This window comes from Ranitomeya variabilis, chromosome 6, assembly GCF_051348905.1.
Source record: "Ranitomeya variabilis isolate aRanVar5 chromosome 6, aRanVar5.hap1, whole genome shotgun sequence".
Taxonomy (NCBI): Eukaryota; Metazoa; Chordata; class Amphibia; order Anura; family Dendrobatidae; genus Ranitomeya; species Ranitomeya variabilis.
Genome location: NC_135237.1, coordinates 83,451,118 through 83,739,475, shown reverse-complemented (window position 1 = coordinate 83,739,475; position 288,358 = coordinate 83,451,118). Strand labels below are relative to the sequence as shown.

The following is a 288,358-nucleotide window of genomic DNA, read 5'->3' as shown; positions in this document are numbered from 1 at the left end:
GTTTGGCCTTATGATATTGATGACCTATCCTTAAGATTGGTTACCAAAACAGGGGGAAAAAAAGTATTTAGTCAGCCACCAATTGTGCAAGTTCAGCCACTTGAAAAGATGAGAGAGGCCTGTAACTGACATCATATGTAGACCACAACTATGAGAGTCAAAATAAGAAAACAAATCCAGAAAATCACCTTGTCTGATTTGACAAGATTTATTTTGCAAATTATGGTGGAAAATAAGTATTTGGTCACCTAAAAACATGCAAGATGTCTGGCTCTCACAGACCTGTAACTTCTTCTTTAACAGGCTCCTCTGTCCTCTGCACATTACCTGTAGTAATGGCACCTGTTTGAACTTGTTATCAGAATAAAAGACACCTGTCCACGACCTCAAACAGTCACACTCCAAACTCCACTATGGTGAAGACCAAAGAGCTGTCAAAGGACACCAGAAACAAAATTGTAGCCTGGCACTAGTCTGGGAAGACTGAATCTGCAATATGCAAGCAGCTTGGTGTGATGAAATCAACTGTGGGAGCAATAATAAGAAAATGGAAGATATACAAGACCACTGATAATCTCCCTCGATCTGGTGCTCCACGCAAGAGCTCACCCCGTGGGGTCAAAATGATCACAAGAATGGTGAGCAAAAATCCCAGAACCACACAGGAGGACCTAGTGAATGACCTGCATAGAGCTGGGACCACCGTAACAAAGGCTATCATCAGTAACACATTACGCCGTCAGGGACTCAGATCCTACAGTGCCATACGTGTCCCCCTGCCTATGCCAGTACATGTCCGGGCCCATCTGAAGTTTGCTACAGAGCATTAGGATTATCCAGAAGTGTATTGGGAGAATGTCATGTGGTCTGATGAAACCAAAGAAGAACTGTTTGGTAGAAACAAAACTTGTCATGGTTGGAAGAGACAGAATGCTGAGTTGCATCCAAAGAATACCATACCTACTGTGAAGCATGGGGGTGGCAACATCATGGTTGAGGGCAGCAGTTTCTCTGCAAAGAGACCAGGGTGACTGATCCGTGTGCATGAAATAATTAATGGGGCCATGAATCATGAGATTTTGAGTGCAAACCTCCTTCCATCAGCAAGGGCATTGAAGATGAAACGTGGATGGGTCTTTCAGCATGATAATGATCCCAAGCACACTGCTAGGGCAACGAAGGAGTGGCTTCGTAAGAAACATATGAAGGTCCTGGAATGGCCTAGCAAGTTTCCAGATCTCAACCCCCTAGAAAACCTTTGGAGGGAGTAGAAAGTCCGTGTTGCCCAGCGACAGGCCCAAAACATCACTGCTCTAGAGGAGATCTGCATGGAGGAATGGGCCAACATACCACTAACAGTGTGTGCCAACCTTGTGAAGACTTACAGAAAATGTTTGACCACTGTAATTGTTAACAAAGGATATATAACAAAATATTGAGATGAACTTTTGTTAATTACCAAATACTTATTTTCCCCATAGTTTGCATAATAAATCTTGCCAAATCAGACAAGGTGATTTTCTGGATTTGTTTTCTCATTTTGAGTCTCATAGTTGTGGTCTACCTATGATGTCAATTACAGGTCTCTCTAAAACTTGCACAATTGGTGGCTGACTAAATACTTTTTTTTCCCCTTTGTATCAGATCCAGCAGTGACGTTAAATTCCCAGTACCCCCGGCGATAAGCTGATTCCAGCTTCCAGTACTGGCTGGATGCAGCGTAAGCAGCGAAAGGACCCTGAATATTACAGCTCAGTTAGCTATGTAGTGGCTGCAGATCAGTTCCCATTCAATTTAATTGTTATGGTTCTGTTCACTGTTTATACCCAGCTGGCGCAACAGCTGAAGATAGGTGATCACTGGGGGTTACCCTCGTTATTTTATATGCTTAATTTAAATGGATATACACACGACAGGGTTTGTTACTAAGCAGAGAAATGCAGGCATTAAGAAATATTATTTATATATTCTGTGGGCGATTGGCTCACTTGGCTGCTTAATGAGGTAGTTAAATGAATGGTTTTTTGCTTCAATCTCCAGCTGGTTTATTAAAACATAAACCAGGTCGACACAAAAATACTTTTTGGCATAAATAAGCAGTATCCTTTATATCCCATATAACTGCGGAGATCTGCCGTCTCAGAAAATCGGGTTCAGTTTTCTTTAGCAAGAGCACAGCTCTGTAGGTCACATTCAGTGCACATATAGAACAACCATTAAGTCCAGAGGCTTCACCTTTATCACCTGGCCCACACCTTAAGGTGGTGATAGGGTGAAAAGCCATCCCGCCAACTCTTTAGCTGTTAAACCAAAAAACTTGGACCTGTCATGGCTGACTAAGCCCTCTTAGCACATAACATTCTGTAGAAAACTTTGAGGTTCATATCACTGAAGCTAATAACCTCAGTGAAACAAGTCTCCCCTCCAGCACATTACCAGCGTCTCACTTACATATCACTCCACTGCCCAAAGCTAGGGGTTTGGCACATTCAGTCACAAGACAGGGCATCTGTGTTAGTGTGTAGTTTCCCTGGCCTATCCTCCACATGGAAGCTGAAATTCTGGAACACCAGAAACCACCTAGTCAATTCTTCCCATTCCTTTCCCTCATCAATCTCAGTGGGGCATGGTCTGTTACAAACCTGAACTTTCAGCCTAGCAGGTAGGGCTTCTAAGTCTTATTAGAATGGTCAAACATTTGATGGTCAAACATTCTTTTTCCACAATAGCGTAATTCTTTTCAGAGGAGGAGACTTTCCTACTTAGGTATATGATTGGATGTTCCTTCCAATTTATTTCTTGTGACAACACGGCTTCCAACCCAACCTCTGAAGCATCCATCTGGACCATGCACTCTTTTTTGAAGTTCAGCGAGACCAAGACTGGCTCTACACAGGGCTAGCTTTAACTCCTGGGAAGCCGCCTCCGCTTCGGAAGTCCATCAGGCCATCGATGACTTTGTGCCCTTAAGGAGGTGAGTCATGGAGGCAGCTTTATTGGTGATATTCGGGATGAATTGTCAATAGTATTTCCAAATTCCTAGAAACGCCCTAACCTGTTTCTTGAAGACTGGTTGCGGACCATTTTCAATTGCTTCTAGCTTGTTCTCTTTTGGCTTGATTTCACCCTTACTGACGATACAGCCTAGGTATTTGGCCTCCTACTTCCCCTTAGTGCACTTCTTCAGGTTTATGGTATGCCCCACCTTCCTCAGTGCGTTCAGTACCACCTGGACCTTCTGAAGATGACTTTTACAATCCAGACTGAAAATCACTATCGTCTAGGTAAGCTGAGTCGCATTTCTTGTGAGGAGTTAGGACCCAATTCATGGCCCTCTGGAAGGTGGCTGGGGTGGTTCCTTTCAGACCAAAAGGCATCCTGATGTATTGAAAATATCCATCAGGTATGCAGAAGGCCATTTTCTCTTTTGCTCTTTGGGACATGGGGATTTGCCAGTATCCTTTTGATAGGTCAAGAGTGGGGAAATATCTTTTTGACCCCAACCTCTCAATGAGCTCATCAACCCAGGGCATTGGATATGCATCAAACTTGAACACCTTATTCAGGTTAAGGAAATCATTATAAAACAGCCATTCTCCATTTGGCTGTACCAGCCGTTCTTTGACTCTTTGACACCAAGACTCAACATTCTTCTCACCTCCTTGAAACCATGTCATGGCGGACTTCAGTGATGCAATAAGGGTTAAAGAGATATTCTCATCTACAAGTTGCTTTCCCAATATGTAGTAAGAGTAATAATATTAGCAAATAACTTCAATTAGAAATGTAGTATAGTTTTTCTGCTTTGCTATGTCTTTTTTCTCATGTGTTGACATTGCAGGACATTGGGTATCCATGATTACGAGCACTGATATAGTTGCTAGTGGTCGTAACAAGGTCCTGCAATGCCTGCACATGAGGAAAAAAAGATTGTGAATCAGAAACTATACTACATTTCTAATTGGAGGTATATGCTAATATTATTATTATTATTATGTTGGGATAGGATCTTGGAGATGGGAATACCCCTTTAAGGTTTACCCGCATGTGCAATTCTGTCAGGACTTCATGCTCCACAAGCTGAGTATATCCTGGCAACTCTGAAAGCATATCTTGGTTTCACTGGAGGAGTTTTCGGCACTGTTATTTTTCGGCTGGTTATATTGTCTCTGCCACCTCTACATTCTCCTTCAAAGGCGCTTCCCTCTAGTAGCTGGAATCCCAAAAAGACCTTAATTCTGGAGCAACCTCCAGGTGGTGTTCCAGATTAACAATATTACACTTGCGTTATAAAAAATATAAATGTATTCTAAAAATATTTTTTAAAGTGCTCATGCGCTAACAACATAAAAAAACTTTTTAAAAACTTTTGTAAAAAGCACAATGCGTTTCTGCTCTGAGCCTTCCTCATGTGTAAGATACACCAAGGTCTTTTTGGCATTCCAGCTACTAGAGGGAAGCACCTCTGAAAAAGCTTTTTCCACTATATTTCCATTGGAGCTGTGAATGGAACAGGACTAACACTTCTCCACTGTATTCGGATGAGCAGCAAGCCACGAAGTTGGAATCCAACACCTAACAAAACCGTTCATAGAGTTGTGCCTAGTCTGCACAAGGCCACAGGTGAGAATATACAAATGCATCACCATTGTCATTTTAAAGTTTTTTACTGCACTTAGGTATCATTCTCTTGTTTCTCTCTCCCCCTCTTCAGCTTCCTGCTATCATACCTCCACATCCTGGACATTGGCTTCTGGGTTAACGCCCAAGACTTTCCACTGGCTCCCTATCACGCCATGGCTTGAGCAGGTTGAAGTGGTAGACTTAACAGGATTTTCTTCTTCATGGCTGGTTGACTTTGTCGTTAACTTCGCTGTTTTTGACCACTTCCTATGGCCACTGCCACTTAGCCAAAAATTTACTTTCCACCATGGGAATCAGAACTACGACTTGATCTGCAGGGCTAAACTGTCTCAGCCTTGCCGACCGATCGTAGACCCTTGACTGAGCTTCTTATGCCTGGAAGAGGCTCTCTCACAATCGGCATTACCTCTGCATTCCTCTCCTGCATCTGAGCCACATGCTCAATCATGCTCCAGTTGGGTGTTACCTCTGCTTCTTAGCTCTCCTTTGCCACATCCAGGAGACCCCTCAGGGTGCCGGCCATACAACAGTTCAAATGGAGAGAACCCCGTAGAGGTCTGTGGAACTTACCTCATGGGAAACAGCACAAATGGGTGTAGGCAGTCCCAGTCTCGAACATGCTTCTCCACGACCTTCTTGAGCATAGCCCTCAGGGTTTAATTAAACCTCTCCACCATGATGTCTGTTTACAGATGCAGTGGCTTGATCAGCACCTCTATTTTTTGTGATCGCTGTTCCATCCTTATAGCCGCCTTCAGGACATACAATTTGTCCACAGCCATTATACTTGCTTCCTGGGGATCTTGCCTGCACTTCTAGCATCAACTTTGGTAGTCCGGCTCACTTGGCTGCTTAATGAGTTAGTCACAGGAATGCTTTTTCGTTTACATCTTGAAACGTGCATTATAAACCAGGTCAACAGAAAAATAGCCGTATTCACACTTGTTGGCATAAACAAACAGCACTCTTATAGTCCATATAACTGTGGGCATCCTCCTGCTCAGAAAGCAGGGTTTAGTTCTCTTTAGCAAGAATACAGCTCTGTAGCTCAGTTTCTCCTTCAAAGCACAAACAGAACAACCTTTAAGTCCAGAGCTTCACCTTAATTCCTTGACCACACTATAGTGTGGAGATATCCCACCCAACTCTTCATCGGTTAACCAAAAAATCCTGGACCTGTCATGGTCGATTAATCCCTCTTAGCACATACCATGCTTGAGCAAACTTCCAGGTTCATATCATTGAAGCTAAAAACATCAGTGAAACATGTCTTCCCTCCAGCACATTACCAGTGACCCTCTTATAGGGTTGAGCGACTTTCATTTTTTTAAGATCAAGTCGGGTTTTGCGAAACCCGACTTTGTCCAGAGTCGAGTCGAGTACAGTCGGCCGATTAACGCTAAAAGTCGGGGATCGACCGAAACACGAAACCCAATGCAAGTCAATGGGGAAGCATAGTCGACAGTGAGTGGTGGCCAGGAAAACACCTATAGTGCCCATTTTAATGCCAAAAACATCCATTCTTGTTTCTGAAGCTTGTCAATCTTAATTAACTTTATAATAATAGTTGGGCATTGGAAATTGGGGGTCATTTGGCAAAAGTTGTGGGGGGTAGGGCTGGTTCAAGGTTTTAGTGGGCCCAGGAAACGTGGACTACGTCACGGCGGTGGAGCAGTGAGAGGTAAGTATGTCAAGTTAGCAAGTGCTGTGATCCTAAGCAAGCAGGGGGGCCCACTCGTTGGCATTGGCACTGGCACAGGGCCCCTCAAAGTACAGCGGTGTGTTTGCACGGCGGGGGCGCCTCCCACCAGCAGCGACACTTTTGCATACTCTGAGGGGCCCTGTGCCAGTGACGTCGCCAACGAGTATGCCCCCCCACCTGATGAAGGAACCTGCACTTTCATCTGCACCTTCCTCTTTGTCCCTGTGTAAGGTGGTATAACATGCGGGAAGGGGAACCTTACTTTCAGCAGGGTCAGATTCTGGCTGTGTAGAGTGCAAGGGGAATGTAGTGGTCTAGGTCAATGTACCAGCAGACTCATCTAGCAGTGGCTGGGCAATGGGCAGGATGAGGAGGAAACACAGATATAGGGCCAAAGAATAAAGTAGGCTAAATGCAGTTCAAAATTGGTAACAGGACTAAACAGGCGGCATTGCTTTGTTCAGTGGAGTAGCAAACCCAGGAGCAGCAGACACTGTTTTAAGGGCCCAACCACACTAGTAGGCCAAATGCAGTTTAATATCTGCTACTATAGGCCAAAAGCCTAAAGACTGAAGTTCAGCTTTATACAGTGGAGGACAACACCAGGGAGCGGCAGACACCGTTATTAGGCCGTAACCACCAATTTTTGTTTAAAAAAGCACTTAATGACAGCCAGAAGGTTGAAGCTCAGCTTTATACAGTTGAGGACAACACCAGGGAGTGGCAGACACCGTTAGTAGGCTGTAACCAAAGATGAAGGCCAAATGCAGTTTAATATCTGATACTTTAGGCCGAAAGCCTAAAGACTGAAGCTCAGCTTTATTCAGTTGAGGACAACACCAGGGAGCGGCAGACACCGTTAGTAGGCCGTAACCACCAAGTTTTTTAAAAAACAGCACTTAATGAGAGCCAGAAGGTTGAAGCTCAGATTTATTCAGTTAAGGACAACACCAGGGAGCGGCAGACACCGTTAGTAGGCCGTAACCACCAAGTTTTTTAAAAAACAGCACTTAATGAGAGCCAGAAGGTTGAAGCTCAGATTTATTCACTTGAGGACGACACCAGGGAGCGGCAGACACCGTTAGTAGTCCCTAACCACCATTTTTTTTTTAAAAAACAGCACTTAATGAGAGCCAGAAGGTTGAAGCTCAGATTTATTCAGTTAAGGACAACACCAGGGAGCGGCAGACACCGTTAGTAGGCCGTAACCACCAAGTTTTTTAAAAACCAGCACTTAATGAGAGCCAGAAGGTTGAAGCTCAGATTTATTCAGTTAAGGACAACACCAGGGAGCGGCAGACACCGTTAGTAGGCCGTAACCACCAAGTTTTTTAAAAAACAGCACTTAATGAGAGCCAGAAGGTTGAAGCTCAGATTTATTCAGTTAAGGACAACACCAGGGAGCGGCAGACACCGTTAGTAGGCCGTAACCACCAAGTTTTTTAAAAAACAGCACTTAATGAGAGCCAGAGGGTTGAAGCTCAGATTTACACAGTGGAGGACAATTTGAATTAGGGACTGCAGACAGACTTAGTAGGCTGTCCCCTGTGGACAATGCATCCACCACATTAACCCATTGCGCCGTAATGGACACGTAACCTTCTGTGGCCATGCCTACAGGTCCATGCGTCTGTTGTCAGGTGCACCTTTGTACTCACAGATTGCCAGAGTGCATGGACAATGCGGTCTTTTACATGCTGGTGGAGGGTTGGGATGGCTTTTCTCGCAAAAGAAGTGTCGACTGGTTAGCTTGTAGCGTGGTACAGCGTAGTCCATCATGGCTTTATTAATATTAAATAAAATATATAAATAGGCTCAATGCAGTTTTAAATCGGTTACATGGATACAGAGGCAGCATTGTGGTCAGTGGATGAGGATTGCAAGGAGGGACCGCAGACAGGCTAACGAAGGCCTAAAATAACAAAAAATAGGCTGAAGGCAGTTTTAAATCGGTTACATGGATACACAGGCAGCATTGTGGTCAGTGGATGAGGATTGCAAGGAGGGACCGCAGACAGGCTAACGAAGGCCTAAAATAACAAAAAATAGGCTGAAGGCAGTTTTAAATCGGTTACATGGATACACAGGCAGCATTGTGGTCAGTGGATGAGGATTGCAAGGAGGGACCGCAGACAGGCTAACGAAGGCCTAAAATAACAAAAATAGGCTCAATGCAGTTTTAAATCAGTTACATGGATACACAGGCAGCATTGTGGTCAGTGGATGAGGATTGCAAGGAGGGACCGCAGACAGGCTAACGAAGGCCTAAAATAACAAAAAATAGGCTCAAGGCAGTTTTAAATCGGTTACATGGATACACAGGCAGCATTGTGGTCAGTGGATGAGGATTGCAAGGAGGGACCGCAGACAGGCTAACGAAGGCCTAAAATAACAAAAAATAGGCTCAAGGCAGTTTTAAATCGGTTACATGGATACACAGGCAGCATTGTGGTCAGCGGAGGAGGAGGATTGTAAGGAGTGTCTGACACAGTTAGTACTGTCACAAAAAATAAATAGATGTTAATGTCTCGCAAAACAAAAAAAAAAAAATTGTGGCATACTTAGGTACAGGGGTGGGCTCATCTGCTGAGTTTCTGACAAAGTAATTTGGCAGTAAGTATTTACTGGTGTCAATATAGGACACTGACCCTGACTACTTTAACTAGCATCATAGATGTCAACAAATTGGTATTGTCAGTGCCAGGCATTGAATGATGTCAGCGCATAGACTAAACATTGGTGGAGCTGTGCGCGATAATTTTGCATGGGGTAGAGCACAGTTTGAGCTGGGGGGGAACTCTCTTGTGGCCGGCGGTACCGTCCCAGGGCCCCTCATGTTACAATGGTGTGTCTGACGTTGGGTGCGCGCCACCACCGCCAGAGACACTTTATTGTACTATGAGGGACCCAGTGGCAGTGCCGTTGACCAAAAGCAGGCACACCCACCTCTTCAGAGAAACGGCACTCTAACGGGTGCTTGCGCCAAGTGGCGAGACCACGGCCCCGTGGGGGGAGTTTTCCCATTGAGGGAGGTGTAAACATGTCGTATGCTGGACAAACAGCTGCTGCAAATTAAGAGATTGGAACACTCAGTAAGACCAGTCCACAAGCAAGACCTTTTTATAGGAAAGCTAGGTGTCAGCCGGGAAAGGTGGGGCAAAATAATTTGAAATCCAGGAGTGGTTCATTTTAATGAAGGTGAGATCATCCACATTTTGGGTAGCCAGACGAGTCCTTTTTTCGCTTAATATTGAACCAGCAGCACTGAATACTCTTTCTGATAGCACACTAGCTGCTGGGCAAGCAAGCTCCTGCAATGCATATTCTGCCAATTCAGGCCAGGTGTCTAATTTGGATGCCCAGTAATCAAATGGGAATGACGGTTGAGGGAGAACATCGATAAGGGATGAAAAATAGTTAGTAACCATACTGGACAAATGTTGTCTCCTGTCACTTTGAATAGATGCTGCAGTACCTGTCCTGTCTGCGGTCATCGCAAAATCGCTCCACAACCTGGTCAGAAAACCCCTCTGTCCAACGCCACTTCTGATCTGTGCACCTCTAACACCTCTGCCCTGTAGCCCCCTGCAGCTCGTGTGAGAACCATCACCGGCGCTGTGTGCTGGGAATGCCTGAATCAAACTGTCTACAAGAGTTGCTTGTTTGGTTGCTAATATTTGTTCGAGGTTCTCATGTGGCATAATATTTTGCAATTTGCCTTTATAGCGAGGGTCAAGGATGCAGGCCAACCAGTAATCGTCATCGCTCATCATTTTAATAATGCGTGGGTGCCTTTTGAGGATACGTAAGGCATAATCCGCCATGTGGGCCAAAGTTCCAGTTGTCAAATCTGCGGTTGTGCTGGTTTGAGGGGCAGTTACAGGCAAATCTACGTCACTTGTCTCCCTTAAAAAAACAGAACCCGGCCTTGCAACGCCACTAATTTCTGTTAGCCCAGGAGAAGCTTCCTCATTAAAAAAGTACTCATCCCCATCATCCTCCTCGTCCTCCACCTCCTCTTCGCCCGCTACCGCGTCCTCTACACGGTCCTGACCAGACAATGGCTGACTGTCATCAAGGCTTTCCTCTTCTTCGGCTGCAGACGCCTGCTCCTTTATGTGCGTCAAACTTTGCATCAGCAGACACATTAGGGGGATGCTCATGCTTATTATGGCATTGTCTGCACTAACCAGCCGTGTGCATTCCTAAAAACACTGAAGGACTTGACACAGGTCTTGTAGCTTCGACCACTGCACACCTGACAACTCCATGTCTGCCATCCAACTGCCTGCCCGTGTATCCTCCCACAAATACATAACAGCTTGCCTCTGTTCGCACAGTCTCTGAAGCATGTGCAGTGTGGAGTACCACCTTGTTGCAACGTCGATGATTAGGCGATGCTGGGGAAGGTTCAAAGACCGCTGATAGTTCTGCATACGGCTGCAGTGTACGGGCGAACGGCGGATATGCGAGCAAAGTCTGCGCACTTTGAGGAGCAGGTCGGGTAACCCCGGATAACTTTTCAGGAAGCACTGCACCACCAGGTTTAAGGTGTGAGCCAGGCAAGGAATGTGTTTCAGTTGGGAAAGGGCTATGGCAGCCATGAAATTCCTTCCGTTATCACTCACTACCTTGCCTGCCTCAAGATGTACAGTGCCCAGCCATGACTGAGTTTCTTTCTGCAAGAACTCGGACAGAACTTCCGCGGTGTGTCTGTTGTCGCCCAAACACTTCATTGCCAATACAGCCTGCTGACGCTTGCCACTAGCTGTCCATATAATGGCACACCTGGTGTGCAACAGTGGCAGCTGCGGATGGAGTGGATGTGAGACTGCGGTCTGTGGATGAGCTCTCGCTGCTGCAGGAGGACGAGGAAGAGGAGGAGGGGGGCGAACGCCTACAGCCAACTCTTTCCTTGACCGTGGGCTAGGCAGATCTGTCCCAATATTGCTGTTCCCTGTGGACCCTGCATCCACCACATTCACCCAGTGTGCCGTGATGGACACGTAACGTCCCTGGCCATGCCTACTGGTCCATGCATCTGTTGTCAGGTGCACCTTTGTAGTCACAGACTGCCTGAGTGCATGGACGATGCGGTCTTTAACATGCAGTTGGAGGGCTGGGATGGCTTTTCTAGAAAAGAAGTGTCGACTGGGTAGCTCGTAGTGTGGTACAGCATAGTCCATCAGTGCTTTGAAAGCTTCGCTTTCAACTAACCGGTAGGGCATCATCTCTAATGAGATTAGTCTCGCAATGTGGGCGTTCAAACCCTGTGTACGCGGATGCGAGGATGAGTACTTCCTTTTCCTAACAAGAGTCTCATGTAGGGTGAGCTGGACTGGAGAGCTGGAGATCGTGGAACTAGCGGTGGTGCCGGTGGACATGGGTGAGTGAGAGAGGGTTGGAGATGGTATTATTGCCGGTGCCCTACATTCAGTGTTTCCTACTGCAAACCTGGTGATTCCCTGACTGCTTTAGCCTGGCGACGAAAGCTGCACTGATACTGCAGGTGGTGCGGGAAATGGTGGGTTTACAGTGAGGGAAGGGATGTAGCGTTGCTGACTAGCTTCATTGGCCGAGGGTGCTGCAACCTTTAGGGACGTTTGGTAGTTAGTCCAGGCTTGCAAATGCATGGTGGATAAATGTCTATGCATGCAACTTGTATTTAGACTTTTAAGATTCTGACCTCTGCTTAAGGTAGTTGAACATTTTTGACAGATGACTTTGCGCTGATCATTTGGATGTTGTTTAAAAAAATGCCAGACTGCACTCTTTCTACTATCGGATACCTTTTCAGGCATTGCAGACTGAGCTTCTTTAACCGGATGGCCATGCTGTCCTCCAACTGGTTTTGGTTTTGCCAAGCGTTTTTGGCCAGATACGGGCCCGGCAGATGGAACCCGTTGTGATGTTGATGCCTGCTGTGGCTTCTCCTCCTCCGCTTCAGAACTACTGCCGCCTGCACCCTGTTCCCCTAATGGCTGCCAATCGGGGTCAACAACTGGGTCATCTATGACCTCCTCTTCTATGTCGTGTGCAACTTCGTCTCTGTCACCGTGTAAGCCGGTGGTAGAGCGTTCGTGACGGGGCACCATAGTCTCCGCTGGTTTTGATTCTGCCTCAGTACACTGCGAGGGCAATGTTCTGGTCTGAGTCAAAGGAACAGCATAGTAATCTGGCTGTGGCTGTGAATCTGTGCACTCCATGTCCGATTCAACTTCTAATGGGCATGGCCTGTTAACTGTTTCACTGTCTAACCCAGGAACGGTATGTGTAAAGAGCTCCATGGAGTAACCTGTTGTGTCGACTGACGCATCCTTCACTGTTGTTCTGGGTGAAGGACACAAGGAAGCGACTTGTTCCTGACCGGGAGCATCCACTGACGATGCACTGCTCTGACATTTGGCACTTTCCGAGGAGGAGGCGAAAGAGCTAGAGGCAGTCAGCAATGAAAGCCAATACTTGTTCCTCCTGCTCCGGCTTCAAAAGTGGTTTTCCTACTCCCAGAAAAGAGAGCGTTCGAGGCCTTGTGTAGCCAGACGACGAACCTGGCTCAACAACTCGAGACTTAGGTGCTGTACTACTTTTACCACGACCACCTGATGCTCCACCACCACTACCATCATTACCAGCTGACAATGACCGCCCATGGCCACGACCTCTTCCACTAGACTTCCTCATTGTTTGCAAAACGTAACCAAAGTAACGGTATTTGTTACTGTTTAAACAACTTATAAGGTGAACTCAAACTTCTGTTGGATTTATATATACCTTTATAGGTGCCTGACACTGAAAGGAAAATCAGGCCCGACGTTACACACTAGGTTTTCTGTGCCCCAATAATTTGAGACAGATGGCACACACAGGACCGGCACTCAAGCAGAAATGCCAATCTTAATCTCCCACTATTTTTTTTTTTACAGGGAGAATTTACCCCCCCCCCAAAAAAATGGCCCAATATTACACACTGGTTTTCGGTGGCACACAAGGAGAGACAGATGCCACACACAGGACTGGCACAGAGGCAGACTTGCCAATCTTTATCTCCCACTAATTATTTTTTTTTTCAGGGAGAATTAAAAAAAAACAAAAAAAAACCAATTTTACACACTAGGTTTTCTGTGGCACACAATGAGAGACAGATGCCACACACAGCAATGGCACAGAGGCAGACTTGCCAATCTTTATCTCCCACTAATTATTTTTTTTTTCTACAGGGAGAATTTAGAAAAAAATAAAATGGGCCAGTATTACACAGTGGTTTTCGGTGGCACACAATGAGACAGATGCCACACACAGCAATGGCACAGAGGCAGACTTGCCAATCTTTATCTCCCACTAATTTTTTTTTTTCTACAGGGAGAATTTAGAAAAAAAAAAAATGGGCCAGTATTACACAGTGGTTTTCGGTGGCACACAATGAGACAGATGCCACACACAGCAATGGCACAGAGGCAGACTTGCCAATCTTTATCTCCCAGACTCCCACTATTAATTTTTTTTTTTTACAGGGAGAATTTACCCCCCCCCCAAAAAAAATGGCCCAGTATTACACAGTGGTTTTCGGTGGCACACAATGAGACAGATGCCACACACAGCAATGGCACAGAGGCAGACTTGCCAATCTTTATCTCCCACTAATAATTTTTTTTTTTACAGGGAGAATTTACCCCCCCCCCAAAAAAAATGGCCCAGTATTACACAGTGGTTTTTGGTTTCACACAATGAGACAGATGCCACACACAGCAATGGCACAGAGGCAGACTTGTCAATCTTTATCTCCCACTAATTATTTTTTTTTTTACAGGGAGAATTTTCCCCCCTCCAAAAAAATGGCCCAGTATTACACAGTGGTTTTCGGTGGCACACAATAAGACAGATGCCACACACAGCAATGGCACAGAGGCAGACTTGCCAATCTTTATCTCCCACTAATTATTTATTTTTTTACAGGGAGAATTTACCCCCCAAAAAATAAATGTCCCAGTATTACACAGTGGTTTTCGGTGGCACACAATGAGACAAATGCCACACAGCAATGGCACAGAGGCAGACTTGCCAATCTTTATCTCCCACTAATTATTTTTTTTTCTACAGGGAGAATTTAGAAAAAAAAAATGGGCCAGTATTACACAGTGGTTTTCGGTGGCACACAATGAGAGACAGATGCCACACACAGCAATGGCACAGAGGCAGACTTGCCAATCTTTATCTCCCACTAATTATTTTTTTTTTTACAGGGAGAATTTACCCCGCAAAAAATAAATGTCCCAGTATTACACAGTGGTTTTCGGTGGCACACAATGAGACAGATGCCACACACAGCAATGGCACAGAGGCAGACTTGCCAATCTTTATCTCCCACTAATTATTTTTTTTTCTACAGGGAGAATTTAGAAAAAAAAAAAATGGGCCAGTATTACACAGTGGTTTTCGGTGGCACACAATGAGACAGATGCCACACACAGCAATGGCACAGAGGCAGACTTGCCAATCTTTATCTCCCAGACTCCCACTATTAATTTTTTTTTTTACAGGGAGAATTTACCCCCCCCCAAAAAAAAATGGCCCAGTATTACACAGTGGTTTTTGGTGGCACACAATGAGACAGATGCCACACACAGCAATGGCACAGAGGCAGACTTGCCAATCTTTATCTCCCACTAATTATTTTTTTTTACAGGGAGAATTTATCCCCCCCCAAAAAAAATGGCCCAGTATTACACAGTGGTTTTCGGTTTCACACAATGAGACAGATGCCACACACAGCAATGGCACAGAGGCAGACTTGCCAATCTTTATCTCCCACTAATTATTTTTTTTTCTACAGGGAGAATTTAGAAAAAAAAAAAAATGGGCCAGTATTACACAGTGGGTTTCGGTGGCACACAATGAGACAGATGCCACACACAGCATTGGCACAGAGGCAGACTTGCCAATCTTTATCTTTCACTAATTATTTTTTTTTTTACAGGGAGAATTTAGAAAAAAAAAATGACCCAGTATTACACAGTGGTTTTCGGTGGCACACAATGAGACAGATGCCACACACAGCACTGGCACAGAGGCAGACTTGCCAATCTTTATCTCCCACTAATTATTTCTTTTTTACAGGGAGAATTTAGAAAAAAAAAAAAATGGCCCAGTATTACACAGTGGTTTTCGGTGGCACACAATGAGACAGATGCCACACACAGCAATGGCACAGAGGCAGACTTGCCAATCTTTATCTCCCACTAATTATTTTTTTTTTTACAGGGAGAATTTAGAAAAAAAAATGGCCCAGTATTACACAGTGGTTTTCGGTGGCACACAATGAGAGACAGATGCCACACACAGCACTGGCACAGAGGCAGACTTGCCAATCTTTATCTCCCACTATTTATTTATTTATTTTTTTCAGGGAGAATTTAAAAAAAACAAAAAAAAAAACAATATTACACACTAGGTTTTCTGTGGCACACAATGAGAGACAGATGCCACACACAGCACTGGCACAGAGGCAGACTTGCCAATCTTTATCTCCCTGCAGTAATCTCAGAAAAGTATGGCAGGCAGCTATAAAAAGGACTGCTGCACACAAAAGTGTGGACAAACAAACAAGGTAGCTGTGCAGAAAGGAAGGAACAACAGGATTTGTGCTTTGAAAAAAGCAGTTGGTTTGCACAGCGGCGTATACACAAAAGCAACGCAGCTATCAGGGTCCAGGGAGCCTTCTAGGGCAGCCCAGTGAGCTACAGCGCTGAGGAAAAAAAATGTAGCTTCCACTGTCCTGCAAACAAAAGGTGGTGTTGGACAGTGGAAATCGCTACAGCACAAGCGGTTTGGGGGTGAATGTACCCTGCCTAACACTGTCTATCCCTGCTTCTGACGAAGCGGCACCTCTCCCTACGCTCAGATCAGCAGCAGTAAGATGGCGGTCGGCGGGAACACCCCTTTATAGCCCCTGTGACGCGGCAGAAAGCAAGCCAATCACTGCAATGCCCTTCTCTAAGATGGTGGGGACTGAGATCTATGTCATCACGCTGCCCACACTCTGCGTCCACCTTCTTTGGCTGAGAAATGGCGCTTTTAGCGTCATTGAAACGCGACTTTGGCGCGAAAGTCGCGTACCGCATGGCCGACCCCACACAGGGATCGGGTCGGGTTTCATGAGACGCCGACTTTGCCAAAAGTCGGCGACTTATGAAAATGAACGATCCGTTTTGCTCAACCCTACCCTCTTACAATGCCAAATAAATTAAACTTTTCTTACAGGTTGAGTGAAGACATAGCTCCATCAAGTTCAACTAGATTTTTTATAACCCACAATGCTGTCTGTTGTAAGGACACCAGCCTGTTCTTTTTTAAATGTTTAAGTACCTGTCATTTCTACCTTTTGTGGTCAGGTATTCCACTGTCTGACTGCTCTAATTATATGTTATGCCCACAGGTAGTGCACGTGGATTTGTGGACCCACTGTGCCACAGGACCAGGGCCTGCCAAGGAAGGAGCATGGCTAAGTGGCTACCCAGTGTTCACTGGAGCCTCAAGTGGTGAGGTCAGGCTTGTTTGGCAGGTAGCCTCCAGGTACCACTCCTAGTCAGAACACGGTACTTCAGCTGCTGACTCCAAGGGTCAGGTATGCTGACACTGTATATGGCTCCGTTCAGACTAACATGTTCAAATAAATAATTAAAAAAAGGTTTGGGGGTCCCCTCATTTTTGACAGCCAACCAACTAAAGCAGACAGTTGGGGGATGGTATTCTCAGGCTGGTAAGGGGCCAGGGATATTGGCCCCAGCCTAAAAATAGCAGCCCGCAGCTGCCCAGAAAAGGCACATATATAAGATGTGCCAGAATTGCCTGGCTCTTCCCACGTGTCCTGTAGCAGTGGCAAGTGGGGTTCATATTTGTGGGGTTGATGTCACTTTTGTATTGTCAGGTGACATCAAGCCCATTGCTTAGTAATGGAGAGGCGTCCATAAGACACCTATCCATTACTAATCCTATAATCGTATAGTTGTATAGTATATAAAGACACAGCCAGAATAAAGTCCCTTATTAGAAATAAAGCAAAACACACTTTTACTTTTTTTATTTAAAAATAACAAACACAGTTATACTCATTTAATGCCCATTCCATTGAATCCCTTACCAGCCTAAATAAAGCAGCCCCAGCTGTCTTCTTTAGCTTGGTCAGTTGTTAAAGATAGAGGTGACCCCACACTGTTTCTTTTAATTATTTATTTAAATAATTAAAAAAATAGAAGAGGGACCCCTCTATTCTTGATAACCAGCCTTGCTAACGCTAACAGCTGAGGGTTGCAGCCCCCAGTTGTGAGTCTTGCCTGGTTGGTTATCAAAAATACAGGGGAACCCATACCGTTTTTTTATTAATTTTCTAGAGTGCAGGCGCCGGCTGATGAATAATCTCATTAGCTGCCACCTGCTCTCACTGTTATTAGTGGCAGCAGGCGTAGGTTGAGCAGTAGTCCCTCCAGCCGATGCCAGTGACCAGAGTTAAACTTTTTACCACCGATCATAGCTGCAGGCTTATGCTGTCATTTGACAGCTGGGATCCGCGACTGTCTGACTGGTGGTAATGATTTTATATACGATCAGAAGTAATGTTTGCCACACTGTCACGCACATGACAGGGTGGTAAATGCTGGATGTTCGACCCCCCTCATTCAAGTGAATGGGGTGCTGGTTCGGTTTCCGGTCTGGGTACTGTTCTGGTGCCCAAATTCAAACTTTTTTTTAACTGTTCAGCCGAACCCACCAGACCCAAACATCCAGAGGTCTGTCCATCTCTAGTCACAGACGCTCCTCCTGGTGATCCTGCGGTTTCCGCCGGTGTCACATCGACAGAGCAGTGACTGCTCTACCACTCTGCTCAGTTAATGGGGCATGACTACTGAGGTCAGCCAACTCCCTGCTGCCTAATTGCTTGGAACTGGCTGTCAATCATCATGACGGAGGCAGTGATGCTCTGTCGACATAGCACCTTAGAAAAAGAAGAGCTGATAGGTTGACGTGAAGTGGCAGTAATGCCAGCAGGACAGCCTCTACCTGCCTCTTAGCAACTAACTTCCTGTTAGTTTTTAGGCCCATATTAAAAAAAAAATACTCCTGGATAACACCTTTAAGTATATTCATGTGGTGGAGACTTCAGGCTAACCCCAGGAAACTATCAGGTATCACAGCCATTATATCGTTAGCAGCTTCATGCACCAAGGAATTGGACGTGCTGCCTGAGGTGATATTTTTAAGGTACTGTTTTGTGAAATAACAAGCACAAAGATTTTTGTCGCTGACACAATAAAACAGTATGCGAGTCTTTTTGAACTGTGACCGTTGCATTAAGTAATATATTATCACTTCTCACAGACAAATGAACTTTTCTTGCAAAAATCTGAAAAAAACAGACTTGTCATAACTATGGTTTCCTGATGAGAACAAGGATCTTTTGCGGTTTTCAACAAATATTATTCTTACCAGCAGGAAAATATCTTCAAGGGATGTTGGAAATGAGCTTTCAAAACCACAAGGGCTTTTTGTGTGCACTACAAATGCACAGTACATTCGCTGATGTATGTCCCCAGTAACACGGCCTCATATATGGACATGTGTAATATGCAAGTTTATATCAACATTACCTATTTCTTCCATATTACTGAATGCAGCTTGGGGAAATTATTTGTACAGAAAAGATAGATATAAAAAGGACCAGAAAGGTAGTATCAGAAAAAATGTGAAAAGTATCAGAAATTACAAAGTTGTTGAACTCTAATGCAAAGCTGATTATGTGATTGATTCTGATTATGTGCAATCCGATTATTTTATCGGATTGTACTCGTCCAATTACATCGCAGGTGGGAGTGAGCCAGGAAGGAAATGGGGTGCTCAGGCCCCCTAATCTAGTGATCAATGGCACCTATGGAAATCAGATGTTTATCTTTTATATTTTGGTAGGTAATAAATGTCCATTGTGGCACCACTACTTTAATAAAACCCAAGCATCGGCAATATGCTCTTTTCATAAACTTCAAAGAAAACTTTTATGCTAGAAAATTACACCTAAAGCTGCACGAACCAGCCGCCATTCAATACCATGTGCAGTAATGTACTTCATGTATGCATAAAGCACATTACTGCACTTTCTGGAAAGTTAGCTCCAAATTAGTTTTTTTTTAATGCATGATCTATGGAGTCTATTAATGTATATCAGTTAAACAGTATTTGTAAAGAAAAATTGCTAGTGCATATTTTTTAGAAACCTGCAGTGTCTTTGTTGCTCACTAGATGTCAATAAAGACAAAAGGGAACTCCTGCTGAACACTAACAGAACGAGGCCATGTAACCGCCAGATATGATAAATCACACGGAATATATTTTCATGATTAAAACATATTGTGTTGAATGAAGATAGAAAATATTGGATTTTAAGTTTGCTACACTCACATGCCAATGTCTGCTTTCATATGATATATTTATGTGCGTACAAATGAACAAACTCGTGTTTACCAATGAGTGACACTTTCTTAATGTATGTCCATTATGGCCATAGGGTAATTACTGACGGAAAAGCCTCATGGTGACGTTGAACTTGAGCTACAAGTTTACTAGTTAGGATTCACTGGGGCAAACGATAAATTCAACAACTTCTATATTCTCTGTCCATTTCGAAAAATCAAGTTGAACTGACCAGGACAGCATACACATTCACGTCAGCCTTTTTTTTCTTATATGTGAACATAGGGAAAGACCTGACTTTTAAATCTTTAAAATATATTTTCTTTGAAATGCTGGAGCATTTCACAAAAAAATATACCTGTTGGGAGTCTTGAAGTCAGTATCTGATCCATGCGGCCTGTGGTTTGGGCAGCATGAACCAGATGGCAGGCTCCCTTTAGTAATTTATGCAGTTTCTACATGTATTGTGAAATCTGGAAACAGATCCGCTTTAGAAATGAAATAACCGATGCATTATGTCACTGAACTGCAAGTCCATCCATTATGTCAATGAACAGCAATTTATGCCAATAAAATTCTGGCATTGCTTTGATGATTCAGGTCCTATGTGTCTCAGATGACTAATCCAAGGCAGGTCCGCAGTGACTTTTCTCTAACCCTTTCGCTCTCACCGACATGTCTCTTCATATGTGTATATCTGTCAGTCAACTGGAGTGCAGTAAGGAGAAGCTGTCTGGGACCTGCCTCGGAGTAGTCATTTGGGAAACATAGAAAGTCTTTTCAGAGTAGACTATACCTGTCACGGATTTACCATGACAGAGAGGGTCAGCATATGATTTCACGTACTTCTGCACTGATTAGAAGCACTTCTCTGTCATATTAAATGGTGTAGGTTTCTGTTAGCAGTTCAGGGGTTAAACTGTTCAGCTTAGAGTTTCTGACGCTTTCCTGCTTGGATGATCTCAGCTGTTCAGTTTTGGTCACTCCCCTCTCATATATATACTCGCCCCTGATAATCTGATTTGCTAGTGTTAGTCTTGTGCTGCCTCATGTGGAGTGAAGGTGTTGATTGTTGCTAAAGGCATTTGGAGTATTGATCTGTGACTGTTGCTTGGTGTTTAGGCTTTGTGCAAATCCTCTTTCTCTCCTATTTGGTTTCCATCCTTTTCTATCCAGTGTTCCTCTCTGTTGTCTGTGAGTGCATATTTGTAGGTTTGATGTTTTCATTCATCCCTGTACATCCTCCCTTGTTAGTCTGGTGTGTGTATATTCATACGCTATTACTACTGACTTCCCAGGGTGGGGGAAGGGAACTGGTATATGGCTGATTCAGGAGTTCAGCAAGGTAAGTGGCCCTGGCATCATCACCTTCAGAAGTAATCCAGGAAGCAGGGATAGCTAGGGCACCCCTAGCGTTAGGGACAAAGAAGAAGACCCTGGCCCTGGGTATTCCGACAGCAGAGTTCTGACAATACCTAGCTGGAATTGTGCAGCAAGTGTCTGATTCATGCTGATGACAGGTTGCCTTTGAAGGTTACTTGTGACCAGTTTTTTAGTGTCTGAACAAATGACACCACCTTTATCAGCACCTGTCCTGTGCATTCCACAAACTTTATTTTATCTCCTGACTCCCCCTGTATGCCCCCAAAAATACAATTTGAATTGCTCCAGAACTATATAGTCCAGTCTGATTGGCGCTGCAGCATCTGTCCCTCTTCTCCGTAGCTAATCGTCGTCCTCCGGCTATGATTAATGTAGATTATGCATCCTGTGTTATCCACATAGCCAAACAAAATCTCATTGGTTCCATTTAAGACAACTTTTGCCCATGATAACCAAATCCCAAACTGCTTTACATCTTACATTAGTGTGTGGGGTTTGTATGATGAAATATTGAAGTACAGTATTGATGGTCGAGATTTGGTTAAATAAGTTAACTAAAATAATGTTTACTAAAAATGTATTCATTATCCCCAATGCTTTCCTTAACTGCCAGAATTTAGGTCATCTCTGATCCCGAATCTCTTATTCGGTGACTCGTTTTGCTCAAGTTTATTGTATTTGTTTTTGTTATGTATATCCCTTTTCACATGTAAAGCACCATGGAATAAATGGCGCTATAATAATAAATAATAACAATAATAATAATCCCAGTCATTAAAACAGGAGGTCTGTGTTGTGAATTCCGTTCTCGGGCTCCCTCCTGTGGTCATGAGTGGTACTGTGTGAGTTTGTTCTTGGGCTCCCTCTGGTGGCCTTTAGCGATATGGCTGGGCTCAGCTGTTTCATCTCCTGCTAGGCTGGGCCTATTTAACTCACCTGGACCTTCACTTGTTGCCTGCTGTCGGTGTATTCAGTCCTGATCCTGTGCTCTCCTGAATATTCCTTGTGACCAGTCTCCTGCTATTAGAAGCTAAGTTTTCTTATTCAGTTTCTCATTATTTCCTTGAAAACGTTTCTCATTATCTTATGAGTTCAGCCCAGCTTGCTTTTATGTGATTCTTTGCTTGCTGGTTAGTTCTGGGGTGCAGAGTGCGCCCCTCACATCGTGAGTCGGTGTGGGGGTTCTTGTATTCTCTGCGTGGTTTACTTTTGATAGTTTTTGTACTGACCGCACAGACACCTATCTTTATCTGCCTATCTAGTATTAGCGGGCCTCATTTGCTAAACCTGTTTCATCTCTACGTTTGTGTTTTCCCCTTAAACTCACCGTTATTATTTGTGGGGGGCTATCTAAAACTTTGGGGATATTTCTCTGAGGCAAGTGAGGTCTTTGCTTCTCTCTAGGGGCAGTCAGTTTCTCAGGCTGTGACGAGGTGTCTAGGTTTTCAGGTAATGCTCCACAGCTGCCTTTAGTGTGTTTGGATAGGATCAGGATTGCGGTCAGTATAGCTTCCACATCCCCAGAACTTGTCCTATATTCTGGTTATATGTGTCAGGTCAGTTTGAGATCCTACCACCAGGATCATAACAGGTCTGATACAGGTTCCCCATAATGATGAGCATATGGAACTTATGTGACCAAATAACCAAATTGATATACTGTATATACAGTTGTGCTCAAAAGTTTACATACTCTGGCAGAAATGTTGCTTTCTTGGCCTTTTTTCAGAAGTTTACATACTCTGGCAGAAATGTTGCTTTCTTGGCTTTTTTTATAATAATAATAATATGAATAATACACCAAAACGTTTTCTCCACTCATGGTTAGTGGTTGGGTGAACCATTTATTGTCAAACTACTGTGCTTTCTCTTTTTTAATCATAATGAACCCAAAACATTCAAATGACCCTGAACAAAAATTCACACACCCCATTTCTTAATACCGTGTATTGCCCTCTCTAACATCAATGAGAGCTTGAAGTCTTTTGTGGTAGTTGTCGATGAGGTTCTTTATTTTCTCAGATGGTAAAACTGTTCACTCTTCTTGGCAAAAAGCCTCCAGTTCCTGTAAATTCCTGGGCTGTCTAGCAAGAACTGCACGCTTGAGATCTCCCCAGAGTGACTTAATGATACTGAAGTCAGGAGACTGAGATGGCCACTCCAGAATCTTCACTTTATTCTGCTGTAGCCAATGACAGGTCGAGTTGGCCTTGTGTTTTGGATCGTTGTCATGTTGGAAAGTCCAAGTACGTCTCATGCGCAGCTTCCAGGCTGATGATTGCAAATTTGCCTCCAGTATTTGCTGATAAAGTGCTGCATTCATCTTTCCTTCTACTTTGACAAAATTTCCTGTGCCTTTGTAGCTCACACATCCCCAAAACATCAGCGATCCACCTCTGTGCTTTACAGTAGGAATGGTGTTCCTTTCATCATAGGCCTTGTTGAACTCTCTCCAAATGTAATGTTTATGGTTGTGGCCAAAAATTTCAATTTTGATCTTATCACTCCAGATTACCTTGTTCCAGAACTTTTGAGGCTTGTCTCTGTGCTGTTTTGTGCATTGTAGGAGAGATACTTTGTGGCATTTGCGCAGTAATGGCTTTCTTCTGGTGACTCGACCATGCAGCCATTTTTCTTCAAGTGGGACCTTATTGTTCATCTTGAAACAGCCACACCACTAGTTTTCAGATAGTCCAGTATTTCAGCTTATGTTATTTGTGGGTTTTAATTTGCATCCCGAACAAGTTTCCTGGCAGGTGTGGACGAAATTTTTGTTGGTCTACCTGACCGTGGTTTTGTTTTTACAGAGCCCCTGATTTTCCATTTGTTAATCACAGTTTGAATGCTGCTGACTGGCATTATCAATTCCTTGGATATGTTTTTGTATCCCTTTCCTGTTTTATACAGTTCAACTACCTTTTCCTGTAAGATCCATTGACAATTCTTTTGCTTTTCCCGTTACTCACAATCCAGAAACATCAGTGGCTGGATGAAAGATGCAAGAGACTGTCTGGATCCCAGAAACTCACTCAGCTTTTATGCACACACTGATTACAAGCTAACAGGTCACAGGTGAGGATGTTACCTTTAGTAGCAATTCAATCCCATTTGTGTCAACTTCTGCGCATGTTCAGGCCAAAATCACCAGGGTAACTTTTGATCAGTGTAATTTGGATGTTTTGGGTTGTCATTATGATTTAAGAAGAGAAAACACAGTAGTTTGACAATAAATGACTTCACCCAACCACTAACCATGAGTGGAGAAAATGTTTTGGTGTTATCATTCACATTCTCTAAAAAAGGCCCAAAAAGCAAAATTTCTGCCAGGGTATGTAAACTTTTGAGCACAACTGTATAGGTCAAAGAGTTATTTAAAGGATATTAGTATCTCTACATAAGTGAAGTAAACTTTTGGTTGAAATTTAATTTAGCAAGATTTAGAGGGTGCAGGTTCCTCTAAAAGTTAGGATGTATGCTGCCATCTTTTCTTTGAATGGCAAAACAACTGGTCCTATTACTTTTTCATACAACTGTATTTGCTGGAACACTTCCGACTATATCTCACTTGTTCCGGCAAAACATGGATATTGAATATGAGATGTTTAAAATTGTATGACAACTTCTGAATGATAAAATCCCTTTTACTTATATCAATGCCAATCTGTAGCGAGAAAAACGTAAAGGTTATTGTTATCACAGACCTTGGCTGAGGTACAGTGCTGCATATACTCTCTATTCTTTTCTGTAGTACAAAATTTGGGAAAGCATACTATAAACTTGGCTCTAGATTTTGTATTTCATGATTGAAATGGCTTAGCTAAGGCTGTAGATATTGTTATTCTGGTGTATTTGACACCAGACAAGGATTATCACATCATACTGGGTAACCGATATTGTTTAATTTTTCTTGTCTGGCACCAGATGTCTCAGCATATGATACTTCCTAAGTCTTCATGGATCAGCACAAGAAAGCTCCTTACCCTTGACAATGAAAATGAGAATTTGAATATGTTTCTATTATTTGTTCTATTGACATCTCTGGAGTCTATGATCGGGGCATAATACTAGAGGTAGCAGGGGTTGCAGTTGCATCTGTGTCCTGGAACCTAACTAGCCCAAAAGGTTCCTTTGTCCTATATGAGAAGGCTAATACTTTTAAAACTCCTAATAATTGAAGGAACTGTTGGAAATTTTGCTATTTAGCTTCAACTTACACCACTTTTTATGATGCTAATCATTTACTGATACATTCAATATATAATAAAAATTCAATAAAAGGTGTAAAACCCACAGCTGTTTCCAAACCTCCTAACTGCGTAGTTGCCACGAGAGATGATTCGATCAGGCAAAATTCTTATTTCCCTCCTTTAGCAGATTTTGTGGGAGATTCAATTTGCAGAGAAGTTTTTCTCCTTGAATTTAACTTCCCTTATTATGCTCTGGGGTCTCTTTAGACCCCAGAGAATAATAACTGCAAGATATAAAAAAAATACTTACACTAACCATACTGCTTACCTCTTTGGCCCCTCCACTCCTCACCATCACTTGTCCAATCCTCTCCGCATCTTCTGATCACCGCTCACTCAATCAGAACGGTTCTGCGAAAGCGTACAGAAAGTCACAGCATCCTGGATTTTATCGTGAATGGTGGCAAGTCATCAAGGACTGGAGAGGCGAATGGTGAGGATAAGGATTTTTTTTATCTTTTGATGACCCTTTACGGTTTAGTCACAGTTGTCGGACCCTTACAAATCTATAAGCTATCAACTATACTGCGGATAGGTGATCAGTTATCTTCCCTGGACAACCTTTTTAATGTTCTATTTATTGGATCACAATTTCCTGGAGTGAACCATACTGTACCATAGGATACATATTTTATTCATTTCAGTAACCTTTGATCTGACTTGAAATCATTTTAACTTAAAGTTGCTCTTTAATGTTATTTTCTTTTTTTATGAACCAAGCAAGGGAATTTGTCAGAAAGTTCAAAACCCCCATGTTTAAATGGGCATGTAAGTCAGTGAAAATAAGCACATTGGTACCTTTTATATCTTTTTTTGAATCTATGGAAACAATTTTCATGTTAATAAGGCATTAAATGCTTTGTCACTCCCAGAGCACTTACTGACCCTCAGCCTCCTGAGGTTATTTCCATGTTTAGTGCCTTCTTTTCTGTGTTAAGTGATAAATCAAAGCGGCTATCATGTCAGGCGTGCTTCGGCTATGAAATGTAGCACCTGCATAGATCATGACTTTCATCTGTTCTGCGCATGCACTACCCAACTACACTGTACACCCGGAAGAACAGGGAGGATGCTAGGGGCATCAGGATGTACTGCGTGGTTGGGTAGCACATGCGCGGTACAGTAAAGCAGGGGTGATGGGTGTTTGGGCCTCCTCCTTCTGGTATTAATTACCTATCCTAAGGATAAGTCATCAAAATGACATACCTAGAAAACCTCTATAATAATCATGTGGGAAGTCAACCAATGCTGGTGTTAGGTGGTAGAATTGTGATGGTGTCATCCAGCACCAGAAAGAGATCCTATTTAATTTTTTTCTAATGGTATCTCTATAGAGTTGTACCTAACAAAAGTGTTTTGTTGTTTTTTGTTGGACAGTTGTATTTACATAATTTTCTAAGCATCTCCTACATTTTCATTAAAAAGTAGATCACTTTCTCAATTTCTCAGCTTCAACCAAAAAGAATAGAAGGGCTCTAACGCTCTATTCTGTGTTTTTCATAATCAATATATCTTTTTAACATTGAAATAGAGATGAGAAAACACAAACTTTTCCTGGAAGTCTGTTTTAGTATTCGAAGGAGAGAGAGACTCCTAGCACTTACTATGACCATTTTACAACACCAAAAGTTTGGGTCCCTATCGACTTCTATGAGTTAGGCTAGGTTCACATTGCGTTAGAGCAATCCGTTTAGCGCTAGCGCCAGCGGATTGCGCTAACGCAATGTATTTGTAGGGGCCGCGTTTAGGGGTCGCGCTAACGTCCCTGCTCTCGCAGATCCCCGATCTGCGAGAGCGGGGAACGGACCTCGGGCGCGCCGCCCTATATAGTACTTATCCCACATCCCCTAAGAGATATAGTCAATTAAAAGTGCAAAGTGCATGTAAAGGACCTTACCAATGCTCATGATACCGTTCCTGTGCCTGAACCCCACACTCCAGATGTGGGATAAGTACTATATAGGGATTTTTACCCCTCATTGAATATTGGCATTAAGGGCCACTAGCACTGTGCACTATGCACTTTATACTTCACATCATCCAGAGAAGTGGATAATAAATCCATGGGATTTGAATGCACTATTGGTATGTACTTTTACTGGCTGGTTCTTACCATGGCTCATGTTTACATGGATATGTGAATTGGAGGCAAAGGCGTTATTAAGTACTATATATTATATTGAATGCTATAGCAAATTGCCTCTGTACCAATTTTTGTAAATTATACTTTGTGCCTCCTCCGGATTTCTGTGTTTTGTTTTGTTGAGTGTCCTTATATTATCATAATAAAATATTTGGTTTTATAAACTGTGTGTTATTAGTGATATTTTCAGGTGGTTTTTTAGGTTATATGCTTGCGGTCCTACTTGGAATAATAAGAATATTGGGTTAGAATTTTCTCCTTTGTTTTTTGGTAAAGAAATTTACATTGCTGTCAATGGATGCGCTAATGGACCCGTTGCACAGCTTTAATTTGCGAAATTTTCGCCGTGCAACACTGTCCGTTAGCGATCACCCACTAACGCAATGTGAACCTAGCCTTACAGGTTCTGGTTAGAGGTCAAGTAGAGTTCTTGTACCAAAACCGAACTTTAGGCTAAAGTTTGGTCAAACCCGAACTTCTACGGGTCTGTTCATCCCTAGTCTGTAAGAAAGGGCAATTTAGGTGTTCTGTGTGTCCTTCCTTCATGTGTATTTTTCCAAAAAGTAGAATAGATGTCAGAAAATTGTGTTGGAACATAGTTTCTTCTACTTATGTTTTTCTGAAAGGCTAAAACTCTTTTTAGTTAAAATGTAAAATAAAAGTTAAGTTTAAACATCCAATCACAAAAACAGCAATACTATGAAAATAAGGATACACTCCACTTCATTTTGGTCTTCATTTATTTTTTGCACAAAAAGCATTAATCTCTAAGTATTGCTTCAATAACAAAATTAATCAACCTGTAGATTAAGAAATATATTTGATCCATAGCTGTAATAGGATACCTTATAAAATATACAATAATTCATTCACAAATAGAAGTTGCTGTATGTACAATATTTGACATTTATACACCGCGATATCCCTCTTACTATAGTCGTCTTAAGACATTGCCTTTGACATATTTCTTATGACATGATAGAATGAGTTCATATTTGGGATTGATTAGATGGGAAAATGTTTCTGTAATGACTCTTTCACATATCAAGTTTTTGTTGTATATGTTGCATGCCTTATTTTTACGGTTGTCAACTAAAAAAACAAGCAGAGACGTGACCTGCTTAGATCCTTATTGCAGATCAAACTTGCCTATGCAATGACAAAACAAAGCAGATAGTACTTGGATTTCATCCACGTAGAGATGGGCTGACTGATTTGCGGGAGTCTGGTCCATTAGTCATGTTAGTAGTCTCTGGCCGCTGGATGAAAGGCTCTTGAATCTCCTGCCTTTCAAGATCCCCGTCACACCTTTTAATTAGCCAGGCTGGCACGTTATCATCATTACGGCATAATGCACAGAGGATTTCTTCGCAGCCCAGTTAATCAACAGCCGTGCCGTGGATCTCGGAAGGTAGAGATTTGCAAGCCTATCTTTCAGAAGCCAGAGACTATTGATGTGGCCGATAGACCGGAGTCCCGCGAATAGATCCGCCAGTCACTGTTTAATGAATAAGAGAAGGTAAGAAATTATTTTCTTCATACTAAAAAAAATGGATGCAACAAGGATTGTAAAAACTGAGACAAGTACAAAAAATGGATCAGCTCATCGAAAAAAAACGTTTTTCATATATGAGAAAAAAAACATACCTGTGAAACCGGCCTAAGGCATTGATAACGTGAGGGTGATGATCTCATATAAACCCTGTAGAGTTTTATTTTTGTAATAAAAATGTATAGAATTAAAGTCTTTTGTATCTTTGGACACTTCCAATACATACATGATTTCTTTCACTTTTTACAAAATACAATCTGCATATTATGTAAAATGTGATTCTAGGTAACTCAGTGGTGTTGGCCTTAAGTATCTCAGCGCTCCACATTCTAATACAAAGCATAGGTTAGAAGAGCCGTATAAATCTAAGTATTTGGTTATTCTCATATGTCACAAAGGCTGATTTCATATGATGCCATTTCAGCTGTATAACATAGTCACAGAAATTTCTGCAAAGTGCCATAGCATAGGAGATAAGTCCTTTTAAAAAGTTCGAAATATGAGGACCATCCAAGCCGCATATTGTATCTTAGTGTTAGCAAATTAGAATCCTATAAAAGTTATCATGTCATAGTCTGTTATACGATTACTAAAATGCATTAGCATCATTATTATGAGTAGTAGCTTTCATTAAAGAGATGTGCAGTTCTCCTGATATCTGCTTTTGTAAAAACTCCCTTTTTTGTTAAATAACTGTTTCGAAGCATTGACTTTTACTGCTTTGCAATGTTTTGTTCCACAGTTATTCCTCTAGGAAATTTATGAAAAATATGATGTGCTGCATTTACACTGCAAGGTAATCATGACTGAGTTTTAAAAATGCTTGTTTTGCAATCATCTTGCCATGTACACAGGCTGCCGATCACCTGGCAGGCAAGGAAATACCATCGTTCTTTGTGTGAAATGATCTTTTATTCAGCATTAAAGAGGTTTCCCACAAAGCACATTTTAATTAATACAGGGTGGGCCATTTACATGGATACACCTAAATAAAATAGGAATGGTTGGTGATATCAACTTCCTGTTTGTGGCACATTAGTGTATGGGAAGGTGGGAAAACTTTTCAAGATGGGTGGTGACCATGGCGGACATTTTGGATCCAACTTTATTTTTTTCAATGGGAAGAGGATCATGTGACACATCAAACTTATTGAGAATTTCACAAGAAAATCAATGGTGTGCTTGGTTTTAATGTAACTTTATTCTTTCATGAGTTATTTACAAGGTTAGGACCACTTATAAAATGTGTTCAAAGTGCTGCTCATTGTGTTGGATTGTCAATACAACCCTCTTCTCCCACTCTTGACACACTGATAGCAACACTGCAGAAGAAATGCTAGCACAGGCTTCCAGTATCCATTGTTTAAGATGCTGTACATCTCGTATCTTCACAGCATAGACAATACAAGATGTGCAGCATCTGAAACAATGGATACTGGAAGCCTGTGCTAGCATTTATTCTGTGGTGTTGTTATCCGTGTGTCAAGAGTGGGAGAAGAGGGTTGCTTGATAATCCAACACAATGGGCAGCACTTTGAGCACATTTTATAAGTGGTCATAAACTTGTAAATAACTCATGAAAGAATAAAGTTACATTAAAACCTAGCACACCATTGTTTTTCTTGTGAAATTCTCTAAGTTTGATGTGTCACATGACCCTCTTCCCATTGAAAAAAATAAAGTGGGATCCATAATGGCCGACTTCAAAATGGCCGCCATGGTCACCACCCATCTTGAAAAGTTTTACCCCTCCCATATACAAATGTGCCACCACAACCTGGAAGTTGATATCACCAACCATTTCCATTTTATTTAGGTGTATCCATATAAATGGTCCACCCTGTAGATCAAAGAATAAGTTACGCAATTGGATGTGTAGAAAAGCAATGTTCCTGTGCTGAGATAATCTTATAAATGTGCTCCTGCTGTGTACTGTGTAATGGCTGTGTCTGACATTACAGCATGGTATCACACCTGATTCTTTTTTGTGATAAAACATTTCACTGCCTGTTTTTAAGTAATGGTTTACCTCAAAAAAAGAATAATCTGTGATCCCCTGGTGTCCTGTCTGTATACTCTCTTTTTAATCCTCCCCTGCCCAGGAGATGTGATATGATCAGACCATGTTCCTATAAGGTCAGACACAGCCATTACACAGTACACAGTAGGGACACATTTATAAGATTATCTCAGGACAGGAACATTTTTTAAAAACACATCCAATTATGGAACTTATTGTTATTCAAAGATAAATTGATTAAAATGTTGATTTAAATTAACGTTGTTCATGGGAAAACCTCATTAATAGATCTTCGTCCTCACACAGCCATGAATTATGGTATCGTATGGGTACTGAGGCATCTACTAAAGATCGCTCAGTGTGCGTCTATTACTTTGGTCTGTCTGTGTAAACAGGCATCAAATGATCATTGATAGGTAAAAGTTTATTAATTGTCAGTCGTATCGTTCAGACTGTCGGTCTGTGTAAATGCACACTTTAAAAATGTAGCAAAGTTTATCTTACCGCAAATAACACTGCACTGGGATATCATTCAGTGGCTTGTGCAACAATGATATCTTAATCCTCTTAACTGAGATTGCCTTTTGTCACAAGTTATCACTATGGTGCGTTACTTGTCAGGGTAACCTTTGCTACATCTGTACCATACCCTTTTATTAGAGTATACCCCAATAAAGCATGTGACTGGCAGCCCTGAATGGAAAATGTCAGATTCTGCATGCACAATGACAAGGGAATTGGTAACGTTTCCAATTTATTTGCATATTTCAACTAGGAATAAAGGGATCCAAGAAGTATCATTTCTCCTTGTCACATGACTTAGGATAAAAGCCAAACCAGATCTAAGTCATGTGACAAGGCTCATTAAAGGGTCGACATTGACTGTTAGGATTGCTACTTCCAATAGGTGGCACTAGAGTTCTAGTCCTCTTCCTCTCTGAAGAGACAATTTGCAACTAGGAATAACAAAAGAATAAAACAAAATGTTACTTTATGAGATGCTATATCGTATAGATGTCCTCATTAAAGAACATTTCCAATAATTAATATCTCCAATAAATACATGATCTTGAGTCCTGTTTTTCCGTACATTTATTTTAATTGCATATATACCCTTCTTAGTTTGTATGTATTTTTAGGAAAGCTGTATGACAATCAAGATGGCCACCATAATTCATAGAATGGTAGTCATCCGTCCTGAATGGTAAATATGTGTAGTCATGCATACCCAGTGTATCTATATTACTGCAGAGTTTAGGAAAGGCAGGCTATAGCGGCTCCTATGCAGGTCATTAAGGTTTGTTACTAGTGTTGAGCATTCCGATACCGCAAGTATCGGGTATCGGCCGATACTAGCGGTATCGGAATTCCGATACCGGGATTCCGATACTTGGCGCGTATCGGATACCGGAATCGGAAGTTCAATGATTCAAAATTCAGAAATTCAGCCAATGAGAAAGATTCCAAGTGTGGGCACATCCTGTTTAGCATGGAGGGCATGAAACTACTGGCAAGGCTGTGATTGGCTGCTGAAATGATGTCATGATGCAGTTTAAAAGTCGCTGGCGCCATTTTGCGATCACTCTGCTGTGAATTCAGTTAGTGACAGGACGCTGTTTGCTGACTGAGGGACAGTTTAGAGATAGCGATTTGCTTCTTTGTGCTTTCCAAAGGCTAATTTAGCAACCGCTGTGTTCACCTACTATTCACCTTCCTTTTGCCTTGTAGCGCTGTTTTCACAGCGATCTGCAAGGTCTCTCTGTGTGTGTGTGTGTGAGTGCAGCCCACTCTCTAGTCTGAGTGCAGCCACATAGGCCATCCATAGCTGGTTGTATTCAGTTCAGGGAGGGTGGTTCATTGCCTCATACTGTCCTTTTTTTTTTTTTTTTTGAAGTAGTGCAGGCTGCTGCACATTTTTTCCAAAAATTCCTATTAGTGTCTTTCCACCCGTCTCCAGCTAATTTGTGGAAAAACACTACATAGGATAAAGTAGAGGAGGGTTTTTGGGCCTTGCAGCGCCGTTTACGGCTGTCTGCACGGTCTCCGTGTGACTGCAGCTCGCCCTGTAGTCTGTGAGCAGCCGTAGCCTGGTTGTCTGCAGCTCAGGGTTTTTCACTGCGTCATACCGCCAAATCAATTTTCTTTTTTTTCAAAGTAGTGTAGTCTGCTGCTAATTTATTTTAAAAAATCCTATTAGTGTCTTTCCACCCGTCTCCAGCTAATTTGTGGAAAAACACTACATAGGATAAAGTAGAGGAGGGTTTTTGGGCCTTGCAGCGCCGTTTACGGCTGTCTGCACGGTCTCCGTGTGACTGCAGCTCGCCCTGTAGTCTGTGAGCAGCCGTAGCCTGGTTGTCTGCAGCTCAGGGTTTTTCACTGCGTCATACCGCCAAATCAATTTTCTTTTTTTTCAAAGTAGTGTAGTCTGCTGCTAATTTATTTTAAAAAATCCTATTAGTGTCTTTCCACCCGTCTCCAGCTAATTTGTGGAAAAACACTACATAGGATAAAGTAGAGGAGGGTTTTTGGGCCTTGCAGCGCCGTTTACGGCTGTCTGCACGGTCTCCGTGTGACTGCAGCTCGCCCTGTAGTCTGTGAGCAGCCGTAGCCTGGTTGTCTGCAGCTCAGGGTTTTTCACTGCGTCATACCGCCAAATCAATTTTCTTTTTTTTCAAAGTAGTGTAGTCTGCTGCTAATTTATTTTAAAAAATCCTATTAGTGTCTTTCCACCCGTCTCCAGCTAATTTGTGGAAAAACACTACATAGGATAAAGTAGAGGAGGGTTTTTGGGCCTTGCAGCGCCGTTTACGGCTGTCTGCACGGTCTCCGTGTGATTGCAGCTCTATCCGTTGTCAGTTCAGCCCCCAAAAAATAAATAAATAATAAAGTTCACCAAACACACCAGTTACACACCACTTTACATTTGTGTAGGCCACATTAGCTCATATTCAAGTCTAGTCCACACTTTAGAAAATTAGTGTGTCTTATACCTGTTAGGAGGAGTTGCTCAGGAATAAGCACACAAAGCCGTTAGTACTTTTCTGCTTATCTTTATCAGTCAACCAAGATGAAGAAGGCAGTGAGTAAGGCACGTGGGCGTGGGCGTGGGCGCGGAGCAGGGAGGGGACGTGGGGATTCTGTGCCTGCTGCGGGCACCGGTGAGTCATCAGCACCCACTTTCACAAGGGAACAGTCGTTCATGCGCAGCTTTGTCGCCGAGCGCCGTACACCGCTGCTGCGTGAAGACCAAATTGAAGCCGTTGTGGGATGGATGGCAGCTAATGCATCAACTTCCATTAGTGCCACATCCTCTCAGACACAGAGCACTGGAGAGCAGCCATCTGTCTCTTCACCACCTGCAAAATTGCCCAGGCAGACAGAGATCCCAGGACAGGAGCAGTCTCTACTTCTGTTCTCTGAATCATCTCTTGGCTTGGAAACAGGGGGCCAGCCAAGCAGCATTGGAGAAATGGAAGAAGAGGCAGGGTGCAGTGATGCCCAACAGCTTTTTCTGTCTTCCTCTGAAGAGGCGGGTGGGCCAGTGGCTCCGGTCACCACCTCGCAGGCCGCATCAGCTGATGATGACACTCAGGTGCCACTTACTGGTGCGTGCTCTGCTGCTGAGACTACCCAGGAGGAGCAGTTGGGGGCAGAGGGTAGTGTAGATGATGAGGTCCTTGACCCATCTTGGCGTCAGGGACAGGAAGGTGGTGGGAGCAGCTCTGAGGAAGAGATTCCCCGTACGGCCCAAAGAGGGAGAGGGAGGGGGAAGACTGCGGATCCTGCAGTCTCCGCTTTGGCACCCGTAAGGAGCATGTCTCTTCCAAAAGTCAAAAGGGGGGCTCCCAAGACTTGCAGTGCCTGGTCCTTTTTTGACACAGTTGCAGATGACATTTGCTATGTCAGATGCAAGGTGTGTCATCAAAAAATCAAAAGAGGTCAAAAAGTCGCCAACCTCAATACCTCCAACATGTGGAAACATGTGCGCAACAGGCACCCGGCGGAGTTAGACAAACACACTGAAGAGCTAGGCCAACCAACAGCGGCAGCTACCACCTCTTCAGCTCGTGTTGCCTCTTCCTCTAGCTCACACGCAGCTGGTTCGGCTTCCTCCCAGGATCGCCGTGGAAGAACCTCTGGCCCTGTTGTCCAGAGACCCGCTGTCATTCCACCCGCAGCACCACTTTCCCAGTCAACCACACACTCCCAGCCCAGTCTACAGCCATCGGTAGTACAGGCATGGGAGAAAAGGCGGCCTTTCTCGTCAAACCACCCACGAGCACAGGCTCTGACTGCAGGCATTGCCAAACTTCTGTCACTGGAAATGCTGTCATTCAGGCTGGTGGAGACTGACAGCTTCCGTGACTTGATGTCATTGGCAGTCCCACAGTACAGTGTGCCCAGCCGCTTTTACTTCAGCAGGCAAGCCGTCCCTGCCCTGCACAAGCATGTGGAGGGACACATAAAACACGCGCTACTGAACGCCGTCAGTAGCAAGGTCCACCTCACCACCGATGCGTGGACCAGTCAACATGGACAGGGGCGATACCTTTCCCTCACTGCCCATTGGGTTAATGTCGTTGAGCCGGGTACAGACCGTGCGAGTGGCGCAGGACGTGTCCTGCCCACTCCAAGGATTGCAGGAATCCATTCTGTACGCATTGACTCCTCCTCTTACACCAGTTCCTCACAATCATCGCTGCAGGAGCCGTCACAGTCCACCTCCACATGGACCCGTGATGAACGTGTACCTGTTACGACTGACATGAGCACAGCCGTGGCCAAACGTCAACAGGCCGTCTTGAAATTAATTTTTTTGGGGAATCGTAGCCACACAGCGCAGGAGCTCTGGAATGCCATCAAGCAGGAGAGCGATGTGTGGTTTGAGCCAGCGAATCTCCAGCCAGGCATGGTAGTGTGTGATAATGGCCGAAATCTGGTGGCAGCCCTGGGCCTCGGCAACCTCACTCACATCCCATGTCTGGCACATGTGCTCAATTTGGTCGTGCAGAGTTTTTTGAGGGACTATCCGGATCTTGATGCACTGCTGCACAAGGTCCGCCTAGAGTGTGCTCACTTGCGGCGTTCCAGCACGGCAAAAGCGCGCATTGCGGCTCTGCAGCGCCGACACCGCCTGCCGGAACATCGCATCATATGTGACCTACCTACCAGGTGGAATTCCACGTTACATATGTTGGAGCGGTTGTGTGAGCAGCAGCAAGCTGTAATGGAGTACCAGCTGTATCAGGCGCAAAAAAGTCGCAGTCAGCGCCGTACAGACTTCACAACCACAGAGTGGGCCACTATGAAGGATGTCTGCCAGGTTTTGCGTCCCTTTGATTATTCCACGCGGATGGCGAGTGCAGATGATGCACTAGTCAGCATGACTGTCCCCCTTATCTGCCTGCTTGAAAAATCACTGCAAGCGCTAAGGGATGATGTTGTGGAAGAGGTGGAGGATGAGGATTCACCACTTCCATCATCTTCTGGACAGTCAGCGCCACGTGGTTCCTCACAAACGCGTAGGCAGGGGACAGTTTGTGAGGAGGATGAGGAGGAGTCAATGGAGGAGGAAGACATCCGTCCAGAGGAGGGAGTTCCCGAATTGTCCAGTACTCAGTGTGTACAGCGAGGGTGGGGTGATGACGAGCGGGCAGAGATCACGCCTCCAGCTGGGGACAGCGTTTCTTGGGCAGTTGGCAGTCTGCAGCACATGGTGGATTACATGCTGCAGTGCCTGAGAAACGACTGCCGCATCGACCACATTCTCAACATGTCTGATTATTGGGTGTTCACCCTCCTCAATCCTCGCTCCCGGGACAACGTAGAAAGCCTCATCACACCGTTGAACCGGGAGCGAAAAATGCGGGAGTACCAAGACACACTGGTCAGTTCCATCATCTTCTCCATTCCAACTGAGAGAAGTGCTGCTAGTGCATTCCAAAGCAGCTCAGTGCGTCCAGGCAGTGGTGGAGGCTCTGCACAAAGAGGGAGCAGAAGCAGTGCCTCTGCCCAAGGCAAGACCAGTATGGCCGAACTGTGGCACAGTTTTCTGTGCCCGCCACAAAAGTCTACACCATCACAGACGGCTCCAGTCAGCAGGAGGCAACGTGTCATGTTCTCAATGGCAAGAGAACATAGCATCAGCATATATAGGAACTAGCTCTTGGAAGATGGGAACTGAGCTGACCATGAACTAAACCTAACGCACAACTAGCAGTGGCCGGGTAGCATGCCTACGTTGATTCTAGATGCCCAGCACCAGCCGGAGGACTAAATAATGCTAGCAGAGGAAAATATTAGTCCTAGCTCACCTCTAGAGAAATACCCCGAAAGGAGACAGAGGCCCCCCACATGTATTGGCGGTGAATTAAGATGAAATAACAAACGTAGTATGAAAATAGGTTTAGCAAATTTGAGGTCCACTTACTACATAGCAGAAGACAGAAAGGGCACTTTCATGGTCAGCTGAAAACCCTATCAAAATACCATCCAGGAATTACTTTAAAACTCTGGCATTAACTCATAACACCAGAGTGGCAATTCCTGTTCACAAGAGCTTTCCAGACACAGTAACGAAACTACAGCTGTGAACTGGAACAAAAATGCAAAAACAAACATGGACAAGAGTCCAACTTATCTAGTAGTTGTCTAGGAGCAGGAACAAGCACAGAGAGGCTTCTGATAACATTGCTGACCGGCAAGCAACTAACAGAGCAGCAAGGTTATATAGCGACTCCCACATCTTGATGGGAACAGGTGAACAGAGAAGATGAAAACACCAGTTCAATTCCACCAGTAGCCACCGGGGGAGCCCAGAATCCAAATTCACAACAGTACCCCCCCCTCAAGGAGGGGGCACCGAACCCTCACCAGAACCACCAGGGCGATCAGGATGGGCCCTATGAAAGGCACGAACCAGATCAGAGGCATGAACATCAGATGCATTCACCCAAGAATTATCCTCCTGGCCGTATCCCTTCCACTTGACCAGATACTGGAGTCTCCGTCTGGAAACACGAGAGTCTAAGATTTTCTCCACAACGTACTCCAACTCACCCTCAACCAACACCGGAGCAGGAGGCTCAACGGAAGGCACAACCGGTACCTCATACCTGCGCAATAATGACCGATGAAAAACGTTATGAATAGAGAAGGATGCAGGGAGGTCCAAACGGAAGGAAACAGGGTTAAGAATCTCCAATATCTTATACGGGCCGATGAACCGAGGCTTAAACTTAGGAGAAGAGACCCTCATAGGGACAAAACGAGAAGACAACCACACCAAATCCCCAACACAAAGCCGAGGACCAACACGACGGTGGCGGTTGGCAAAAAGCTGAGTCTTCTCCTGGGACAACCTCAAATTGTCCACCACCTGCCCCCAGATCTGATGCAATCTCTCCACCACAGCATCCACTCCAGGACAATCCGAAGATTCCACCTGACCAGAGGAAAATCGAGGATGAAACCCCGAATTACAGAAAAACGGGGACACCAAAGTGGCAGAGCTGGCCCGATTATTGAGAGCGAACTCTGCCAATGGCAAAAAAGCAACCCAATCATCCTGGTCAGCAGACACAAAACACCTCAGATATGTCTCCAGGGTCTGATTAGTCCGCTCGGTCTGGCCATTCGTCTGAGGATGGAAAGCGGACGAAAAAGATAAATCTATGCCCATCCTAGCACAGAATGCCCGCCAAAATCTAGACACGAATTGGGTCCCTCTGTCAGAAATGATATTCTCAGGAATACCATGCAAACGAACAACATTTTGAAAAAACAGAGGAACCAACTCGGAAGAAGAAGGCAACTTGGGCAGAGGAACCAAATGGACCATCTTAGAGAAACGGTCACACACCACCCAGATGACAGACATCTTCTGAGAAACAGGCAGATCTGAAATAAAATCCATCGAGATGTGCGTCCAAGGCCTCTTAGGAATGGGCAAGGGCAACAATAATCCACTAGCCCGAGAGCAACAAGGCTTGGCCCGAGCACAAACGTCACAAGACTGCACAAAGCCTCGCACATCTCGTGACAGGGAAGGCCACCAGAAGGACCTTGCCACCAAATCCCTGGTACCAAAAATGCCAGGATGGCCTGCCAATGCAGAAGAATGAACCTCAGAGATGACTCTACTGGTCCAATCATCAGGAACAAACAGTTTATCAGGTGGGCAACGATCCGGTCTATCCGCCTGAAACTCCTGCAAGGCCCGCCGCAGGTCTGGAGAAACGGCTGACAATACCACTCCATCCTTAAGGATACCTGTGGGCTCAGAGTTACCAGGCGAGTCAGGCTCAAAACTCCTAGAAAGGGCATCCGCCTTAACATTCTTAGAACCCGGTAGGTATGACACCACAAAATTAAACCGAGAGAAAAATAATGACCAGCGCGCCTGTCTAGGATTCAGGCACCTGGCGGTCTCAAGATAAATCAAGTTTTTGTGGTCAGTCAATACCACCACCTGATGTCTGGCCCCCTCAAGCCAATGGCGCCACTCCTCAAAAGCCCACTTCATGGCCAAAAGCTCCCGATTCCCAACATCATAATTCCGCTCAGCGGGCGAAAATTTACGGGAAAAGAAGGCACAAGGCCTCATCACGGAGCAGTCAGAACTTTTCTGCGACAACACTGCCCCAGCTCCGATCTCAGAAGCGTCGACCTCAACCTGAAAAGGTAGAGCAACATCAGGCTGACGCAACACAGGGGCAGAGGAAAAACGGCGCTTAAGCTCCCGAAAGGCCTCCACAGCGTCAGGGGACCAATCAGCAACATCAGCACCCTTCTTAGTCAAATCGGTCAATGGCTTAGCAATATCCGAAAAACCAGCAATAAATCGACGATAAAAGTTAGCAAAGCCCAAAAATTTCTGAAGACTCTTAAGAGAAGAGGGCTGCGTCCAATCACAAATAGCTTGAACCTTGACAGGATCCATTTCAATGGAAGAGGGAGAAAAAATATATCCCAAAAAGGAAATCCTCTGTACCCCAAAAACACACTTAGAACCCTTCACACACAAAGAATTAGACCGCAAAACCTGGAAAACCCTCCTGACTTGCTGGACATGAGAGTCCCAGTCATCCGAAAAAATCAGAATATCATCCAGATACACAATCATAAATTTATCCAAATAATCGCGAAAAATATCATGCATAAAGGACTGGAAAACTGACGGAGCATTTGAAAGACCAAAAGGCATCACTAAATACTCAAAGTGGCCCTCGGGCGTATTAAATGCGGTTTTCCACTCATCCCCCTGTCTGATTCGCACCAAATTATACGCCCCACGAAGGTCAATCTTAGAGAACCACTTGGCCCCCTTTATGCGAGCAAACAAATCAGTCAGCAACGGCAATGGGTATTGATATTTTACAGTGATTTTATTCAAAAGCCGATAATCGATACATGGTCTCAAAGAGCCGTCTTTTTTTGACACAAAGAAAAAACCGGCTCCTAAGGGAGATGACGATGGACGAATATGTCCCTTTTCCAAGGACTCCTTTATATATTCTCGCATAGCAGCATGTTCAGGCACAGACAGATTAAATAAACGACCCTTTGGGTATTTACTACCCGGGATTAAATCTATGGCACAATCGCACTCTCGGTGCGGAGGTAATGAACCAAGCTTGGATTCTTCAAAGACGTCACGATAGTCAGACAGGAACTCAGGAATTTCAGAGGGAATAGATGATGAAATGGAAACCACAGGTACATCCCCATGAGCCCCCTTACATCCCCAGCTCAACACAGACATAGCTCTCCAGTCGAGGACTGGGTTGTGAGATTGCAGCCAAGGCAATCCTAGCACCAAATCATCATGTAGATTATACAGCACCAGAAAGCGAATAATCTCCTGGTGATCCGGATTAATACGCATAGTTACTTGTGTCCAGTATTGTGGTTTATTATTAGCCAATGGGGTGGAGTCAATCCCCTTCAGAGGAATAAGAGTCTCCAAAGGCTCTAAATCATACCCACAGCGTTTGGCAAAGGACCAATCCATAAGACTCAAAGCGGCGCCAGAGTCGACATAGGCGTCCGTGGTAATAGATGACAAAGAGCAAATCAAGGTCACAGATAGAATAAACTTAGACGGTAAGGTGCAAATGGAAACAGATTTATCAAGCTTTTTAGTGCGCTTAGAGCATGCTGATATAACATGAGTAGAATCACCACAATAGAAACACAACCCATTTTTCCGTCTAAAATTCTGCCGCTCGCTTCGGGACAGAATTCTATCACACTGCATACTCTCTGGCGACTTCTCAGTGGACACCGCCAGATGGTGCACTGGTTTGCGCTCCCGCAAACGCCTATCGATCTGAATAGCCATTGTCATGGACTCATTCAGACCCGCAGGCACAGGGAACCCCACCATAACATCCTTAATGGCATCAGAGAGACCCTCTCTGAAAGTCGCCGCCAGGGCGCACTCATTCCACTGAGTAAGCACAGACCATTTACGGAATCTTTGACAGTAAATTTCCGCTTCATCTTGCCCCTGAGATAGGGACATCAAAGTTTTTTCTGCCTGAAGCTCCAAATGAGGTTCGTCATAAAGCAACCCCAAGGCCAGAAAAAACGCATCCACATTGAGCAACGCAGGATCCCCTGGTGTCAATGAAAAAGCCCAGTCTTGAGGGTCGCCCCGGAGCAAGGAAATCACAATCCTGACCTGCTGTGCAGGGTCTCCGGCAGAGCGAAATTTCAGGGACAAAAATAATTTGCAATTATTTCGAAAATTCTGAAACCCAGATCTATTCCCCGAGAAAAATTCCGGCCAAGGAATTCTCGGCTCAGATACAGGTGCATGACAAACAAAGTCTTGCAAATTTTGTATCTTCGTGGCGAGATTATTCAAACCTGCAGTTACACTCTGAAGATCCATTACAAACAGGTGGACACAGAGCCATTCAAGGGTTAAGAGGAGGTAAGAAGCAGCTAGACAGCAATTAAGGGCTAGGCAGCAAAACTCTGAGGGGGAAAAAAAAAAAAAAAAAAAACTCCCTTAAACACTTCTTTTTCTCCTGCTTCAGCCCAAACAATTAACACTTTGTAGGCCGGTCAAACTGTCATGTTCTCAATGGCAAGAGAACATAGCATCAGCATATATAGGAACTAGCTCTTGGAAGATGGGAACTGAGCTGACCATGAACTAAACCTAACGCACAACTAGCAGTGGCCGGGTAGCATGCCTACGTTGATTCTAGATGCCCAGCACCAGCCGGAGGACTAAATAATGCTAGCAGAGGAAAATATTAGTCCTAGCTCACCTCTAGAGAAATACCCCGAAAGGAGACAGAGGCCCCCCACATGTATTGGCGGTGAATTAAGATGAAATAACAAACGTAGTATGAAAATAGGTTTAGCAAATTTGAGGTCCACTTACTACATAGCAGAAGACAGAAAGGGCACTTTCATGGTCAGCTGAAAACCCTATCAAAATACCATCCAGGAATTACTTTAAAACTCTGGCATTAACTCATAACACCAGAGTGGCAATTCCTGTTCACAAGAGCTTTCCAGACACAGTAACGAAACTACAGCTGTGAACTGGAACAAAAATGCAAAAACAAACATGGACAAGAGTCCAACTTATCTAGTAGTTGTCTAGGAGCAGGAACAAGCACAGAGAGGCTTCTGATAACATTGCTGACCGGCAAGCAACTAACAGAGCAGCAAGGTTATATAGCGACTCCCACATCTTGATGGGAACAGGTGAACAGAGAAGATGAAAACACCAGTTCAATTCCACCAGTAGCCACCGGGGGAGCCCAGAATCCAAATTCACAACAGCAACGGTTCCGTCAGATGGTGACAGACTACATGTCTTGCCCTCTTGCTGTACTCCCAGACGGCTCTTCCCCTTTCAAGTTTTGGGTCTCAAAGCTGGATACATGGCCAGAGCTAAGCCAGTATGCATTGGAGGTGCTGTCTTGCCCTGCGGCCAGTGTATTATCGGAACGTGTCTTTAGTGCTGCAGGTGGTGTACTAACTGACCGTCGCATGCGACTATCCTCCGATAACGTTGACCGGCTTACTTTCCTGAAAATGAACAAGGCCTGGATCTCGCAGGAATTTGCCACTCCTCCTCCTGATTAAATAATTAGGTCACTGTATACGTTATCCAGGTCTCCTGTTGTGTTCATCTTTCTACCACCTGAACTTAAATTCCTGGGCTCCAACACCGCCAGTTGAGGCTCAGATGTGCCGTCTGCACAGTCAAAACATACGACCCAGTGTTATTGGGTTTCAGTAACGTCAGCTGATCCCCAGCTGTGTAGCCGGCAATGTGTCATGCGACCGCCACGCTGACACAACAACTGAAATGTAAGGGAATCTGTCCCCCCCCCCCCCAAGGCGTTTGTTACTGAAAGAGCCACCTTGTGCAGCAGTAATGCTGCACAAGGAAAAAGGTAGCTATTTTGGTTTTGCTCCTTGCACACGCAAAACTTAACACTTATAAAATGTGTCCACTGATACCGTAAAACCGTCCCGGAGGTGGGACTTTCCTTCGTAATATGACGCAGCACAGCCGTCATTCCTACCCCCCCGGCGCCGCGCCCCGGCTCCTCAGCGTTGTTTGATTCCGTCCCGGAGCCTGCGCTGTTATGTTATCCCGTGGCCAGGCACACTTAGCGCTGCCCGTCTTCTGGCATCATTTGGTGTCAGGCTGGCTGCGCCTGTGCGGCCACGCTGGCCGAGAGCCCGCCTCGCAGTGTCTTCTGATTTAATCCCACTGGGGGCCTGGGATCTATGGACATGCGCAGTGCATATCTGAACCTCCACCTCTCACTCATCTCCCTATGGCTTCTTCAGACTGTTCGGTGTCAGCTGGTCCCTAATAGCATGCCACGGCCGTGACACCGCACAGTCTGAAAAAGAAGCCGTAGGGAGGGGAGTGAGAGGCGAGGATATGCACTGCGCATGGCCATGGATCCCAGGCCCCCAGTGGGATTACATCAGAAGACACTGCGAGGCGGGCTCTCGGCCAGCGCGGCCGCACAGGCGCAGCCAGCCTGACACCAAATGATGTCAGAAGATGGGCAGCGCTAAGTGTGCCTGGCCACGGGATAACATAACAGCGCAGGCTCCGGGACGGAATCAAACAACGCTGAGGAGCCGGGGCACGGCGGCGGGGGGGTAGTAATGATGGCTGTGCTGCGTCATATTACGAAGGAAAGTCCCACCTCCGGGACGGTTTCACGGCTTCAGGGGACACATTTTAAAAGTGTTTAGTTCTGTGTTTGCAAGGAGCATGATGAAAAGAGCCACCTTTTCCTTTTGCATCTTTTGTGCTGCACAAGCTGGCTCTTTCAGCTACAAACGCCTTGGGGGGGGGGTTAAAGGTTCCCTTTCGACTTTCTCAGGCTTCGGCCTACATTGTGTTCCTCTGCTTTTCCACCTGCCCCTGGGCTCCAACACCGCTAGTTGCCGTCCAGAAGTGCTGTACGCACAGTCAACAGTCGCTCCTCTGTTATTGGGGTTCAGTAACGTCAGCTGTTCCCCTGCTGTGTGTGTGGCAATCCCTCCTACCTCCTCCAACCTCCTCCTCCTCCACCTGTCCCTGGGCTCCAACACCGCCAGTTGCCGTCCAGAAGTGCTGTACGCACAGTCAACAGTCCCTCCTCTGTTATTGGGGTTCAGTAACGTCAGCTGTTCCCCTGCTGTGTGTGTGGCAATCCCTCCTACCTCCTCCTACCTCCTCCAACCTCCTCCTCCTCCACCTGTCCCTTGGCTCCAACACCGCCAGTTGCCGTCCAGAAGTGCTGTACGCACAGTCAACAGTCCCTCCTCTGTTATTGGGGTTCAGTAACGTCAGCTGTTCCCCTGCTGTGTGTGTGGCAATCCCTCCTACCTCCTCCAACCTCCTCCTCCTCCACCTGTCCCTGGGCTCCAACACCGCCAGTTGCCGTCCAGAAGTGCTGTACGCACAGTCAACAGTCCCTCCTCTGTTATTGGGGTTCAGTAACGTCAGCTGTTCCCCTGCTGTGTGTGTGGCAATCCCTCCTACCTCCTCCTACCTCCTCCAACCTCCTCCTCCTCCACCTGTCCCTGGGCTCCAACACCGCCAGTTGCCGTCCAGAAGTGCTGTACGCACAGTCAACAGTCCCTCCTCTGTTATTGGGGTTCAGTAACGTCAGCTGTTCCCCTGCTGTGTGTGTGGCAATCCCTCCTACCTCCTCCAACCTCCTCCTCCTCCACCTGTCCCTGGGCTCCAACACCGCCAGTTGCCGTCCAGAAGTGCTGTACGCACAGTCAACAGTCCCTCCTCTGTTATTGGGGTTCAGTAACGTCAGCTGTTCCCCTGCTGTGTGTGTGGCAATCCCTCCTACCTCCTCCTACCTCCTCCAACCTCCTCCTCCTCCACCTGTCCCTGGGCTCCAACACCGCCAGTTGCCGTCCAGAAGTGCTGTACGCACAGTCAACAGTCCCTCCTCTGTTATTGGGGTTCAGTAACGTCAGCTGTTCCCCTGCTGTGTGTGTGGCAATCCCTCCTACCTCCTCCAACCTCCTCCTCCTCCACCTGTCCCTGGGCTCCAACACCGCCAGTTGCCGTCCAGAAGTGCTGTACGCACAGTCAACAGTCCCTCCTCTGTTATTGGGGTTCAGTAACGTCAGCTGTTCCCCTGCTGTGTGTGTGGCAATCCCTCCTACCTCCTCCAACCTCCTCCAACCTCCTCCTCCTCCACCTGTCCCTGGGCTCCAACACCGCCAGTTGCCGTCCAGAAGTGCTGTACGCACAGTCAACAGTCCCTCCTCTGTTATTGGGGTTCAGTAACGTCAGCTGTTCCCCTGCTGTGTGTGTGGCAATCCCTCCTACCTCCTCCTACCTCCTCCAACCTCCTCCTCCTCCACCTGTCCCTGGGCTCCAACACCGCCAGTTGCCGTCCAGAAGTGCTGTACGCACAGTCAACAGTCCCTCCTCTGTTATTGGGGTTCAGTAACGTCAGCTGTTCCCCTGCTGTGTGTGTGGCAATCCCTCCTACCTCCTCCAACCTCCTCCTCCTCCACCTGTCCCTGGGCTCCAACACCGCCAGTTGCCGTCCAGAAGTGCTGTACGCACAGTCAACAGTCCCTCCTCTGTTATTGGGGTTCAGTAACGTCAGCTGTTCCCCTGCTGTGTGTGTGGCAATCCCTCCTACCTCCTCCAACCTCCTCCTCCTCCACCTGTCCCTGGGCTCCAACACCGCCAGTTGCCGTCCAGAAGTGCTGTACGCACAGTCAACAGTCCCTCCTCTGTTATTGGGGTTCAGTAACGTCAGCTGTTCCCCTGCTGTGTGTGTGGCAATCCCTCCTACCTCCTCCTACCTCCTCCAACCTCCTCCTCCTCCACCTGTCCCTGGGCTCCAACACCGCCAGTTGCCGTCCAGAAGTGCTGTACGCACAGTCAACAGTCCCTCCTCTGTTATTGGGGTTCAGTAACGTCAGCTGTTCCCCTGCTGTGTGTGTGGCAATCCCTCCTACCTCCTCCAACCTCCTCCAACCTCCTCCTCCTCCACCTGTCCCTGGGCTCCAACACCGCCAGTTGCCGTCCAGAAGTGCTGTACGCACAGTCAACAGTCCCTCCTCTGTTATTGGGGTTCAGTAACGTCAGCTGTTCCCCTGCTGTGTGTGTGGCAATCCCTCCTACCTCCTCCTACCTCCTCCAACCTCCTCCTCCTCCACCTGTCCCTGGGCTCCAACACCGCCAGTTGCCGTCCAGAAGTGCTGTACGCACAGTCAACAGTCCCTCCTCTGTTATTGGGGTTCAGTAACGTCAGCTGTTCCCCTGCTGTGTGTGTGGCAATCCCTCCTACCTCCTCCTACCTCCTCCAACCTCCTCCTCCTCCACCTGTCCCTGGGCTCCAACACCGCCAGTTGCCGTCCAGAAGTGCTGTAAGCACAGTCAACAGTCCCTCCTCTGTTATTGGGGTTCAGTAACGTCAGCTGTTCCCCTGCTGTGTGTGTGGCAATCCCTCCTACCTCCTCCAACCTCCTCCAACCTCCTCCTCCTCCACCTGTCCCTGGGCTCCAACACCGCTAGTTGCCGTCCAGAAGTGCTGTACGCACAGAGCCAAACACCTCGCCAATGTGTTAGTGGGGTTCAGCACCGCCAGCTGTTCCCCTGCTGTGTATACGGCAACGTGTACTGCGACCGCCACGCAGACACAACAAGTTAAATGTAAGGGAACCTGCCCCCCCCCCCCCCAGGCATTTGTTACTGAAGGAGCCACCTTGTGCAGCAGTAATGATGCAAAGGGAAAAAGTGCCTCTTTTCGTGATGCTCCTTGCACATGCTGAACCAAACACTTATGAAATGTGTCCCCACACAGCGTTAAACCGTCCGGTAGGTGGAACTTTCCTTTGTCGTGTGACGCAGCACAGCCATCATTTTTACCCCCTTGGCGCCGTGCGCCCCCTCCTCAGCGTTGTTTGAATCTGTCCCGGAGCCTGCGCTGTTAGGTTAGCCCTTGGCCATGCACACATGTTGCGCTGCCCGTCTTCTGACCTCATTTGGTGTCAGGCTGGCTGCGCCTGTGCGGGTGCGCTGGCCGAGATCCCGCCTCGCAGTGTCGTCTAATGTAATCCCACCGCGGGCCTGTGATCCGTGCCCGTGCGCAGTGCATATCCTCTCCTCTCACTCCCCTCCCTACGGCTTCTTCAGACTGTGCGATGTCAGCTGGTCCCTAATAGCATGCCACGGCCGTGACACCGCACAGTCTGAAAAAGCCGTAGGGAGGGGAGTGAGAGGAGAGGATATGCACTGCGCACGGGCACGGATCACAGGCCCGCGGTGGGATTACATTAGACGACACTGCGAGGCGGGATCTCGGCCAGCGCACCCGCACAGGCGCAGCCAGCCTGACACCAAATGAGGTCAGAAGACGGGCAGCGCAACATGTGTGCATGGCCAAGGGCTAACCTAACAGCGCAGGCTCCGGGACAGATTCAAACAACGCTGAGGAGGCGGCGCACGGCGCCAAGGGGGTAAAAATGATGGCTGTGCTGCGTCAAACGACAAAGGAAAGTTCCACCTACCGGACGGTTTAACGCTGTGAGGAGACACATTTCATAAATGTTAGGTTCCGCATGTACAAGGACCATAATTAAAAGAGCTAAGTTTACCTTTTCCAGCATTAGTGCTGTACACAATGGCTCTTTCAGCTACAAACGCCTGGGGGGGGGGGGGGTTAAAGGTTTCCTTTCAACTTGCTCGAGTGCAGGCTTCGGCCTACACTCCGCTCCCCCTGCTCCTCCTGCTGACCCTGGGCTCTAACACCGCCAGTTTTTGCCCAGATGTGCTAGCTGCACAGAGAAAAACACCAGCCAATGTGTCAGTGGGGTTCAGCACCGCCAGCTGTTCCCCTGCTGTGTAGCCGGCAACGTGTCCTGCGACCGCCACGCAGACACAAGAACTGAAATTGAAGGGAACCTGTCCCCCCTCCCCCAGGTGTTTCTATGTTTTACAGCTACCTTGAACAGCAGTAATGCTGCATGTGTTCAAGGTGGCTCAGAAACGTATTCTCCTCGCACATGTGGAACTGAAAACACGTCTGAAATGTGTCCTCTGTGTGACCATTTAACCGTCCCGGTGGTGTGACTTTCCTTTGTAATGACACGCTGCAACCCCCTTGGTAGCGCTGCCCGTCTTCTGGCATCATTGTTTGGCTGGCTGCGCCTCTGCGGCCGCCCTGACCCACACAACGCCCCTCGGTGTCTTATTTATTGGGACTGCGAGGGTGCGATTCATGGGCAGGATCAGTGCATCAGTTCGCCTGTCCCTCCTCTCCTTCCGCCTTCTTCGGACTGTGCGGCTTCATGGCCGTGGCATGCGATAAGGGATCAGATGACGCCGCACAGTCTGAAGCGGGTGTAAGGACCCGAGTGTGAGAGGCGAACATATGTGCTGCGCCAGGCCCTGAATCCCAGCCCCGCAGTGTTTTACCAATGTTAAGACACTGCGGGGCTGGGATTCAGGGGCATCGCGAACCGCACCGGCCGACATTACATGATGCCAGAAGATGGGCAGCGCTAACGGCGCTAGGCCAGGGGATAACACGACAGCGCAGACTCCTGTACAGCAAATAACAACGCTCGGGAGGCTGCACCCAGCACCAAGGTGGGATTCTTGACACCTGTGCTGCGTCTCATTACAAAGGGAACTCTCGCCTCCATTACACAGTTTGACTGTATAAAGGGCTAAATGTTATACGTGTTCCATTCAGCGTGTGCAAGGAGAAAAATTACAAGAGCAACCTTTGACTTGCGCAGCACTGCTGCTGCATAAGCTGTGGCTCTTCTACTTTGTAACCCCTGAGGGGGGGTTAAAGGTGACTTTTGAAATCGGTTCAATTAGGCTTCGGCCTACACTCTGCTCCACCTGCAGAGCACGGGCTCCAACAACGCTAGTTGCTGTCCGGAAGTGCTGGCTGCACAGAGCCAAACACCTCGCCAATGTGTCAGTGGGGTCCAGCACCGCCAGCTGTTCCCCTGCTGTGTAGCCGGCAACGTGTCCTGCAAAAGCCACGCAGACACAACACACCCAAAGCTGCCGCCTGTGCAGGCTTCGGCCTACACTCCCCTCCCCCTGCTCCTCCTCCTCCTGCTCCTCCTCCTGCTGTCCCTGGGCTCTAACACACCGCCAGTTGGGGCCCAGATGTGCTAGCTGCACAGAGAAAAACACCAGCCAATGTGTCAGTGGGGTCCAGCACCGCCAGCTGTTCCCCTGCTGTGCAGCCGGCAACGTGTCCTGCAAAAGCCACGCAGACACAAGAACTGAAATTGAAGGGAACCTGTCCCCCCTCCCCCAGGCGTTTTTACGTTATCCAGCCACCTTGTACAGCGGTAATGCTGCATGTGTGCAAGGTGGCTCAGAAACGTATTCTCCTCGCACATGTGGAACTGAAAACACGTCTGAAATGTGTCCTCTGTGTGACCATTTAACCGTCCCGGTGGTGTGACTTTCCTTTGTAATGACACGCTGCAACCCCCTTGGTAGCGCTGCCCGTCTTCTGGCATCATTGTTTGGCTGGCTGCGCCTCTGCGGCCGCCCTGACCCACACAACGCCCCTCGGTGTCTTATTTATTGGGACTGCGAGGGTGCGATTCATGGGCAGGATCAGTGCATCAGTTCGCCTGTCCCTCCTCTCCTTCCGCCTTCTTCGGACTGTGCGGCTTCATGGCCGTGGCATGCGATAAGGGATCAGATGACGCCGCACAGTCTGAAGCGGGTGTAAGGACCCGAGTGTGAGAGGCGAACATATGTGCTGCGCCAGGCCCTGAATCCCAGCCCCGCAGTGTTTTACCAATGTTAAGACACTGCGGGGCTGGGATTCAGGGGCATCGCGAACCGCACCGGCCGACATTACATGATGCCAGAAGATGGGCAGCGCTAACGGCGCTAGGCCAGGGGATAACACGACAGCGCAGACTCCTGTACAGCAAATAACAACGCTCGGGAGGCTGCACCCAGCACCAAGGTGGGATTCTTGACACCTGTGCTGCGTCTCATTACAAAGGGAACTCTCGCCTCCATTACACAGTTTGACTGTATAAAGGGCTAAATGTTATACGTGTTCCATTCAGCGTGTGCAAGGAGAAAAATTACAAGAGCAACCTTTGACTTGCGCAGCACTGCTGCTGCATAAGCTGTGGCTCTTCTACTTTGTAACCCCTGAGGGGGGGTTAAAGGTGACTTTTGAAATCGGTTCAATTAGGCTTCGGCCTACACTCTGCTCCACCTGCAGAGCACGGGCTCCAACAACGCTAGTTGCTGTCCGGAAGTGCTGGCTGCACAGAGCCAAACACCTCGCCAATGTGTCAGTGGGGTCCAGCACCGCCAGCTGTTCCCCTGCTGTGTAGCCGGCAACGTGTCCTGCAAAAGCCACGCAGACACAACACACCCAAAGCTGCCGCCTGTGCAGGCTTCGGCCTACACTCCCCTCCCCCTGCTCCTCCTCCTCCTGCTCCTCCTCCTGCTGTCCCTGGGCTCTAACACACCGCCAGTTGGGGCCCAGATGTGCTAGCTGCACAGAGAAAAACACCAGCCAATGTGTCAGTGGGGTCCAGCACCGCCAGCTGTTCCCCTGCTGTGCAGCCGGCAACGTGTCCTGCAAAAGCCACGCAGACACAAGAACTGAAATTGAAGGGAACCTGTCCCCCCTCCCCCAGGCGTTTTTACGTTATCCAGCCACCTTGTACAGCGGTAATGCTGCATGTGTGCAAGGTGGCTCAGAAACGTATTCTCCTCGCACATGTGGAACTGAAAACACGTCTGAAATGTGTCCTCTGTGTGACCATTTATCCGTCCCGGTGGTGTGACTTTCCTTTGTAATGACACGCTGCAACCCCCTTGGTAGCGCTGCCCGTCTTCTGGCATCATTGTTTGGCTGGCTGCGCCTCTGCGGCCGCCCTGACCCACACAACGCCCCTCGGTGTCTTATTTATTGGGACTGCGAGGGTGCGATTCATGGGCAGGATCAGTGCATCAGTTCGCCTGTCCCTCCTCTCCTTCCGCCTTCTTCGGACTGTGCGGCTTCATGGCCGTGGCATGCGATAAGGGATCAGATGACGCCGCACAGTCTGAAGCGGGTGTAAGGACCCGAGTGTGAGAGGCGAACATATGTGCTGCGCCAGGCCCTGAATCCCAGCCCCGCAGTGTTTTACCAATGTTAAGACACTGCGGGGCTGGGATTCAGGGGCATCGCGAACCGCACCGGCCGACATTACATGATGCCAGAAGATGGGCAGCGCTAACGGCGCTAGGCCAGGGGATAACACGACAGCGCAGACTCCTGTACAGCAAATAACAACGCTCGGGAGGCTGCACCCAGCACCAAGGTGGGATTCTTGACACCTGTGCTGCGTCTCATTACAAAGGGAACTCTCGCCTCCATTACACAGTTTGACTGTATAAAGGGCTAAATGTTATACGTGTTCCATTCAGCGTGTGCAAGGAGAAAAATTACAAGAGCAACCTTTGACTTGCGCAGCACTGCTGCTGCATAAGCTGTGGCTCTTCTACTTTGTAACCCCTGAGGGGGGGTTAAAGGTGACTTTTGAAATCGGTTCAATTAGGCTTCGGCCTACACTCTGCTCCACCTGCAGAGCACGGGCTCCAACAACGCTAGTTGCTGTCCGGAAGTGCTGGCTGCACAGAGCCAAACACCTCGCCAATGTGTCAGTGGGGTCCAGCACCGCCAGCTGTTCCCCTGCTGTGTAGCCGGCAACGTGTCCTGCAAAAGCCACGCAGACACAACACACCCAAAGCTGCCGCCTGTGCAGGCTTCGGCCTACACTCCCCTCCCCCTGCTCCTCCTCCTCCTGCTCCTCCTCCTGCTGTCCCTGGGCTCTAACACACCGCCAGTTGGGGCCCAGATGTGCTAGCTGCACAGAGAAAAACACCAGCCAATGTGTCAGTGGGGTCCAGCACCGCCAGCTGTTCCCCTGCTGTGCAGCCGGCAACGTGTCCTGCAAAAGCCACGCAGACACAAGAACTGAAATTGAAGGGAACCTGTCCCCCCTCCCCCAGGCGTTTTTACGTTATCCAGCCACCTTGTACAGCGGTAATGCTGCATGTGTGCAAGGTGGCTCAGAAACGTATTCTCCTCGCACATGTGGAACTGAAAACACGTCTGAAATGTGTCCTCTGTGTGACCATTTAACCGTCCCGGTGGTGTGACTTTCCTTTGTAATGACACGCTGCAACCCCCTTGGTAGCGCTGCCCGTCTTCTGGCATCATTGTTTGGCTGGCTGCGCCTCTGCGGCCGCCCTGACCCACACAACGCCCCTCGGTGTCTTATTTATTGGGACTGCGAGGGTGCGATTCATGGGCAGGATCAGTGCATCAGTTCGCCTGTCCCTCCTCTCCTTCCGCCTTCTTCGGACTGTGCGGCTTCATGGCCGTGGCATGCGATAAGGGATCAGATGACGCCGCACAGTCTGAAGCGGGTGTAAGGACCCGAGTGTGAGAGGCGAACATATGTGCTGCGCCAGGCCCTGAATCCCAGCCCCGCAGTGTTTTACCAATGTTAAGACACTGCGGGGCTGGGATTCAGGGGCATCGCGAACCGCACCGGCCGACATTACATGATGCCAGAAGATGGGCAGCGCTAACGGCGCTAGGCCAGGGGATAACACGACAGCGCAGACTCCTGTACAGCAAATAACAACGCTCGGGAGGCTGCACCCAGCACCAAGGTGGGATTCTTGACACCTGTGCTGCGTCTCATTACAAAGGGAACTCTCGCCTCCATTACACAGTTTGACTGTATAAAGGGCTAAATGTTATACGTGTTCCATTCAGCGTGTGCAAGGAGAAAAATTACAAGAGCAACCTTTGACTTGCGCAGCACTGCTGCTGCATAAGCTGTGGCTCTTCTACTTTGTAACCCCTGAGGGGGGGTTAAAGGTGACTTTTGAAATCGGTTCAATTAGGCTTCGGCCTACACTCTGCTCCACCTGCAGAGCACGGGCTCCAACAACGCTAGTTGCTGTCCGGAAGTGCTGGCTGCACAGAGCCAAACACCTCGCCAATGTGTCAGTGGGGTCCAGCACCGCCAGCTGTTCCCCTGCTGTGTAGCCGGCAACGTGTCCTGCAAAAGCCACGCAGACACAACACACCCAAAGCTGCCGCCTGTGCAGGCTTCGGCCTACACTCCCCTCCCCCTGCTCCTCCTCCTGCTGTCCCTGGGCTCTAACACACCGCCAGTTGGGGCCCTAGGAAGACAAGCTTGAATAGGTCCCCATCCGGGTTCCAGTACCGTCAGCTGGTTCTCGGCAGTGTCTTTTGCTCTTGTACCTTCTGCTCCCCATCCTGGTTCCAGTACCGTCAGCTGGTTCCGGGCAGAGCCTTTGGCTTAGGTGCCTCCCTCTGGGTATCCGAGTTCCACCAACGTCAGGTGGTCCTTGGTAGTGCTTTCAGGCACGGGTACCTCCTGCTTAGTAACCGGGTTCCAGTAACGTCAGCTGGTCCTCGGTAGTTCCATTGGCTCTTGGACCTTCGGCTACCCATCCGGGTTCCAGTACCGTCAGCTGGTTCTCGGCAGTGTCTTTTGCTCTTGTACCTTCTGCTCCCCATCCTGGTTCCAGTACCGTCAGCTGGTTCCGGGCAGAGCCTTTGGCTTAGGTGCCTCCCTCTGGGTATCCGAGTTCCACCAACGTCAGGTGGTCCTTGGTAGTGCTTTCAGGCACGGGTACCTCCTGCTTAGTAACCGGGTTCCAGTAACGTCAGCTGGTCCTCGGTAGTTCCATTGGCTCTTGGACCTTCGGGTAGCCATCCGAGTTCCAGTTCCATCAGCTGTTTCTCGGCATTTTCTCAGCCTTCTTGTACCTTCTGCTACATTTCCAAGTTCAAGACCCGAAAGACGATGACCCGGAAGACCACCCCTAAGATGATGACGACACCAGAGACGACAACCACCGAGATGACGACGACCCTGGAGACGATGACCCTGAAGACGACCCCGATGACGACGACCCCGATGACGACGACCCCGATGACGACGACCCCGATGACGACGACCCTGGAGATGACGACCCTGGAGATGACGACGACAACCTGGAAGACCGAGAAGCAGAAGAACAAGAGGCTGCAGAACAAAGAGCAGAAGAACATTAAGCATAAGACTAAATATCAGAGCAAAAGATATTATCTAAATTATAAGCAGAAGAAGACTAAGCAGTGTATGGGGGTGAGTCCGTTCCTCCTCGTGGTGCCCCTGGATAAAGCCTGATGCTGCAGGCCAAACTGAACGCGGACAAATGTAACTGTTTTGTGACAGGCAGAACGGAAGGTGTAATCTTCAAACTTTTATAGATAACAACTACGGGAATGCCTGTCACAAATAAGAATATGATGAAGAAGTTGAATATAAAAAAGATAATAGTTAAATAAAAAGAATATGAACAATGTAAAAAAAAAAATATATATATACGTAGAAAAGAAGAAGATGAATAAGGTGAAGAAGTTGATGTCACAGAAGCTGATGATGAGGATAATGAAGAAGAAAGTGTGGGAGAAGTAAAAAATAGGGTGAAGGGCGTGGAAGTAGTGAAACATCAATATCTGACAAAATAAATAAAAAATTAACATAGTCAAATTCTTTCTAACGCCGAACGTCATAAAAAAATTAAAAATACTGCTATTCTATTTGATTGGGATAAACCCCTGTGCCTTTAATGTCTCCGCCACCTCCCCCAATACATCCTACATTATTCTTAGTTGTTTTCCTTCATGTAGAATTAACCTACAAGGAAAGAAAGGGTTTATTTTAATTCCGATATTTTCGTCCCATTGACTTGCATTGGGATCGGGTATCGGTATCGGATTGGATTCCGATACTGTGACGGTATCGGCCGATACTTTCCGATACCGATACTTTCCGATATCGGAAAGTATCGCTCAACACTATTTGTTACCTTTCATGAAATGGGAAGAGTAGGCTTGGATGTAATGGATACCGCTAAATGACAATTCATAGTAACTAGAGACAGGAGAATCAATTCGCAGGACTATGGTCCATAGACTAGGTTAGTAATCTGTGACCGCTGAACGTGAGGCCTGTGAATCTCCTGACCTTCCAGGATTCCTAAATCTTGTTTTGATTAGTCAGACTGGCAGAACATCATTGTTGTGACATGACACACATACAATGTCGCACCTGCCCAGCTAATGAATGAAGAACCCGGAATGCCGGGAGTAAAGGAGATTCAGATTACTGACCTGGACAATAGATTGGAGTCCTGCGAATCAGTTCTCCCATCTCTAATAGTAACCAATCTTGACTAGAGCTCTAAATGTTAAATCTTGGTTGTCAGGGATTGTTATACATCTTGTCTCCATATACCTAAAGATTTTCAGTCGAAGTGTTTGTGAAAGTTGGTTGCTAACCTCTTTAATGTCTGCGATAGTGGTAATTGCAATTTGTCACTTTGACAAGCAGAAAAAATGTACATAAAAATGTGAAATACAACTGAATAAATCTTTAACTTGTCAATAAGAAGAAGTTAAAGACTAAAAACACCTATACACACTAAAAAGAGGCTCCTGTTCCTGCAAAGTTTGTGAGATTGACGGACGGTGTAATGTGTACGGGTACTCCTGACTTTCCCCCAACAGATAATCTTGGAGGAGAGCAGGATCTCACTGTTAAATTTTAATGGTCAATCTTTTTGTTTGGTGCGGAGAACAAAGGAACGCGCGTCTGAGCTTTTCTGTGTACGATTGACACCTAATGTTAAGACTGAGTGAGTATATTTATGATCCCTATTTACCTTAATTCTTGAGTGAGCATAAGCAACATTTATCTGACAACTCATGATTTTCTATAGACATTTAGGTGGACATTTATGAAGGGCTCCGACATTAAAAAGTTGCCTATTCTAGCACAAGCCATAGTTGCAAATACATTGGCCTTTTTTCTTTTCATTCTTACACTTTTTAGAATGAACAGAAATTAATTGACAGGTGGATTCATTAAGTTTTTATCCCAGAAATTGGGAATAATGCTAATATTAATACCTCTTTTATAAAACTAAAGGCAGATAGCAGAGGATGTAGTGATGGACAGAACTTCCTCCTCCCTGCACAATGACCTCTGCACAGTTCATATGGCAGCTGTAAAGCATATTACTTAATGCTGGTGACTGAGCAGTTGAGATGAATGGCCCAATAATCAGGATCATAAAAGTAAAAAAAGTACAATCAAAAAATATAAACAAATTAGAAAAAAGAATGTGTCAGTATTTAGTTTGTGGTTTTAATTAGTAAAGGAAATATAGGTTATACATTCTTTTTAAGTAACGCTAAATAGCCCCATTTTAATGAACCAATGTGAATGAATGTAATATTTTTACTGACTAAATTAATAATTATCCCAGTTATAGTGAAATAGCCTGAAAACATTATCTTAGAGGGTATCTGAGGAGATACGTCAAACTGCACTTAATTTGATGCAAATTCCTAAATTCAGAGTGACAGGAAACTTTGCTTTGCAGTGCTTAAATGGATTGCTTTTTGTATGTGCACTTGTTGAAACAGCGGGATATGTCTGGAGATAATCTCTATACATATACGGTATATATTAAGAAGAGCCCAACTTCTCTATGTAACATTCTTGTAAAATGCATTTTTTGTGCATATTATTAAAATCTGATGTTGAAAAGATAGTTTCATAAAAAATAATTTTCAAAAATTTGAAGGCGGTGTCCAGGAAGTTGCAGCAACCAAATGATAAAAGTTCTGGTATAAATAATCTCGTCAAAACAAATCTAAACGCGTCCATTAAAAACAAGCTGTGCGCCTCCATTACTACTGTTTTCAATGGTTTCCTGTTAAAAGAAACAGAAACATGTATGAGTTATTGATATAGAGTCTTGATGAAACAATTTTTATCCCAACTTCAAAGAAAATATCAAATATATTTATAACTTGTAGAAGTATTCAAAAAATCAACATACACTCCTCAGCATTGAAATTGCAACCTTGATGTGCACACATTGCGGATTAGGCTTAGGAATTTCTGGTGTGGATTCTGCCTCTCCTGGCAGAAAACGCACCTGCGGATTTATCGCGTTTTTTGTGCGGTTCCGCAGCATTTTTTGTGTGTTTTTGCTGTGGTTTTCTTGCGGATTTGCTGCGTTTTTTACCCCTGCGGTTTTCTATAATGGAGTGGGTACAAAAACGCTGCAGATTCACAAAAAAGAAGTGACATGCTACTTCTTTTAAACCGCAGCGTTTCCGCAGCGGATTTTCTGCAAAGTGTGCACAGCATTTTTTTTTTTCCCATTGATTTACATTGTACTGTAAATCAATTGCGGATCTGCAGCGTTCCAGCACCTCAAAAAACGCTGCGGATCCGCAGAGAATCCGCAACGTGTGCACATACGCCCAGGGGTTAGAAATGGAGAGGTGTCTATCAGACACCACCATTTCTAGTACCGTAGTGTAAATTAATAAAGACACACAGGAAAAAAAAAGACCTTTAATTGAACAAAACACTCACCGACCAATTCCCTTTTTTTCCCGTTTGTTAACATAAAAATAAAAAATCAAAGTAATCCTCACCTGTCCGCCGAATATGCATAATGCTGATGTCCCAAGACGAACCCCTACTCTGCTACATCTGGTTGCATGGCTGAGCAGTAACATCAGTAATGTGACCGCTCAGCCCTGCAACCAGAAAATACTGAGCTCAGCCTGAAAACATGACTGTAGTGACGAGCGATGACGTTGTTAAGGTTACCGCCGGTTACACACAGCCATGTTCTCATGCTCATCTCAGTGTGATCTGGCTGATGACAGTACTAACCTCTGGGATTGATGTCCGCAGTCATAAAACCTGTCCCTAGCTGTCTGCTTTCTCTCAGTTGGGTATTAACAATAAGTGGAACCTCACAACATCTTTTTTATTTTATATCTTTATTAGCTAAATACATGTTCAGTACGCTACTCACGTGCTGCACTAATTATATATCACACTGACATCTTTATTATTATGCACAGGCACCGGCTGGTGAATACTCTCATCAGCATCGCCTTCTCAGTTCTCAGTACTCATCAGCCGATGCCTAACAACAGTAACCTTTTCACTGCCTGTCACTGCGGCTGGCTCACACGCTGTCCTCTGTGTGTCAGCATGGGAAATGTAGCCCTGTGACTGGTTGTAATGTCAGTAAGGTTACCGCCGATCAGAGCTGGTGTTTCCTGCACTGTCTCACAGATGACAGCGTGAGAACCACCAGCCAGTTGATCACCCCCCATTAATTTGAATGGGGTCTGGGTTATGGATTAAACAAACTTTTTTTTACAAAGTTTGGCGGAACCATACGGACTCAAACATCTTTGGGTCCGCCCATCTCTAATCTGTAGGTAGGATGTTATAGAGTAGAAGAATCTGATCAGATTGAAACCGTATATATTTTTGTGGGGAAAGTTTCAGTAAAACTTTCAATTTATTCATTAAAATCTCTGCATGCATAAGCATATGAGTCCAGGGGGGGATTCTGTGGGAGAAGGAGTCCTAGTCAGTAATTGACAGTCTTCCCTATGCATGAAGAGATAGCTGACCTCTAGTAACAGCCTGGTGGATTTTCTCTACCCTGAGTTTGTTGCTCAGAATTGTGAGCCGGTTTCTCATATATTTTACAGCATCATCATACCTTATCTAAGTGTATGTGGCTGCAGAGGTCTCCAAACAAGTCTCAGAATCAATGAGGCAGAAAATGTACCAATGTCATTCAACTTTTAGAAGTCATTTTTATTTTGTTTCATGGCTGCACAAAATTTCTGTCTAGCTCCTGAAATTAAATTCTGTTTTCATTTTTGTCATCTGCTATTAATATGCACCGTATCACAAAAATATAATAAAATACAATCTGGTGCATCTAATCAGTTTGGCTCCAAATAGATGCAGTATTTAATTTTGGTCTGTTTAATGCCATCAGGGATGATCTAAAGTAGTAAGTAATCAAATAGTCTAGCAATATTCAGTAGACTAGTTAACTTGTTAGTGCACCAAATTGTGAGAATGTCTTAGGGCTCGTGCAGATGACCATATTATTGGTCAGAGTTTGGTCAGACAAAACATTGGATCACTTCAGGATCAAAGTTATTCTAGGGGACAATGCAGTACTGGAGTTTGATCCTATATTCGGATCGCACTTGACCATGGAAGTCAATGAGTCCATGGAAAACATTAGTCTGTACTCGGATGACATCTGAGTGCAAACTAATTTCAACAGACTGACAGAATGGAGAACATTGAGAAACATTTTACTCCATATTTTCCTCATCCACGAGAATTGGATCAAACTCTGACGGCACTCTGACCAGTTTGATCAGAGTATGATTTGCATAATTAACCCAATTCCCTAGGATCAGATAAAATATGGCTGTCTGCACCTGCCCTTAAGGAAACTAGCCTCATACTGAAATGGTTTGAAACTCATCAACTCCTCTTAAACATATGACTACAAGAGAAGCATGTATCTGATACCTCTCATCATCAGATATATTGGGCTTCGCCTCCACTCCACCTCCATAACAAAATTCAGTTTTGTTTTTTTGCTTTTAAATCTGCCATTCAACTTCCAGAGATATGGACCTTTTTATTTAGTGCTAATTCTTATGGTCTTTACAAAGATGGTGTGGCTCAAAGGGTAATAATCCAGGGCAGACTAAAGACAAGCCCCCAAAAAACCTGTGAGACAAACCCCCTTGGTATAGACCAGAGCTTGGCAAAGTGTGGCCAGTGCGCCACATTCGGCCCTTGTGCTATTCACGTCTGGCCAAAGAAGCGAGACAATCAAAGGTATGAAACAGCACCATCACCCACTGTCACCACTATCTGCATCCTCAAGAAGCAGACAGCGGTGAATATATTTGTGGTGGAAGGGCCACTGGCTCCTTCTTCTACCAATCAGCATGTGCAACTGAACCAGCAGACGCAATGACATCAGTTCATCGCTTCAGCTGTGTGGAGATTTGGTTCAGCAGAGGCCAGAGCAAAGCACCAGGGGAATGTGAGTGAGGTGAGTATGTTTTTTTTTTCTTTCATAGGAGGCTATGTGGAGGCTCACACACTGTATATAGAAAGGCTATATGGGGACTCATACCCAAGATGGTGTAAATTAGAGAGTCTCACCCTTCCACTGGTTCAATAGGATTAGAGTAGCAGTGACTTCGGGGCTTCCAGGGCCGACTATCCCCATCAATAGCAAACCACTTTTGGTGGGCACCCACAGAGAGGAGGTAACAAGCTTATGAAACTGAGTGCAGTGAGGTACATGGCCAGGTGGCCTGATTGTCCCAACCTGACTTCTCAGAATGTCTCCATGGGGCCAGGTGACTGGAGAGTCCCTACCTGGTTTCTCCAAACATCTCAAAGAGGCCAGGTGAAAAGCAGGGTCTCAACCTGACTTCTCCGAAGATCTCCATGGGTTCAGTGATGGTCAATTGAGCAGATCTGTATTCCTCTAGCTAGGGTCGTGGTCCTGTAAAATGTCAAATCTGTTTTCCTCTTGATAAAGCCATGGTGCCTTGGTTGTTGTCGTGTAGAGTCTCTTTTCAGAAGGATATAGGTCCCTTTTATACCCACATCTGTGGTTCAGGCCATCATCCACAGGTCAGGTGGAAGGTGGGATGAGATTACCTCTCTTTGTTTTAGCATTTAATCAATCTGCATAGTTTTCCCATCACTATTTTGCAGGTCAACAAGCTACATGGAATAATACAATGGGTAATCAACAAACTAGCAAACATAGATTGTTCAATGACCCTGTATCCTTTTCCTCCAAAGATAGCAACAAAGTAAACTGTAGGAGCGGATATAATAGGTAAACAGCAGCCATTCAACAATTCACAAACATCAATTTAAGAGTCAATGTTCAGACTCATGTGAAGAATAATCTATGTCTCTTGGCCTACTGAGAATATACATCTAGCATAATTAAGGTTAAATGCTGTGTTATCACACAGGGGCTATGTGGGGTCTCATGCTGTATGTAAGGGGATGTGTGGGGGGCTCTTACGGTATATAGCGGCTGTGTGTGGGCTCAAACCGCATATAGGGGTATCATCATACTTTATTCTTTTCGATATTAAGTGATACATTTAATAATAATATAAAATACTTATAATACTTATAATTAATATGTTAATGTTATTATTGAGCAGAATTAATTTAATCCTATTTGTTTGGCCCTGCACAATAGTCACGGTCTCTCATGTTGCCCCACGTGAAAATGAATTGCCCATCCCTGGTATAGAACATCAAAATTCACTCAAAATAAGAAGGCCCATATGTCTGGAACAAAATGGTAGATTAAAAACAAAAAAACAGATTTCTCTGGGAAGCAGAGGGAATAGAATACAAGCAAAAACTGGTCACTTTTGACCTTGTCACTGGTCCTCTTTAAATGTGGGTAAGTTTGACGTAGACACGGGATCTCCCAAGTCATTTTTCCATAGAGCAACTGTTTCCATATCTTGCACAGATGAAGACTATTAAACCTGAAATAGATGTACGGAAACAAATAAATGGCTTTAAACTTATTAGACTGGGTATGTGCTGCATACAAGGGGTTCTGGTCGAATAGTTGAACAATTGATGCTTGTTTCTGCCAATACCAATGATTGAGGATTGATGTATCATCTCTTTTGAGACAACATTATTACAGATGAAGCCCAAATCAACAAATGAGAATGCTCAGGCCAACATACTAGTTTGAAGCAGATCTGCAACCAGCTTTCACAATACAAACTCCCTATTTTAATAGACCTCTTATTCTTGATGAGGCTGTTGTTCTTTCACTGATATTCTTGTGGTTTCATACTGATATTCCATATGAGAATGGCTATATACTCCTAATATTAAATAGACCATTTTACAGTCCAGATAAAAAGTGCAGAAGTTTTAAACTTCTACCCACCCTTGCTGGCTGACAGCTGCAGTTTATACTGAGCAATGTGAGATCTCAGCCCTACCAAGTAAGGACACTGAGGAGCTGTGAATCAGGCTAGGTGTACATAGGTTGAGTATAGAATGTCAAAAAATATTATACAGCCATTCTGATATGGATTTTCAGAATAAATACACGCCTCATCAGGTGGAAGAAGAGATCTATGTAATAACGTATGCTGATTGTATTGAGAAATCTGGTAACAGATTCTCTTTAACGGAAGCTTAAAACCAGTTGCCAAAATGGCTTAAGCTCTCACAACATGTGGTCAATTGTAATTGCAAGGCTTGATGCCTATTGGAAATTTCATTCCTTATTGTGAATGTAGAAATTATAAAGCTATCTTTTCTATAGAATAACCTTGCACTCTGATTAGTTTTAACATACTTTAATATCTAAAAAGTATGATGAATATTTGCCTCTACCTAATTTCATCAAGTGTTCACCTGAGCTTGTATTGCTTATTTGAAATATTTTGCTAGGGAGTTGAATACATGAAATGGTCTCCCTTAGCTACAATCTTTTGTCCCCATCCCCAGGTACCTTTTACATTACTATTTGTAGCATATAATTTATTTCCAGTACGCATAAAAAAAAATCAGGCCATTTCTGATAGACAACTTTCAACTATACACCAAAGCAAAATATTAGTCATATAATTTCCATTTCTTTTCTGTTGGTATTAATTTGTATTCAGCACAATGCTTTGCATAAATCATTTCTGTTGGCAATGAGAATGCTGACTTTGTGATGTTGACATCTAGATTAGTATTTCTACATTAAGACAAATAGCATTTTTATTTCAGTACCTGAGACAATATTGTCAGAATATTTCAAAATATATTTTTATAAGCTTTATGTTGGGGTAGAATGCATTCACTTCATTTTGTGGATCAATTTGTGCCTACTGTCTGCAGTCACAGAATTCCTATTGTCAGTACTGTTGCTTCCGGGGACATAGGGTTTGGTTGCCCCAGGCCCATTTATATGATGGAACCGACACTGATCTCTGGGTGACCACGACTTTTAATTGTGTAGGCAAAAAGAGGACGCCGATATGGTTAATTCCTGTTCTACAACTCACCGTTTTGTAGACCAAAGGTCGACTTAAGTCTGCAGTTTACCGAATGGCAGAGACATGTACAGACTGTCTGCGTCCCGGGAAAGACAATACAATGATGTCACCGCACCACTCATCCCTTGCCAGGATATTGAGTGTATAGAGTCATCCGAATGGAGTTGTGTAAGTGAAGAATCATGTACTGGGAGGGGGCAGAAGGCAGGGGCGTAACTACCGCGGTCGCAGCGGTCGCCAGTGCGACTGGGCCCGGCGGGTCAGGGGCCCGGCAGGTCAGAGGCACCCAACACCATGTTGCAGTGCAGGAGATTCCTCCTGCACGGCAACAGTCCGAGGCGTATCTAGGGGGAGGGGGCAGCCGGGGCACGTGAGAGACAGGAAGCAGCTCCAGTCATCACGGTGAGACAGCTTCTCCTGCTCTGCACTCTGCAGCCCCGGGACAGAAGGCGAGAGCAGGGGGAAGGTGCGGGACAGAGCCGTTTTAGTCAGGAGAAGCTGAGGAGCTGCAGCCGGTTTACATCAGCCACCCCTGTACCAGAGAGGGGATTGTGAGTTGTGTATATGAGCTGGTATCTGGTGTGTGTGTCTGATATCTGTAGTGTGTGTGTGTGTGTGATATCTGTAGTATGTGTGTGTGTGATATCTGTAGTGTGTGTGTCTGATATCTGTAGTGTGTGTGTGTGTGTCTGATATCTGTAGTGTGTGTGTGTCTGATATCTGTAGTGTGTGTGTGTCTGATATCTGTAGTGTGTGTGTGATATCTGTAGTGTGTGTGATATCTGTAGTGTGTGTGTGATATCTGTATTATGTGTGTGTGTGATATCTGTAGTGTGTGTGTGATATCTGTAGTATGTGTGTGTGTGTGATATCTGTATGTGTGTGTGTGTGATATCTGTATGTGTGTGTGTGATATCTGTAGTGTGTGTGTGATATCTGTAGTATGTGTGTGTGTGTGATATCTGTAGTGTGTGTGTGTGATATCTGTAGTGTGTGTGATATCTGTAGTATGTGTGTGTGTGATATCTGTAGTATGTGTGTGTGTGATATCTGTAGTGTGTGTGATATCTGTAGTATGTGTGTGTGTGATATCTGTAGTGTGTGTGTGTGTGTGATATCTGTAGTGTGTGTGTGATATCTGTATTATGTGTGTGTGTGATATCTGTAGTGTGTGTGATATCTGTAGTATGTGTGTGTGTGTGATATCTGTAGTATGTGTGTGTGATATCTGTAGTGTGTGTGATATCTGTAGTATGTGTGTGTGTGATATCTGTAGTGTGTGTGTGTGTGTGTGTGATATCTGTTGTGTGTGTGTGTGATATCTGTAGTGTGTGTGTGATATCTGTAGTGTGTGTGTGATATCTGTAATGTGTGTGTGACATCTGTAGTGTGTGTGTGTGATATCTGTAGTATGTGTGTGTGTGATATCTGTAGTGTGTGTGTGATATCTGTAGTGTGTGTGTGATATCTGTAGTATGTGTGTGTGTGTGTGATATCTGTAGTATGTGTGTGTGATATCTGTAGTGTGTGTGTGATATCTGTAGTATGTGTGTGTGATATCTAGTATGTGTGTGTGTGATATCTGTAGTGTGTGTGTGTGATATCTGTAGTATGTGTGTGTGTGTGTGTGATATCTGTAGTGTGTGTGTGTGATATCAGTAGTGTGTGTGTGATATCAGTAGTGTGTGTGTGATATCTGTAGTGTGTGTGTGTGTGTGTGATATCTGTAGTGTGTGTGTGTGTGTGATATCTGTAGTGTGTGTGTGTGTGTGATATCTGTAGTGTGTGTGTGTGTGTGTGATATCTGTAGTGTGTGTGTGTGATATCTGTAGTGTGTGTGAGACAGGGGCGTAACTACCACGGTCGCAGCGGTCGCTGCTGCAAGCGGCTCTGGCAGGTCAGGGGCCCGTGTGTCCCCTTGAGCCTGTCTCCCTTGTCCCCTTATGCTTGTGTCCCTTGTCCCCGTGTGCCAGTCTCCCTTGCCCATTAGTCCCTGTGTGTCCCCATGTGCCTGTCTCCTTTGTCCCCTTGTGCTTGTGTCAGTCTCCTTTGTCCCCTTGTGCTTGTGTCAGTCTCCCTTGCCCACTAGTCCCTGTGTGTCAGTCTCCCTTTCCTACTTGTCCCTGTGTGTCCCCTTGTGCTTGTATCCCTTGTCCCCGTGTGTCCCTTTGTGTCAGTCTCGATTGCCCACTAGTCCCCTTGTGTCAGTCTCCCTTGCCCACTTGTCCCCGTGTGCCCCTTGTGTAAGGCTCCCTTGCCCACTAGTCCCCTTGTGTCAGTCTCCCTTGTCCCCTTGTATCAGTCTCCCTTGCCCACTAGTCCCCTTGTAACCTTCTCCCCTGCCTCCTAGCCCCCATGTGTCCCCTTGTGCCTGTCTTCCTTGCTCCCTAGCCCCCCTATGTTACCCTTGTGCCTGTCTCCCCTAACCCCCTTGTGCCCTCTCCCCTGCCCCCTCGTCACCATTTGCTCATGTCTTTCTCACTGCCCCTGTATGGAGGGGCTGCATTATACTATGAGGGGGGCTGCATTGTATTTTATGGGGGTTACGTTGAATTGTATTGCAGGGCTGCAGGGGGGGGGGCATTTGGAAGTATGCACCGGGGCCCATAACTTTGTAGTTACGCCACTGGCAGAAGGGCCTCCTTGATAATAGTGCAGAGCATAGGAAGCAGCAGAAAACATGTATGCAGGTAATTTGAAAGAAGTGATGTACTGCAGGATGGGGCTGTATATAGAAAAGAGGAATGATGTACTGTCAGATGGGGCTGTATACAAATGGGTGGAATGATGTACTGCAGGATGGGGCTATATGTAGATGAGGAGTGATATACTCTAGGTTAGAACTGTATATAGAGGAAAGGAGTGATGTACTGCAGGATGGGGCTGTATATAGAGAGGCTGAGGGGAGTGATGTACTGCAGGATGGGGCTGTATATAGAGGGTTAAAGGGAGTGATGTACTGCAGGACAGGGCTGTATATACAGGAAAGGAGTGATAACTGCAGTATGGGTCTCTATATACAAGAGCTGAAAAAGTAATGTTTTGTGCAATGGTGCTGTATATAGTGGCGAGGAGTGATGCACAGTGGGGTGAGGCTGTATATAGAGGAGAGGAGTGATGTACTGCTGCATGGGTCGGTATATAGAGGAGTGTTAATTGCAGAATGTGGCTATAGATAGTGGAGAATAGAGATGTGGCATGGGGCTGTATAGAGAGGAGTGACGAACTGTGAGATGTGGCTATAGATAGATGAGAAGAGTAATGTAATATGGTATGGGGATATATAAAAGGGCTAAGAGGAGCAATATACTGTAAAATGGAATTATTACTATATTTAAAGAATGTTAGCGTTATTATCTTTTTTGTGGGTCGTGGCATGGCATTATTACTTTTCTTCCGTGCACTTAAGGCATTATTACTTTTTATGGTGATACTTAGGGAGCTTTACTATTTGTGGGGGAACTTGGGGAGTACTACTACCATTTGTGGGGAAAAAAATACCAAAATTGAGCTGGAATTTGAGCTGGTAGACAAGCAACACATAAATGCATGTTCATATTGGCCATTAAACAGACAAAACCTACAAGAAACAAAATGAGCATACAGTGGGAAAAAATAAGTATTTGATCACTTGCTAATTTTGTAAGTTTGCCCACTGACAAAGACATGAATAGTCTATAATTTTAAGGGGAGGTTAAATTGAGCATTGAGAGATAGAATATCAAAAATAAAATCCAGAAAATCACATTGTATAAATTATATAAATTTGTTTGAATTTTGCAGTGAGAAATAAGTATTTGATCCCTCTGGCAAACAAGACTTCCACTACACCCAATCCAGCAGATGGATACCCTACAAGGTGTGTTCACATTTAAATAAATGAGGGCCTTACACCACAGAAGTGGCATCAATTTCACCACAGTAGAAATTGTATAATAGGGACCGAGAGTTCATAGTTCTTCCACTACACCATATCCAGGAGATGGACACCCAAACAGGAGTGTTCACTTTTTAAAAATTGAGGGCCTGACTCCACCGAAGTAGAATAACTGTCATGAGAATGGAAATAGCATAATTGAGACCGAAATGTCTTCCACTACAGCTAACCCAGCAGATGTAGACCAACTATGACTGTTTGACTGTTCACATTTCCACAAATTTGTGTTAACATCAGCAGCTTGTGTTAACATCAGCAGCAGCCACCAATGAAGCCACACTAAAGATTTCACAGAGTGCAGTTACGTGACATTAATGCATCACACTAAAAAATGCAATATCACCTTGTCTGTACAGTCTGCAATTGGGGTGCAAAAGTCGTTGGAGATCCATGACTTGTTCATCTTAATGAAAGTTAGGCTATCTACACTTTCAGAAGACAGCCAGCTGCGCTTATCCGTCAGGCCACCATTAGCAGCGCTGAAGACACGTTCTGAGAGAACGCTGGCTGACAGGCAAGATAAAACCTCCAAGGCTTGTGAGGCAAGCTCAGGCCACTCATCAATTTTGGAAGACCAAAGTGCGAAAGGGTCCAAACCTTCCCTGATGGTATTGAAATTTAGTTCTAGATACTCCTGCACCATCCTCTCCATTCGTTCATCACGTGTAACACTTGGACTCTGTTGTGCTAGTGCATGAATTTGTCTATAAAAAGTGTCAAAGGACTCACAGAAATTGCTTCTTCCACTTCCACCACTGCTGCTGCTGCTGCTAATGTTTTGGCGTTGACGAATTGACGTGCCAAAGGTTGGAAGTCTAGAGCTGCGATGTGAACTGTGTGTTTCACTGCTGTCTTGGGGGAAAAGCTCTCTTAAAGTTGTGTAAAAGCGTGTTTAAGAAATCCAGCATTCGCGGGTCCCTTTCTAGGGTAGGAATCATCTGGCAAAATTTGGTTTTATAATGTGGATCTAATAAAGTGGCAACCCAGTAGTCAGCATTATTCCTAATCATAACTATACAGGGATCATGTTGCAGATAGTGCAGCAAGAAGGCACTCATATGTTGGTCTCTACCATAAAGTCCAAGCCCATGTTGTGTTGGTGACTGGGTAGCAATGAGGCACATTTCCTCCGTCCCCTCCCGCCAACCACAAACAACAGAGAGGGGAGGATTATCCTCTTCATCCGACAGTTGCTCGCCCATCACCTCTTTCTTCTCCATTTGTTCCACGGATCTTGCACCTTCAATAACAGTTTGTCTGTTATCATCAGCCCCCCTCGATCGCAGGAATCCACCCTCCCTTGACATCCACCTGTGTAGAGACAATGTTATCTGTTCCGCAGCCTCCTCTGTTTCCTCCTCTTCTGGGACCACCATCTCCTCCTGTAGGATATTCAAAGTCTGCTCCAGCATATAGATGACCAGAATAGCGATTGCTGATGATGGCATTGTCAGCGCTAACCATCTTAGTAGCCATTTCAAAACTGTAAAGAAGGGTGCAGAGGTCCTTAATCTGTGCCCACTCTGTAAACGTGATATGCGCCACAGCTGTACTGCGTTGGCCCATGCTATACGACATGACATACTGCATCTGGGCTCGTTGCTGCTGCCACAGTCACTGCAACATGTGCAGAGTGGAATTCCACCAAGTCGGCACATCGCATATCAACCTGTTAACTGGCATGGACAAAGGTAGGGGTTTGTTCTGCACTGTTGAAATGCATGTCTCGTTAAGGCAGAGGTTGAGGGCGCAGGTGGAGGTCCGAGAGGAGGCAGAAGCAGTGGAGGAAGTGTTAAATGTAGAGGCTTGTCCTGCAAGCCTTCGGGATTCCTATCCTTGTGGAGCATCACCTGTCACCACAGCCACCAGAGTCACCCAGTGCCCAGTCAGAAAGATGTAACGCCCTTGGCCATGCTTACTCATCCAAGTGTCTGTGGTGAAATGCACCCTGGCAGACAAAGATTTTGTCAAGGAACTGGTGATGTTGTCTGCGACATGCTGGTGTAGTGCAGGCACAGCTTTCTTAGCAAAGTAATGGCAACAGGGCAATTGGTACTGGGGGACTGCGACGGCAATCAGCTTTTGGAAACCGTCTGTATCTACCAGGCAGAAAGTCATCATTTCTGTGGCCAACAAATTGGAGATGGTAGAGTTCAACCTCTTAGCTTTGTCATGGGTAGGAGGAAACAATCTTTTACGTGACCACAACTGTGGGCTGGCTGTAGTGCTGTGAGAGGGCGGAGTACTGTGAACCAGACAAACTACTGGACTGTCAGAAAGGTGCAGGTGGAGATGTTACTCTGGACTGAGACACTTGTGGTGTGATCGTTCTCTGAGATCGGTCAAAAACAGCAGGCATGTCCGCTTCCGTTACAGCTGAAGGTGGCCTCTCAGTCAGCATGACTCTAGTGGGTACAGGATCTGAGGTTCTGCAGTCAAAAACCTGCATCTCAATAGTTGGCATGGTAACAGAGGAGGAGGAAGAAGCAGCAGATGAGATTGATGGGGCGGCAGATGGTTGTTGAGGTCCGTTGGTCCGCATTTTTGCACAGTGGGATTCCCACAGTAAAGCATGTTGATTGCGCATGTGAAGATTCATACATGTCATAGTCAAATTATTGCACTTTTTACCTCGACTCAATTTTTTTTGCAAAGTTGGCAGATTAAATGAGTTGGCTCATCCTTTGCAGTGTCAAAAAAGGCCCAGGCTAGGCAACCCTTGCCACTCCTGCGAGCTGCAGACCCGCAGACGCTGCTGGTCAGAGTCACAGTTGTGGCTGAGGATGCATCGTTTGTCGTGGCTGCCTCACTACGTGTCTGCGACATACGGCACAACATAACCTCATCATCTTCTCCTCAGATGACCGAGCTATGAGCCTCTATGTTCACGCCAACTGGGACCTAACACACCAACATCATCCTCAGTGTTATCACATTCCACACCACTGGAATTACCCTCCTTCTCTTCCTGCCCTAACAGCACAGTACAGTCCATGTGAGCCTCAGATATCTGACTCTCATCAGGATCACCTCCCCATCAGGGGTTAATGTCTGATGATGAGGGTCAGGATGCTGTTCGGACCCTACTTCTTCCTGCCCCGGATCCAAGCTAAAAATATTTTGGTATTTTGGGCATCGGTGCAGATTTCCTCCTCTTGACTCAGCGAAGCTTTTGAGTACACTTCTGATGAACATGGCATAGAATGTGTGAACAGCTCTTCAGACTCACCCATCTGTGGTTCCGTAAAGTCAGTTGAACGGTTGGATGGTTGGGACACGGGGGGAAGCAAGGGGAATTTTGGTGCCACCTCTATGGACTGTACTGTGTGTGATGTTGAGGTGGAGGAAGAGGAGGAGAGGCCACTTCAAGCTGCACTTGCCATCTACACGAGTACATTCACTTTCTGGGCATCATCGATAAGGCACACCGCTGTGCATCAGCCAAAGAGAGGTAGTGGTGTAGCCTGTCCAGTCACATAAGTTGTCAGTTGTCTTTGCATAGGCTGTGATGTTGCTTTACTAGTGCTTTCACAAACATTACCACCTACACCTTGAACACCAAGCCTATTCCCCCTTCCACCACGGCCTGGCTTTTTCCCAGTCATGTTGCTCAGATAGTGTGGTAGGAGCACAGTATTAGCAACAACAATTAGATTTTAAGCTGTGCACCACCTCTACAAACAGCTGAATTTCAACGACAGCAAATTCAAAGTTGAAATATGGCATGCTGTATTGTAACAAATTGAATTTAATTACATTGAATTACATTTCAAAGACCTATATACAGTATGCTTTTGGGGGGGGATTGATCTTAGTGACAGATTCCCTTTAAGGCTGGAGCTACCTAGTGCTTGAGGCCTCAACAGATGTCATGCTGACAGAGATCCCCATATCTCACTGGTACATGAGAGCAAAATGCAGGTGACTGGGGTCACGTTGCAATCTCAGGGTATCAAGGTCACAACAAGCAATTCAGAAATAGAATCAGTCACATTTTTATGACTTAATTTTTTAAATCGCAATACCCTAGGGGTTGCATTGTGACCCCCTGTCACCTGTATGACGCTGCGATGTAGCAGCAGCATATAGCCATCTTTGGATGCACAACCTGTTTCTTGGCCAACGTTGCCATGTAGCCCCAGCCTAGGCAATAATATGTACCACACTTAAATTAAAAGCCCATGAACATGGCCAAATTACAGATTTCTTTAACTTTAGACTATTTAACAGATGTACTGACTAGTGTGGCCACATCCATAGCTACAACCAGTCTTCCATGTATACGGCCACATGGTCCCCCACGGTCAACCAGCTAAGTAAAATGTGAGAGCAATATAAAGGTTGACTGGGGCTAGTTCAGGAGCACCCACTTCATTTCTTAAGGCATCTAAAATGTAATTATATTTTTCTGAAGGGTTCCTTTAAGTAGTAATACAATTAAAAAGGATTTATTTACCGAGTTCTTTTACCTTCTCTGTCATTTCATGGGAGTGATGAAGTGAATGTTCTCTTTCTAAAAACATCCTCCTTTGCTCATAACTGGCTAGCCGACACGTAAGCCATGTAGATATAGTGCAGCCGCTGATACCGATGCATGCCAAGGACAATGAAACGTTGTGTAATGAGGATCTTTTGGTGACGGCACGTAGAAATTGAATATTTAGAATGCCTCCAATAAGTCCACATATGCAGCAGGCAGAAAAAAGAATCATCTATAGAAGAAAAAGAAAGAAAAACATCAACAAAACTGACTATAGACGAAAAACGGGTTCAGTACACTCAAAGATGGATTATTTTTTAATGTGTGAGAAAAAAAAACAACTCGTGAAACTGGCCTAAGACAAATTGGGGTTCACTTACTTTTAAAACTAAATATCATTACAGCCAATACATGTAAATCAGGATCAACACTCTAATATGTAAGTACGTTATAAAACTAACCACACAAAGATAATTGCATGAGGTTGTACTTAAGGGATGTAAAAATCCTAAAGAAACCATACAGAAACCAACTAATTTAACATTTTGTAACAAGAAGATTACAAAACAATTTAAGAATATAATAATTTACTGGTGATTTGTTTCATTTTGATATTTATATTCTACATATTCCATACATTAGAGTACAATGGCGGGATGGGCCGAAACCCATTCCCTGACCACTCTTACCTGAAAATTGATATTGCAAGAAAGCAGGACCCAGCCATTGGAATTTCAACAGCTGATCTTCTTTTTCAACAAGGAGATAAGTCTCTTCAGAGGGCTCTGCAAGTGGCTCTTGCATAGAGAACACAAGAGCCCTTGGCTGGTGAGAGCATTACTGTTTATAAGGGAGTTAGGAGAGGTATCTATTGGCCAAACCATCATTCAATGACAACAAACTGTGAGGTTTAGGGGGGCAATTAGACCATGCTCAAAGAACCAAGAGCAGAATTGCTTCTTTATGAAAAGTAAGCTGAAGCAGTACAGCTACTGAAGTTATATAGCGAATTTGAAGATAGAGAAGCTATAACGTATATTAAATATATATATATATATATATATATATATATATATATGTATCTATATATGTATATATATATATATATATATATATATATATATATAGTAACATAGTTATTAAGGTCAAAGGAAGACTTTAAGTCCATCTAGTTCAACCCAAAGCCTAACCAAACATGCCCTAACATGTTCATCCAGAGGAAGGCAAAAAAAAACATGTGGTAAAGAGTAAGCTCCACATTGGGGAAAAAAATTCCTTCCCGACTCCACATACGGCAATCAGACTAGTTCCCTGGGTCAACCCCCTCTATAGTGGAATGTAGTATATATACCATGTAACATTATACTTTTCAAGAAAGGTATCCAGTCCCCTCTTAAATTTAAGTAATGAATCACTCATTACAACATCATACGGCAGAGAGTTCCATAGTCTCACTGCTCTTACAGTAAAGAATCCGCGTCTGTTATTATGCTTAAACCTTCTTTCCTCCAGACGTAGAGGATGCCCCCTTGTCCCTGACTCAGGTCTATGATTAAAAAGATCATCAGAAAGGTCTTTGTACTGTCCCCTCATATATTTATACATTAAAATAAGATCACCCCTTAGCCTTCGTATTTCCAAGCCAAATAGCCCCAAGTGCAATAACATATCTTGGTATTGCAGACCCCCAGTCCTCTAATAACCTTGGTCCCTCTTCTCTGCACCCGCTCTAGTTCAGCTATGTCTTTCTTATACACCGGAGACCAGAACTGTACACAGTATTCTAAGTGTGGTCGAACTAGTGACTTGTATAGAGGTAAAATTATGTTCTCCTCAGGAGCATCTATGCCTCTTTTAATGCATCCCATTATTTTATTTGCCTTTGTAGCAGCTGCCTGGCACTGGCCACTAAATGTTAGTTTGTCATCCACCCTTACTCCCAGGTCCAGTAAAGCATCCCTTAGAATGCCCTCCAGGATTTTACCCACAGTAGAGGTTAAGCTTACTGGCCTATAATTTCCGAGTTCATTTTTTGTCCCCTTTTTGAATATCGGCACCACATTTGCTATACGCCAGTCCTGTGGTACAGACCCTGTTATTATGGAGTCTTTAAAGATTAAAAATAATGGTCTATCAATGACTGTACTTAATTCCTGCAGTACTCGGGGGTGTATCCCATCCGGGCCCGGAGATTTGTCAATTTTTGTGATTTTTAGACGCCGCCGTACTTCCTGCTGGGTTAAGCGGGTGACATTTAATGGGGAATTTTTGTTATCACTGATCATATTGTCTGCCATGGGATTCTCTTGTGTGAATACTGATGAAAAAAAGTCATTTAGCATATTGGCTTTTTCCTCATCCTCATCCACCATTTCACCCAGACTATTTTTAAGGGGACCAACACTATCATTTTCTTGTTTCTTACTATTTACGTAGTTAATGAATATGTTGGGATTATTCTTACTCTCTCTGGTAATGAGTCTCTGTCTCAATCTTTGCTGCCTTGATTTGCTTTTTACAGAATGTATTTAATTTTCTGTATTTATTTAGTGCCTCCTCACTACCTACTTCCTTTACTTCTCTAAATGCTTTCTTTTTGTCACTTATTGCGCCCCTTACATGTCATGTTCTCAATGGCAAGAGAACATAGCATCAGCATATATAGGAACTAGCTCTTGGAAGATGGGAACTGAGCTGACCATGAACTAAACCTAACGCACAACTAGCAGTGGCCGGGTAGCATGCCTACGTTGATTCTAGATGCCCAGCACCAGCCGGAGGACTAAATAATGCTAGCAGAGGAAAATATTAGTCCTAGCTCACCTCTAGAGAAATACCCCGAAAGGAGACAGAGGCCCCCCACATGTATTGGCGGTGAATTAAGATGAAATTACAAACGTAGTATGAAAATAGGTTTAGCAAATTTGAGGTCCACTTACTACATAGCAGAAGACAGAAAGGACACTTTCATGGTCAGCTGAAAACCCTATCAAAACACCATCCAGGAATTACTTTAAAACTCTGGCATTAACTCATAACACCAGAGTGGCAATTCCTGTTCACAAGAGCTTTCCAGACACAGTAACGAAACTTCAGCTGTGAACTGGAACAAAAATGCAAAAACAAACATGGACAAGAGTCCAACTTATCTAGTAGTTGTCTAGGAGCAGGAACAAGCACAGAGAGGCTTCTGATAACATTGTTGACCGGCAAGCAACTAACAGAGCAGCAAGGTTATATAGCGACTCCCACATCTTGATGGGAACAGGTGAACAGAGAAGATGACAACACCAGTTCAATTCCACCAGTAGCCACCGGGGGAGCCCAGAATCCAAATTCACAACAGTACCCCCCCCTCAAGGAGGGGGCACCGAACCCTCACCAGAACCACCAGGGCGATCAGGATGGGCCCTATGAAAGGCACGAACCAGATCAGAGGCATGAACATCAGATGCATTCACCCAAGAATTATCCTCCTGGCCGTATCCCTTCCACTTGACCAGATACTGGAGTCTCCGTCTGGAAACACGAGAGTCTAAGATTTTCTCCACAACGTACTCCAACTCACCCTCAACCAACACCGGAGCAGGAGGCTCAACGGAAGGCACAACCGGTACCTCATACCTGCGCAATAATGACCGATGAAAAACGTTATGAATAGAAAAGGATGCAGGGAGGTCCAAACGGAAAGAAACAGGGTTAAGAATCTCCAATATCTTATACGGGCCGATGAACCGAGGCTTAAACTTAGGAGAAGAGACCCTCATAGGGACAAAACGAGAAGACAACCACACCAAATCCCCAACACAAAGCCGAGGACCAACACGACGGTGGCGGTTGGCAAAAAGCTGAGTCTTCTCCTGGGACAACCTCAAATTGTCCACCACCTGTCCCCAGATCTGATGCAATCTCTCCACCACAGCATCCACTCCAGGACAATCCGAAGTTTCCACCTGACCAGAGGAAAATCGAGGATGAAACCCCGAATTACAGAAAAACGGGGACACCAAAGTGGCAGAGCTGGCCCGATTATTGAGAGCGAACTCCGCCAATGGCAAAAAAGCAACCCAATCATCCTGGTCAGCAGACACAAAACACCTCAGATATGTCTCCAGGGTCTGATTAGTCCGCTCGGTCTGGCCATTCGTCTGAGGATGGAAAGCGGACGAAAAAGACAAATCTATGCCCATCCTAGCACAGAATGCCCGCCAAAATCTAGACACGAATTGGGTCCCTCTGTCAGAAATGATATTCTCAGGAATACCATGCAAACGAACAACATTTTGAAAAAACAGAGGAACCAACTCGGAAGAAGAAGGCAACTTGGGCAGAGGAACCAAATGGACCATCTTAGAGAAACGGTCACACACCACCCAGATGACAGACATCTTCTGAGAAACAGGCAGATCTGAAATAAAATCCATCGAGATGTGCGTCCAAGGCCTCTTAGGAATAGGCAAGGGCAACAATAATCCACTAGCCCGAGAGCAACAAGGCTTGGCCCGAGCACAAACGTCACAAGACTGCACAAAGCCTCGCACATCTCGTGACAGGGAAGGCCACCAGAAGGACCTTGCCACCAAATCCCTGGTTCCAAAAATGCCAGGATGACCTGCCAACGCAGAAGAATGAACCTCAGAGATGACTCTACTGGTCCAATCATCAGGAACAAACAGTTTATCAGGTGGGCAACGATCCGGTCTATCCGCCTGAAACTCCTGCAAGGCCCGCCGCAGGTCTGGAGAAACGGCTGACAATACCACTCCATCCTTAAGGATACCTGTGGGCTCAGAGTTACCAGGCGAGTCAGGCTCAAAACTCCTAGAAAGGGCATCCGCCTTAACATTCTTAGAACCCGGTAGGTATGACACCACAAAATTAAACCGAGAGAAAAACAATGACCAGCGCGCCTGTCTAGGATTCAGGCGCCTGGCGGTCTCAAGATAAATCAAGTTTTTGTGGTCAGTCAATACCACCACCTGATGTCTGGCCCCCTCAAGCCAATGGCGCCACTCCTCAAAAGCCCACTTCATGGCCAAAAGCTCCCGATTCCCAACATCATAATTCCGCTCAGCAGGCGAAAATTTACGGGAAAAGAAGGCACAAGGCCTCATCACGGAGCAGTCAGAACTTTTCTGCGACAACACTGCCCCAGCTCCGATCTCAGAAGCGTCGACCTCAACCTGAAAAGGTAGAGCAACATCAGGCTGACGCAACACAGGGGCAGAGGAAAAACGGCGCTTAAGCTCCCGAAAGGCCTCCACAGCGTCAGGGGACCAATCAGCAACATCAGCACCCTTCTTAGTCAAATCGGTCAATGGTTTAGCAATATCCGAAAAACCAGCAATAAATCGACGATAAAAGTTAGCAAAGCCCAAAAATTTCTGAAGACTCTTAAGGGAAGAGGGCTGCGTCCAATCACAAATAGCTTGAACCTTGACAGGATCCATTTCAATGGAAGAGGGAGAAAAAATATATCCCAAAAAGGAAATCCTCTGTACCCCAAAAACACACTTAGAACCCTTCACACACAAAGAATTAGACCGCAAAACCTGGAAAACCCTCCTGACTTGCTGGACATGAGAGTCCCAGTCATCCGAAAAAATCAGAATATCATCCAGATACACAATCATAAATTTATCCAAATAATCGCGAAAAATATCATGCATAAAGGACTGGAAAACTGACGGAGCATTTGAAAGACCAAAAGGCATCACTAAATACTCAAAGTGGCCCTCGGGCGTATTAAATGCGGTTTTCCACTCATCCCCCTGCCTGATACGCACCAAATTATACGCCCCACGAAGGTCAATCTTAGAGAACCACTTGGCCCCCTTTATGCGAGCAAACAAATCAGTCAGCAACGGCAATGGGTATTGATATTTTACAGTGATTTTATTCAAAAGCCGATAATCGATACATGGTCTCAAAGAGCCGTCTTTTTTTGACACAAAGAAAAAACCGGCTCCTAAGGGAGATGACGATGGACGAATATGTCCCTTTTCCAAGGACTCCTTTATATATTCTCGCATAGCAGCATGTTCAGGCACAGACAGATTAAATAAACGACCCTTTGGGTATTTACTACCCGGGATTAAATCTATGGCACAATCGCACTCTCGGTGCGGAGGTAATGAACCAAGCTTGGATTCTTCAAAGACGTCACGATAGTCAGACAGGAACTCAGGAATTTCAGAGGGAATAGATGATGAAATGGAAACCACAGGTACATCCCCATGAGCCCCCTTACATCCCCAGCTCAACACAGACATAGCTTTCCAGTCGAGGACTGGGTTGTGAGATTGCAGCCAAGGCAATCCTAGCACCAAATCATCATGTAGATTATGCAGCACCAGAAAGCGAATAATCTCCTGGTGATCCGGATTAATACGCATAGTTACTTGGGTCCAGTATTGTGGATTATTATTAGCCAATGGGGTGGAGTCAATCCCCTTCAGAGGAATAAGAGTCTCCAAAGGCTCTAAATCATACCCACAGCGTTTAGCAAAGGACCAATCCATAAGACTCAAAGCGGCGCCAGAGTCGACATAGGCGTCCGTAGTAATAGATGACAAAGAGCAAATCAGGGTCACAGATAGAATAAACTTAGACGGTAAGGTGCAAATGGAAACAGATTTATCAAGCTTTTTAGTGCGCTTAGAGCATGCTGATATAACATGAGTAGAATCACCACAATAGAAACACAACCCATTTTTCCGTCTAAAATTCTGCCGCTCGCTTCGGGACAGAATTCTATCACACTGCATACTCTCTGGCGACCTCTCAGTGGACACCGCCAGATGGTGCACTGGTTTGCGCTCCCGCCTATCGATCTGAATAGCCATTGTCATGGACTCATTCAGACCCGCAGGCACAGGGAACCCCACCATAACATCCTTAATGGCATCAGAGAGACCCTCTCTGAAAGTCGCCGCCAGGGCGCACTCATTCCACTGAGTAAGCACAGACCATTTACGGAATCTTTGACAGTAAATTTCCGCTTCATCTTGCCCCTGAGATAGGGACATCAAAGTTTTTTCTGCCTGAAGCTCCAAATGAGGTTCGTCATAAAGCAACCCCAAGGCCAGAAAAAACGCATCCACATTGAGCAACGCAGGATCCCCTGGTGTCAATGAAAAAGCCCAGTCTTGAGGGTCGCCCCGGAGCAAGGAAATCACAATCCTGACCTGCTGTGCAGGGTCTCCGGCAGAGCGAAATTTCAGGGACAAAAATAATTTGCAATTATTTCGAAAATTCTGAAACCCAGATCTATTCCCCGAGAAAAATTCCGGCAAAGGAATTCTCGGCTCAGATACAGGTGCATGACAAACAAAGTCTTGCAAATTTTGTACCTTCGTGGCGAGATTATTCAAACCTGCAGTCACACTCTGAAGATCCATTACAAACAGGTGGACACAGAGCCATTCAAAGATTAGAAGGAGAAAAAAAAATAAAAATTCTCAGCAGACTTCTTATTTCTCTCCTTTCTCAGCCAAGGATTTTAACCCTTTAGTGGCCGGTCAAACTGTCATGTTCTCAATGGCAAGAGAACATAGCATCAGCATATATAGGAACTAGCTCTTGGAAGATGGGAACTGAGCTGACCATGAACTAAACCTAACGCACAACTAGCAGTGGCCGGGTAGCATGCCTACGTTGATTCTAGATGCCCAGCACCAGCCGGAGGACTAAATAATGCTAGCAGAGGAAAATATTAGTCCTAGCTCACCTCTAGAGAAATACCCCGAAAGGAGACAGAGGCCCCCCACATGTATTGGCGGTGAATTAAGATGAAATTACAAACGTAGTATGAAAATAGGTTTAGCAAATTTGAGGTCCACTTACTACATAGCAGAAGACAGAAAGGACACTTTCATGGTCAGCTGAAAACCCTATCAAAACACCATCCAGGAATTACTTTAAAACTCTGGCATTAACTCATAACACCAGAGTGGCAATTCCTGTTCACAAGAGCTTTCCAGACACAGTAACGAAACTTCAGCTGTGAACTGGAACAAAAATGCAAAAACAAACATGGACAAGAGTCCAACTTATCTAGTAGTTGTCTAGGAGCAGGAACAAGCACAGAGAGGCTTCTGATAACATTGTTGACCGGCAAGCAACTAACAGAGCAGCAAGGTTATATAGCGACTCCCACATCTTGATGGGAACAGGTGAACAGAGAAGATGACAACACCAGTTCAATTCCACCAGTAGCCACCGGGGGAGCCCAGAATCCAAATTCACAACACTTACAGCTCTATTTAGCCATATTGGTTTCCTCCTATTTCTAGTATGTTTATTCCCATACGGTATATACTGTGCACAGGTCCTATCCAGGATGCTAATACACGTCTCCCATTTTCTTTGTGTATTTTTATGTCTCAGGATATTGTCCCAGTTAATTGCACCAAGATCATCTCTCATCCGTTGGAAATTTGCCCTCCTGAAGTTTAGTGTCCTTGTCACCCCTCTACTACACATCTTATTAAAGGAGACATGAAAACTTATTATTTTGTGATCACTATTCCCCAAGTGACCCCCAACCCTTATATTTGCTATGCGGTCTGGCCTGTTGGTTAATATTAGGTCTAGCAGTGCACCTCTTCTTGTTGGGTCCTGAACCAGTTGAAATTTAATTGTCTCTCATAGTTGTCAAAAACCGATTACCTTTGCTGGAACTGCAGGTTTCTGTTCCCCAATCTATTTCAGGGTAGTTGAAGTCCCCCATAATAATGACTTCTCCTTGAGTCGCAGCTTCATCTATTTGCTTTACGAGGATATTCTCCGTTGCTTCCATTATTTTTGGAGATTTATAACAAACCCCTATCAGTAATTTATTATTTTTCCCCCTCCCCTTATCTCCACCCACAGGGACTCTACATTTTCATTAGATTCACCTATATTATCACGCAGGATGGGTTTTAAGGACGATTTTACATACAGACACACCCCACCCCCTCGCTTATCCATACGGTCATTTCTGAAAAGACTATAGCCCTGCAGGTTAGGCTACTTTCACACTAGCGTTGTGCACTGCACGTCGCAATGCGTCGTTGTGGAAAAAAAACGCATCCTGCAAAGTTGCCCGCAGGATGCGTTTTTTCTCCATAGACTTTTATTAGCGACGCATTGTGACTCAGTGCCACACGTCACAACCATTGTGCGACGGTTGCGCCGTGTTTTGGCGCACCGCTGCCACAAAAAAAGTTACATGTAACTTTTTTTGTGCGTCGAGACCGCCATTTTCGACCGCGCATGCGTGGCCGAAACTCCGCCCCCTCCTCCCCGGACCTTGCAATGGGGCAGCGGAAGTGTCCTAAGACTGCTTCCGCTGCCCACCTCGGGCATTTTTTGCACAGTATGCATCAGTACGTCGGGCCAACGCAGCGTGACGGCCCCGCACTGATGCTAGTGTGAAAGCAGCCTTAACAGCCCAGTCATGGCTCTCATCCAGCCATGTTTCAGATATCCCCACCATGTCATAATTATGCTCCAACAACATTAATTCTAATTCGTCCATTTTGTTGGCGAGGCTTCTGGCATTAGTATAAATACACTTTATGTATCTCTCTGTACCTCTATTCTTTCTTAAATTATTAATTGTTCTAACCCCACCCCCCATGCCACCGCCACCCCCAACTTCCTTATTTGTGCCCAGGTCTCTATCTGCACTATCTTTCCTTCCTATAAAATGAATACCCTCCCCCCATTCCCTAGTTTAAACACTCCTCCAACCTTCTAGCCATTTTCCCCCCAGCATCTTCCCCATTGAGGTGCAGCCCGTCCCTGGCGTAGAGCCTGTAGCCAACTGAGAAGTCGGCCCAGTTCTGCAGGAACCCAAACCCCTCCTTCCTACACCAATTCTTGAGCCACTTATTAACCTCCCTAATCTCCCGTTGCCTCTCTGGCGTGGCACATGGTACAGGCAGTATTTCAAAAAATACCACGTTGGAGGTCCTTGCTTTCAGCTTGCAGCCTAATTCCCTGAAATCATCTTTAAGGACCTTCCACCTATCTCTAACTTTGTCATTTGTGCCAATGTGCACCATGACCGCTGGGTCCTCACCAGCCCCTTCCAGTAATCTGTCCACCCGATCAGCGATGTGTCAGACTCGAGCACCAGGTAGGCAGCACACCGTTCGACGATCCCTGTCTTTGTGACAGATTGCCCTATCTGTTCCCCTAATAATTGAGTCCCCCACTACCAGCACCTGTCTGGCCTGCCCTGCTCTCCTATTTCCCTCCTTACTGTAGCAGACACTTCTCCGGCTTTCAGAGGACATGCCTGGCTGCAGCAGTGCTACCCCTGTACTGGCACCCCCCTCATCTGCCAACTTAGCAAACTTATTGGGGTGTGCCAGATCAGGACTAGCCTCCCTGGCACTCTTCCCTCTACCCGGCCTTCTAACTGTCACCCAGCTTGCTGCTCCATTGTCCTGCAGCTCCATCCTACCATCCCCCCCTCATCTATCCCATTGAGTGTCTGCTCAGTGAGCAGAAGACTCCTTTCCATATTGTCTATGGATCTCAGTGTTGCCAGCTGCACATTTAGATTCAGAATCTGGGCTTCCAAATGCACAACGTGCTCACATCTCGCACAGCAGTATGCACCCTCGACCGGCTGATCAAGGATTGCATACATGTGGCAAGATGTGCACTGGATGGCATTAACAATAGTGGAGCACATTTCCTAATGAGGATTGCACCAGACAAAAACGATAAATAAAAAATAAATGCAAAAAATCAATAAAATACAGACAGCAATTCAGCAATTCCTCCCTTGGAAACTCCCTGAATCCAAAGTCACTGAATCACAAGTCACACACTTACCGCCGTTGACACTTACTCTCAGGTCACACTCAGCTCTCTCACACTCGCTAAGCTGAAGATTTAAAGAGACTTTTTTTTTCTCTTTACTCTCAGCAGCAATCCACCTTGCTGTTCAATGCACTTCCAAAAATTATATATATAAATAATATTTTTTTAAAATCCATTCTAATATTTTTACATATTAAATTTACATGGTGTAAAAGCTTTGAGAGTCGAATAATTTAGTGACACCTTGGAGTTGCACAAAACATTTGTGATTTTCATACCAGTTTCTCCCAACTCCAACAAAATGGGCACAGCTAAGGTGGGATCAGGGTGCAGCTTGTCTAATTCATGACATGGCGTTCCCTAAATCTCACTCCAGTACCTGACTGTAGTAAGAGTTCTGTAATAGTGCACAGAGGTGCACACCACTCATCAGACGCTCCTCTTCATGAATCAGAAGTGTCTGACTCCAGCACGCCCCCTCATCAAGACCACCATGAATATCACTGTTCTTATTGAATTGGGCCCTTAGTGTGCAGTTTAAGAACGTGTAGAAAACTGATACCTGTATTGGAGGACTGGCTCAGTAAGCCGCTTCCTGGTTTTGTGAACTGGCTTTTATTGTACATCAGGTTTGGGATAAGTAGCTGAATTCTACCATCAGGCCTCACTCTTTATCCATTTTACAAAGAATATGCGTTACATATTAGGCACTTACTATGAGTCCTGATTTCTTTTTGGCGCAGAAGATTCCACAAACTCCACAAATGAGAAACTGCAATGAAAAAAAAATGTAACAATTGAGAAATCATAATTGTTAAGAAATGTTAGCAAAATACATATATCTTTATTGTATGTAACTGCAATTAAAGAATATAGCTGAAAATGCAAGAATGGTGTGATAATGGTTTATCTGACCAATGTAACTAGAGGAATGGATGACTGTAGACCAACCTGTGGCTCTACAATTCTTGTGTAGTTATCAGAACTGGGATTATTTATTAATTTAACCCCTTAACCCCCAGAGATTTTTTCAGTATTTCGTTTTTCGCTCTCCTCCTTCCCAAAGCCATAGCTGTTTTAGTTTTCGTCAATATGGCCATGTGCAATTTTTCGAGACCCGTAGCGTCTCCATTTTTTTTGATCTCGGGTTGGGTGAGAGCTTATTTTTGCATGCCGAGCTGACGTTTTTACTAATACCATTTTGGTGCAGATACGTCCTTTTGATCGCCCGTTATTGCATTTTAATGCAATGTTGCGGCTACCAAAAAAAATTAATTCTGGTGTTTTTAATTTTTTTCTCGCTACACCGTTTAGCGACCAGGTTATTTCTTTTTTTTATTGATAGATTGGGCGATTCTGATCACGTCGATACCAAATATGTATAGGTTTGATTTTTTTTTTATTGTTTTAATTTGAATGGGGCGAATGGGGGTAATTTGAACTTTTATATATATATTTTTTTTCATATTTTTTTTAAAAAAATTTGTAATTTTGGCATGCTTCAATAGCCTCCATGGGAGGCTAGAAGCTGCCACAACTCACCGCCGGAGCCCACATCAAAGCGGGGGTTCTGCCATCTGATGTACTATTCCTTTAGAAGGCAGAAAGGGACTAAACTTTAAAAGTTTGTAAGATACAAACTTTGCAGTCTTTCTTTTTAATATCTAGGATATGTTCCACATGAGGTGCAATATCCTAATTCTATTTTTATAATTCTTACAAAACCACTATGGGTTCTGATTCAGCAACATTTAAATTCAATCTTCAGGGAAAAACGAAAAAATTCAGTTTTAGCCTGCAGATGTTTTGTTTTGTATCTTTCAACTGTATGTAGGGCTTGGACACTAATATAAAATCTATTTTAATTTATATTTCCCGTCCATTGTTTTTAAGGGAATCTGTTATCATATTAATGCTGCTTGAACTACAGGCAGCATGAATCAAACTCTAGCTGTGCAATGGCGGCCAGGAATGTTTTACTCTGAACTGCTGCAGGGTTTAAGAGAAAACTAATCTGTGTGAGGTCCCTTCCCCCAATAACTTTGATTGACAAGCTTCTCCCTACATACACTCATGTGGAGAAATCTGTCAATGCAGGGGATCTGGGTAACCTTGTCATTTGAGATCCATTGTTCCCGGACAGCTTTCATGTTTTCTCAGTAATGCCGTAGTATTTCAGAGAAAACATATCTGCCTGTAAAGTAAAGTAAGTAGTTTAAGTAATGGATATGGCTGTCAATAGAAAAAAGAAGGAAAACTGATTTAGTGCCACTGATCACATGCATAATCCTTTGAATGGTGCAGATACAGAATTAGTGCTTGCAGGCAGTATCTTACCTCTGACTTCTTGTCTGATTACAGCCATTTTTTTTGTTTCTTGTCCATCTTGTCAAACGTTCTTGTCGACCTACTAAAACTGGGATGTGGCCACTGCAGAGTTTGCCCTACTAATATATAATTAGCCATTGTGCAACTCACCATTCAAAATATAAATTAATACACCACTACTTTGACCCTCACTAACTATAATTAGTCACTTTTCCCGCCCAATAAAAACATAAATTAATTAGCCCCTGTGGTCATTACCAGACTTTCTCCTGCTTTCTCAACCCTCCCACTATGCTCCTCCCATTCCCCCAATTCATAATAATTACTTGTCCTCTCTCCAATTCATTCTAACTGTATATCCCAAAATTTAAATGGCATACACCCCAATTAAATATAGTCACATGCACCCAAATAATTATAATTACATACTCCCTAATTTATTACAGTCACCCCCAATTCATTATGATTACATACCCCAAATTAATTATAATTACATACCCCAATTCAGTATGCAATGCCTTCTTTTAGAACCCCATCCCATTATAATGTAATATCTTCTCATCCATCCCCCATCCCAATTCATAATATACTGTTCTCTCACCCATCCCCATCCCAATTCATTATAACATACTGTTCTCTCACCTACCCCTCACCCAATTCATTATAACATGCTGTTCTCTCACCCATCCTCCACCCCAATTCATTATAACATACTGTTCTCTCACCCATCCCCCACCCTAATTCATTATAACATACTGTTCTCTCACCCATCCCTCACCCTAATTCATTATAACATACTGTTCTCTCACCCATCCCTCACCCTAATTCATTATAACATACTGTTCTCTCACCCATCCGCCCATCCCAATTCATTATAATATACTGTTTTCTCATCTATCACCCATCCAATTTTTTAGAACATACTGTTCTCTCACCTACCCCTCATCCAATTCATTATAACATGCGGTTCTCTTACCCATCCACCCATCCCAATTCATTCACTTTAAAGAAAAAAAAAAAGAATAACTCACCTCTCCTGGCGATCTTCTGAGTCTCTGCCAGCTCATATATGGTAAACAATGCAGCCTAATGATGACATCATTGCTCCGGCTGAGTCATAGAGAAGGCGACTGCTGTAGTTAAGCTTCGTCTCCCTATTGCCAGCAGGAGGATAGGAGTGCTCCCTGCTGGCAAAAAACACCGCTGATGGTGGTGAAAAAAATATTATAATGAAGGCAATCAGGCCCTAGGCCCCCTGGAGCTTTGGGCCCCAGGCAGTATCCCATATTGCCCTCATTATAAGCCACCTATGACTACATTTCTCTTTAGTTGTTTGAAGATTGTTGTAAGAGGCAAGGTACCTGCACACAGTGGTGTCATGGACCTTCTGGTAATATTTTTAGTTAGATATTATGTGTTTCGAAGACCAAGAGGTCCATGACCCTTCTTCAGACAGTGGCTGGTAGTGCTCTTTACAATAATGACATAGGTAAACTTCTATATGGAATCCAAGGCTAATAACTCAAAATGTATTAATTACCCATTCAGAAACTTATGAGATTACCTCAAAACCCATGAGGATTGAGATGTTTACACTAACAGTCATAGAAAATTGGAATGGTATATTTTCATATTAATTAAAATTATTGTCTAGTTTAGAAAACCCATTTTAAATATCTTTCCTGGTTACTTCTGAGTTAATTTCCCCCAATTAAGGCTTCAGGATTCAGACTCCTAACAGCTGAAATAGAACTATCAGGTATGATCAAGGGACATTTCTTAGGAAAAGATGACTCTACCCCCAGCAGTGGGAGCTCTATTCTCACATTTTAGCAGCTAGAATCACGATTGCCAGATCTTGGAAATATAAATATTTTGCAACTTGGAAGTGCACAGTCTTGTAAATATTTCCAGCTACTAGCTATATACCGTGGGTACGGAAAGTATTCAGACCCCTTTAAATTTTTCACTCTTTGTTTCATTTCAGCCATTTGGTAAATTCAAAAAAGTTCATTTTTTTCTCATTAATGTACACTCTGAAATACATTCTGAATGCTTATCACCATCTGATATTTCAGTTTTTCTTTTTTCATGAATTTGTAAAAATTACTACATTTCTGTTTTTCTTCAGTCAAGATGGGGTGCAGAGTGTACATTAATGAGAAACAAATGAACTTTTTCGAATTTACCAAATGGCTGCACTGAAACAGAGTGAAAAATTTAAAGCAGTATGAATACTTTCTGTACCCACTGTAAATCGCACAAAAGATTTCCTGGAATAATGAAAACCCAAGAGTCAATAAAACAAGCACTGAGTATGAATTTCTAATTCTGTTCAGGACATGCACAGACCATACAGAAAGGGACTTGGTACACTAACAACAGAAAGGGACTTGGTACACTAACAATAACTTGCCCCTAGATATCACAATTATATATACATATGATTAAAAGGTTGTCTAGTTCTCTGGGCATTTTCAGCATATTGAGCGTGAACCCTAATTGGTACCGTGCTTTGTTCAGGTAGGTGCATACGATCCAGAAGTCACAGCGCTTTGGACTCAGCGCATGTCAGCTGCACTCACAGTACTGCCATCTATTGAACGCAGGTAAATCTGCATGTGGTCACTGAGCCGTGCGGATTCACTGCTTCCAATACATTTTATGGGTGAAATTTATCTTGCGGAGACTTGCGTCTCTTCAAGAGACATTGACATGCTGCACTCTAGAAAGACGTGCCGCATGTCAGTCTCCATGGGCGAGCAGCGGGTGTCTGTGGACGCATAGTGGACATGGGATTTCTTGACATCCCATCCACTATGCTGTAAGAACTGGCTGCTGCAGGTTGGATGCTGCACAAGTATGCAGTGTCCGACCCGCAGCGTTCATTGATCGTGTGCACATACCCTTAGAGTTAGAAGCTACGAAAATAAGAAGTCCTCATTCTGGAGCCCAGTGGATTTTAAAGTTAGTGTCAGGAAAATTATTATTAATGAAACACTGTATTATTGCACCGTCTCTGAAAAGCAAGGAAAATTACATTTAGTTTCAACTGCTGATGTCACATACTCTCAGTATCTTGTCATGATCTGGTTCTTCCAGTCCAGAATAATGCAAAATTATGATCTAGCTAAGAAAACAGGATAAGTGAAATGGTGCAATATATTGTCTTTTTATTGAAGTTACATGGGTTAAACTTAAGTTGGTCATTTCCGCTGGACCGTGAAATGAGTCCCTGGAAACTATTGATCCAGTTTAACTCTGATCAATACATGTTATTTATCTTTCATATAGCCAAAACTATGCATTGTATACTCATGCTAAAAACTAAGTTATATAAGCAAATGTCAAATACCATAAATATTACGGTCCCAGCCTCGAGCGTTAGGGCTGGCGGATAGTCAATTCCTGTAAGTGGAGTAAAAGCTTTTCAAAATACTGTAGGTAACTCTCTAATAAAGGCCAAACCTTAAAGATGTTTTCTGGAAGTTTTAATGATGTTGAAAAATATTCACTTATTGTACATGTTATTGCTTAAAAAAATGAAACTAACTTTAACTTTCAGTGTTAGGGTAGGTGATGCTCATTTATGCCAGAAACTTGCCCATTTATATGATATGGGCTATGATAACTAGCCTAAAACCCAAAGTACAGCTATAGGGCACATGAGCCATAAAATCACCAGATCCATCCTGAAAAGTTCAACTATAACACAAAAATGGAACTAAGGCTATGTTCACATTTGCGTTGTGCGCCGCAGCGTCGGCGATGCAACGCACAACGCAAACAAAAATGCAGCAAAACGCATGCAAAACGCTGCGTTTTCCGACGAATGCGTCCTTTTTTGGGTTGATTTTGGACGCAGCAAAAATGCAACTTGCTGCATCCTCTGCGCCCGGACGCGTGCGCCGCAGTGACGCATGCGTCGCAAAACGCAAGTGCAACGCATGTCCATGCGCCCCCATGTTAAATATAGGGGCGCATGATGCATGCGGCGACGCTGCGGCACCGACCGCAAATGTGAACGTAGACTAAGTAAATAAAAGCCAGAATACTTAAGAACATTTTAGACCAGAATTTCTGTGATATACTGTCTTTTCCATCATATCCTATACTAGCTCCATCGTACTGGACATCGTCTCTGAAAAGTCGTCTAAACAAAAAAATGGTTATTTTATTAAATTTTGAATGTCCATCTCAAAGAGGGTTGTGAAGATGCATAATAGGCAGGTGTGATTTAGATAAGTCATCCTACATGATAATATTATCATAGATGGGACAATGGCGAAATCAAACATACAAAACAATGATAACGTGGTAAAGAATGGCAGCTTCACATCGACAAAGAACAGATCGAGTGGATGTCTCACTGAAGGACATAGACCGAAAACGGCCCCTGTGCAAGAACAATATATGGGCCCTTTATAGTCTAATAGCTCATCATGATGCATAATTCCACCTGTTTTGCAGGTAGAAACGTGCCCCTGCGAGACTGCACAGGTTCCATCAAATATACGTCCACTCCTGGGATATCTTTTCTTTACATGTTTACTGCCTATTATGCTTATTTGTCTTTGTTTAATATAAATGAAACTAAAGCAATATAGTTTTTGTTCAATTCCTCTTTATTTTGAAAATTCCAAAGTTTTAAATCCTGTGATGATAATGACTTGTTATGCCGATGGTATACAATTCATCTAACGTATCAAAGTTCTGTTTTGTAATGTGTCAAGAGCATGTGTCAATGGGACACGATGTAGACCAGTTTTCAGTAAATGGATTTAATCAGGAAGTTTTCCCTTTACTGATAGTTTATGCCTTGCTTATATAAAATGGAATGATCAGCCACCTCGCAGTAAAGCATCTGGATGTCATAAGTCAAGCCTTGGTATTTTGCAATAGTTGCCAGACACACACTAAATAGCAAAGCTGCTCAGATGTTGAAGTCACCTATCTTACTTCACATTTATTGCAATATAAAGTCAAATACATGTAAAATAGGATATATATGTAAGTATATAACAATGATTAAATTAATAATGGAATAATGTCTTTATATTGCCCCACTTAATGGCACAAAATCAACTTGAGCTAATGCTTGTTATTGTTAGGGCTAGCGGAACGCACCAAGTATAGGTAGGAAGCAACAAGGTGCGTTCGCAGCCTGGGGTCCACCGTGAAGAGATATCTGCTGCAAAGTAATGGCGGATAAACTCTGAGCTCACACGTTGGTTAAGCTTCACCCCGTGTGAACTGAAAGCGATCTCTGTTGCAGCACAGAGTCACGCTGTACACAAAAACTATTGCCCTAACTAGGGTTGTGCTTGCAAGCAAGCCAACGGCTAATTGCCCCCACTGACTCTAACTGCCTGCCTGAGTGTGCAGTCCCAGCGCTACAGTCTCACACCACATATATACTGTATAAAGAGTGGTAAAGTATTCACTGGCATAAGCCAAATACATTTGATACTAGCACATGGCCATGCGGCCATGCAAACCTTTTATAGTTGCAGATCTTTCAGGACCTTCCTGGAGGACCAATAGGAGCTGCTACAGGGCCTGAGTGTGTCCCCCGACCTCCAATGAGAAGTCTTCCCGTGGGCATGCTCAGTGTGTGCAAAGCAGGACTTAGTCCCAGAAAAGCCTGCTCACTGCTGACCAGTGCTGGCTACAAAGGGAGTGCCTGGAAAGGCAGCAGTAACCCTTTGCACAGTATCAGGCTGATCCAGATGCAGGGACCGACGTCTCCGCTGAGCAGGCTCCACTGCGGCCGATGTAGAATGGGAGACCGCAGCGGACATGGGTCAAAATTCCCCCTGTGCAGCAGATGGAAGTTAACAATGCCTGTATAAAACATATCTGTATAGTGGTATATTAAACTTAGAGGGAGCTTGACAACCAAACAGCCATTACAAAAGTGTTTTGTTGGAATTTCGCTTTAACCCCTTTCTGACCGCTGTGCTGTGCTTTCACTTTACGGCCAGCGCTCAGTCAGTGCAGGAAGCGGACGGCGAGGGACGCGAAGGTGAGTATGTAGTGTTTGTTTCTTTACATTTTACACTGGTACCCAGGGTAAACATCGGGTTACTAAGCGCGGCCCTGCGCTTAGTAACCCGATATTTACCCTGGTTACCATTGTAAAACATCGCTGGTATCGTTGCTTTTGCTGTCAAACACAACGATACACGGCGATCTGACGACCAAATAAAGTTCTGAACTTTAATCAACGACCAGCGATATCACAGCAGGATCCTGATCGCTGCTGCGTGTCAAACACAACGATATCGCTATCCAGGACGCTGCAACGTCACGGATCGCTAGCGATATCGTTTAGTGTGAAGGTACCTTTACAGCCTCTTTACCTACAGACTGTTCTTATTTGTGTTCCTTTGTCATCCTCTAACTAATGCCAAAAAAAGCCCATTATTCTCTGTGAGATCAATCACATATCGGATAATAGAAGGTGTTAAGAAATCCAAATGGTTCCAGCTTCTCCATCTTTTCAACTTACAAATAAAAGCCTTTATAGCTTTCTAGGCACGGATATGCACCAAAACATAATAGGAGTAAGTGTAATTATACTGCAGCATTTAAAAGACATAAGCTTATATTAGATGTAAATAAAATGCAGTTTACATTTTCTCTGTAGTTGAATAGTAGAAATAGTAATCAACCACCAAAATTACATTTATATCTAGTAATGTTTGGGTACATCATGACTTTCTTAGAATGTCAGCTCTTCTGCCTGAAGCTCTAGGGGAGTGATAGCTCACGGGGCTTCACATATGTGTGTATTATCTAGCAGACTGTAAGGTGATGTACCAGGCAGTGAACATCGTAAACAGTGGTCCTCTTTGAAAGATTATTACTACAAAGGGTAAGGAATGAAAAAATTATAAAAATAATCTTGATTTTACACAACTTCGTAGAGTGTATTGCTGCCTCTTATCTGTTTTTGTTTATTGGCTGCAGTTGTGGCAGCACTGCAGCCAATCACTAAACTAAGTGAGCTTGTTCATGCAGATGGCACAGGCTGCTGAGCTTGGTGATTGGCTGCAGTGCTATGAATATGATGTCACTTGCAGCTGATCAACAAAGACTGGAGCAGAAGCGGTCCTCACCAGGAGTGTGAGTTAAAGTTCAGCTTGTTCTATTTTTCATTTTTGTGTTCCATCCCTAAGTATTTTGAGCAATAATCTCTGAAAGACGACAATGCCTTTAAGCGTAAGTTACTTTCAGAGAGGACTGCAGAATATACAGATCTGCACAGTACTGATGGAGTTGTTTCTTTTCACCCATGCAATATAAATCATTAAGGCTTCATTTCTCTGTCCATAAATAAGTAGAGCTAACTTTTCTTAAATCTATATAATGATTTTCATCATTCATGGTGATTACTCTTGAATCTACTTTTTAAGACTTCTTGAAAGTGAGATCATTTTACTGGTGGTGGACCAGCTGGGCTAAGACAATATTTTTTGCAGTAGGATATTAAGGTCAGTAAACGCTGCGGGTTGGACACTGCATAGATCCGCAGCACCCATCCTGCAATGTGCAGATGTTACAGCATAGTAGATGGGATTTCAAGAAATCCCATGTCCACTATGCGTGCACCGACGCCTGCAGATCACCCATGGAGATGGACATGCAGCGCGTCTTTCCAGCCATTAATTAACGGTGCTGTGGAAAAAGTGTAAAGCGACCCCCAGAGTCGGATTTTCTCCGGGTTCTCGGCTGCCGGGGGTAGCCGAGACCCCAGAGAACATTATTTGGTAGGTTTTTACCGACCCCCGGGTTGCAATCGCCAGTAATTAACCGGTGGCCGCAAAAAAAGCACGATTTGCCATTTAATTTCTCCCTCCTTTGATGTGATCGCACATTAGAGGAGAAATAGGGTCCCCGATCAACCCCCGATACTTACCGGTGTCTCCCGGTGTCCGTGGGTCCTCCCGCTTCCTCCCCCCATGGGCGCTGCCATCTTTACCCGGAAAAAATGGTGGGCGCATGCGCCCGCCGAGATCTGCCGGCAGTACTCACCAGATCTCAGGGTCTCAGCTGCCGGGGGTAGCCGAGACCCCAAAGAACATAATTCGGGTCGGTTCTTACAGACACGGTTTTGCGATCGCCACTAGTAACAGTGTAGCGGTGGCCGCAAAAAAAAAGAAAGTCTGATGTGCCATGTAATTTCTCTCTCCTCTGATGGGATTGCACATCAGAGGAGAGAGAAATAGGGTCCCCGATTGCCCCCCCCCATACTTACCAGTGTCTCCCGATGCTCCTCGGCCCTCCTGCTTCCTCCGGTGGGTGCCACCATCTTTATCAGGGAAAAAATGTCAGGCGCATGTGCAGTGTGCCCCCCGAGATCTGCCCGCAGGCACTCGGCAACAATAGGAAGATTTTTCCTATTGGTTCATTTTGGTCACTGTGATAAACCCTATCACAGTGATCAAAATAAAAAAATAGTAAATAACCCCGCCTTTATCACCCCCTTAGTTAGGGAAAAATTATAAAACAAAGAAAATGTATTTATTTCCATTTTCCCATTAGGGTTAAGGTGAGGGTTGTGGCTAAAATTAGGGTTAGGGTTGGGGCTAAAATTAGAGTTAGAGTTGGGGAAAAAATTAGGGTTAGAGTTGGGGCTAAAATTAGGGTTAGGGCTAGGGTTGGGGCAAAAACTAGGGTTAGGGTAAGGCTTCTTTTACACTTACCGTGGTTTTGCGTCCTTTTTTGCAGTCCCAAATGATTTCTGTGGGGCTGCAAAAACGTGTCGCAATAATTGTACGGAGCGCCGTATGCCGTGTGGCCGTGAGGGCCGTATTTACGGCTGTGAAAAAATATTGAGCCTGCTCGATATTTTTCATGGCTAATGGACACGGCCCCATTGTAATTCAATGGGGCCACAAAAACAACGGAAGGTTGTTTTTGCGGTGCACCGTGACTTCCGGTTTTGCGGACCGCCGTTTTTTTTCCCAATACATTTGGAAACCCGAAAAACGGCAATCCGCAAGTTTTTTTGCGGTCCATTATTGCGGCACACCGTGAAAATTGAGGCAATACAGCCCGCAAAAAAAGCCCGCAATAACGGGCCGCAAAAAACCCACTAAGTGTAAAAGAAGCCTTAGTTTTGGAATTAGGGTTAGGTTTGGGATTATGGTTATGGTTAGGGATGGGGTTAGGGTTAGGTTTGGGATTAAGGTAAGGCTTGGGATTAGGGTTAGGGGTGTGTTGGGGTTAGAGTTGTGATTAGGGTTATGGTTAGGGTTGGGATTAGGGTTAGGGGTGTGTTGGGGTTAGGGTTGTGATTAGGATTATGGTTAGGGTTATTGGTGTGTTGGGGTTAGGGTTGTGTAATATTTATAGGGGATAACTCAGGAGACTCTTTGCATGGAACAAGACAACTACAGGACACAGTTTTATAAGTGGTAAAGTCTATATTATCACACGGTGATTCAAACAGGTGCAGAGAGAAACTCAAGTCCACAACACTTGGAGTAAATATTAAATGCAGCTTAGCAGTCTATAGGAAACTTCAGAAGAAAATGCAATCACGCAGAAAGTCTATGAAGCACAATTATTCTTGAGGATACTTGACATGAATAAGTCCTTGCTTAGTCCAAAACACAGGTAGATATGCTTATAAGGCAGTTCAAATAATATCTTAGCTCAACCAGGGAGGCCTGGGTAATAGTCTCAGGTTCTTGCAGAGCAGAAACAGCTTACATGTCCAGCAAATGCAGATGGAAGTAAACACGAGCAGCAGATGAAGGAGGATTACTGGAACTGGTGTATGCATCAGGAACTCAGAGCAGAGTAGCAGGATAACCCCACAGGTTCACAGGAGCAGGTATATAGCCAGGGAGTCACCAGAGGTCAGGAGCTGGATGCAAGGCAGAATACTCTAGCACAGACTGAAGGCTGGGGTTGAGTTTTATAGCAGGAAGACACAGTGCACATGAGACCAAAGACGCCATCTTGGAAAAGGGCAGTAATGCACAAAAGGTAATAAAAAATATTCAGAGTCCTGACAGGTTGGATTTAAAATTGGGGTTTCCACTGTTTAGTTACATCAGGGGGTCTCCAAACGCGACATGGCTCACCATTGATTCCAGCTAATTTTGTGTTGAAAAAGTCAAATGGTGCTCCTTTCCTTCTGAGCTTTGCCGTGCACGCAAACAGTGGTTGGTTCAGTGTACTCAGGACTAATTGGTCAACAACTTTTGGGGTCCAGTTTCTCCTGCTACCCTTGGGAAAATTAAAAAAAATGAAAAAAAAAGATTTTTTATTTTCACGGCGTTATAAACTTCTGTGAAGCACTTGAGCATTCAAAGTGCTCACCACACATCAAGATAAGCTTCTTCGGGGGTCTAGTTCTCAAAATGGGGTCACTTTCTACTGTTTAGGCACATCAGGGGCTCTGCAAACACAACATGACGTCCGCAGACCATTCCATCAAAGTCAGCATTCCAAAACATCACTACTTCCCTTCCGAGCTCTGCCATGCACCCAAACAGCTCCCCTCATATATGGAGTATGAACGTATTCAGGACAAATTGCAAAACAACTTTCATGGTCCAATTTCTCCTGTTACCCTTATGAAAGTAAAAATATGGGGGTAAAAAGATCATTTTTGTGGAAAAAATATAATTTATTATTTTCACGGCTCTACATTATAAAATTCTGTGAAGCACTTGGGGGTTCATAGTGCTCACCACACATCTAGATAAGTTCCTTGGGGGGTCTAGTTTTCAAAATGGGGTCACATGTGGGAGGTTTCTACTGTTTAGGCACATCAGGGGCTCTGCAAACGCAACATGGCGCCCGCAGACCATTCTATCAAAGTCTGCATTCCAAAACGGTGCTCCTTCCCTTGAAAGTTCTGCCATGCGCCCAAACAGTGGTCCTCCCCCACATGGGGTATCAACGTACTAAGGACACATTCCTCAACAATCTTCATGGTCCAATTTCTCCTATTGCCCTTGTGAAAGTAAAAATTTTGGGGTAAAAACATCATTTTTGTGGAAAAAATATGATTTTGTATTTTCACAGCTCTACGTTATAAACTTCTGTGAAGCACTTTGGGGTTCATTGTGCTCACCACACATCTAGATAAGCTCCTTGGGGGTATATTTTCCAAAATAGGGTCACTTTTGTTTTTTTACTGTTTAGGTACATCAGGGGCTCTGCAAACGCAACATGACACCCTCAGACCATTCCATCAAAGTCTACATTTTAAAACGTCACTACTTCCTTTCCGAGCCCCGCTGTGTACCCAAACTGTGGTCTCCCACACATATGGGATATCAGCATACTCAGGACAAACTGGACAACATTTTTTGGGGTCCAATTTCTTCTGTTATCCTTGTGAAAGTAAATAATTGCGGGCTAAAAAAATCATTTTTGAAGAAAAAAAAGATTTTTTATTTTTATGGCTCTACGTTATAAACTTCTGTGAAACACTTGGGGGTTCAAAGTGCACACCACACATCTAGATAAGTTCCTTAAGGGGTCTAGTTTCCAAAATGGTGTCACTTGTGGGGGGGTTTCCACTGTTTAGGCACATCAAGGGCTCTCAAAATGCAACATGGTGTCCAATCTCAATTCCATCCAATTCTGCATTGAAAAAGTCAAATGGCACTCCTTCTCTTCCAAGCTCTGCGGTGCACCCAGTGGTTTACCCCCACATATTGGGTATCGGTGTACTCAGAACAAATTGCACAACATGTTTGGTGGTCTAATTTCTCCTGTTACCATTGTGAAAATTAAAATTTGGGGGTAAAAAGATCATTTTGGGGAAAAAATATGATTTTTTATTTTTACAGCTCTACATTATAAACTTCAGTGAAGCACTTGAGGTTCAAATTGCTCACCACACATCTAGATAAGTTCCTTACAGGGTCTAGTTTCCAAAATGGTGTCGCTTGTGGGGGGTTTCCACTGGTTAGGCACATCAGGGGCATCCTAATCACAACATGGCATCCAATCTCAATTCCAGCCAATTTTGAGTTGAAAAAGTCAAACGGCACTCCTTCTTTTCCAAGTTCTGCTGTGCGCCCAAACAGTGGTTTACCCCCACAAATGGAGTATCGGCATATTCAGGAGAAATTGCACAACAAATTTTGTGGTTCATTTTTTCTTTTTACACTTGTGAAAATAAAAAAAATTGGTCCTGAAGTAAAATGTTTGTAAAAAAAGATACATTTTATTTTTTTCCTTCCACATTGCTTCACTTCCTGTGAAGCACGTAAAGGGTTAATAAAATTCTTGAATGTGGTTTTGAGCACCTTGAGGGGTGTAGTTTTTAGAATGGTGTCACTTTGGGGTATTTTCTGTCATGAACACCACTCAAAGTGACTTTAAATGTGAGATGGTCCCAAAAAAATGGTTTTGTAAATTTTGTTGTAAAAATGAGAAATTGCTGGTCAACTTTTAACCCTTATAACTTCCTACCAAAAAAAAATTGTTTCCAAAATTGTGCTGATGTAAAGTTGTCATGTGGAAAATGTTATTTATTAACTATTTTGAGTGACATATCTCTCTGATATAAAGGCATAAAAATTAAAAGTTTGAAAATTGCTAAATTTTAATTTTTTTTGCCATATTTCCATTTTTTCATACATAAACACAATATCGAAGAAATTTTACCACTAACATGAAGTACAATATGTCAGGAAAAAACCTTCTCAGAATCAGCGGGATCCGTTAAAGCGTTTCAGAGTTATAACCTCATAAATTGACAGTGGGTCAGAATTGTAAAAATTGGCTTGGTCATTAAGTACCAAATTGGCTCTGTCACTAAGGGGTTAAGTATAGGATGCAATGTTCCCATTTACTTCCTGAGACAACACAGCTCCCAACCTAATCTCAAGAGTTGTCTGTCTGGACTGTCATGTTCCCAATGGCAGGGAATTAAACACATAACACGGGCCAAAAACAGGACGAGCTCTAGGGTGATGGAACCTGAGCTGACCGCGATCCTGAACCTCAACACTCAACTAACAGCAGCCGGGGAACGTTCCTGGGGGGACTCTAGACGTCTCGCGCCAGCCAGAGATCTAGCTACCCCTATCAGAAGAATCACAGACCTATCTTGCCTCCAGATAAATATTCCCACAGAAATAGCAGCCCCCCACATATAATGACGGTGAAATGAGAGGAAGGCACAAACGTAGTTATGAAAACAGATTCAGCAAAATGAGGCCCGCTTAAGCTAGATAGCAGAGGATACAAAAGGTGAACTGCGCGGTCAGCTTAAAACCCTTCAAAATACCATCCTGAAATTACTTGAACTCATGTGCCAACTCATGGTACATGAGTGGTAATTTCAGCCCACTAGAGCAACCAGCAGCAGAGAATTACATATCTGCAAGCTGGACTAAAAACATGAAAGCAAACATGAAACAGGGAAATCCAGACTTAGCTTGTCTTGAAGGCCTAGGAGCAGGTAGCAAAGGTAACAGAGACACACTGATACATTGATAGCCGGCAAGGGAATGACAGGAAAGCCAGGTTAAATAGGAAACACCCAGGCTCTGATGGACAGGTGGAAACCAGAGACCGCAACCCACCAAAGTCACCCAGTACCAGTTGTAACCACCAGAGGGAGCCCAAAAACAGAATCCACAACAGTACCCCCCCCTTGAGGAGGGGTCACCGAACCCTCACGAGAACCCCCAGGGCGATCAGGATGAGTTCTATGGAAGGCGCGGACCAAATCAGTCGCATGAACATCAGAGGCGACCACCCAGGAATTATCCTCCTGACCATAACCCTTCCACTTAACCAAATACTGGAGTTTACGTCTGGAAACACGAGAATCCAAGATCTTCTCAACAACATACTCCAATTCTCCCTCCACCAGCACCGGAGCAGGAGGCTCAACCGAAGGAACAATGGGCACCTCATACCTCCGCAATAACGACCGATGGAACACATTATGAATAGCAAACGATGCTGGGAGATCCAAACGAAAAGATACAGGGTTAAGAATCTCCAAGATCTTATAAGGACTGATGAACCGAGGCTTGAACTTAGGAGAAGAGACCTTCATAGGGACAAAACGAGAAGACAACCACACCAAGTCCCCAACAAGAAGTCGGGGACCCACGCGGCGACGGCGATTAGCAAACTGCTGAGCCTTCTCCTGAGACAACTTCAAATTGTCCACCACCTGATTCCAAATCTGATGTAGCCTGTCCACCACCACGTCCACTCCAGGACAATCCGAAGGCTCCACCTGACCAGAGGAAAAACGAGGATGAAACCCCGAATTACAAAAGAAAGGAGAAACCAAAGTAGCAGAACTAGCCCGATTATTAAGGGCAAATTCGGCCAGTGGCAAAAAGGCAACCCAGTCATCTTGATCAGCAGAAACAAAACACCTTAAATAAGTTTCCAAGGTCTGATTAGTTCGCTCCGTCTGGCCATTCGTCTGAGGATGGAATGCAGACGAGAAAGACAAATTAATGCCCATCTTAGCACAAAACGTCCGCCAAAATCTAGACACAAACTGGGATCCCCTGTCAGAAACGATATTCTCCGGAATCCCATGCAAACGAACCACGTTCTGAAAAAATAAAGGGACCAACTCAGAGGAGGAAGGCAACTTAGGCAAGGGTACCAAATGAACCATCTTAGAAAAGCGGTCACATACAACCCAGATAACGGACATTTTCTGTGAGACAGGGAGATCTGAAATAAAATCCATGGAAATGTGCGTCCAAGGCCTCTTCGGGATAGGCAAGGATAACAACAACCCACTGGCCCGAGAACAGCAAGGCTTAGCCCGAGCACACACTTCACAAGACTGCACAAAGATGCGCACATCCCTTGACAAGGAAGGCCACCAAAAAGTCCTGGCCACCAAGTCTCTAGTACCAAATATTCCAGGATGACCAGCCAACACAGAAGAATGGACCTCGGAGATGACTCTACTGGTCCAATCATCCGGAACAAACAGTCTTTCTGGTGGACAACGATCAGGTTTATCCGCCTGAAACTCCTGCAATGCACGTCGCAAGTCTGGGGAGACGGCGGACAATATTACCCCATCCCTAAGGATACCAGTAGGCCCAGAGTCTCCAGGAGAGTCAGGCACAAAACTCCTGGAAAGAGCATCTGCCTTCACATTCTTTGAACCTGGCAGGTATGAAACCACAAAATTGAAACGAGAAAAAAACAACGACCAACGAGCCTGTCTAGGATTCAGACGCCTGGCAGACTCAAGGTAAATCAGATTTTTGTGATCAGTCAAGACCACCACACGATGTCTAGCACCCTCAAGCCAATGACGCCACTCCTCAAATGCCCACTTCATGGCCAAAAGCTCCCGATTACCCACATCATAATTGCGCTCGGCGGGCGAGAATTTTCTAGAAAAGAACGCACATGGCTTCATCACCGAGCCATCGGAACTTCTCTGTGACAAAACCGCCCCCGCTCCAATCTCGGAAGCATCAACCTCAACCTGAAAAGGAAGTGAAACATCTGGTTGACATAACACAGGAGCAGAAGAAAACCGGCGCTTAAGTTCCTGAAAGGCCTCCACAGCCGTAGGAGACCAATTAGCAACATCAGCACCCTTTTTAGTCAAATCAGTCAAAGGTTTAACAACACTGGAAAAATTAGTAATGAACCGACGATAAAAATTAGCAAAACCCAAGAACTTCTGAAGACTCTTAACAGATGTAGGTTGTGTCCAGTCACAAATCGCCTGAACCTTGACGGGATCCATCTCAATAGTAGAAGGAGAAAAAATGTACCCCAAAAAAGAAATCTTCTGGACTCCGAAGAGACATTTTGAGCCCTTCACAAACAGAGAATTGGCCCGCAGGACTTGAAACACCTTCCTGACCTGTAGAACATGAGACTCCCAGTCATCAGAAAACACCAAAATATCATCCAAATACACAATCATAAACTTATCCAGATATTCACGGAAAATATTGTGCATAAAGGACTGAAAGACTGAAGGAGCATTAGAAAGTCCAAAAGGCATTACCAAATACTCAAAATGGCCCTCAGGCGTATTAAATGCGGTTTTCCACTCATCACCCTGCTTTATCCGCACAAGATTATACGCACCGCGAAGATCTATCATAGTGAACCACCTAGCCCCCTTAATGCGAGCAAACAAATCAGTCAATAATGGCAATGGATACTGATATTTGACTATAATCTTATTCAGAAGGCGATAATCTATACAAGGCCTCAGGGAACCATCTTTTTTTGCCACGAAAAAAAAAACCTGCTCCCAGAGGGGACGAAGATGGACGAATATGTCCCTTTTCCAAGGACTCCTTAATATAATTCCGCATAGCAGTATGCTCTGGCACTGACAGATTAAATAAACGACCCTTAGGGAACTTACTGCCAGGAATTAATTCTATAGCACAGTCACAATCCCTATGAGGAGGGAGCGAATTGAGCTTAGGCTCCTCAAAAACATCCCGATAGTCAGACAAAAACGCAGGGACCTCAGAAGGAGTAGATGAAGCGATTGAAATCAGAGGTGCATCATCATGAACCCCCTGACATCCCCAGCTTAACACAGACATTGTTTTCCAATCCAGGACTGGATTATGAGTTTGTAACCATGGCAGACCAAGCACTAGTACATCATGTAAATTATACAGTACAAGGAAGCGAATCACCTCCTGATGAACGGGAGTCATGCGCATGGTCACTTGTGTCCAGTACTGCGGTTTATTCATAGCCAATGGTGTAGAGTCAATTCCCTTCAAAGGAATAGGAACTTCCAGAGGCTCCAGACTAAAACCGCAGTGTTTGGCAAATGACCAATCCATAAGACTCAGGGCAGCGCCCGAATCCACATAGGCATTGACGGAAATGGATGACAGTGAACAAATCAGAGTTACAGACAAAATGAACTTAGACTGCAGAGTACTAATGGCAAAAGATTTATCAACCTTTTTTGTGCGTTTAGAGCATGCTGATATAACATGAGCTGAATCACCACAATAAAAACACAATCCATTTTTCCGCCTATAATTTTGCCGTTCACTTCTGGACTGAATTCTATCACATTGCATAGTCTCAGGTGCCTGTTCAGAAGACACCGCCAACTGGTGCACAGGTTTGCGCTCCCGTAAATGCCGATCAATCTGAATGGCCATAGCCATAGACTCATTCAGACCTGTAGGCGCAGGGAACCCCACCATAATATCCTTAATGGCCTCAGAAAGACCATCTCTGAAGTTTGCAGCCAGGGCGCACTCATTCCACTGAGTAAGCACCGACCATTTCCGAAATTTTTGACAATATACTTCCGCTTCATCATGCCCCTGAGAGAGGGCTAATAAAGCCTTTTCAGCCTGAATCTCCAGGTTAGGTTCCTCATAGAGCAATCCCAGTGCCAGAAAAAACGCATCCACACTGAGCAATGCAGGATCCCCTGGTGCCAATGCAAATGCCCAATTCTGAGGGTCGCCCCGCAGGAAAGATATTACAATCTTGACCTGCTGAGCAGGGTCTCCAGAGGAGCGAGATTTCAAAGAAAGAAACAATTTGCAATTGTTCCTGAAATTCAGGAAGGTAGATCTATCTCCAGAAAAAAACTCTGGAATAGGAATTCTAGGTTCAGACATAGGAGTGTGAACAACAAAATCCTGTATGTTTTGAACTTTTGCAGCAAGATTATTCAGGCTGGAAGCCAAACTCTGGACATCCATGTTAAACAGCTAAGGTCAGAGCCATTCAAGGGTTAAGAGGAGGTAAGAAGCAGCTAGACAGCAATTAAGGGCTAGGCAGCAAAACTCTGAGGGAAAAAAAATAAAATAAAAATTTCCCTTCAACACTTCTTTTTCTCCTGCTTCAGCCCAAACAATTAACACTTTGTGGGCCGGCTATACTGTCATGTTCCCAATGGCAGGGAATTAAACACATAACACGGGCCAAAAACAGGACGAGCTCTAGGGTGATGGAACCTGAGCTGACCGCGATCCTGAACCTCAACACTCAACTAACAGCAGCCGGGGAACGTTCCTGGGGGGACTCTAGACGTCTCGCGCCAGCCGGAGATCTAGCTACCCCTATCAGAAGAATCACAGACCTATCTTGCCTCCAGAGAAATATCCCCACAGAAATAGCAGCCCCCCACATATAATGACGGTGAAATGAGAGGAAGGCACAAACGTAGTTATGAAAACAGATTCAGCAAAATGAGGCCCGCTTAAGCTAGATAGCAGAGGATACAAAAGGTGAACTGCGCGGTCAGCTTAAAACCCTTCAAAATACCATCCTGAAATTACTTGAACTCATGTGCCAACTCATGGTACATGAGTGGTAATTTCAGCCCACTAGAGCAACCAGCAGCAGAGAATTACATATCTGCAAGCTGGACTAAAAACATGAAAGCAAACATGAAACAGGGAAATCCAGACTTAGCTTGTCTTGAAGGCCTAGGAGCAGGTAGCAAAGGTAACAGAGACACACTGATACATTGATAGCCGGCAAGGGAATGACAGGAAAGCCAGGTTAAATAGGAAACACCCAGGCTCTGATGGACAGGTGGAAACCAGAGACCGCAACCCACCAAAGTCACCCAGTACCAGTTGTAACCACCAGAGGGAGCCCAAAAACAGAATCCACAACACTGGACCACAAATTCCCTACTGAAGTCAAGTGTAATCGAGACCGACCGCTTAGACAGGTCGAGCTTCAACTCTTGGAACGCCTTGTCATCTTCAGAGGACCATTTGACCATCGACATCTTCCTGCCCCTAAGAAGATCAGTCAGGGGGGTTACTATCATGGCGAAATTAGGGATAAATCACCGATAGTATCTCACAAATCCCAGAATTTGTTTCTTGGAGACCAGTTGCAGCCAATTCTGGATTGCCTCTACCTTATTTACTTGCAGCCTGATTTCGCCCCTTCTGATTATATAGCCCAAGTATTTCTCCTCTGCTTTCCCCATGGCACACTTCTTTGGGTTTATGGTAAACCCTGCCTTCGTCAGTGCATCCAGTGCCACCTCTGGACCTTCTGAAGATTACTTTCCCAATCAGGGCTAAAGATAGCGATGTCATCAAGATAAGCTGCGATATATTTTTTGTAAGAGGCTAGAATCCGGTTCCTGGCCCTCTGGAAAGTAGCTGGGGCTCCCTGCAGACCAAACAGCATTGGATATGCATTAAATGTGGACACCTTGTTCAGCTTCCTGTAGTCATTATAAAAAATGGCAATCTCCATTCGGCTTCCGAACAAGGAAAATGGGGCTGGATCAGCTGTTCTTTGACTCCTCGATGATGCCCAGACTGAATGCTCTCCTCACCTTCTTGGAGATCACCTCGCGGCTGGATTTGGGAATCCGATACAGCTTTTGGTTTACCCTCACATACAGTTCCGTCAGGATTTCATGCTCCACGACCTGCGTACAGCCTGGCAACTCCGAAAACAGGTCTCAGTTCTGCTGAAGCAGCTCTCAGCACTGTTGCTTCTGGGCTAATGACAGTGTCTCTGCCACTGTGATATCCTCGAACCTGGCTTCAGGATTGAACGCTAGTCATGTCGCTTCCACCGGTTCCTTGTCTCGCCATGGTTTGAGAATGTTAATGTGGTACATGTAGTACAGCTTTCTTATCCCTGGTTGGTGGACCTTGTATTTGACATCACTCAACTTTTCGACCACCTCGTATGGCCCTTGCCACTTGGTCAGGAACTTACCCAGCCTCCAGGGCTAAAATGTTTCAGTCTTGCCGACTGTAGACCTTTGTCTGGAAATCTTGTGTTTGAAGGATTCTCTCCCTCACAATTCACATCACCTTTGCGATCCTGTCCTGCATCCGGGCCACATATTCGATGATGCTTCGGTGGGGTGTTACCTTTGCTTCCCGGTCTCCTTTTTAATGTCCAGAAGTCTCCGAGGGTGCAGTCCATATAGCAGCTCGACTGATGAGAACCCCATAGAGGCCTGTGGGACTTCTCTAATGGAGAACAGTAGGTACGTTAGCAAGTAATCTTTGTCTCGGTCATCCTTCTCCACGACCTTCTTCAGCACAGATTTCAAGGTCTTGCTAAACCTCTCCACCATGCCGTCTATCTGCAGATGGTACACCGACATCTGAAGTTGGGTAATCTGGAGAGCCTTACACAACTGTCTCACTTGAAGAGTTGTGCTCCCAATATAGTCAGGCCAAAGACAACCACAACAGAGAGTATTGCAGATATATTAATATTTATTTATTTATTTAGTGGCGAAAATATCAAACCATATAATGTACAAAAATTAATAAAGTTTATAAAATCAAGATGATATTAGTATGTATATACTTAACAATCTATTTGTGCACATATCAAATTACATCATATGGCAGGCATATTATATAATATATTTGTAAGGACTGCATCTAAATCCTACCAAGCACCCCATATGGCATATAAGTGAAAAGTGCTGAGGACAAAAAGCAAAGAAAGAAAAAAAGACTCTTTACTTTATAACAAGTGCATAATATGTGCATACATCAGTAATCAATCCAGTGTTGGAAAAGGGGACACTAAAAAAGTGCAAATAGTGCAAAAATGTGCAATCTATAAGGTGCTATGAGTAGATAACATATAGAGTCACTTACTTCTAATGATAGGATTCGTTATAAAGCATGCCAAATTGATATGGTGCACCCCGACGCGCGTTTCGGATGCACTGTTCCTTCGTCAGCTCTTTGTGGTGGTATCATCACACTGTTGACACATTTGGTGGTCTCCAGGTATTGTAATATAATTTGGTAATAATAATTACTTATATCACTGATTCTATATAGTGCTTTGATATCACTAGTGTGTTTTATTAACTGTCTCACTTGGCAGGCCCATCCGGGAGAATATATTGACTATCTGTCGTGCTATACTCCAGGTGGAGAAGTTTCTCAGCCGTTCCGCCTCTGGGTACCGTGTTGTATAGTCCATTACCACCAGGATGTATTGGTGACCCCCAGCAGACTTAACTACGGGCCCCAAAAGGTCCATGGCAATCAAGTTAAATGGGACTTCTATTATGGGCAACGGCACTAGTGGTCTCTGGAAGTGGAATACAGGAACAGTTAGCTGACAGTCAGGGCAAGATCGGCAGGAATTAACAATGTCCTGGAAACCCCCAAGTCAGTAAAACCTCTGAAGGACCCACTCTTGAGTTTTGTCTACTCCCAGATGCCCACCCAAAACATGAGAATGGGGAGGATGTAATACCCTATGCCTATAGGGACCCAGCAACAACTGCTGCTCTATCACTTCCCATCTTGGTTTAGTAACCCAAAAAAGCAGCTCCTCATTTAAAGTAAAATATAAAAATCTGATGACAGCTCCCGGCTCTTGAGCAACCTCACTGGGTGGACCTTTGACTCCCCCAGTGATGGCTCTACTACCCTACTTTTGATATTCGGGCTCTTTCTTGGTACCCCAGTATGGGGATTCAACCCCACCCAGCTTCATTAGGGACCTCTCGACCATCTGTTAACTTTCTACTAGACCAACCAGGTTGTCTACATTTCGGATGTCACCCTGTGCAAACCAGGTCTGCATCAGCCTTGGAAAGGAATGGATAAACCTGTTACTCGAGGCAGTGAATTCCCATAGAACCCTTCCATGCAAATTCATCTATTGGCCTGGGAACCTTGAGATGAATGTCGAGGCCCTTGTCTACAGATAAAGATGAACTCAAACCCTCAGAGGTGGGAGGTGATGCAATCCACGTGCACAGCTAGTGGTGGAGAAGAATTCCTAGTGCTAGAGAAGTTAGAAATAGGGATGGTCTACTCATACCAAGAACCAGGGCTGAAGTCAAGTCCCGTACCTGTGTGAAAGACTGTAATTCATTGGCTTTATCCTATATGCTTGATTGTCAAGACTACAAGTTGTCAAAAGTTTGATTATTTTTACGAATTCTGTGTCACCTGTGTTGTTAGCTGCATAAGGTCTGAAAGATGAAAGCCTGGAGCCAGTGGAGGCCTGTGGGCCACAAGTAGTACACCAGTACTAGGACACATTTTATCTGTAGGGTGCCAGACTGAGCAGGAGCTACAGCTCGCCCATGACTACCTCGTTCGGGCACCTTACACACCTTTGGCTTTGAACATTGTCTGAATCCTTCTGGGCATACTGTCAATCAGATTTAAGTATGTATCAACTAAAATCTGATCCCAGGTCTCTTTTACATGTTCCCAAAGTTGGTGCATACTGGTCGATTCACTTGGGTATATATACAACTTATCTTCAACTCTACTGACAAATGTTTGATTGAGTCTAAGGACTGTGTGGGCCAATCCACAACCTCTACTTCATTGTTATTCATCTATTTCTTCTCCAATCTCGACATATGCTTTAGGTCATTGTCCTGCTGGAACAGTATGTCATCCTTTTTAAACAAATAGAACTCGAGTGTACAAAGTAACTCGTCTTGTAGAATACTCTCATATAGCTCAACATTGAGAACACCATCGATCTTGGTCAAGAATCCTATTCCTTTGGCTGTGAAATTACCCTATATCATCAGGCTTCCTCCAACGGACAGTTTCTTTAATTTCTCGATTAGTTAGCCCTTTTTTCCTTGTTTTTTCTAGATTGATTTACACTTGTTAGAGTCTAGTCTATCTACTTTTGTCTCATCGCTCCAAATCACCTATTTCCAATCTTCTATTGTCCACTTTTCATACTTTTTTGAAAACTCGAGCAGACTCTTCTTATGACAATATTGAAGTCCAGTTATCTTCACCTTTTCTCAAACCACCATTCCAGACTTGTGTAACGTGCGTCATACTATGCTTGCATGGATGCTTGTGATGTCACTATTAAGAAGCATACCAGCCACCTCCACGGCCATGTTTGTCATGCCAGAACAGATAGACCTTGTGATGAGCCAACTCGCTGACTCCGATATTTTGCCTGTAAGTCCACCTCTTGACTTTTGCATAGAGGGATGGACTTAATTTTGCATTCTTCAAACTGTCATATCATTCACATGATGAGGTTTATCAATTTTCTTGACCGAGAGAACGCTATTGATGAGCTATCAATGAGTTGGATGGTGTTATTTCTCTTTTCTTGGGAAATGTTCTTCATGACTGCTCCTCGATTTGAACCAGTGACAGTTCTCACATAACAATCAACATAAGACACTGAGCTATTAGGGAATGTGAGAACAGGTTGTAATCTGTAGTATACAGGAAGACAAAGATTTTACCACCACGAGGAGCAAAAGAGTAACAATGCAGTGACATGACAAGAAAATACGTAACTAATCATATGATAAAAAGTTGCAAGTCAAATTTATGTATGATATAGCCAAGATAATTGTCTTGGATAATTGTCTTCTAAAATGATGTAATGATGGTAGTCCCATGCTCGAAACAGTTGTGGATGGTGAGATATAGAGCCTGAAAGTCAAAAGCTCAAAACATTGTTACCCTTTTGCTCATCAGTGTATACTACTGAAGAATAGCTGTGTAGTGCTTGGCAAAATGGATGAAATCAGTCAGATAGTGACACATATGATCGATTCAAAGCAGGACGTCTCCAATTCTTCATTGTTGGTTTACAAAATAAATGCAAATCCTTAACATTCAAGTACAAAACATAAATTAACCCTATCTCTGCTAAGCACTAACTAGACAAATGCCATTAAAAAAGAAAGCTCACGTTAACTCACGCTAATATCACCAACTGGAGACCAGCAGTCCTCAATAATAGAGTCTCTGGAGAAGACACCTTCTGCTCCTTCAGTTTTCCTCAGTGCACATATTGCAAAGCTTTCTAAACTCAGTAATGAGTCAGTCCAAAAACTGGACTGATTGAAGGCTAGAAATTAAACCGTTCCATAAAAAGAGGGGCAGGCCACCTACCCAATCCATATAATCTATTCTCACAGACAGAAATTACCAAGGCCCTTAGTAAACTACATTTTGCAAGAGATATTGGTGATAGCAGGTTTCTGGTGAGATTCAAGTATTGGAAAAGATGAAATGCAGCAGACAAGAAATACAGAAAGTGGCAGAGCAATAACATCATTGCTCAGTCATCATCCAATGTTGTAAATCAATTAGAGGTGGGAGCTATGCCTTGACTGGTCGCACTGGAGTACTTTACTAATTAAATTATACACTTCTATTCAAACCACACTGCATTAAGAGGAATCTTACAGTCCAGTATTTTTTTCCAAAGGTTTTCTTCACATCAACAGCTAAATACAGATTAACACCATGGACAAAGCAGATCATTATCTACAGAGACGTTTAGATCAAAATATGTGTGGAATAAAAGTAACATTTCAGTACTAAAATCTTATCTACAATATTCACAAATTCACAAGAGACAGGCAAAGGTCATAGCACATTTCTCCATATAAAAAGGATTTCTGTGCGCAGGATTGCTAGTAGAATTTTCTATATTACAATTCAATGCACCACCATTATTTGGATCAGATGGGATGAAGACTTCTGTGTTTATTGCTATATGCAGTATACTAAATAGAAATGAGTATATTAACCCCAATTTGCAGCTTAATGACCAGGCCAATTTTACCCAAACGTGACACCATTATAAAAGCTACACCCCTCCAGGTGTTCAAAACCACGTTCAAGAAGTTTATTGACCCTTTACGTGCTTCACAGGAACTGAAGCAATGTGGAAGGAAAAAATTAACGTTTAACTTGTTTTTACAAACATTTTACTTCACAACCAATTTTTTTTATTTTCACAAGTGTAAAAAGAGAAAATTAACCACAAAATGAAATTTGTTGTGCAATTTCTCCTGAATACGCCGATACCTCATATGTGGGGGTAAACCACTGTTTAGGCACGCGACAGAGATTAGAAGAGGAGTGTTGTTTGACTTTTTTAATGCAGAATTGGCTGGAATTGAGATCGGACGCAATGTCGCGTTTGGAGAGCCCCTGATGTGCCTAAACAGTGGGAACCCCCCACAAATGACACCGTTTTGGAAACTAAACCCCTTAAGGAACTTATCTAGATGTGTGGTGAGCACTTTGAACCCCCAAGTACTTCACAGAAGTTTATAACGCAGAGGTGTGAAAATAAAAAATCTTATTTTTTTCCTCAAAAATTATATTTTAGCCCGCAATTGTTTATTTTCACAAGGGTAACAGGAGAAATTTGACCCACAAAGTTGTTGTCCAGTTTGTCCTGAGTACGCCGATACCCCATGTGTGGGGGGACAACTGTTTGGGCACACGGGGCTTGGAAGGGAAGTAGTGAAGTTTTCGAATGCAGACTTTGATGGGATGGGCTACAGGCATCATGTTGCATTTGCAGAGCCCTTGATGTGCCTAAACAGTAGAAAACCCCCACAAGTGACCCCATTTTGGAAACTAGACCCCCAAAGGAGCTTATCTAGATGTGTGGTGAGCACTTTGAACACCCAAGTGCTTGACAGAAGTTTATAACGCAGAGCCGTCAAAATGTTAAAAAATTTTGCACAAAAATGATTTTCTAGCCCCCAATTTTTTTTATTTTCCCAAGGGTAACAGGAGAAACTGGACCCCAAAAGTTGTTGTCCAATTTGTCCTGATGCCCCATATGTGGGTGTAAACCACTGTTTGGGCACACAGCAAAGCTCAGAAGGAAGGAAGCACCATTTGACTTTTTGAACGCAAAATTGGCTGGAGCAATGTCACGTTTGGAGACTCCCTGATATACCTAAACAGTGGAAACCCCCCAATTCTAACTCCAACCCTAACCCCAACACACCCCTAACCCTAATCCCAAACCCTAACTATAACCCTAATCACAACCCCAACCCCAACACACCCTAATCCCAACCCTAACCATAACCCTAATCACAACCCTAACCTCAACACACCCCTAACCCTAATCCCAACCCTAACTATAATCCCAATTGCAACCCCAACACCAGCACACCCTTATCCCAACCCTAACCATAACCCTAATCACAACCCTAACCCCAACACACCCTAATCCCATCCCTAACCATAACCCTAATCACAACTCTAACCCCAACACACCCCTAACCCTAATCCCAACCCTAACCCTAATCCCAACCCTAACCCCAACACACCCCTAGCCCTAATCCCAACCCTAACCCTAACCACAAACTTAACCCTAATCCCAACCCTAAACCCAACACACCCCTAGCCCTAATCCCAACCCTAACCATAACCCTAATCCCAAACGTAACCCTCATCCCAAACTATGGGGGGAAGCTGGAGGGCAGACGAGCACCGGGAGGTACCAGGGGGATTGGAGACCCTATTTCTCTATCCTCTGATGTGCGATCACATCAGAGGAGAGAGAAATTAAATGGCACATCAGACTTTTTTTTGCGGTCGCCACTATAGCGACGATCGCAAAACCGGGGTCGGTAAAATTGACCCGAATCATGTTCTCCGGGGTCTCAGCTACCCCGGAGAAAATCCGACTCTGGGGGGCGCTATACACTTTTTCCACAGTGCCATGGGTTTAAGTACCCTTAATTGTTGCTGTGAAAAGGCATATCGGCGGTCTTCAAGGGGTTAAAGCCTGATCGAACACTTAAAGGTATCAACTTCTGGGCCAAATACTGATGGTAATAAATTATTTCCTAATCAGTGCTTGGAGTTCATCACAATTTCTGTGTTTTTGTTTGTCCACTCACTTTTTGAGGATTGGCAGCAGGCTCCGAAATATGATTGAGTTCTGGGCATATCGCTTGGTATGGACTCAAAATTTCAATGTTTTGTTCACCAAACCACTTAGTTATCACTTTTGCCTTTTAACATGGTAACTTGATCTCCTTTATGCTGGAAATAGCATTGTTCATCACCAAACTGCTTCTGGATCCTCGAGAGAAATTGTTCTTGGAGGATCATTAAATCCCACTCTTTACTCATGGCAGTGATCTTAACTAGTGATGAGCGAGTGTACTCATTGCTCGGGTTTTCCCGAGCACGCTCAGGTGGTCTCCGATTATTTTTTTACTGCTCGGAGATTTAATTTTTGTTGATTTACAGCTACTAGCCAGCCTGAGTACATGTGGGAGTTGCCTGGTTGCTAGGGAATCCCCACATGTGTTCAAGCTGTCTATCAGCTGTAAATCATGCAGCTGAGGCAAAGAAAACTAAATCTCTGAGCAGTTACAAATACTCGGAGACCACCCGAGCATGCTTGGGAAAACCCGAGCAACGAGTACACTCGCTCATCATTAATCTTAACCCTACGATGCATAACACTTTTTTGCTATTTTCTGAAGGATTATTTATTTTAGAATTTTGAAACTCTAATTATTTCTCAGGTTTGTAGTTTTGGGTAATTTCCAGTTGTTTGTATAATTTCATGGGATAGGCATTTTTTTTTATTAAAAAAATGCATTATTGGGAAAACCAATAATTTCCATGACACGGCTGTATTATGTTTATCATACATCAGTTTTTGTGCCATTTTTTGGTCTGTAAATTTTTTTCTGATATTGCAGATTAGGTGGTTTTATGTCCAAACTTAGAAAGAAGACGTATTGCTTCTAGAACAAACAAAACATGGAAAAATATCTCAGAAGATGAAGTTTATGCTTATATTGGACTTACACTTCTGGCACGGTGTCAAAAAGTTTATGATGTACCTATCAGGGAATTATTTTTGGACCGACGTTCTGATCCACATTACAAGGCAAAAATGTCAGTGAATAGATATGAGGATATTCAGAGAAGCCTTCAATTTGATGATAAGAGTACTTGTCCTACGAGTTTGTAAGCAGATCAACTTGCACCTATTAGTTACATTTGGAATATTTTTATTAAGAATTGTACCATGCTCTACAATTCTAGTGATAATGTAACAGTGGATGATCAACTTGTAGCTTTCAGAGGACGTTGCAAGTTCATTAAGTACATGCCTAGTAAACCAGCCAAGTATGGACTTAAAATATTCTGGATGTGTGATTCTGCCAATTATTATGGGATGAATGAGCTTATCTACTGTGGAAAAGAAATTGGCGCACCAGTGCAAAAAGACCTAGGTTCTGACATTGTTAAAAAAAACCTTGCTATACCTATTTACAATTATGGTATAAACATAACAATGGATAATTACTTCACTAATGTTGAACTGTGTGATTTTTTGCTTGGAAAAAATATTACAGTTGTTGGTACTATGAAACCATATCGATGAGATATTCCTCCGGTGATGAAGCACAATCCACAGCGAGCAATTTATGATCGTGTCTTTGGTTTCAGCAACAAATCAACAATGGTGTCTTACAAAGAGAAGAAGGAAAAATCAGTTAAATCAGTTGATTTGCACATGGGCCGAAAAGTCCCATGTTATGCGAAAGCGTAAATTTCTACTGTCATCCAGCCTAGGGTTAAGCAAAAATGTTAATTAGCCCTTTCCTTTGGATGAAAAGCCCCCTCACATATGATTGGTCTCAGGATGTTTGGCTATTGGCATAGATACCTATTTCCAGTAATACAATTAATTAAAAACTAGTTCAGTTTTGATGGGTTATGGTTACTTATACTGTATATCGTTTTCCTATTCCAGAATAGTTGAATGGTTATAGTTTCCAGAGACCGGCAGTCAGGTTGTATATCCCTTAGCCAGCCATATTTTCTGTTTCCTGTATGCTCATTTATCCTCTCTCCATTCTTTTTTTCCCTTTATTTTATTCTTCCTATGTCAATCATCATATTTATTAGTTATATTCTCTCTCTTTCTATTCTGGTTTACACTGCATATGTCTTATACAGTGGCATGTAAAGTTTGGGTATCACTGGTCAAAATTACTGTTATTCTGAACAGTTAAGCAAGTGGAAGATTATATGATCTCTAAAAGGCCTAAAGTTACAGTTGACACATTTACTTTGTATTTTAGGCAAAAAAAATCATTGTCATTTTTTACATTTTTAAAATTACAAAAAAGAAAATGGGCTGATGCAAATTTTTGGCACCCTTGGAGATTTGTGTGGTCAGACAACTTTGACCAAGGTTTCCGACCTTAATTAGCCTGTTATGGTTATGGTTTGTTCACTGTCATCATCAGGAAAGGCCAGGTGATGGAAATCTCCCAGCTTTATAAAAACCCAGCCTCCTCTAACCTTGTGCCAAAAAACAGCAGTCATCAGTTTTTAAGCAGCTGCCTAGCACTCTGAAAATGAAAATGGTGGAGGCCCACAAAGCAAGAAAATGTTAGAAGATAGCAAAGCATTTTGAAGTTTCCCTTTCCTCAGCTCAAAATGTAATTAAGAAACGGCAGTTAACAGGAACAGTGTAGGGCAAGATAAAGTCTGGAAGACCATGCAAAATTTCAGTAAGAGCTACTCGTAAAATTGCTAGGGAGGCAAATCCTATGGTGGCTCGGTGTACAAATCAATTACATTTTGGGTCCATGGCCAGAAAACTACCCAGATCTCAATCCAGTCCCATTGAGAACCTGTGGTCAATCCTGAAAAAACAGAGAGATGAACAAAAACACAGTAATTGTGATAAATTCAAAGTACTAATTAGGTAAGAATGGCTTGTCATTAGTCAGGATTTGGTCCAGAAGGTGATATCCAACATATCAAGACAAATTGCAGAAGCCTTGAAAAATAAAAGGTCATCACTTAAATATTGAGTCTTTATATAAACTTGATGTATTTATCAATAAAAGTTTACAAAATTATGAAATGCTGATAATTGTTCTTCAGTTGCCATAGAAACATCTGACTAAAAGACCTAAGAACACAGAAGCAACAAACTTTTTGAAACCAAAATTTGTGTCAGTCTCAAAACTTTTGGCCCTGACTGTACTATGCCATATTTTGAACATTTCAGAAATACAGGCCACATATTAGATACATAAATAAAATAAGGCAGAAAATTAGCAATATGTTGGTTAAATTTATGACAACCTTAAATCATATCGAATGATGGAACATCTTGCCTGCGACACTTAAAGTCTATGTGACTGATTAAGACATCTGAGTAGAGCTGTGTCTATCACAGCCAATGTTTGGACTCCATAGAAGTTTTGGTCACCTGTACTGCATCTTACTTTGTCTACTCCCAAGCTTGACATTGCCTTTTCTTGTGATTACGATTCTATTTTTCTCATTTGATGCTATATATTTCTAGGCCTCATAACTTTGCTTGACAACTACAAGACTATTTATTGCTACCAACGATAACTATGTGAAGAAAAAAAACTCCAGCAATGTGAATCCTGAAATGTAGATTTATTGCATAAAAAAAAAAAGCCAAGAAAAAATCCAAATCCACCGCCAGATGCGTTTCAGGCACTGTTCTTACTTTTTGAAGACGTGTTTCAAACACAGTCCTTACTCATGCATAAGGGCTAAGTCTGAAATGTGTCTGCTTTTTTTTATTGGTGTTGGATTTGAATTTTTTTCTTGGCTTTTTCTCTATGAAATAAATCTACATTTCATGATTCACGATGCTGGAATTTTTCTCTTTTCATGTTCAAGACTTGGTATAGTACAAGGCTTTCGTGCAATCTGTATTTCTGCCTCCCGCGTGAGTTGAACTTCCCTTGGTTTTCTGTTCAAACAATAACTGACTGTGATTACGCTTTTACGACCCTAGTTTTTGTTTATACTATCTAGAAAAATTGATGTCTAGGAAACTAATATTTACTGAACTTTTGGGGTTAATATCATGCCAAGACCCTAAACAAAAAAGGAAAAGAGGATAGTCTAAATGAAATCTGCAGGGAAATTTAGATTTTTTTCTGGGTAACCAAAAAGCCATGTCCCTTAGCTTAGTACTCGGCTTAAGAAGTATATTGCTTACATTTAACAAATGTCACTATTATTAATCCCTTAGTGACAGCCAATACGTCTTTTAACTGACCTGACATATAAGAGAATAGCCTCCCCATACAGGTGACAATCCAGCAGCTGTCGGCTGTACACTATAGCTGACAACTTGCTGCATCAGCAACAATCAGTGTTTGCACTGTCCATATCTGTTTAACCCCTTAGATGCTGCTGTCAATAGTGACTACATCATTATAAATGGTTAATGGAGTGTGGGGGCTTCCTCTTTATCCAAATTGGTGCCCTCAGATCATGATTTTGTGGTCCTGATGTTTGCGATGGCAATTCACGACCAAATAGCGGCCTTACAGTCTGACAGCTCTAGCAATCTGCTCAGAAGTTAGAGGCATTTAGGTGGTAAAAATACACATTTTCATTTCTGTCATACCACTTTGCATTACTTCCTGTAAAGCACCTGAAGGGTTAATAAACTACCTGACTGCAGTTTTCAATATGTCTAGGGGTGCTGTTTTTAAAATGGTATCACGTTTGGGGGTTTCCCAATATATGGGACCCCTAAAGTCACTTCAAACATGGATAAGTCCCTAAAAAAATAAATTTTGTAAATTTCCTTGAAAATATTAAAAATTGATGCTACATTTTTAAACCTCCTAAAATGCTAACAAAATAAAATAACATTTTAAAAATGGTGCTGATGTAAAGCCGACATGTGGGAAATGTTATTTATTAATGGTTCGCTGTGGTGTGACCATCTGGATTAAAGAGATAATCATTCAAATTTAGAAAATTGCTAATTTTTTAACATTTTTCTCAAATTTTTGTTATTTTTTATAACTAAGCACAAAACATATTGATCTAAATTTACCATTATCATAAAGTATAATGTGTCACGAAAAAACAATCTCAAAATCACTGGGATTTGTTGAAGCGTTGCAGAGTTATTACCACATAAAGTGACACTGGTCAGATTTCAAAAATTTGGCTCCGTCACTAAGAACCTGATGTCAAAAGTTACATTTGGTCAAATACTTTTTTTTGCGTGTCTCTCTCCATCAGTCCACGTAAAGGATGAATGGAGCGGATACACATACAGCATGTGCAACCATGCTGCTTCATTTAGCTAGGTAGAACATGGGCAAGGGACCCCTGTTACAGTGATTTATTGGGGTCTAGGGTCCCAGCAATCAAACATTTGTCACTTATCCTTTGGAGAAATGATGAAGGTCATTTGTGGAAAACAGTTTTAAGCCGCTGAAATGGTTATGCGCAATTAGGCAAAGTCAGTTTTGGCATGTAAATATTGTCAGAAGGAATATAAGAAGGAAAGGTCATGCAGCAGCTCATATACTAGGATAACGTTGAAATTTTTAAACACCATGCGAAAGTACTAATGACTAATAGCAAATGCAATTTACTCTTGTCAAACGTAAAGTAAAAAATAGGATGGAAACATTAGTTGCTATTTTGAAGGTTTACATTTACTATGTCACTATAGAATCACAGACTAGCAAAAAGACGTTACCCACTGCACTTCCACATTTAAGGGGTTTGACAAGTGAACAATAGCACAGACACAAACGGTGACTCCTCTACGTCCAGTGAGATAGCCAAAAATCACTAATAAATAAAAGGTACTTTTAATAGAAGTACATTAAATGTAAAACTTTCTAATAGCTAGATAGTCTGTCCGTCTCCTATCTATCTATCTATCTATCTATCTATCTATCTATCTATCTATCTATCTATCTATCTATTAAAACCCCTGACAGGCGAAGTAATTAAACATTGATTATCTTGAGGAAATTGCACATGACAAGGAATGGAATACATCAGTCAGAAAAGTGATTAGCCAGCATAAAAAATAGACAAGTTTAAGGATGTGAGTGACATTGACAAGGGTCAAATTATGATGGCTAGATGACTTGGTCAGACCATGAATAAAACTACAGGTCTATGGGGCTGCATAGTTGCATAGTTGCAGACTTGTCAGTTTGCTCATGAGACCTCTGTCCACGGCTGCAAGTGATTACAATGGGCCTATAAGCATCAGAACTGGGTCATTCAGCAATGGAAAAGTGGCTTGGTCTGATGAAATATGTATTCATTTAAATACACATATAGTAGGTAGGCAACAAAAGGCAAGTATAAATATCTGAGTGACATTAGACCATGGGTTAAACCATGTTCAAAACTGCTTATCTTTTGGAGTGTTCCTAGTATGCAAAGGTGGTCTAAGGAAGGTCAGCCAGAGATCTGGAAACAGCGCTATTGACTCTCTAGTCTTATTGATCCAGTCGCAAAAGACAACTTGTCTGGTCTGAGCGTACACAATACAAAAGAGTTATTGTAGCCCAAATTGCTAAAGAAGATGGTGGTGAATCTAAGAGAAAGGTGTCAGGACACATAGAACATCACAGTTTGCTGCATTGGGGGGCTGTATAGTGTCAGACTGGTCATAGTGCCCATGATACCTATGTTCAGCATTGAAAGTGACCAAAATGGATGCATAATTGTCAGAATGAGGCCATGGAGAAAGGCGGCCTGGTCTGATGATTAGTATTCTTTTACAATACATACAACTATGCAGTCCAGTAAGCAGCAAGCTGTGATGCCTTGTGTTTTCTGACATCTTTCCATCATAGCCAGCAGTAAAGCCCCCGTCTCACTAAGCGAGATCGCTAGCGAGATCGCTGCTGAGTCACAAGTTTTGAGACGCAACAGCGACCTCAGTAGCGATCTCGCTATGTGTGACACGTAGCAGCGACCAGGCCCCTGCTGTGAGATCGCTGGTCGTGTCGGAATGGCCTGGACCTTTTTTTGATCGTTGAGGTCCCGCTGGGTAGCACACATCGCTGTGTTTGACACCTTACCAACGACCTCGTTGACGACTCAGACACTGAATCGTCATAATAGCTCCCATGTGACATCGTTGTACAGGTCGCTACAGGTCGCTGGTGAGATGTCAAACAGTGAGATCGCAGCAGCGATTGTTGGGAAGATCTCACTGTTTGACATCTCACCAGCGACCACATAGCGACGCAGCAACGATCCCTGACAGGTCGTATCGTTGTCGGGATCGCTTTAGCGTCGCTAAGTGTGACGGGGCCTTAAGGCTTTAGCAATTTGTGCTGCAGTAACTTTTCTGTAGGACCAGACTGACTGGCCCTTGCGATTAGATCTAGAGTGATGGATGTCCCTCCTTAGACCACTTTTACATACCATAAACACCCCACAAGACCTGCAGTTTTCTACATGCTCTGACCCTGTTGTCTAGCCATCACAATTTGACACTTGACAAAGTCGCTCAGATATTTAGGCTTACCGTTTTTTTTGCCAAATACTATATATGTATTTAAAGGGAACCTGTCACCTGAATTTGACGGTACAGGTTTGCGGTCATATGGGCGGGGTTTTCGGGTGTTTGATTCACCCTTTCCTTACCCGCTGGCTGCATGCTGGCCTCAATATTGGATTGAAGTTCATGCTGTGTCCTCCGTAGTACATGCCTGCGCAAGGCAATCTTGCCTTGCGCACGCGCAGTATGCTTTGACCAACTGCAGGCAAAGCCGAAAAGCATTAATGCGCATGCGCCGGCGCACTATGTCCTGGAAGTATTTCGCTGTGTTCCAGGACATAGTGCACCGGCGCATGTGGACTAATGCTTTTTGGCTTTGCCCGCAGTTGGGCAAAGCATACTGCGCGTGCGCAAGGCAAGATTGCCTTGCGCAGGCATGTACTGCGGAGGACACAGCATGAACTTCAATCCAATATTGCGGCCAGCATGCAGCCAGCGGGTACGGAAAGGGTGAATCAAACACCCGAAAACCCCGCCCATATGACCGCAAACCTGTCCCGCCAAATTCAGGTGACAGGTTCCCTTTAAGAGAAAACATAATTCATCAGACCAATGCATTTTTTTTCATTGCTGATCTGATGCTTATTTGCCCATTGTGGTCACTTTCAACAGTAAATAATGGTCTCATGGGCACTATGACAAGTCTACAACTACTGTATGCAGCAAACTATGATGCTTACCACAAACAAAAAGCATTTGTAATGCATTCTTTTTCACAATGGGCTCAAAGCAATGATGAAGGGAATGGACATAAAACAAAACATCTCCTTGTGTAAAAAAAGTCTATCAACACATTTCATTTTCTTCTATAAAAAGTCAGGTTCCCATTGTTTACACTCACTTAATCCTATCCAAGCACAAAGTGACAGCGCCATTACTTTCCGTATATAATATTGCCATAGAATTATTTAGGATAAAGTATCTGACTGGATTTTCCAGTGATGGTTTTGGGACACTGAACATCAATCTGTGCCAACTGTATTCATGTAATCTAAGGTGGCATTACTTTTCTTGGCTAATAGTTATGTGATTCCCAGATCTCATTGAGGAATGCCAGCATAAAACATTATCGAGTTACAATAATTAACTCTCTCATTGTTGGCTTTTACTCTGTAGTATGTAAGAGTGACAACATTTTGCATGACACATGTAATGAGACTAATAAACAGATGGTTTGCTACATATAATCTCTAACTTATTGTATTTCCGTTGACTCTCACTTGTCGTATTCACAGCCTACCAGTCATGACATTCAGTACTCTCAGAAAACCGGCATTTAAATAGAAAATGGGGGAACTAAAAATATCTATGAATATATTAGATGATCTTGATTTAGATGACAGTGATATATGTGATTACTGTACCACTCCATCCCCCCGTGTATAAACTATGCCCAAAATAATAGTAAAAATAATAGAATGTTTAATATGTTTCTTAGGAAATGCTTTTACGATCATAAATTATGCAGCAGCTTTGTTACCACCCAAAATGTAAAGGTCACATTGAAAAGACATGAATTATTGCACTAAGTGGTATCAGTAATAATAATAAATAACACTGTTAACACAATTATTGCTTTCACTAACATTCACTGGCATTGATAGACTACTGTATTTTTGTAGTTAATTACCAATATAAAGTATAACTATCCTAAGCAAATCTTTGATTAATAAAAGTGAAAAGATAGTGAAATGACTAACGTACACACGCCCCGCTCCATACCGGAGAAGAGTCTCCCAGCTGTGGTGGTGGATCCATCCTTGTCCTGACCCAGGCAAAAGTGACAGCTCCCACAGCCACACTGGACAAGCCCAGTCCTATCTCCAACACAGAGAGCACCAAGAGGCTTCCAATGATTTGGGTACTGGTGCACATTCTTCTCCAATCATCATTCTTTTCAGATTAAGCAAAAAAGCCAAGTATCGACCATTAACCTTCAGAGGAGCTTCTTCGGTTTTTCTGATTTGCTCTAATGTAAACTTTTCCTACAATACATATTATTTGATGATAAGTAATGAATGGTGATTCTTTTTGGAAAGAAAGAAGAAAAACTCCTTGTGGAGACTTCAAACTTCAGCGTGATAATGCAAGTAATCGGGGAATCATCTGCTCAACGATCGAGTCTTCATTGTGTGAGTTGTAGCTGTCCAGAGTGCTGAACTCTCCAATTCTATAGCCTTTCCATCAGATTGAATGCTGTCCAGAGTGCTGAACCTTCTCATTCACTGCTTTCCTTTCGCAATGAGACACTGTCCAGAGTGCTGAACCATCCACTTCTCTGAGCAGAGAACATGAGAAGCTCTAGTCTCGTTCAGTCGCCTTCATTAACCCTCCCGTCGAATACATCTATCATGTCCAACCTACACTGGAGTCATTCCTAGTTTGTCTCTCGTGTCACTATTGCAGACTGAGGTTTTATGCACCAGGCAGGGAGGGCTATTCCATTAGGTTAGATTAGGCACTGCCTAAGGCAACGTAAAGAGGTGGGTGTCTCCAGCAGTATGAGGAGACACGAGCAATTTAAAGAGCTGTTCCTCTTGGAACTGCAGAGCCTCTGTGATAGCAGCAGCAGGGGCAGGAGATTTATCACCTCTGCCTTTATAAGACATTCGCTGTGAAGAGAGAAACTGTGCAGTTTCTGAGCTGCTGTATAAGTGCTGCTTTAAGATATGGCAGATCTTATAACAAACTGACTATAATGAATCGTATGTTCCCCGGGAAAACAGCGAGACACATGATGAATGTTACATGAATTTGCTTGATGTGTATTGATCAGAAGAGCACATGGACGGGAGCTGATGACACAGCATGGAAACCTGAGGTCTAAAAGCAGGGCTCCCAGCCATAACCAAACAGCTGTAATTAAAGCGACTCTGCATATTTGGACTTATCAGAAAGCATACACTACAATATATTGGGAATTACACAAATAACAACTTCCTCATATTTTTAAAATATCATCTTGGCTTCTGGAGCAATACAGTGAGATGCGATTGTCTTCATGACTGGTGGACCTTTGAAGTCTCTCACCGCAGCTTTGCAGATCGCCCAGTAAATTGAATAACAAAGCAGATACCAGTTCTGCAGTAGGTTTGATGTAGTTCTCCTCATACCATGTCCTGGTATCTGCTTCATGCTCCTGTGACTGTGCTAGAAAACAGGAGGAGCTGGACAACCTGTGCAACCTGAATGGGCTGCAGGTACTGCCTCATGCTACCAATAGTGACAAAAATGCTTGAAAAGTGCAAAACTAGAGAAGAATCCCCTAGGAAGGATAAGGATAGAGGAATTGTCTGTGGTCAATCCTCCGGCAAAAACATTTGCTTTTTTGGGGTCATCTTGCTGTTCCTCTCCAGTGCACATGTTGTTGCTTTCATTTGCACTAAAGCAGGTGAAATTATTCACAATCGCTGATGCTTCCCGACCGCGGAGATTTGTATCCCTGAAGTTGAATTGATTTTGATTAAACTGTTATATGCAAGTGTTCCTTTTATTTTGTGTATTAGGGTATTCTATAATAAAAGGAGCATTGCATTTGGCTACTCCTGATTGTGCCCAGTGTTGACTCCGTTGCTGAGCAGCTGTGGGTGACTCCGCTGCAGTGTGATTAACCACAGATCTGTTATTGAGACCCGTGATACCTTGTGATCCTTGTGTATACATTTGCTTAGCATTGTCTAAACGATGTCGTACATTACTGATAGTCACAACCTACCGTATTTATTACAACCGGTCAACCTTTATTGTTTGACATAAACAAATCTAGAAATGGATATTTACTTTATTTACTTGTATGCCAGTGTAAAATGTCCTTTGTAATAAGTCTTCTTAAATTCAAGGACAAATTGTGTGTTGTCTTCTGAGACTTTTTGATACACTCCTTTACCCTACATTACAGTTAGAAGTATCAGATACTAACTAACAACGGTCAGCAGCATAAGTGACTAAAATGTAGAACTAAATTGTTCATAATAGTATTTAATAGTCCAGCGCCAGCGGATTGCAACAGAATATTCTGTTTTATTTACCGCTACAAGAGAAGTAGTGCTGAATTCCTTAACACAGGCTATAACCATGTAGAGTCCCTGATCGTTGTAACAGAATTGGATTACAAATACATAGTGTATTTATAGGGAATCCGTCAGCAGGACTTTTTATGGAATTTAAGAACAGCATGATGTAAGGACAGAGAGACTGATATATATCACTTACTGGGCTGACTGGTGCACTTTTGATAAAATCCCTGTTTTCTCTGAGGTTTATGTAGTAATGATGTAAATACTGAGCTGTGTATTGCTCCGCCCACACACCTGATCGGCAGCTTCTTGTGCACACTGTACATTATCAACAAGCTGCCAATCAATTGTGAAGGCGGAGTTACACAGATTAACTGGACTACCTTGCACGTGATACCTAGTCTTGCAGTGATAATCTCCTGATGATAATTTTCTTTTTTTAAGTGGTGAAAAAAAATCGGAAATTTGTAAAAAAAAAAATGTTTTGCTTATGTCGCCATTTTCCAATACATGTAACATTTTCTTTTTTTTTGCGCCCTGAGCTGACGTTTTTACTAAAACCATTTTGAAGCACATACTATTTTTTATCTCCTCTTATTGCATTTTTTGCAATATTGCAGCTGCAAAAAACCCCCTTAATTTTGGAGTTTTAATTCTGTGTTGCTATTCCATTTATTGATCCGATTAATTTATTTTATATTTTGATACAGCAGACTTTTACAAACGCAGCGATTTCAAGTATGTTATTGTTTTATTTTTAATGGGGTAAAAGTGAAGATGATTTGAACTGATGTGGGGGGTTTTTCATAGTTTTAAAAACATTTTTATTAACTGTTTAAAATAGTCCCCTTAGGGGAATTGAAGCTGCGATAGTCTGATCACTTGTACTTATTCATAGCAATGCATCAACACTGCTGTGTATAGTAAAAATCATGTTCTTCTATGGATGACAAATGCATGCAGGTTTTCACAGGAGGGTCATAGCGACAAGCACGGAGATCTTCAGCAGACCCCAGGCTTTCATAGCAACCCAACGGCACCCCGAAATTACATCAAGAGAGCACCAATAGGCACGTGGAATGAAGCGCTCCCTGCCAGCGTGTGTTGTATTCTGCTGTCGAAGATTGACAACGACATTTAACAGGTTAGCAGTCGTTGGCGGAAGTACATGATGGCTGATTAAATCAGCGATCATCTGCCAGGAAAGATGCGGGCTCGGCGTGCGAGACTGAATCAAAGTCAGGGACTCAAATTTTGATGTACATGTTCATCAAAAGTTGTGAAGGGATTAATTACCTTGGTAACTATTATCTGCACCCACTCTATTTCAGCTATGTCCTTATTACACCCTAGAACCCAAAACTGTACAAAAGTATTCTAAGTGTTGCCACACTTTTGACTTGCACAGAGTTAGAACTATATGCTTGTCATGAACATCTATGGCTGTTTCAATGCCTGACACTTGTCACTAAAGTTGAGTGTGCTGTCCAATTTATTGAACAAAATTCTCTTCCTCACAAATTGTGAAATAAGAAATGCTAGGTAGGCACATGAAAAGCCAACACCTGCAACTGGACACTGTATTAATGTGGCATGTATAGATGCAAAAACAAATATTTGCGACATGCACACTTTATGAGGTAGACAGTGGCAGTTAAATGTTTGAATTTTAAGGAAATTTCTATTGCATTCTTAAATAACAATTATTCCCACATCTCAAAAATTATTGTTAGAGGAATGTAAAAAAAAGTACAGCTGTTTGTGACAAACAAGTACACCGTGTATGTATAAACAAGCACACTGTCTAACACTGATTTAAGATTTTTTTGTGTAAAAACTATTGTGCTGCCTTGTTTCTGCTTTCTAATACATTAAGAATAAAGACTAAAAAATGTGTAATTATAATTGAAATAAAGTAGGATAAATGCCATCTACAATAGATCACTGATCAGTCACATTGCGTCTGGCATTGCTGATGGCACCTCACCTCTATCTTAATTGGTTCTCTGTATTGTTCACAGACTACAACTCTCATCTTGTTCGGTGCTACAGTTTTACAACACATTAGTGTCTGGAGTACTTGTCGAACGGTTTAGGGCTTTTTTTTTCCTATCTCTATTGCTGAGCTGTGATGTATGACATTCTCTTAGTATCCAGAATTACCCTTAACTGGCTGCTAAGTTCTTTGCTTAGACTTTTATTTAGTCTATGATAGTTCATCTTGCTTGGCTGTGTTATACCATGTGATTTCATAGATGCAAAGCATTATAGTGAAGCCCACTTGGTCGTGCCAGAGGTCATGACAGCTTTCTATGACTGATGCAATCTTCTGCAATGTGTAAAAGGTTGGCAAGCATTTTTTTGGTGATTTGAATGAAACGAATTGTTGATTGTTTACATGTGCCTGCAAATTTCATAGAATCCAGTTCGAATTTGAGTTGCATTAAATAAATTTGATGATCTCTAAGAGACATCCATCTGTAGTTGTTGCTCCTACTCCTATTTTTCACAGAGTAAAGTGTTGGTTTGGCTATGTGAAATGCTTCTAATGCATATGTTGGGTGTCAAAGTTGTTCCTTGTACAGTATAGGTTCCTAGCTGGTGTTGGGATTTTTTAATAGGAAAATGTATGTAAATTATATCTCATTCAGAAGAAAGAAATTTTGCAACAGCTGTCAACATATGAGTATTTCTTTGATTTGGAGGATACTGGTTCTGCTACAGTCGCTACTCATGGTTAAAGGCTGTCTATAAAGTAAGGGCTTCGGACAGCTTCTTTTTCCTTTTGCAGGAGATCTAGATACATAGCATACAATAGTGGCATGGCTAACTTTTTTTTGGTAAACCATTGCTATTGCAGCATTCGTGACTAGTGTTGAGCATTCCGATACTGCAAATATCGGGTATCGGCCGATATTCGCTGTATTGGAATTTCGATACTGAGTTCCGATATTTTTTCCATATCGGATACCGGAATTGGAAGTTCCCATAGTGCAATTATGCACTATAATGGAGTATGGGTGGTGCGTGGGCAGAGACTGCGTGTGTGTGTGCGGGCTGGGTCTGTGCATGCCTGCCGGGGCTCTGTGTGGCGTCCCGGGGCTCTGTGCGGCATGCCTGGGCTCTGTGTGGGGCTCTGTGCGGCGTGCCAGGGCTCTGTGCGGCGTGTCGAGGCTCTGTGCGGCGTGCCGGGGCTCTGTGTGGCATGCCAAGGCTCTGTGCGGCGTGCCGGGGCTCTGTGCAGGATTTACCCTTAGACTTGTATTAGCGACGGATCGCGACGGATGGCCACTTGTTGTGTCCGTCGTGCAGCGGATCCATCATGTTTTGGCAGACCGTCAGCACGAAAAAACGTTCAAGTGAACTTTTTTTGTCCGTCGCGTCCGCCATTTTCTACTGCGCATGCACGGCCGAAACTCTGCCCCCTCCTCCCCGGACTTCAGAATGGGCAGCGGATGCGTTGAAAAACTGCATCCGTTGCCCACGTCGTGCACAAATTTCACAACGTGCGTCGGTACGTCGGCTCAACGCATAGCGACGGACCTGTACCAACGCAAGTATGAAAGATTCCTTAATGAGCGTTGAATTAAAAAAAAAACGGAAAAAAACAATGTGGGCTCCGCGCGATTTTCTGCGCCAGAGGGGGAAAGCCGACGGCCGGGGGCCAATATTTGTAGCCTGCTATGAATATCAGCCCGCAGCTGTCTGTGTAGCCTTTACTGGCTATTAAAATAGGGGGACCCCAAACAAAATGACGTGGGGTCCCCCTATATTTTATAGCGAGAAAGGCTATGCAGACAGCTGCGGGCTGATATTCATAGCCTAGAGAGGGGCCATGGATATTGCACCCCCCGGCTACAAATACCAGTCCGCAGCCGCCCCAGAAATGGCTACACTCCCGTGTAGCGGTGGGATATGGGGTAATAAGGGGTTAATGTCACCTTGCTATTGTAAGGTGACATTAAGCTGGGTTAATAATGGAGAGGCATCAATAAGACGCCTATCCATTATTAATCCAATAGTAATAAACGGTTAATAAAACACACACATTAGGAAAAAAGTATTTTAATATTCTTCATTTAACCATACTTACCATACTTCAGCGCCTGCAAAAAAATTAAAATAATAAACCATATACTACCTGTCCGCCGTAGTCCAATTAATAACGAGTGTCCCACGGCGATTTCCCCTATAGAACAGTGACATCGGGTGATGTCACTGCTCTATAGGACCTTCAGTGACACACTGACAGGAGACAATGGCTCCTGCAGTGCATCACTGAGAGGTTACCTTAGGACAAAGTCTCACTTTATGGCAATTGTTACGTGGGAAAATTTTTCACACAGCAATGGCATAAAGTGAGACTAGGGACTATTTTTTTCAGCGGCGGAGGAATACAGTGCGGAAGGATACCTTCCTCCCGTCATTGTATTCCTGAAGCCCCTAGAGACCGGTCGCATCAGCTGATGCTGCCGTTCTCCATGGGAGATCGTCGTGGGACACTCGTGGATTTCTGCGGACAGGGAGTATATTGGTTGTTTGTTATTTTAATCTTTTTTACAGATGACACTGGCTTTGGGGAACAAAGTGACAAGTGATGGTGAGTATGTAATCTATGTTTAAATTACTGTATGTCTATATGTATTTATTGTATGTAATGTATGAATGTATTGCATGTAGTATGTATGTAGTATGTATGTATGTATATATGTATGTAGTATGTATGTTGTATATATGTTTTTTTTTGTTTTTTTACATTCAACACATTAGCTGGATGATGGGACTACTACTGTCCCATCATTGGCTAATGTGTCAATCACTGTCACTGTTGCAGGCATCATCCGATGGGACTTTGTAGTCCCATCGGACAATGCCTGCACACACACGCACAGACCCCCGGCAGCCCGCACAGAGCCCCACACAGAGCCCCAGCACACTGCACAGAGCCCCGCACAGAGCCCTGGCATGCCACACAGAGCCCCGCACAGAGCCCCGGCACGCCACACAGAGACCCGGCACGCTGCATAGAGCCCCACACAGAGCCCTGGCAAGCCGCACAGAGCCCCAGCATGCCGCACAGAGCCACGGCACAGCGCACAGAGCCCCGGCACGCTGCTCAGAGCCTCGGCACGCCGCACAGAGCCCCGCACAAAGCCCCAGCATGCCGCACAGAGCCCCGCACAGAGCCCCGGCATGCCACACAGAGCCCCGCACAGAGCCCTGGCACACCGCATAGAGCCCCGCACAGAGACCCGGCACACGCCGCACAGAGCCCCTGCATGCCGCACAGAGCCCCGCACAGACCCCCGGCAGCCTGCACAGAGCCCCGGCACACCGCACAGAGCCCCGGCATGCCTCACAGAGCCCCCGCAGCCCACACAGAGCCCCGGCAGGCCACACAGAGCCCCGGCAGGCACGCACAGAGCCCCGGCAGGCACGCACAGAGCCCTGGCAGCCCGCACATAGCCCCGGCAGGCACAGAGCCCCGGCAGTCCGCACATAGCCCTGAGACGCCTGTACAGATCCCCGGCAGCCCCGCACAGACCCCGCCCACACACACAGACACACACAGTGTACCCCCACGCACTGCCCACACTCTTCTCCCCTCCGGAACAGGATGTAGAAGAACAGAAAGGGCTTATTTACATTCTAATATTTGTGTCCTATTGACTTGCATTGGTATCGGGTATCGGTATTGGCAGTATCCGATATTTTTTGGATATCGGCCGATCCAATCCGATACGGATACTTCTTGATATCGGAAGGTATCGCTCAACACTATTCGTGACCCAATTTAACACCACATATGTGACAAAGTCAAAAAGACAAAATATACCATACACCCCATACCATGCAATAAACTTGTTATAGGTGCAGGTCTTAAGGCCCCATCTCACATAGCGAGATCGCTAGCGAGATCGCTGCTGAGTCACAAGTTTTGTGACGCAACAGCGACCTCAGTAGCGATCTCGCTATGTGTGACACGTACCAGCGATCAGGCCCCTGCTGTGAGATCGCTGGTCATGTCGGAATGGCCTGGACCTTTTTTTGGTCGTTGAGGCCCCGCTGACATCGCTGAATCGGTGTGTGTGACACCGATCCAGCGATGTCTTCACTGGTAACCAGGGTAAACATCGGGTTACTAAGCGCAGGGCCGCGCTTAGTAACCCGATGTTTACCCTGGTTACCAGCGTAAATGTAAAAAAAAACAAACACTACATACTGACCATCTGATGTCCGTCAGGTCCCTTGCCGTCCGCTTCCTGCTCTGACTGAGATCCGGCCGTACAGCGAGAGCGCAGCACAGCAGTGACGTCACCGCTGCGCTCTCGCTGTACGGTGGCTCAGTCAGAGCAGGAAGCAGACGGCAAGGGACCTGACGGACATCAGATGGTCAGTATGTAGTGTTTTTTTTTTTTTTACATTTACGCTGGTAACCAGGGTAAACATCGGGTTACTAAGCGCGGCCCTGCGCTTAGTAACCCGATGTTTACCCTGGTTACCCGGGTGCTGCAGGGGGACTTCGGCATCGTTGAAGACAGTTTCAACGATGCCGAAGTCGTTCCCCTGATCGTTGGTCGCTGGAGAGCGGTCTGTGTGACAGCTCCCCAGCGACCACACAGCGACTTACCAACGATCACGACCAGGTCGTATCGCTGGTCGTGATCGTTGGTAAATCGCTATGTGAGACGGGGCCTTTATATTTGAGACACAAACATTTGGAAGAATGGGGATCCTACATCTGCTATTTGTCAATTCGTAATTTGACTCTCTTGGCAGAAGAATATTTACCCAAAGCTCCAAGTGCTGTGTCACCTTTCCATTGTCCAAGTGCTGTGTCACCTTTCCATTGTCCAAGTGCTGTGTCACCTTTCCAGCAGCCACTATGAATTGATGAATACGTAGCGAGTGATACTGATCTGTGTTTCTGCTAATGCAGCATTCTTTGCCAAAATTGACACCACATTTATTGTATGGGCAAAGTGGAATACTTTAAAAACAATATTTTGGAAATTGTAAATTAAAAAATGTCAAAAATTAAAGGGAATCTTTTAAATAAAATAAAACTGTTGACCTGCAGATATGGGGTTAATCTGCAGGTTAATAGAATTCTGACACCATGTGGTGATAGCACTAAGAGCCCTACTTCAAGGATTAAATGAACTTTGTTCCTCCGCATTCAGCTTCCAATCATAGGTGGCCCTGGCACAGTTTCAGTCACCGCTCAGTGTATAGAGAGCTATAACTGCACCCCCAGCACTGACTGACAGCCTGCCCTAATGCCAAACCTGCTGTAAGTCAGTGCTGGGTGTGCGGTTACAGCCACCGCTCTCTATACACTGAGCGGTGACTAAAACTGTGCCGGCATCATATCTATGAATAAAAGCTGAATGCTGCCTGCGAGAATTATATTCATTTCCTCCTGGCAGCAGGGCTCTCAGGGCCGGCGAAACACGTTTTCAGAATGTTATTAACTTGCAGATTAACCACATATCTGCAGGTATATAGCATTACTTTATTTGACAGATTCCAGTTAACCATATCAGTTTCAGAAGTAAGTTCAATGCTCCCCCTTCACCTATATTATTAAAAGTATTGTTCTCCTCATACAGAATAAAGATACTGTATCCTAAAAGTAAGGTATATTCATGTTGAATTTTTGGCGAGGATTTTCAAGCTTACCCACTCCAAAAGCCACATCAAGAACCACGCCAAATCTGCTTTGAATACACTGATATTTTTATTAGTGTTTTTTTTTTCCAATCAGAATTTGTAAATCTACCTGCAGAAAAAAAAAATTACGTCACTACCTTCATCTAGATTTCTCATGGAATTTCCCCAAAATTTGACAGTGTCAAGTGAAAAGGTTGCAAGAGACCATGTGGGGCTAAAAACTTCTAAAACCATTTCAAAATCTACCAAATGAAAACAGCAATTCCAGGAGTGGTTTCCTCTTGAAAACTGCATCGTATTTTTCTACCGCCAAAAACTCAGTGTGAACATATCATTAGGCTTCAGAACCCATGGGAGGAAAAAACCCTAGCACCCTCTGTAGTTTTGTCCCTGACACAAGACCATAAATGAAAGGAATGTTGAGGAAGAGGCTAAAAGAATCAGCAGCAATCAGGGTAGGGACTATTGTGTGTTACACTTTGTCCATTCCTCTGTAGAACAAGGATTTCTAACTCAAATTGTTCAAATTATTTGATAGAAGCCCTAGTAGCCTCCACAGAAGTGTCCTATGTCCTTGAGCAGAAAATCTAATTAAAAAGTAAAATGCCTGTGGGGTTTTAAAATGAGACATTCATGATGATATCTTGGGGTACAGTAGTAAAAAGGTAATAAACATAATGCATAGTAGAATATTCTATATAATTCTCAATTTTTCAATTAGAAATAAACATTTTATTGAACTTGTGTCATTTTTCCATTAAAGCTTTCTTGAAAAGCAGGCTACTCTTTTATATCCACATCAATATCTTTTGCCATGAGTATGAACTGATGAAAAGGTACAAGTAGTGAAGTTGAAAGATAAAAATTGTATTTTGATGAAAAGCTATTGTGTGATATAAAAGATAGCATGGTGGAGTGGAATGACATTGATTGTTAATATTATCCCCTATTACCAAGTACAGTCCAGATTAATGCTGAAATGTATGAAGGAGAAGAAGAATGCAGTGTTTATGTAATATTATAACATATTATCTTTACATTTTTACAATGACTGTATCAATTCCACCATTATCTTACTTATTAAATTATCTTGTCCTGATGACATGTTTATAGTTCTATACTACATATATAAAATAGAATAGGGCAAGCACTTACACTACTTTTACATTATACCAAAAAAAATGTAGTTTTGGAGTCTGTGACCAGATTTCAGAGCACAAACTGCATTATATATATATATATATATATATATATATATATATATATATATATATATATATATATATATATATATATATATATATACTGTATATACATATATAATTAAATAACCGCTCTAGGATTTCCGAGCCCTGAGGAGGTTACAGTGCCTACAAGTAGTATTCAACCCCCTGCAGATTTAGCAGGTTTACACATTTGGAATTAACTTGGCATTGTGACATTTGGACTGTAGATCAGCCTGGAAGTGTGAAATGCACTGCAGCAAAAAAGAATGTTATTTCTTTGTTTATTTTTTTTTTAAATTGTGAAAAGTTGTTTCAGAGGGTCATTTATTATTCAACCCCTCAACCCACCAGAATTCTGTTTGGTTCCCCTAAAGTATTAAGAAGTAGTTCAGGCACAAAGAACAATGAGTTTCACATGTTTGGATTAATTATCTCTTTTTCCAGCCTTTTCTGACTATTTAAGACCCTCCCCAAACTTGTGAACAGCACTCATACATGGTCAACATGGGAAAGACAAAGGAGCATTCCAAGGCCATCAGAGACAAGATCGTGGAGGGTCACAAGGCTGGCAAGGGGTACAAAACCCTTTCCAAGGAGTTGGGCCTACCTGTCTCCACTGTTGGGAGCATCATCCGGAAGTGGAAGGCTTATGGAACTACTGTTAGCCTTCCACGGCCTGGACAGCCTTTGAAAGTTTCCTCCCGTGCCGAGGCCAGGCTTGTCCGAAGAGTCAAGGCTAACCCAAGGACAACAAGGAAGGAGCTCCGGGAAGATCTCATGGCAGTGGGGACATTGGTTTCAGTCAATACCATAAGTAAAGTACTCCACCGCAATGGTCTCCATTCCAGACGAGCCCGTAAGGTACCTTTACTTTCAAAGCGTCATGTCAAGGCTCGTCTACAGTTTGCTCATGATCACTTGGAGGACTCTGAGACTGACTGGTTCAAGGTTCTCTGGTCTGATGAGACCAAGATCGAGATCTTTTTTGCCAACCACACACGTGACGTTTGGAGACTGGATGGCACTGCATACGACCCCAAGAATACCATCCCTACAGTCAAGCATGGTGGTGGCAGCATCATGCTGTGGGGCTGTTTCTCAGCCAAGGGGCCTGGCCATCTGGTCCGCATCCATGGGAAGATGGATAGCACGGCCTACCTGGAGATTTTGGCCAAGAACCTCCGCTCCTCCATCAAGGATCTTAAGATGGGTCGTCATTTCATCTTCCAACAAGACAACGACCCAAAGCACACAGCCAAGAAAATCAAGGCCTGGTTCAAGAGGCAAAAAATCAAGGTGTTTCAGTGGCCTAGTCAGTCTCCTGACCTTAACCCAATTGAAAACTTGTGGAAGGAGCTCAAGATTAAAGTCCACATGAGACACCCAAAGAACCTAGATAACTTGGAGAAGATCTGCATGGAGGAGTGTGCCAAGATAACTCCAGAGACCTGTGCCGGCCTGATCAGGTCTTATAAAAGATGATTATTAGCTGTAATTGCAAACAAAGGTTATTCCACAAAATATTAAACCTAGGGGTTGAATAATAATTGACCCACACTTTTATGTTTAAAATTTATAAAAATTTAACTGAGCAACAAAACTTTTTGGTTTGTAAGATTTATGCATCTGTTAATAAATCCTGCTCTTGTTTGAAGTTTGAAGGCTCTAACTTATTTGCATCTTATTAAACCTGCTAAATCTGCAGGGGGTTGAATACTACTTGTAGGCACTGTACAAAAAACTGAACATGTGCACAAGTCGATTTTCTTCAGTTATGCATATGTTCATTCTTTTGAATGTTTTCTGATAAGCTTTGAGATGGTTTGTGGAGCGTAATCCACCTGAATGTTCTACCTTTGATGGTCATTCTACGCAAAGATCAGAGGAGAATAGACTGTCTACAGTATATATAGTGGCAAAGGCTAAAACACTCTCAGTAGACAATCATCTCAGCATAGTTATTATAATTAGCACTCTTCAGGCAGAAAACTTTAAATAGTAATGATCAGGGCCCCGACGAGGGGTACGAATGGTAGGAACCCACCTAGGGCACTGCATTCTGCTTTCCCTCGGGGGGTGCATTTGGGGAAAAAATAAATGGCTAAATGTCTACAGCCACCCAGCATCTTCCTCCGGCCATAGACAGCACCTAGCATCTTCCTCTGGCCGCAGACAGTCAGCACAGTGATGGTCAGCCGTCCCTGTCCTGCACTCCAGCCACCCATTCCTGTCCTGCACTCTGGCCAGCCATCCCTGTCCTGTCCCTGTTCAATTATGTTACCGTCTGTTAGATGCCCTGTTGGTGATGGTACATGCAGGGGATGTCAGATGGTGCAATTCGGTGACATAATCGCGCCATCCAGAGTCCACTGCTATACAAGAAGCAAGAGGAGACTTTTTTCATATTTTGCCAATGATTCGGGGACATAAGAGGGAGTGGCTTTGTGGGACATGTGTGGGGCTGGCTATGTGGGACATATGTGGGTCTGGCTATGGGGCACAAATGTAGGGCTGGGTATGTGGAAGATTTGTGGGGCTGGCTATGGGGGACATACTGTATGTAGGGCTGGCTGTGGGGGACATATGTGGGGCCAGTTATGGAGCACAAATGATGAGCTGGCTATGACTGTGGGGGACATTTGTGGGCCTGGCTATGGCATAGTGTAGACAAAGAGAAAGATCAGACTAAATCAAAGAGGTCACCCATAAGGTACCTGGATGTAACTGTTTACTTGTTCATATTGACTGTGTCTCATCAGTACTGTTATTCTGTCCCTGATACAAGTATTTGAGATCTGTCTGAGGGATGTGAGCCCGGATGTCTGTACAAGCAATGACATGTAATGTTACTCGCTACCTTTTTCCTCCTATGCTTGACCAGCTGCACATGGTTAATATGGGAAGGACAATTCAGTGATGGACTTTAACCAATTTTATTCACATTACCTTGATGAGATGAAGTATGAGGTCAGGGAAGATGAAGGGACACAAATGAGGTAGAACATGGAGGGCAGAGGTAGCAGGAAAATCCTCTCTTCAGTCCTGATGCCAGTGCTGCAAGATGGCACTGACCAATCGAAAGGATGTGAGGAAGAAGATAGGAGGAGTTACCGCGAGACAGAGGCATTGTGGGAATTACAGCTTCAGAACATGAAAACATATAATAACTATGGCCTGTAGATGACAGCAAAGAACAACAAACACTGTAACCATAATACCTACAGTATATATGATAGATGAAGTAAACAATAAAACATTATGCACATGTTCTAGAAAAGACGATTAGCTGAACAGCACAACTGTGGTTCCTAGATGATCCTCAGTCTGAAAAAGACTAATAACAACTCCCAGGATCTCTTTATCATTGTTAAGGACATACTGGGAGTTGTAGGTTCATGAGATACAAATGTACAGTATATGGACCTGACTTAGAAGGATTCAGCTTGTCAGTAATTAATCACGTGACGCCATAGACGTAATAGAAAAGTGAAGAATTACCTGACTAGAAGGGCAAAATGGGCAATTGTAAGTACATAGTGCTATGTCATATGATGTCTACAATATATTAAGAGGATAAAAATTTTGATGGGTGGAGTGCTTGTTTAAAAACAATCATACGTATCCGTATCCCTTTATCTATTTAGTTTACATTAGGGCATCTGCCAAATGATGAGCATTTTAATTAAAACCAAACGGCCTCACTCCCTGTTTAGCCTCACCTTGAAAGTGCATCACTTTTTTTTACTTTTGTTGGTGTTTTGTGGTAAAAAGTGGGGTTCTTTAAGGGTCCTTTTATCTTAGTATTTGACCCATTCCTTTATTTGGGTGCCGAGGGTTCATTGGGGGTTAGGGGTGTGCTTCATCAGCTTCATTTGCCTAGGGCATCAAAATATCTTGCCCCTGCCCTGGTAATGATGCTATGGACAGCATAAAACTCGATTCTCAGAAGTATTCCACCACACCCTTGGGAATGGACATCAAAAAAAGTGTTTGCAATACTATTTCATCTCTGAGAGATTTATGTACAGTGATTTACTTACATTAATACATCGCTCCACATATGTCCTACAATAGTCAATTGGGCACTTCACAGTATCATACACAACCCGTCCCACCTATCCTCAAGTGAGAGACAAAAAAGCGATCCCATAAATAAAATCAATATTTATTGATATAGATTAAAAGAATTCACAAAAAAGTTAAAAAAGCAAAATAACCGTAGGGGACACCATAACACCAGGCAATACATAAGTACAAATGGTTAGCTACTCCAAGACAGCACTTCAATTTATCAATAAATGCCTAGTGACATCATACAGCAAAAGAAGGGGGTGGCCGACTAGTACAACTCATTCCTTGCACTTATGTGCTTTAAATTACAGCCTAAGTTAACTTTAGCAAAATAGCTTAATGTATGAACAAATCCTCATCCAGGAATATCTAGAGAATGTCTAAAGACCACCTTTATAAAGCCGCCTAGGAAAACTATACACATCCATTCATAACTATATCAAGTTAATTCAGCATGTTACCTCGTGATAATGGCGTCCCCTCACCCCGACGCGCGTTTCGCCTCCTGCTTCTTCCGGGGGCATCCCCGGACGCCCCCGGAAGAAGCAGGAGGCGAAACGCGCGTCGGGGTGAGGGGACGCCATTATCACGAGGTAACATGCTGAATTAACTTGATATAGTTATGAATGGATGTGTATAGTTTTCCTAGGCGGCTTTATAAAGGTGGTCTTTAGACATTCTCTAGATATTCCTGGATGAGGATTTGTTCATACATTAAGCTATTTTGCTAAAGTTAACTTAGGCTGTAATTTAAAGCACATAAGTGCAAGGAATGAGTTGTACTAGTCGGCCACCCCCTTCTTTTGCTGTATGATGTCACTAGGCATTTATTGATAAATTGAAGTGCTGTCTTGGAGTAGCTAACCATTTGTACTTATGTATTGCCTGGTGTTATGGTGTCCCCTACGGTTATTTTGCTTTTTTAACTTTTTTGTGAATTCTTTTAATCTATATCAATAAATATTGATTTTATTTATGGGATCGCTTTTTTGTCTCTCACTTGAGGATAGGTGGGACGGGTTGTGTATTACATTAATACATCTAAACTTAATTAAAAAAAATAAAATACATTTGCCAAATTAGCAGCCAAGGAATATCAAATTGAGGCTTTTGGCTAATGATCTCATCATTGATTCACAGTGACTAGGTCAACACCAGAAGTCAATACATCTTGACTGACTATGCAATTGGTCATTATTGTTTGGATAAATATATAGATCATTCTCTGTTTTAAGCAATGGATGTTCTATTCTTGGGCTTTAGAACTGGAGACAGAAGTCTCGCAATGTGCCTGAAAATTAGAAAATGGAGATTGATTTTCAGGGAGAAGCTGGACTGATGGAGACTGAAACCTGTCAGATCTAGGCACAAACAGTACCTGTCTCACCCAGCATTTAATGGCTATATATATTGATTCATAACAAAGTAGGAACAGCTTAATGGATGTGCATCAATTTTTTAAGGTAGAACATAGTTCAAGCTTATGCTGCATTATTTTTGGTGTCCCTGCTACTTTTTATTGAATATGATAGTGACTGTGATACCAACAATGATACCATAAGCAGATTCCTTTTTTTATAACTTTTCCACTTGAGTCATAATTAGCTGTCAGAAAGCAAGAGGAAGAATGCTGTAAAAGTGGTTTCCCAGCTGGAGATCAGTTGATCTGACAGCTGTTAGGGAATGTAGAAGTGGGTCGTAGACTGGTTATACAACAAGCAAAATCCCAGTTGAATATTTCTTTTTGTTGCATACTAAGGGACCTACTCATTAAACTCTGACATTTCCTATGTAAAATGTCTCAAAAATGAAATGCAGTATGACATGGTGAGAAACTTGGCATGATTTCCAGGTTTAATTAGAAATTATTGGATGATAAGAATCTTGTAGACTGACAACTTAGTTTTTGCTCTTTTTTTCCCTTATGGTGAACAAACAAAAGTCAGTAATTACAGTCACTGTTCAAAAATGGTCACCAATGTCAACGAAGTTTGGATTTCTAAAAAAAAATGTATTGTTGCAGTGTTTTTGCATTTCTCTTTTCAATTATTCGCCCCATTCAAAATACCTCAAATTGTTTCGCATTTGTAACACTGAATAGTGTTTCACATTTATAATTCTGAATAGTGTTTCAACCTTAAAGAGTCACTGTCGCATTCATTTTTATGTTATAAATCAACAGTACACATGAAAATAAGCTATAAGTAGATTTATCACCTTCAATGAAGGCTGAGTGTGAGATATGGGTAAATTACAATTATTCTTCCAGGAAACTATGTAATATACTAATCAGTTTAGATGCTTCCTAAAAGGGAGAAGTAAATGGTTAGAGGGGGCAGTGTATAAACTAGATGGGTATTTCCTGAAGGAACTACAGATAGTGCTTTGGAATGGTGCCCGGGCTGCCCCTGCAAGACTTTCACACTTGGGTGCCCCTCAGGTGCTGGTTTGGTAGTTGTAGCCCCTCAGGGTTGAGGATTTGGTGGGCTGGGCACCTCAGGGTCCGATTTGGTGGGCGGGGCCCCTCGGGCTCCGATTTGGTGGGCGGGGCCCCTTGGGGTCCGATTTGGTGGGCGGGGCACCTCGGGGTTCGATTTGGTGGGTGGGGTCACTCTGGGTTCGATTAGGGGTGCGGGGTCACTCTGGGTCCGATTCGGGGGCGTGCCACTCGGGGTCCAATTTGTTGGGCGGGGCCACTCGTGGTCCAATTTGTTGGGCGGGGCCTCTCAGGGTCCGATTTGGTGGCCGGGGCCCCTCGGGGTTTGATTAGGTGGGCGGGGCCCCTTGGGGTCCTAATTGGTGGGCGGAGCCCCTCGGGGTCCGAATTGGTGGGTGGGGCCCCTCGGGGTCCGATTTGGTGGGCGAGGCCCCTCGGGGTCCGAATTGGTGGGCGGGGTCACTCTGTGTCCGAATTGGTGGGCGGGGTCACTCTGGGTCCGATTTGGGGGGTGGGGCCACTCGGGGTCAGATTTGGGGGGTGGGGCCACTCGGTGCACTTACTTTTCTCCCACAGGACCAGGGGTGCACTTACTTTTCACACACGGGACGAGAGGGTGTCAGTCACTTTATTCTGATGTTTGACTTTGATAAATGATCATGTCCTAAAATGGACACCGTACATTTGCATAGCTGCCATCTTTTGAAGGTCAAGTTGGGGGTAATGGAAAGTTCGCCATTATTTCCTATGGGAAATTTTTTTTTTAAATGAAATTTTTTAAAAAAACTACAAATCGGATTGACACGAAAAATACTTAGCACACCTCTCATGGACGCTGGCTTCAAAATGACGCCTCACTGGAGTCTGTGCGTGCAGCAGTTCGGGCCATATTAATTGCGGAAAAAAACTGAATAATGAGTTTATCATGTTCGGATTGCAATAATAATACTAGATGGGTATTTCCTGAAGGAACTACAGATAGTGCTTTGGAATGGTGCCCGGGCTGCCCCTGCAAGACATTCACACTTGGGTGCCCCTCAGGCGCTGGTTTTGTAGTTGTAGCCCCTCAGGGTTGAGGCCACTCTGGGTCCGATTTGGTGGGCCGGGTCACTCTGGGTCCGATTTGGTGGGCCGGGTCACTCTGGGTCCGATTTGGTGGGCCGGGTCACTCTGGGTCCGATTTGGTGGCCCGGGTCACTCTGGGTCCGATTTGGTGGCCCGGGTCACTCTGGGTCCGATTTGGTGGCCCGGGTCACTCTGGGTCCGATTTGGTGGCCCGGGTCACTCTGGGTCCGATTTGGTGGCCCGGGTCACTCTGGGTCCGATTTGGTGGCCCGGGTCACTCTGGGTCCGATTTGGTGGCCCGGGTCACTCTGGGTCCGATTTGGTGGCCCGGGTCACTCTGGGTCCGATTTGGTGGCCCGGGTCACTCTGGGTCCGATTTGGTGGCCCGGGTCACTCTGGGTCCGATTTGGTGGCCCGGGTCACTCTGGGTCCGATTTGGTGGCCCGGGTCACTCTGGGTCCGATTTGGTGGGCCGGGTCACTCTGGGTCCGATTTGGTGGCCCGGGTCACTCTGGGTCCGATTTGGTGGGCCGGGTCACTCTGGGTCCGATTTGGTGGCCCGGGTCACTCTGGGTCCGATTTGGTGGCCCGGGTCACTCTGGGTCCGATTTGGTGGCCCGGGTCACTCTGGGTCCGATTTGGTGGCCCGGGTCACTCTGGGTCCGATTTGGTGGCCCGGGTCACTCTGGGTCCGATTTGGTGGGCCGGGTCACTCTGGGTCCGATTTGGTGGGCCGGGTAACTCTGGGTCCGATTTGGTGGGCCGGGTAACTCTGGGTCCGATTTGGTGGGCCGGGTCACTCTGGGTCCGATTTGGTGGGCCGGGTCACTCTGGGTCCGATTTGGTGGGCCGGGTCACTCTGGGTCCGATTTGGTGGCCCGGGTCACTCTGGGTCCGATTTGGTGGCCCGGGTCACTCTGGGTCCGATTTGGTGGCCCGGGTCACTCTGGGTCCGATTTGGTGGCCCGGGTCACTCTGGGTCCGATTTGGTGGCCCGGGTCACTCTGGGTCCGATTTGGTGGCCCGGGTCACTCTGGATCCGATTTGGTGGCCCGGGTCACTCTGGGTCCGATTTGGTGGCCCGGGTCACTCTGGGTCCGATTTGGTGGCCCGGGTCACTCTGGGTCCGAGTTGGTGGCCCGGGTCACTCTGGGTCCGATTTGGCGGGCGGCGCCACTCTGGGTCCGATTTGGCGGGCGGCGCCACTCTGGGTCCGATTTGGCGGGCGGCGCCACTCTGGGTCTGATTTGGCGGGCGGCGCCACTCTGGGTCCGATTTGGCGGGCGGCACCACTCTGGGTCCGATTTGGCGGGCGGCGCCACTCTGGGTCCGATTTGGCGGGCGGCGCCACTCTGGGTCCGATTTGGCGGGCGGCGCCACTCTGGGTCCGATTTGGCGGGCGGCGCCACTCGGGGTCCGAATTGGTGAGCGGGGCAATAATTATAATATGACTACAGATAGTGCTTTAGAATTGTGCTGTGCTGTCACTTTAAGAGCTGATATTATCTGACAAAACTTGTGTGCTGGACTCATGTAGAGTTCATAGGCGTTGGCATAGTAACTGGGTCTGAATGCGCTGTATACTGCGCGGCTCTGCGCTGTATACTGCGCGGCTCTGCGCTGTATACTGCGTGGCTCTGCACTGTATACTGGGAGGCTCTGCGCTGTATACTGCGGGGCTCTGCGCTGTATGTTGCGGGGCTCTGCGCTGTATGCCGCGGGGCTCTGCGCTGTATGCCGCGCGGCTCTGCGCTGTATGCCGCGCGGCTCTGCGCTGTATGCCGCGCGGCTCTGCGCTGTATGCCGCGCGGCTCTGCGCTGTAAGCTGCGCGGCTCCGCGCTGTATGCTGCGCGGCTCCGCGCTGTATAATGCGCGGCTCTGCGCTGTATGCTGCGCGGCTCTGCGCTGTAAGCTGCGCGGCTCCGCGCTGTAAGCTGCGCGGCTCCGCGCTGTATGCTGCGCGGCTCCGCGCTGTATAATGCGCGGCTCTGCACTGTATACTGCGCGGCTCTGCGCTGTATGCTGCGGGGCTCTGCGCTGTATGCTGCGGGGCTCTGCGCTGTATGCTGCACGGCTCTGCGCTGTATGCTGCACAGCTCTGCGCTGTATGCTGCGTGGCTCTGCACTGTGTAATGCGCGGCTCTGCGCTGTATACTGCGGGGCTCTGCGCTGTATACTGCGGGGCTCTGCGCTGTATGCTGCGCGGCTCCGAGCTGTATACTGCGCGGCTCTGCGCTGTATGCTGCGGGGCTCTGCGCTGTATGCTGCGCGGCTCTGCGCTGTATACTTTAATAATAATAAGACTACAGATAGTCCTTTGGAATTGTGCTGTGCTGTCACTTTAAGAGCTGATATTATCTGACAAAACTGTGACCTGGTGGAGTTGATAGGCGTTGGCATAGTAACTGTGTCTGACTGCGCATATCAATGAGCTAATCAGCCAGGTGGCATTTGGCAGTTAAGTTATTTTTAGAAATTGCCTCAGAAACCAGCCCATTTTAAACGTATAGCAAAATTTCCCTATTGAAATGCATTGAAACAATGCTTTCCAATGAGGGGGAAACAATTTTCAAATGCAAATTGCGCAAAAACTACAAATCCGATCGACATGAAAATAACTTAGCACACCTCTTGTGGACGCTGGCTTCGAAATGACACCTCACTGGAGTCTGTGCGTTCAGCGGTTCGGTCCGCATTAACTGCGAAAAAAAGCCTAATAATAATAATAACTAGATGGGTATTTCCTGAAGGAACTACAGATGGTGCTTTGGAATGGTGCCTGGGCTTCCCCTGCAAGACTTTCACACTTGGGTGGCCCTCAGGTGCTGGTTTGGTAGTTGTAGCCCCTCAGGGTTGAGGATTTGGTGGGCTGGGCACCTCGGGGTCCGATTTGGCGGGCAGGACCACTTGGGGTACGATTTGGTGGGCGGGACCACTCGGGGTACGATTTGGTGGGCGGGACCACTCGGGGGTCTGATTTGGTGGGCGGGGCCACTCGAGGTCCGATTTGGTAGGCGGGGTCACTTGAAGTCCGATTTGGTGGGTGGGGTCACTCTGGGTCCAATTTGGTGGGCGGGGTCACTCTGGGACCGATTTGGGGGGCGGGGCCACTCGGAGTCCGATTTGGGGGGCGTGGCCACTGGGTGCACTTACTTTTCACCCACGGGATTGGGGTTCACTTACTTTTCACCCACGGGACCCGGGGTGCACTTACTTTTCACACGCGGGACGAGAGGGTGTCATAGTCACTTTATTCTGATGTTTGACTTTGATAAATGATCATGTCCTAAAATGGACACCGTACATTTGCATAGCTGCCATCTTTGGAAGGTCAAGTTGGGGGTAATGGAAAGTTCGCCATTATTTCCTATGGGAATTTTTTTTAAAAAAATGCAATTTAAAAAAAAACTACAAATCGGATCGACACGAAAAATACTTAGCACACCTCTCGTGGACGCTGGCTTCGAAATGACGCCTCAATGGAGTCTATGCGTGCAGCGGTTCGGGCCGCATTAATTGCGGAAAAAAACTGAATAATAATAAGTTTACCACTTTCGAATTACAATAATAATACTAGATGGGTATTTCCTGAAGGAACTACAGATAGTGCTTTGGAATGGTGCCCGGGCTGCCCCTGCAAGACTTTCACACTTGGGTGCCCCTCAGGCGGTCCGATTTGGTGGGTTGGGTCAATCTGGGTCTGATTTTGTGGGCGGGGTAAATCTAGGTCCGATTCGGTGGGCGGGGTCACTTTTGGTCCGATTCTGTGGGCGCGGCCACTCTGGGTCCGATTCGGTGGGCGGAGCCACTCTGGGTCCGATTTGGTGGGCGGGGCACCTTAGGGACCAATTTGGTGGGTGGGGTCACTCGGTCCGATTTGGTGGGCTGGGCACCTCAGGGTCTCATTTGGTGGGCTGGGCACCTCAGGGTCCGATTTGGTGGGTGGGGTCACTCTGGGTCCGATTTGGTGGAAGGGGTCACTCTGGGTCTGATTTGGTGGAAGGGGTCACTCTGGGTTCGATTTGGTGGGCGGAGCCACTCTGGGTCCGATTTGGTGGGCGGGGTCACTCTGGGTCCGATTTGGTGGGCGGGGTCACTCTGGGTCCGATTTGGTGAGCCGGGCCCCTCGGGGTCCGATTTGGTGAGCGGGGTAATCTACTATATAATTGTCTAAGGGCACTTCCGTCTTTCTGTCTCACAACACCGCTACGTCATCATCTCATGAGACCGCAATGCACTCTTGGGACCGGAGCGCGCAACAAGCATCGGGTACCGGCCACTCCAGGTGCAACAAGCATCGTGTACCGGCCGCTCTAGGAGGTGCAACAACCATCAGATACCGGCCGCTCCAGGAGGTGAGTATGTAACTTTTTTATTTTAATTCTTTTTTTTTTTTTTTAACAGGGATATGCAGTATACTATGTGACTGGACAATATACTACGTGACTGGGCAGTATAACTACGTGGCTCTGCGCTGTATACTGCGTGGCTCTGCGCTGTATACTGCGTGGCTCTGCGCTGTATACTACGCGGCTCTGCGCTGTATACTACGCGGCTCTGCGCTGTATACTGCGCGGCTCTGCGCTGTGTACTGCGCGGCTCTGCGCTGTGTACTGCGCGGCTCTGCGCTGTGTACTGCGCGGCTCTGCGCTGTGTACTGCGCGGCTCTGCGCTGTGTACTGCGCGGCTCTGCGCTGTGTACTGCGCGGCTCTGCGCTGTGCACTGCGCGGCTCTGCGCGGTATACTGCGCGGCTCTGCGCTCTGTACTGCGCGGCTCTGCGCTGTGTACTGCGCGGCTCTGCGCTGTATACTGCGCGGCTCTGCGCTGTGTACTGCGCGGCTCTGCGCTGTGTACTGCGCGGCTCTGCGCTTTGTACTGCGCGGCTCTGCGCTGTGTACTGCGCGGCTCTGCGCTGTATACTGCGCGGCTCTGCGCTGTGTACTGCGCGGCTCTGCGCTGTGTACTGCGCGGCTCTGCGCTGTGTACTGCGCGGCTCTGCGCTTTGTACTGCGCGGCTCTGCGCTGTGTACTGCGCGGCTCTGCGCTGTGTACTGCGCGGCTCTGCGCTGTGTACTGCGCGGCTCTGCGCTGTGTACTGCGCGGCTCTGCGCTGTGTACTGCGCGGCTCTGCGCTGTGTACTGCGCGGCTCTGCGCTGTGTACTGCGCGGCTCTGCGCTGTGTACTGCGCGGCTCTGCGCTTTATACTGCGCGACTCTGCGCTTTGTACTGCGCGGCTCTGCGCTGTGTACTGCGCGGCTCTGCGCTGTGTACTGCGCGGCTCTGCGCTGTGTACTGCGCGGCTCTGCGCTTTATACTGCACGACTCTGCGCTTTGTACTGCGCGGCTCTGCGCTGTGTACTGCGCGGCTCTGCGCTGTGTACTGCGCGGCTCTGCGCTGTGTACTGCGCGGCTCTGCGCTGTGTACTGCGCGGCTCTGCACTGTATACTGCGCGGCTCTGCGCTGTGTACTGCGCGGCTCTGCGCTGTGTACTGCGCGGCTCTGCGCTGTGCACTGCGCGGCTCTGCGCTTTATACTGCGCGACTCTGCGCTTTGTACTGCGCGGCTCTGCGCTGTGTACTGCGCGGCTCTGCGCTGTGTACTGCACGGCTCTGCGCTGTGTACTGCGCGGCTCTGCGCTTTATACTGCGCGACTCTGCGCTTTGTACTGCGCGGCTCTGCGCTGTGTACTGCGCGGCTCTGCGCTGTGTACTGCGCGGCTCTGCGCTGTGTACTGCGCGGCTCTGCGCTGTGTACTGCGCGGCTCTGCGCTGTATACTGCGCGGCTCTGCTCTGTGTACTGCGCGGCTCTGCGCTGTGTACTGCGTGGCTCTGCGCTTTATACTGCGCGACTCTGCGCTTTGTACTGCGCGGCTCTGCGCTGTGTACTGCGCGGCTCTGCGCTGTGTACTGCGCGGCTCTGCGCTGTGTACTGCGCGGCTCTGCGCTTCATACTGCGCGACTCTGCGCTTTGTACTGCGCGGCTCTGCGCTGTGTACTGCGCGGCTCTGCGCTGTGTACTGCGCGGCTCTGCGCTGTGTACTGCGCGGCTCTGCGCTGTGTACTGCGCGGCTCTGCGCTGTGTACTGCGCGGCTCTGCACTGTATACTGCGTGGCTGTGCAATATACTTCGTGGACATACATATTCTAGAATACCCGATGAGTTAGAATCGGGCCACAGTCTAATAATCATAAGACTACAGATAGTGGTTTGGAATTGTGCTGTACTGTCACTTTAAGAGCTGATATTATCTGACAAAACTTGTGACCTGGTGAGCTGATGTAGACTTCATAGGCGTTGGCATAGTAACTGTGTCTGACTGCGCATATCAATGAGCTAATCAGCCAGGTGGCAGTTATTTTTAGAAATTGCCTCAGAAACCAGCCCATTATAAACGTATGGGACAATTTCCCTATTGAAACGCATTGAAAGACTTTTTTCAAACACAAATTGCGCAAAAACTACAAATCCGATCGGCACGAAAAATACTTAGCACACCTCTCAGGAACGCTGGCTTCGAAATGACACCTCACTGGAGTCTGTGAGTTTAGCGGTTCGGGCCGCATTACGTGCGGACTGAATAAAAAGAATAAAAAGAAGTTTACCACGGTGGAATAACAGTATAGTGCTTTGTTCCAAAGCACTATAACTAGATGGGTATTTCCTGAAGGAACTACAGATAGTGCTTTGGAATGGTGCCCGGGCTGCCCCTGCAAGACTTTCACACTTGGGTGCCCCTCAGGCGGTCCGATATGGTGGGTTGGGTCAATCTGGGTCTGATTTTGTGGGCGGGGTAAATCTAGGTCCGATTCGGTGGGCGGGGTCACTTTTGGTCCGATTCTGTGGGCGCGGCCACTCTGGGTCCGATTCGGTGGGCGGAGCCACTCTGGGTCCGATTTGGTGGGCGGGGCACCTTAGGGACCAATTTGGTGGGTGGGGTCACTCGGTCCGATTTGGTGGGCTGGGCACCTGTTGTGAATTTGCTTTTTGCTCCCTCTAGTGGTTACTAGTTTTTTGACTCTGGTTTTTCTGTCATTCCTTTTATCCGCACCTGGGTCGTTAGTTAGGGGTGTTGCTATATAAGCTCCCTGGACCTTCAGTTCTATGCCTGGCAACGTAGTTATCAGAGCTAGTCTGCTGTGCTCTTGTCTACTGATCCTGGTTCCAGTTATATCAGCTAAGTCTGCCTTTTGCTTTTTGCTATTTGTTTTGGTTTTGTATTTTTGTCCAGCTTGTTCCAAATCTATATCCTGACCTTTGCTGGAAGCTCTAGGGGCTGGTGTTCTCCCCCCGGACCGTTAGACGGTTCGGGGGTTCTTGAATTTCCAGTGTGGATTTTGATAGGGTTTTTGTTGACCATATAAGTTACCTTTCTTTATTCTGCTATCAGTAAGCGGGCCTCTCTGTGCTAAACCTGGTTCATTTCTGTGTCTGTCATTTCCTCTTACCTCACCGTCATTATTTGTGGGGGGCTTCTATCCAGCTTTGGGGTCCCCTTCTCTGGAGGCAAGAAAGGTCTTTGTTTTCCTCTACTAGGGGTAGCTAGATTCTCCGGCTGGCGCGTGTCATCTAGAATCAACGTAGGAATGATCCCCGGCTACTTCTAGTGTTGGCGTTAGGAGTAGATATATGGTCAACCCAGTTACCACTGCCCTATGAGCTGGATTTTTGTATTCTGCAGACTTCCACGTTCCTCTGAGACCCTCACCATTGGGGTCATAACAGTTTGCCAGGCCAGTATTAAATGTTTAATGCATTGCAGAAGAGGGATTATAAGAAAGAAGATTCTGAGTTTTTTTTTTCTCCTTCCCCTTTACCTCAGAGTGGCTATGCTTGCTGCAGACATGAATGTCCAGACCTTGATTACAAGTGTGGACCAGCTGGCTACTCGTGTGCAGGGCATACAAGACTATGTTATCAGAAATCCTAGGTCAGAACCTAAAATACCGATTCCTGAACTGTTTTCCGGAGACAGGTTTAAGTTTAGGAATTTCGTGAATAATTGTAAATTGTTTTTGTCCCTGAGACCCTGTTCATCAGGAGATTCTGCTCAGCAAGTAAAAATTGTTATTTCGTTCTTACGGGGCGACCCTCAGGATTGGGCTTTTTCGCTGGCGCCAGGAGATCCGGCATTGGCTGATCTTGATGCGTTTTTTCTGGCGCTCGGTTTACTTTATGAGGAACCCAATCTTGAGATTCAGGCAGAAAAGGCCTTGCTGTCTATGTCTCAGGGGCAGGACGAGGCTGAAGTGTATTGCCAAAAATTTCGGAAATGGTCCGTGCTGACACATTGGAACGAGTGTGCACTGGCCGCTAATTTTAGAAATGGCCTTTCTGAAGCCATTAAGAATGTTATGGTGGGTTTTCCCATTCCCACAGGTCTGAATGATACTATGGCACTGGCTATTCAAATTGACCGGCGGTTGCGGGAGCGCAAAACCGCAAATTCCCTCATGGTGTTGTCTGAACAGACACCTAATTCGGTGCAATGTGATAGAAAAACCGCAAATTCCCTCATGGTGTTGTCTGAACAGACACCTGATTTAATGCAATGTGATAGAATCCTGACTAGAAATGAGCGGAAAATTCATAGACGCCGGAATGGCTTGTGCTACTACTGTGGTGATTCTACACATGTTATCTCAGCATGCTCTAAACGTATAGCTAAGGTTGTTAGTCCTGTCACCGTTGGTAATTTGCAACCTAAATTTATTCTGTCTGTAACTTTGATTTGCTCACTGTCATCTTATCCTGTCATGGCGTTTGTAGATTCAGGTGCTGCCCTGAGTCTCATGGATCTCTCATTTGCTAAGGGCTGTGGTTTTACTCTTGAACCATTAGAAAATCCTATTCCTCTTAGGGGTATTGATGCTACACCATTGGCAGCAAATAAACCGCAGTATTGGACTCAGGTTACCATGTGCATGACTCCTGAACACCGCGAGGTGATACGTTTCCTGGTTTTACATAAAATGCATGATTTGGTCGTTTTAGGGCTGCCATGGTTACAGACCCATAATCCAGTCCTGGACTGGAAGGCTATGTCAGTCTCAAGTTGGGGCTGTCGTGGTATTCATGAGGATTCCCTGCCTGTGTCTATTGCTTCTTCTACGCCTTCGGAAGTTCCGGAGTATTTGTCTGATTATCAGGATGTCTTCAGTGAGTCTGAGTCCAGTGCACTGCCTCCTCATAGGGACTGTGACTGTGCTATAGATTTGATCCCAGGCAGTAAATTTCCTAAGGGAAGACTGTTTAATCTGTCGGTACCTGAACATACCGCTATGCGTTCATATATCAAGGAGTCTCTGGAAAAAGGACATATTCGTCCGTCTTCTTCCCCTCTTGGTGCGGGATTCTTTTTTGTGGCAAAAAAGGACGGATCTTTGAGACCTTGTATTGATTATCGGCTTTTAAATAAGATCACTGTCAAATTTCAGTATCCTTTACCGCTGTTGTCTGACTTGTTTGCCCGGATTAAGGGTGCCAAGTGGTTCACCAAGATAGACCTTCGTGGTGCGTACAACCTTGTGCGCATTAAGCAAGGTGATGAATGGAAAACCGCATTCAATACGCCCGAAGGTCATTTTGAGTACTTGGTGATGCCTTTTGGGCTCTCCAATGCGCCTTCAGTTTTTCAGTCCTTTATGCATGACATTTTCCGGAAGTATCTGGATAAATTTTTGATTGTTTATCTGGATGATATTTTGGTTTTTTCTGATGATTGGGATTCGCATGTGGAGCAGGTCAGGTTGGTCTTTGAAATTTTGCGTGAAAATTCTTTGTTTGTCAAGGGCTCAAAGTGTCTCTTTGGTGTACAGAAGGTTCCCTTTTTGGGGTTCATTTTTTCCCCTTCTGCTGTGGAGATGGACCCAGTCAAGGTCCGAGCTATTCTTGATTGGACTCAGCCCTCGTCACAGAGTCTTCAGAAGTTCTTGGGCTTCGCTAACTTCTACCGTCGTTTTATCGCTAATTTTTCTAGCATTGTGAAACCTTTGACGGATATGACCAAGAAGGGCTCCGATGTAGCTAACTGGGCTCCTGCTGCCGTGGAGGCTTTCCAGGAGTTGAAACGCCGGTTTACTTCGGCGCCTGTTTTGTGCCAGCCTGACGTCTCACTTCCCTTTCAGGTTGAGGTGGATGCTTCGGAGATTGGGGCAGGGGCCGTTTTGTCGCAGAGAGGCCCTGGTTGCTCTGTTATGAAACCTTGTGCCTTTTTCTCTAGGAAGTTTTCGCCTGCCGAGCGAAATTATGATGTGGGCAATCTGGAGTTGTTGGCCATGAAATGGGCATTTGAGGAGTGGTGTCATTGGCTCGAGGGTGCTAAGCATCGTGTGGTGGTCTTGACTGATCACAAAAATCTGATGTATCTCGAGTCTGCTAAACGCCTTAATCCGAGACAGGCCCGCTGGTCATTGTTTTTCTCCCGCTTTGATTTTGTTGTCTCGTATTTACCAGGTTCAAAGAATGTGAAGGCCGATGCTCTTTCTAGGAGCTTTGTGCCTGATGCTCCTGGAGTCGCTGATCCTGTTGGTATTCTTAAAGATGGAGTTATCTTGTCAGCTATTTCTCCGGATCTGCGACGTGTGTTGCAGAGATTTCAGGCTGATAGGCCTGAGTCTTGTCCACCTGACAGACTGTTTGTCCCGGATAAGTGGACCAGCAGAGTCATTTCCGAGGTTCATTCCTCGGTGTTGGCAGGTCACCCGGGAATTTTTGGCACCAGAGATCTGGTGGCCAGGTCCTTTTGGTGGCCTTCCTTGTCAAGGGATGTGCGGTCATTTGTGCAGTCCTGTGGGACTTGTGCTCGAGCTAAGCCTTGCTGTTCTCGTGCCAGCGGTTTGCTCTTGCCCTTGCCTGTCCCGAAGAGACCTTGGACACATATCTCCATGGATTTCATTTCTGATCTTCCGCTATCTCAGGGCATGTCCGTTATCTGGGTGATATGTGATCGCTTCTCCAAGATGGTCCATTTGGTTCCTTTGCCTAAGCTGCCTTCCTCTTCCGATCTGGTTCCTGTGTTTTTCCAGAACGTGGTTCGTTTGCACGGCATCCCTGAGAATATTGTGTCAGACAGAGGATCCCAGTTCGTTTCCAGGTTCTGGCGATCCTTTTGTAGTAGGATGGGCATTGATTTGTCGTTTTCGTCTGCTTTCCATCCTCAGACTAATGGACAGACGGAGCGAACCAATCAGACTTTGGAGGCTTATTTGAGGTGTTTTGTCTCTGCTGATCAGGACGATTGGGTGACATTCTTGCCGTTGGCTGAGTTTGCCCTTAATAATCGGGCTAGTTCCGCCACCTTGGTTTCGCCTTTTTTCTGCAACTCTGGTTTCCATCCTCGCTTTTCTTCGGGTCATGTGGAGCCTTCTGACTGTCCTGGGGTGGATTCTGTGGTGGATAGGTTGCAGCGGATCTGGAATCATGTGGTGGACAACTTGAAGTTGTCACAGGAGAAGGCTCAGCGCTTTGCCAACCGCCGCCGCGGTGTGGGTCCCCGACTACGCGTTGGGGATTTGGTGTGGCTTTCTTCCCGCTTTGTTCCTATGAAGGTCTCCTCTCCCAAATTTAAACCTCGTTTTATTGGGCCTTACAAGATATTGGAAATCCTTAATCCTGTATCTTTTCGTCTGGATCTTCCTGTGTCGTTTGCTATTCACAATGTATTTCATAGGTCCTTGTTGCGGCGGTACATTGTGCCTGTAGTTCCTTCTGCTGAGCCTCCTGCTCCGGTGTTGGTTGAGGGCGAGTTGGAGTACGTGGTGGAGAAGATCTTGGATTCTCGCCTCTCCAGGCGGAGGCTTCAGTACCTGGTCAAGTGGAAGGGCTATGGTCAGGAGGATAATTCCTGGGTGGTCACCTCTGATGTTCATGCGGCCGATTTAGTTCGTGCCTTTCATGCCGCTCATCCTGATCGCCCTGGTGGTCGTGGTGAGGGTTCGGTGACCCCTCACTAAGGGGGGGGTACTGTTGTGAATTTGCTTTTTGCTCCCTCTAGTGGTTACTAGTTTTTTGACTCTGGTTTTTCTGTCATTCCTTTTATCCGCACCTGGGTCGTTAGTTAGGGGTGTTGCTATATAAGCTCCCTGGACCTTCAGTTCTATGCCTGGCAACGTAGTTATCAGAGCTAGTCTGCTGTGCTCTTGTCTACTGATCCTGGTTCCAGTTATATCAGCTAAGTCTGCCTTTTGCTTTTTGCTATTTGTTTTGGTTTTGTATTTTTGTCCAGCTTGTTCCAAATCTATATCCTGACCTTTGCTGGAAGCTCTAGGGGCTGGTGTTCTCCCCCCGGACCGTTAGACGGTTCGGGGGTTCTTGAATTTCCAGTGTGGATTTTGATAGGGTTTTTGTTGACCATATAAGTTACCTTTCTTTATTCTGCTATCAGTAAGCGGGCCTCTCTGTGCTAAACCTGGTTCATTTCTGTGTCTGTCATTTCCTCTTACCTCACCGTCATTATTTGTGGGGGGCTTCTATCCAGCTTTGGGGTCCCCTTCTCTGGAGGCAAGAAAGGTCTTTGTTTTCCTCTACTAGGGGTAGCTAGATTCTCCGGCTGGCGCGTGTCATCTAGAATCAACGTAGGAATGATCCCCGGCTACTTCTAGTGTTGGCGTTAGGAGTAGATATATGGTCAACCCAGTTACCACTGCCCTATGAGCTGGATTTTTGTATTCTGCAGACTTCCACGTTCCTCTGAGACCCTCGCCATTGGGGTCATAACAGGCACCTCAGGGTCTGATTTGGTGGGCTAGGCACCTCAGGGTCCGATTTGGTGGGTGGGGTCACTCTGGGTCCGATTTGGTGGGCGGGGTCACTCTGGGCCCGATTTGGTGGAAGGGGTCACTCTGGGTCCGATTTGGTGGAAGGGGTCACTCTGGGTCTGATTTGGTGGAAGGGGTCACTCTGGGTCCGATTTGGTGGGCGGAGCCACTCTGGGTCCGATTTGGTGGGCGGGGTCACTCTGGGTCTGATTTAGGGGGCGGGGTCACTCTGGGTCCGATTTGGTGGGCCGGGTGTTGTGAATTTGCTTTTTGCTCCCTCTAGTGGTTACTAGTTTTTTGACGCTGGTTTTTCTGTCATTCCTTTTATCCGCACCTGGGTCGTTAGTTAGGGGTGTTGCTATATAAGCTCCCTGGACCTTCAGTTCAATGCCTGGCAACGTAGTTATCAGAGCTAGTCTGCTGTGCTCTTGTCTACTGATCCTGGTTCCAGTTATATCAGCTAAGTCTGCCTTTTGCTTTTTGCTATTTGTTTTGGTTTTGTATTTTTGTCCAGCTTGTTCCAAATCTATATCCTGACCTTTGCTGGAAGCTCTAGGGGGGCTGGTGTTCTCCCCCCGGACCGTTAGACGGTTCGGGGGTTCTTGAATTTCCAGTGTGGATTTTGATAGGGTTTTTGTTGACCATATAAGTTACCTTTCTTTATTCTGCTATCAGTAAGCGGGCCTCTCTGTGCTAAACCTGGTTCATTTCTGTGTTTGTCATTTCCTCTTACCTCACCGTCATTATTTGTGGGGGGCTTCTATCCAGCTTTGGGGTCCCCTTCTCTGGAGGCAAGAAAGGTCTTTGTTTTCCTCTACTAGGGGTAGCTAGATTCTCCGGCTGGCGCGTGTCATCTAGAATCAACGTAGGAATGATCCCCGGCTACTTCTAGTGTTGGCGTTAGGAGTAGATATATGGTCAACCCAGTTACCACTACCCTATGAGCTGGATTTTTTTATTCTGCAGACTTCCACGTTCCTCTGAGACCCTCGCCATTGGGGTCATAACAGTTTGCCAGGCCAGTATTAAATGTTTAATGCATTGCAGAAGAGGGATTATAAGAAAGAAGATTCTGAGTTTTTTTTTTTTTCTTCTTCCCCTTTACCTCAGAGTGGCTATGCTTGCTGCAGACATGAATGTCCAGACCTTGATTACAAGTGTGGACCAGCTGGCTACTCGTGTGCAGGGCATACAAGACTATGTTATCAGAAATCCTAGGTCAGAACCTAAAATACCGATTCCTGAACTGTTTTCCGGAGACAGGTTTAAGTTTAGGAATTTCGTGAATAATTGTAAATTGTTTTTGTCCCTGAGACCCTGTTCATCTGGAGATTCTGCTCAGCAAGTAAAAATTGTTATTTCGTTCTTACGGGGCGACCCTCAGGATTGGGCTTTTTCGCTGGCGCCAGGAGATCCGGCATTGGCTGATCTTGATGCGTTTTTTCTGGCGCTCGGTTTACTTTATGAGGAACCCAATCTTGAGATTCAGGCAGAAAAGGCCTTGCTGGCTATGTCTCAGGGGCAGGACGAGGCTGAAGTGTATTGCCAAAAATTTCGGAAATGGTCCGTGCTGACACATTGGAACGAGTGTGCACTGGCTGCTAATTTTAGAAATGGCCTTTCTGAAGCCATTAAGAATGTTATGGTGGGTTTTCCCATTCCCACAGGTCTGAATGATACTATGGCACTGGCTATTCAAATTGACCGGCGGTTGCGGGAGCGCAAAACCGCAAATTCCCTCATGGTGTTGTCTGAACAGACACCTAATTCGGGGCAATGTGATAGAAAAACCGCAAATTCCCTCATGGTGTTGTCTGAACAGACACCTGATTTAATGCAATGTGATAGAATCCTGACTAGAAATGAGCGGAAAATTCATAGACGCCGGAATGGCTTGTGCTACTACTGTGGTGATTCTACACATGTTATCTCAGCATGCTCTAAACGTATAGCTAAGGTTGTTAGTCCTGTCACCGTTGGTAATTTGCAACCTAAATTTATTCTGTCTGTAACTTTGATTTGCTCACTGTCATCTTATCCTGTCATGGCATTTGTAGATTCAGGTGCTGCCCTGAGTCTCATGGATCTCTCATTTGCTAAGCGCTGTGGTTTTACTCTTGAACCATTAGAAAATCCTATTCCTCTTAGGGGTATTGATGCTACACCATTGGCAGCAAATAAACCGCAGTATTGGACACAGGTTACCATGTGCATGACTCCTGAACACCGCGAGGTGATACGTTTCCTGGTTTTACATAAAATGCATGATTTGGTTGTTTTAGGGCTGCCATGGTTACAGACCCATAATCCAGTCCTGGACTGGAAGGCTATGTCAGTCTCAAGTTGGGGCTGTCGTGGTATTCATGGGGATTCCCTGCCTGTGTCTATTGCTTCTTCTACGCCTTCGGAAGTTCCGGAGTATTTGTCTGATTATCAGGATGTCTTCAGTGAGTCTGAGTCCAGTGCACTGCCTCCTCATAGGGACTGTGACTGTGCTATAGATTTGATCCCAGGCAGTAAATTTCCTAAGGGAAGACTGTTTAATCTGTCGGTACCTGAACATACCGCTATGCGTTCATATATCAAGGAGTCTCTGAAGAAAGGACATATTCGTCCGTCTTCTTCTCCTCTTGGTGCGGGATTCTTTTTTGTGGCAAAAAAGGACGGATCTTTGAGACCTTGTATTGATTATCGGCTTTTAAATAAGATCACTGTCAAATTTCAGTATCCTTTACCGCTGTTGTCTGACTTGTTTGCCCGGATTAAGGGTGCCAAGTGGTTCACCAAGATAGACCTTCGTGGTGCGTACAACCTTGTGCGCATTAAGCAAGGTGATGAATGGAAAACCGCATTCAATACGCCCGAAGGTCATTTTGAGTACTTGGTGATGCCTTTTGGGCTCTCCAATGCGCCTTCAGTTTTTCAGTCCTTTATGCATGACATTTTCCGGAAGTATCTGGATAAATTTTTGATTGTTTATCTGGATGATATTTTGGTTTTTTCTGATAATTGGGATTCGCATGTGGAGCAGGTCAGGTTGGTCTTTAAAATTTTGCGTGAAAATTCTTTGTTTGTCAAGGGCTCAAAGTGTCTCTTTGGTGTACAGAAGGTTCCCTTTTTGGGGTTCATTTTTTCCCCTTCTGCTGTGGAGATGGACCCAGTCAAGGTCCGAGCTATTCTTGATTGGACTCAGCCCTCGTCAGTTAAGAGTCTTCAGAAGTTCTTGGGCTTCGCTAACTTCTACCGTCGTTTTATCGCTAATTTTTCTAGCATTGTGAAACCTTTGACGGATATGACCAAGAAGGGCTCCGATGTAGCTAACTGGGCTCCTGCTGCCGTGGAGGCTTTCCAGGAGTTGAAACGCCGGTTTACTTCGGCGCCTGTTTTGTGCCAGCCTGACGTCTCACTTCCCTTTCAGGTTGAGGTGGATGCTTCGGAGATTGGGGCAGGGGCCGTTTTGTCGCAGAGAGGCCCTGGTTGCTCTGTTATGAAACCTTGTGCCTTTTTCTCTAGGAAGTTTTCACCTGCCGAGCGAAATTATGATGTGGGCAATCGGGAGTTGTTGGCCATGAAATGGGCATTTGAGGAGTGGCGTCATTGGCTCGAGGGTGCTAAGCATCGTGTGGTGGTCTTGACTGATCACAAAAATCTGATGTATCTCGAGTCTGCTAAACGCCTTAATCCGAGACAGGCCCGCTGGTCATTGTTTTTCTCCCGCTTTGATTTTGTTGTCTCGTATTTACCAGGTTCAAAGAATGTGAAGGCCGATGCTCTTTCTAGGAGTTTTGTGCCTGATGCTCCTGGAGTCGCTGATCCTGTTGGTATTCTTAAAGATGGAGTTATCTTGTCAGCTATTTCTCCGGATCTGCGACGTGTGTTGCAGAGATTTCAGGCTGATAGGCCTGAGTCTTGTCCACCTGACAGACTGTTTGTCCCGGATAAGTGGACCAGCAGAGTCATTTCCGAGGTTCATTCCTCGGTGTTGGCAGGTCACCCGGGAATTTTTGGCACCAGAGATCTGGTGGCCAGGTCCTTTTGGTGGCCTTCCTTGTCAAGGGATGTGCGGTCATTTGTGCAGTCCTGTGGGACTTGTGCTCGAGCTAAGCCTTGCTGTTCTCGTGCCAGCGGTTTGCTCTTGCCCTTGCCTGTCCCGAAGAGACCTTGGACACATATCTCCATGGATTTCATTTCTGATCTTCCGCTATCTCAGGGCATGTCCGTTATCTGGGTGATATGTGATCGCTTCTCCAAGATGGTCCATTTGGTTCCTTTGCCTAAGCTGCCTTCCTCTTCCGATCTGGTTCCTGTGTTTTTCCAGAACGTGGTTCGTTTGCACGGCATCCCTGAGAATATTGTGTCAGACAGAGGATCCCAGTTCGTTTCCAGGTTCTGGCGATCCTTTTGTAGTAGGATGGGCATTGATTTGTCGTTTTCGTCTGCTTTCCATCCTCAGACTAATGGACAGACGGAGCGAACCAATCAGACTTTGGAGGCTTATTTGAGGTGTTTTGTCTCTGCTGATCAGGACGATTGGGTGACATTCTTGCCGTTGGCTGAGTTTGCCCTTAATAATCGGGCTAGTTCCGCCACCTTGGTTTCGCCTTTTTTCTGCAACTCTGGTTTCCATCCTCGCTTTTCTTCGGGTCATGTGGAGCCTTCTGACTGTCCTGGGGTGGATTCTGTGGTGGATAGGTTGCAGCGGATCTGGAATCATGTGGTGGACAACTTGAAGTTGTCACAGGAGAAGGCTCAGCGCTTTGCCAACCGCCGCCGCGGTGTGGGTCCCCGACTACGCGTTGGGGATTTGGTGTGGCTTTCTTCCCGCTTTGTTCCTATGAAGGTCTCCTCTCCCAAATTTAAACCTCGTTTTATTGGGCCTTACAAGATATTGGAAATCCTTAATCCTGTATCTTTTCGTCTGGATCTTCCTGTGTCGTTTGCTATTCACAATGTATTTCATAGGTCCTTGTTGCGGCGGTACATTGTGCCTGTAGTTCCTTCTGCTGAGCCTCCTGCTCCGGTGTTGGTTGAGGGCGAGTTGGAGTACGTGGTGGAGAAGATCTTGGATTCTCGCCTCTCCAGGCGGAGGCTTCAGTACCTGGTCAAGTGGAAGGGCTATGGTCAGGAGGATAATTCCTGGGTGGTCACCTCTGATGTTCATGCGGCCGATTTAGTTCGTGCCTTTCATGCCGCTCATCCTGATCGCCCTGGTGGTCGTGGTGAGGGTTCGGTGACCCCTCACTAAGGGGGGGGTACTGTTGTGAATTTGCTTTTTGCTCCCTCTAGTGGTTACTAGTTTTTTGACTCTGGTTTTTCTGTCATTCCTTTTATCCGCACCTGGGTCGTTAGTTAGGGGTGTTGCTATATAAGCTCCCTGGACCTTCAGTTCTATGCCTGGCAACGTAGTTATCAGAGCTAGTCTGCTGTGCTCTTGTCTACTGATCCTGGTTCCAGTTATATCAGCTAAGTCTGCCTTTTGCTTTTTGCTATTTGTTTTGGTTTTGTATTTTTGTCCAGCTTGTTCCAAATCTATATCCTGACCTTTGCTGGAAGCTCTAGGGGCTGGTGTTCTCCCCCCGGACCGTTAGACGGTTCGGGGGTTCTTGAATTTCCAGTGTGGATTTTGATAGGGTTTTTGTTGACCATATAAGTTACCTTTCTTTATTCTGCTATCAGTAAGCGGGCCTCTCTGTGCTAAACCTGGTTCATTTCTGTGTCTGTCATTTCCTCTTACCTCACCGTCATTATTTGTGGGGGGCTTCTATCCAGCTTTGGGGTCCCCTTCTCTGGAGGCAAGAAAGGTCTTTGTTTTCCTCTACTAGGGGTAGCTAGATTCTCCGGCTGGCGCGTGTCATCTAGAATCAACGTAGGAATGATCCCCGGCTACTTCTAGTGTTGGCGTTAGGAGTAGATATATGGTCAACCCAGTTACCACTGCCCTATGAGCTGGATTTTTGTATTCTGCAGACTTCCACGTTCCTCTGAGACCCTCGCCATTGGGGTCATAACAGGCACCTCAGGGTCTGATTTGGTGGGCTAGGCACCTCAGGGTCCGATTTGGTGGGTGGGGTCACTCTGGGTCCGATTTGGTGGGCGGGGTCACTCTGGGCCCGATTTGGTGGAAGGGGTCACTCTGGGTCCGATTTGGTGGAAGGGGTCACTCTGGGTCTGATTTGGTGGAAGGGGTCACTCTGGGTCCGATTTGGTGGGCGGAGCCACTCTGGGTCCGATTTGGTGGGCGGGGTCACTCTGGGTCTGATTTAGGGGGCGGGGTCACTCTGGGTCCGATTTGGTGGGCCGGGTGTTGTGAATTTGCTTTTTGCTCCCTCTAGTGGTTACTAGTTTTTTGACGCTGGTTTTTCTGTCATTCCTTTTATCCGCACCTGGGTCGTTAGTTAGGGGTGTTGCTATATAAGCTCCCTGGACCTTCAGTTCAATGCCTGGCAACGTAGTTATCAGAGCTAGTCTGCTGTGCTCTTGTCTACTGATCCTGGTTCCAGTTATATCAGCTAAGTCTGCCTTTTGCTTTTTGCTATTTGTTTTGGTTTTGTATTTTTGTCCAGCTTGTTCCAAATCTATATCCTGACCTTTGCTGGAAGCTCTAGGGGGGCTGGTGTTCTCCCCCCGGACCGTTAGACGGTTCGGGGGTTCTTGAATTTCCAGTGTGGATTTTGATAGGGTTTTTGTTGACCATATAAGTTACCTTTCTTTATTCTGCTATCAGTAAGCGGGCCTCTCTGTGCTAAACCTGGTTCATTTCTGTGTTTGTCATTTCCTCTTACCTCACCGTCATTATTTGTGGGGGGCTTCTATCCAGCTTTGGGGTCCCCTTCTCTGGAGGCAAGAAAGGTCTTTGTTTTCCTCTACTAGGGGTAGCTAGATTCTCCGGCTGGCGCGTGTCATCTAGAATCAACGTAGGAATGATCCCCGGCTACTTCTAGTGTTGGCGTTAGGAGTAGATATATGGTCAACCCAGTTACCACTACCCTATGAGCTGGATTTTTTTATTCTGCAGACTTCCACGTTCCTCTGAGACCCTCGCCATTGGGGTCATAACAGTTTGCCAGGCCAGTATTAAATGTTTAATGCATTGCAGAAGAGGGATTATAAGAAAGAAGATTCTGAGTTTTTTTTTTTTTCTTCTTCCCCTTTACCTCAGAGTGGCTATGCTTGCTGCAGACATGAATGTCCAGACCTTGATTACAAGTGTGGACCAGCTGGCTACTCGTGTGCAGGGCATACAAGACTATGTTATCAGAAATCCTAGGTCAGAACCTAAAATACCGATTCCTGAACTGTTTTCCGGAGACAGGTTTAAGTTTAGGAATTTCGTGAATAATTGTAAATTGTTTTTGTCCCTGAGACCCTGTTCATCTGGAGATTCTGCTCAGCAAGTAAAAATTGTTATTTCGTTCTTACGGGGCGACCCTCAGGATTGGGCTTTTTCGCTGGCGCCAGGAGATCCGGCATTGGCTGATCTTGATGCGTTTTTTCTGGCGCTCGGTTTACTTTATGAGGAACCCAATCTTGAGATTCAGGCAGAAAAGGCCTTGCTGGCTATGTCTCAGGGGCAGGACGAGGCTGAAGTGTATTGCCAAAAATTTCGGAAATGGTCCGTGCTGACACATTGGAACGAGTGTGCACTGGCTGCTAATTTTAGAAATGGCCTTTCTGAAGCCATTAAGAATGTTATGGTGGGTTTTCCCATTCCCACAGGTCTGAATGATACTATGGCACTGGCTATTCAAATTGACCGGCGGTTGCGGGAGCGCAAAACCGCAAATTCCCTCATGGTGTTGTCTGAACAGACACCTAATTCGGGGCAATGTGATAGAAAAACCGCAAATTCCCTCATGGTGTTGTCTGAACAGACACCTGATTTAATGCAATGTGATAGAATCCTGACTAGAAATGAGCGGAAAATTCATAGACGCCGGAATGGCTTGTGCTACTACTGTGGTGATTCTACACATGTTATCTCAGCATGCTCTAAACGTATAGCTAAGGTTGTTAGTCCTGTCACCGTTGGTAATTTGCAACCTAAATTTATTCTGTCTGTAACTTTGATTTGCTCACTGTCATCTTATCCTGTCATGGCATTTGTAGATTCAGGTGCTGCCCTGAGTCTCATGGATCTCTCATTTGCTAAGCGCTGTGGTTTTACTCTTGAACCATTAGAAAATCCTATTCCTCTTAGGGGTATTGATGCTACACCATTGGCAGCAAATAAACCGCAGTATTGGACACAGGTTACCATGTGCATGACTCCTGAACACCGCGAGGTGATACGTTTCCTGGTTTTACATAAAATGCATGATTTGGTTGTTTTAGGGCTGCCATGGTTACAGACCCATAATCCAGTCCTGGACTGGAAGGCTATGTCAGTCTCAAGTTGGGGCTGTCGTGGTATTCATGGGGATTCCCTGCCTGTGTCTATTGCTTCTTCTACGCCTTCGGAAGTTCCGGAGTATTTGTCTGATTATCAGGATGTCTTCAGTGAGTCTGAGTCCAGTGCACTGCCTCCTCATAGGGACTGTGACTGTGCTATAGATTTGATCCCAGGCAGTAAATTTCCTAAGGGAAGACTGTTTAATCTGTCGGTACCTGAACATACCGCTATGCGTTCATATATCAAGGAGTCTCTGAAGAAAGGACATATTCGTCCGTCTTCTTCTCCTCTTGGTGCGGGATTCTTTTTTGTGGCAAAAAAGGACGGATCTTTGAGACCTTGTATTGATTATCGGCTTTTAAATAAGATCACTGTCAAATTTCAGTATCCTTTACCGCTGTTGTCTGACTTGTTTGCCCGGATTAAGGGTGCCAAGTGGTTCACCAAGATAGACCTTCGTGGTGCGTACAACCTTGTGCGCATTAAGCAAGGTGATGAATGGAAAACCGCATTCAATACGCCCGAAGGTCATTTTGAGTACTTGGTGATGCCTTTTGGGCTCTCCAATGCGCCTTCAGTTTTTCAGTCCTTTATGCATGACATTTTCCGGAAGTATCTGGATAAATTTTTGATTGTTTATCTGGATGATATTTTGGTTTTTTCTGATAATTGGGATTCGCATGTGGAGCAGGTCAGGTTGGTCTTTAAAATTTTGCGTGAAAATTCTTTGTTTGTCAAGGGCTCAAAGTGTCTCTTTGGTGTACAGAAGGTTCCCTTTTTGGGGTTCATTTTTTCCCCTTCTGCTGTGGAGATGGACCCAGTCAAGGTCCGAGCTATTCTTGATTGGACTCAGCCCTCGTCAGTTAAGAGTCTTCAGAAGTTCTTGGGCTTCGCTAACTTCTACCGTCGTTTTATCGCTAATTTTTCTAGCATTGTGAAACCTTTGACGGATATGACCAAGAAGGGCTCCGATGTAGCTAACTGGGCTCCTGCTGCCGTGGAGGCTTTCCAGGAGTTGAAACGCCGGTTTACTTCGGCGCCTGTTTTGTGCCAGCCTGACGTCTCACTTCCCTTTCAGGTTGAGGTGGATGCTTCGGAGATTGGGGCAGGGGCCGTTTTGTCGCAGAGAGGCCCTGGTTGCTCTGTTATGAAACCTTGTGCCTTTTTCTCTAGGAAGTTTTCGCCTGCCGAGCGAAATTATGATGTGGGCAATCGGGAGTTGTTGGCCATGAAATGGGCATTTGAGGAGTGGCGTCATTGGCTCGAGGGTGCTAAGCATCGTGTGGTGGTCTTGACTGATCACAAAAATCTGATGTATCTCGAGTCTGCTAAACGCCTTAATCCGAGACAGGCCCGCTGGTCATTGTTTTTCTCCCGCTTTGATTTTGTTGTCTCGTATTTACCAGGTTCAAAGAATGTGAAGGCCGATGCTCTTTCTAGGAGTTTTGTGCCTGATGCTCCTGGAGTCGCTGATCCTGTTGGTATTCTTAAAGATGGAGTTATCTTGTCAGCTATTTCTCCGGATCTGCGACGTGTGTTGCAGAGATTTCAGGCTGATAGGCCTGAGTCTTGTCCACCTGACAGACTGTTTGTCCCGGATAAGTGGACCAGCAGAGTCATTTCCGAGGTTCATTCCTCGGTGTTGGCAGGTCACCCGGGAATTTTTGGCACCAGAGATCTGGTGGCCAGGTCCTTTTGGTGGCCTTCCTTGTCAAGGGATGTGCGGTCATTTGTGCAGTCCTGTGGGACTTGTGCTCGAGCTAAGCCTTGCTGTTCTCGTGCCAGCGGTTTGCTCTTGCCCTTGCCTGTCCCGAAGAGACCTTGGACACATATCTCCATGGATTTCATTTCTGATCTTCCGCTATCTCAGGGCATGTCCGTTATCTGGGTGATATGTGATCGCTTCTCCAAGATGGTCCATTTGGTTCCTTTGCCTAAGCTGCCTTCCTCTTCCGATCTGGTTCCTGTGTTTTTCCAGAACGTGGTTCGTTTGCACGGCATCCCTGAGAATATTGTGTCAGACAGAGGATCCCAGTTCGTTTCCAGGTTCTGGCGATCCTTTTGTAGTAGGATGGGCATTGATTTGTCGTTTTCGTCTGCTTTCCATCCTCAGTCTAATGGACAGACGGAGCGAACCAATCAGACTTTGGAGGCTTATTTGAGGTGTTTTGTCTCTGCTGATCAGGACGATTGGGTGACATTCTTGCCGTTGGCTGAGTTTGCCCTTAATAATCGGGCTAGTTCCGCCACCTTGGTTTCGCCTTTTTTCTGCAACTCTGGTTTCCATCCTCGCTTTTCTTCGGGTCATGTGGAGCCTTCTGACTGTCCTGGGGTGGATTCTGTGGTGGATAGGTTGCAGCGGATCTGGAATCATGTGGTGGACAACTTGAAGTTGTCACAGGAGAAGGCTCAGCGCTTTGCCAACCGCCGCCGCGGTGTGGGTCCCCGACTACGCGTTGGGGATTTGGTATGGCTTTCTTCCCGCTTTGTTCCTATGAAGGTCTCCTCTCCCAAATTTAAACCTCGTTTTATTGGGCCTTACAAGATATTGGAAATCCTTAATCCTGTATCTTTTCGTCTGGATCTTCCTGTGTCGTTTGCTATTCACAATGTATTTCATAGGTCCTTGTTGCGGCGGTACATTGTGCCTGTAGTTCCTTCTGCTGAGCCTCCTGCTCCGGTGTTGGTTGAGGGCGAGTTGGAGTACGTGGTGGAGAAGATCTTGGATTCTCGCCTCTCCAGGCGGAGGCTTCAGTACCTGGTCAAGTGGAAGGGCTATGGTCAGGAGGATAATTCCTGGGTGGTCGCCTCTGATGTTCATGCGGCCGATTTAGTTCGTGCCTTTCATGCCGCTCATCCTGATCGCCCTGGTGGTCGTGGTGAGGGTTCGGTGACCCCTCACTAAGGGGGGGGTACTGTTGTGAATTTGCTTTTTGCTCCCTCTAGTGGTTACTAGTTTTTTGACGCTGGTTTTTCTGTCATTCCTTTTATCCGCACCTGGGTCGTTAGTTAGGGGTGTTGCTATATAAGCTCCCTGGACCTTCAGTTCAATGCCTGGCAACGTAGTTATCAGAGCTAGTCTGCTGTGCTCTTGTCTACTGATCCTGGTTCCAGTTATATCAGCTAAGTCTGCCTTTTGCTTTTTGCTATTTGTTTTGGTTTTGTATTTTTGTCCAGCTTGTTCCAAATCTATATCCTGACCTTTGCTGGAAGCTCTAGGGGGGCTGGTGTTCTCCCCCCGGACCGTTAGACGGTTCGGGGGTTCTTGAATTTCCAGTGTGGATTTTGATAGGGTTTTTGTTGACCATATAAGTTACCTTTCTTTATTCTGCTATCAGTAAGCGGGCCTCTCTGTGCTAAACCTGGTTCATTTCTGTGTCTGTCATTTCCTCTTACCTCACCGTCATTATTTGTGGGGGGCTTCTATCCAGCTTTGGGGTCCCCTTCTCTGGAGGCAAGAAAGGTCTTTGTTTTCCTCTACTAGGGGTAGCTAGATTCTCCGGCTGGCGCGTGTCATCTAGAATCAACGTAGGAATGATCCCCGGCTACTTCTAGTGTTGGCGTTAGGAGTAGATATATGGTCAACCCAGTTACCACTACCCTATGAGCTGGATTTTTTTATTCTGCAGACTTCCACGTTCCTCTGAGACCCTCGCCATTGGGGTCATAACAGCCGGGCCCCTCGGGGTCCGATTTGGTGGGCCGGGCCTCTCGGGTTCCGAATTGGTGAGCGGGGTAATCTACTATCTAATTATCTAAGGGCACTTCCGTCTTTCTGTCTCACAACACCGCTACGTCATCATCTCGTGAGACCGCAATGCACTCTTGGGACCGGAGCGCGCAACAAGCATCGGGTACCGGCCACTCCAGGTGCAACAAGCATCGTGTACCGGCCGCTCTAGGAGGTGCAACAACCATCAGATACCGGCCGCTCCAGGAGGTGAGTATGTAACTTTTTTATTTTAATTCTTTTTTTTTTTAACAGGGATATGCAGTATACTATGTGACTGGACAATATACTACGTGACTGGGCAGTATAACTACGTGGCTCTGCGCTGTATACTGCGTGGCTCTGTGCTGTATACTGCGTGGCTCTGCGCTGTATACTACGCGGCTCTGCGCTGTATACTACGCGGCTCTGCGCTGTATACTGCGTGGCTCTGCGCTGTGTACTGCGCGGCTCTGCGCTGTGTACTGCACGGCTCTGCGCTGTGTACTGCGCGGCTCTGCACTGTGTACTGCGCGTTCTGCGCTGTATACTGCGCGGCTCTGCGCTGTATACTGCGCAGCTCTGCGCTGTATACTGCGCAGCTCTGCGCTTTGTACTGCGCGGCTCTGCGCTATATACTGCGTGGCTCTTCGCTGTATACTACGCGGCTCTGCGCTGTGTACTGCGCGGCTCTGCGCTGTGTACTGCGCATGTCCGTGCTGTGTACTGCGCGTGTCTGCGCTGTATACTGCGGGGCTCTGCACTGTATACTGCGGGGCTCTGCGCTGTATACTACGCGGCTCAGCGCTGTATACTGCGCGGCTCTGCGCTGCATACTGCGTGGCTCTACGCTGCGTACTGCGCGGCTCTGCGCTGTATACTGGGTGGCTCTGCGCTGTGTACTGCGCGGCTCTGTGCTGTGTACTGTGCGGCTCTGCACTGTGTACTGCGCGGCTCTGCGCTGTGTACTGCGCGGCTCTGCGCTTTATACTGTGCGGCTCTGCGCTCTGTACTGTGCGGCTCTGCGCTGTGTACTGCGCAGCTCTGCGCTGTATACTGCGCGGCTCTGCGCTGTGTACTGCGCGGCTCTGCGCTGTGTACTGCGCGGCTCTGCGCTGTGTACTGCGCGGCTCTGCGCTGTGTACTGCGCGGCTCTGCGCTGTGTACTGCGCGGCTCTGCGCTGTGTACTGCGCGGCTCTGCGCTGTGTACTGCGCGGCTCTGCGCTGTGTACTGCACGGCTCTGCGCGGTATACTGCGCGGCTCTGCGCTTTATACTGTGCGGCTCTGCGCTCTGTACTGCACGGCTCTGCGCTGTCTACTGCGCGGCTCTGCGCTGTGTACTGCTCGGCTCTGCGCTGTGTACTGCGTGGCTCTCCGCTTTATACTGCGTGGCTCTGCGCTTTATACTGCGCGGCTTTGCGCTGTGTACTGCATGGCTCTGCGCTGTGTACTGCGCGGCTCTGCGCTGTGTACTGCACGGCTCTGCGCTGTGTACTGCACGGCTCTGCGCTTTATACTGCGCGGCTCTGCGCTGTGTACTGCACGGCTCTGCGCTGTGTACTGCGCGGCTCTGCGCTGTGTACTGCACGGCTCTGCGCTTTATACTGCGCGGCTCTGCGCTGTGTACTGCACGGCTCTGCGCTGTGTACTGCGCGGCTCTGCGCTGTGTACTGCGCGGCTCTGCGCTTTATACTGCGCGGCTCTGCGCTTTATACTGCGCGGCTCTGAGCTGTGTACTGCGCGGCTCTGCGCTGTGTACTGCGCGGCTCTGCGCTGTGTACTGCACGGCTCTGCGCTTTATACTGCGCGGCTCTGCGCTGTGTACTGCACGGCTCTGCGCTGTGTACTGCGCGGCTCTGCGCTGTGTACTGCACGGCTCTGCGCTGTGTACTGCGCGGCTCTGCGCTGTGTACTGCACGGCTCTGCGCTTTATACTGCGCGGCTCTGCGCTGTGTACTGCACGGCTCTGCGCTGTGTACTGCGCGGCTCTGCGCTGTGTACTGCACGGCTCTGCGCTTTAAACTGCGCGGCTCTGCGCTGTGTACTGCGCGGCTCTGCGCTGTGTACTGCGCGGCTCTGCGCTGTGTACTGCACGGCTCTGCGCTTTATACTGCGCGGCTCTGCGCTGTGTACTGCACGGCTCTGCGCTGTGTACTGCGCGGCTCTGCGCTGTGTACTGCGCGGCTCTGCGCTTTATACTGCGCGGCTCTGCGCTGTGTACTGCGCGGCTCTGCGCTGTGTACTGCGCGGCTTTGCGCTGTGTACTGCGCGGCTCTGCGCTTTATACTGCGCGGCTCTGCGCTGTGTACTGCGCGGCTCTGCGCTGTGTACTGCGCGGCTCTGCGCTGTGTACTGCACGGCTCTGCACTGTATACTGCGTGGCTGTGCAATATACTACGTGGACATGCATATTCTAGAATACCCGATGAGTTAGAATCGGGCCACAGTCTAATAATCATAAGACTACGGATAGTGGTTTGGAATTGTGCTGTACTGTCACTTTAAGAGCTGATATTATCTGACAAAACTTGTGACCTGGTGAGCTGATGTAGATTTCATAGGAGTTGGCATAGTAACTGTGTCTGACTGCGCATATCAATGAGCTAATCAGCCAGGTGGCAGTTATTTTTAGAAATTGCCTCAGAAACCAGCCCATTATAAACGTATAGGAAAATTTCTCCATTGAAACGCATTGAAAGACTTTTTTCAAACACAAATTGCGCAAAAACTACAAATCCGATCGACACGAAAAATACTTAGCACACCTCTCAGGAACGCTGGCTTCGAAATGACACCTCACTGGAGTCTGTGAGTTTAGCGGTTCGGGCCGCATTACGTGCGGACTGAATAATAAGAATAAGAAGAAGTTTACCACGGTGGAATAACAGTATAGTGCTTTGTTCCAAAGCACTATAACTAGATGGGTATTTCCTGAAGGAACTACAGATAGTGCTTTGGAATGGTGCCCGGGCTGCCCCTGCAAGACTTTCACACTTGGGTGCCCCTCAGGCGCTGGTTTGGTAGTTGTAGCCCCTCAGGGTTGAGGCCACTCTGGGTCCAATTTGGTGGGCCGGTCACTCTGGGTCCGATTTGGTGGGCCGGGTCACTCTGGGTCCGATTTGGTGGGCCGGGTCACTCTGGGTCCGATTTGGTGGGCCGGTTAACTCTGGGTCCGATTTGGTGGGCCGGGTCACTCTGGGTCCGATTTAGTGGGCCGGGTCACTCTGGGTCCGATTTGGTGGGCCAGGTCACTCTGGGTCCGATTTGGTGGGCCGGGTCACTCTGGGTCCGATTTGGTGGCCCGGGTCACTCTGGGTCCGATTTGGTGGGCCGGGTCACTCTGGGTCCGATTTGGTGGGCCGGGTCACTCTGGGTCCGATTTGGTGGGCCGGGTCACTCTGGGTCCGATTTGGTGGCCCGGGTCACTCTGGGTCTGACTTGGTGGCCCGGGTCACTCTGGGTCCGATTTGGTGGGCCGGGTCACTCTGGGTCCGATTTGGTGGGCCGGGTCACTCTGGGTCCGATTTGGTGGGCCGGGTCACTCTGGGTCCGATTTGGTGGGCCGGGTCACTCTGGGTCCGATTTGGTGGGCCGGGTCACTCTGGGTCCGATTTGGTGGGCCGGGTCACTCTGTGTCCGATTTGGTGGGCCGGGTCACTCTGGGTCCGATTTGGTGGGCCGGGTCACTCTGGGTCCGATTTGGTGGCCCGGGTCACTCTGGGTCCGATTTGGTGGGCCGGGTCACTCTGGGTCCGATTTGGTGGGCCGGTCACTCTGGGTCCGATTTGGTGGGCCGGGTCACTCTGGGTCCGATTTGGTGGGCCGGGTCACTCTGGGTCCGATTTGGTGGGCCGGGTCACTCTGGGTCCGATTTGGTGGCCCGGGTCAGTCTGGGTCCGATTTGGTGGCCCGGGTCACTCTGGGTCCGATTTGGTGGCCCGGGTCACTCTGGGTCCGATTTGGTGGGCCGGGTCACTCTGGGTCCGATTTGGTGGCCCGGGTCACTCTGGGTCCGATTTGGTGGGCCGGGTCACTCTGGGTCCGATTTGGTGGGCCGGGTCACTCTGGGTCCGATTTGGTGGGCCGGGTCACTCTGGGTCCGATTTGGTGGGCCGGGTCACTCTGGGTCCGATTTGGTGGGCCGGGTCACTCTGGGTCCGATTTGGTGGGCCGGGTCACTCTGACTGACAGCAGGATAAGGGAATGGCTGATAACAGAGAATAGACTGACAGCAGGACAAGGGAATGGCTGATAACAGAGAGAATAGACTGACAGCAGGACGGGGAATGGCTGATAACAGAGAGAAATAGACTGACAGCAGGACAGGGGAATGGCTGATAACAGAGAAATAGACTGACAGCAGGATGGGGGAATGGCTGATAACAGAGAGAATAGACTGACAGCAGGACAGGGGAATGGCTGATAACAGAGAGAAATAGACTGACAGCAGTACGGGGAATGGCTGATAACAGAGAGAAATAGATGGGTATTTCCTGAAGGAACTACAGATAGTGCTTTCGAATGGTGCCCGGGTTGCCCCATCAAGACTTTCACACTTGGGTGCCCCTCAGGCGCTGGTTTGGTAGTTGTAGCCACCCTGGGTCCGATTTGGCGGGCGGCGCCACCCTGGGTCCGATTTGGCGGGCGGCGCCACCCTGGGTCCGATTTGGCGAGCGGCGCCACCCTGGGTCCGATTTGGCAGGCGGCGCCACTCCGGGTCCGATTTGGCGGGCGGCGCCACTCCGGGTCCGATTTGGCGGGCGGCGCCACTCCGGGTCCGATTTGGCGGGCGGCGCCACTCTGGGTCCGATTTGGCGGGCGGCGCCACTCTGGGTCCGATTTGGCGGGCGGCGACACTCTGGGTCCGATTTGGCGGCCTAGTGCTTTGGAATTGTGCTGTGCTATCACTTTAAGAGCTGATATTATCTGGCAAAACTGCTGGTGTGGTCATGTACAGTTCGCAGGCGTTGGCATAGTAACTGGGCCTGACTGCGCATATCAATGAGCTAATCAGCCAGGTGGCAGGTACATTTCAAATTGCCTCAGAAACCCGGCCATTATAACCTATGGGAAAATTTCCCTATTGAAATGCATTGAAACACTTTTTTCAAACGCAAATTGCGCCAAAACTACAAATCCGATCGACACGAAAAATACTTAGCACACCTCTTGGGGACGCTGGCTTCGAAATGATACCTCACTGGAGTCTGTGAGTGAAGCGGTTCAGGCCGCATTACGTGCGGACTGAATAATATTAAGAAGAAGAAGTTATCCACGATGGAATAACAGTATAGTGCTTTGTGCCAAAGCACTATAATAAATATGTTGATATGCATTTCATATGAAATTGAATAGTTGCTGATTCCTAGATTGGGGAAAGTGTTCCAGATTATTTATTTTAAAGATTATTTGATTTTTATTGATTCATAATATAATTAACTAGATGGGTATTTCCTGAAGGAACTACAGATAGTGCTTTGGAATGGTGCCCGGGCTGCCCCTGCAAGACTTTCACACTTGGGTGCCCCTCAGGCGGTCCGATTTGGTGGGTTGGGTCAATCTGGGTCTGATTTTGTGGGCGGGGTAAATCTAGGTCCGATTCGGTGGGCGGGGTCACTTTTGGTCCGATTCTGTGGGCGCGGCCACTCTGGGTCCGATTCGGTGGGCGGAGCCACTCTGGGTCCGATTTGGTGGGCGGGGCACCTTAGGGACCAATTTGGTGGGTGGGGTCACTCGGTCCGATTTGGTGGGCTGGGCACCTCAGGGTCTGATTTGGTGGGCTGGGCACCTCAGGGTCCGATTTGGTGGGTGGGGTCACTCTGGGTCCGATTTGGTGGGCGGGGTCACTCTGGGCCCGATTTGGTGGAAGGGGTCACTCTGGGTCCGATTTGGTGGAAGGGGTCACTCTGGGTCTGATTTGGTGGAAGGGGTCACTCTGGGTCCGATTTGGTGGGCGGAGCCACTCTGGGTCCGATTTGGTGGGCGGGGTCACTCTGGGTCTGATTTAGGGGGCGGGGTCACTCTGGGTCCGATTTGGTGAGCCGGGCCCCTCGGGGTCCGATTTGGTGGGCCGGGCCTCTCGGGTTCCGAATTGGTGAGCGGGGTAATCTACTATCTAATTATCTAAGGGCACTTCCGTCTTTCTGTCTCACAACACCGCTACGTCATCATCTCATGAGACCGCAATGCACTCTTGGGACCGGAGCGCGCAACAAGCATCGGGTACCGGCCACTCCAGGTGCAACAAGCATCGTGTACCGGCCGCTCTAGGAGGTGCAACAACCATCAGATACCGGCCGCTCCAGGAGGTGAGTATGTAACTTTTTTATTTTAATTCTTTTTTTTTTTAACAGGGATATGCAGTATACTATGTGACTGGACAATATACTACGTGACTGGGCAGTATAACTACGTGGCTCTGCGCTGTATACTGCGTGGCTCTGTGCTGTATACTGCGTGGCTCTGCGCTGTATACTATGCGGCTCTGCGCTGTATACTACGCGGCTCTGCGCTGTATACTGTGTGGCTCTGCGCTGTGTACTGCGCGGCTCTGCGCTGTGTACTGCACGGCTCTGCGCTGTGTACTGCACGGCTCTGCGCTGTGTACTGCGCGGCTCTGCACTGTGTACTGCGCGTTCTGCGCTGTATACTGCGCGGCTCTGCGCTGTATACTGCGCAGCTCTGCGCAGCTCTGCGCTTTGTACTGCGCGGCTCTGCGCTATATACTGCGTGGCTCTTCGCTGTATACTACGCGGCTCTGCGCTGTGTACTGCGCGGCTCTGCGCTGTGTACTGCGCGTGTCCGTGCTGTGTACTGCGCGTGTCTGCGCTGTATACTGCGGGGCTCTGCACTGTATACTGCGGGGCTCTGCGCTGTATACTACGCGGCTCAGCGCTGTATACTGCGCGGCTCTGCGCTGCATACTGCGTGGCTCTACGCTGCGTACTGCGCGGCTCTGCGCTGTATACTGGGTGGCTCTGCGCTGTGTACTGCGCGGCTCTGTGCTGTGTACTGTGCGGCTCTGCACTGTGTACTGCGCGGCTCTGCGCTGTGTACTGCGCGGCTCTGCGCTGTGTACTGCGCGGCTCTGCGCTTTATACTGTGCGGCTCTGCGCTCTGTACTGCGCGGCTCTGCGCTGTGTACTGCGCGGCTCTGCACTGTATACTGCGTGGCTGTGCAATATACTACGTGGACATGCATATTCTAGAATACCCGATGAGTTAGAATCGGGCCACAGTCTAATAATCATAAGACTACGGATAGTGGTTTGGAATTGTGCTGTACTGTCACTTTAAGAGCTGATATTATCTGACAAAACTTGTGACCTGGTGAGCTGATGTAGATTTCATAGGAGTTGGCATAGTAACTGTGTCTGACTGCGCATATCAATGAGCTAATCAGCCAGGTGGCAGTTATTTTTAGAAATTGCCTCAGAAACCAGCCCATTATAAACGTATAGGAAAATTTCTCCATTGAAACGCATTGAAAGACTTTTTTCAAACACAAATTGCGCAAAAACTACAAATCCGATCGACACGAAAAATACTTAGCACACCTCTCAGGAACGCTGGCTTCGAAATGACACCTCACTGGAGTCTGTGAGTTTAGCGGTTCGGGCCGCATTACGTGCGGACTGAATAATAAGAATAAGAAGAAGTTTACCACGGTGGAATAACAGTATAGTGCTTTGTTCCAAAGCACTATAATTATATAAAAAATAATAATGGTACTAAGGCTTTCCGGGGGGGGGGGGAAATGACACAGTTATGCATGTATAGTGGAAGTGTGCGAAAGTGAGGAGATTCTGCATTTGGGTTTACAATTTTTTTAGATTCTGTGACTTCAGTATGTTTGAAAAAAATCCCTGGAGCAGGAGCTTCTTCCCCTCTTTAAAAGTTTATGGCATCTAAAAGGCTTAAGAAGCTGATTACTTTTGGCAACAAAGATAACTGTAGCTAAGGCTTGGAAAAGTTTGCCGCATAGTTAAATTTAAGCTTTCATAGTCAAGAACGTTTTGTCTAGCATTGTTAAGGCCAGGTTCACATTGCGTTACTCTAGTCCGTTCAACGTATGCGTAAGGCTACTTTCACACTAGCGTTAACTGCAATACGTCGCAAATGCGTCGTTTTGCCGAAAATAAGCATCCAGCAAAAGTTCTTGCTGGATACGTTTTTTCATCATAGACTAACATTAGCGACGCATTTGCGACGCATTGCCAAACGTCGCGTCCGTTTTGCGACGCTTGGGCGTGTGGTAGCGGACCGTCGGGAGAAAAAAACGTTACATGTAACGTTTTTTGCTCACGACGGTCCGCTTTTTCCGACCGCGCATGCGCGGCCGGAACTCCGCCCCCACCTCCCCGCACTTCCCCGCACCTCACAATGGGGCAGCGGATGCGTTGGAAAAATACATCCGCTGCCCCCGTTGTGCGGCGGAGACCACGCTAGCGTCGGGAACGTCGGCCCGACGCACAGCGACGGGTCTTTCCCGACGCTAGTGTGAAAGTAGCCTTAAACGGACTGCGTCAAGTGTCAAAAAAGATCGCGTTATGCGATCGCACTAGCGCAGATGCTCTATCTGCGCTAGTGGTGATGGCACATTGATTATGGCATGCGCTGGCAATTCGCCCGATAATAGGGGTTAATGGCAGCGCTAACGGACTGAGTTACACCGTGTTATGCCACGGTGTAACGCAGTCCGTCTAACGGACTGCCATAACGCAATGTGAACCCAGCCTTGTGGGATCTTTGGATCCAATATTTTCAACATCCATAAGACATTTTGATCCAAATGAAAGAAATGTATCTCCCTTTCATTACATGAGTCACTCAGTCCTCTCCATTCCCTTTCTCTCCACTTTCCTATCTTGTCCTGTGTAATTGGGAGAACTCAGACTGACCCTTTTTTTGCCCTGAGCTCAACTTTTGAACCTAAATTGGAAAATCCAGCACTGTTCTTTCACTGTCAAAATGTTCTTATTTTCTACAAAGATTCATAATATAAATACTATAAAATGATTGTGACAAAAAGTTGTTGTCATATTGCAACTTTATGACATATTTTCAAAGTTTTAGGATTGAAAGAAGACACAAGTAAATGTTATAAACATTTCAAACAAAAGCCCAATAGAAATGATTGGCCTATTAAAATCAATAATGTTTATTTTTTTATGTCCAGGGCTAAAAGCATAGCAAGTGGGCTGTATTGTGCTTCCGTATGGCAGTAGCAGTCCTGTAGTGCAGCATCTGATGGAGTGATTTTATTATTTTTTTTTTAATTCAATAAAATCTGTTGTGAATTAATGTGGAATCAGTGGCATGATGAAAGTACAGACTAGAAATGATATGAACTCTTTATTATGGCTTCATAAAACTTGAACAAAGCTATAGCTAGGCATTTCTTCACCTGGGATAAAGAATCAGTGCCAGACAATATACAGAATAATGCTCTCAGTGTGAAAAACAAGATAATCTTAACAAAAATAAAATAAATGATGTTACAAAGCAAGCTTTTGGGACTTCTTAAGTCCCTTCCTGAGACATGGTATAACAAAGTTTCTGAAGAAGCACAAATATATGCACAAACTGCAAAAAATGAGGGGCATGGTATAATAAATGAACATTTAAATAAAAAAACAAGCTGAGCTCAGAGACTGAATATTTAATTGTATTAGATTAGTGGTGTGAAAGCTTCATAGTCCCAATATCCAAGTAAAATCAGAGGTCTGGTGCTCTCAACATCTTTGGAGCAGATTCTTTTCTTTTTTTTTTGCTGCTTGTTTGTGCAGCTTGCTTTGTAACATCATTTATTTTATTTTTGTTACCCATTAAAATGTATAATAACTGCAAGATTATCTTGTTTTTCACACTGAGAGCATTCTTTATTAACTGGCTAACATGGTACCAAACCCCTTTTTTTCTTTTAAGACAATATACAGATACACTCTCAACACCTACACATACACACACATGCACACAAACATTTGTTAGGTAAATATGCCCCTTCATAAAATGTACTTCACAAATCAATATCACTGGCATGTGATACAAACATACATCTATTGCACATACTGTATATCTATATAATTTGCAAACTGATATACTGTAGATAGCACACACATACATGTAAAGTACACACAAACATGCACATTTCACACACACTCCACACATATGCACACATTACACACATAACACATACAAACTACATACCTATACATACACATTATACTCATATAACACACATACATACAGCTATAAGTTATACCAAGACACAGAGAGGTATCATAACGCAGAAAACTGTTCTACTATAACGTAAGGCCTAACATAAAGAAATCATGTACTATATAAACCATCCAAACTGCCTTCCTCACATCACTCTTTTAGTATAGCATTTCCCTTATTTGATATAACATATCACAACTAGTGATGAGCGAGTGTACTCGTTACTCTGGTGGTCTCCGAGTATTTATGACTGCTCAGAGATTTAGTTTTCCTCACCTCAGCTGAATGATTTACAGCTACTAGCCAGCTTGATTACATGTGGGGATTCCCTAGCAACCAGGCAACCCCCACATGTACTTAGCCTGGCTAGTAGCTGTAAGGCTAAGTGCACACGTCGCAGAATTGCTGCGGAAATTTCAGCGGCAATTCTGCAACTCCTGCCACGGGTATATTGCATGTGGAATTGGCTTGCGTATTCCCGCTAAACACTAGCGTTTTGCAAGCGTAATTAGCTTGCAGAATGCTAGCGTTTTCCAAGCGATCTGTAGCATTGCTTGGAAAACTGATTGACAGGTTGGTCACACTTGTCAAACATAGTGTTTGACAAGTGTGACCAACTTTTTACTATTGATCCTGCCTATGCAGCATCAATAGTAAAAAGATATAATGTTAAAAATTATAAAAAAAATTAAAAAATGGTTATTCTCACCTTCCGAAGGCCCCCGATCTCCTCAGCGGTGCACGCGGCGGCTTCCGTTCCTATAGATGCTTTGTGTGCAGGACCTGTGATGACGTCACAGTCATGTGACCGCGACGTCATCGCAGGTCCTTCACACAAAGCATCCATGGGAACGGAAGCCGCCGCGTGCACCGCTGAGAGGGGAGAGGACTCCAGGGGCCATCAGAAGGTGAGTATATCACTATTTTTTATTTTAATTCTTTTTTTTAACAATTATATGGTGCCCAGTCCATGGAGGAAAGTCTCCTCTCCTCCACCCTGGGTACCAACTGCACATGATTCGCTTACTTCCCGCAAGGTGGGCATAGCCCCATGCGGGAAGTAAGCTAGTCAATGCATTCCTAGGTGTGCGGAATCCCCGCGATTCCGCAAATTAATGAACATGCTGCATTTTTTTTCTGGAATTCGTTTCTGCTCAGGAAAACAATGCAGCATGTGCACAAATAATGCGGATTGCATTCTATTAAATTTGATGCTTAATGTGAGCGCTATAAAACCGCGAAACAAAACGTGACGTGTGCACACAGCCTTAATCATTCAGTTGCCGTGATGAAAACTAAATTTCCGAGCAGTCATAAATACTTGGAGGTCACCCGAGCGTGCTCGGGAAAACCCGAGCAACGAGTACACTCGCTCATCACTAATCACAACATTTGTATTTATTTCTAACAAATCAACTATTTTGATTTCAATCCAAACCTGTCAGTATAGATTGTGTCATCCCTCTCTTATTACTTTTCTAATTAAAATAATTCCTTGTGCGTACATTACCATTTTGTCAGTGCCTTCCGTGCTCAGAGATCAGAGTACGGTAACTAGCATTGTTTTGTTAAGCTTTTCCATTACATTGCATGCGCTCAGAACTATGACAGACAGTAATTATGTCTCTTACAATATAGTAACAAGCTCTTTTGTGGTGAGCAGTCACTGACATAATGTTTGTTGAAAATGAGATGCTGAATGCATTTAACAAGATGTTTCCTGATCCATTGTTGTGTCATCAATATGTTTTTCAAAGGAGTAATAAGGCCTTGCGTCTGGTATGTATGAATGCAATTAACCCAGTCATTGTTAAGATGCATGATGCATGTCACAGCAGCATGAGGACATACAGGAGTTCATAATCAATTTTACAAAGTTGAGCTTGTGAATTAGAGAAAAAAATGTAATGAAAAAAAATCATAAAAAATAGTAGATAAAATTAACACAAAATACCTCCAAAACATGTGCATTATTAGATACATACATATTACAACTAGTGAACAACATTTAAGAGGTTTATTTCAGGTAAAAAGCTTTAATAAACAATATAGACATTCTGCTGGTCCATATCTGATAAGCAACTGTAGAGCCCATCATACACAATAAATGGCTGTTAGACCAGGTTCACACTTAACATATGAAAACTCGATCCGAATCTCCCTGCTGAGAGTCGCACAAGTGTTCTCCGTATAATCATCCATGTGTAATGCGTTTGAAATGCAATGATGCGATTTTCTCACATCTATGTATCCGTATGACATGCGCATGGCTTTACATTTCTTACCACTTTTCCCCATTGAATTTAATGGCTCAATGGGGTGAAATGAAGAAAATGTGTGCGTATTTGTCGCAAGCTAGACGGATGGTCCATGTGGTGTCCAAGGTTTTTCTCGCAGCCATAGATTTGCATTGGCGAGACTCGAATGATATACGCGTAAAATCACAGCCTGCTGCAATTTTACACGCACGTAGAATACGCCTGAGAAAAAATACGGTGATGGGAGCTGCCCCATAGTTTAACACTGGTCCGAGTGTGATGTGATGTTTTCTCGCATAGCACTCATCCGTATTCTACGGTAGTGTGACCGAACAATGTTAGCCGAACAATGGTTTGGAACCTTAAGCTGACTGCAATCTCTCCCAAATCACCCACAGGTAAGGGCATTTGCCTCCTGTGTTCTCTATAAGATATGCTGGATCCTTATCTCCTCTGACATCATCTGTAGGAAGACAGTCAAAGGCCCTTATGTGAAAGTGGTGGACAATGGCTGTTGTGTTCCTACCCCTGAAGACATCAATCGAGCTGTGTGTATCATGTCTTGAATCTTTTCTATATATATACAGTGGTGAAAATAAGTATTTTTATTTACTGCCGACTTTGCAGGTTTCCGACCTACAAAAAATTAAGAGGTCTGTAATTTTTAAAGTAGGTATACTTCGACTGTGAGAGAAAGTATGTGAAAATAAAAAAACAGAATATCACATTGTATGATTTTTAAATAATGTTATGAAAAATAATAAAATTACATTTTATTGCATGAAATAAGTATTTGATCACCTACCAACCAGCAAGAATTCTGGCTCTCACAGACCTGCTAGTTTTTCTTTGAGAAGTCCTCCTACTCTGCACTCATTACCTGTATTAATTGCACCTGTTTGAACTCGTAACCTGTATAACAGATACCTGTCCACACACTCAATCAATCACACTTCAGCCTCTCCACCATGGCCAAGGCCAAATAGTTGTCTAAGACACCAGGGACAAAATTGTAGTCCTGCACAAAGCCAGGATGGGCTACAAGACAAAAGGAAAGCAGCATGATGAGAATGCAAAAACTGTTGGCGCAATTATTATGACTAATATGAATAATTAAGACTGTTAATCTTCCTTGGTTTGGAGCTCCATGGGGTAAGGATGATTCTGAGAAAAATTAGGAATAAGACCAGAGCTACATGGGAGGATCTGGTTAATGATCTGAAGAGTGCTGGGACCACAAGCTCAAACATTACCGTTAGTAGTAACACGCTATGCCATCATGGATTAAAATCCTGCAGGACATGCAAGGTATCAAAAACTTATTTCCCCCTGTATATGGTGTCAATTGATTTGTTACTGTGTGATGTAGTAATGTAAGCTAAAGAATGTTGGTAACAGATGGTGTAGGGACTTATAGTTTAGGATTTAGTACATAAGATAGGTAGTATAAGGTAGTTAACTATAGTGAAGTAATGACATTAGGGTAAGAGTTACTGTTTGGGACTAGACCATAGTGGGCTGGGCTTAGTGTTAGGGCCAGTGATTGCTTTCTGAAGATTTTAGAGAGGGTCGAGTTTAAGTAGAAGTAGGAATTGTTATGTGAACAGTGCTGCCATTTGCATGAACTACAGGAAAAGGAGATTAAAGGACAAGGGAATAGTGAGATCCTGAAGTGACCAACGAGAAAGACTAGCCTTTTAGAAAAGATGATGTGTCATGAAAAATCCTGAGTTTGCAAAATGCCAAAGGCAATGGACCTAAACAGGACTGAGCTTGTGGGACTAGTGGGAGTCTGGAGTGGTAGATCCAGGGCACCAGTAGTGGAAGAAATAGGATGCGGAACCATTGAGAAAGTAGAGAGACTTGCTGATCAGGGCTGTGGCAACAAGCAAGGCTGTCAAGAAGTAGAGTGAAGTAGTGTGCTTCACCGTGCCTGGAGTAGTCTACAGTGGAAGGATACTGTGTGTATGAACATGCTTTATACTGCAAAGGAAACATAAGACTTTATACCTGCTGCCTCTTATACATAAACCTTACCAAGTTACCGTTCAGTAAAAACTCTGTTTTATAACGGACAGCAGTCTCCTTTATTGAAATGAGGGGCCTAAGGTCCTGGCCAGCCAACACTACTGGCTAGAGGTGGCCTACATAGGTGTAAAACCTTCTCAGCACTAATACCAACACCCAGCCGAGACCCACACTTTCATGTAGAACGCCAAAGTGTAAAAGGAGGAGACAAATGCCTCACCCGTGACTACCACCCCATGCCGCGCTACATTTATTCACATAAGACTGTTGGACATCCCAGATGTATGATGGCCTTAACAGCAGAGATTAAGCAGACAAGGAAAACCAGACTCCCCATATATAAGTTAGAAATAGTATATCACTGCATTTGCTTTCTTGGTCATTAACCATCCATCACCCAATGTAATCCATGTATATAATATACGTAGGCCCTAATTCAAGAAAGTGATTTCACCAGAAACCTAGCATGAATCGCTTTGAAAAATCACCCAATTTTTTATGCAACCCGAAATTTGCGACTGGAGTGCATTTTGTGACAAGGCACACAAATCTCATGTTAGTGACCAATCCTATGGATACAAATGTTTATTTCCAGGCAACATCTTTGAAATATTAAGAACGCATATGCACAAAGTGTAAAATAAGATAAGAGTAATAATAAAATAAACTGTAACTATAAAACCACAAGAACATAGTATGTAAGGCTGGTTTCACACTTACATTGGGCAGAGCTGCGGAGGGCTGCCCTCCGCAGCTCTGCCCTCCGCAGCTCTGCCCTCCGCAGCTCTGCCCTCCGTAGCTCTGCCCTACGCAAGCGTGAAACCAGCCTAACATAGCGTAAAACAGGAGCACTGTAGATAAATGACACAAGGATTTCTACAAAGACTGTAACCAGAATTTGTATTTTATTGGAAATGTATTGTTGGTGATAACTAAAACTAACACATTAGGAGAGCAGACAAATATTCAATGAAAGAAACCTGTTTTGTCCCCAAATGCTATTAACCTGAAGATGAAGGGATAGTCTGCAGATTATTAGCATTACAGTGATGTTCAGCTGCCTTACTGAAAGCATGGCTACCGGGAGAATATGAACTTTATCCATCCCTGCTTCCAGTTATAGATATGTGCCTGAAGCGGCAATAGTAATTGTTCAGTACAGTGAGTAGTGGCTACAAGCACCCCCTGACACTTTGACAGCTCGCTCTGCAGTGTGTCTGTCTCGAGTATTGGGGAGGGCTTAGAAACACTGCTCACAATGATGTGAGGGATGACAGTAGCCACTCCAAGCAAACCTCTATGAATGAACGCCAGCAGCTTCTGGGAGGAAATAGGTCCATGTTCTCCAGGTAGCTGCGCTTTTGGTAAAACAGCCAGAAAACACTATAATGCTAATAACCTGCAGATTAACCCCATATCTGCAGGTTAATAGTATTTGCTGACAGGACAGGTTCCTTTTTAAAATTTATTTGTTTTATCATAAATTATTACCAAATGTTTTAATATTACCGAATGTTTGTTAGTTTTGCGGTCAGTCATTCTTTATTGTTCAGTTCAGACGAGGCAGAAATAAGTTCTCATGTTAAGATGGCTTCTCAAAGCTATTGTAGCCTTCTCCACAATTCTCTAGATAATGCCGTTTCTTTGCTGAATATCCTAGTCATAAATATTTTATTTTGCAACTGGAAATTAAGGGCTAAGTTTCATAAAAAATTTAAGTGTCATCTACGTAATTACAGCCTCAACTTAGGCATAATACTGAGGTAATTTCTTACATGGAAGAGAAACTGAAAATGGACAGAAAGCCCACAAAAGGCGTTATCTAGATATAGGCGTTTTAAGGTGCGGTATTTGCTCACCTGATTAAATTGTGAGCAGCTCCACTCTTCTAAAAGCTTTGTGTGATATCCAGCTGCTGCTCCGCTGATTGGAAGTTCCAATGTGAATATCAGAAGCAGGATGGAAAATGCAAATAATGCTGAAGTGTGAAGGTGTAAAGGTACCTTCACACGAAACGACATTATAACGATATCGCTAGCAATCCGTGACGTTGCAGCGTCCTCGCTAGCGATATCGTTTCGTTTGACACGCAGCAGCGATCAGGATCCTGCTGTGATGTCGCTGGTCGCTGAATAAAGTCCAGAACTTTATTTGGTCGTCCGATCGCTGTGTATCGTTGTGTTTGAAAGCAAAAGCAACGATACCAGCGATATTTTACACTGGTAACCAGGGTAAACATCGGGTTACTAAGCGCAGGGCCGCGCTTAGTTACCCGATGTTTACCCTGGTTACTAGCGTAAAATGTAAAAAAAACAAACAGCACATACTCACATTGCGTCCCCTGCAGTCTGCTTCCTCCTCTGACTCAGCGCCGCAAAGTGAAAGTGAAAGCAGCACAGCGGTGACGTCACCGCTCTGCTCTCACTGTACGGCGCTCAGTCAGTCAGGAAGTGGACGCAGGGGGACGTGAATGTAAGTATGTGCTGTTTGTTTTTTTTAGATTTTACGCTGGTAACCAGGGTAAACATCGGGTTACTAAGCGCGGCCCTGCGCTTAGTTACCCGATGTTTACCCTGGTTACCAGGGGACCTCGGCATAGTTGATCGCTGGAGAGCGGTCTGTGTGACAGCTCTCCAGCGACCAAACAGCGACGCTGCAGCGATCGACATAGTTGTCGCTATCGCTGCAGCGTCGCTTCGTGTGAAGGTACCTTAAAGGTGTGACAACAGGCGTCTTATGCCTCTCCCTCTAAAAGAACGTGTGCAAGGAGTATATTTAAATATGTGTCGTGACGTGGTTTGATTGCATTTTGTTAGCAGTGTGAATCTGCATAGAGTTCTATAGTGATATGTATAAGTAGTACGGTTAATGTAGTGTATTGTAACTAATCTATAGTGTTGTAAGGTACTAATGCTGTGTAAATACTGTAAAGGTAATGCCTATTGTGAGTAATATACACAGCTCAAGTGTAGGGAAAGTATAGGATATAGTTACTTTAGGACATAGAGCAGATTAGACAGTGATAGGAATTGTAAGTGTAATATGTAGTGATGAGTGAATATAATCGTTACTCGAGTATTTTTTAGTGCTCGGAGATTTAGTTTTCATCTTCGCAGCTGAATGATTTACATCTGTTAGCCAGCATAAGTACATGTGGGGGTTGCCTGGTTGCTAGGGAATCCCCACATGTAATCAAGCTGGCTAAGAGATGTAAATCATTCAGCTGAGGTGATGAAAACTAAATCTCCGAGCACTAATAAATACTCGGAGGTCCCCCGAGCATGCTCGAGAAATCTTGAGTAACGAGTATATTTACTCATCACCAGTAATATGCTTAGTGCATTGTTAGAAGATAGTGACTGTAGTTAGTAGGTGAAGGTTAAGTTTGCCCAGCAATTGACTGCTGGGGCAGACAGAGTAAGGAGACAGTTAATGATTGGTACAGCCCAGAGTGGGAGGGACTAGGGTCAGTAAAAGACAACCACTTCCTGGTTTTTGTCACTTAGTAAAAGAGTTAGTTGGTGACAGTTGCAAGGGGGAGCTTGAGGCTGTGTGCACACGGTGCGGATTTGCTGCAGATCCGCAGCGGATTTTTCCGCGCAGAAACTCTGCAGATCCGCACTGTGATGTACAGTATAATGTAATCCAATGGGAAAAAAAAAGATGTGCAGATGGTGGGGAAAAAGCAGTGCAGAATTGCTGCGGATTTCAAAGAAGTGCATGTCACTTCTTTTGTGCGGATCTGCAACGTTTCTGCACCCCTCCATGTTAAAATTCCGCAGTGGCAAAACCGCTGAAAATCTGCACAAAATCCGCAGCAATTCCGCCAAAATCTGCATAAAAACCGCTGAAAATCTGCGGCTGCGGATTCTGCCAGGAGATGCGGATTTTGTGCAGAAAATTCTGCACCTCTTTTCCTACGTGTGCACATACCTTAAAGTGTATTGGTCTGCTAGCATAATCAAGTACAAATTGTGCTGGGTGGTATGAGGCATTGCCAGATCCCCTGTGGATATTCCTGCACGTCGGTGAGTCGGTGTCTATTAAGAGCACCGACACCCTTTCCATATAGAGGAAATTGGATGTGGAACCGTGTAAGGCAAAGGTTATGGATCTCAGTAATACTTCAGGGCCTGATGGAAAGTCTCTGGGGCTAACAGGAACTTTTACAGCTTGGATAGTTCAGGCTGAAACTAAAGTAAAGCGGGAAAGGTACTGTGTTACTGAAACAAGAAACGGAAGATGCTGTGCCCCATACTGCATGCTAAAATCTGATGTACTTCAACTGTCAAATAAACTGATTAATGTTGAAACGAACCAGGTGTCCCTTAAGTCGTGTGCTGCTGTTCCAGAGTATGCAGAACTGTACACAGCGGAGTCCTATGGCCGGTAAGTGAGTATAATGCAACCTACACAAAATAGCACACTGGGACACAATTTTTTTGTCAGGTGCCATGGTGTTGGAACGCAGCTCTTCAACTATGACTACCACCCTGCTCACCTTACAAGTGTAAAGAATTCCCAGATTCTTGATATTAAGATGATAAGTCTGTGGTTTATTCTCATAGCGTTTCAAAGTTGTACTAACGTCTTCCTCAGGAGACTCACATAATAACATGTTATTTACTCAGTTTTATAGCAAAAAGTTTTATAACTAAAATATACTAGCTATCATTTATTGCTTTACTATATATTATGTTGGCGCTATATAAATAAAGATTATTATTATTATTATTAATATTATATTGATAACCGTTAGCATTAGCAATCGCAGTGCAATTACTATACTCTGTATGAATAAATAAGGAAATCATTTGTTTACTCAAGTGCTATAATAATATCTTCCTAAGGCATGGGGCCTTAAAATGTCTGTTTTTCCAACAGTATATTTGTGATTAAAACTTATTTGCTAATAAATAAGCTAATCAAACAGTGCGTCCTGCAGCAATCAATTGAAATAGTTTTGAAAATTATTATTTTTTAATTGATCTTGTGACTAATCTCCCAATATATACAATGCCTTGAAAAATTGTTCATACACAATGAACTTTTCCACATTAATCACATTACATCAACAAACTTAAAAGTATTTTATTTAGATTTTATGTGGCATGCTAACACAAAGTTACAAGTATTTGTGAAGTGTAAAGAAAATGATTCATGGTTTTCTAATTGTTTTAGAGATATAAATCTGCAAACTGTGATGTGCATTAATATTCAGCCCCCTTTAGCAAATACTTTGTAGGATTATTTTTTGCTGCAATTGCTGCTACAAGTCTTTTGGGGTCTGTCTCTAGCAGCTTTGTAAATCTAGAGGCTGAAATGTTTGCTCGTTCTTCTTTGCAAACTAGCTATGTCTCAGTGAAATTGGATGGAGAGCATCTAGGAACAACAATTTTTTAATTCTTGCTACTGATTCTCAATGGAATTTAAGCCTGGACTTTATCTTGGCTGTTCAAACCCATGGATATGCTTTAATCTAAACCATTACATTGTGGCTCTGATAGTATGTTTAAGGTTGTTGTCCTGCTGGAAGGTGAACCAATGCTCCAGTCTCAAGTCTTTTGTAGCCTCTATCAGGTTTTCCTCAATGATTGTCCTGTGTTTAGCTCCATCCATCTTCCTGTCAACTCTGATTGACCCAACCTGGGTTCTTTAAATGTCTTTGAAAGGTTCAGTGACGGTCAATGAAGCAGCTCTGTATTTCTTCAGTTGGAGCCATGATGCCATGGCTACTATAATGTAGAGTCTCCCTAAACAAAGGCAGATCCTCCTTTTCATAGTTCACATCTTCTCATTCAGGCATTCCTTCACAAGCTTGGGGTGAAGTGGAAGGAGGCCATCCCTCACTGCTGGAGTGTTTAAACAACATGCATAGATTGTCCTTCATATTTGCAGAACACCAGTGGGTCATCAACATATTAACAAACATTATGCCTTTGTTTCCCAAATATAGTAGAACAAAACTAAAGGTACCATCACACTTAGCGACGCTGCAGCGATATAGACAATGAGCCGATCGCTGCAGCATCGCTGTTTAGGTCGCTGTAGAGACGTCAAACACAGCAGCTCCAGAACGATGCAGGAGCGATCCTGTGACGTAACGGTGACTCACTTATCGTTCTCACAGGTCGTTAGCTCCATGTAAAACATTGCTGGCATCGTTGCTTTTGCTGTCAAACACGACGATACACGCCGACCTGACCAAATAAAGTTCTGGACTTCTAGCTCCGACCAGCGATATCACAGCGGGATCCAGATCGCTGCTGCGTGTCAAACACAACAAGATCGCTAACCAGGATGCTGCAACATCACAGATCGTTGTCGTTCTCGTTGTAAAGTTGCTCAGTGTGAAGGTACCTTAAGACTGCAATACTAGTTACAATAGCTAATTAGCAGCCAGTCAACAAATGGCAACCATTGAACATTAATTTTATGACAATAAGAATCAAAATTCATTCTCATGTGAACTCTAACACATGTCGCAGGACCTACTGAGATAATAAGTCTGGATAACTCAGATTTAATGCTGTGTCACCACAACTTGCTTTAAAAAATGGCTTTCTTCTTGCCACTTTTCCATAAAGGCCAGACAAACCCAATGATATAATTGCTGTTGTGTGTGTATTTCCCCCATAAATAGTTAATAAAAGCTGATAAGTTATAGGTAGTCCAAAATTATGCAACTGACTAATGCAACTGATTCCTATACCCCACTCCTCCCCCAAAAAAGTGCTCTCATACAACTATGTGCCAAAAGAGTACAAAAGTTACGGTTCTTGGAATGTGAACATAGAAAATGATAAAACAAATAGTTTAGTATCAAAATCTGAAGATTCATGCCAAGATTCCATACTGCCGTTCGGGATGTCAATATATTGGATCATTTAATACAAGGTGTGTTCACTAATTTTCCTAACTGAATATGAAAACAACATTTTCAAAGGAAATTGAACTTACTAATGTTCACTGTAATCCTTAGCTTCAGCACACTTATTCCACTTTGCCTCCATAGATTGGATGCCCCCAGAATAGGAGACTTATTGCTGTGACAAGAACCATGTTACCGCTTCTTTGTCGGTATTATCATCAGTAAATCATTGGCAACCTAGAAATTTCTTCAGGATCCAAAATAGAAAGTAATCAGGTCTGGACTGTAGGGTGGATGAATAAGCTCCATCTAGCTGCATTCCCTGATAACAGCTTGTGATTTGCGAGACTTGTGAGCTGGCGCATTGTCGTGAAGCAACAACATACCTAAAACTTCCCAGTGTGTTTTTCTTTGGTTGCCTCATGTAATGCCTTTTTTGTTTAAGTATAGGTGTATCCAGTATTTGTTGACTTATGTGGCATGAATTCTAGTAATAAAATGTCTTCTGTATCCTAATAATCTGTTGTCACGATTTTTCCAGCTGACTGCTGGACAAGAAATATCTTTGGAGTTGGTGAACCCTTGTGAATCCATTTCATGGACTCTTGTTTGGTCTCAAGATCATGTTGGTGGACCCATGTTTCAAGACTCGTAATAATTAGAGAATAGAAGTCTCTTGGATTTCATCTAAGCATGTCTAAATTCTCTTGGCTAAATTGCTGGTGACATGTTTTTTGCTCAGGCATCAACATTCGTGACACCCACCAGGACATGACCTTTGACACCAAGAAAACATCTTCAATGATACTGGAAACAGTGACAACCAAAATGCCTAATTAATTTGCAATAACACTGACTTTGACCCAACTGTCTTCCAAACTCATAGCCTCCGTTTTACTGAACATTTCCTCTGAAATTTGTTTCAAAACTTTACATGGTAGTAGGAAGGTGCATCATCACCATATGCAGCAATCATTCTTTCATGGCTTTCTTTAGGCTTCTTTTCTTCCATTTGTAAAGAAGTTAATTAAGAAACAAATGTATAAACCCCTCACTTTATAGCCACACTGTACTGCACTTGCCATCCTGTCACTTCCAGGGCTTTCATCAAACTGAACTTCTACTGTGTCTATTGCATGTGCAGACGTGTCAATATGGACAGAAAAGCTGAGCTCGCTAGCCCTGACATGTTGGGAGAGATAACTTATTGACACCCCTCATATACTAAGAATGAAATCGTAGATGACAAGTTACATACACAATATATTTGAATTAAATCTTTGTTTATGTATATTGTTTTTAACATTCATATTGTATGATCTAAACCATTAGGAGATCATTACAAAGAACAAAGCATTAGGAGATCACTTTAGAAAACAATTGATAAATTAATCAGAAGGAAATTTAAAAACTGATAACAATTTGGTAAAAGAGAAGGTTCCCTTTATGGCTGTGTATAATGTTTTGCTCACATAAGAATTTCTTATCATTATCATCTTTGCACACTTTTACCAATAATGGTTGGTGATTTCGCATCACTGAAACTTTTCTCTTACTCATAGGTTTTGAATACATTTATCTGCGCTCCTAAACATTGCTTGATAACTTTCATTGAATATTTTCTTACCTGCCCTGAATTCCTCAGGCTTACAGTTGCTTGGGGTGTTTATTACTACTAGAGGCCGCTGAAGGACACAACATGATCAGGTTTAGAGATGGACTAAAATAAAAGTGCTGATGGTGTAATAATGGAGCTTCAGAAAGGAGGACAGTGGGCTCATATTAACGTAGCTTAGTGCAATACATTGTATGAGGGAATAAGATATATTAACATATTGCTTTCCTTACAGTAAAACAAAATTAGTAATATTAAAATTATTTTGGAATAATGTTTTGAAAAAATACAATACATCCTTAGATCCTTGTTTCTAAATGTATACATTTTGAATTAAAAGCATAATGTAGGTGACGGTGTTGTACGCAGTATAAATTTACTGATAAATATAAATAGATCACATGTTTTAGGCTTACAAAGTGCATTGTAATTGAAAAGTATCAGGATGCAATGAATTATAAGTAAAAAAAAAGTGGCTCATCTGTGGGGCAATGTGTACAATTACTGCGAGATGCCCATACTCCAAAATATTTATATTGGTAAAATAGTCCCAACTCAATGGCTGCCCCAAGGACAGCCAAATAGAATGTAAACACTCACTTTATAAGAGCATTACATAACCCTAGCCTTTATTTCAGACTTGAGCATGTCTGAATTTGTTTCCAAAAAGTCAGGATTAGGGTTGAGCGAAACGGGTCGATCATTTTCAAAAGTCGCCGACTTTTGGCTAAGTCGGCGTCTCATGAAACCCGATCCGACCCCTGTGCTTGTCGGCCATGCGGTACGCGACTTTCGCGCCAAAGTCGCGTTTCAATGACGCGAAAAGCGCCATTTCTCAGCCAATGAAGGTGAACGCAGACTGTGGGCAGCGTGATGACATAGGTCCTGGTCCCCACCATCTTAGAGAAGGGCATTGCAGTGATTGGCTTGCTGTCTGCGGCGTCACAGGGGCTATAAAGGGGCGTTCCCGCCGACCGCCATCTCACTGCTGCTGATCTGAGCTTAGGGAGAGGTTGCTGCCGCTTCGTCAGAAGCAGGGAGAGCGTTAGGCAGGGTCCACTAACCACCAAACCGCTTGTGCTGTAGCGATTTCCACTGTCCAACACCACCTTCGGTGTGCAGGAACAGTGGAAGCTATTTTTTTTTTTTTTTTTCCTCAGCGCTGTAGCTCATTGGGCTGCCCTAGAAGGCTCCGTGATAGCTGTATTGCTGTGTGTACGCCACTGTGGAAACCAACTGCTTTTTTCAAAGCACATATCCTCTTGTTCCTTTCTGCACAGCTATCTTTTTTGTTTGTCCACACTTTTTATTTAATTTGTGCATCAGTCCACTCCTATTGCTGCCTGCCATACCTGGCTTAGATTACTGCAGGGAGATAGTAATTGTAGGACAGTCCCTGTTTTTTTTTTTTTTTGTGGGAGATTAAGATTGGCATTTCTGCTACAGTGCCATCCCTGTGTGTGCCATCTCTCACTGAGTGGGCCATAGAAAGCCTATTTATTTTTTCCGTGATTTGTGTTCTAAATTCTACCTCAACACAAAAACACTACATCAATCAGTGGTAGAAAAATATTGGCCTCAGTCAGGGCTTGTGTGCCACTGCTGTGTGTGCTATCTCTCATTCAGTGGGCTATAGAAAGCCTATTTATTTTTTATTTTTTTTTCTTATTATTTGGTTTCTAAAGTCTCCCTGAAAAAAAAATAAAAATAAAAAAACAGTGGGAGAGTAATATTGCCCTTTCAGCTTGTGTGCCAGTCTTGACTCCTGGGTGTGCCACCTCTCTCTCTCATTCAGTGGGCCATAGAAAGCCTATTTATTTTTTTGGTTTTTTTAATATTATTTGGTTTCTAAAGTCTCCCTGAAAAAAAAAAAAACATAAAAAAACAGTGGGAGAGTAATATTGCCCTTTCAGCTTGTGTGCCAGTCTTGACTCCTGGGTGTGCCACCTCTCTCCCTCTCATTCAGTGGGCCATAGAAAGCCTATTTATTTTTTTTTTTAAATATTATTGGGTTTCTAAAGTCTCCCTTAAAAAACAAAAAATACATAAAAAAACAGTGGGAGAGTAATATTGCCCTTTCAGCTTGTGTGCCAGTCTTGACTCCTGGGTGTGCCACCTCTCTCTCTCATTCAGTGGGCCATAGAAAGCCTATTTATTTTTTTGGTTTTTTTAATATTATTTGGTTTCTAAAGTCTCCCTGAAAACAAAAAAAACATAAAAAAACAGTGGGAGAGTAATATTGCCCTTTCAGCTTGTGTGCCAGTCTTGACTCCTGGGTGTGCCACCTCTCTCTCATTCAGTGGGCCATAGAAAGCATTTTTTTTTTCCTTGATTTGTGTTCTAAAATCTACCTCAACACAAAAACACTACATCAATCAGTGGGAGAAAAATATTGGCCTCAGTCAGGGCTTGTGTGCCACTGCTGTGTGTGCTATCTCTCATTCAGTGGGCTATAGAAAGCCTATTTATTTATTTTTTTTTTCTTATTATTTGGTTTCTAAAGTCTCCCTGAAAAAAAAAAAACATAAAAAAACAGTGGGAGAGTAATAATGCCCTTTCAGCTTGTGTGCCAGTCTTGACTCCTGGGTGTGCCACCTCTCTCATTCAGTGGGCCATAGAAAGGCTATTTATTTTTTTGGTTTTTTTAATATTATTTGGTTTCTAAAGTCTCCCTGGAAAAAAAAAAAACATAAAAAAACAGTGGGAGAGTAATATTGCCCTTTCAGCTTGTGTGCCAGTCTTGACTCCTGGGTGTGCCACCTCTCTCTCTCATTCAGTGGGCCATAGAAAGGCTATTTATTTTTTTGGTTTTTTTAATATTATTTGGTTTCTAAAGTCTCCCTTAAAAAACAAAAAAAACATAAAAAAACAGTGGGAGAGTAATATTGCCCTTTCAGCTTGTGTGCCAGTCTTGACTCCTGGGTGTGCCACCTCTCTCATTCAGTGGGCCATAGAAAGCCTATTTATTTTTTTTTTTAAATATTATTTGGTTTCTAAAGTCTCCCTGAAAAAAAAAAAACATAAAAAAAACAGTGGGAGAGTAATATTGCCCTTTCAGCTTGTGTGCCAGTCTTGACTCCTGGGTGTGCCACCTCTCTCTCTCATTCAGTGGGCCATAGAAAGGCTATTTATTTTTTTGGGTTTTTTAATATTATTTGGTTTCTAAAGTCTCCCTGAAAACAAAAAAAACATAAAAAAACAGTGGGAGAGTAATATTGCCCTTACAGCTTGTGTGCCAGTCTTGACTCCTGGGTGTGCCACCTCTCTCTCTCATTCAGTGGGCCATAGAAAGCATTTTTTTTTTTCCTTGATTTGTGTTCTAAAATCTACCTCAACACAAAAACACTACATCAATCAGTGGGAGAAAAATATTGGCCTCAGTCAGGGCTTGTGTGCCACTGCTGTGTGTGCTATCTCTCATTCAGTGGGCTATAGAAAGCCTATTTATTTATTTATTTTTTTTCTTATTATTTGGTTTCTAAAGTCTCCCTGAAAAAAAAAAAAACATAAAAAAACAGTGGGAGAGTAATATTGCCCTTTCAGCTTGTGTGCCAGTCTTGACTCCTGGGTGTGCCACCTCTCTCATTCAGTGGGCCATAGAAAGGCTATTTATTTTTTTGTTTTTTTTAATATTATTTGGTTTCTAAAGTCTCCCTGAAAAAAAAAAAAAAACATAAAAAAACAGTGGGAGAGTAATATTGCCCTTTCAGCTTGTGTGCCAGTCTTGACTCCTGGGTGTGCCACCTCTCTCTCTCATTCAGTGGGCCATAGAAAGGCTATTTATTTTTTTGGTTTTTTTAATATTATTTGGTTTCTAAAGTCTCCCTTAAAAAACAAAAAATACATAAAAAAAACAGTGGGAGAGTAATATTGCCCTTTCAGCTTGTGTGCCAGTCTTGACTCCTGGGTGTGCCACCTCTCTCTCTCATTCAGTGGGCCATAGAAAGCCTATTTATTTTTTTGGTTTTTTTAATATTATTTGGTTTCTAAAGTCTCCCTGAGAAAAAAAAATAAATAAATTAGGTGGGAGATTAATATTGACATTAGTGCTTGAGTGACAGTCCTGCGTGTGTGTCATCTCTGTGATTTTGTGCCACAGAAAACAGAGTGTGTAACATTGTGCCTGATTTTCCTTGTGGTCTCACCAACCTGTTAAGGGATATTGAAATCATACTGAAGTTATAGCTCACCGTGTAAGTTGTTTGACAGCAACAAATAAAGTTACTTTGGTTAAGATTTTAAAACAATGAGGAAGTCTGGTGCAAGAGGTCGTCGTGGGCGTTCATTGTCAGCTGGTAATGATGGTAGTGGTAGTGGAGCATCAGGTGGTCGTGGGGATAAAAATATTCCACCTAAGTCTGGAGCTGTGGAGCCAGTTTCGTCGTCAGGCTACACAAGGCCTCGAACGCTCTCTTTTCTGGGAGTAGGAAAACCGCTTTTAAAGGCGGAGCAGCAACAGCAAGTTTTGGCTTACATTGCAGACTCAGCCTCTAGCTCTTTTGCCTCCTCTTCCGAAACTGGTAAATGTAAAAGCAGCGCGTCGCTTGTGGATGTTCACGGTCAGGGACAAGTCGCTTCCTTGTCCTCCTCAGCAAAAACTACAACAAGAGAGAAGGATGCAGCAGGCGACACAACGGGTCACTCCATGGAGCTCTTTACACATACCGTCCCTGGCTTAGAAAGTGAAACATTTAACAGGCCATGCCCATTACAAGTATATTCTGACATGGAGTGCACTGATGCACAGCCACAGCCAGAGTACTATGCTGCTCCTTTGACTCAGACCACCACATTGCCCTCTCAGGGTACAGATCCACAATCAGACCCTGATGAGACTATGTTGCCCCGCCACGAACGCTATACCACCGACCGACACAGTGACACAGACGAAGTTGCACACGAGCTCGAAGAGGAGGTAATAGATGACCCAGTTATTGACCCCGATTGGCAGCCATTGGGGGAACAGGGTGCAGGCGGCAGTAGTTCAGAAGCGGAGGTGGAGGAGGGGCCGCAGCAGGCATCAACATCGCAACAGGTTCCATCTGCCGGGCCCGTATCTGGCCCAAAACGCGTGTCAAAGCCAAAACCTGTTGGAGGACAGCGTGGCCATCCGGTTAAAGCTCAGTCTGCAATCCCTGAAAAGGGATCCGAGTCTAGGAAGAGTGCAGTCTGGCATTTTTTTAAACAACATCCAACTGATCAGCGCAAAGTCATCTGTCAAAAATGTTCAACTAGCTTAAGCAGAGGTCAGAATCTGAAAAGTCTAAATACTAGTTGCATGCATAGACACATAACCACCATGCATTTTCAAGCCTGGACTAACTACCAAACGTCCCTTAAGGTTGTAGCACCCTCGGCCAATGAAGCTAGTCAGCAACGCAACATCCCTTCCGTCACTGTAAGGCCACCATTTTCCGCACCACCGGCAGTATCTGTGCAGGTTTCTTTGCCAGCCAAAAGCAGTCAGGGTCAGGGAACCACCAGTTTTGTAGGAGGAAATATTGCATCTAGGGCACCGGCGGAAACAATACCGTCTCCAACCGTCTCTCAGTCTGCCATGTACACCGGCACACCCGAAAGTTCCACGATCTCCAGCTCTCCAGTCCAGCTCACCCTACATGAGACTCTGGTTAGAAAAAGGAAGTACTTATCCTCGCATCCGCGTACACAGGGTTTTAACGCCCACATAGCTAGACTAATCTCGTTAGAGATGATGCCCTACCGGTTAGTTGAAAGCGAAGCTTTCAAAGCCCTGATGGAGTACGCTGAACCACGATACGAGCTACCCAGTCGACACTTTTTTTCCAGAAAAGCCATCCCAGCCCTGCACCAGCATGTTAAACAGCGCATCGTCCATGCACTCAGGCAATCTGTGAGTACAAAGGTGCACCTGACTACAGATGCATGGACCAGTAGGCATGGCCAGGGACGTTATGTGTCCATCACGGCACACTGGGTGAATGTGGTGGATGCAGGGTCCACAGGCGACATCAATTTAGGGACAGTTGTGCCTAGCCCACGGTCTAGGAAACAGTTGGCTGTAGGCGTTCGCACCCCCTCCTCCTCCTCCTCCTCGTCCTCCTGCAGAAGCTACAGCTCTTCCACAGAACGCAGTCTGCCAACCACTCCATCGGCAGATGACACTGTTGCACACCAGTTGTCCCATTATGGGCCAGCTACTGCCAAGCGTCAGCAGGCTGTATTGGCTATGAAGTGTTTGGGCGACAACAGACACACCGCGGAAGTTCTGTCCGAGTTCTTGCAACAAGAAACGCAGTCGTGGCTGGGCACAGTAGATCTTGAGGCAGGCAAGGTAGTGAGTGATAACGGAAGGAATTTCATGGCTGCCATCTCCCTTTCCCAACTGAAACACATTCCTTGCCTGGCTCACACCTTAAACCTGGTGGTGCAGTGCTTATTGAAAACTTATCCTGGGTTCTCCGACGTGCTCCTCAAAGTGCGTGCACTTTGCTCACATATCCGACGTTCACCTGTACACGCCAGCCGTATGCAGACCTATCAGCGGTCTTTGAACCTTCCCCAGCATCGCCTCATCATAGACGTTGCAACAAGGTGGAACTCAACACTGCACATGCTTCAGAGACTGTGCGAACAGAGGCGTGCTGTTATTTATTTGTGGGAGGATACACGGGCAGGCAGTAGGATGGCAGACATGGAGTTGTCAGGTGTGCAGTGGTCTAAGATACAAGACATGTGTCAAGTCCTTCAGTGTTTTGAGGAATGCACACGGCTGGTTAGTGCAGACAACGCCGTAATAAGCATGAGCATCCCCCTAATGCGTCTGCTGATGCAAAGTTTGACGCACATAAAGGAGCAGGCGTCTGCACCAGAGGAAGAGGAAAGCCTTGATGACAGTCAGCCATTGTCTGGTCAGGGCAGTGTACAGGACGAGGTAGCGGGCGAAGAGGAGGTGGAGGACGAGGAGGATGATGGGGATGAGTATATTTTTAATGCCGAACCTTTCCCGGGGGCACAGGAAATTGGTTGCGTGTCACGGCCGGGTTCTGGTTTTTTGAGGGACACAAGTGACGTAGATTTGCCTGCAACTGCCCCTCAACCAATCACAACCGGAGATTTGACAACTGGAACTTTGGCCCACATGGCGGATTATGCCTTACGTATCCTAAAAAGGGACACACGCATTACGAAAATGATGAACGATGACGATTACTGGTTGGCCTGCCTCCTTGATCCACGCTATAAAGGCAAATTGCAAAATATTATGCCACATGAGAACTTGGAACTAATATTAGCAACCAAACAATCAACTCTTGTTGACCGTTTGCTTCAGGCATTCCCAGCACACAGCGCACGTGATCGTTCTCACACGAGCTCCAGGGGGCAGCAGACTAGGAGTGTTAGGGGTGCACACATCAGAAGTGGCGTTGGACAGAGGGGTTTTCTGACCAGGTTGTGGAGTGATTTTGCTATGACCGCAGACAGGACAGGTACTGCTGCATCAATTGAAAGTGACAGGAGACAACATTTGTCCAGTATGGTTACTAACTATTTTTCATCCCTTATCGATGTTCTCCCTCAACCGTCATTCCCATTTGATTACTGGGCCTCCAAATTAGACACCTGGCCAGAATTGGCAGAATATGCATTGCAGGAGCTTGCTTGCCCGGCAGCAAGTGTCCTATCAGAAAGAGTATTCAGTGCTGCAGGTTCAATATTAACCGAAAAAAGGACTCGTCTGGCTACCCAAAATGTTGACGATCTAACATTCATTAACCCCTTCACCACCAAGGGTGGTTTGCACATTAATGACCGGGCCAATTTTTACAATTCTGACCACTGTCCCTTTATGAGGTTATAACTCTGGAACGCTTCAACGGATCTTGGCGATTCTGACATTGTTTTCTCGTGACATATTGTACTTCATGTTAGTGGTAAAATTTCTTCGATATAACTTGCGTTTATTTGTGAAAAAAACGAATATTTGGCGAAAATTTTGAAAATTTCGCAATTTTCCAACTTTGAATTTTTATGCCCTTAAATCACAGACATATGTCACACAAAATACTTAATAAATAACATTTCCCACATGTCTACTTTACATCAGCACAATTTTGGAACCAAAATTTTGTTTTGTGACGGAGTTATAAGGGTTAAAAGTTGACCAGCAATTTCTCATTTTTACAACACCATTTTTTTTTAGGGACCACATCTCATTTGAAGTCATTTTGACAGGTCTATATGATAGAAAATACCCAAGTGTGACACCATTCTAAAAACTGCACCCCTCAAGGTACTCAAAACCACTTTCAAGAAGTTTATTAACCCTTCAGGTGTTTCACAGGAATTTTTGGAATGTTTAAATAAAAATGAACATTTAACTTTTTTTCACACAAAATTTATTTCAGCTCCAATTTGTTTTATTTTACCAAGGGTAACAGGAGAAAATAGACCCCAAACGTTGTTGTACAATTTGTCCTGAGTACGCTGATACCCCATATGTGGGGGTAAACCACAGTTTGGGCGCATGGCAGAGCTTGGAAGCAAAGGAGCGCCATTTGACTTTTCAATGCAAAATTGACTGGAATTGAGATGGGACGCCATGTTGCATTTGGAGAGCCCCTGATGTGCCTAAACATTGAAACCCCTAACAAGTGACACCATTTTGGAAAGTAGACCCCCTAAGGAACTTATCTAGATGTGTGGTGAGCACTTTGACCCAACAAGTGCTTTACAGAAGTTTATAATGCAGAGCCATAAAAATAAAAAATCATATTTTTTCACAAAAATGATCTTTTCACCCCCAATTTTTTATTTTCCCAAGGGTGAGAGAAGAAATTGGACCCCAAAAATTGTTGTGCAATTTGTCCTGAGTACGCTGATACCCCATATGTGGGTGTAAACCATTGTTTGGGCGGAGGGCAGAGCTCGGAAGGGAAGGAGCGCCATTTGACTTTTCAATGCAAAATTGACTGGAATTGAGATGGGACGCCATGTTGCATTTAGAGAGCCCTTGATGTGCCTAAACATTGAAACCCCTAACAAGTGACACCATTTTGGAAAGTAGACCCCCTAAGGAACTTATGTAGATGTGTGGTGAGCACTTTGACCCAACAAGTGCTTTACAGAAGTTTATAATGCAGAGCCGTAAAAATAAAAAATCATATTTTTTCACAAAAATGATCTTTTCACCCCCAATTTTTTATTTTCCCAAGGGTAAGAGAAGAAATTGGACCCCAAAAATTGTTGTGCAATTTGTCCTGAGTACACTGATACCCCATATGTGGGTGTAAACCATTGTTTGGGCGCAGGGCAGAGCTCAGAAGGGAAGGAGCGCCATTTGACTTTTCAATGCAAAATTGACTGGAATTGAGATGGGACGCCATGTTGCGTTTGGAGAGCCCCTAATGTGCCTAAACATTGAAACCCCCCATGAGTGACACCATTTTGGAAAGTAGACCCCTTAAGGAACTTATCTAGATGTGTGTTGAGCACTTTGACCCAACAAGTGCTTCACAGAAGTTTATAATGCAGAACCGTAAAAATAAAAAATCATATTTTTTCACAAAAATGATCTTTTCACCCCCATTTTTTTATTTCCCCAAGGGTAAGAGAAGAAATTAGACCACAAAAGTTGTTGTGCAATTTGTCCTGAGTACGACGATACCCCATATGTGGGTGTAAACCATTGTTTGGGCGCATAGCAGAGCTCAGAAGGGAAGAAGCGCTATTTTACTTTTCAATGCAAAATTGACTGGAATTAAGATGGGATGCCATGTTGCGTTTGGAGAGCCCCTGATGTGCCTAAACATTAAACCCCCCCACAAGTGACACCATTTTGGAAAGTAGACCCCCTAAGGAACTTATCTAGATGTGTTTTGAGAGCTTTGAACCCCCAAGTGTTTCACTACAGTTTATAACGCAGAGCCGTGAAAATAAAAATTATTATTTTTTTCACAAAAATGATTTTTTAGCCCCCAGTTTTGTATTTTCACAAGGGTATCAGGATAAATTGGACCTCAAAAGTTGTTGTCCAATTTGTCTGGAGTACGCTGATACCCCATTTGTGGGGGGGGACCACTGTTTGGGCGCATGACAGAGCTCGGAAGGGAAGGAGCGCCATTTGGAATGCAGACTTAAATGGATTGGTCTGCAGGCGTCACGTTGCATTTGCAGAGCCCCTGATGTACCCAAACAGTACAAACCCCCCACAAGTGACCCCATATTGGAAACTAGACCCCCCAAGGAACTTATCTAGATGTGTTGTGAGAACTTTGAACCCCCAAGTGTTTCACTACAGTTTATAACGCAGAGCCGTGAAAATAATTTTTTTTTTTTTCACAAAAATGAAATTTAGCCCCCAGTTTTGTATTTTCACAAGGGTATCAGGATAAATTGGACCCTAAAAGTTGTTGTCCAATTTGTCCTGAGTACGCTGATACCCCCTATGTGGGGGGGAACCACTGTTTGGGCGCATGACAGAGCTCGGAAGGGAAGGATCGCCATTTGGAATGCAGACTTAAATGGATTGGTCTGCAGGCGTCACGTTGCATTTGCAGAGCCCCTGATGTACCCAAACAGTACAAACCCCCCACAAGTGACCCCATATTGGAAACTAGACCCCCCAAGGAACTTATCTAGATGTGTTGTGAGAACTTTGAACCCCCAAGTGTTTCACTACAGTTTATAACGCAGAGCCGTGAAAATAATTTTTTTTTTTTTTTTTCACAAAAATGATTTTTTAGCCCCCAGTTTTGTATTTTCACAAGGGTATCAGGATAAATTGGACCCTAAACGTTGTTGTCCAATTTGTCCTGAGTACGCTGATACCCCCTATGTGGGGGGGAACCACTGTTTGGGCGCATGACAGAGCTCGGAAGGGAAGGAGCGCCATTTGGAATGCAGACTTAAATGGATTGGTCTGCAGGCGTCACGTTGCATTTGCAGAGCCCCTGATGTACCCAAATAGTACAAACCCCCCACAAGTGACCCCATATTGGAAACTAGACCTCCCAAGGAACTTATCTAGATGTGTTGTGAGAACTTTGAACCCCCAAGTGTTTCACTACAGTTTACAACGCAGAGCCGTGAAAATAAAACATATTTTTTTCCCACAAAAATGATTTTTAGCCCCCCAAATTTTTATTTTCCCAAGGATAACAAGAGAACTTGGACCCCAGAAGTTGTTGTTCAATTTGTCCCTAGTACGCTGATACCCCATATGTTGGGGTAAACCCCTTTTTGGACGCACGGGAGAGCTCGGAAGGGAAGGAGCACTGTTTTACTTTTTCAACGCAGAATTGGCTGGAATTGAGATTGGACGCCATGTCGCGTTTGGAGAGCCCCTGATGTGCCTGAACAGTGGAAACTCCCCAATTCTACCTGAAACCCTACCCCTAACCTCACCCCTAACCGTTTACTGAACATTTTCTGACAGTCATAAGTGCCACGTATATAAGTGCCACGTATATAAGTGCCACGTATTTAAGAGCCACGTATTTAAGTGCCACGTATTTAAGTGCCACGTATTTAAGTGCCACGTATTTAAGTGCCACGATATTTCAGTGCCACGATATTTCAGTGCCACGATATTTCAGTGCCACGTATTTCAGTGCCACGTATTTCAGGCACTGAAAAATACGTGGCACGTAAATACTTCAGTGCCACGATATTTCAGTGCCACGATATTTCAGTGCCACGATATTTCAGTGCCACGATATTTCAGTGCCACGTATTTCAGTGCCACGTATTTCAGGCACTGAAAAATACGTGGCACGTAAATACGTGGCACGTAAATACGTGGCACTGAAATACGTGGCACGTAAATACGTGGCACTGAAATACGTGGCACTGAAATACGTGGCACTGAAATACGTGGCACTTAAATACGTGGCACTGAAATATCGTGGCACTTATATACGTATATACGTATATAAACGTATATTTCAGTGCCACGTATTTCAGTGCCACGTATTTCAGGTTAGGGGTAGGGTTAGGGTTTTTTGTTTTTTTCTTGTTTTCTTGTGTTTTTCTATAAAAATGCATGCGTTTTACCGCGTTTACATGCATTTTTTCACACATGTGGTTTTTTTAAAAAACGCATGCAGATAAAAACGCAAGTGTGAAACCAGACTAAAAGACGCTTTTTATAGCAAAAAAGTTTTTGCGTCTCCACATTTTGAGACCTATAATTTTTCCACATTTTGGTCCACAGAGTCATGTGAGGTCTTGTTTTTTGCGGGACGAGTTGACGTTTTATTGGTAACATTTTCGGACACGTGACCATTTTTTATCACTTTTTATTCCGATTTTTGTGAGGCAGAATAACCAAAAACCAGCTATTCATGAATTTCTTTTGGGAGAGGCGTTTATACCGTTCTGCGCTTGGTAAAATTGATAAAGCAGTTTTATTCGTCGGGTCAGTACGATTACAGCGATACCTCATTTATATCATTTTTTTATGTTTTGACGCTTTTATACGATAAAAACTATTTTATAGAAAAAATAATTATTTTGGCATCGCTTTATTCTGAGGACTATAACTTTTTTATTTTTTTGCTGATGATGCTGTATGGCGGCTCGATTTTTGCGGGACAAGATGACGTTTTCAGCGGTAACATGGTTATTTATATCCGTCTTTTTGATCGCGTGTTATTCCACTTTTTGTTCGGCGGTATGGTAATAAAGCGTTGTTTTTTGCCTCGTTTTTTTTTTTTTTTTCTTACGGTGTTTACTGAAGGGGTTAACTAGTGGGCCAGTTTTATAGGTTGGGTCGTTACGGACGCGGCGATACTAAATATGTGTACTTTTATTGTTTTTGTTTTTTTTTTTTAGATAAAGAAATGTATTTATGGGAATAATATTTTTTTTTTTATTATTATTTATTTAGGAATTTTTTTTTTTTTTTTTTACACATGTGGAAATTTTTTTTTTTACTTTTTTACTTTGTCCCAGGGGGGGACATCACAGATCGCAGATCTGATAGTGTGCACAGCACTCTATCAGATCTGCGATCATACTTTCATCGGAGCAGGCTGCAGCTTTCATCTGCAGCCTGCTCCGACCCGGAAGTGCTCCCTGCAGGACCCGGATACAGCCCCTCGGCCATTTTGGATCCGGGGCCTGCAGGGAGAAGACGTTCGGTACGAGGTGAGTACATCACCTTGTACCGATCGTCTCAGGGAAGCACGCAGGGAGCCCCCTCCCTGCGCAATGCTTCCCTGTACCGCCGGTACACCGCGATCATGTTTGATCGCGGTGTGCCGGGGGTTAATGTGCCGGGGGCGGTCCGTGACCGCTCCTGGCACATAGTGCCGGATGTCAGCTGCGATATGCAGCCGACACCCGGCCGCGATCGGCCGCGCCCCCCCCGTGAGCGCGGCCGATCGCGTATGACGTACTATCCCGTCGGCGGTCATGGGGGCCCACCCCACCTCGACGGGATAGTACGTCAAATGTCGGGAAGGGGTTAAAATGAACCACAACTGGATTTCGAAATCTTTTGCCCCACCTTGCCCGGCCGACACCTAGCTTTCCTATGAAAAGCTCTTGCCTGTGAATTACTTTTCTAATGTCTAATTTGCTGCAGCTGATTGTACAGCATACGACATGTTTACACCTCCCTAAATGGCCAAACTCCCCACACGGGGCCGTGGTATCGCGACTTGGCGCAAGCACCCGTGAGACTGCTGTTTGTCTGAAGAGGTGGGTGTGCTCGCTTTTGGTTGACGGCATTGCTACTGGGTCCCTCATAGTACAATGTAGTGTCTCTGGCGGTGGCGGTGCGCACCCAACGTCAGACACACCGTTGTAACATGAGGGGCCCTGGGGCGGTCCCGCCGGCCTCAAGAGAGTTCCCCCCTACCCCAGCTCAAAATGTGCTCTACCACGTGCAAAATTATGTCGCACAGCTCCACCAATCTTTAGTCTATTCGCTGACATCATTCAATGTCTGGCACTGACAATACAAATTTGTAGACATCTATGATGCAACTTAAAGTAGTCTGTGTCTGTGTCCTATATTGGCACCATTAAATAGTTACTGCCAAATTACTATGTCAGAAACTCAGTAGATGAGCCCACCCCTGTACCTAAGTATGCCACCTTTTTTTTTGTTTTGGTTGTTTTGCGAGACATTAACATCTATTTATATTTTGGGAGTACTGGGACAGACACTCCTTGCACTACTCCTCCACTCACCACCAAGCTGCCTGTGTATCCATGTAACCGCTGTAAAGCTGCCATGAGCCTATTGTTTGTTATTTTAGGCCTTTGATAGCCTGTCTGCGGTCCCTACTTTAAATACTCCTCCACTCATCACCAGCTGCCTGCCCGTGTATCCATGTAACCGCTGTAAAACTGCCATGAGCCTATTGTTTGTTATTTTAGGCCTTTGATAGCCTGTCTGCGGTCCCTACTTTAAATACTCCTCCACTCATCACCAGCTGCCTGCCCGTGTATCCATGTAACCGCTGTAAAACTGCCATGAGCCTATTGTTTGTTATTTTAGGCCTTTGATAGCCTGTCTGCGGTCCCTACTTTAAATACTCCTCCACTCACCACCAAGCTGCCTGTGTATCCATGTAACCGCTGTAAAGCTGCCATGAGCCTATTGTTTGTTATTTTAGGCCTTTGATAGCCTGTCTGCGGTCCCTACTTTAAATACTCCTCCAATCACCACCAAGCTGCCTGTGTATCCATGTAACCGATGTAAAACTGCCATGAGCCTATTGTTTGTTATTTTAGGCCTTTGATAGCCTGTCTGCGGTCCCTACTTTAAATACTCCTCCACTCACCACCAAGCTGCCTGTGTATCCATGTAACCGCTGTAAAGCTGCCATGAGCCTATTGTTTGTTATTTTAGGCCTTTGATAGCCTGTCTGCGGTCCCTACTTTAAATACTCCTCCACTCATCACCAGCTGCCTGCCCGTGTATCCATGTAACCGCTGTAAAACTGCCATGAGCCTATTGTTTGTTATTTTAGGCCTTTGATAGCCTGTCTGCGGTCCCTACTTTAAATACTCCTCCACTCATCACCAGCTGCCTGCCCGTGTATCCATGTAACCGCTGTAAAACTGCCATGAGCCTATTGTTTGTTATTTTAGGCCTTTGATAGCCTGTCTGCGGTCCCTACTTTAAATACTCCTCCACTCACCACCAAGCTGCCTGTGTATCCATGTAACCGATGTAAAACTGCCATGAGCCTATTGTTTGTTATTTTAGGCCTTTGATAGCCTGTCTGCGGTCCCTACTTTAAATACTCCTCCACTCACCACCAAGCTGCCTGTGTATCCATGTAACCGCTGTAAAGCTGCCATGAGCCTATTGTTTGTTATTTTAGGCCTTTGATAGCCTGTCTGCGGTCCCTACTTTAAATACTCCTCCACTCATCACCAGCTGCCTGCCCGTGTATCCATGTAACCGCTGTAAAACTGCCATGAGCCTATTGTTTGTTATTTTAGGCCTTTGATAGCCTGTCTGCGGTCCCTACTTTAAATACTCCTCCACTCACCACCAAGCTGCCTGTGTATCCATGTAACCGATGTAAAACTGCAGTATTTTGCTTATAAAAAAGAAAATACTGGAGAGATATCAAATGCAGACATTTTAACATTAAAAACAAAAACACATACAACAAAAAACTGGTACAGTACAAAAATTGGCCACCAGCTACAAAAACTTGCTCCTGCAAGTAGTTAACTGAAAGGTTTTTTTCCATTGAAAACACAGATATGGCATCCACCGAGTGTTGTCCTGTCGCGTCTTCTTTATATTATTGCCAAGAAGCTGCAACTGAATAAAGCTGAGCTTCTACCTTCTGCCTCTTATTAACTGCTTTTTTTTAAAAAAATTGTCCACCAGCTACAAAAACTTGCTCCTGCAAGTAGTTAACTGAAAGGTTTTTTTCCATTGAAAACACAGATATGGCATCCACCGAGTGTTGTCCTGTCGCGTCTTCTTTATATTATTGCCAAGAAGCTGCAACTGAATAAAGCTGAGCTTCTACCTTCTGCCTCTTATTAACTGCTTTTTTTTAAAAAAATTGTCCACCAGCTACAAAAACTTTCTCCTGCAAGTAGTTAACTGAAAGGTTTTTTTCCATTGAAAACACAGATATGGCATCCACCGAGTGTTGTCCTGTCGCGTCTTCTTTATATTATTGCCAAGAAGCTGCAACTGAATAAAGCTGAGCTTCTACCTTCTGCCTCTTATTAACTGCTTTTTTTTAAAAAAATTGTCCACCAGCTACAAAAACTTGCTCCTGCAAGTAGTTAACTGAAAGGTTTTTTTCCATTGAAAACACAGATATGGCATCCACCGAGTGTTGTCCTGTCGCGTCTTCTTTATATTATTGCCAAGAAGCTGCAACTGAATAAAGCTGAGCTTCTACCTTCTGCCTCTTACTAACTGCTGTTTTTTTAAAAAATTGGCTGTTCCGGCCTACTAAAGGTGTCTGTCTGCCCCTGCCTGGTGTTGTCCTCAACTGAATAAAGCTGAGCTTCAACCTTCAGTTCCAAATTACCATTTTTAAAAATGCAATTGGCTGTTCCGGCCTACTAAAGGTGTCTGTCTGCCCCTGCCTGGTGTTGTCCTCAACTGAATAAAGCTGAGCTTCTACCTTCTGTTCCAAATTACCATTTTTAAAAATGCCATTGGCTGTTCCGGCCTACTAAAGGTGTCTGTCTGCCCCTGCCTGGTGTTGTCCTCAACTGAATAAAGCTGAGCTTCAACCTTCAGTTCCAAATTACCATTTTTAAAAATGCAATTGGCTGTTCCGGCCTACTAAAGGTGTCTGTCTGCCCCTGCCTGGTGTTGTCCTCAACTGAATAAAGCTGAGCTTCTACCTTCTGCCTCTTACTAACTGCTGTTTTTTTAAAAAATTGGCTGTTCCGGCCTACTAAAGGTGTCTGTCTGCCCCTGCCTGGTGTTGTCCTCAACTGAATAAAGCTGAGCTTCAACCTTCAGTTCCAAATTACCATTTTTAAAAATGCAATTGGCTGTTCCGGCCTACTAAAGGTGTCTGTCTGCCCCTGCCTGGTGTTGTCCTCAACTGAATAAAGCTGAGCTTCTACCTTCTGCCTCTTACTAACTGCTGTTTTTTTAAAAAATTGGCTGTTCCGGCCTACTAAAGGTGAATGTCTGCCCCTGCCTGGTGTTGTCCTCAACTGAATAAAGCTGAGCTTCTACCTTCTGCCTCTTACTAACTGCTGTTTTTTTAAAAAATTGGCTGTTCCGGCCTACTAAAGGTGTCTGTCTGCCCCTGCCTGGTGTTGTCCTCAACTGAATAAAGCTGAGCTTCTACCTTCTGCCTCTTACTAACTGCTGTTTTTTTAAAAAATTGGCTGTTCCGGCCTACTAAAGGTGTCTGTCTGCCCCTGCCTGGTGTTGTCCTCAACTGAATAAAGCTGAGCTTCTACCTTCTGCCTCTTACTAACTGCTGTTTTTTTTAAAAATTGGCTGTTCCGGCCTACTAAAGGTGTCTGTCTGCCCATGCCTGGTGTTGTCCTCAACTGAATAAAGCTGAGCTTCAACCTTCAGTTCCAAATTACCATTTTTAAAAATGCAATTGGCTGTTCCGGCCTACTAAAGGTGAATGTCTGCCCCTGCCTGGTGTTGTCCTCAACTGAATAAAGCTGAGCTTCTACCTTCTGTTCCAAATTACCATTTTTAAAAATGCAATTGGCTGTTCCGGCCTACTAAAGGTGAATGTCTGCCCCTGCCTGGTGTTGTCCTCAACTGAATAAAGCTGAGCTTCTACCTTCTGTTCCAAATTACCATTTTTAAAAATGCCATTGGCTGTTCCGGCCTACTAAAGGTGTCTGTCTGCCCCTGCCTGGTGTTGTCCTCAACTGAATAAAGCTGAGCTTCTACCTTCTGTTCCAAATTACCATTTTTAAAAATGCAATTGGCTGTTCCGGCCTACTAAAGGTGAATGTCTGCCCCTGCCTGGTGTTGTCCTCAACTGAATAAAGCTGAGCTTCTACCTTCTGTTCCAAATTACCATTTTTAAAAATGCCATTGGCTGTTCCGGCCTACTAAAGGTGTCTGTCTGCCCCTGCCTGGTGTTGTCCTCAACTGAATAAAGCTGAGCTTCTACCTTCTGTTCCAAATTACCATTTTTAAAAATGCAATTGGCTGTTCCGGCCTACTAAAGGTGAATGTCTGCCCCTGCCTGGTGTTGTCCTCAACTGAATAAAGCTGAGCTTCTACCTTCTGTTCCAAATTACCATTTTTAAAAATGCCATTGGCTGTTCCGGCCTACAAAAGGTGTCTGTCTGCCCCTGCCTGGTGTTGTCCTCAACTGAATAAAGCTGAGCTTCAACCTTCAGTTCCAAATTACCATTTTTAAAAATGCAATTGGCTGTTCCGGCCTACTAAAGGTGTCTGTCTGCCCCTGCCTGGTGTTGTCCTCAACTGAATAAAGCTGAGCTTCTACCTTCTGCCTCTTACTAACTGCTGTTTTTTAAAAAAATTGGCTGTTCCGGCCTACTAAAGGTGTCTGTCTGCCCCTGCCTGGTGTTGTCCTCAACTGAATAAAGCTGAGCTTCAACCTTCAGTTCCAAATTACCATTTTTAAAAATGCAATTGGCTGTTCCGGCCTACTAAAGGTGTCTGTCTGCCCCTGCCTGGTGTTGTCCTCAACTGAATAAAGCTGAGCTTCTACCTTCTGCCTCTTACTAACTGCTGTTTTTTTAAAAAATTGGCTGTTCCGGCCTACTAAAGGTGAATGTCTGCCCCTGCCTGGTGTTGTCCTCAACTGAATAAAGCTGAGCTTCTACCTTCTGCCTCTTACTAACTGCTGTTTTTTTAAAAAATTGGCTGTTCCGGCCTACTAAAGGTGTCTGTCTGCCCCTGCCTGGTGTTGTCCTCAACTGAATAAAGCTGAGCTTCTACCTTCTGCCTCTTACTAACTGCTGTTTTTTTTAAAAATTGGCTGTTCCGGCCTACTAAAGGTGTCTGTCTGCCCCTGCCTGGTGTTGTCCTCAACTGAATAAAGCTGAGCTTCAACCTTCAGTTCCAAATTACCATTTTTAAAAATGCCATTGGCTGTTCCGGCCTACTAAAGGTGTCTGTCTGCCCCTGCCTGGTGTTGTCCTCAACTGAATAAAGCTGAGCTTCAACCTTCAGTTCCAAATTACCATTTTTAAAAATGCAATTGGCTGTTCCGGCCTACTAAAGGTGTCTGTCTGCCCCTGCCTGGTGTTGTCCTCAACTGAATAAAGCTGAGCTTCTACCTTCTGCCTCTTACTAACTGCTGTTTTTTTAAAAAATTGGCTGTTCCGGCCTACTAAAGGTGTCTGTCTGCCCCTGCCTGGTGTTGTCCTCAACTGAATAAAGCTGAGCTTCAACCTTCAGTTCCAAATTACCATTTTTAAAAATGCAATTGGCTGTTCCGGCCTACTAAAGGTGTCTGTCTGCCCCTGCCTGGTGTTGTCCTCAACTGAATAAAGCTGAGCTTCTACCTTCTGCCTCTTACTAACTGCTGTTTTTTTAAAAAATTGGCTGTTCCGGCCTACTAAAGGTGAATGTCTGCCCCTGCCTGGTGTTGTCCTCAACTGAATAAAGCTGAGCTTCTACCTTCTGCCTCTTACTAACTGCTGTTTTTTTTTAAAATTGGCTGTTCCGGCCTACTAAAGGTGTCTGTCTGCCCCTGCCTGGTGTTGTCCTCAACTGAATAAAGCTGAGCTTCTACCTTCTGCCTCTTACTAACTGCTGTTTTTTTAAAAAATTGGCTGTTCCGGCCTACTAAAGGTGTCTGTCTGCCCATGCCTGGTGTTGTCCTCAACTGAATAAAGCTGAGCTTCAACCTTCAGTTCCAAATTACCATTTTTAAAAATGCAATTGGCTGTTCCGGCCTACTAAAGGTGAATGTCTGCCCCTGCCTGGTGTTGTCCTCAACTGAATAAAGCTGAGCTTCTACCTTCTGTTCCAAATTACCATTTTTAAAAATGCCATTGGCTGTTCCGGCCTACTAAAGGTGTCTGTCTGCCCCTGCCTGGTGTTGTCCTCAACTGAATAAAGCTGAGCTTCTACCTTCTGTTCCAAATTACCATTTTTAAAAATGCAATTGGCTGTTCCGGCCTACTAAAGGTGAATGTCTGCCCCTGCCTGGTGTTGTCCTCAACTGAATAAAGCTGAGCTTCTACCTTCTGTTCCAAATTACCATTTTTAAAAATGCCATTGGCTGTTCCGGCCTACTAAAGGTGTCTGTCTGCCCCTGCCTGGTGTTGTCCTCAACTGAATAAAGCTGAGCTTCAACCTTCAGTTCCAAATTACCATTTTTAAAAATGCAATTGGCTGTTCCGGCCTACTAAAGGTGTCTGTCTGCCCCTGCCTGGTGTTGTCCTCAACTGAATAAAGCTGAGCTTCTACCTTCTGCCTCTTACTAACTGCTGTTTTTTTTTAAAATTGGCTGTTCCGGCCTACTAAAGGTGTCTGTCTGCCCCTGCCTGGTGTTGTCCTCAACTGAATAAAGCTGAGCTTCAACCTTCAGTTCCAAATTACCATTTTTAAAAATGCAATTGGCTATTCCGGCCTACTAAAGGTGTCTGTCTGCCCCTGCCTGGTGTTGTCCTCAACTGAATAAAGCTGAGCTTCTACCTTCTGCCTCTTACTAACTGCTGTTTTTTTAAAAAATTGGCTGTTCCGGCCTACTAAAGGTGAATGTCTGCCCCTGCCTGGTGTTGTCCTCAACTGAATAAAGCTGAGCTTCTACCTTCTGTTCCAAATTACCATTTTTAAAAATGCAATTGGCTGTTCCGGCCTACTAAAGGTGAATGTCTGCCCCTGCCTGGTGTTGTCCTCAACTGAATAAAGCTGAGCTTCTACCTTCTGTTCCAAATTACCATTTTTAAAAATGCAATTGGCTGTTCCGGCCTACTAAAGGTGAATGTCTGCCCCTGCCTGGTGTTGTCCTCAACTGAATAAAGCTGAGCTTCTACCTTCTGTTCCAAATTACCATTTTTAAAAATGCCATTGGCTGTTCCGGCCTACTAAAGGTGTCTGTCTGCCCCTGTCTGGTGTTGTCCTCAACTGAATAAAGCTGAGCTTCAACCTTCAGTTCCAAATTACCATTTTTAAAAATGCAATTGGCTGTTCCGGCCTACTAAAGGTGTCTGTCTGCCCCTGCCTGGTGTTGTCCTCAACTGAATAAAGCTGAGCTTCTACCTTCTGCCTCTTACTAACTGCTGTTTTTTTAAAAAATTGGCTGTTCCGGCCTACTAAAGGTGTCTGTCTGCCCCTGCCTGGTGTTGTCCTCAACTGAACAAAGCTGAGCTTCCACATTCTGGCTTTCGCCCTATACTATCAGATATTAAACTGCATTTGGCCTACTAGTGTGGTTAGGCCCTTGAAACAGTGTCTGCTGCTCTTGGGTTTGCTACTCCACTGAACAAAGCAATGCCGCCTGTTTAGTCCTGTTACCAATTTTGAACTGCATTTAGCCTACTTTATTCTTTGGCCCTATATCTGTTTCCTCCTCATCCTGCCCATTGCCCAGCCACTGCTAGATGAGTCTGCTGGTACATTGACCTAGACCACTACATTCCCCTTATACTCTACACAGCCAGAATCTGACCCTGCTGAAAGTAAGGTTCCCCTTCCCGCATGTTATACCACCTTACACAGGGACAGAGAGGAAGGTGCAGATGAAAGTGCAGGTTCCTTCATCAGGTGGGGGGGCATACTCGTTGGCGACGTCACTGGCACAGGGCCCCTCAGAGTACGCAAAAGTGTCGCTGCTGGTGGGAGGCGCCCCCGCCATGCAAACACACATCGCTGTACTTTGAGGGGCCCTGTGCCAGTGCCAATGCGAACGAGTGGGCCCCCCCTGCTTGCTCAGGATCACAGCACTTGCAACGTTGAAATACTTACCTTTCCCTGCAACACCGCCGTGACGTAGTCCGCATTTCCTGGGCCCACGAAAAACTTGAGCCGGCCCTACTCCCCCCACAACTTTTGCCAAATGACCCCCAATTCCCTATGCCCAACTATTATTATAAAGTTAATTAAGATTGACAAGCTTCAGAAACAAGAATGGATGTTTTTGGCATTAAAATGGGCACTGTAGGTGTTTTCCTGGCCTCCACTCACTGCCGACTATGCTTCCCCATTGACTTGCATTGGGTTTCGTGTTTCGGTCGATCCCCGACTTTTAGCGATAATCGGCCGACTGCACTCGACTCGACTCTGGACAAAATCGGGTTTCACAAAACCCGACTCGATCTTAAAAAAATGAAAGTCGCTCAACTCTAGTCAGGATGGCACTAGTAAATTTGAGACTGTTGGCAATCTGTAGTATCTGCATCTAAAACTCTATATGACTAGAGACTTATAAACAGTCCCTGCTAATAGCTTCATGCTCATTATTAAAGGGAATATGTCAGTAGGTTTTTACTATGTAATCTGATGATAGAATGAGGTAGGGGTTAAAACATGTCAGGCTGTGTGGTGTTGTTTGCTTATACTTAAGGTTTAATCACCTGGTGATTATTACTGTCTGAGCTACCGCAGCGTGTGCTTGCTAGTCCAACTCCACCCCCTCCTGTGCTGAGCACCTCACTGTCTATAGACAATGTACATACAGAGTCTGGTGGGGGTGGGGTTAGCTTTCTCAGCTCTGCTGCTTTGCTAAATTTAAAAATTCTGATTGTACCAGAACCACTACACCCAGTAAACTGCATGATACATCAATTGATTCAGGGTCTCTTTGCCTACATCATGCTAAGAAAGATAGCAAAAACCTGGTGACAGATTCCCTTTAATCTGAAGTTCCTTGGACCCTCATGGGAAAATTATTTTATAGATATAGCCTCAATAAAGAACATGTCCATGTACAATTTTAATTTTATTTTCATCTCTGAAATAATTTTGGTCCATTTTTCAAGGGAACCTGTCAGCTGATACAAACCGTGGGCAGCATGTATCAGCAGCCGGTTGTATGATCACAACCATGAATTATGCTGAAAAAAGAGAATGGACCTACCTCCAAAAAATCATTCATCATTGATCTAATGCTACTCAAAAATATATATATAACTGAACATGAGGTTCTTAGTTTAGCATTCTGATGATCAGACTGTATGAAGCTCCACTGCCACGTCACGGTGAACCTTGCAGTGGGTCCTTTATTACTTTAAAGGAACTGCATTGTGTGCTAACCACTGCCACAGCGACAATGCAAAGCAGGGCGGACGGCCTGGTGCCTCACAGAACCCACGCTGCAAGACTGAGTCCCCATGACTCCAGACCACACCGCCCGACTAGCACAAAACCACAGCAACAATGGCCGCCACACAGCACCAACACCAAATGAAAGGAGCATTGAAACTCTCCTTCCCCAGGCTGAACCCCCTTTGGAGTCTTCTGCTAATTAAAATAACCTGTGCCAAATGAGAGGAGTGCACATCCGAAGAAAAGGACAGAGCATGCAATATGCTCAAAAAAGAAAATCATGTGAGGCACCAGGCCGCCCGCCCTGCTGGTGCATATATATTTTGTCTAGTGTGGCATTAGATCAATGTATTATTTTTTGGATGCGCAGTCCATGCTCTTTTTTTTCCCTTTTTTGTGCATCACAGCCATATATGTTTGTCTCTGAAACACTGCAACATTTCAGAGAATAACAGACTTTTAATAGCCGCCAGGGACCGAGGTGACTAGTCGTACAGGCCGATCCCTGGCGGCTTCTCCCTGCACACTGACAGTGAATGATAAGCCTCTGCCTATGTGTGTGTGTGTGTAGGCAGAGGCTTGTCAGTCACTGTCAGCTGGCGGAGAGAAGCCGCCAGGGACCTGCTTATATGACTAGTCACCAGCGTGGCTTGGTCCCTGGCGGCTATTAAAAGTGTGCTTTTCTCTGACACGCCACAGTGTTTCAGAGACAAACATACATGGCTGAGATCCTACAGTCAGTGGCTGATACATGCTGCCCACGGTTTGTATCAGCTGACAGGTTCCCTTTAGATATAACACTTCCGTTTAGAGATGTATCTCTCATCTTACACCACTCACCTACTGGGAAAAAATGCAACTTTTTAAAAAGTTCTAATTAAAAATCTGGCATCTCATTTGGTTAGCTATGCCCATTTTTCTACCCAAATTTCAAAACTAGCAAAAGCAGCTTAAAATCACCTTTTCATTTTTTTTTGCGCAAAAATTACACGTGACAAATGTGTTATTTTGTGCAGCAGAAAATGCATAGGGCCCATCACAAAATGCTAGAGCCAAGATCCAGGATATTCAGTCCAACATGTAAGGTTTTTTTGAGCTGTGCAGTAAAACACTATTAATAATAACTCTGCCAACTTTCCATGAACACTGCAGACAGTAATATCATGCGAAGATTTGTATTTTCACAACAACTGGAAAGTCATATGTCGCAGAATATGATGTGAATTCTATATAACATAAATTACGTATGTCAGCTTTACAGGCACATGTTGAATACTATATAGACAGGCACTGGTAATAATCTCAGTGATCTATCTGAAATTTAGGCGTGGTAAGCAACATAGCTCATAAAATGGCATAAAATAGCTTACTACATCAAGGGGATTTAAAAATGTGCACAGCCTAAACATTCATACCGAGTGTGATGTGCTCCTGAAGATTGACCATGTGGGCTGGCGGCATGGTTGCACTGCTGGCTTGATCTGTGTGTTTTTCCATGCTGCTAAAGCAGGTGCACATTTGCCTCTGCAATGTCAGAAGAGTGCAGGTACACAAATGGGTTGTCAGGCCTCAGACCACAGGTCTGCAGTCACTATATGAGACTGTGGGCTTATAAATCCTCACATCATGTGTTCTGTGCGCTGTGAAGAGTCTCTGGTGCCGGCACTTGTAGCGGTCAGTCTTGTGACAGCATGTATACAATTTGCATATTTGTGGCTACATTCTAACTAAACTGTATCCGGCCTTGCTTGGTACACTTGCATTGAGCGAGGCCATGCCCATCTAGTTCGCATTTATGCAATCATATACTGTGCTTGCAGCAGGGCCGGACTGGGACTAAAATTCAGCCCTGGCATTTGAAGTTACACAGGCCCACTTGTCACATGGTGACTGTATAATATCTTTGTAGACTTGTAGGCAGGGCCGGTTTTAGGCAAAGTGGGGCCCTAGGCAAAGTTTAAAATGGGGCCCCAAGTGCTAACATATTGCACATTACACAAAAGCATTTCGGTTATATTTACAAGCGCTGATCTCAGGACGCTAAATGAGTTTGATTGACAATACTGAAGTTGTTCAACGCTTGTTTCCTGGCCTCTTTCCACCGTCTGAGAAAGAATGATGGGACAGAATGATCACTAATAGATCACTAACAGATCACCATACAGTATCATGTTATCAGCAGCACATCTACAGTTTACGCTGGCGATGTGCTGCTGAGAACAATTGCTTTTTGTTCTAGCAAAAACAATCAGAATATGCAGCATTTTACTTGTTTAGTAAAATACACCCCACAGTCCTCCATATATTATAATGTGCACCACAGTCCTCCATATAGTATAATACACTCCTTATAGTCCTCCATATATTAAAATACACTGCTCAGTCCTCCATATAGCATAATACACTCCTCATAGTCCTCCATATAGCATAATACACTCCTCATAATGCTCCATATAGTATAATGCACCGCCATAGTCATCCATGTAGTACAACTCACTTCCCATAGTATATGCACCCCAGAGTTCTTCATATAGTATAACGTATTCCCCGTTATCCTCGATACAGTATAATGAAGCCCACATATAGCATAATGCAGCCACCACCCTACAGAATATAATGCAGCCACCCCAGAGTATAATGCAGCCACCCCATAGAATATAATACAGCCCACCTCCCCATAATATATAATGTAGCCCCCATAGAATATAATGCAGCCCCCCATAGTGTAACACAGCTTCCCCCATAGAATATAATATACCCCCACAATAGTATATAACAGCCACATAGTATATAACACGGCCTCCCCCATAAAATATAATATACCCCCCATAGTATATAGCACAACCCGCATAGCAGATAACACAGCCCATGTAGCAGTATACAGCACTGCCCATATAGTAGTATACAGCAGAGCCCACATAGTAGTGTATAGCACAGCCCACATAGTAGTATACAGCACTGCCCACATAGTAGTATACAGTACTGCCCACATAGTATACAGCAGAGCCCACATAGTAGTATACAGCACTGCCCACATAGTAGTGTATAGCATAGCCCATATAGTAGTGTATAGCACAGCCCACATAGTAGTATACAGCAGAGCCCACATAGTAGTGTATAGCACAGCCCATATAGTAGTATACAGCACAGCCTGCTTAGTAGCATATAGCACAGCCCACATAGTAGTATACAGCACAGCCCACACAGTAGTATACAGCACAGCCCACACAGTAGTATACAGCACTGCCCACATAGTAGTATACAGCACTGCCCACATAGTATACAGCAGAGCCCACATAGTAGTGTATAGCACAGCCCACATAGTAGTATACAGCACAGCCCACATAGTAGTATACAGCACTGCCCACATAGTAGTATACAGCACTGCCCACATAGTATACAGCAGAGCCCACATAGTAGTATACAGCACTGCCCACATAGTAGTGTATAGCATAGCCCACATAGTAGTGTATAGCACAGCCCACATAGTAGTATACAGCAGAGCCCACATAGTAGTGTATAGCATAGCCCATATAGTAGTGTATAGCACAGCCCACATAGTAGTATACAGCACTGCCCACATAGTAGTTTATAGCATAGCCTATATAGTAGTGTATAGAACAGCCCACATAGTAGTATACAGCAGAGCCCACATAGTAGTGTATAGCACAGCCCACATAGTAGTATACAGCACAGCCTGATTAGTAGTATATAGCACAGCCCACATAGTATACAGCACTGCCCACATAGCAGTATACAGCACAGCCCACACAGTAGTATACAGCACTGCCCACATAGTAGTATACAGCACAGCCCACATAGTAGTATACAGCACAGCCCACACAGTAGTATACAGCAGAGCCCACATGTTAGTGTATAGCACTGCCCATATAGTAGTATACAGCAGAGCCCACATAGCAGTGTATAGCACTGCACCCATAGTAGTATACAGCACTGCCCACATAGTAGTATACAGCAGAGCCCACATAGTAGTGTATAGCACTGCCCACGTAGTAGTATACAGCACTGCCCAAATAGTATACAGCACTGCCCACACAGTAGTATACAGCACAGCCCACACAGTAGTATAAAGCACAGCCCACATAGTAGTATACATCACAGCCCACATAGTAATATACAGCACAGCCCACATAGTAGTATATAGCAGAGCCCACACAGTAGTATACAGCAGAGCCCACATAGTAGTATATAGCACAGCCCACATAGTAGTATACAGCACAGCCCACATAGTATACAGCACTGCCCACATAGTAGTATACAGCAGAGTCCACATAGTAGTATATAGCAGAGCCCACACAGTAGTATACAGCAGAGCTCACATCTCTCCTCACTCCCTAGAATGGCCCCACAGTCCAGTAAAAAAAAAACACTTCTCACCTCCCCTTGTGCCCGCGTTGCTCCCTGCTCCTGTCTCTGTGGCTGCCGCTGCACTGACTGGGACACAGTGAGTGTGCGCGCACCCGCAGTGTCAGAGGCAGAGCGGGGAATGATGGGAGCATCAGGTGACACTCTCTTCTCCATCATTGCATTCAACTGTACCGGCGTCATAGACGCCGGTATAGTTGAATGCGGCAGCGGCTGCGCTGGGGGGGAAAGGTGAGTCGGCATGCAGCGGCCCTCTACTGGCACCAGCCCTTCAGGCATTTGCCAGAACTGCCCGATGGCCAGTCCGGCCCTGGCTTGCAGTCACACTTCATCTACTTCTGATGCACACATAGAGTGACTGCAGACTTGTAGCCTAAGGCCGGACAGTCCCATTAAGCTGGCGGAATCCAGAGATCACTGCAGAGGTAACCATTACCTTAGGCAATATGCAGTAAACTGCAGAATTATAAATCCCTCCATTCTTGAGAAAGAAGAGGATCTATATATATATAATCGTCTAAGGTGCACTTCCGTCTGTTTGTCTGTCTGTTTGTCTGTCATGGAAATTCCGCATTGCTGATTGGTCGCGGCCGGCTGGGCGCGACCAGTCAGCGACAGACACCGTCCGACCGCGAATTGGCCCCTCCCTACTCCCCTCCAGTCAGTGCCCCCTCCATACACCGCTCCAGTCAGCGCCCACATAGCGTTTTAGCAGTCCGTTATACAGACTGCGTTACACCGCGGCATAACGCAGTGTAACGCAGTCAGTTATGGCTGCCATTAACCCTGTAAGTGTGACCAACATAGGCAGCATCAATAGTAAAAACATATAATGTTAAAAATAATAATAATAATAAAAAAAAATCATTATATTCCCACCTTCTGGCGTCCGCGGCAGCCTTTCCCGCTCCTCGTGACGCTCCGGTCCCAAGAATGCATTGTGGCAATGACCCCAGATGACGTAGCGGTCCGCTACATCATCATGGGTTATTACCGCAAGGCATTACTGGGAGCGGAGCATCGCGAGGAGCATCGCTAAAGGCCTGGGCTGGATCCGGGGGCCGCTGGAAGGTAAGTATATAGCTATTTTTATTTTAACAGGGATATGGTGCCCACATTGCTATATACTATGTGGGCTGTGTTATATACTGCGTGGGCTGTTATATACTGCGTGGGCTGTGTTATGTACTGCGTGGGCTGTGTTATATACTACATCGCTATGCTATATACTACGTGGGTTGTGCTATATACTACGTTGGCTGTGTTATATACTACATGGGCTGTGTTATATACTACGTGGCTGTGTTATATACTACATGGGCTGTGTTATATACTGCGCAGTCTGTGCTATATACTGCGTAGGCTGTGCTATATACTACATGGGCTGTGTTATATACTACGTAGCTGTGCTATATACTACCTAGCTGTGCTATATACTATGTGGGCTGTGCTATATACTGCATGGGCTGTGTTATATACTGCGTTGGGCTGTGCTATATACTACATGGGCTGTGTTATATATGGGGTGGGCTGTGCTATACACTGTCATGATTCTCAATGGCGAGAGAACATAGCCCAGCATATATGAGAACTAGCTCTTGGAAGATGGAAACTATACCGACCATGAACTAAACCTGCCGCACAACTAGAAGTGGCCGGGTAGCATGCCTACGTTTTTTTATCCCTAGATGCCCAGCGCCAGCCGGAGAACTACCTAATCCTAGCAGAGGAAAAGACAGTCCTGGCTCACCTCTAGAGAAATTTTCCCAAAAGGCAGACAGAGGCCCCCACATATATTGGCGGTGATTTAAGATGAAATGACAAACGTAGTATGAAAATAGGTTTAGCAAAATCGAGGTCCGCTTACTAGATAGCATGAAGACAGAAAGGGCACTTTCATGGTCAGCAGAAAACCCTATCAAAACACCATCCAGAAATTACTTTAAGACTCTAGCATTAACTCATAACACCAGAGTGGCAATTTCCGCTCACAAGAGCTTTCCAGACACAGTAACGAAACAGCAGCTGTGAACAGGAACAAAATGCAAAAACACACAAGGACAAAAGTCCAACTTAGCTGGGAGTTGTCTAGTAGCAGGAACATGCACAGAAAGGCTACTGATACATTGTTGACCGGCATGAAACTGACAGAGGAGCAAGGTTATATAGCGACTCCCACATCCTGATAGGAGCAGGTGAACAGAGGGGATGATGCACACAAGTTAAATTCCACAAGTGGCCACCGGGGGAGCCCAGAATCCAATTTCACAACAGTACCCCCCCCTCAAGGAGGGGGCACCGAACCCTCAGCAGAACCACCAGGGCGATCAGGATGAGCCCTATGAAAGGCACGGACAAGATCGGAGGCATGAACATCAGAGGCAGTGACCCAAGAATTATCCTCCTGACCGTATCCCTTCCATTTGACCAGATACTGGAGTTTCCGTCTGGAAACACGAGAGTCCAAGATCTTTTCCACAACGTACTCCAACTCACCCTCAACCAACACCGGAGCAGGAGGCTCAACGGAAGGCACAGCTGGTACCTCATACCTGCGCAACAATGACCGATGAAAAACATTATGAATCGAAAAGGATGCAGGGAGGTCCAAACGGAAGGACACAGGGTTAAGAATCTCCAATATCTTGTACGGGCCGATGAACCGAGGCTTAAACTTAGGAGAAGAAACCCTCATAGGGACAAAACGAGAAGACAACCACACCAAGTCCCCAACACAAAGCCGAGGACCAACACGACGACGGCGGTTGGCAAAAAGCTGAGTCTTCTCCTGGGACAACTTCAAATTGTCCACCACCTGCCCCCAAATCTGATGCAACCTCTCCACCACAGCATCCACTCCAGGACAATCCGAAGATTCCACTTGACCGGAGGAAAATCGAGGATGAAACCCCGAATTACAGAAAAACGGGGACACCAAGGTGGCAGAGCTGGCCCGATTATTGAGGGCGAACTCCGCCAAAGGCAAAAAAGCAACCCAATCATCCTGATCCGCAGACACAAAACACCTCAAATATGTCTCCAAGGTCTGATTAGTCCGCTCGGTCTGGCCATTAGTCTGAGGATGGAAAGCAGACGAAAAAGACAAATCTATGCCCATCCTAGCACAGAATGCCCGCCAAAATCTAGACACGAATTGGGTCCCTCTGTCAGAAACGATATTCTCCGGAATACCATGCAAACGAACAACATTTTGAAAAAACAGAGGAACCAACTCGGAAGAAGAAGGCAACTTAGGCAAGGGAACCAGATGGACCATCTTAGAGAAACGGTCACACACCACCCAGATGACAGACATCTTCTGAGAAACAGGCAGATCCGAAATAAAATCCATCGAGATGTGCGTCCAAGGCCTCTTCGGGATAGGCAAGGGTAACAACAATCCACTAGCCCGAGAACAACAAGGCTTGGCCCGAGCACAAACGTCACAAGACTGCACAAAGCCTCGCACATCTCGTGACAGGGAAGGCCACCAGAAGGACCTTGCCACCAAATCCCTGGTACCAAAGATTCCAGGATGACCTGCCAACGCAGAAGAATGAACCTCAGAGATGACTCTACTGGTCCAATCATCAGGAACAAACAGTCTACCAGGTGGGCAACGATCAGGTCTATCCGCCTGAAACTCCTGCAAGGCCCGCCGCAGGTCTGGAGAAACGGCAGACAATATCACTCCATCTTTAAGGATACCTGTTGGCTCAGAATTACCAGGGGAGTCAGGCTCAAAACTCCTAGAAAGGGCATCCGCCTTAACATTCTTAGAACCCGGTAGGTAAGACACCACAAAATTAAACCGAGAGAAAAACAACGACCAGCGCGCTTGTCTAGGATTCAGGCGCCTGGCAGACTCAAGGTAAATTAAATTTTTGTGGTCAGTCAATACCACCACCTGATGTCTGGCCCCCTCAAGCCAGTGACGCCACTCCTCAAAAGCCCACTTCATGGCCAAAAGCTCCCGATTCCCAATATCATAATTCCGCTCGGCGGGTGAAAATTTACGGGAAAAAAAAGCACAAGGTCTCATCACGGAGCAGTCGGAACTTCTCTGCGACAACACCGCCCCAGCTCCGATTTCAAAAGCGTCGACCTCAACCTGAAAAGGAAGAGCAACATCAGGCTGACGCAACACTGGGGCGGAAGAAAAGCGGCGCTTGAGCTCCCGAAAGGCCTCCACAGCATCAGGGGACCAATCAGCAACATCAGCACCCTTCTTAGTCAAATCAGTCAATGGTTTTACAACATCAGAAAAACCAGCAATAAATCGACGATAAAAGTTAGCAAAGCCCAAAAATTTCTGAAGACTCTTAAGAGAAGAGGGTTGCGTCCAATCACCAATAGCCTGAACCTTGACAGGATCCATCTCGATGGAAGAGGGGGAAAAAATGTATCCCAAGAAGGAAATCTTCTGAACCCCAAAAACACACTTAGAACCCTTCACACACAAGGAATTAGACCGCAAAACCTGAAAAACCCTCCTGACCTGCTGGACATGAGAGTCCCAGTCATCCGAAAAAATCAGAATATCATCCAGATACACAATCATAAATTTATCCAAATAATCGCGGAAAATGTCATGCATAAAGGACTGGAAGACTGAAGGGGCATTTGAAAGACCAAAAGGCATCACCAAATACTCAAAATGGCCCTCGGGCGTATTAAATGCGGTTTTCCACTCATCCCCCTGCTTGATTTGCACCAAATTATACGCCCCACGGAGATCAATCTTAGAGAACCACTTGGCCCCCTTTATACGAGCAAACAAATCAGTAAGCAGTGGTAACGGATATTGATATTTAACCGTGATTTTATTCAAAAGTCGATAATCAATACACGGCCTCAAAGAGCCGTCTTTCTTAGACACAAAGAAAAAACCGGCTCCTAAGGGAGATGACGAAGGACGAATATGTCCCTTTTCCAAGGACTCCTTTATATATTCTCGCATAGCAGCGTGTTCAGGCACAGACAGATTAAATAAACGACCCTTAGGGTATTTACTACCCGGGATCAAGTCTATGGCACAATCGCACTCCCGGTGCGGAGGTAGTGAACCAACCTTGGGTTCTTCAAAAACGTCACGAAAGTCAGACAAGAATTCAGGAATCTCAGAGGGAATAGATGATGAAATGGAAACCAAAGGTACGTCCCCATGAGTTCCTTTACATCCCCAGCTTAACACAGACATAGCTCTCCAGTCGAGGACTGGGTTATGAGATTGCAGCCATGGCAATCCCAGCACCAAAACATCATGTAGATTATACAGCACCAGAAAGTGAATAACCTCTTGGTGATCCGGATTAACACGCATAGTCACTTGTGTCCAGTATTGTGGTTTATTACTAGCCAATGGGGTGGAGTCAATCCCTTTCAGAGGTATCGGAGCCTCCAATGGCTCCAAATCATACCCACAGCGTTTGGCAAAGGACCAATCCATAAGACTCAAAGCAGCGCCAGAGTCGACATAGGCGTCCGCGGTAATAGATGACAAAGAACAAATCAGGGTCACAGATAGAATAAACTTAGACTGTAAAGTGCTAATTGAAACAGACTTGTCAGGCTTCTTAGTACGCTTAAAGCATGCTGATATAACATGAGTTGAATCACCACAATAGAAGCACAACCCATTTTTTCGTCTAAAATTCTGCCGCTCGCTTCTGGACAGAATTCTATCACATTGCATATTTTCTGGCGTTTTCTCAGTAGACACCGCCAAATGGTGCACAGGTTTGCGCTCCCGCAGACGCCTATCGATCTGAATAGCCATCGTCATGGACTCATTCAGACTCGCAGGCACAGGGAACCCCACCATAACATCCTTAATGGCATCAGAGAGACCTTCTCTGAAAATCGCCGCCAGGGCGCACTCATTCCACTGAGTAAGCACAGACCATTTGCGGAATTTTTGGCAGTATATTTCAGCTTCATCTTGCCCCTGAGACAAGGACATCAAGGCCTTTTCCGCCTGAAGCTCTAAATGAGGTTCCTCATAAAGCAACCCCAAGGCCAGAAAAAACGCATCCACATTGAGCAACGCAGGATCCCCTGGTGCCAATGCAAAAGCCCAGTCTTGAGGGTCGCCCCGGAGCAAGGAAATTACAATCCTGACCTGCTGTGCAGGGTCTCCGGCAGAGCGAGACTTCAGGGACAAAAACAATTTGCAATTATTTTTAAAATTTTGAAAGTGAGATCTATTCCCCGAGAAGAATTCAGGCAAAGGAATTCTAGGCTCAGACATAGGTGCATGAACAACAAAATCTTGCAAATTTTGTACCTTTGTGGCGAGATTATTCAAACCTGTAGCTACACTCTGAAGATCCATTTGAAACAGGTGATCACAGAGCCATTCAAGGATTAGAAGGAGAGGAAGAGAGGAAGGCTGCAGTATAGGCAGACTAGCAAGTGATTCAATTAAGAGCACACTCAGAACTAGAGGGGAAAAAAAAAAAAAAAAAAAAGTTGTAGCAGACTTCTTTTTTCTCTCCTTTCTCAGCCAGTAATTTAACCCTTTTTTGGGCCGGTCAAACTGTCATGATTCTCAATGGCGAGAGAACATAGCCCAGCATATATGAGAACTAGCTCTTGGAAGATGGAAACTATACCGACCATGAACTAAACCTGCCGCACAACTAGAAGTGGCCGGGTAGCATGCCTACGTTTTTTTATCCCTAGATGCCCAGCGCCAGCCGGAGAACTACCTAATCCTAGCAGAGGAAAAGACAGTCCTGGCTCACCTCTAGAGAAATTTTCCCAAAAGGCAGACAGAGGCCCCCACATATATTGGCGGTGATTTAAGATGAAATGACAAACGTAGTATGAAAATAGGTTTAGCAAAATCGAGGTCCGCTTACTAGATAGCATGAAGACAGAAAGGGCACTTTCATGGTCAGCAGAAAACCCTATCAAAACACCATCCAGAAATTACTTTAAGACTCTAGCATTAACTCATAACACCAGAGTGGCAATTTCCGCTCACAAGAGCTTTCCAGACACAGTAACGAAACAGCAGCTGTGAACAGGAACAAAATGCAAAAACACACAAGGACAAAAGTCCAACTTAGCTGGGAGTTGTCTAGTAGCAGGAACATGCACAGAAAGGCTACTGATACATTGTTGACCGGCATGAAACTGACAGAGGAGCAAGGTTATATAGCGACTCCCACATCCTGATAGGAGCAGGTGAACAGAGGGGATGATGCACACAAGTTAAATTCCACAAGTGGCCACCGGGGGAGCCCAGAATCCAATTTCACAACAATATACTACGTGGCTGTGCTGTATACTATGTGTCTGTGCAATATACCTTGTGGCTGTGCAATATACTACATGACTGTGCAATATACTACGTGGCTGTGTTATATACTATGTAGCTGTGCTATATACTATGTGGCTGTGCTATATACTATGTGGCTGTGCAATATACTATGTGGCTGTGCAATATACTACGTGGCTGTGCTATAAACTACGTGGGCTGTGTTATATGCTACGTGGGCTGTGAGACTCTTTCGCCCACAGCCCTCAAAAACCTGGAGCTGGCCCTGGCTTCACTGATTGGTTGCGCCCGGCCAGCCGCGAACAATCAGCGACAGACGCAGTCCGGCCGCGAATTGGCGTGGGATTTGAACCACGCTTCACTAATTGGTCGCGCCCGGCCGGCTGAATCCTGTGTATTCATTGCATTATTCTGAAATCTTCATAAATAAACTACATACATATTCTAGAATACCCGATGCGTTAGAATCAGGCCACCATCTAGTTTTTAATAAGAGGTAAAATGCAAATTTGCTTATTTATTGCTTATTACTTACCCATTTAACAAGATGAGGATAACATGGTGCAAGGGGCTGTCCTCCTTCACAACCATCTGCTCCTCCTCCTCCTACCCCACATTCCTCTGCATGTGACATTGTTAATGTCCTTTTTTCATTCCTTGTTGCATCCTTCTGATTATTTTTTCCAATAGACATATGAGGGAGGTTGGTGAAACAAAGGTGAAAAAAGGGAAATCACCAGCTCACCTATGTTTCCAACTTTAAATTTTGGAGAGCCTGGAACAGAAGCTGTTCAATTGGAATTGAATTGAAAAGAAAGAGGTGGAGTATGTCCAGCTCCATTTGAATGGGTTAAAATTAGATTTATTTCAAGAATTTAAAATCCATAGAAGAGCGGTGAAAGGATTCTGATCATCAACGCGTTTCAGATCATCAACGCGCTTCAGTCTTAATCAGGGTGAAATATACTCCATGTGGAGGAAAAGTATACACATACTCTCCACTAGCAAAATCCACCCCCCTCAGATGAAAACCACACCTCATATGCACATGTGAGATTTTTAATTAGATGGTTTGTGTGGGCAAAGGTTCAGTTATCCATGTTGGAGAAAGCTCAGATTAACGTGAGCAAAGATTTAAGATATGAAGGTGGTGAGGAAAATTGAATAAATAAAAAATAGGTTACAAGCCAGATTGGATAAACACATCAGTGCTTTTTGACTGACTGACGAGAAAAAGGGTAACAATATTTTGAACTTTTGACTTTCAGACTCTATATTTCACTATTCACTACTGCTTAGAACGCAAGGCTACAATAATTTTGTACAACATTATCTTTGCTATCCTGTATACTACAATTTAAAGCCTGTTCTCACTCATATTCCCTAATAGTTCAGTGTGTTATTAGGTTGATTCCCAAGTGAAAGGTCACTCATTTGAATTAAGGAGCAGCCATGATGAAGATTTCGATAGCGGTCTCTCGGCCTAGAAAATTGCCAAACTACATCATGTGAGTGCTATGACAGTTGCAAAAATACAAAATGTCCGTTCATTCAAAAGCCAAGAGGTGGACGTCAAGGCAAAATATCAAAGTCGACAAGTCGGCTCATCACAAGGTCAATCAATTCTGATGCGACAAACACAGCAGTGGAGGTGGCTCATATGCTTCGTAATAGTGAGATCACAGACATCCATGCAAGCATCGTGTGATGCATGTTATACAAGTCGGGAATGATGTCCCAAAAAAGGTGATATCGTGATTACAAGCATCAGCTTGAGTTTACAAATAAGTACGAAAAGAGGACAGTTGAAGATTGGAAACGGGTAATTTGGAGCAATGAGACAAAAATCAATAGATTATGCTCTAATAGGTGCAAATGGGTCTGGAAGAAACAAGGGGAAAATTGGTTAATGGATCGAGAAATTGAAGGAACTGTCAAGAATAGATCAATGAAGGAAGCCTGGCGATATGGGGTTGTTTCACAGCCAAAGGCATTGGATACTTGACCAGGATCGATGGTGGTCTCAGTGCTGAGCTATATGTATCCAACAAGACAAGTTAGTTCAAACATTTCAGTACTATGGATATGAAAAAGAAGACATAGTGTTTTGGCAGGACAATGACCCAAAGCATGCATCGAGATTTTCGAATAAATACTTCAATGACAATGAAGTAGAGGTAAGGTTGAAGAAAAATCTGTATACATAGCCATGTGAGTCAACCAGTATGCAGCAACTTTGGGAACTTGTAGAAGAGACCTTGGATCAGATTTCAGTAGAGGTATGCTTGAATCTGTTTGAGAGCATGCTCAGAAAGATTCAGGCAGTGTTGAAAGCCAAAAGTGGCTAAACAAAATACTAACAAAATAATAACATTAAAAATTTAGATTTTTAGGAGCAAAACAGTAACAATACAGTGAAATGACAAGAATCTGCATAGCTAATTATATGTTAAATAGTTGCAAGTCAAATTTATGTATGAGATAGCCAAGATGATAGTCTATAAAATTATGGTATTCTCAAGTTCGAAGCAATAGTGGATAGCTGAGATATGGAGCTTGAAAGCCAAAAGTTCAAAACATTGTTATCCTTTTGCTCATAATTGATATGAACCCTTGCTGCCAGATAAGTGTACAGGGGTTGTAAGAACTGTCCTCTCTATTCTTGGTATGACGTTTGCATCTACTTATGTGTTTAATTATCAAACTGACATTTGTTGTTTAGCTCATTATGTTTCAGTATTTGATGTAATATGGTTTGAATAGGGAAAAAAGACAGGGAGTCGTGGCGTCAATATTTTCCCTTGATTTTAGGATGCAAAGCCCTGGGCTTACATAGGGGCTTTTTAAGAATTTGGCCGGATTATTTATTACTAGATGGTGGCCCAATTCTAACGTATCGGGTATTCTAGAATATGTAGGTAGTATATAGCACAGGCTACATACTATATTGCACAGTGACGTAGTATATAACACAACCGACGTAGTATATAACATAGCTACGTAGTATATAACAGAGCTATGTAGTATGTAACACAGCGTACGTAGTATATAGCAGAGCTATGTAGTATATAACACAGCTACGTAGTGTATAACATAGCCACGTAGTGTATTGCACAGGTATGTAGTATATTGGTCAGCCACGTAGTATATAGCAGAGCCACATAGTATATAACATAGCCACGTACGTATTATATTGTAGAGCCACGTAGTATATTGTACAGGCACGTAGTAAATTGCACAGCCGCGTAGTATATAACACAGTCACATAGTGTATTGCACAGCTATCTATATATATAATTGTCTAAGGGGTACTTCCGTCTTTCTGTCGGCAACTTCCGTCACGGAAATCCCGCATCACTGATTGGTCTCGCCAGCTGCCTGTCATGGCTGCCACGACCAATCGGTGATGGGCACAGTCTGATTAGTCCTTCCCTACTCCCCTGCAGTCAGTGCCCGGTGCACGCTCCATACTCCCCTCCGGTCACCGCTCACACAGCGTTAATGCCAGCGGTAACGGACTGCGTTATGCCGCGGGTAACGCACTCCGCTACCGCTGCTATTAACCCTGTGTGTTCCCAACTTTTTACTATTGATGCTGCCTATGCAGCATCAATAGTAAAAAGATCTAATGTTAAAAATAAAAAAACAAAAAACTTGCTATTCTCACCTTCCGTTGTTCGACAATGCGCTCGCGCCTGCCACCATCTTCCGTTCCCAGAGATGCATTGCGAAATTACCCAGAAGACTTAGCAGTCTCGCGAGACCGCTAAGTCATCTGGGTAATGTCGCAATGCATCCTGGGAACGGAAGATGGCGGCAGCCGCGCGCGCATCGCCAGAGCTCCGCTGGATCTCAGCGGGTGAGTATATAACTATTTTTTATTTTAATTATTTTTTTTAACAGGGATATGGTGCCCACACTGCTAAATACTGCATGGGCTGTGTTATATACCACGTGGCTGCTATATACTACATGGCCAGTGTTATATACTGCGTGGGCTGTGCTATATACTACGTGCCCTGTGTTATATACTACGTGGCCAGTGTTAGATACTGCGTGGCCTGTGCTATATACTACATCGCCTGTATGCCTGTCATATATACTGCGTGGCTGCTATATACTGCGTGGTTATGGACAATGCAATACAGTATGGACCAAAGATAAAAGAAACTATACACCCACGGGAATAGTGAAATTTAGCCTTTATTAATGGTGATACCAGAAAGATTTTTTTAAAAACTTTTTAAAACATATATAGATGATCAAATAGCAGGATAAAATTACATCTCGGTCCCCATTAAAACATCAGGATTTTGCAGGTTTCTATTGTAAACTACTACCACACATAAAAAATATGTACCATAAAATGACCATGTGCACTAAAAAATATATATAAGATAAAATATTTCTTTGCTCAATAACCACATATAAAAAAGGTCATGAGGTGCAAACACCAAAGTGCAAAAGAGTGCAAATAAAATGTTCAGTGCCTCACAAAGAAAAGAACTACTGAGTCAGCATCTGCTGACCGTGTATAACAAAAAAATATTTAATGCAGTGATGTGCCAAAAAAATATATAATATATAAGGTGCCAGAATCAGTGCATATAGCGCTGTCTCCTATGTCAGCCTCTGCTGACCATGGATACAGTGCCTGAATTAGTGCGGCAATGTACCAAAATCACGTGGTATATAGTACAGAAAAAATCCCATGCATATGTACCTGGGGGGACCAACGGCTATTCCTGCGCACTCGACGCGCGTTTCGGAAATTGCTCTCCTTCGTCAGGGGTAGCTAAACCGTGGTAAGAGGGCTTTTTATAATGAACTATACCCGAACGCTGCGTCCCGGATCTGTACGGCGCATGCCCGGTCCGGAGGACCGGAAGTTCCGGCACCCGCGTCACATGACCGGCCGCATGGGGGCGGAGTACCCAGCGTAGCCAAGGATACATGGACGCAGTGAACCGAAGCTCCCGGACACAGATCGCTCATGCGCACAACCAAGGGACACAGCGTGGGAGAAAAAATTGTAAATACTCAGATCGTCTAAAGCTTATTTATATATATTAAAAGCACCATATAATCAAAATAGATATTTTGCTGACTATAACCAACCACCAGGAATCATGTGGATATGAAGCATCATAGATCGCCAACATATGTACATAAGACTGTGCATATATAATGCATCCATTAATATACATAGATATTTTACCGGCTATAACAAACCACCAGGAACCCAGTGGATATAAAACGCCAACATGTGCACATATGCCTGTGCATATACAGTGCAACCATTAAGCATACTATATATGTTTGGAAAGAAGGGGGGATATATTATACAATCACAAATCTCCCCCCTGAATGTTGGACAGTTTAGATAAAGCTTGTCAAAAGAGGAGAATTTATAATAAGCAAAAACCTTTGTCCGTTGAAAGGGGACAACATTAGGATATATATCAGTCCATATTTCATATATATGTCTTTCTCATCACTAATATTTCTCTTTTTCTTTTTTTCTTTTTTTTCTCCTTCTATCTTCCAATGTCCATATTCTGATGGTGACATCAGTCCAACATCACCTTCAAGCAAATGACGACCTGGACATAATCAAGTTCCATAAAAGGTAAGTAGATGACTAAGATAAAACAATATAAAATCGTTAAAATCACATAAAAGCCAATAATCCATAAACAGGATAAAAATTATATAAAAGAATTTTTGAAAAAACATTCCATGTATAAAAATAACCGTTATAAAAAGGGTATAAAACTCAGATTTTCATTTAATCCCTTTGGTGACACAGTATCCAAAGTCCAAATCCATTTGGTTTCTTTCTTTGCAAGGGCAGTGCTTATATTGCCTCCTCTCTCATTAGTTTTTAGCATATCAATCCCTGTTATCTTTAGTAGTGATGCATCACCTTTAATTGTCTGGTTGTCATGCCCACGTACACAAGCGAGCAGGGGCACATGGCGTGATAGATCACCGCTCTGGAGGAACATGTTATCACCTGCTTAATTTTATAGGTGGTTGTGCCGTTGTAATTGCAAAAAGAATCACTTCTTTTGATATTTGGGCATGCTATACATTGGCCACATGGTTTGCAGCCTACCACTGCCCTTGCACTTGATAAAAAGGATGGAATAACTGCGTTATACATATAATGGCTCCTAACTAATTGATCCCTTAGATTTCTAGATCTTCGAAAGGTGATATTCGGTCTTTCCCCAATATATTGTGACACTATTGGGTCAGCCTTCAAAATGGCCCATGATTTGCTCAGATATGCCCTCATTAGTTCCGTTTGCCCATGATATTGAGTGATGAACCTAATCGTCCGGTCTGTTTTAAGTGGTTTCCCCTCATAAAGTGCTTGGTGCCTTGTTATATGCTTGGCCAAGGCACCAAGCACTTTATGAGGCTGCAAACCATGTGGCCAATGTATAGCATGCCCAAATATCAAAAGAAGTGAATTAAAGGTTCGTGCCCGAGAACATATTCGGGGCATTCTCGCAGCTAAAGAAATAAATGATATAGCATTACTGAAAACAATCCCGAAGCATTTTAAGCTACATCATGAGTGTGATGCATCACTACTAAAGATAACAGGGATTGATATGCTAAAAACTAATGAGAGAGGAGGCAATATAAGCACTGCCCTTGCAAAGAAAGAAACCAAATGGATTTGGACTTTGGATACTGTGTCACCAAAGGGATTAAATGAAAATCTGAGTTTTATACCCTTTTTATAACGGTTATTTTTATACATGGAATGTTTTTTCAAAAATTCTTTTATATAATTTTTATCCTGTTTATGGATTATTGGCTTTTATGTGATTTTAACGATTTTATATTGTTTTATCTTAGTCATCTACTTACCTTTTATGGAACTTGATTATGTCCAGGTCGTCATTTGCTTGAAGGTGATGTTGGACTGATGTCACCATCAGAATATGGACATTGGAAGATAGAAGGAGAAAAAAAAGAAAAAAAGAAAAAGAGAAATATTAGTGATGAGAAAGACATATATATGAAATATGGACTGATATATATCCTAATGTTGTCCCCTTTCAACGGACAAAGGTTTTTGCTTATTATAAATTCTCCTCTTTTGACAAGCTTTATCTAAACTGTCCAACATTCAGGGGGGAGATTTGTGATTGTATAATATATCCCCCCTTCTTTCCAAACATATATAGTATGCTTAATGGTTGCACTGTATATGCACAGGCATATGTGCACATGTTGGCGTTTTATATCCACTGGGTTCCTGGTGGTTTGTTATAGCCGGTAAAATATCTATGTATATTAATGGATGCATTATATATGCACAGTCTTATGTACATATGTTGGCGATCTATGATGCTTCATATCCACATGATTCCTGGTGGTTGGTTATAGTCAGCAAAATATCTATTTTGATTATATGGTGCTTTTAATATATATAAATAAGCTTTAGACGATCTGAGTATTTACAATTTTTTCTCCCACGCTGTGTCCCTTGGTTGTGCGCATGAGCGATCTGTGTCCGGGAGCTTCGGTTCACTGCGTCCATGTATCCTTGGCTACGCTGGGTACTCCGCCCCCATGCGGCCGGTCATGTGACGCGGGTGCCGGAACTTCCGGTCCTCCGGACCGGGCATGCGCCGTACAGATCCGGGACGCAGCGTTCGGGTATAGTTCATTATAAAAAGCCCTCTTACCACGGTTTAGCTACCCCTGACGAAGGAGAGCAATTTCCGAAACGCGCGTCGGGTGCGCAGGAATAGCCGTTGGTCCCCCCAGGTACATATGCATGGGATTTTTTCTGTACTATATACCACGTGATTTTGGTACATTGCCGCACTAATTCAGGCACTGTATCCATGGTCAGCAGAGGCTGACATAGGAGACAGCGCTATATGCACTGATTCTGGCACCTTATATATTATATATTTTTTTGGCACATCACTGCATTAAATATTTTTTTGTTATACACGGTCAGCAGATGCTGACTCAGTAGTTCTTTTCTTTGTGAGGCACTGAACATTTTATTTGCACTCTTTTGCACTTTGGTGTTTGCACCTCATGACCTTTTTTATATGTGGTTATTGAGCAAAGAAATATTTTATCTTATATATATTTTTTAGTGCACATGGTCATTTTATGGTACATATTTTTTATGTGTGGTAGTAGTTTACAATAGAAACCTGCAAAATCCTGATGTTTTAATGGGGACCGAGATGTAATTTTATCCTGCTATTTGATCATCTATATATGTTTTAAAAAGTTTTTAAAAAAATCTTTCTGGTATCACCATTAATAAAGGCTAAATTTCACTATTCCCGTGGGTGTATAGTTTCTTTTATCTTTGGTCCATACTGTATTGCATTGTCCATAATCTAGCGTACATAGTGGTTCTCACTATAGGTTTGCACAGCGCACCCGGTGGTCACTCTCTATTATTTTAAAAATATATAGGTCCTTTTTCCTTCATACTTTAATATATGAGAACAGGGGATACAGGATCACCTGGGTATACACTGTGTTATTAATATATATACTGCGTGGGCTGTGCTATATACTACGTGCCCTGTGTTATATACTATGTGCCCTGTGTTATATACTGCGTGGCCTGTGTTATATACTACATCGCCTGTGTTATTTACTATGTGGCTGCTATATACTGCGTGGGCTGTGTTATATAGTATGTGGGCTGTGCTATATATTATGTGGCCAGTGTTATATACTGTGTGGGCTGTGTTATATACTGTTTGGGCTGTGTTATATACTGCGTGGCCACTGTATATACTGTGTGGCCTGTATTAACGCATTGGGTATTCTGCAATATGTATGTATATAGCAGCCACATAGTATATAGCACAGGCCACGTAGTATTTGTCTGCTATATACTACATGGCTCCTACATACTACGTGACCTGTGCTATATACTATGTAGCTGCTATATACATACATACATGCATATTCTAGAATACGCGATGCGTTAGAATCAGGCCACCATCTAGTGTAGTATATTGGTCAGTGACGTAGTATATATCAGAGCCACGTAGTATATAACATAGCCACATAGTATATTGTAGAGGCACATAGTATATAACAGAACCACGTAGTATATTGCAGAGTCGATGTAGTATATAACAGAACCGACACAGCCACATAGTATATTGCACAGCTACGTAGTATATTGGACAGTCACGTTGTATATTGCCCAGCTACATAGCATATAGCACAGAGATCTAGTATAAAACAGAGCCCACGCAGTATGTAACACAGCCCACGTAGTATATAGCAATGTTGGCACTATATGCATGGCTAAAAAAGACTTAAAATAAAAAATAAACATATACTCACCTTCCGAAGGCCCCTTGAAGTCCTGGCGCCTGTGTGCGGTGCACGCGGCAGCTTCCGGTCCCAGGGTTGGTATGAGAGCAGGACCTGTGATGACGTCGCGGTCACATGACCGTGACGTCATGGCATGTCCTTCACGCATAGCATCCCTGGCACCGGAACCTGCCGCTTGCACTGCCGAGGACAGCCGCGACGTCGGAAGGTGAGAATAACCTTTTTTATTATTATTATTTGTAACATTAGATCTTTTTACTATTGATTCTGCATACGCAGCATTAATAGTAAAAAGTTGGTCACACAGGGTTAATAGCTGCGTTAACGGAGTACGTTACACCGCGGCATAACACGGTCCGTTAACGCTGCCATTAACCCAGTGTGAGGGCTGACTGGAGGGGATTATGGAGTGGGCACTGATTGCGGGGAGGAAGGAGCGGCCATTTTGCCACCGGACTGTGCCCGTCGCTGATTGGTCGTGGCAATGGTCGTGGGCGTTTTGCCACGACGAATCAGCGACTTGGATTTCCATGACAGACAGAGGCCGCGACCAATGAATATCCGTGACATACAGACAGACAGAAAGACGGAAGTGACCCTTAGACAATTATTTAGTAGATAATGAACAAATCCAATTCCACAAAAGTTGGGATGCTATATAAGTTGTAAAGAATTCTAGAGTGCAATGATTTGGAAATCTCTTATAGCCAAATTATATTTGCAACAGAGCAAAGAACACAGATCAGAAGGTCAAAGTTATACATTTTCCATTTCATTTGAAAAATGTAACTCATTTAGAAATTGATGGCAGCAAAACATCTCAAAAAAGTTGGGACGGACCATGTCTACCACTGTGTAGCATCTCCTCTTCTTTTTACAACAGTCTGTAAGCGTCTGGGAATTGAGGAGACCAATTGTCAGAGTTTTGGGAGAAGAATTGTAAATATCTTGGTGGGAATTCAGAGGTTGATTCCTATTGGTGGGCTGATGTTAAGTAGTATGAGTCGCCAAAAGAAGGAATTGAATAAAACAAAATTTGTTCATAATAGAGTGTTTGTTCTGGTGTTAGCCTACACATTTTATTATCCATTGAATGTCTGTAAAAATCAATTTAATTTGTATGATTTATTGTGTCGACTTTATGTTCTAATATTTGTTTTGTACATCTTTGTTTTTGTTTTTCTGCTGTAGTTTTCTCTTCTTTGAGTCTGGTTCAGGATTTATAGTTTCTGTAGTGAAGGTTTCTTCTGTCTTTCTCTTCAGGTACTGAAGGAAAGCAAACTTATAGTCAATATTGAACAGAAAATGAAAAATTAGGCATTATAATAGATGTGTTTTTACTTTGCTTCAGTTTCCCTTTTAACAACTGAGGAGGAGCTCTCAATTACAAATTGGTTTAATTAGAACTTTCCAAACTGTGGAGGCATTATTGATCATATTTCTGGAACTAGGATGGATATTTTAATACATTACTAACTGCCATTTTCAATGCCAGATATGAGTTTATAATGGTTCACATTGGCAAAAATGTCTTTGCTTTAGATGTAGAAGTTATTGATCCAATGGACTTCTATAAAAAAAAAAACTGCAAGACAAGCAGCTCCAACATCCACAAAAACGCATAAACAAAGAAAATGAACATTCGTTACTATCAAGATATCGCAGCCCAGGAAGGTCACACAGAACCACTCGCTGTGATCTTTGCGAGCTCTCTGCTGCCTTCTATTGTCTGGAGAATAACACGATTGACCGACAATCAAAGAAGGAGGCCGCAGGCTGTTTCTACTAATAGGCCAGTTTTTGGGAAGCTAACAGTAAGCATATGGTATATACACCTCTGATTCCAAATGATGGAATATATGTGTATACCCCCCGACACAGTCACTGCAAACTCCATGATAACCCCAGACTACTTGCTGCAACCACCAGTCAATTTTTATATTGAGGCTGACTGGAGGCTTGATTCTGGTAGCATATGACTTTCAGGGATGTGGTTTACAGAACAAATGGAACAGAACTATTAAATTTGACATTTAATCCAAATGATAGGCAGTGTTTATAAAAAATCTACAAACGATTTTACAAAGGGGAAAAAGCAATACAGCATTTACAGTTCATAAAATAAAAAGGAATAATCAAAGAAACTTTCTATGCCACTCACAGAGATGAGTCAACTTAGCCGAAGGAAAGCACTTCAATTTGGGTGACATTCAGTGAACGGGATTCATGCATACACGATGTGTAACTGTCTACAGGAACAAAAATCATAATTTGGCTTCACCTTTTATCTTTACCTAAGTTACACCCACACAACCCCCTTGATGTCCTCACGTGGGCCAGATTGTGGATTGTTCTTAGCCCGTCAGGATTTTACAAAATTCTCAACTTATGCAATAATTTCTCTCCGGATGATCATAGAAATTCGAGATCTCTGCCATATTCTCCATCTGAATTTCACCTTTCCTTAGAGATCAAACATGACATGGCTGATGACAGTTATCTGGCCACTCTGCATTTGGGGATTATAGGCTGGGGTTATAGTTATGAGAAAACATGCATATTATTCCCTGATTAACCCTGAAGTTGAAAATTAATGTCTCATCACTATTGGATTTCTACAAGTCCCAATATTCATACTTTTAATATTGGTGAATCAGCATCTGCCAAAATGTTTTGATGAAAGGAATGTGCACCTGTGAAGAACCATAGCTATATCTAAAGGATCTGAGGTATCTGGTTTAGTCCTCTCAAAACTTAAAAGCCCTTTTCTGTCTTCATTATTTGTCAAATCATTAACTCTGTCCATACACAATATACATCCTCATTTATTCACCTGGGGTCTTTTGTCCTAAAAGGAGCACCTGTATGTTATTTAGGCTTCTACACTTCTGTTTGTCTAAGGCTAGGTTCACATTGCTTTAGTCCCATCTGTTTAATGGATCCGTTACTAAGCAGCAATAGCGCAATGTAACGGATCCGTTAACGCACCCATTGCCATCCATTATTGTAATGCATACTAACGCATGTCAAAATAGGCATGAGTTAGTGATGGTCTGTTACTTTGTGACGCACCTTCGAATGTGGTCTACCGCATTTTTGGGTACGTTAGGTCTAACACACAGCGAACAGACGTGTTCACTGTGCATAGACGTCCATTACTAACGCATGCTGATGCAATGGTACCATGCATTAGCGCATGCATTAACACAATTGTAGAAAAAAGTGATTTTGGGCATCAGCGTCAGTGCATCTGTTTAACGGATCCGTTAAACGGATCGCCCTAACGCAATGTGAACCTAGCCTTATGTACAAGCCTATCTCTAGAAGACTCAAACTGTCAGCTCAGATTGCAAGCTCTTGTCCTGTGCTGCATTTCCACGTGACAGATGAGGAGGGGGGGTAGAATGCCCTTTCACTATAGTGGCTTAGAGATTTATCATATTTTCTATGGCAATTACTAGGGTTGAGCGAAACGGATGGTTCATTTTCATAAGTCGCCGACTTTTGGCAAAGTCGGCGTCTCATGAAATCAAGCCGATCCCTGTGTGGGGTCTGCCATGCGGTACGCGACTTTCGCGCCAAAGTCGCGTTTCAATGATGCTAAAAGCACCATTTCTCAGCCAATGAAGGTGGACACAGAGTGTGGGCAGCGTGATGACATAGATCTCAGTCCCCACCATCTTAGAGAAGGGCATTGCAGTGATTGGCTTGCTTTCTGCAGCGTCACAGGGGCTATAAAGGGGCGTTCCCGCCGACCGCCATCTTACTGCTGCTGATCTGAGCGTAGGGAGAGGTTGCTGCCGCTTCTTCAAAAGCAGGGATAGTGATAGGCAGGGTACATAAAGCCACAAACCGCTTGTGCTGTAGCGATTTCCACTGTCCAACACCACCTTTTGTTTGCAGGGACAGTGGAAGCTACTTTTTTTTTTCCTCAGCGCTGTAGCTCATTGGGCTGCCCTAGAAGGCTCCCTGATAGCTGCGTTGCTTTGTGTGTACGCCGCTGGGCAAACCAACTGCTTTTTTCAAAGCACAAATCCTGTTTTTCCTTCCTTTCTGCACAGCTATCTTGTGTGTTTGTTCACACTTTTGTGTGCAGCAGTCCTTTTTATAGCTGCCTGCCATACTTTTCTGACATTACTGCAGGGAGATAAATATTGGCAAGTCTGCCTCTGTGCCATTGCTGTGTGTGGCATCTGTCTCTCATTGTGTGCCACCGAAAACCACTGTGTAATACTTGGCCTTTTTTTTTTTTTTTTAACAAATTCTCCCTTTTCAAAAAAAAAATAATTAGTGGGAGATAAATATTGGCAAGTCTGCCTCTGTGCCATTGCTGTGTGTGGCATCTGTCTCTCATTGTGTGCCACCGAAAACCACTGTGTAATACTTGGCCTTTTTTTTTTTTTTTTTACAAATTCTCCCTTTTCAAAAAAAAAAAATAATTAGTGGGATATAAATATTGGCAAGTCTGCCTCTGTGCCATTGCTGTGTGTGGCATCTGTCTCTCATTGTGTGCCACCGAAAACCACTGTGTAATACTTGGCCATTTTTTTTTGGGGGGGGGGTAAATTCTCCCTTTTCAAAAAAAAATAATTAGTGGGAGATAAATATTGGCAAGTCTGCCTCTGTGCCATTGCTGTGTGTGGCATCTGTCTCTCATTGTGTGCCACCGAAAACCACTGTGTAATACTTGGCCTTTTTTTTTTTTTTTTTTTACAAATTCTCCCTTTTCAAAAAAAAATTAATTAGTGGGATATAAATATTGGCAAGTCTGCCTCTGTGCCATTGCTGTGTGTGGCATCTGTCTCTCATTGTGTGCCACCGAAAACCACTGTGTAATACTTGGCCATTTTTTTGGGGGGGGGGTAAATTCTCCCTTTTCAAAAAAAAATAATTAGTGGGAGATAAATATTGGCAAGTCTGCCTCTGTGCCATTGCTGTGTGTGGCATCTGTCTCTCATTGTGTGCCACCGAAAACCACTGTGTAATACTTGGCCTTTTTTTTTTTTTTTTACAAATTCTCCCTTTTCAAAAAAAAATAATTAGTGGGAGATAAATATTGGCAAGTCTGCCTCTGTGCCATTGCTGTGTGTGGCATCTGTCTCTCATTGTGTGCCACCGAAAACCACTGTGTAATACTTGGCCATTTTTTATTTTTTTTTACAAATTCTCCCTTTTCAAAAAAAAATAATTAGTGGGAGATAAATATTGGCAAGTCTGCCTCTGTGCCATTGCTGTGTGTGGCATCTGTCTCTCATTGTGTGCCACCGAAAACCACTGTGTAATACTTGGCCATTTTTTATTTTTTTTTACAAATTCTCCCTTTTCAAAAAAAAAATTATTAGTGGGAGATAAATATTGGCAAGTCTGCCTCTGTGCCATTGCTGTGTGTGGCATCTGTCTCTCATTGTGTGCCACCGAAAACCACTGTGTAATACTTGGCCTTTTTTTTTTTTTACAAATTCTCCCTTTTCAAAAAAAAATAAATAGTGGGAGATAAATATTGGCAAGTCTGCCTCTGTGCCATTGCTGTGTGTGGCATCTGTCTCTCATTGTGTGCCATCGAAAACCACTGTGTAATACTTGGCCATTTTTTTTTTATTTTTTTTTTTAATTCTCCCTGAAAAAAAAAAATAGTGGGAGATTAAGATTGGCATTTCTGCTTGAGTGCCGGTCCTGTGTGTACCATCTGTCTCAAATTATTGGGGCACAGAAAACCAAGTGTGTAACATTGGGCCTGATTTTCCTTTCAGTGTCAGGCACCTGTAAAGGTATATATAAATCCTACAGAAGTTTGAGTTCACCTTATAAGTTGTTTTACAGTAACAAATACCGTTACTTTGGTTACGTTTTGCAAACAATGAGGAAGTCTAGTGGAAGAGGTCGTGGCCGTGGGCGGTCATTGTCAGCTGGTAATGATGGTAGTGGTGGTGGAGCATCAAGTGGTCGTGGTAAAAGCAGTACATTACCTAAGTCTCGAGTTGTTGAGCCAGGTTCGTTGTCTGGCTACACAAGGCCTCAAACGCTTTCTTTTCTGGGAGTAGGAAAACCACTTTTGAAGCCGGAGCAGGAGGAACAAGTATTGGCTTTCATAGCTGACTCTGCCTCTAGCTCTTTCGCCTCCTCCTCGGAAAGTGCCAAATGTCAGAGCAGTGCATCGTCAGTGGATGCTCCCGGTCGGGAACAAGTCGCTTCCTTGTGTCCTTCACCCAGAACAACAGTGAAGGATGCGTCAGTCGACACAACAGGTTACTCCATGGAGCTCTTTACATATACCGTTCCTGGGTTAGACAGTGAAACAGTTAACAGGCCATGCCCATTAGAAGTTGAATCGGACGTGGAGTGCACAGATGCACAGCCACAGCCAGATTACTATGCTGTTCCTTTGAATCAGACCAGAACATTGCCCTCGCAGTGTACTGAGGCAGAATCAAACCCAGCGGAGACTATGGTGCCCCATCACGAACGCTCTACCACCGGCTTACACGGTGACACAGACGAAGTTGCACACGACATAGAAGAGGAGGTCATAGATGACCCAGTTGTTGACCCCGATTGGCAGCCATTGGGGGAACAGGGTGCAGGCAGCAGTAGTTCTGAAGCGGAGGAGGAGGAGCCGCAGCAGGCATCAACATCACAAAAGGTGCCATCTACCGGGCCCGTATCTGGCCAAAAACGCGTGGCAAAACCAAAACCTGTTGGAGGACAGCGTGGCCATCCGGTTAAAGAAGCTCAGTCTGCAATGCCTGAAAAGGTATCCGATAGTAGAAAGAGTGCAGTCTGGCATTTTTTTAAACAACATCCAAATGATCAGCGCAAAGTCATCTGTCAAAAATGTTCAACTACCTTAAGCAGAGGTCAGAATCTTAAAAGTCTAAATACAAGTTGCATGCATAGACATTTATCCACCATGCATTTCCAAGCCTGGACTAACTACCAAACATCCCTAAAGGTTGCAGTACCCTCGGCCAATGAAGCTAGTCAGCAACACTACATCCCTTCCCTCACTGTAAACCCACCATTTCCCACACCACCTGCAGTATGTGTGCAGCTTTCGACGCCAGGCCAAAGCAGTCAGGGAATCACCAGGTTTGCAGTAGGAAACACTGCATGTAGGGCACCGGCAAGAATAACATCTCCAACCCTCTGTCACTCACCCATGTCCACCGGCACCACCGCTAGTTCCACGATCTCCAGCTCTCCAGTCCAGCTCACCCTACATGAGACTCTTGTTAGGAAAAGGAAGTACTCATCCGCACATCCGCGTACACAGGGTTTGAACGCCCACATTGCTAGACTAATCTCATTAGGGATGATGCCCTACCTGTTAGTTGAAAGCGAAGCTTTCAAAGCGCTGATGGACTACGCTGTACCACGCTACGAGCTACCCAGTCGGCACTTCTTTTCTAGAAAAGCCATCCCAGCCCTCCAACAGCATGTTAAAGACCGCATCGTCCATGCACTCAGGCAGTCTGTGACTGCAAAGGTGCACCTGACAACAGATGCATGGACCAGTAGGCATGGCCAGGGATGTTACGTGTCCATCACGGCACACTGGGTGAATGTGGTGGATGCAGGGTCCACAGGGGACAGCAATATTGGGACAGTTCTGCCTAGCCCATGGTCAAGGAAAGAGTTGGCTGTAGGCGTTCGCCCCCCCTCCTCCTCTTCTTTCTCCTCCTGCAGAAGCGAGAGCTCGTCCACAGACCGCAGTCGCACATCCACTCCATCCGCAGCTGCCACTGTTGCACACCAGGTGTGCCATTATGGGACAGCTAGTGGCAAGCGTCAGCAGGCTGTATTGGCAATGAAGTGTTTGGGCGACAACAGACACACCGCGGAAGTTCTGTCCGAGTTCTTGCACCAAGAAACTCAGTCATGGCTGGGCACTGTACATCTTGAGGCAGGCAAGGTAGTGAGTGATAACGGAAGGAATTTCATGGCTGCCATAGCCCTTACCCAACTGAAACACATTCCTTGCCTGGCTCACACCTTAAACCTGGTGGTGCAGTGCTTCCTGAAAAGTTATCCGGGGTTACCCGACCTGCTCCTCAAAGTGCGCAGACTTTGCTCGCATATCCGCCGTTCGCCCGTACACTCCAGCCGTATGCAGAACTATCAGCGTTCTTTGAACCTTCCTCAGCATCACCTAATCATCGACGTTGCAACAAGGTGGAACTCCACACTGCACATGCTTCAGAGAGTGTGCGAACAGAGGCGTGCTGTTATGTATTTGTGGGAGGATACACGAGCAGGCAGTTGGATGGCAGACATGGAGTTGTCAGGTGTGCAGTGGTCGAAGCTACAAGACCTGTGTCAAGTCCTTCAGTGTTTTGAGGAATGCACACGGCTTGTTAGTGCAGACAACGCCATAATAAGCATGAGCATCCCCCTAATGCGTCTGCTGATGCAAAGTTTGACGCACATAAAGGAGCAGGCGTCTGCAGCCGAGGAAGAGGAAAGCCTTGATGACAGTCAGCCATTGTCTGGTCAGGGCCGTGTAGAGGACGCGGTAGCGGGCGAAGAGGAGGAGGAGGACGAGGAGGATGATAAGGATGAGTACTTTTTTAATGAGGAAGCTTCTCCTGGGCCAACAGAAATTAGTGGCGTTGCAAGGCCGGGTTCTGTTTTTTTAAGGGAGCCAAGTGACGTAGATTTGCGTGTAACTGCCCCTCAGACCAGCACAACCGCAGATTTGACAACTGAAACTTTGGCCCACATGGCGGATTATGCCTTACGTATCCTCAAAAAGGACACACACATTATTAAAATGATGAGCGATGACGATTACTGGTTGGCCTGCATCCTTGACCCTCGCTATAAAGGCAAATTGCAAAATATTATGCCACATGAGAACCTCAAACAAATATTAGCAACCAAACAAGCTACTCTTGTAGACCGTTTGATTCAGGCATTCCCAGCACACAGCGTCGGTGATGGTTCTCACACGAGCTGCAGGGGGCTACAGGGCAGAGGTGTTAGAGGTGCACAAATCAGAAGTGGCGTTGGACAGAGGGGTTTTCTGACCAGGTTGTGGAGTGATTTCGCAATGACCGCAGACAGGACAGGTACTGCAGCATCTATTCAAAGTGACAGGAGACAACATTTGTCCAGTATGGTTACTAACTATTTTTCATCCCTTATCGATGTTCTCCCTCAACCATCATTCCCATTTGATTACTGGGCATCCAAATTAGACACCTGGCCTGAATTGGCAGAATATGCATTGCAGGAGCTTGCTTGCCCAGCAGCTAGTGTGCTATCAGAAAGAGTATTCAGTGCTGCTGGTTCAATATTAACCAAAAAAAGGACTCGTCTGGCTACCCAAAATGTGGATGATCTCACCTTCATTAAAATGAACCACTCCTGGATTTCAAATTATTTTGCCCCACCTTTCCCGGCTGACACCTAGCTTTCCTATAAAAAGGTCTTGCTTGTGGACTGGTCTTAAGGTACCGTCACACTAAGCAACGTCGCAGCGATATAGCCAGCGATGCGACCGAAACGAGATTGCTGGAGCGTCGCTGTTTAGGTCGCTGTAGAGACGTCAAACACACCAACACCAGAGCGATGCAGGAGCGATCCAGTGACGTAGCGGCAACCAATTTATCGCTGTCGCTGGTTGCTCGCTCCATGTCAAACAGCCAGAGTGTATTGACTTGACACACCCAAAGGGGCGTTGTAGTGTAGCCAGATAGGCTGAGACCCCCAGGATGTGACGCGTCGGCGTCCTGTAATATAAACCGCGACTCTGCAGCGATGCAGAACATGTATATTTGCAAGCGTTATCGTCCCGTTGCGCCTTTCAGCGTTCACAGTGACACGACGTCACTGACACATATTAACGCCGAGCCATCATCAATAGATTTTGCTGTTCCCTCTCAGGTCGTCGCGGATGAGGGCGTCTCCTTTTTTAATAAAACACGCCTCTCTATCCTCGTCGCTGTCGCTGCTGGCGTCGCTCCTTTTATGTCAAACACGGCGATACACGGCGACCTAGCGACCAAATAAAGTTCAGACCTTCTAGCAGCGACCAGCAATTTCACAGCGGGATCCAGATCGCTGCTGCGTGTCAAATACAGCGATATCGCTACCTAGGACGCTGCAACGTCACAGATCGCTGGCTATATCGCTGCGACGTTGCTTAGTGTGACGGTACCTTTACTGAGTGTTCCAATCTCTTAATTTGCAGCAGCTGTTTGTCCAGCATACGACATGTTTACACCTCCCCCAATGGGAAAAGTGCCCCCACGGGGCCGTGGTCTCGCCACTTGTCGCAAGCACCCGTTACAGTGCTGTTTGTCTGAAGAGGTGGGTGTGCCCGCTTTTGGTCGACGGCACTGCCACTGGGTCCCTCATAGTACAATGTAGTGTCTCTGGTGGTGATGGTGCGCACCCAACGTCAGACACACCGTTGTAACATGAGGGGCCCTGGGACGGTACCGCCGGCCACAAGAGAGTTCCCCCACCCCCCAGCTCAAACTGTGCTCTACCACGTGCAAAATTATCTCGCACAGCTCCACCAATGTTTAGTCTATGCGCTGACATCATTCAATGCCTGGCACTGACAATACCAATTTGTTGACATCTATGATGCTAGTTAAAGTAGTCTGGGTCAGTGTCCTATATTGACACCAGTAAATACTAATTTACTGCCAAATTACTTTGTCAGAAACTCAGCAGATGAGCCCACCCCTGTACCTAAGTATGCCACCTTTTTTTTGTTGTTGTTTTGCGAGACATTAACATCTATTTATTTTTTGTGAGTACTAACTGTGTCAGACACTCCTTGCAATCCTCCTCCGCTGACCACAATGCTGCCTGTGTATCCATGTAACCTATTTAAAACTGCCATGAGCCTATTTTTTGTTATTTTAGGCCTTCGTTAGCCTGTCTGCGGTCACTCCTTGCAATACTCCTCCGCTGACCACAATGCTGCCTGTGTATCCATGTAACCTATTTAAAACTGCCATGAGCCTATTTTTTGTTATTTTAGGCCTTCGTTAGCCTGTCTGCGGTCACTCCTTGCAATACTCCTCCGCTGACCACAATGCTGCCTGTGTATCCATGTAACCTATTTAAAACTGCCATGAGCCTATTTTTTGTTATGTTAGGCCTTCGTTAGCCTGTCTGCGGTCCCTCCTTGCAATACTCCTCCGCTGACCACAATGCTGCCTGTGTATCCATGTAACCTATTTAAAACTGCCATGAGCCTATTTTTTGTTATGTTAGGCCTTCGTTAGCCTGTCTGCGGTCACTCCTTGCAATACTCCTCCGCTGACCACAATGCTGCCTGAGTATCCATGTAACCTATTTAACACTGCCATGAGCCTATTTTTTGTTATTTTAGGCCTTCGTTAGCCTGTCTGCGGTCACTCCTTGCAATACTCCTCCGCTGACCACAATGCTGCCTGTGTATCCATGTAACCTATTTAAAACTGCCATGAGCCTATTTTTTGTTATGTTAGGCCTTCGTTAGCCTGTCTGCGGTCACTCCTTGCAATACTCCTCCGCTGACCACAATGCTGCCTGTGTATCCATGTAACCTATTTAAAACTGCCATGAGCCTATTTTTTGTTATGTTAGGCCTTCGTTAGCCTGTCTGCGGTCACTCCTTGCAATACTCCTCCACTGACCACACCAATGCTGCCCGTGTACCCCTGGAACCTATTTAAAAGTTCATAGAGCCTATTTATATATTTTATTTAATATTAATAAAGCCATGATGGACTACGCTGTACCACGCTACGAGCTACCCAGTCGGCACTTCTTTTCTAGAAAAGCCATCCCAACCCTCCACCAGCATGTAAAAGACCGCATTGTCCATGCACTCTGGCAATCTGTGAGTACAAAGGTGCACCTGACAACAGATGCATGGACCTGTAGGCATGGCCACGGAAGGTTACGTGTCCATTACGGCGCAATGGGTTAATGTGGTGGATGCATGGTCCACAGGGGACAGCCTACTAAGTCTGTCTGCAGTCCCTAATTCAAATTGTCCTCCACTGTCTAAATCTGAGCTTCAACCTTCAGGCTCTCATTAAGTGCTTTTTTAACCAAAAATTGGTGGTTGGGGCCTACTAACGGTGTCTGCCCCTCCCTGGTGTTTTTCCTCAACTGAATAAAGCTGAGCTTCAACCTTCTGGCTTTCGGCCTATAGTATCAGATATTAAACTGCATTTGGCCTTCAACTTTGGTTACGGCCTACTAACGGTGTCTGTCCCTCCCTGGTGTTTTTCCTCAACTGAATAAAGCTGAGCTTCAACCTTCTGGCTCTCGGCCTATAGTATCAGATATTAAACTGCATTTGGCCTTCAACTTTGGTTACGGCCTACTAACGGTGTCTGCCCCTCCCTGGTGTTTTTCCTCAACTGAATAAAGCTGAGCTTCAACCTTCTGGCTTTCGGCCTATAGTATCAGATATTAAACTGCATTTGGCCTTCAACTTTGGTTACGGCCTACTAACGGTGTCTGCCCCTCCCTGGTGTTTTTCCTCAACTGAATAAAGCTGAGCTTCAACCTTCTGGCTCTCATTAAGTGCTGTTTTTTTAAAAATTGGTGTTTAGGGCCTACTAACGGTGTCTGCCCCTCCCTGGTGGTTTCCCTCAACTGAATAAAGCTGAGCTTCAACCTTCTGGCTCTCATTAAGTGCTGTTTTTTAAAAAATTGGTGGTTAGGGCCTACTAACGGTGTCTGCCCCTCCCTGGTGTTTTTCCTCAACTGAATAAAGCTGAGCTTCAACCTTCTGGCTCTCATTAAGTGCTGTTTTTTAAAAAATTGGTGGTTAGGGCCTACTAACGGTGTCTGCCCCTCCCTGGTGTTTTTCCTCAACTGAATAAAGCTGAGCTTCAACCTTCTGGCTTTTGGCCTACAGTAGCAGATATTAAACTGCATTTGGCCTACTAGTGTGGTTGGGCCCTTAAAACAGTGTCTGCTGCTCCTGGGTTTACTACTCCACTGAACAAAGCAAAGCCGCCTGTTTAGTCCTGTTACCAATTTTGAACTGCATTTAGCCTACTTTATTCTTTGGCCCTATATCTCTTTCCTCCTCATCCTGCCCATTGCCCAGCCACTGGTAGATGAGTCTGCTGGTACATTGACCTAGACCACTACATTCCCCTTGCACTCTACACAGCCAGAATCTGACCCTGCTGAAAGTAAGGTTCCCCTTCCCGCATGTTATACCACCTTACACAGGGACAAAGAGGAAGGTGCAGATGAAAGTGCAGGTTTCTTCATCAGGTGGGGGGGCATACTCGTTGGCGACATCACTGGCACAGGGCCCCTCAGAGTACGCAAAAGTGTCGCTGCTGGTGGGAGGCGCCCCCGCCGTGCAAACACACCGCTGTACTTTGAGGGGGCCCTGTGCCAGTGCCAATGCGAACGAGTGGGCCCCCCCTGCTTACTCAGGATCACAGCACTTGCAACGTTGAATTACTTACTTCTCCCTGCTCCACCGCCGTGATGTAGTCCACGTTTCCTGGGCCCACTAAAACCTTGAACCAGCCCTACCCCCCATAACTTTTGCCAAATGACCCCCAAGTTCCAATGCCCAACTATTATTATAAAGTTAATTAAGATTGACAAGCTTCAGAAACAAGAATGGATGTTTTTGGCATTAAAATGGGTACTGTAGGTGTTTTCCTGGCCTCCACTCACTGCCGACTATGCTTCCCCATTGACTTGCATTGGGTTTCGTGTTTCGGTCGATCCCCGACTTTTAGCGATAATCGGCCGACTGCACTCGACTCGACTCTGGACAAAGTCGGGTTTTACAAAACCCGACTCGATCTTAAAAAAATGAAAGTATCTCAACCCTAGCAATTACCATCAATCACAACCACATATGATTTAGTATCTTTCACACAGTAATGAATTTAAAACAAGAATAAAGTAGACCTAGTTGTATATGAATATTGTATATTGCACAACTTCTTAAGTGGAAGTATCATACCTAAGTGACCAAAAATATGCTCAAACAGGAAGGCCTGAGTTCTGTCTTTATATATGGTTTTAAAGTGATTTTCCTGGCACACAGATTGTTAAAGCATTTTAGAAACTATCATAAATGATGAAACTTCATAATTTACTTGCCTTTAAAATTCTGCTCTACTCCTGAGCTGTCATCTGTGGTACCTCCTTCCTTCCTGCTACTGTTCATTCAAAGCAAAGGGAACTGGTGCTTCCTGTCAACCCTTTAAATGACACAGCCAACAGCTCTACAGTGAGCTCTGAGGCTGTATGGCCTATGATCCCCACAAGCTGTAAGTGACTGGAGTTGTGCACAGGGAGGGAGAGCAAGAAGACACAGACATTGCAGGCTCCACACAAAATAATGAACCTTATCAACTAATGACTGTGTCCAGAGGGGATGATGTTGGGTATTCTAGATTTATAGGTTACAATAGAATGAATATTTATATATCATATACTAATATATAATATGACTCATTGTTCCTCTGCATCACACTGATCTGGTGTGGTGACAGTGTCAGCACATGTAACATTACTGAATGGAAGAGAATCTCTATACAGTGGAAACTAGGCGAAGTGTAAGGAATATTAGGACCTGTGTGCAGCGATTTATACAGGTTGGGCCATTTATATGGATACACCTAGATAAAAAGGGAATGGTTGGTGATATCAACTTTCTGTTTGTGCCACATTAGTATATGGGAGGGGGAAACTTTTCAAGATGGGTGGTGACCATGGCGGCCATTTTGAAGTCGGCCATTTTGGATCCAACTTTATTTTTTTTCAATGTGAAGACGGTCAAGTGATACATCAATCTTATTGTGAATTTCACAAGAAAAACAATGGTGTGCTTGGTTTTAATGTTACTTTATTCTTTCATGAGTTATTTACAAGTTTATGACCACTTATAAAATGTGTTCAAGGTGCTGCTCATTATGTTGGATTGTCAATGCAACCCTCTTCTCCCACTCTTGACACACTAATAGCAACACCGCAGAAGAAATTCTAGCACAGGCTTCAAGTATCCGATGTTTCAGATGCTGCACATCTCGTATCTTCACAGCATAGACAATTGCCTTCAGATGAATATATATATATATATATATATATATATATATATATATATATATACATATACTAGGCGGACGGCACCTCACCTAACGATGAGTACCAACTATATTTACATGCTCCAGCCTCTGCGGTAATTGGTTATAGGTCTACCATGTATATCTGCATTGGTTGGTGTTCATCATTTTTTCTATTCAATATCATGCTTGTATGAAGACATATATTCATTTGGCCCAGAGAGTATTAATCGTTGGTTTTCTGGTCAGCTTTGATCTGTTCGGTGGAAAATGCTTGTTTAAGTGCATTATAGTTGAGGTTAATGGAAAATGCAGTAATCTGTACAAAGGTACTTTTATCATAAATTATCCAGAATCAGAGGTACAAGTGCATTTTCATTTCCGTCATATGCCTACTAACATGTTCTCTTATTGTTTTTAATTGCACGGTGTGGGGTATAGGGTGTGGGGTATAGGTCTCCCTATTTATAGGTGTGTTTTTTGTTTAGTCCATAGGGGTACCTTTAGTATATTATTGTGTGGGTATAGGGACCCAGTGGGCCAATCAGGGTCAATATAGGGACCCCAGGGCCAGCCGTCGCCGAGCGGGGGCGCCAATACGCTTCCCTTAGGGCGCCAACCCCCGCAGACAGGCAGACTTCAGCATAGACACACATTAGGGTATGTCTCTTTTCCCATCCCAGTTTTTTCACAGTGTGTTTTTTGTTTATTTTTTGGTGTAGCCACAGGTTGGTGGCATTTTAATTATATTTAATAAAATTTATTTTTTATGGTATTATATGATTACATGCCTTCAGATGACCCCAAAGATAAAAGTCTAAGGGCGTCAGATCCGGAGACCTTGGTGGCCATTCAACTGGCCCACGACGACCAATCCACTTTCCAGGAAACTGTTCATGTAGGAATGCTCAGACCTGACACCCATAATTGATGGTTCGGTGTGGTATATGGGGTACAATGATAGTGGGGCCATTCTTCATCAATAGAAACCTCAATGCCACTGGATATCTGAAATTGCTACATGATGTGTTGCCCTATTTATGCACTGAAGATGGCACGTTCCCTGAGTTTTTCCAGCAAGATGGTGCACTACCACATTATGGGTGTCAGGTCCGAGCATACTTACAAGGAATCTGACCCCCTTAGACTAGCATTTTTTCTGCAGTGTCGCTATCAGTGTGTCAAGAGTGAGAGAAGAGGGTTGCATTGACAATCCAACACAATGGGCAGTACTTTGAACACATTTTTATATTGTGGTCCATTTTCTTCTGATACCCTTGTGAAAATAAAAAAGTTTGGATGTGAAGTATTTTTTTTGTGATAATTAAATGTTAATTTATTCCTTCCACATTGCTTTAGTTCTCGTGAAGCACCTGAAGGGTGAAGAAACTTCTTGAATGTGGTTTTGTCCACCTTGAGCATTGCAATTTTCAGAATGGTGTCACTTTTGGATATTTTCTGTCATATTGACCTCCCAAAATCACTTCAAATGTGAGGTGGTCTCCAAAAAAATGGTTTTGTAAATTTTGTTGGAAAAATAAGAAATCGCTGGTCAACATTTAACCCTTATAACTAGTGATGGATGAACCCTCCGATGATTGGGATCGGCGGGTTCGTCCGAGTTTTTTTGTAAAGTTTGAGCTCGGGGCCAGAGATGACGCAAACTTGCATCCGAACCCTGAGCTTGGACTTTACAGATATGGGATGGGGCAGGGAGAAGCTGTAAAAGAAAGCATAAGATTAATAATAAACATTATAATTATACTTACCTGTTCAGCGAAGCATCCTCCCGTCCCACGGTCTCCCGGCCACATCTGCTTCGAGGGCCGCTCATTAACTTCTGGTGGTATTCACTGCACTCGGCAGTCTTCAGCTTATTCCAGCAGTGTTTGTGCGGTGACGTCACTGCACAAACACTGCCGGAAAAAGCCAAAGACTGCCGAGTGCAGTGAATACTGCCGGAAGTTAATAAGTTAATAAGCGGCCCGGAAGCAGATGCAGCCGGAAGCAGATGCAGCCGAAAGACTGCGTTCTTTTTCCGTCCCTGGACCCGAACTGAACCCAAACTGTAACACGGGTTTCCCACGGAAACCCATGTTCGGGACCTTGTGACCGAACACTATGTGTTCGGTACGGGTCCAGAACTTCACAGTTGGGGTTTGCCTATCCCTACTTATAACGTCCTAAAAACAATATGTTTCCAAAATTGTGCTGATGTAAAGTTGACATGTGGGAAATGTTATTTATTAACTATTTTGTGTGACACGTCTCTCTGATTAAAGGGCACAAAATTTAAAAGTTTGAAAATGGCAAAATTTTCTAAATGTTTGCCAAATTTTCATTTTTTCATAAATAAACGCCAGTAATATTGAAGACATTTTACCACTAACATGAAGTACAATATGTCACAAAAAATCTTTCTCAGAATCAGTGGAATCCGTTGAAGCATTCCAGAGCTATATCCTCATAAAGTGACAGTGGTCAGAATTGTAAAAATTGGACTGGTCATTAACCCCTTAATCCCGTATGACGTACTATCCCATCAAGGTGACCCGGGACTTAATTCCCGGTGACGGGATAGTACGTCATACGCGATCGGCCGCGCTCACGGGGGGAGCGCGGCCGATCGCGGCCGGGTGTCAGCTGCCTACCGCAGCTGACATCCGGCACTATGTGCCAGGAGCGGTCACGGACCGCTCCCGGCACATTAACCCCCGGCACACCGCGATCAAACATGATCGCGATGTGCCGGCGGTGCAGGGAAGCATCGCGCAGGGAGGGGGCTCCCTGCGGGCTTCCCTGAGCCCCCCGCAGCAACGCGATGCGATCGCGTTGCTGCGAGGGTCTTACCTCCCTCCCTGCCTGCTCCAGACCCGGATCCAAGATGGCCGCGGATCCGGGTCCTGCAGGGAGGGAGGTGGCTTCACAGAAGCCTGCTCAGAGCAGGCACTGTGAAGCAGCCTGCACTTCTCTCAGATCGGTGATCTGTCAGAGTGCTATGCAAACTGGCAGATCACCGATCTGTATTGTCTCCCCCTGGGGCAAAGTAAAAAAGTTAAAAAAAAATTTTCCAAATGTGTAAAAAAAAAAAAAAAAAAATTCCAAAATAATGAAAAAAAAAATATATATTATTCCCATAAATACATTTCTTTATCTAAATAAAAAAAACAAAATAATAAAAGTACACATATTTGGTATTGCCGCGTCCGTAACGACCCGACCTATAAAACTGGCCCACTAGTTAACCCCTTCAGTAAACACCGTAAGGAAAAAAAAAAAAAAACGAGGCAAAAAACAACGCTTTATTATCATACCGCCGAACAAAAAGTGGAATAACACGCGATCAAAAAGACAGATATAAATAACCATGGTACCGCTGAAAATGTCATCTTGTCCCGCAAATAACGAGCCACCATACAGCATGATCAGCAAAAAAAAAAAAAAGTTATAGTCCTGAGAATAAAGTGATGCAAAAATAAAAACTATTTTATGGAAAAAATAATTATCGTATAAAAGCGCCAAAACATAAAAAAATAATATAAATGAGGTATTGCTGTAATCATACTGACCCGAAGAATAAAACTGCTTTATCAATTTTACCAAACGCGGAACGGTATAAACGCCTCCCCCAAAAGAAATTCATGAATAGCTGGTTTTTGGTCATTCTGCCTCACAAAAATCGGAATAAAAAGCGATCAAAAAATGTGACGTGCCCAAAAATGTTACCAATAAAAACGTCAACTCGTCCCGCAAAAAACAAGACCTCACATGACTCTGTGGACCAAAATATGGAAAATTTATAGCTCTCAAAATGTGGTAACGCAAAAAATATTTTTTGCAATAAAAAGCGTCTTTCAGTGTGTGACGGCTGCCAATCATAAAAATCCGCTAAAAAACTCGCCATAAAAGTAAATCAAACCCCCCTTCATCACCCCCTTAGTTAGGGAAAAATAAAAAAAATGTATTTATTTCCATTTTCCCATTAGGGCTAGGGTTAGGGTTAGGGCTAGGGTTAGGGCTAGGGTTGGGGCTAGGGTTAAGGCTACAGTTAGGGTTGGGGCTAAAGTTAGGGTTAGGGTTGGGGCTAAAGTTACAGTTAGGGTTTAGATTACATTTACGGTTGGGAATAGGGTTGGGATTAGGGTTAGGGGTGTGTCAGGGTTAGAGGTGTGGTTAGGGTTACTGTTGGGATTAGGGTTAGGGGTGTGTTTGGATTAGGGTTTCAGTTATAATTGGGGGGTTTCCACTGTTTTGGCACATCAGGGGCTCTCCAAACGCGACATGGCGTCCGATCTCAATTCCAGCCAATTCTGCGTTGAAAAAGTAAAACAGTGCTCCTTCCCTTCCGAGCTCTCCCGTGTGCCCAAACAGGGGTTTACCCCAACATATGGGGTATCAGCGTACTCAGGACAAATTGGACAACAAATTTTGGGGTCCAATTTCTCCTGCTACCCTCGGGAAAATACAAAACTGGGGGCTAAAAAATAATTTTTGTGGGAAAAAAGTTTTGTTTTATTTTTACGGCTCTGCATTATTAACTTCTGTGAAGCCCTTGGTGGGTCAAAGTGCTCAAAACACATCTAGATAAGTTCCTTAGGGGGGTCTACTTTCCAAAATAGTGTCACTTGTGGGGGGGTTTCAATGTTTAGGCACATCAGTGGCTCTCCAAACGCAACATGGCGTCCCATCTTAATTCCTGTCAATTTTGCATTGAAAAGTCAAACAGTGCTACTTCCCTTCCGAGCTCTCCCATGCGCCCAAACAGTGGTTTACCCCCACATATGGGGTATCAGCGTACTCAGGACAAATTGTACAACAACTTTTGCGGTCCAATTTCTTCTCTTACCCTTGGGAAAATAAAAAATTGGTGGTGAAAAGATAATTTTTGTGAAAAAATATGATTTTTTATTTTTACGGTTCTGCATTATAAACTTCTGTGATGCACTTGGTGGGTCAAAGTGCTCACCACACATCTATATAAGTTCCTTAGGGGGTCTACTTTCCAAAATGGTGTCACTTTTGGGGGGTTTCAATGTTTAGGCACATCAGTGGCTCTCCAAACGCAACATGACGTCCCATCTCAATTCCTGTCAATTTTGCATTGAAAAGTCAAACGGCGCTCCTTCCCTTCCGAGGTCTCCCATGCGCCCAAACAGTGGTTTATCCCCACATATGGGGTATCAGCGTACTCAGGACAAATTGTACAACAACTTTTGGGGTCCAATTTCTTCTCTTACCCTTGGGAAAATAAAAAATTGGGGGCAAAAAATAATTTTTGTGAAAAAATATGATTTTTTATTTTTACGGTTCTGCATTATAAACTTCTGTGAAGCACTTGGTGGGTCAAAGTGCTCACCACACCTCAAGATATGTTCCTTAGGGGGTCTACTTTCCAAAATGGTGTCACTTGTGTGGGGTTTCAATGTTTAGGCATATCAGGGGCTCCCCAAAGCAACATGGCGTCGCATCTCAATTCCAGTCAATTTTGCATTGAAAAGTCAAATGGTGCTCCTTCGCTTCCGAGCTCTGTCATGCGCCCAAACAGTGGTTTACCCCCACATATGGGGTATCGGCGTACTCAGGACAAATTGTACAACAACTTTTGGGGTCCATTTTCTCCTGTTACCCTTGGTAAAATAAAACAAATTGGAGCTGAAGTAAATTTTTTGTGAAAAAAAGTTAAATGTTCATTTTTATTTAAACATTCCAAAAATTCCTGTGAAGCACCAGAAGGGTTAATAAACTTCTTGAATATGGTTTTGAGCACCTTGAGGGGTGCAGTTTTTAGAATGGTGTCACACTTGGGTATTTTCTATCATATAGACCCCTCAAAATGACTTCAAATGAGATGTGGTCCCTAAAAAAAAATGGTGTTGTAAAAATGAGAAATTGCTGGTCAACTTTTAACCCTTATAACTCCCTAACAAAAAAAAATTTTGGTTCCAAAATTGTGCTGATGTAAAGTAGACATGTGGGAAATTTTACTTATTAAGTATTTTGTGTGACATATCTCTGTGATTTAAGGGCATAAAAATTCAAAGTTGGAAAATTGCAAAATTTTCAAAATTTTTGCCAAATTTCCATTTTTTTTGCAAATAAACTCAGGTAATATCAAAGAAATTTTACCACTATCATGAAGTACAATATGTCAAGAGAAAACAATGTCAGAATCGCCAAGATCCATTGAAGCGTTCCAGAGTTATAACCTCATAAAGGGACAGTGGTCAGAATTGTAAAAATTGGCTCGGTCACTACCCTCGGGGCTTAAGGGGTTAAGGTCAAAATTGGCTCGGTCACTACGGGGTTAAACTGACAATATCTATAACTTAGGTATAATCCGGAATAGACTTTTACAGAGATCATACATCAGTATGCCTCTAATTTCATACTGTTGCATTGATTCTAAAGATGAATAGCCTATAGAATAGAGCCATACTGTAATGTGACTCTGTCAGTGGATGCCTGGCAGCTCTAAAATGCCTCCCACAAACATGCTTGACGCAAGCTACTTCATTTTCCAGAGTTGCCCTGGTTTTCACCTTTTAACCCCTATACAGAGATCTGAACTTACATAGGGGTCCCTGGGCAAGAGCCACAGAGTCAGCAGCTGTTTGGTGGAGCAAGCTGTCAAGAAGGATAGTCAAGTTACCAGGTCAAAACCAAGAGGGCAGCAAAGATGCAAAATTGTCAGGCAGGAGAAACATCTATAAACAAGCCAAGATCAAAACAGGAAAACACAAATACTAAAATACTAAATAGGAGCAGAAAACACAAACCTGAACCAGAAAAGTACAGGGATATATCTGGGAGTCAGCAGGAAACCTTAGTAGCGTGAGGTGGTTTACAGTTGGCTGAGGCAAGGAGCTGATTACTCTACCTGAACAACACACACACCCATGCTGTCAGACTGAACAACACTGCAGGTTCCAGCCACCTTAATCTTAGAGGCTTACAGAGACTTTATCTTCCAGAGCTTCTGAACCCGACATATCTTTTATCAGTAGCGTTGCCCACAGAGTGAGTACGGCGGTGCCTGGTGACAGAAGCAGATGTCGCAGGAGCAGGCTCTGGTGGAGATATGGCACATACTCGGGCAGTGACATTGGGTTAGTGAGTGTTACAGTTCCACAGTATAGAGACACAGGGACTTTGCATGTTGGCATATTCATCTGCACATGACTGAGTTGGGCACATGATGCCTTTTGATGAGTCACAAAAGAGTCGCTAATAAACTTTGCCAACAGGTTATATGGAAACCTTAACCAAGGTCAATGCCCATCTGCAAGAAGTTTGTATGTTCTCCCCGTGTTTGCGTGTGTTTCCTCCGGTTCTCCGGTTTCCTTCCACATTCCAAAGACATACTGATAGGGAATTTAGATTGTGAACCCCATCGGGGACAGCGATGATAATGTGTGCAAACTGTAAAGCGCTGCGGAATATGTTAGCGATGTATAAAAATAAAGATTATTTATTTATGTATGTTGAGTTTATCTGGATTACAGAATCAATTGTCAAATTGACCTTTGGGACGTACACTCCAATTCTGACCTTGTTTGGTAAAATAAATGACAATTCAATTAATTGCTTAGAGTGCAAAATTCACCATCTGCTTCTAAACAAAGAAAACAGACAAATCCTTACGTGGCTGATTTATATTAATTTCTCATGGAAAGAAAGAAGCCTGGGGCTGCACTAAGTCAGAACTGCTTACTTCTAAACTTAGAGGAACAGTCAGCTGCTTCGCTGCAGTGCAGTTTTTAGCTGGCATAAGAGAACTTCAACTAATATTTGCATTATTTGGATTTTTGGAATTGATAAGCCCATAGGCTTTATACACTGCAAGATAATTTGAAAACATATTTTGTGAACCTAGAAAAACTCCACTCCACAAATACAGTCTTTTCTGCCTTTTAAGGGTATGTTTCCACGTTCAGGATGGCCGGCGGTATCGCCGCAGCGGCGAAGCCGCTCGGCGCTAAGCCCCGCCCCCTTCTGGGACGCGATCATGCCGGATGTGTTAACTATTCACATCCGGGATGATCGCTCTCTCCCATAGGGCCCTGTGATATGCCTTGCGGGGACGCTGCATCCCCGCAAGGTGTACGGGCATGCTGCGATCTGAAAAGACGCGCAGCATGTCCGTAGTCGCAGGGCCGCCGCGTGCGGGTTTCCATGCATAGTGGAGATGGGATTTCATCAAATCCCCTCCACTATGCTGGAACATCTGGACGCTGCGTGTTTGACGCTGCAGCACTGCGCAGCGTCAAACTCGCAGCGTTTACTGAACGTGGAAACATACCCTTATGAACATTATTACTTAGTTTTTCCAATTTCCTTACTCTTGAATTCATCCTATCTGTATCATTAATCACATGACAGTTGTTGTCCTTCTATTATCCTTATTGCTGTACCTACAACTTTGCTGGATGTGAGTCTGTCAACAACTATTGATTAGTTAATGTAGCCTTAGCAGTTAAAAGTATGAGGAAGAGAGGTTTATGGTCATGGTTGTTTGCTGAGAAAGTTATACTCCATGTAAGGCCAGACATTATTAATTGTCATTATTTCGACTCAAAAAAGTTTTACTCCAAAATAGATTTTTACGTACAGAGATGAGCTCTATTATTTAGTTTAGAGAGCTGCTGCCAATAATTTGCTCCCCTTCCTTGAGCATTTTGTATGAAAAACCCATAAAAATGTGCAACCGTCTACAGCAGAGGTCCCCAACCTTTCTGCTCTTGAGAGCCACATTCAGCTCTGAGAGAAGGTCCAGCTCCTGCCCCCTTCACAGTAGTTATCACCAAAGCCCCCATTACAGGTATAATGATAAGCAAAGCTTTTCCACAGAAATCACCCCGAAGCAGTATACCAAGATCCAGATATTCTCACAATGTCCTCATTCAGTATTCTCCCATCAAGCACTCCCAATACACTGTCACATCCGGCTTCAAGAACCTTCTCTCACAGGTAGTATCATCCTGTCTCCAGCTCACAATACTTAAATTATCTCTAAACCCCAAGGCCGGTAAAAGTTCAAGAGGATCTGCTTTTCTGTGCAGGGCTATCACAAAATTTACCATTTTGAGATGTGCTCTTCATACCTGTTTGCTTGACCTGGAGCCAATGTGCAAAGCTGTCAGACAACCACGAGCCACAATTCATGGGACAGTGATCCACACGTGCTCTCAAGCTACAAATTGTGGACCCTTGGTCTACAGCTTTCCTTGGTAATAATACCGGATCATGTGAGGCCTGAAATTCGAGACTCAGCAAGCTTCAAGCAGGTCCTTGTGTCGGGAATACACAGGCAGTTTCCTGGCTGTATTGAGCACAATTTGACAGCATAACAATCAGCTCTTGATTGTTGTTGGGTCATCCCCTGCTTACACGTGGAGATGGCTGCCAGCAAGGGCATTTTATGGCTCATATAAGCAATACAATGAGACAGCCAACAAGTGTTTTGCTTACTAGGTGACTGATCGATACTATGTGACAAAGGCCAATGGTTATAATTTGCAATGAGGGTTCTTATGAATGCTTGTTTGGGATAAATATCGGCTCATGTAAAGGAGACTTTAGTTAGGGAAGGAGTTGTGTAGTTGGGAATTCTATATTTATATTGTTTTGTCTTGGGATGACCCTCAGAGTAAGGCTGCCGTCACACTAGCAGTATTTGGTCAGTATTTTACATCAGTATTTGTAAGCCAAAACCAGGAGTGGGTGATAAATACAGAAGTGGTGCATATGTTTCTATTATACTTTTCCTCTAATTGTTCCACTCCTGGTTTAGGCTTACAAATACTGATGTAAAATATTGACCAAATGCTGCTAGTGTGACGGCAGCCTAAGCGTAAAGCAGTAAGCATCTACAGTATTGTATGTTTTGTATGTTTACTGTAAAGATTTTGTGCAACTCACATAAAAGTTTTGTGGCAGTTTTATAACCTTGCTCTCAGGAAAGGTCCAGAATCATATTAAAAACCATCAATCTTTCCAGATACTTAAGATATTAAATAATCAGAGAGGCTGCCAAGCTCATATAAAGCACAAACACATGGTTAATTTACATTCTGTTCTGCTTGACCACAAAAGAGCAATGCCTCAGTTTGTGCAAATGCAGAAGAAAGAACATTCCAAGCAAAACTTTTACATTGTTTCATACCTAGTAAATAGCTTAAAGGGGTTGTCCAGGCTTGGGGTTCAAGTCTGAGGTCACCTTGTGTAACTGAATACTTGTGAATTCTCACAGTGCACACAGTGTGCATTTTCAGAATTCTCCGGTGCTAGAATAAGCAAACATTTGACAGCAAGAATGCGGTTTACATATCTCTAGCCACATTCCAACTTGATGTATCCGGCCATGCTCAATTCACTTGTTGCAAATCACATACTTACGGTCATGCGGCTGCCCGCTATTGGCACCGGAGAATCCAGACAGTGTGCAGTGTGCGCGATGTGAGGATTCACAAGTCTGCAGTCACATAGACTGACTGCAGACTTGAACCCCAAACCTGGACATTCCCTGTAAGGTGGTCTATGACACAGAGATTCAGAATACACCAAAGAGGGAATCTCTCACCTATCCAAGCCATTTCTTAGATGTAACTGGAGCGCCCCCACTGCCGCAGGGCCGAGGGGTACCCGGTACCGGGCCTCTCTGTCTCAGTTCTGGGGTTGTTACGGTGGCTAGACCCGGCCCGTGACCCTGCTGAGGGGCGTCCAATGAAGGTGGAGAGTGATGCTGTTGCAGTAAATAACAAGGACACCAGGTTGCAGTCTCTTTACCTCTTTACTGAAGGCTTCCGGATCCTCAGTCCGAAATACGGTTAACCGGGCTGCGTGAGTCCGGCCGGTCCGATGGCACCTCCAGAGTTCCCTTTGCAGGTGGAAATCTGTGCCTACCTTCTAGCGCTTGTGTGTTGTAGTCCTTCCCTGCTGTGCTTACGGGATAGTCCTCACAACTGTTGTGTCTGTTTCTGAAGTTCCCTCACAACTCGATTATGATGTTCTGTTTTGTCCCCCAGATGATATGGCTAGGACGCACCCGTATGACGGGTAGGCTCGGAGGTCTTCCGGGACCCTAGAGTCGCCCCTCTCCAGATGTTGCCCCCTGTGTCTGCTTAGATGATTTTGGGTGAGACAGCCCGCCTATAACTGACTGTCCTGCCGTAGGTTTGAAGTAAGGCCTGGAGCTCAATACTTCCTCGGCGTTCCGGCCACCGGCTACGCGCCTCAGTAGGATGTTGCCTCGTCTTACAGCACGACTCCTACTGGTGTTTCTCCTTGTTGCGTTGATCTCGTTTCTCACTCAGCACAATAAACCTCGCTTCTTGTCCTTTCTTGGGGTACCTGTTATGATCCTAGTGGCTTAGGATCACAAATCTAACCAGCTAAGTAGAAAATAATAGGACGAGCTCTGGGGATGTGGTAACTGGACTAAGCGCAAACCTGATCCTAACCGCACACACTATAGGCAGCCGTGGAACGTTTCCTGAAATCCTAGACGTCTCTTCACGGCCTGAGAAACTGACTACTCCTAAAGAGAAAGTAAAGACCTCACTTGCCTCAGAGAAATCCCCCAGAGATATAGATGCCCCCCACAAATAATAACGGTGAGTTAAGAGGAAAAGACAAACGCAGAGATGAAACAGGTTAAGCAAATGAGGCTCGCTAATGCTAGATAGCAGAAAATAGCAAGGGATCTGTGCGGTCAGTAAAAAACCCTATGCAAAAATATCCACGCAGAGAATGCGAGAACCCCCACACCAACTAACGATGTGGGGGGAGCAACTCAGCACCCCAGAGCACCAGCAAGCAGGGAAATCACATATTAGCAAGCTGGACAAAAACTCATCATATACTAGGAAACATCTTGAACACAGATGAGCAAAAATAAGCAAACAGAACTTAGCTTCTCTTGGAGAGACTGATAACGGATGTAGACAGGAGCAATAAGAATAGCACTGAATACAACGGCAACAGGCAAGGAATGAAGGACCAGGTGGATTAAATAGGAAACCTAACTAGCAGATGACGAGACAGCTGATCCTGCCAGAAACCTGCAAAATAACAAAAAGAGCCACCAGGAGGAGCCCAAAGAGAGAACTCACACAGTACCACTCATGACCACAGGAGGGAGCCCGGAAACAGAGTTCACAACAGGTACCGCCGCAATGAAGTGCAGGCGCGGTCCCGTAACGTTCTTTCAGTTCGCTAGGCCTCTGTCAGGATCCCGCCCCTGACAGAGACCCCCCTGAATCTTCCCCTGCAACACCCTCTGCCACAGGATGTTGCCTGGTTCCAACCCAGTCAGCTTCTGACTAACTTCCTATCTAACCCCCAGTTTTACCAGATTGTGAGGAGTGGCCTAATACATAGCACCCTTAGCTCCCCCTGGAGGCCAGACTGTGAAGTGTATTGGTGTCTGTGATACCTGGTCAGGTGAACTCCTTCAGTGCCATCAGACATACCATAGCCCCCCTTAGCGGCGGAGCATTAGTACTGCAACAACCAGGACTCTGGGGCGCTGCATAACACAGCGTATTTAGTTTTACCTGGAACATTTCAGCAGATAGGTAAGAAGTTCATTGTCTTCTGCATAATTAAACTTCTCACTGTTTTTATAATGAGTGATCATGTTTAACCAAGTGCACTCAGAATACACACAGCTGAGCTACAAACCCAGGAGAGAACAGATCCCTGATAAAGTAGATAGATAGGGCTAATTTCACCTTAACATGAACTGGTGTTCAGGAATATTCATGGTGAATGAAACAAGATTCAATGTTTTCTTATGTAAAACCTAATGAACATTCACCAAGCAATGAACTTTGGCCATCAGTGTGACCCCTCTGGTTAATTAAATGGACGTGTCACCACTTTTTTTTTTAAGAAAATATTTACAGTTAGAAATAGCAGGTCAAATAAGGTAAATATGTTTTACTAAATATTTAAAATGAGTAAATTTATCTTATTTGACCTGTTTCTAATTTCTGATTGTAAATATGTTTTTTGCTATTTTCTTTTTTTCCATGATAATGGGGGCAGCCATCTTGTGTTAGCTGCTGTCAGAAAGCGACTCTTTGTAATAAATGGAGTGTTGTATTTATGATTTCAAGAAATGCAAGCAGACGAGGATATGAAGATCTACATCCATCAATAATGCCATGATTCACTTGCCTCTGCCAGTCGCTGCTGTTCTTTTCGGCGCCACTAGCTGAGATGCTGAGGCCGAAAATTACATTAATGAACTAAATATGTGGTGGTCTCCAAACTCCTCGATCTATAGCTAAACAGAAAGTGGCTGCAGACAAATTTTGGATAAGTTGTGAAGTTACCAGTGTGAGACATGCAAATGACACAGAACAGTAGAACGGAACTTTGTCTCCTTACAAACACATTTGCTGCAGCACTCACAGCTCTGCTGTTTTACAACCCTGTCTGCATGTGAGATGGAAGCTGAAGCTGAGAAGAACCTGCAGATGTATCAAGGAACCTGTAGATGTATCAGGTACAGTGCCTTGTGAAAGTATTCAGCCCCCTGGAACTTTTCAACCTTTTCCCACATATCATGCTTCAAACATAAAGATACCAAATGTAATTTTTTGGTGAAGAATCAACAAGTGGAACACAATTGTGAAGCTGAACGAAATTTATTGGTTATTTTAAATTTTTGTGGAAATTCAAAAACTGAAAAGTGGGGCATGCAATATTATTCGGCCCCTTTACTATCAGTGCAGCAAACTCACTCCAGAAGTTCATTGTGGATCTCTGAATGATCCAATGTTGTCCTAAATGCCTAATGATGATAAATATAATCCACCTGTGTGTAATCAAGTCTCCGTATAAATGCACCTGCTCTGTGATAGTCTCAGGGTTCTGTTTGAAGCACCGAGAGCATCATGAAGACCAAGGAACACAACAGGCAGGTCCGTGATACTGTTCTGGAGAAGTTTAAAGCCGGATTTGAATACAAAATGATTTCCAAAACTTTAAACATCCCAAGGAGCACTGTGAAAGTGATCATATTGAAATGGAAGGAGTATCATACCACTGCAAATCTACCAGGATCCGGCCATCCTTCTAAACTTTCATCTCAAACAAGGGGAAGACTGATGAGAGATGCAGCCAAGATGCCCATAATCACTCTGGATGAACTGCAGAGATCTACAGCTGAGGTGGGACAGTTTGTCCATAGGACAACAATCAGTTGTACACTGCACAAATCTGGCTTTATGGAAGAGTGGCAAGAAGAAAGCCATTTCTCAAAGATATCCATAAAAAGTGTTGTTTAAAGTTTGCAACAAGCTACCTGGGAGACACCCCAAACATGTGGAAGAAGGTGCTCTGGTCAGATGAAACCAAAATCTAACTTTTTGGCAACAATGTCAAATGATATGTTTGGCGTAAAGGCAACACAGCTCTCCACCCTGAACACACCATCCCCACTGTCAAACATGGTGGTGGCATCATCATGGTTTGGGCCTGCTTCTCTTCAGCAGGGACAGGGAAGATGGTTAAAATTGATGGGAAGAGTGAGGGAGCCAAATACAGGACCATTTTTGAAGAAAACCTGTTGGAGTCTGCAAAAGACCTGAGACTGGGACGGAGATTTGTCTTCCAACAAGACAACGATCCCAAACATAAAGCAAAATCTACGATGGAATGGTTCACAAATAAAACGTATCCAGGTGTTAGAACGGCCAATTCAAAGTCCAGACCTCAATCCAATCGAGAATCTGTGGAAAGAGCTGAAAACTGTTGTTCACAAACGATCTCCATCAAACTTCACTGAGCTTGAGCTGTTTGCCCAGGAAGAATGGGCAAGAATTTCAGTTTCTCGATGTACAAAACTGATAGAGACATACCCCAAGCGACTTGCAGCTGTAATCACAGCAAAAGGTGGCGCAACAAAGTATTAAGTTAAAGGGGCCGAATAATATTGCACGCCCCACTTTTCAGATTTTGAATTTCCACAAAAATTAAAAATAACCAATAAATTTTGTACAGCTTCACAATTGTGTTCCACTTGTTGTTGATTCTTCACCAAAAATTTACATTTGGTATCTTTATGTTTGAAGCATGATATGTGGGAAAAGGTTGAAAAGTTCCAGGGGGGCGAATACTTTCGTATGGCACTGTATAATCACACACAGCTCAGCAGTAAGATCAGGAGAGAAGAGGACAGCCATTACATATCACACTGGTAATGTCTTCTATTATTTAATATAAGCCCTGGATGCAGATTCTCAGGGAGATCTATGTCCGGCCCATAGATCTTAACATCTCATTTACATATGAGAAAAACGTGGATTTTTCTGGAATAAGACATCAGAACACAGATATTAAGGTGTCATTTTATTCAGCATCCTATGTCCTACATGCCCATATAGACAACTTAGGAGAGTTGAACCTACTGACATATTCCCTTTAAGGTTTAAATGTGCAGTATTATGGGGTCAATAAGCCTAAAATGTTATAAGATGATTTCATTGGAGTCAAGCTTTAATACGTTTAACTTTCATTTTTACTTTTTTTCCAAAATTTTGAAATAAAGATGTATAAACACTGGATATTTTTCATAATTATTAGCATTGATCTTATAGATTCAGATAAGTGCTTATCCAAATAGCTACAGCTCTTACCAAATAGCTGCCTTGGGAACCCAGATACCTGGAGCGCTCCCAATAATCAGGTGTTTGGCGCCGCAGATACATGTGTCGCGGCTGTTTGACTGTTTGACAGTCACAACACATGTATGGAGATCCTGTTTGTTGGGCTCTCCATGCATGAGTTGTGACTGTCACACAGCCGCGACACACAGCTGTGGCGCCGAACAGTTGATTATCGGGGGCGCTCCAGTTATCCGGGTTCCCGAGGCAGCTATTCCGTAAGCACTATAGCTATTCGGATAAGCACTTATCCGAACCTATTCGATTAACACTAATAATTATCAATACGGCCTGACCTCTTGGAATAAGGTGTAATAATAATAATATTAGCAAATATCTCCAATTAGAAATGTGGTACAGTTTTTCTGATTCGATATGTCTCTTTCCTCATGTGCAGGCATTGCAGGACCTTAAGTATCCATGGTTACAACCACTAGCAACTAGCTAACTGTCACTTCATCCATGGACGTAACCATAGATACCTAAGGTCCTGCAATGCCTACACATAAAGAAAGAGACATGCAAATCCGAAAAACTATACTACATTTCTAATTGGAGATATTTGCTAATATTATTATTATTACACCTTCTATATATTGGGTTAGGATCTTTGAAATGGGAATACCCCTTTAAGTGTCTATTGTGTGGCAACACTATATTAACTACTAGATGGTGGCCCGATTCTTACGCACCGGGTATTCTAGAATATGCATGTCCACGTAGTATATTTCCCAGACACGTAGTATACTGCCCAGCCATGTAGTATATTGTCCAGCCCAATGTAGGATATTGCACATCCCATGTAGTATATTGCACAGCCCATGTAGTATATTGCACAGCCACGTAGTATATTGCCCAGCCACGTAGCTTATTGCCCAGCCACGTAGTATATTGCACAGCCCATGTAGTATATTGCACAGCCCACGTAGTATATTGCACAGCCCACGTAGTATATTGCCCAGCCACGTAGGATATTGCACAGCCCACATAGTATATTGCACAGCCCACATAGTATATTGCCCAGCCCACGTAGCATATTGTACAGCCCACGTAGTATATTTCCCAGCCACGTAGTATATTTCCCAGCCACGTAGTATATTGCACAGCCCATGTAGTATACTGCACAGCCCATGTAGTATATTGCCCAGCCACGTAGTATATTGCAAGCTCTAGGGAGGTGGAAAACTGGACTGACCGCAAAACTGAACCTATCCAACCACACTAGAGGCAGCCGGTGAACGTGTCTAAAATCCTAGACGTCTCGAGCCAGCCTGAGGAACTAACTACCCCTAGAGAGAAAGAAAGACCTCTCTTGCCTCCAGAGAAATAATCCCCAAAAGATATAGAAGCCCCCAACAGATAATAACGGTGAGGTAAGAGGAAGGCACATACACAGGGGTGAAAGCAGATTCAGCAAAAGAGGCCCACTAATTCTAGATAGCAGAAAATAGAAAAGGGGTCTATGCGGTCAGTAAAAAACCCTTACAAAATATCCACACTGAGATTTCAAGAACCCCCACACCAACTAACGGTGTGAGGGGAGAAACTCAGTCCCCTAGAGCAACCAGCAAGTAAGAAATCACATTTTAACAAGCTGGACAAAAAACATGATGAACGCTGATAATCAGAAACTGAACAAACAAAAACTTAGCTTGTCTTGGAGAGACTGGGAGCAAGGTAGTCACCAGGAATCTGAAGAGCACTGAATACATTGATAGCAGGCAAGGAACTGAGTATCCAGGTGAGCTAAATAGGAAACCAACCAAGGATAACGAACCAGGTGATGAAGCCAACCTGCAGAAAGACAACACTACACAGTACCGCTTGTGACCACTAGAGGGAGCCCAAAAATAGAGTTCACAACAGTACCCCCCCCCTTGAGGAGGGGTCACCAAACCCTCATCAAGACCCCCAGGGCGATCAGGACGAGCTGCGTGGAAGGCAGGAACCAAATCGGCCGCATGAACATCAGAGGCGACAACCCAGGAATTATCCTCCTGACCATAGCCCTTCCACTTAACCAGATACTGAAGTCTCCGTCTAGAGATACGAGAATCCAAAATCTTCTCCACCACGTACTCCAATTCGCCCTCGACCAGCACCGGAGCAGGAGGCTCAACAGAAGGAACCACAGGTACCACATACCTCCGCAACAAAGACCTATGGAACACATTATGGATGGCAAACGATGCCGGGAGATCCAAACGAAAAGACACCGGGTTAAGGATTTCCAAGATCTTATAAGGACCGATGAAGCGAGGCTTAAACTTAGGAGATGAAACCTTCATAGGAACATACCGAGAAGACAGCCTGAGGAACTAACTACCCCTAGAGAGAAAGAAAGACCTCTCTTGCCTCCAGAGAAATAATCCCCAAAAGATATAGAAGCCCCCAACAGATAATAACGGTGAGGTAAGAGGAAGGCACATACACAGGGGTGAAAGCAGATTCAGCAAAAGAGGCCCACTAATTCTAGATAGCAGAAAATAGAAAAGGGGTCTATGCGGTCAGTAAAAAACCCTTACAAAATATCCACACTGAGATTTCAAGACCCCCCACATCAACTAACGGTGTGAGGGGAGAAACTCAGTCCCCTAGAGCAACCAGCAAGTAAGAAATCACATTTTAACAAGCTGGACAAAAAACATGATGAACGCTGATAATCAGAAACTGAACAAACAAAAACTTAGCTTGTCTTGGAGAGACTGGGAGCAAGGTAGTCACCAGGAATTTGAAGAGCACTGAATACATTGATAGCAGGCAAGGAACTGAGTATCCAGGTGAGCTAAATAGGAAACCAACCAAGGATAACGAACCAGGTGATGAAGCCAACCTGCAGAAAGACAACACTACACAGTACCGCTTGTGACCACTAGAGGGAGCCCAAAAATAGAGTTCACAACAGCCCACGTAGTATATTAGACAGCCCACGTAGTATATTGCACAGCCCACGTAGTATATTGCACAGCCCACCTAGTATATTGAACAGCCACGTAGTATATTGCCCAGCCACATAGCATATTGCCCAGCCACGTAGTATATTGCCCAGCCACGCAGTATATTGCACAGCCAAGTAGTATATTGCACAGCCAACGTAGTATATTGCACAGCCATGTAGTATATTGCCCAGCCATGTAGTATATTGCACAGCAATGTAGTATATAGCACAGCCACGTAGTATATTGCACAGCCCACATAGTATATTGCCCATCCACGTAGTATATTGCACAGCCCACGTAGTATATTGCACAGCCCACATAGTATATTGCACAGCCCACGTAGTATATTGCCCAGCCATGTAGTATATTGCCCAGCCATGTAATATATTGCACAGCAATGTAGTATATAGCACAGCCACAGGGTATATAGCACATCCCAAGTAGTATATACTCACCTTCCGTCCGCAGCTGTCACCGCCGCATGTGCTGTGCTGTTTCCTGCTGTCGCAGCCATCATGAATAACTGCTGCCATCGTCACTGACTGCGGCCGCAAATTTAGTGTTGGCTTTTTGCGGCGATAGGCCCAACAGAGTCCATGGTCCTGGCCAGCTCCGCCTTCCTCACGGCAACTCTGCCCCCTTTGCAGCACTTCTGGCCGGGCCTGTACTGGCTGGCCGCGACCCGTGGCCACTAATTTAGTCCCCGGCTTTTTGCGGCGGTAGGCCCAACAGCGTCCATGGTCCCGGACGGCTCTGCCTTCCTCATGGTGACTCCACCCCCTTTGCAGCACTTCTGGCCGGGCCTGTACTGGTTGGCCGCGACCCGTGGCCACTAATTTAGTCCCCGGCTTTTTGCGGCGGTAGGCCCAACAGCGTCCATGGTCCCAGATGGCTCCGCCTTCCTCACGGCGACTCTGCCCCCTTTGCAGCGCTTCTGGCCGGGCCTGTGCTGGCTAGCTGCAACCCACGGCCACTAATTTAGTCCCCGGCTTTTTGCCAGGGTAGGCCCAACAGTGCCCATGGTCCCGGCCGGCTCCGCCCTCCTCATGGCGACTCCGCCTCCTTTACAGCACTTGTGGCCAGGACTGTATGGAGTGGGTGGGGACTCACTGTGCATACTTACTGGCCTCCCCTGCTCTTTTGTCTACGCCCACTGGCTGGTCTCGACCAATGAATATTCGGGACAGACAGACAGACAGACGGAAGTACTCCTTAGACAATTATATAGTAGATTAACTCCAGCACATTTCACATTACCTAAGTTTCCAGCAGTGCAATAGAGAGTACCATATCCTCTGCAATCTAATTTTAAAGAGATGACATTACTCATACTCAACCATTCTATACAGCAAAGCTCACAGATAAGCTACAAAAACGATGAAATGTCAGCTCATTATATTTTCTTTAATGAATAATGTTAAAATTGAAAAATTTCACATTGTATTGTGATAATCTTCTTTTAACCTCAAATTTAGTAGACACTTTGTTAGGTGTCGAGTTCCCGCCTCTGCACAGGGGGAATCTCGAACCATCTCCGCTGCGGTCTTCCATTCCTCTCCAGCTGCAGAGGAGCCTGCTCAGCAGAGACATTGGTCCCAGCGTCTGACTCAGGCTAATACTGGGTGACAGGTTACTACTGTTCTTCCAGGCTCTGCCTTTGTAGACAGCGCTGATCAGCAGCGAACTGATCTTTTTGGGACTAAGTCCTGCTTTTCCCATACTGGGCATGCCCACGGCACGACCTCCCATTGGAGGTCGGGGGTCACATGCGCAGGTCCTGAAGTGGTTCATGTTGCATCACTAGGAAGGTCCTTGAGTGCTAAAACTATAAAAGGTTCGCATGACCGCACGGCCATGCGCTTGTATCAAACCTATGTTATGAGCTCAGCACCAGTGTGGTCATGGTTGTATGTGGTCAGGGTTTGGCTGAAATAAGCCCCTAGAATACCGGCACCTCCGGTGAGGAGTTTTGTGTATGTGGATTCAGGGCTGGCGTATAGGCATTAGAATTCCGGCTCCACCGGAGAGGAGTTGCTTGTGTGCTATTCTGACTGCATGACCACTGTTGGCTCTATTAGGTAGCTGTGATCTCCTGTGAGGTTAACAGGACACGGCGTTCTCTTTTTTAGTGAATCTGTGAAGTAACAGAGTTCGCTTATACCGCCATATAGTACCGCCTGTTACTAGCAGCGGGTTTCTCTCCTGCACGGTGGACCCCAGGTTGCGAACGCACCTACTGTCTTATATATATATTCGGTGCATTCCGCCAACCCTAACACACTTGCCTCCAACAAGAGCAACTGGAGGTAACTCAAGCGGCATTCAATCATTTTGATTTTGAGAGGGGTCAATTAAGTTAATCATTGCCTGACTGTTCCCTCCGCGAGTGCAGGGTGACAATGGAACCATAGCAGCCGTGGGCAAAATGAAGGCCCCAAAACTACCATGTTTGTATTCCTATTAAGTGGAGCCTGTGGTTGGGCTTAAAAAAAGATCTGTATATTGACAATATATTGCAATGCTAAAGTATTACAGAATATTGACACTATGTGCCTGGGTGCGGTTGAGCTCAGACAGTATCCGTGTGCATGGGTACGCACATAGGCTAAAATCAGACAGTGCATGCTCTGGGAAAGCGCTGTCAATCAGGAGCAGAAGACGCCCCCAACATGACCAGGTATAATGGTGCACCAAGCTCTTGGCCACGACAAGAACAAAATAAAAGCAATACATTAGCGATGAGCACGCCTAAAGAAGTATAAATTTATTGAGAAAAAAGCAATACAAGACCATAAAAACATAGATAATGTGTGAACACTCACTAAAAACCACTACTATGTATAGTGCCAAAAGAAAAATGCAAAAAACATATATAAAATATGCATTACAAAAGTGCAAATACAAGATCAGCACAGAAAACAACAAATATAAGAGGCCAAAAATAATTAATTAATAGCCCTGAATGGGACCTAAATCCCCATTTTAAACAAGTGTGGCAATAATTGGAGCACAGGTTGCATAGGGCCAGTACTAAAGGCAAAAATAGTGTATGACAGAGTGTATAAAATAAGGTCCGACTAGACAGAACCCAAAACAGAGAACAAATATAGCCATTGTAAGAAAAGCCTCACTATGTAAAGCAATTAGAATAAGAAAAGGCATAGCCCAATTGTGAAATAGATGAACCTCATATGTATCGCTGCATGTCACAGCTTCATCAGGGGAAGTATGGCCACGACATGGAAGCCCCTTCATTTCTTCACATTATACGTCATTTTCTTAGGCATTGTCCCAGGTGCAGTGCTAGTTTAATCTTTACGGGGCTAAGTCACTTATAGCATAGAATAGGTCACATTTTAGGGATGGTAGACTCAAGGGTAGTTTCAAATTCAAATTTCCGAGGGGACTCAAAAATTATTTAAAATACAAGATTTAAAAAAAAAAAAAAAATTTTAAAGTTTAGAGAGTAAACATTTAAAGCATCCCCCCTTTTCATATTTTTTCTCAAAGATAAAGAAAAAAAAATGTATTTTGTATCATAAACTATGAGAGTTCTCTAAAGGGATTGCCCACAACTATGACACTCTCTTCTCAATATGAATGTTTAAAGTAAAGACTACTATACTCACTTTCCATGATGCCGCTGTTCCATCACTCGTGTTCCCGGGGCTCACGTGAGTTGTTATGTCACATGAGCCCTGCGCTCAATCATCGCTTGCGTCACTGTCCACACCTTTGCATGTATAAGTAACCAAGAGGAAGTGAGCGGCCAGCCGCAGCTCTAGAAGTGTCTATAAATTATGTATCACAGTAATCGTACTCAGCGACAGAAACAATTACTATGTCATTTTTACTGTTCAGTGAATGGTGTAAAAATAAAACCCAAAACACAATTGTGGATTAAAAAGTTTTCACCAATTGACCATACTGTGCTTTCTTTGTCTTGCTTTTCAGACACCATAAACAGTACAAGAATCATACTTTCTGCATAAAAATCCCTCGTATAGCGTTATATAGACAGAAAAATAAAAAAGTGGAGGATAAAAACAAAACAAAATCTCCTATGGGAAGTTGTTAACACATATCTATTGTATTATTATCACATTTGAATGTTACTTTTGCATTAATTAAAATTTGTGCTTTGTACCAACAGGAACTCTTTCAATGTATTTACGGAAGAATATGGAATCTTTTGAGGTTTGATAATATGAAATCCGAGCATTATGTGATGTGAAGCATTAATGACGCTCAATAACTCCTTTAATTGAATCCAACACAAATCATATTAGAGGGAAAACTGTAACCTTTCCTGTGGTAACATTGTGAAAGATGCTGCAGACAGAATGTGAAAGAAGAATCAATGCTATCACTCGTCTGGGGTCTGCTGCCTTCAATTAAAGCTTATGCTACAAACGGACATGAGACATGAAATACTTTTTTTCTGATTGACTATAGTGGATACATTGTTTACAGAGGTGAACTTTTCATTTATTTTTATTCTGTTGGTATAAGTTTTATGTAGAGCTGTTTTAGCTCTGATGAAGGTCTCAATGTCATCACACTCGATACTGCTGGACATCTCACTAATACTATTGCATTTCATAGTTGGCGTCAAGTGGCTCCATTTAAGTAATTTTAACCTCAATGTTCATCACCAGGGATGGATTATTGTGTTTCTTATGCCGCTCTATAAAGGAAGAATACACTAAAAGAATGACTGATATTAGTATGATTCTTCTGCATTTGTTTAAAGGTGTTGTCACAGTACAAACATTGATGGCAAATGCAAAACTGATGGTTAGACTTTCTTCCACCCAGAACAAAGGTTCAGTTTGTTGCCTTAGCCCTGTACCCAAATGCCCTGACAAAGGCAAACTGGCTTGTTGCTTATGTATTCAGCTCCCTGGACACGTTTTGTTTGCAAGAGGGACAATTTTGTGATTATGGTTCTTCATCGAAAACACGATACCTTACCCATGATTTGTAAATGATGACCCAGATACAACACGATACAACTTAGCATAGCGGATGTATTCTTTCAGAGAGGGCAGACTTGATGAATATACACTTAATGCTGGCACAGAATTTGATGGTGTCGTAACAGATGACTACACAAGGGTTGGTGGTCACGCTTTAGGATTAAGGCACAGAACTTAACAGCTATTGGTAGTGTGACACCCCAGGTTCCTGGTTGTCACAGTGGCATTGCTTTCCTCTTGGGGAGAGTGGTGTCACGCTTGGAAGTGATGAAGGATCTCTCTTATCAGGTATTCACAAGCATGCAACATGTTCACTCTCCAGGCCAGAAGGGGGAGCTCTGATCCAGCTTGTGGGTGGCTCCCCTATATATATTCAGGTCTGGAGGGAAAGGCAGTTAGTTCCTATCTGAGAGGCAGAGGAGAAGGAAGGACTGAAGGGGCCGTGCAGCCAGGAGGGTGCTGCAGCTCCTGGACAGAGATAAAACAGAAGGACGAACAGCTTGTAGTGAGCATGCAGGAGAGTGGAGCACAGGAGAGTGAAACCTGGGGAGAATAGCTGCGACTAAGCTACCTCCCTGCAGAGCGCAGATACCAGTAGCCGGAAGACCGAGGTTGTGTCAGACTCTAGGAGGCACTGCAGAAAACAGCAGGACAGCTGGACTATATGTCACCTGTCTGCCCTAATACTCAGGAGATACAGTGACGCATAGAGCCCAGGTAGTAATAGAGACCCTGTAAAAAGGCTCGAGCCACCTGTCATAGGGGTTAGTGTCCCACCTTTATGGAGAACAGAGAGAACAGTGAAGACCTTGGCAGAAGCCACAGGCAGCAAGGGACTACACCACAGCGCTGGTAGGAAGGCTTCTAACTCCACCTGGTAAAGGAGACTCTGAACTCACTTCCAAGCTGGCCGGATCCTGCCTGCCTGAAGTCTTCAGTAAACCAGGTAAAGAGACTGCAAACCTGTGTCCTCCATTTCTTTATACACTACGCACCATCTCCAGCTACACACCTGGAGCCCTGGTGACCCAACTTCACCTGTGGGAAGTTATATCATCTTAGCTGCCATAACATCACACCAGAGGACCCCTGTCATGGTTCCCAATGGCAAGGGAACATAAGAAACATATAAGTAACGAACGAGCTCTCGGGTGATGGAAACTCGAGTTGACCGTGAGCTAAATCTACCACACAACTAACAGTAGCCAGGGAGCATACCTACGGCTTCCTATATGCCACGCGCCAGCCGGAGGACTAACTACGCCTGGTAGAGGAAGAAACAGACCTGGCTTACCTCTAGGGAAATACCCCAAAAGATGATAGCAGCCCCCCACATGTAATAACGGTGAATTAAGAGGAAAAGACATACACAGTATGAAAGTAGATTTAGCAAAGAGAGGTCCACTTACTAGATAGCAGAAGGATACAAAAGAGGACTTCACGGTCAACTGAAAACCCTTTCAAAAACCATCCTGAAATTACTTTAAGACTCCTGTGTCAACTCATGACACAGGAGTGGCAATTTCAGCCCGCAAGAGCTTCCAGCTACAGAGAATTACAAAAACTGCAAACTGGACAAAAGGTACAAAACAAAAGGACAAAGTCCACTTAGCTGATCAGCAGACTAGTAGCAGGAACATGCAACCAAAGGCTCTGGTTACAATGATGACTGGCAAGGAAATGACTGGAGAGCAAGGCTAAATAGGAAACTCCCAAACACTGATGGAAGCAGGTGAACAGAAGAAGCAAAGTGCAAACAAGTCACCAGTACCACCAGCAACCACCAGGGGAGCCCAAGAAGCGGATACACAACAGTACCCTCCCCTTAAGGAGGGGGCACCGAACCCTCACAAGAACCGCCAGGGCGATCTGGATGAGCCCTATGAAAGGCACGAACCAAATCCGAGGCATGAACATCAGAGGCAGTTACCCAAGAATTATCTTCCTGACCATAGCCTTTGCATTTAACCAGATATTGAAGTCTCCGTCTGGAAATACGGGAGTCCAAGATCTTCTCTACGACGTACTCCAATTCACCCTCCACCAGCACAGGAGCAGGAGGTTCAGTAGAAGGAACCACCGGTACCTCATATCTCCGCAACAACGACCGATGGAACACATTATGGATAGCGAAAGATGCCGGGAGGTCCAAACGAAAGGAAACAGGGTTAAGAATCTCCAAAATCCTATAAGGACCGATGAACCGAGGCTTAACTTTGGCAGAAGAAACCCTCATAGGGACAAAACGGGAAGACAACCACACCAAGTCCCCAACGCGAAGGTGGGGACCAACACGACGACGACGGTTAGCAAACTGCTGAGTCCTCTCCTGGGACAATTCCAAATTATCCACCACTTGTCCCCAAATCCGATGCAACCGATCCACCACCGCATCCCCTCCAGGACAATCCGATGATTCAACCTGACCAGATGAAAAACGCGGATGAAACCCTGAATTGCAAAAGAAAGGAGAAACCAAAGTGGCAGAACTAGCCCGATTATTAAGAGCAAACTCCGCCAACGGCAGAAAGGCAACCCAATCATCCTGATCCGCAGACACAAAACACCTCAAATAAGTCTCCAAAGTCTGATTAGTTCGCTCCGTCTGGCCATTGGTCTGAGGATGGAATGCAGATGAAAAGGACAAATCAATGCCCAACCTGGCACAGACTGCCCGCCAAAATCTAGACACGAACTGGGTATCCCTGTCAGAAACGATGTTTTCCGGAATACCATGCAAGCAAACCACATTTGGAAAAAACAGAGGGACCAACTCAGATGAGGAAGGCAACTTAGGCAATGGCACCAAATGAACCATTTTAGAAAAACGGTCACACACCACCCAGATGACAGACATCTTCTGAGAAACAGGGAGATCCGAGATAAAGTCCATAGAGATGTGCGTCCAAGGCCTCTTCGGAATAGGCAAGGGCAACAACAACCCACTAGCCCTAGAACAACAAGGCTTGGCCCGAGCACACACATCGCAAGACTGCACAAAAACACGCACATCTCGAGACAGGGAAGGCCACCAGAAGGATCTAGCCACCAAATCTCTGGTGCCAAAAATTCCCGGATGACCTGCCAGAGTAGAAGAATGAACTTCCGAGATGACTCTAGTGGTCCACTCGTCAGGAACAAACAGTCTACCAGACGGACAACGATCAGGTCTATCCGCCTGAAATTCTTGCAAAGCACGTCGCAAATCTGGAGAGACAGCAGACAAAACCACTCCATCCTTAAGGACACCAGCAGGTTCAGAATTCCCAGGAGAGTCAGGCTCAAAACTCCTAGAAAGAGCAGCTGCTTTCACATTCCTAGAACCCGGTAAGTACGAGACCACAAAATTAAACCGGGAAAAGAACAACGACCAACGTGCCTGTCTAGGATTCAGGCGCCTGGCAGACTCCAAATAAATTAAATTCTTGTGATCAGTCAAAACTACCACCTGATGTCTGGCACCCTCAAGCCAATGACGCCACTCCTCAAATGCCCACTTCATGGCCAAAAGCTCCCGATTACCAACATCATAGTTTCGCTCGGCGGCCGAAAATTTTCGCGAAAAGAACGCACAAGGTCTCATCACTGAGCAGTTGGAACTTTTCTGCGACAAAACCGCCCCCGCTCCGATCTCGGAAGCATCGACCTCAACCTGAAAGGGAAGAGAAACATCAGGCTGGCGCAACACAGGGGCAGACAAAAAGCGGCGCTTAAGCTCCCGAAAGGCCTCCACGGCAGCAGGGGACCAATTGGCAACATCAGCACCCTTTTTAGTCAAATCCGTCAGAGGTTTAGCAACGCCAGAAAAACCAGCTATAAATCGACGATAAAAATTAGCAAAGCCCAAGAATTTCTGGAGACTCTTCAGAGAAGTAGGCTGCGTCCAGTCGTAAATAGTCCGAACCTTGACAGGGTCCATCTCAATAGAAGAAGGGGAAAAAATATACCCCAAAAATGAAATTTTTTGAACCCCAAAAACACACTTTGAACCCTTTACACACAAAGAATTCTCCCGCAAAACCTGAAAAACCCTCCTGACCTGCTGAACATGAGACTCCCAGTCATCAGAAAAAATCAAAATATCATCCAAGTACACAATCATAAATTTATCCAAATATTCACGGAAAATATCATGCATTAAGGACTGAAAGACAGAAGGTGCATTAGAAAGGCCGAAAGGCATTACCAAATACTCAAAATGGCCCTCAGGCGTATTAAATGCGGTCTTCCACTCATCCCCCTGCTTAATTCGCACCAAATTATACGCCCCACGAAGATCAATCTTAGAGAACCACTTAGCCCCCCTTATGCGAGCAAACAAATCAGTCAGCAAAGGCAACGGATACTGATATTTGACTGTAATTTTATTCAGGAGACGATAATCAATACAAGGCCTCAGAAAGCCATCCTTCTTAGAGACAAAGAAAAAACCGGCTCCTAAAGGTGATGAAGAAGGACGAATATGTCCCTTTTCCAGGGACTCCTTAATATACTCGCGCATAGCAGCATGTTCAAGTACAGATAGGTTAAACAAACGACCCTTTGGAAATTTACTGCCAGGAATCAGATCTATGGCGCAATCACAATCCCTGTGAGGAGGGAGTGAACCAATCTTAGGCTCTTCAAAAATATCACGATAATCAGACAAAAATGCCGGAATCTCAGATGGAATAGATGACGAAATGGACACCATAGGAGTGTCCCCATGAGCCCCCCGACATCCCCAGCTTAACACAGACATAGCCTTCCAGTCAAGGACTGGGTTATGAGACTGTAACCATGGTAATCCAAGCACCAAAACATCATGTAAATTGTACAACACAAGGAAGCGAATCACCTCCTGATGGTCTGGAGTCATACGCATAGTCACTTGCGTCCAGAACTGTGGTTTATTACAAGCCAAAGGTGTAGAATCAATACCCTTCAGAGGTATAGGGACTTCCAGAGGCTCTAAATCAAACCCACAGTGCCTGGCAAAGGACCAGTCCCTAAGACTCAGAGCGGCGCCAGAGTCCACATAGGCATCCACGGTAATAACTGATAATGAACAAATCAAGGTTACAGACAAAATAAATTTGGACTGTAAAGTGTCAATTGAAATGGACTTGTCAACCTTCCTAGTACGCTTAGAGCATGCCGATATAACATGAGCAGAATCACCACAATAGAAGCATAACCCATTTTTACGCCTATAATTCTGTCGCTCGCTTCTGGACATAACTCTGTCACATTGCATTTTCTCTGGCGTCTCTTCAGAAGATACCGCCAAATGGTGCACGGGTTTGCGCTCCCGCAAACGCCGATCAATCTGAATTGCCATTGTCATGGACTCATTCAGACCTGTAGGCGCAGGGAACCCGACCATAACATCTTTAACGGCATCAGAAAGGCCCTCTCTGAAATTTGCCGCTAAGGCGCACTCATTCCACTGAGTAAGCACAGACCACCTACGAAATTTTTGGCAGTATATCTCCGCTTCATCTTGCCCTTGAGATAGGGCTATCAAAGCTTTTTCAGCTTGAATCTCCAAATTAGGTTCCTCATAAAGCAACCCTAAAGCCAGGAAAAACGCATCCACATTGAGCAACGCAGGATCCCCTGGTGCCAATGAAAATGCCCAATTTTGAGGGTCACCTCGCAGCAAAGAGATTACAATCTTAACCTGCTGGACAGGATCTCCTGAGGAGTGAGGTCTGAGAGAAAGGAATAATTTACAATTATATTTGAAATTCAAAAACCGAGATCTATCTCCGGAAAACACCTCTGGTGTAGGGATTTTAGGTTCAGAAATAGGAGCATATATAACAAAATCTTGTAAATTTTGAACCTTCGTAGCAAGATTATTTAAACCTGCAGCCAAACTCTGAGGATCCATCTTTAAACAGGTGAGCTCAGAGCCATTCAAGGATTATAAGGAGAGAAAGGCAAAGGCTGTAATTAAAGCTGAAATACAACAGATCCAACTATGGAGCAAACATAGGAAAAAGGAAAAAAAAAAAAAAAAAAATTTTACAGACTTCTTTTTTCTCTCCTTTCTTCTGCCAATAAGTTTAACACAGGCCGGTCATACTTTCATGGTTCCCAATGGCAAGGGAACATAAGAAACATATAAGTAACGAACGAGCTCTCGGGTGATGGAAACTCGAGTTGACCGTGAGCTAAATCTACCACACAACTAACAGTAGCCAGGGAGCATACCTACGGCTTCCTATATGCCACGCGCCAGCCGGAGGACTAACTACACCTGGTAGAGGAAGAAACAGACCTGGCTTACCTCTAGGGAAATACCCCAAAAGATGATAGCAGCCCCCCACATGTAATAATGGTGAATTAAGAGGAAAAGACATACACAGTATGAAAGTAGATTTAGCAAAGAGAGGTCCACTTACTAGATAGCAGAAGGATACAAAAGAGGGCTTCACGGTCAACTGAAAACCCTTTCAAAAACCATCCTGAAATTACTTTAAGACTCCTGTGTCAACTCATGACACAGGAGTGGCAATTTCAGCCCGCAAGAGCTTCCAGCTACAGAGAATTACAAAAACTGCAAACTGGACAAAAGGTACAAAACAAAAGGACAAAGTCCACTTAGCTGATCAGCAGACTAGTCGCAGGAACATGCAACCGAAGGCTCTGGTTACAATGATGACCGGCAAGGAAATGACTGGAGAGCAAGGCTAAATAGGAAACTCCCAAACACTGATGGAAGCAGGTGAACAGAAGAAGCAAAGTGCAAACAAGTCACCAGTACCACCAGCAACCACCAGGGGAGCCCAAAAAGCGGATACACAACAGACCCCTTTAACCCCTTCCCGACCTTTGACGCAGCGTATGCATCATGAAAACCTGTGTCAATCCGACCTGTAATGCAGCATATGCGTCATGGTCGGATCGCGCTTCTGCAGGTCGGGTGAAAGGGTTAACAGTAATTTCACCCAACCTGCAGGGACAGGGTGAGTGATACTTGAGCCCAGGGGGGTGGCTTCGCCCCCCCCCCGTGGCTACGATCGCTCTGATTGGCTGTTGCAAGTGACGTTTCACTTTCACTTTCAATCAGAGCGATAGTAATATTTCACCAATGAAAATAGTACAATCCAGCCATGGCTGATGCTGCAATATCATCGGCCGTGGCTGGAGACCGCGATCTGCCCCCTGCCACCGATCTCCTCCCTTCCATCCTCCGTCCTGTCATCTGCTGTCCTCCACTCCCATCCATCCTCCTGTCTGCCCCCCCAGTCCGATCTCACCCCCTCGCTGTCCGATCCCACCCCCGCATACTTACCAAGCTCCGGTGTCCGTCTGTCTTCTGCATGGGCGCCGCCATCTTCCAAAATGGCGGGCGCATTCCAGGCACATTTTGATCGCTGTGATAGGTTCTATCACAGTGATCAAAATAAAAAAAGATAAATAAACCCCCCTTTATCACCCCTATAGATAGGGAACATAATAAAATAAAGAAAATATATTTACTTTTATTTTTCCACTAGGGTTAGAACTAGGGTTAGGGTTAGGGTTAGGGTTAGGGCTAGGGTTAGGTTTAGAACTAGGGTTAGGGTTAGAATTAGGGTTAGGGTTAGAATTAGGGTTAGAATTAGGGTTAGGGTTAGAATTAGGGTTCGAATGGGGGCTAGAACTAGGGTTAGGGGTAGGGTTAGGGTTAGAGTTGCAAATAGGGTTAGGGTTGCAATTAGGATTAGGGTTAGAATTAGGGTTAGGGTTGCAATTAGGGTTAGGGTTGCAATTAGGGGTAGGGATAGAATTAGGGTTAGAGTTGCATCTAGGGTTAGGGTTGCAATTAGGGTTAGGGTTATAATTAGGGTTAGGGTTGCAATTAGGGTTAGGGTTGCAATTAGGTTTAGTGTTAGAATTAGGGTTAGAATTAGCCTATGTGCACATGGTTCAGATTTGTACCAGTTTTCCATCACATTTACAGTACCATGTAAACCTATGGAAAACCAATGCCCATGTTGCGGAAAATACCGCACAGAAATGCTGCGTTGTATTTTCCGCAGCATTTCAATTCTTTGTGCGGAATCCGCAGCGTTTTACACCTGTTCCTCAATAGGAATCCTCAGGTGAAATCCGCACAAAAAACACTGGAAATTCGTGGTAAATCCGCAGGTAAAACGCAGTGTGTTTTACCTGCGGATTTTTCAAAAACTGTGATTTCAAAAATCCTCAGACGAATCCGCAATGTGGGCACATAGCCTTAGGGTTACAGTTGGAATTAGAGTTAGTGTTGTGAACTATGTTTTTGGGCTCCCTCTTGTGGTCACAAGTGGTACTGTGTGAGTTCTGTCTTTGGGCTCCCTCTGGTGGCTCTTTGTGTCATTCTGCAGGTCTGAGGCTGGTTCAGCTGTCTCGTTATCTGTTAGCTGGTTTCCTATTTAGCTCACCTGGACTTTGCTGTCGATGTATTCAGAGCTATTTTGATCTCTCCTGAATCCCTTCGTAATCAGTCTCTCCGAGAGAAGCTAAGTTTCTGTTTGGTTATTTTTTGCTCATCAGTGTTCAATATGTTTCTTGGTTATTTATTTGTCCTTGTCCAGCTTGCTAATATGTGATTTCCGGTAAATGGAAATGCTGGTAGCTCTAGGGGGCTGAGTTTCTCCCCTCACACCGTTAGTTGGTGTGGGGGTTCTTGTATTCTCAGCGTGGATATTTTGTATAGGGTTTTTTACTGACCGCACAGTTCCCTGCCTGTCTTCTGCTATCTAGTATTAGTGGGCCTCATTTGCTGAATCTGTTTTCATTTCTACGTTTTGTATTTTCCCCTTACCTCACCGTTATTATTTGTTGGGGGCTTCCTATATCTTTGGGGTCATTTCTCTGAGGCAAGTGAGGTCTTACTTTCTCTATAGGGGTAGCAAGTTTCTCAGGCTGCGTCGAGACGTCCAGGAATTTAGGCACGTTCACCGGCTACCTTCAGTGTGTTTGGTTAGGATCAGGTTTTGCGGTCAGTCCAGTTACCACCTCCCTAGAGCTCGTTCTATGTTCAGTAACTTAGCTAGTTCATTCTGTGATCCTCAGCCACTAAGGATCATAACAAGTTAGGGTTGGAAATAGGGTTAAGATTAGGGTTAGGGGCGTGTTGGGGTTAGGGTTAGGCTTGAGGTTAGGGTTATGGTTAGGGTTGGGATTAGGGTTAGGGGTGTGTTGGGGTTAGGGCTGTGGTTAGGGTTGGGATTAGGGTTAGGGTTAGGGTACCGGACCCAGTACTGTGTACCCCACGGCCCTGGCGGACATTCCAGTAGCAACAAGAACGGCTTCTTTTTTTAATTTTACAGCAGGCAATTGAAAATAGAAAAATGTACAGCTTAAAGGAGGTGTCCAGGACTTTACAAAAAATAAAGAATGTGCCTAAGCACTAACAGGGAGATAATTGCAGCTGCCCTGCCACAGTGCAGTCACATACCGCTCCTGCCAGGGATTCAGCTGCCTCTGCTGACGTGACGTGGTGTGACTTCCAGTGTCATTCTGACTGACAGCCAGCTCTCCCAGTTAGGCAGTGGGGATCCGGCTGTCAATCAGAATGATGCCGGAAGTTCCATCTCATTGACAGAGTGGACAGGAAAAGAAGCCTCATCTCTGTAGACATGATATCAGCAGAGGCTTCTGAATCACCGACAAGAGCGGTCTGTGCTGGGGATGAACAGCGCCGGACACAACAGGCAGGTAAGTTGCAATTACCTGCTTGTTAGTGCTTAGGTACATTTTTTGTTTTTTGTAAAATCCCAGATATCCCCTTTAACAGCTCAAAAGCACCACTCCAGCTTTTTTTATATATTTCAGCACTGGAGTGGTGTCATTAATCTAAGTTTCCTGTTTGTAGTATTATATTCACCGGCTGCCATTTTCATCAGTTATTGGCGCTGCTCTGTTCGTCTTCTGCAGTTTGTGACCTTCTTGATCACTCCAGTGTTTGCTGGGTGATCCTGAAGTCACAACTTAGTGTAAGTTTATGAGAGCCAGAACTAGGACAGAACGAGGCTCCCGCAGACTTACACTTAGAGCTTGTAATTATATCTGACTTCTGGTCAGTCAGAAGTTGCCGTCACCAGATGTCAGGACTGGAGTGGCTTTTGGAAATCTGATGACACTGACTGGTAAGTATAAGACAGGGGCCGGGAACTTAGATTAATAGCAGGGCTCCAACACTGAAATAAAAAAAAACCTAGAGGGGTGTTTTAAAATGAATCAGCAGGATTTCACCCCCAAAACTATTTGTATGTTAATGGTTTTCTTTCAAAGACAAGTTTAGCAATACCTTTAAATGGGCAATCCTTTCCTCCATTACTGGGAAATCAGCATTTAAATTGATATGCAAATGAGCCTGAGCATTTGAAGCCTCTGTCATTCCGACTCTATCCTCCTCCCAGTTCCGCCTCCTCCTGCTTGACTGACAGCCTCTATGCCCTGTGGCTTCAATCATCAGTCAAGCAGGAGGAGCATGCTTTATTTCTTACCAGCATCTATCGCCTTAATCTGAATGAGATGAATTTCTGTTTCATTAAGCATCTTTACATGTATTCTAATCAGTTTGCTTTGTATACTGTAAAAAGGACTGTTTTTTCTGCATTTTTTTTTTAACTCCTGGCTAACACTTTTAACTTTTTTCAGTAAACCATGTTCTGGAAGCCACTCCTGTCAACCATGGTAATTAATTTGTAAACCTGAAAATTATGAGGTTCACTAAGATCGCTGTCATGGTTCTCAATGGCAAGAGAACATAGAAAAGCATACAAAAAGGACTAGCTCTTGGAAGATGGGAACTCGAGCTGACTGTGAGCTAAACCTACCGCACAACTAACAGTGGCCGGGTAGCGTGCCTACGTTTTATCCCTAGACGCCCAGCGCCAGCCGGAGAACTGACTGACCCTAGCAGAGGAAAATACAGACCTGGCTTACCTCTAGAGAAATTTTCCCCAAAAGGCAGACAGTAGCCCCCACATATATTGTCGGTGATTTCAGAGGAAATTGACATACGAAGTATGAAGATAGGTTTAGCAAATTGAGGTCCGCTTACTAGATAGCAGGAAGACAGAAAAGGGAACTTCACAGTCAGCTGAAAATCCTTTCAAAACACCATCCTGAAATTACTTTAAGACTCTAATATCAACTCATGACACCAGAGTGGCAATTTCAGCTCACAAGAGCTTCCAGCCTCAGAAATAATCAATCACAGAGAACTGGAACAAAAATGCAAAACAAACTTAGGACTACAAGTCAAACTTAGCTGATAGTAGTCTAGGAGCAGGAACATGCAACAGAAAGGCTTCTGGTAACATTGTTGGCCGGCATAGAAATGACTGAGGAGCAAGGTTAAATAGAAAACTCCCACATCCTGATGGAAACAGGTGAACAGAGGAGATGAAGCACACAAGTGCAGTACCACCAGAAACCACCGGGGGAGCCCAGAAACCAAATTCACAACAGTACCCCCCCTCAAGGAGGGGGCACCGAACCCTCACCAGAACCACCAGGGCGATCAGGATGAGCCCTATGAAAGGCACGGACCAAATCGGAGGCATGAACATCAGAGGCTGTCACCCAAGAGTTATCCTCCTGACCGTAGCCCTTCCACTTGACCAGATACTGAAGTCTCCGTCTGGAAACACGGGAGTCCAAGATCTTCTCGACAACGTACTCCAACTCACCCTCAACCAACACCGGAGCAGGAGGCTCAACGGAAGGCACAACCGGTACCTCATACCTGCGCAACAATGACCGATGGAAGACATTATGAATAGAAAAAGATGCAGGGAGGTCCAAACGAAAGGACACAGGGTTAAGAATCTCCAATATCTTGTATGGGCCGATGAACCGAGGCTTAAACTTAGGAGAAGAAACCTTCATAGGGACAAAACGAGAAGATAACCACACCAAGTCCCCAACACAAAGACGAGGACCAACACGACGACGGCGGTTGGCAAAATGCTGAGTCTTCTCCTGGGACAACTTCAAATTGTCCACCACATGCCCCCAAATCTGATGCAACCTCTCCACCACAGCATCCACTCCAGGACAATCCGAAGACTCCACCTGACCGGAAGAGAAACGAGGATGAAACCCCGAATTACAGAAGAAAGGAGAAACCAAGGTGGCAGAACTAGCCCGATTATTGAGGGCAAACTCCGCCAAGGGCAAAAAGGCAACCCAATCATCCTGATCCGCAGACACAAAACACCTCAAATAAGTCTCCAAGGTCTGATTAGTTCGCTCGGTCTGGCCATTAGTCTGAGGGTGGAAAGCAGACGAAAAAGACAAATCAATGCCCATCCTAGCACAGAACGCTCGCCAAAATCTAGACACGAATTGGGTTCCCCTGTCAGAAACGATATTCTCCGGAATACCATGCAAGCGCACCACATTTTGAAAAAACAGAGGAACCAGCTCGGATAAAGAAGGCAATTTAGGCAAGGGAACCAAATGGACCATCTTAGAGAAACGGTCACACACCACCCAGATGACAGACATCTTCTGAGAAACAGGGAGATCAGAAATAAAATCCATGGAGATGTGAGTCCAAGGCCTCTTCGGAATAGGCAAGGATAACAACAATCCACTAGCCCGAGAACAACAAGGCTTGGCCCGAGCACAAACATCACAAGACTGCACAAAACCTCGCACATCTCGCGACAGGGAAGGCCACCAGAAGGACCTAGCCACCAAATCCCTGGTACCAAAGATTCCAGGATGACCTGCTAACGCAGAAGAATGGACCTCCGAGATGACTCTACTGGTCCAATCATCAGGAACAAACAATCTACCAGGCGGGCAACGATCAGGTCTATCCGCCTGAAACTCCTGCAAGACCCGTCGCAAATCTGTGGAAACAGCAGATAATATCACTCCATCCTTAAGGATACCTGTAGGTTCAGAATTACCAGGGGAATCAGGCTCAAAACTCCTAGAAAGGGCATCCGCCTTCACATTCTTAGAACCCGGTAGGTAAGAAACCACAAAATTAAACCGAGAGAAAAATAACGACCAGCGCGCCTGTCTAGGATTCAGGCGCCTGGCGGACTCAAGATAAATCAAATTCTTGTGGTCGGTCAATACCACCACCTGATGTCTAGCCCCCTCAAGCCAATGACGCCACTCCTCAAAAGCCCACTTCATAGCCAAGAGCTCCCGATTACCAATATCATAATTTCGCTCAGCGGGCGAAAACTTACGAGAAAAGAACGCACAAGGTCTCATCACGGAGCAGTCGGAACTTTTCTGCGACAAAACCGCCCCAGCTCCGATTTCTGAAGCGTCGACCTCAACCTGAAAAGGAAGAGTAACATCAGGCTGACGCAATACAGGGGCGGAAGAAAAGCGGCGCTTAAGCTCCCGAAAGGCCTCCACAGCAGCAGGGGACCACTCAGCAACATCAGCACCCTTCTTAGTCAAATCAGTCAACGGTTTAGCGACATCAGAAAAACCAGTTATAAATCGACGATAAAAATTAGCAAAGCCCAAAAACTTCTGAAGGCTCTTAAGAGAAGAGGGTTGCGTCCAATCACAAATAGCCTGAACCTTGACAGGGTCCATCTCAATGGAAGAGGGGGAAAAAATGTACCCCAAAAACGAAATCTTTTGAACCCCAAAAACGCACTTAGAACCCTTTACACACAAGGAATTAGAGCGCAAAACCTGAAAAACCCTCCTGACCTGTTGGACATGAGAGTCCCAGTCATCCGAAAAAATCAAAATATCATCCAGATACACAATCAAAAATTTATCCAAATATTCACGGAAAATTTCATGCATAAAGGACTGAAAGACTGAAGGGGCATTTGAAAGACCAAAAGGCATTACTAAATACTCAAAATGGCCCTCAGGCGTATTAAATGCGGTTTTCCACTCATCCCCCTGCTTAATTCGCACCAAATTATACGCCCCACGAAGATCAATCTTAGAGAACCACTTGGCCCCCTTTATTCGAGCAAACAAATCGGTAAGCAGTGGCAACGGATACTGATATTTAACCGTGATTTTATTCAAAAGCCGATAATCAATACACGGCCTCAAAAAGCCATCTTTTTTAGATACAAAGAAAAAACCGGCTCCTAAGGGAGATGACGAAGGACGAATATGTCCCTTTTCCAAGGAATCCTTAATATATTCCCGCATAGCAGCATGTTCAGGCACAGATAGATTAAATAAACGACCCTTTGGAAACTTACTGCCCGGAATCAGATCTATAGTACAATCGCACTCTCTGTGCGGAGGTAGTGAACCAATTTTAGGCTCCTCAAAAACGTCACGATAATCAGACAAAAATTCCGGAATCTCAGAGGGAATAGATGACGAAATGGAAACCAAAGGTACGTCCCCATGAGTCCCCTGACATCCCCAGCTTAACACAGACATTGCTTTCCAGTCGAGGACTGGGTTATGAGATTGCAGCCATGGCAATCCAAGCACCAACACATCATGTAGATTATACAACACAAGGAAGCGAATAATCTCCTGGTGATCCGGATTAACACGCATATTTACTTGTGTCCAGTATTGTGGTTTATTACTAGCCAATGGCGTGGAGTCAATACCCTTCAGAGGTATAGGAACTTCCAGAGGCTCTAAATCAAACCCACAGCGTTTGGCAAAGGACCAATCCATAAGACTCAAAGCGGTGCCAGAGTCAACATAGGCGTCCGCGGTAATAGACGATAAAGAGCAAATCAGGGTCACAGATAGAATAAACTTAGACTGTAAAGTGCCAATTGAAACAGACTTATCAACCTTCTTAGTACGTTTAGAGCATGCTGATATAACATGAGTTGAATCACCACAATAGAAGCATAACTCATTTTTTCGCCTAAAATTCTGTCGTTCGCTTCTGGACAGAATTCTATCACATTGCATAATCTCTGGCGCCTTCTCAGTAGACACTGCCAAATGGTGCACAGGTTTGCGCTCCCGCAAACGCCGATCAATCTGAATAGCCATTGTCATGGACTCATTCAGACCTGTAGGCACAGGGAACCCCACCATAACATCCTTAATGGCATCAGAGAGACCCTCTCTGAAATTCGCCGCCAGGGCGCACTCATTCCACTGAGTAAGCACAGACCACTTACGAAATTTTTGGCAGTATATTTCAGCCTCATCCTGCCCTTGAGACAGGGCCATTAAGGCTTTTTCAGCCTGAATCTCCAAATGAGGTTCCTCATAAAGCAACCCCAAAGCCAGGAAAAACGCATCCACATTGAGCAACGCAGGATCCCCTGGTGCCAAAGCAAATGCCCAGTCCTGAGGGTCGCCCCGGAGCAAGGAAATTACAATCCTGACCTGCTGTGCAGGATCTCCAGCGGAGCGAGATCTCAGAGACAAAAATAATTTACAATTATGTTTGAAATTCTGGAAGCGAGATCTATCCCCGGAGAAAAATTCAGGTAAAGGAATTCTAGGTTCAGATATAGGAGCATGAATAACAAAATCCTGTAAACTTTGAACGTTCACAGCGAGATTATCCAAACCTGTAGCTAAACTCTGCGGATCCATATTAATCAGGTGAAATCAGAACCATTCAAGGATTAGAAGGAGAGAGAGACGAAGGCTGCAGTAAGCAGAGATGCAAGTGAATCAACTAATGAGCAAACTCAGGAAAAAAAAAAAAAAAAAAAAAATTCTCTGCAGGGTTCTTTTCTCTCCTTTCTTCTGCCAATTATTTTAACCCTTGGCCGGCCAAACTGTCATGGTTCTCAATGGCAAGAGAACATAGAAAAGCATACAAAAAGGACTAGCTCTTGGAAGATGGGAACTCGAGCTGACTGTGAGCTAAACCTACCGCACAACTAACAGTGGCCGGGTAGCGTGCCTACGTTTTATCCCTAGACGCCCAGCGCCAGCCGGAGAACTGACTGACCCTAGCAGAGGAAAATACAGACCTGGCTTACCTCTAGAGAAATTTTCCCCAAAAGGCAGACAGTAGCCCCCACATATATTGTCGGTGATTTCAGAGGAAATTGACATACGAAGTATGAAGATAGGTTTAGCAAATTGAGGTCCGCTTACTAGATAGCAGGAAGACAGAAAAGGGAACTTCACAGTCAGCTGAAAATCCTTTCAAAACACCATCCTGAAATTACTTTAAGACTCTAATATCAACTCATGACACCAGAGTGGCAATTTCAGCTCACAAGAGCTTCCAGCCTCAGAAATAATCAATCACAGAGAACTGGAACAAAAATGCAAAACAAACTTAGGACTACAAGTCCAACTTAGCTGATAGTAGTCTAGGAGCAGGAACATGCAACAGAAAGGCTTCTGGTAACATTGTTGGCCGGCATAGAAATGACTGAGGAGCAAGGTTAAATAGAAAACTCCCACATCCTGATGGAAACAGGTGAACAGAGGAGATGAAGCACACAAGTGCAGTACCACCAGAAACCACCGGGGGAGCCCAGAAACCAAATTCACAACAGATCGCCTATAATTTAGTTAACTCTACACCAATTCTACTTATTCTTTAGTGATACTTTTTATATTTTTTGCCAAGAGGGTTTGTCTCAAAAGGTAATAATGCAGGGCAGGATATAGACACGACACCTGAGAATCCTATGAATAACACCATCTTTGTAAAGAAGGAAAGTAGGTAAATTAGTAGTGGTGAGCGAGTATACTTGTTGCTCGGGTTTTCCCAAGCACGCTCGGGTGGTCTCCGAGTATTTGTGAGTGCTCGGAGAATTAGTTTTCTGCATGATTTGCAGCTGCTAGACAGCCTGAATACATGTGGGGATTCCCTAACAACCAGGTAACCCCCACATGTACTCAGGCTGGCTAGCAGCCGTAAATAATGCAGCTGCGTCGACAAAAACTAAATCTCCGAGCAGTCACAAATACTCGGAGACCACCCGAGTGTGCTCGGAGGAACCTGAGCAACGAGAATACTCGCTAATCACTATAAATTAGCACTGGATAAAAAAGGCCGATATCTCTGAAAGTGAATGGTGGATTTGATAAAAAAATGTAACTATAATAAAATAAGAGAAAAAACTGGCCACTTTAGACATTGTGACAGGTCGTCTTTAAGCCAACAACATTGTGTTACATATTTATATTGCAGAACTAAATTAATTACCTTGTTTTGTTTGTTCAGAATTCCCCAGCTTGTTCCACATATTTAATCCCACTTTCTGCTAGATGTACTGTGTATAAGGTCAGGAGTGACGTGAGGACATATCCCTTTTCCTAAGGGATATATAGAACTTCTGCTGCCCGTTAAGGAAAAAATAAAAAATAAATTTGCTGCTTAGTTAAAGTGGCCAGACCTTCGTCATTTCCATTTCATGTGAGGACCTAATTAAACATTTACGAAGCTGTTGTTTCTCACTTGCTCAACCATTCATTTAACAGTATGAACATATTTGCTAATGGAAGATGGAGAAGATACAGTACATGTCCATTTATCAGAGTTCTGTGGTATGTCCCAAATGTATAGCTATAAAATGTCAGTAAATATTACACCAACATACAGTGGGTATGGAAAGTATTCAGACCCCTTTAAATTTTTCATTCTTTGTTTCATTGCAGTCATTTGGTAAATTCAAAAAAATTCATTTTTTATCATTAATGTACACTCTGCATCCCATCTTGACTGGAAAAAAACAGAAATGTAGAAATGTTTGCAAATTTATTAAAAAAGAAAAACCGAAATATCACATGGTCATAAGTATTCAGACCCTTTGCTCAGACACTCATATTTAAGTCATTTAAGTCATGTGCTGTCCATTTCCTTGCGATCCTCATTTAGATGGTTCTACTCCTTCATTGGAGTCCAGCTGTGTTTAATTAAACTGATAGGACTTGATTTGGAAAGGCACACACCTGTCTATATAAGACCTCACAGCTCACAGTGCATGTCAGACCAAATGAGA

General features: G+C 44.7%; 1 protein-coding gene across 5 annotated transcripts; it reads right to left on the bottom strand.

Moving 5' to 3' along the window:
- Positions 1–56,881: 56,881 nt before the first annotated feature.
- TMEM196 (transmembrane protein 196) lies at positions 56,882–181,166 on the bottom strand. Of its 5 annotated transcripts, none has more exons than XM_077271869.1 (4): positions 181,046–181,166; positions 83,631–83,687; positions 72,084–72,326; positions 56,882–57,472 (listed from the first exon to the last, which is right to left on the bottom strand). In XM_077271869.1, the coding sequence occupies exons 3-4, from the start codon at positions 72,324–72,326 to the stop codon at positions 57,413–57,415; spliced, it is 303 nt and encodes a 100-aa protein (XP_077127984.1). In that variant the 5' UTR covers positions 83,631–83,687; positions 181,046–181,166; the 3' UTR covers positions 56,882–57,412. The 5 variants fall into 5 exon arrangements, with proteins under 5 accessions (XP_077127984.1, XP_077127982.1, XP_077127980.1 ...); XM_077271867.1 differs by lacking the exon at positions 181,046–181,166 and adding an exon at positions 121,034–121,714 and having other exon boundaries at positions 72,071–72,326; XM_077271865.1 differs by lacking the exon at positions 181,046–181,166 and adding an exon at positions 121,034–121,714.
- Positions 181,167–288,358: the final 107,192 nt, after the last annotated feature.

What these genes read in the sequence shown, in the direction of transcription:
- TMEM196 (XM_077271865.1), bottom strand. Translation starts at nt 121,204, where the DNA reads ATGTGCACCAGTACCCAAATCATTGGAAGCCTCTTGGTGCTCTCTGTG. An exon ending in AAAAGAAATCAGGACTCATA is followed by an intron (nt 72,327 to 83,630) that starts GTAAGTGCCTAA and finishes TTTCTTCTATAG; the next exon opens with ATGATTCTTTTTTCTGCCTG. An exon ending in CCCATGAAATGACAGAGAAG is followed by an intron (nt 57,473 to 72,083) that starts GTAAAAGAACTC and finishes TTCTTTTAACAG; the next exon opens with GAAACCATTGAAAACAGTAG.